The following is a 288,358-nucleotide window of genomic DNA, read 5'->3' on the forward strand; positions in this document are numbered from 1 at the left end:
AAGTCAAATATCTCATTGCTGACTTTTGGTTTCACGTGCATCACAAACAGCCTCCTGCATGAAAGTCCATACACCCCGACATCGTCCCTACAGGGACTGTTTTATGCTACGTCACCGGTCTCCTTCCTTTGCCCTCAGCATAATTAATGTTTTTTCATAATTACCATTAGTGGTTGCCAGGGATCTTAATATGATGCCATCATGGTGGGATAAAATAGGAGGTTAAGATTTGGACTTGAGCAATTCAGTTAATTTTGGACTTTGGACCATTTTAATGAGCGTGGATTTGTTCTGATTCTTTTGGCAGGTTGCATTGAGTTAAGCTCTAAAGACAATTTGTGATCATTCCTATTACCTAAAACACATACCACTATAAAAAAAACCCAACTGTTTTTAGTGTTTTGCTTGAACAAAATTACACGTTCAACTATTTTCAGCATATTGCTCATCAGAACGCCAACATTTTACTGGCATGGTGGGAGGCATTTACGTCATCAATAGATTTAGTTTGTTTATTTCTTTTAATTAACTTTAGAATAACACATTTAAGCTGTTTTTGGCATTGTATCCAGCAGCAGATGTTATCTTTTATAGAATTAAATTAAAACAGTGACTTTTTAATATGTTGGCATTGAAAATGAAACAGGAACAGGAAACATTGGCATGCAAACATGTGCTGGAAAAAAAGTTGCGCTGGCACTGAAACAGGTTTTGGCACTGAAAAATGTTCCACTAAAATAAGACACAGACATTCAATGAATGGATTATTTTTCGTATTCTGTTCTGTTTTTCAGTGACAATCTCCAGACTTGTTCTTCATTTCTTTTCTGACAGGCGACAGGTGTGTTTTTTTGTATTTTTTGTTAATGCTGGTTTTCTGTTTCAACTTTCTGTCATCGTTTTGATGAAACCCCGGTGATATTTCATACCGAAGGCTCTTTTATAGAGCATTCACATTCAGTGGTTGTGACTTTGTATTAAGATATTCTGCTCATATCAACAATAGAATAATTGAATAGGCTAGAACTTTTTAAATAAAAGAAAGTGCACTGACAGAAATGGCAAAAACTAAAATTATTCCTCCATTGCTATGACATCACAAAACTGTTGTTACTCTTGAAGTAGGATAAACATTTCGAATCCAATTTCATGTATCTTGAACTTTTATTAGAATTTACTGTGATGTATTTCACTTTATTATTTGCTTTTGAAGCATCTGAAGTAGGAGAGCAAAAGAACCAATGATTTTCTCAAAGAGTCATTCTAGACTCAACAGGAAAGGACGATGCACTTGGTCAGTCTTCCTTGCAAATGAAGGATTTCCTGAAATTAAGTTGTTCCGACATGTTCTCATTCCCAAATCATGGAAAAACTGCAGCTTGGTCAATGGCCCAACATTTCAAACTATGAGGTTTCCCTTTAGTGACCAGGCAACATTTTAAGTTTAAAGTTTTTACATTTAAAAAGTTAAAAGGTTGGTTAGGTTTAGGCACAAAGACTACTTTGCTAGGGTTCAGAAGCAAACACAAGTAAGGTTAGGGTTCAGGAGGGTTAGGGTTCAGGTTACATGAGATGTTATGTACATAAAAAAAAATAAAGTAAAAAGAACCCAACATTGTCTTTTGGTCTCACGTTGAAAATGAACACAGGACTCTTGGGTAAAAGTGTTTGTATTTGTTTGAAACATCCATCCACCCCTTTCTTCATGTGTGGACTGTCAACTGACTTCGACAGCACATCAAAACATTTAGCTATTCCTGTCATAGCAGAGTACAGACGTGGCCCATACCGTACTGTATCTCTGCATGTATTATTACTCAATGAGTGTCTGTGGAAGCTGCAGTGAGTAAAATGATGCACTCAGGCTTACGAAAGCTTGTTAGTGCATCAAAAGAAAGACAATATAAACCGTTGTGTTCATCGTATGTGAGCTTGCGAGACAACATGTCAAGGCGAGCCGTGCAAAACCGTCTCTGCAGTGTCTCCTAATGAGTGTCGCTGCTCATGGCAATTATTTGATGGTGCCGTTTGTTTACCGGAGCGGATACAGCTCTGCTGCAACTGTTGAAATGATGTCTAAAGTGTTAATATGTGGACTGTCACAGTGTAGATTATTACACTGTCAGATTTAAGTAAAGGGATGATTTGGTGTGATGTGGTACATTATTTTTGTCAGTGTAGGAGAAAGTGACCATAAATAACAAATGGAACAAGAAACGCATTAAACAAAGTCCATGAATGGAGTCCAACTAACACTGTGTTCTGTTTAAAATGTACATTGGGTGTCTGTCTTTGATAAAATGACAGCATGTTGGCAGTGCACATGTTATAGTGAGCCTATAGGCTATAATTATATATTACCGGAATAATAACGATGATAAGGTTCCGGTAAGAACCCATATATTTGGCCCAACATAGACAGTCTAATTGGGTCCATGTCCATCTAAAACTGAATTATACATGTGCTATACAAAAAAAACATGTATTTAAATTACTGTGTTAGTCTTTTCAGTACATTTTAAAACACATTAGGATGAGTTAAGACTAGTTTCTGGGGCAAATATATATGGTGTCAAAATCTTCATGATCATTTTGTATTCTCAGGAAAATGCACACTGTGACGAATAAATTATTATACGTGACATTATTGCGGAGAGAGCAAGTTTAAACTATTTTATATGCAGTTAGTATATACACACACAGTCTAGTGGATACCACTGTAGGGATGGGCCCTTTCAAAAAGGGTCACAAGATAAAGGTGATGGGTTGTGAGATGATTAATGACAGAGGAAAGACGAAAACAGAACAGAACAACATTCTGACACACAATTTTGTTTTCTTTTTTTGGACTTTTATCTGCAATGAACCGGTAAAAAAAAAAAAAAGAAAGAAAAAGAGCTTGCTTTGATTACCTACTATAAAACAACATTACTCATACTTCTGTGGTCATTTTTGGTGAAAGTATCACAAATGTAGAGTAATGCATGACTCCACACAGAGGTTAATATTGTAAAGTAACTTATTGCTTATATGCAATGTACTACTTTTTAAAAGTAATTACCCCGACACTGCCTAGGAGTGAGATGAACCTTGTGTCAGGTTTGTCTCTAAGATAGCTCGCCACGGCTTCTCAGCTGCGTAACACTGAACCATAACTGCAAACTCCCCAATGACCCTGGAGTTCATTGATCATTGAAAGGACTACCCTCAGAGCACTTTATTGGTGTAAATACTACGGCTCAGTTTTTATATTTAGACTGTGGTTCCTTTGGTCAAATTGCAGTTTGCTTCCAAGGTTTCTAAAAGGGTTCATAGGTTCCTGGAAAGGTCCCTACAGTGCAAAACACTTTATTTTGGGTTTCTACTTTAATTTAACACCCATTTATTGTCAGAATTTTAGTCCCATACAACAGTGCAGCAAAACATGCCTTAACGTGCTTTAACAGTTAGTCAGCAGTAGTAATTGAATTGCGATACTATTCACAACTTTGAATCTTGGTGCATCACAATCTACCAGTGTTGTTATTTGTACACGCCTTTCAAACACAATTATCCTTAAATTAAATTTTCAAGTGTTAAATAAGCGATCATCTATCTTTACTGTCAACAGCAAATACAGGGGACGCTCACTTCATGATATTATGCTAATGATTTGTAGAGCGAAGCAGATTAGAGGTCGTGATGCAGACTCTTCTTCTGATCTCACGGCGCTCCTCCTTAGTGGCTGTCATTGCTCCTATATGCACATCTCTGGCTGTGGCTTGGGGGAACTTAAGGCTTATTTGAGGCGAGCAGTAAAGACCTCATTCCATCTGTTTAATTACAGTGGAGATTAGCAGATTATTTTTGCATTACCGGCGCCTGTCGCTCCTGATCACATGGGCAACCCAGAGGGAAGGCCGCTCATCTCTGATAGAGAATTGCCAACTAATTGCAGAACTAGATCGGACTACAGCTAGAGAAGTGCACTCTAACTCAACAAGTAGCAGGTAAGGCATTACATATCCACATTTAACATTCAGAGCTCCATCTTCTTTCCCAGTGACACTTCTTGCGCATATAGAAGATGCCAAGACGATACATCGAAGGTAGCTAAACCCCCAAATTCTGCTAGATACCTCTCTCTTGCTTAGTGTACAGTCACTTGAAGCACATTTATAGCTGTTTTAAATTAAGTTTTTGAGAGGTAGATGTGTCTCCGGTGTGTCAGGATGGCTACGTAGCACGTAGAAGTCTGTAGAGTCAAGAGACTTTGGTTTTATAGGAGAGGACAGGGAGTTGGGAAGTGGTTAGTGATGAAAGCTGCCACCATATATGTCATCTGCTTCTAGATCAGCCAATAGCTAAATTCGATTATTGATTTCAACGAGTAGAGGGAGGTCGCTGTGCATATTTGTAGCTGTTATGGACCTCAAGAAGCTCGCAAGACCCGAAACATATTAGAAGAAAACATGAAGACAAAAGTTGCCACTAAAACAATAATAATTTTTATTAATTCAAAACAAATGTAATAATTTCCCGAGAAAATAACAAAACAAAAGGGTTGGAGGTTCCTGGCCAAAACAAACAAACGAGAGAGAACACTGAGCCAGCCAACGGCCGTCACACCCAGCATCCACCCCCAAACTAAACCTGCCTACAACCTACTACATAAAGGAAAAGAAAAGACCGAAAACAGGACTACCAGGGAACCTCCGAACCAAAACTAAAATAACAAAACCCAAACGGCTCAACAGGCTCCTGGCATGGGGAAACCAGAGCCTCAACCTCCTCACCAGGTCACCTGCAGGGAAAAAGTAGAGAGAGAGAGAGAGAGACACCTCCTTAAGTCAGCTCAAGCTGACGAGACAATAAGTCTCACCTGAGGTCTGAGAGAGAGAGAGGGAGATAGAGAGGGGTGGGGAGAAACAAACACACACCCACACACAGTTCTACCTCCTGGCCACACGTAACAGTAGCACAATATGTAGAATTTAAGATTTGCACCTGAATTAATAGACAATACCACCAAATACCCATATACATTGGTTTCCATCTAAATAAAGTGGTTTAGGTAAAAATAAAATCCCTTTGTCATAGGAAAGGTACAGTAGGACCTAAATGAAGACAGAAGGCAGGCAACGATCAAATTTAGAAAACCTAACGACATGGAAAAGCCTTCAAAGCTGTCTCTTTCAAAACCAGCTGTTAGGGCTGCCACAAACGATTATTTTGATAGTCGACTAATCACCGATTATTTTTTCGATTAGTCGACTAATCGGATCATACGTAAATTGACTGTCCCGGAGAGGGGCGGGCGCTTTAAAGCTCGCGGACTGAGCCGTGAGCCACCTTCGCCCCCGAGTCTTTCCATGCCGACCCAGAGCTGCCGCGGAGAAAATGCGCCCGGCGGACGCCAGCCAGCGCCGGGGAGATGTCCCATGAGGGGATCCTCCCGCACCGTGCGGCCGTCCCTGACCCGCCGAGTTGAATCCCCCGGGCAGACTGCGCGGAAGTTGCGGAAAAATCGCAGTGATTGGTTAAAATTGCAACACCGCCCTGAATTCACAGGGATTCAGTTTTTCCATTCAGTTGCGTTGAAGTTGCAAATCTCAACATCGTTAATTCCTGGAGGGTCTGTGTTATGGTATCATTTACAGTACAGTCAGGCCTGATGCCGATTACCACTACTGCGCATGTGTGTAGGGGTGTGTATGTGTGTATGTGACAGAAAGCTGCAGCCGCAGTTTCGAGCGAAAAGCAAAGTAAAAAACAAACGATGCATCGACTACTACTTAGTTGTCGACGATTTTGTTCGTCTACATAATCGTGACTAATCGACTAATCGTGGCAGCCCTACCGGCTGTCTAGCAACATTGCTCACAGCGTCTTGTCTCTCTTTAGTGCAGTCTATGCCAACCACACAATACAGAAGATATCACAGAACTTTGTCACCGTCCCACAGTTAGTATCACTAAAAAAAAACAACACACACATTACACATGATGATTTTATATTCCAGGTCTGCGTTCGAGTGAGAAATGTTTCCCCTCAGTGATGTAGGAGTGTGATGAGACACCGGAGTGATGCTGCTCTTCATTCCACAGACCACGGGAAACTTTAATCAGCTAACTGACCACTGCTGCTGCTCATTTAAAAGCAACCTCAGCTCTCTGCTGCAGGGAAGGACACACTGAACCCCAAACACAACCTCCCAGAGAGTCAAAACTGTTATGTGGGACAGATACAGGCCTTGTAACACAGATTCAGCCTCACGTCTGATATATGGGAAAGTGCTCGATGAATTACACAAATAGAAATGCAACACATTCAGTTCATTAGTAACACACTGCATGCATGCACTCAGCATGTGTTTGATATGCAATCTCTGCAATCTAAATTCTTCTAATTATCATGAGTTTGAATGCAAAATGTATTAAAATTTTGTTTTAATAGCAAAAAAAAACAAAGGTCCAGTTTGTGCAACCAACTGAATCCCCCTCGCCTCACCCTCATCCCACCTTCCAGCCATGTAGGAGAAACTCTGTGTCTGGGAACTGCCTGCTCTGTACATATAAAAGGCTCAATCTTTATTTTCACTAATGAAAACTTGCTTATCTTACTAAATGGACCTTTAAAATACTTCTAGGATCATGGTGACCTTCCACATTATGAGCCGCACAGCTCTAGATAGCGCGAAGCATTTAAAACATGACATTGAGTGACCTAGTGTCAGCAGGACAAACTGGTTAACTGGCTTGCGAGGACTGTATTGTATGTTGGCTGTCGTATTTGCGAGAGTGTTGGTGTCCGTCTGAATGCGAGCGTTTGGCGTCAGCCGCTCAAGTGGAATTGCACACGGTGGGACAGATAGGGAGCAGCTGTGAGTAATTGTTTTGCTCAGTTGCCGAGGCTCATCCTGGCCCTTTATAGATAAGCTGGAGTAAATCTCCCTTGATGTCCTGGGAGAGCAGGGGAGAAGATGGAGACGGAGAAGAGCAAACACCAGGCCAAGGCCAGCCTCTGTTTGAACTGCTTCTTCAAGACCCAGAGCTTCAAATGACTTTTTCTATCGGGTAAAAGGAAAGAGAGGGAAAGGGACCATTATTCTGCTCCTCTTGGTTGATGTCGCCGTGGCTTTAATGCCAAGGAGTTGTCTCATATTCATAAGCATCAGGAAGGGGAGACAGGGCGGTGGTGAGGAGCGTCAGAGGGAAGATCGGTTGTCTGCACACTTGTTACACAAGTGGAGGGACACTGTGAACTGGCTTGGCTTTGTTAAAATGTACAAGAGGAAAAGTGCAACAGGGACAACTCGACTCATTTCAGTGACTTTATCCAGTTTCTCCACAGGACTTTGAATCATATGCCAGCAAATAATCTGATGTTGAATAAATGTTGATACACCAACTTGAACCAACATCAAAAATCTTATAAATGAAGAACCAAAATAAGTTTCCTCCAATTGTTGGACTTGAGACTGCGTGTGTCCAGTGACCCTTTGCAATAAGGCGTCTGATTTAAGTTGACGGTATTCTGTCCAATCTTTTACCCGACCGGTGCCCAGGGCTGCCGCAACATTGCTGCTCCTATTGCTCAAATATTTTGTCATTTTACAAGGTGTGTGTTTTCACACTGACTGCTGTATGGTCAAAATCTTGATTGTATGAGATTAATTTTAATTGATGGTGGTTACTGCCATGTCTCCAAGATGGTAGCTAGCTGTGAACACAAGTCCCTCACTATAACGCGGTTCACCTTTCACGGCCTCGCTGTTTCGCGTATTTTTTTTGTGTAATTTTGCATTTTTTTTTTGTTTTTTTTACAGCGTACTGTACAGTATGAACATGCATTGTGTTCGGCGTCCTGATTGGCTAAGGGAGTACTGTACAAAATGCGGCGCCAGGACAAAGACGCACCGTCAGAGGAACTGTGAAATACGCGTGAGTTACTGGTAATAATTTCTTATGTGTCAAACCTCGTAGATTGATCATTAAAATTTAACTTGTTAAAAATGTTTTGGCTTGATCTTTGGTTTTATTTACTAATACAGTATTGTACTTATTTTTGTTAAATCTGCGAAAGTTTGAACTTTGAGAGTGTTTAAATAAGAGAGAAATGTGAGAAAATGTTAATGCCTGTCTGAGAAAAGTGTATAAAAGTGTGTGGTTAGGGGTTTTATGGCCTTAAAATGTAGAATAATTGTAGAAAATAAAGCTGATTACTTTGTGGATTTCGTCTATTGCGGGTTATTTTTGGAACGTATCCCCCGCAATAAACGAGGGACCACCGTACATCAATGTTCTTCTACATTTTGTAATTTCCAATCGTGCAGGGGGGAAATATAAAGGAATCCACAGTAGGGTTGGGGGTGGTGTAACAGTTATCAACAGTCACATGCAGTGACAGGAGCGGATAAAAAACAAGGCTTCATACTTCTGCTTTATTACTGAATGTACTAGCTACGGAGTACACATATATATGCATGAGGGAAAACTGATCCAGCTGTAATCCAGTATCTGGATTCTCCCTAGACTGCAGCCAAGGTTCATGAGATAGCAAGAGCTGCAGGTAAATATTCACCTGTGTGTAGCTGTAATGTGTATTTACAGCTTGGATGATTCCAAAATCATAAAGCTGGACACAAATCAGTCAGCACAATGCACAAGCACACTGAATGGGGAGCCATTGTGTAACATACTTCACGTGTTGATGTGTTTATCTAGCAGCTGAAGCTCTGTAATAACACAGATAACATCAACAGGAATATTACAAGCTTCCGCCTCTGCAGAAGGTGAGCTGCGGAGAGGGAGTACGATGAGGACAGGAACAAAAGATGTATTGAGTATTTATTGCATTTCAGTTGACCTTGAGGGCAAGCAAAAAAAAAAAAAAAAAGCCGCACCTCTGAACAACAGAATGAAGATGCTCAGCCGGAGAAAATTAATTAGGTGTGCAACAGGCAACAATAAGAGATTTTGTCTTGTTGGCTTTGGGGGATTGAGTTTTATTTCATGGATACTTGAAAATAAACAAGACAAATTACATGAGGATTTGTTTTTTTGGGCAGCAGCCTAAATTGTTACATCTTCATTTTCACACATTTATAGAAACCTCTGAAACCTTTTATTTCACCAAGCTCTTGTCAATGGCATAAAAGTCAGTCTGAGGTTTACTCTTGCTTGCTTGGTTACTCTACTCTTTTCTCTTTTTAGCTTCCCCCGTCCTCTTAACATCCCCTTTGACTGTGCCATTATGTCCGTAAAGGTTGCTGAGCCCAGTTACATTGCCCAGCTCCGGTTCTAGCACAACACTGGCTCTGACCTGTCATTATTCCCTCCCTCACTCACTCCAGGCGCTGAAAACCTCTTCTCGGTGGTCCAAGAGCACTGCCTCAGGTCAGCCGAAGATGTACAGTACGTCTTCGCTGACGTTTAGATTAGACGGGAGGCAAAAGAAGCAGCACATCTAACAGGACGGTGCCCAGTGGTGCATATTTTCGGCATCAAAACAGCGCTTCAGAAACCTGCAGATGACATCTCCCAGGCTCTGTCCATTCTTTATACTGTCATTGGCCTGGACCCGCTGTATTCGGAAAGTCTGATGAGATCATTTCTGTTATGATCTGACCTGCACTTTTATTTTTTAGGTATTTTGGTTTTCCTTTTTTGTCTCAGCACAGGGACACATTTTTTCCCCAAAGACTGATGGAACAAACACTAAATCAATGTTCAATGCTTTTTATTCGCCATTGACATTTTTTCCACAGCACTGTAGTCTACATCATTCATTCAATGGTTCAGTAGTTATTAAAGAGAAAAATAAGCTAAAAGAATGGAATAGAATAACAGGACAATAACACACAGTTTATTAAAGACAGGTATGCACGCTCATAACTTGAACTATGAACAATGAACAAGAAACCTTTTTCATGATTTTTAATTTTTGTTGATTTGTTGTTGGGTTTGTTTGTTTTTTTCGTCCTCAGGGATGTTTAAAGCGAAGGCAGCAGATTATCTGTAAAATCTTCATGTTCAGCTCAGTTTAATGAATGTTGCAGTAGACAGTATTTCCTGTGTGTTTGAACAATCCTGTCTCCACATCCATAAAGAATTTCATTGCGACTCGGAGCATAAAAAGTCCCGAACCCCGTCCCTCTGTAAGGTGGAGGGAAACCCATCTGTGTTCCCCACACTGCAGGCATCTAACGTACACTCACAGGATTTATGGATCATTATCACTTAAGGACAGCTGCTCTGTGAGAAACATGAGAAATGTGAGAAATGCTGGCGTTTTATGGAAAAATACCAAAAGTTTGTCTCAGGTAGTTCGGTTTAGAAGTCTTAAAGTAAGCAAGAACTCACTGACACAATGAAGAAAATCAAAAAAATGGGCAATATTCATGAAGGAAGAAAGATGGAATTGGAGTTGATTGGTTGCAGAGTAAACTTCAAATCATTTCATCTGTATTTCCATGGCCAAAGTAAGATGTTAGTGAACCCTGGGTGTCGTTTAGCTCAGTTGGTAGAGAAACCGCCCCATGTGCAAAGACTCAGTCCTTGCCGTGGCAGCCCAGGGTTTGAATCCAACCTGTGGCGCATGTCATTCCCCATCTCTCTCTTTCCCCACATTCCTGTCACTCTTCAGCTGTCTCTATTGAAAATAAAGCTTGACAAGGCCAAAAAAATGTGTTTGAGACCGCACTGACCTTCTAAATTACCGCCCCGTAGAATGCGTCAAAATCTTCTAGTGTTAACGCAATCGACCTTAAACAGGTTATAATCAATATTTTCAAAATAGCATGTATCAAATAACAATTTGCAGACAGTGTGACATAAAAAGGAGTCAACCATATAGAGAAATATCAGCTAAACCTGCAGCTCTCCTCAGTTCCATGCAGCTTTATAGCAATTTTCAGCTCGTTGTTTGGCTCCAGCTTCAGTGTTCACTCTACGGTTCACTCGCACTGCTCTCATAGCAACGGTTTCAGTCACAGCCGGCAGCTGTTTTTAGCAACAGAGCTCTAAAAACCTCAACAAACGTACACAGAGACTAACTGTTGAACATAGTGGAACGCCGGGCAGCTAAAGAGATAGATATTTCCCTCAGGGGTTGGTGGAGACCAAAAACAGAGCTCAAGGAGAGTGAATATTAGTCTTATTGTACGTTTATCAGGTGACACAAACACCAAACAAATTGCTGTAACTGCTAGATAAGTGATGACCAAAGTGACTATATCATTTATGAAACTGTGTTCTGGAGTTTATGTAACAGAATTTAAAGTTTTAATTAGATATTTTTCTTAGCACAAATAAAATGACTTTCTGTAATAAAGACATAAAATCGAACCATAAATTTACCAAAAACACAAACACACACAGCACAGATTCATTCTCTCACAACTCAAATGTCAATTCCTGTTATGTGACCGCCGCACATTAAGCTCAGATTGATCAACAGCTGTGTAATGTTAACGGATCATTCTCTCTCTTTCAGCTGAGAACAATCAACAGACAGAGTGGGACATCCGTCAGAGAGTCCCTGGGTTTGTCAGGTGTATTTTGGTGTCATATCTTTGGACAGCAGCAGTCATAAAGCGCCAGGAGAGGCCAGGGCCGCTGAGAGAGCCAGGCAGCCCATAAACCCCACCGTGCTGAAATGTTTTATGACAACACACCATGGAAGTGCAACAGCCAGAGATACGAGCCCAGGAACTTCAGTGAGAATATGAGTTTTCACTTGGACGCAGTCTGTATCCTGCTGTAAATAACTCCAGTGAGCTCTCTCTCCTCACACTGTAAAAAAAAAAGTCTATGTGTGTTTATGGCAGCTTTTTTATTTTATTTGCCGTGCAGCTTTCAGGGCTGTGGAAGCAAAAAAAAAAGAAAAAAGGTTGAGCTACAGAAGTGCAGGCCAGCAGAAAAGGTTGAGCCGTGGAAAGAAATGGCCTCAGTTCCAGAAAATACCACACAATGAAACCTGCTGCGACCCTTTGTTATGCAGCCGGCCAGATGAGGTGACAGCTACGGGTGAATCCTAATCAGGTTTTCACCGTGGTGGGTGTTCCCAGAGTGGCTCGAAATGTTAATCCAAGATCATTATTTTTAATTGGCTGTATCATAAAATACCATCACGCTTCATGTCTTGTTGTCCACTGTGGATAGCGGTGGCATTCTCTGACCTGCTATTAAAAAAAAAAAATCTCTAGATAAAGAACTCTGATGGATCCCAGCAAGCGTTTTGATGTTGAAGAGATGTTAGTCGAACACTGAGAAAAAAAGAAAAAAGGTATAGATGACTTTAGAAACTGAGAGATTAAATAAATCAATACATTATTATATGGTATTAATCCATAGGCTACAATATAACCAAAGCTGGGCACCACTTGTTTATGGAACCACAATTAAATTAATTTAAAAAAACATGATTTAAAACATATATAATTGTATAATTTTATTTAATTTTAGAACATTATATTTCATCACCATAATAATATATTTAAACTGACAATTTTTACATCATGATGTCTAATGATGGTCTCTCACTGCCCTCCCGTCTTTCAGCTGAACACATGCTCAAATCTTTACAACTGCTGCTGTAAATAAACCAAATATACAGACAAACACAGAAACATCTACCTTTATTTATTTAGTTAAACAAACCTAGTTCTCCAGCCAGGTAACGGGTAAAAAAGCAGTGACCCGCAGTGAAGAAGTTGAACCAGAATCAACTTTTAGACCGGTCTGAAAGTTTAGGTTGATACTCTCACAGTTGTGTCTTCGTTTGGTTCATTTCATGTACCCAGCTTCTATGTCTGCGTCTGGTTTTATATATAACCATACCAAGAAGTTTCATTTGTTGTGTGTCGGCTTGTTTGTTTGTTTGTTTGAGAGAGAAACAGCTGGTGCAGCGACATAGACAGTGAATGAAAGCGAGGGGTTACAGAGGTGGAAGACAACACCACTGTAATGAAAAGTGAAAAAAAGAATAAAAATATGAATACAATGTGATAGAGAAAAAAATATCTGTTATGAAATAAAAAGGGGCATTTTCAAATAAAAAGAAATACAAGTTATTATGAAATAGTAATGGAATAACAGGTTTTGTGATGAATTGTAAGTGTATTTGTGGGATAATATATATATATTCATCATTTATTTATTTAATATTGAACAATTTGAGGTTATTTGTAGCCCTGTGAACACGCAGGGGATGCATGAGAAACTGCACTTATTTTTATGGGTTGGACATTTGAGCAGCCAAATAGCACCCTAATGACCAAACGGGACCCAAATGGCAGCCCATCACTGCCCCGTGTAAGTCCCCCATAGACATGTTGGCTGGAAAGATAACATAAAGCCTGCAGTAGTGCAGATTAGTCACAGTGAGCACACACACAGAATGGCAGCAATGCACCCCCCGGTTACTGCTAGAAAATGTTCACTGTCCGGATTTTTAAGTATATATCTGAGTGTGAGTCAGTCAAAAAATAATAAGTGAACAGGAAACAGAGGATATCACTGAGTATTAAAATCTATATTGTTGTAATACTAAACATAGCAAGTCAAAATGAAGTGTAATAAAATAAAAGTTGAAATAAAATTTGTGATGGTTGCTGCATGATTTCATGTTGGAGACAGTGATCTGAGGTGCGTCATAAGACACTCATTATAAATTATCTCAGATTTATCATTTCATTAACATCGGCCATACAATATTTTGTAAATAAAATGCATTAAATGCATTGGGTTCAGTCAGAAGAATTTGTGTTGGTGTTACTTTAAGGGAGCACACAAAGAATCTGAGATTGATACATGAAATGGAATTTGACCATTTTCTTAACAGCACTTCAAGTACAAGGTAAGCTAAACACAAATCAAATGAGATTTTTCCAAACTGGTTAAAGTATGAAGCTTTGTATACTTTTCCAGGAAAAAGACCTCCAAAAAATTAAAAAACATGTTTTTGTTGAATTTAAGCTCTTCATAATTCTGGACTGTTTTCATTATGGGTATGAAAAGAGACAATGTGTTGCTTTTTCTTGGTCCAGTATTGATATTGTGCAGACCTAATACAGTTTTCTTTTATAAAGAATTCCTGTGGGATGAAATCAGTAACCAATTGTGGATAACAACTAAATGATACAGATGTGACTGCACTTCCAAAATTATAAGAGCTGTATCAAATCTTTGGTTCAAAACAACTTTAATTTCAATAATATGTGGGGTTTTTTCATTGTAAATGTATTATTTAGCATGCCAAGAAAATGTTAGACTTATTTGTAGGGAAGAAAATGATTGCCAATGAAGCCGTGATGAATGTGAAATCAAATATTTAGATTTTGTCATGTGTATCCATGTGTCTTGACAATTTCCATAGCAAATTAAAACAAACTGTGTCAGGCTTTTCCTTAACAAAAATCATATAGTTGTTAGTCATTAATTGGACATAGATGTTACTAGCTGTTATAAGTGTCATGTTATTATATTGTAATGCTGTATCAATCACTGTGGAGCATGCTATCACCAAATAAAAGTGTGACTTAAGTGTTCTTCCTGAACTAACTGTACTTTGGATTGTACATGTTCAGGCCATAAAACGCTTCAATGCATATGCCATTGTCCATGAAAACACCTGTACTTTGTAGACATGTGATTTCTGCTGATTTTCTAAGTTTGTCGACCGCTTCGAGGAACTATATTTAGTGTTGGTCTCCATTATTGAAATTCCCCACTTTGACAGAAATGGTTGAAAAAGGTAGACGGGAGCACAAAAGGACTAACGTGAGTCACAGAGAAAAGGATTCAATGCATTTAGAAGCACGGCTTTCATCCTCTATATGAAAAGCTAATCAGTCGGCCTGATTGCAGTGAGTGGCCTTTTGTAACATCTTTAATCCGGTGAGTGTTTTAAGAAGTGCATAATTGAAATTCTGTTCAGGATGGCTGCAATTTTCAGCTGCAGGATAATGAGCCATCAGTTGGCCTTGGCTGGCAGCGTGAGGGACTGTTTTAAATGTGCCATGTGATGAACCTCTGATTGGTTCGCCAATGACTGCTCTATATTGACAATACCAGCGAGGGACAGGGGACTCTTTATTTAGTCCTCACCCTTATCCTCTGCTGGTCCTAATTAAGCAGTCAGCCAGATTGAGGATCCATTAATGATGTAATTGTTATGCTAATGAGAGCTGCATGCTCTGGAAGTACATCCCGAGTCCCGGTGCATGCCACCCAAATTTTATCAGAGATCTCTAGAATGGTGTTGTTCCAGTTATCAAAGGTAGGTTGTTTGGCTTTCACCGAGATGGGCTCACACCTTCCTCTCTCAACCTTTTCACTTTCATTAAAGACAGACTAATTAAACTTACTGCAGCAGTGAATAACAATTAAGGGCCAGGTTATGCAAGAAAAGAACTGTTTGATTTGACGTTGGTGGAAGGCACGAGTGAAAACACCATTTCCATGAAACAGAGCAGAGTGCTATTTGCTTCCTTGGTTTTACTTGTTTCTTGTAAAAAAAGGCAGATATGGGAGGACTTGTCATGGATATTGATTGCCGTACCCAATAGTGCTGAGTGTGCATTACACCCTCACTGCTATGCATTGCAGGTAGTGCTATGATCGAGTGTTAACGTCTGCGTTCCAGTGAACACGGCCAGTTCCGGGTCCGATCAGCAGGAAATACACCAGCCTACCAATGTGAGTCAATTCAGTTAGCTCCACGGCTCACTGAGCTAACAACACTTAACGGATTTCGAAACTTTCCAGGAGTAAAGTCGACCCCTGTGGTGTAACATTATTCCTTGTTGGTCTCAGAGGTTGTGCTAGAACCTGGTCCAGTCCGGGGTGTTGAGCCAGATTCTGTTGCCTGGCAAACCAGAGGACATCAGAGGGAAAACAAGGATAGGTATTCTGTATAAAATATGGTCTAGTTTCACCAAAATCACATAATAACATTTTAAAGTTGTGCTTTTGCACAGAAATAAATGAGACCCAGCCATACAGACGATCACTTATAGACTATAAAAACAGGAAACATTCCGCTCTGGCGGCGTCATAAGTGACAAAGTGTTTTATTGGATGGATTGGATTATTTCCCCGACTGCAGGCTGAGTCATGAACAACTTTTTATTGTGTATCAGGAAATGGCAAACTCTAAAATACCATTAGAAATATCTGAAAATGCTTAAATGACTTTTTTTGTCATTGTTGGGACAGATACTTGTGTACAGGTGACATAAAGCACTAACCATCAGTAAGTATATTAAGTAAAGCCCCACAGATCTGCTATCATGGCTTTATCATGTTTTATTATCTGATAATAGCTCATCTTTGCTGTTGTATCAAAATGGTGTTGCCATAGTCGCTGGCGGACACAACAGAACTCACGTTCTCAGTGTGACTGACTCAATGAACTAATGACTTCTGGGATCCATGTGGTGCTTTGCAAATAAAAAGTTAAAATATTTCCATTATATGCTGTAATTAGCTGTGTGGTAAGGTCATGGTAGGAAGAATTACCATCGTGGTCTCATTTAAAATGATGCATTACATCAGTCAATGCGGCAGTTTGTCTCTACAAGCTGTTTTTAAATGGGGTTTTGCACAAACAGTGGGAGCTGTTGATTTGCGGGAGGTAAAGCTGATCTGCAGCAGGACTGACAGGATTTCCTGACTGTGGCAAATTCGTCAGTGGGCGTAAACTCTTCATAAGCATTTAATGATACAAGGAGCAATCATAGGTTTGATTTGTATATTAACTAAAGGTCCAATTTGCATTGCATTGACCACATACTGTATATTAAAGGTATATTCATGAACTGTTCCCTAGACCTCGAAACCAACAGGCTTGTGATGAACAACAGCATGTTGAGTGCCGATTGTTGACAGACCCAAGTTGTTTTATTAATTCACAACTTTCTTAAGCATTTAGTAAGGGCAAGTAACCCATGCTCCAAGGTTTTTTTTCGAAAGTGTCTGGGCTTTGCCAAAGAGTTTCCAACAATTACTTCCCAAATATTTAGTTTATTAGTTACATATGATCAATTAAATTATATCTTAAATATTAACATAACTGACCATGGTGATATGTTTTCCTCTTCACTGCACTGGTTACATAAATGATAAAGCCTAACTTAGTGCTACGCTTTCTTGACGAGAGTTCCTGACCTGTCTAATGTCAGGTCATGGAGTCACGTTATGGAACCAAGCTTAGCTTAGCATTAAGGATGTAAACAGGGGAAACTGCAACAAAATCAGCTTCAACTCAATCCAAATCAGTCTAAAGTCAAGCCTTACTGTTTAGAGATTGGACCACATGGTTAGGACACCAGGTAATATACCTTCAAGAAGCCGATATATATCTTCAAGAAGACTACAGCCTGCAAAATGAATATATATTTGCAAAGTTATCTCTTACGAAACAAGGCAAATGGTGTAAATTTAGATATATTCTAGTCCCAGTTGGTGCCAGGCAACCGGCCAGACTGCAAAGTTCTGTTACTGGCCCCGGCCATGAATTAGTCCTGTAGATAACCCACTGTTAAACCGCACACATAAAATCAAATATGTTCATTATTAAGTTTGAGAGGCAGCTGATTTTGCTATTTTGGGGCAGAGCCAGGCTACCCTACTTACACTTTTTACAGTAAACTAAACTAAGCTAAGCAAAATGTTGACCTATTCCTTTAAATGTAGTTGTTTGGACACAGTGCACATATTGTGTTGGTAAACACTGCAGTAATGAGTGTAAAGAAAATAAAAGTAGGAACTTTGAAATAACTAAATTATTCTTCCTATCTGACTCTGAACTTAAACTAGCGAGCGTCTCCGCTCTGCATTTAAATAAACAGCACCTGTACTCCTGTTGTGAGATAACCACTCGTGTTATGTCTTGCTGTACATTTTCCAGTTTGAACAATACATTAGGCCTATTTCACCTTTAATGCTCCTCCCTCCACGTTTCCGCCACGTTCAAACCCCTCTGGAAGAGGAGGCACATAAGGTGAATCCTGAAATAAAGTCAGGGGCCTCTCTCACTTTGAAAAGTTTAAAAGAGGCTGCCCGTTCTGTGAAATCACTCTTGGTAGCAGAAAAGAGAGCTGGAGGTGTTAATTTCATGGGTTAGGTCTTAAATTGAGCTCTGCAATTTTCTCCCTGAGTAGATTAGAGGAAGGTCTCACTGTCCTCAGGTAAGGCGGCCCTCTCCTCCCTTCTGACTCATCACATATTGATTCCTTCCACTCCTGCTTGACCCCCACTAACCCGTACACCGTTTGTGCCCCCACAGCTTTGCACGCCTAACCTGTTTATGGGGAAAGATGCACCCGCACATGGCCGGCAGCGAGGTAGGGGGATCAGCCCCTGAGGGGGGCCAACAACAACAAGCCTTCACTGCTGCCAAATGGGTTTGGCCCCCTGGGACATTTGTTGATGACGTACAGCTAGGATCACACAGTGAGAGCATTATCTTTATCCTCGGGCTAAAATGCATTTCATTACTTACATCTGCTGGATGTGAGTGTGTGCTGCTGTCAGAAATATCAGGGAATAACAGCAGAAAGAGAGCGCTGAAGCGTCTGTTGAATTGTTTATATCACCAAATATCAGATTAATAAAATGGATTCCTCTCATGAGCACTTAACCGCGGCATTGGTATTCCAAATATGCAGACTGCTCTGCAGAGATTTCTGAAAATAAAATCACTCTGGTGTTAAGGCTGTTTTCTAACTAAACACAAACTTGCGGTGAAAAGTTGCAAAGTGAAAATGAGAAGCTTTGTTTTTGATCGGCGTCCTCGCCGGGCTATAATTCCTAATTAAATTTTCTCATTGAAACCTCATTCCAGAAAGGTGGAGAACGGCGCTCTCTCTGCATTGTAATTGAGTCAGAAACGAGCAGCCGGCGCACTGAGCCGGCCCTGCCTTTTTAAAGAATAATGGCGTCATTTGTTTTGTGTCCATTAACAAGAAACGCGGTTTTATTAATTCCTCAACTTGGTTTCCTGCATCTTCCTAATTAATTCCATTTTGTTTTTCCCGCTAAGGAAGCTTCTGCAGATTAATGATGTGGAACAAAAATGTTGTCGAGATGCTGATGTGCTTCATCTACATGGGGTGAAATTTCTGTCATTAGATACAAATGCCTGATGACTACAACTTTTTCCTTTTTCCCTTTCTTTTTTTTTTTTTTTAATGCTGCCAGTGTCGGGGTTTCTGTGCCCGAAGGCTTCATTCCGTCTGCGTAATTGATTAGACCTGCGAAGAAATCAAATGACTGTTGATGAGAAACACAATTTAAAAATAAAATGCTGTTCTGACACGTGTCTCTACCACCTACGGTGCGTCTTTACGTCGATCTTATCAACATCTGTAAAAATCCATTCGACAGCATGAGTGAGAATAATTGTAGGAATGTAAACAAATCTGAATAAACTAGGATATGAATAAATAATCTGCAGATGCAAAACAAATATTTGCATGTTTCGATTTGAGCTATCCATTAAAGAAAAAACAATCCTTTGCTCTATATTACTCCTGATCTCAACTCATACTCAAAGCCTCACTCTTCAGTATTAAAATAATCTAGGTAAATGTCGTCTGTACTGTGTAAAACTGTAAACAAAAAGAGCTAAACTGACATTTTGTGAGGTTTATTCTCACTAACTTTGCATCAATACTCACCAGAGTGATTGGTCAGGGCGGGAGAATGTTCTCCTGGTTTTATTTTTTATACATGCATGTATATAAAGATGGATTACAAGTCGAAACTTCATTCTACTGGAAAAATATAAAGCCTAAATTTCCCCAATAGCTGCTGCTGTCTTGTTCTGTTTAACGGTATCTGGAGAAGGAGTCTAGTGATCGGGGTTGGAGCGATAATCTAGAGATCTTTTGGCTTCACCTTTGGTACGGCTGTCATGTCGTCCGTCTTTATGTGCAGCCAATGTTTTCACATCATGACCAGACACTGAAGCTCTAATGCTTCGAAAGCTCTGCATGATGGGACAGCAGACAGGAAATGAACAGCTGAAGTTAGAAAACATTTAACACCTCTGACAATCTCCTCATGGCTCGACATCCATGATCGTATAACCATCAGCCCATTAATACATATGAAATAAACACAGATGTCATAATAGCTTCTGTGTTGTTTTTTTATTGGTTCAACTGGCGTTTTTTTTTTTTTTTTTTGGCCTTTTATGCCTTTAATGATAGTACAGCTGAAGATAGACAGGGTCCAGCTGCAGCGAGGACTATAGCCTCCACACACGGGGCGGCCGTTTAACCCACTACGCTACCGACCACCCCAACTGCAGCTCTTTTAATTACGTCATCCTCTTCCGCCTTCTTCTGGGGAATTGGAGCCACCTATTGTTTATCTCAAGAACCGACTTCTAATATTCACATAACAGTAGTAACTTGGAAGGAAGCATTCTTCACTTTTACTGGATGGATGATGATGGAGTTGGATGACTGCAGATAGATCCATCTTTCCATCACAACCTTTGAAGGCCTGAGAGGAGCTGAGCTAAAGTAAGGTTTACTCAGTGTTGGTAAAGAGTCTTTTACTTTGACATCTACCCTTTTGGATTCATTTCTCTAACATCCACCATTGTGGGTGTGAGTGTGTGCACATCTTCTTGGTTGCAAATGGCACATATAATGTCGCAGTTCCAAAACCTGCTAAAATTCGGAGGTGTAACCGTGGATACAGTGGTTGTTCTGTATTTGCATTTTTCAAAGGGAGCCGCACTTGAAGGGCCATGTGAGAGTCCTCGCAGCGTGATAATAGCACACAGGCTCTTTTCACACAGCCGCTGCTTTCTTTTGCACACAGGATGAGAAGAGCCTTTCCTCACCTTATAACTCGCTTGGATAGTTTTATTTCAGGTGTCATTCCTTCACATTCTCCACGTTGCATTTCACTTTCCCTCTGTGTCTATGCCGGTAAAAATGCATTTTTCTACCCTCACGGCACGGTCGTGATATATCTCCTCCGCTAATCAATGTTCACATCTCATTGTTTCCTTTTGTCGTGATGAATTCACTTTCACACTTTGCTCGCTGCTCAGGAAAGGTTACAGGCGGCAGAGAAATGTCTTTAAAAGCTTGCCAATACCCGCAAAAAAAAAAAAAAAGTGACTGGCATGAAATTAATACAATAATCATTTGTGTGTGTTCTCAGCAGTTTACACACACCACATGAAACTCAAAGCCATTTGGATTATAGCCTACAAAACCTAATAGCTCCACGTTTTTTGAGACTGAAGTAGGTGACATTATTTCATTGCACTAAATATTTTTTAACACAGGACCAAATGGCAAACCCAAAGAGAATTATCATAACCTCTGCCGTTTTCTTTAGCTCCACAGAGCTTTAAAGGCTTTTTTTTAAAATCGTGTTTTCTGACCTGCAAAGTGTGCCATGACCAAATATCATGCATATCTAATATGCTTTGTGAACCCCCCCTCTGCATCTCAAACAGGGCACTCTTTAGCATCTGTATGAGACGCCTTTTTAACCTGTGGTCAACATTGTGTCAACAGTCGTGTACCTGACCAAATGTACTTGATACCATAAGTAACACTTGTTGACAATACTGCGGAAAAAAGTCACTTGAGTTTGGTTTCACACAGAAAAAAGGGGGGAGATTCTTGTGTACATCCACCAACCTGCATAATGTGGATGAGATGTAAGCTCGGTGCATCCCATACAGACGCTAAAGGATGTGACAAACTTTTGATGTCTTTGAAATGAGAACGTGCTGGCAGTACTTGTGCTCTGCCGTCACATAAGCAATTTAGCGCGACAACAGCATTTTCAATTAAAGTACGGATGCAATTAACATAACGTATTTGACTATTGTGGATTTTCAGGGCCTACAGCTCCTCATTTCATTACTGTTCAGCTCCCATATCTCAGATATATTTCAGCTGCATTATGATACACTATGTATTTACTGCACTGCAATGGATTACTAAGCTCGGTTGTACGCTTTTATGGAATGGATGTAAACAGTAGCTGCCAGTAAGAGGTGGTGAGAGCAAGCAGCAACTTCAGTGACTGGGAAATTAAGTGTCAAGTGCCAAAAACTGCAGTTCCTCGAACGGCCACTTGAGGCTGGCGACAGAATGAGTCAATCGCCATACGCCCCAATAATAAAATGTCACAACTTCACAGCAGAAATAAACATGTTTACAGCCTGGTACAAAAAACAGTTTTGGTCTCTATAGCTAATTTCCCCGTTCATGACAACTGTACTGAGGCTGAATTTTTACATGACTCACCCGTTTAAATTATATTAAGGCTTAAAGCTATGCAAAATTAAGATCATGGGTGCTGGAATTTTATATCCTTAGGTTACACAGGTCACGTGTGGGCCTTGAGGTCCTCGGCAGTATTAATTGTTTGTCTTTGACTGGGTGCCAGTCTATCTCAACACTGTGGTGGCCAGGGTCGAAGAGACCTACTGTATTGCTGCCTTCCTAGACATAATAGATATCTTGTTGTTGACGTTCCAATCTGCATAAACAGACATCTGTGTCTCCAGACTAGAATATGCTGACAATAACACCTGCATGGGTAAAAACATTCTCTTTGACTAATTCTGGGTGTGTAGTATTTGTGGTGTTATCTTTGGGTTTAAAGTCTATCCACCAGGACGAGTTGGGCAGAATGTGAGACCGACTCAGGCACTTCTGATGAACTTTGAGAGTGTCTCTAATTCTCCTTGGGCCAAGCGTCAATAAATAATACAGCATAAGACATCAGAGGCCCCTGAACACTTTCTTCCATCCTGACCTCACCATTGACCTTTGACTTTAATGTACAGGTGGGTGCTGTTGCAGGTGACTTGTTTGAGCCACCAGGCTTCATTTAGCTCCACCTATGCTACACATCTTTGCCCATTTTTGGATTAGTGGTAGAGGCAGACCTGCCAAAGATGGTGGCAAGCCACAAAACTCTGAGCTTTGCAACATGGATTGAACATCCACGTTTTATACGGTCTATAGGTGAAAGTAGTACTGGACAAATTTGGAACTGACACTACTTTTTGTGTTTTGTCATATTTTGCACACATCTGACATTTAGAGGCCGATAGCCAGTGTTGATTGATGGCCATCATTGAACAGGATGCATCAGCGTGCTGCCACTTTCAACAGCTGTCATCTGCTGCTGGAATAAGAGGGGGGTAATTAATGTGGTGAACACAGGAAACACTCAGAGAGACTGTAGTAAATGACCCCTTCGTGCTTTCTGCGCTTCTACTCCTATTGCAACGAAATCTAAAAACATCTAAAAATCCAAACTGCGTTAAAAACCTGCAGAAACGTTCACCTTGAAGACGAACACAGCCGCCGCCGTACAGCCATTGTTAGTGTCGTTACTCCCATAAATGATGGAGCCTAATGGAGTATGAGCTGGCATTCATCAGCTGTCATTTCATCTTGGCAGCGAGCCTGACGTGGACCGACTGGGCATAAATAATTTTTTGACATCAAACAAGCCTTTATCTCTTCTTAATGTGCAGGCAGAACTGGCCTTCAGTTCAAACTGTGATCTGGTCCAGTGTGTGCTCCACCTCTGATACACTTTGACTGAATACTTCTTTATTGTGTAATTGATCAATACTGGAGTGCTTGTCTGTGGGTGGAGAGAGTGGATTAAAGACCGATGCCTCCTCGATATTAACCTTGAAAACATGATCCCCTCAGGAAGTTAGTGAGGAATGCTCTGCTCTAATGTTTAATTGTTTTGTTATGACACTGGATACAATATTATATTTACATACTTTTCTGTTGCAACCTGCTTTATCCATTGACTTTATCCATAAAATGCTTTTTTTCAGCAACACGAAACATCACTAAAGCATGTCAGAAAATGACTGAGCTGCAGATAGAGTGTGATCATCGTAACACACATTTCTATTTCAATATTGTTTCAGTGTCTTAGACATGCTTGCATTACATTTATTTTAAGGGTATTTGCTATTGCAGATTACAGACAGAGTGTGGCAGGTTATGTTGACACTTCAGTACAGCTTCTTTAACTTTATGGTCTTTCTGTGTAGAAATGTTTAAATACTATACTGTTTAAACAATGAATATATTTTACTTGTCACCTGTATTGTACACGGTTCTCAGTCATTCCTCTGAACCTCTGATTAACTAATCAGTCATCTGGAGGTCTAGAGGTGTTTGTAGACGAGAAAAGGAGCCCTGTTAGATTTGAATCTCGCCAGTCTCTTAACGAGGTATTACACTTTTATGTTTCACTTTGTGAGAAATTTCTTTCTTTCTTTCTTTCAAATTGCTGCCTGATCTTGGAATTTTAGTGAAAGACTACACAAAATAGGAATTATAAACAAGGTGGAATAAGGGAGCATTAAAATAATCAAGTTAAAAACCTTGTTAGTGCTTGAAAAAGCTTTAAAATATACAAAACTGTATATGCACATACTGTACTGAATCAGGGGAAGTAATTGTACGATATTTAATATTACTCAATACTAAAATATGTATGTCTATGTGTGCTTTTGAGGTGTGTTTACATTTTTTAGCCAACAGGCAGACAATTCTGTGTCATCTATTAGAAAATGTGATAAGAATATCACTCAACGCATGAAAATAGAAGTATCAGCTATTAGAATAATTGTCCAAAACTCGATAATGTCCAAGCATGTGTATGAATATGACAATTTCTCTTTATGTGTGTCTGTGTGTGTCTTGGAGTTGGTCTGTCCTCTAGGGGATCCACAGTCCACTGCACAGACAGGTGTGCACCAGTCTCTAACTGAAGCAGAACCAGACTCGTGGCCTGGGCAGCAGGACAACTCCATACAACACAGCGACGTCACGCTTCTTGAGAACACTGACACGACTACACCTTCAGGCCTCCCATCACCGAGACTGTGGTGCAAACACATCGCTGCACAAAGAGACATCACGCACTGATAGCACCTTTTGTAAGTTGATCTAATCTCAGTCCCTCAAGGATACAAACGTCCTCCTTTCTTGCTGCTGATGTATGAATGTCAGCTGACATATAGATGCTAAATGGACACTATCCAGGTCTTGTTAACCCGTTACGAAAACACAATAAACCGAACTCAGCAAGCATCGGTCAAGAAGTAGCAACATATCAAGCAACCTCACTGTCTAATGTTATTGGCCAACAGCTAGGCAGATTGAAGACTGACAGATCAAGACAACATCTTCTTCTAATAAAGCTAGAAGTCAGTTTGAGTCTCAGATCCACTCGTAAGTCATGAAAACAGCGTCTTGAGTCGACTCAAGTCCAAGTTGGAATGACTCAAGGCAACATCTCGGCTGCATGACCTTTAAATTGTCGATGAAAGTCACATAAAGTGACAGAAGACAAACCTGGTAGATCCCAGCTGCAACAAAATTGAGCCTGACTTCTCGCTGACAATAAAGACAGTCTTCCAATAATTGGATGGAACGTAGCAATGAACCTTTTAACTATATAGATGTGTTTTAATTGTGAGTCTTGTGCTTGACATTGTTGTGAAGGGTCAGAAAGAATAATGTAATTCCTCATGTGTGTTTTGAATCTCCTCCCAGATGGATGGATCCAGAATACCTCCAGGGATCACAAATGGATCACCCAAATGGTGCTAGAGGTTCTAGTATTTCTAGCTTCTAATATAAGCAACACAAAACAAATGGCTGTTTGACTTTGTTTTATTAGTTTCACTGAAAAAAAAATAACTTTCTGTTCCTTTTTATTTATTTTTTTTCATTTACCACCTTTACTGCCTTTGCTGTTCTGTGTCTTTTTTTTTTTGGTGGACTAAGGGAACTGAGAGAGAAAAATGCTTATTCTCAAAGGACTTTCATGTTGCTAACTATGCTGTGCAAGGGAGCATGAAAAGGCCCCGGCGTAGAGAGCCAGGGCATCAATGGCAATTAATGCAAGTGGTGTCTCAGACAAGGAGGCTAATGAGTTTTAATATACATGCAGGTGAGGGAAAGCTGAGTCGCTGAAGCCCTTAATGAACCCATGACAGCCTAATTAGCCACAATTTACAATTCTAGGATTCTAATCAGAGGCACTGAAATGCTGCCACACATCTTTGTATGAATGAGTCTTTTTAAATGCTCCAATCTGCTGCCTTGATTGATAATTGCCTGTTTTTTTTCCCCTTCTACTTCTCTCTCTCTCTCTTTCTCTTTCTCTATGTCTGGTTTGGCCAACTTAGTCTGTAATAATGTGGAAGATTATTTTCATAGTCATAAATCCAATCCCTTAGCATAAATGCAGAAATACAGTCCAACTGTATTTTTTACTTTTAGTCACTGTATTGTGACGTTATGTTGTTGTATCGTTTGATCGTCGTAGATTTGGAACTAGTTTCTATGAACATGAACTTAAAACACAACAGTACTGAACTACTGAACTTTATTCTTACTCAAGTATATATCACACTAATTTCTTTCTAATTTTTAAAATCACAATTCACTACAGAAAAGGCTTACTTGGATTTTTATCATATCCAAACCTCCCATCTGTATTTTGCAAAGCGGTACCCACTTCCTTTTGGCTTCCATGTTAAAGAAGCTGAAAACACACTGCTGTATCTTAATATATACAGTATACAGTTTTTAATACTTTACTTTTACTGTCAACACTGGTCTTTACTATTAATAATACTGAAATACTGTCTACAAACCTACCTTTTTTTCTCGTGTCGAATGTTTTTCAATCATTTGTGATTCACTCTTTGTCCCTCTAGTTTTCACTCTAGTTTTTAGTAGACTAATTTCCATCCTGCATTTTGTCGCATTATGTCTCCAAAGCATTCTTTGACTAGATTTGTATTTATCCTTAATTTGTTCAGTTACCCTGGATGCAGATTAACAAAAATGGCACTGTTTTCCTGTTTATACCAGACTGTAATGGTTCACACACACGGTGCCCATTGTGTTGCTCTAGTGAGTATTTTTGGCAGCGGGATGTTGTGTACGTGGGACTGAGTCAAAATAAACTACATGGTAATGAAGAAACCTGCCACCCAGTGCAACAGTGTGTTTTATTGCTTTTGTATTGACAGCGATGGAGCTCTATGGCACAAAAGAAGAATTAGAATTAAAAGTATCAACACACAATACTTAGTAGGATAGTTATTCACAATAAAAACATAAATGATCACCAGGCTTATCCTTTGAAAGGTGCAGTGTGTCAGATTCAGGGTGCTATATTTACAGAATATGGCAGAATATAATATTCAAAACTATGTTTTCCTTAATGTACAATCACCCAAAAAATAAGAATCATTATGTTTCTGTTAGCTCAGAATAGACAATCTAAACACATGATCCTTTAATCTTTTTCTTTAATATAATTTTTCATACTGGGCACAATATCATAATTGTGAGGGTTTGTGAGCTAGTTAACAAGCTAAAAAAAAGTAAAATGAAGTAACATCATATCACTGCATTTAGAACAGAATGTGTCAAGTCCATGAGCAAAAATTAATAGCTTTAATAAACTTTAATTGTTGCCATGTTTGTGTGCCAGTAAATCTGCTTCAGTGAAACATCTAATTCTGCCTTTTTGATCACAAACTCAGAATTGCTCCCATTCCCAAAAAGCTATATTATTTGGACTTCTTTTATTTTCATTTATTTAGAGAGAGAATTGCATGTGCATACCACCATGTGATCATTTATTTTAAAATTTTCCGCCCAGATTGCTCATGGTCCTAGAAAACATACCAGAAACATGACATCATTGTCCTGGCTTCGAATAAAGTAATCCACAAAATTGCTTTTTGGTTGAAGTAGGCACAACCTTAAGACATATAATGACCAGAAAAGGTTGGGTAGCGGTGGTCAGACATAACATCCCTCTTAATAGCCGTGCTGCGTTGCATTCGTGATGCCTTTTCTGCCTAATCTAATCTCGATGCCTGTGCGTTAACTCCAGCTGCATGCATCTATCCTCTCTCTCCAGGTGTGAAATTACAGCTGATCTGTTCCATGGCTTCTTCTCCATGTGCATTGTCCAACAAAGCAGATTCCCAACTTATCCCTGCAGAGGTACACACTACTGTGTGTACGCGCTCCATCACGGCTGAACGATTATACACCACCGTGAGACAAGGCGAGGTGTGTGGAGGTATTACGGTTATTCTCCACAGTGCCCACATAAAGCCGTTTAACACCGATACGAGGCAGGTATAAACCAGACTCCCATGACTGCAGACTTTTAGGGTGTATTTACACCTTACACCTGAAGTGTTTCCCCCTAAAGATGAGCATATTTGGGCATGAACAATCACACCCTGATTGACAAAACAAGCAGGCCCAGATGATGAAAGGGTGTTTTTGTCTCGCTTGGCTGAAAAAAGGACCAACCAACAGTCATTTGTGATGGTAAATATATGTTTTCAACATGATTTTAGAAGAAATCTCTTGTACTTCATCCATATAAGACATGTATACATTACATTTACTAGCAAATCATTTGGTAACATGAGCCAACAGTAATAAGCTAAATAACTCCTGTACAAGACACCGCCTGTTTCTACCTGTTAGTCATTATTCAGCTTTCAATATGCGTGCACTGAGTTTGTAACAAGCTTTTTCTGGTATTAGTCCTCAATTCAAAGTTGACCTGATCAAGATCTGACAAAGAGCCACAGGGAACATTTTATTGGCTGATTAGTACTCCCTATGGATAAATAAACTTGTGTAAAGTTGGTGGAGTAGCTCCTTTAGAAGAAAATATAAGGGAGGCATTGAATGTTTAAGAGGGGAAGATCAATCCTAGTTAGTTAGCATAAGATCAGTCAGATACATCTATGGCAATAATCAGACAGAACAACATCATGGATGATGTTATAAAAATGTAATTTGGGTTGTTTGGGAATGGGTTTTGCTTTAAAAGGGGTGTGCATAAGATGTTTGGGAATGGGTTTTGCTTTAAAAGGGGTGTGCATAAGACATAGCCCTTGAGTGTTTATGAATGTTTCTGACTGATATTAAGTCTCATTTGGTCAGTTATGTCATTTTGAATGCTGTCACGGCAACTTAACCTTAACCAACACAACATAACCTCATAAACATGCCATAGCAAGCCTAATAAACAAACTTAAAGGAACCATTTAGAGGATGTGAGTGTATGTGATAACATACGGTAACATGTGGTTGGTTTTTGACATTGGCTGTCATGAGATCATTATGATCGTGTCATGAATAATTTCCTTGACCTCAAACTTTGGACTTGCCATAAAGAGGTCATTAAGTTTTATTACACGGTGTCATGAATAAATCCCTTGACCTTAACTAAAGAATTTAGATCAATGTAATAAAGTTAATATGGGTGTTCTGACAGAGATATATCAGTGCGTTGCATTGTGGGTAATGTAGGATCCAGAATTTTGGGAGGCCTTGACCTGAATTTTAGGGACTAAAAAACTCTGAATACTTCTGCAACTGCTGTTTTAATTTAGACTATTATTATTTCAGTACAAAACTTGGACGTGAACACTGAATGCTCAAGTACACTTGAAACTCTTGAGACAGCAAGGTTGCATTTAAAGATTCAAAAAAACTAAATCAGCTTTTTTTAAAAAGTTGCTGAGGACTTCCACCCCCGGCCCTCGGGGGGTTGCCTGAAAACCCACGAGAGCAATTTGTTCTGTAAATGGGTCAAATAGTCTGACAGAGTTCTCGGTCTGCTGTTATTTGAAAACTATGGACTTTTTTTTTTTAATTTTCCTGCTAAAACTGTTAAAACTCAGTATTGGGCCAAAGCATGCATGTAATTACTCCTGGGCTTATACAAATTCCTGTTGTGAGTGTGTGTGTGTGCGTGTTCATCTGCATCCAGGACGTGGCGAGCACAGTTGTTGATGTAAAATTGTCAAACTTCTGTTCTACTTCCAACATACTCCTCGGTGCGACGGCTGAAGCCTGAGCTGAATTTTAACAGCATTGTTGTGCAATCTGTCAAAACAATGAGTAAGCCGATTTGTATACAAAGGAACAGAATGTAATTCCGAATGAGAATCTGGGCTATTCATCCCCTTTTCACAGCCTGTGACAGGTAATTCTCCAGGGTTCAAATATTTCTGGATAACATACTCATATTGCCCAAGATTTTTTCATCATTGACCTGCACTTCTTCCCGTTAAATCACATCCCAGGGATTAAAGGCAGCTATTAAAACCAAATCCACTCATGTTTACCAGAGGATGATATCAAACTTCAATTGGAGTTTGGGCTTTGGCAGTTTCATTTTGATCTCGAATGGGATTTCCTGATCCTTCAAATAAAGCCACAAAAAGAGCCCCCCCCCACCTGCTATGAGCTAAATTAATATGAATGTTTTATTTCATAGGGATTGGAAGAGTCAATCATTTCCTGACAGAAGGTATGAATAGCAAAGAGCAGGGATTACTGCTGGTGTCGTCCATAGAACAACACACACCAGGTCAGCCATGGAAACAAGACTGCGTGGACGAACTTCTAACTTTGCTAAAACTATGACAGTATGTAAACAAATATTTTTATTAGTATACGGGTAAGACGAAGATGGAACCTACTTCTACCTACAATAATATATTGTGGGGCCGTGGTGGTAGCTAGCACGACTGCACAAGGATTCATGGGTAGCTCATATTCAATGTTGTCATTTTTACAGTTTTAACTACAGAATATGTTGGATTCAGCCTGCAGTAACTCTGAGAACCCCTCCTAGGGGACCACTTGTTCAAGACCCAGGTATTAGTATTCATATGCATTAAAGAAAAACAGTATACTGAAGTTTTCTTGGCCTTGCCACTAAAACAGAACAGCAAATGTACTCCGTCATGAAAGAATCTGATGCTTTGCAAACTATACTTTGCAAGGTTGGTGGTTCTGTCCTGTCCACCTGTCAAAGTGTCCTTGGGCAACAGTCCCAGAAACTCCTGATGGTCAGCCCAGTGTCTTGCATGATGGCTTGCTGTTTGTGTGTCTGTTTGAATCAACAGACTGAAGACTCTTAAGATAAGGATATAAACTCTGGTATCTTTATGGTGACTTTACAGGAAAAAATAAGGTCATCATTTATACATAACAGGCTCACACTGCCATTACTAGGCAGTCAGAATGTGGTTATCATGGCACAAAGACTGGAGGACTAGTTTTAGTAGTTTAAGTAGATTTGTATTCACACAGCACCTTTCTGATCTACACACCACTCAAAGCGATTTTGAATTATAGTGATGGCAGCTCTGCTCTCACCTTGGTTGAACACTTTTGTTTGCTGTGGCTCAGGATACTCGATGTATAGGATGTTGATTTTCTCATGGATAAGCAGAGATTAGCAGAAGGTAAACTCACAAAGTGTTGACTCCCTATCTATGAAAAAGAGTCACCCAACAGCATGACATATGTATAAGTGCTTTTTACATAAAATATGAATGTGTAATTTTTTAAAATCGAAGCATGATACACAGTACATACCGTTTGCTAAATCGTTGAATACTGTATACGAATGCAGAACACAGATGATTGCAAAACAGTTATTGATCAATAAACATCACTTTGATCCAAAGTTAAGATAATTCTACTAAAATGAAGTTTGCATTTCAATTTACAGGTGACTGTTGTGGGTAGTTTTGAGGTGTTAGGGTGACCCAATGTTCAAGACACATACTGTATATATACATTGTATGACTACAATGTCCCCAGTTTGACTCTCTCCATCTTCATCCCCACGTCTATATCTCTTCTGTCACCGTTTATTAAATGTATAATGAGCTGCTGTTTTAACACAGGGGACATGTTGTTTCAGGAAAGCCCAGCTAGAGTGAGTTTAAATGTTTTTGGTCCTGTAAAGCTGCTCACTGCTGGAAAGGTTTCTAACTTCAGTACTGCACAGCTCCACATGAATATTCAAATGGTGGTTGGGGAGTCAGTGTTCAAAAATTACTAATAGACATCATGAAGTAAACAATCATATGAATAATAGCAGACGTTATTACCATGAAACTGGGAAATATTCCAGTATGTCGCTGGCATGGCTGTCGACTCTTAGTCTCCTTAAAACTGAGATCAGCATTACAGCAATATTACAGAGGGTCACGATTATTTGTGTTTAAATCAAGATAAAAGTTTATTTTACAATGTTTCAAAGTCTTTGTTCATTATTTTTGAATATTGGTTTCATGTTTGTAATTCATTCATTTAAATTCCTTAATCAGCATCTTAGGTCTCCATAGCAATGACGTAATCCTGAGTTACATTATTCAGCCAATTAAACATGGAACTGTTTGAAATTTTGCAGTTTCCTCTTTCGCGTTATGAGATTCAGATTTCAACCCATTTTGCAACATTAGCCTGAAATCAGACTAACATGATGTTGATAAGTGCGGTGATTTATCCTGATTTGGTTGATGAAGTATCCTGGTGTCGACGCTGACTGATTATGGAAATAAACAGTAAATTGTTTTTGAACGCGGGCCACATCTCCTCAGCACTCCATGAAGGGCACGGGGAGGTGCTCGGCGTTAACTCACCGCCATGATGTCAGACTTGTAATGCAATTACAAACCCATCTGTCTCTCATCGTATGACAAGCGCAAAATGTCCAATTATGGTTTCGTTTAAATTGTAATTAGTTCGGCCCAATTTGCCGTCCTCCAGCGTGCTGCATGTGCCTAATGAAAGGGAGATGCATGATTCTGCGCTAAAGAACCTGAGAGATTTCTACTCACTGCACACTGGCTTCTAGATGCACACTCTGCTTTTTAGGCAAAGCAATAATTAATGAGGTTACGGCGACATTCTTAGTCATGCTTCTCACTTATCAGCACGTTTCCTTTAAGCAGGGACGTTTCTGGTGCCCGAGGCCAGACATCCGCTGGCACCCTGAGGGGCAATAATTCAATGATATTTAACTTTAAATCAACTTTATTCAACTTCTGGTGTACACTCACAGTTGTGTCTCTGAGTGTTACCCTTGCTTTAATCATATTTGGGATATGATATGAAACACAAAAACCCTGTGTGACTCCAACAGCCAGGGTCGTGCCTAAACTTTGAGTCAAAGAACTTAGACTTTAAACCCAAAGCAACCTTGATTCAAGTCAAAAGTGTGATTCTTCAGCGCTGACTCACTGATACTACCTATAAGGACTTGGAATCATGCGCAATGCCCTCCCTCAAGCACTAAATCATCCGAAAGCGGACCTCCAGCTGCCACAGTCGTCACTCCATTGTTCCCTCGTTCACTCCTCCCAATACAACGATCACTCAGTCGTTTACTCTCAGATGGGCAGTAAATCGCGATTTCAGACCTGTGATGTTCATCAGTTTGCACCATCACGGACAGCTATTGTGCCACACGGCACTAAAATGCTTGCATTACTTCCATTGTGGGGGGTTTTCAGGAGAAAGAGAATGCATAGAATAAAAAAAAAGAGTCTGACGGTGTTATTGGAGTGCAATACTAAATCAGTAGAGGACTGCACTTTTATACATCACACTTGCCATTAGACTTCAGCTGCTGTCGCTCTAGGTCACTGGTTCCCAATGTGGGTGTCCTGAACCCGGCTAGAGGTCACCGAAGCTTCACAAGGCCTTGCTGATTTTACAGTGTGTAGGACGACACATACAGTACAGTAGGGCGAGGTTGGCAACCACTGCTTTAGGTGTCCAGCTGGCCTTCCCAAGCTTAAAACAGTCCCCTGCTGACAATACTTCTGCTCATCGGGAAAGTCAACAAAACAATTCAAACAATTAAAAGATTTAATGTAATTATCGTATTTACTGATGGCTAAGGTGAGAGAAAAAAGAAGGATTTCCTTGTTTTTTTATCATACATTTTCGCTCTCCTGTTTACCCTCGCTTTGCCTTGTGTACATTTTCATGCAAATTAGGAGCTTTAATTGCATACTGTAAATATTATCAGCCTCAGAACTCCAGGGAAGCTTCTTAATAGATAATAGGCATTGATTTCATTCTCCTCGTGCTGCAGATTGCTCGTCACGTGACTCAGGAGAGAAGAGACGGAGCGGAAGTCTGTATTCAGGCCATGATTAGCCTGTAATCAGCAAAGTACAAACTGATTATTAGCTCCTGCACTCGGCTGTCTTCAGGGAATCTGCTTTCTAACCGTCTTTCTTCTCCTCTGTATTTCTGTCGTTGATTACAGCATGCTCCTCTGATTTCCATAGCTGCAGCAAGGACACTTTCTCTTTTTTTTTCTGGTCTCAGAAGCGTCCATATCTCTCCTCCTCTGACCTCCTCTGAATCCCTGAGGACACATGATTGCCTCTATGGATGTGCTATACGACTGTGGTTTATGGGTTTGTCAATATTGGCCTTTTATTGGGTCAGTCAGTGTCATCCACCTGTGGTAGAGTTGAGGTTTTCTCTCTATTTTACTCTTTAGGATGTCAGCCTTTAAAACCTTCACCGCAGCCCGTATTCTGCAGTCTCTAAAAAGGCTGCTGCTAATTCGCCGTTCATGGAAATGTCATCACTATGGCTTCAGCCTAGAGAGCTGCCGCAGTTTCTGACGGTTTTCCATGAAATTTCGGAGACATTTTAAGAGGTTTTGGGAAATAAAAATGGTCAAATTAAAGTTGACCTATGAGCCGTCAGCAGCTCCCGTCTTTCAGAATAGCAGACTGTCAGTATCCTCACATTGGCTGAGCTCTCCTGTTTACACCACAATGAAAAGCTTGATTGCAGCCTAACGGAGAAATGCCAGAAATAATGTGTGAAATCAGCGCGGCCTCTCTTTTATGGCTGATGCATCGCTTTAAAAATCAAGCCTTTATCAAACGTTTGCCGTAGAGTGTTTTTATTTATCTTCTTTGATAACGTATGTCCTATATGAAGGACAAACAGTTATGTTTGTAAATATAAAAAAAATACAGAAATAGAAATAATTTATTTATTATCTGTGTTGTATTTTGTTTTCTACTTCTACTTTCCTTAATTTACATCAGCGAACATACCCACCATACTGTATGACTGTGTTTCATGTAAGTTTACTGACAAGATCAATTATTTTAAATTGACACTGAAACCAAAATGCAGTGAGTTCACATCAATAATAGTCGCCATAGTGATCAACTTAGGGGAACAAAAACAGAAAAAAGTTGCTTAGTTGCTGCCAACTCAGATTCAGAGATGATATTCTCAGCTTTGGTGAAACATTTTCATTTGTTGTGACAGAATAAGAATACATTGAATGACTTGAATTCTAATAAATCACTTAGGGCCGTACCCTAATGAGTAAAATTGTCACAGTTAAAGTGGGGTAACCAGGAACACGAGGAATAGGTCCCAAATGCAGACTCAATGGTTGAACTGATGGAGATCAATGGTTTATTATTGCAAAAGTGAGTGTACAAAAGCTTATGGATTGTCAGGCAAGGGACGGTTCAAGGCAGTCCAAGCAAGCAAATAAATCTGTAAAGTAGCGGGCTAAATCCAAAAGTGAATCCATGAATCGGGCAGGATCCAAGAAAACAAAGAAGCAGTCCAAACCGGACTGTAAAACAAAGAACACAAGGAACGTCTGGAACGTTTGAACATAGAAGAAAGATGAACTGACACGGAGACCAAGAAACACACGGACTAAAAACACAAGTTACAAACACAAGACGAGGGGAGAATTCCAAAATAAAACAGGAAACACTAAGGCTACGTTTACACATAGCCGGGTATGTTGAGAAACGAATATTTCCCTCCCTCCATTTTCCAAAATAACTTCGTGCACATAGCATCGTTTTCAAAAAAGTTTTCGTCTACATCAACCCACATAACTACGGCATGGAGTGGCATCATAACTACGCCAAGCCTATGGGCGGCTGCTTCCATGATCATCGTCATAGCAAAAGGTAAACATTGGTCGCACTTTTGGCGCATCAGCTGCCTAAAACTCCGTTTATCTCAGTTTACATGCAAACGCAAAACCGTAGTTTTCCAGAATCTCCACTCTAGCCAGAGTTTTTAGAAAGTTTCGTTTTCAGAGGCGAATTCACCGTTTGCGTGTAAAAGATAGGTACAAACGAAGGGAAATTGTGTTTGTGATTCCTGTGTTTTAACATGTTAGTTCAGATCCAACATTCGTGGTAGACCAAGAACTCCTGTGTTAAAATTCTCATTTTTTGTCAATGGTGGCTTTGGAGATATAACTGATTAGCAGTGATAATAATCTGAAGCACTTAAAGCTACCTTGATTTTTTTAGGTTTACCTTTTTTTAAACACGTCTTGTTGCTGCCTTCGTCCACAGCAGTACATTGCTTAGATCCTAAGAGTGTGCAGACCTGCCTTAGCAAACACACCGACTATGGATAGGTGCCTCAAGCAACCCCCACCTCCCTTTAAACCCTGTTCTGGACCTGGAAATCAAGTCTGTGCTCCCTCTTCTTTCAGCCTTATGAATCCGTCTCCGCGTGCTCTCGCAGATCTTGACTCGCAGATTGATTACAGCTCAAATTTGTTTTGTGCCAGCTCAATAGTTTTGTCATTAATAAAGTGCCACAGCTGAAGGAGCACATTCCGTGAGTCATGAGTGTGCGTGAAAAGGCAAAAAATAAAAAATACAAAAGTCGTTTTTTTTTATCTTTCAGGGAAAAATATTCACTTCAAGTGCAGAATAATTACACATAGTCACAGGCTTTTTTTCTGCGTGAGCCTCCACATTTTTTATAAGCCGAACCTGGAGCTGTGTGAGAGCGGGTCAAGAGCCTCATTGATCTCAGTCTCAGTCTCATAGGTGGCTGTATTTTGTTCAAAGCCCTTTGGTGCAGAGTGTACTTCGATCTATGGGTGATTTATCAAGTCTGCAGTGCCCGCGCCTTGCTACAAGTCACAACACACTGCCACGGTGATTAATTATGTGCTTGAATGGCAATACAGAGTGTAAGCTTGTACATGATGTGACAAGAAGGGTCAATAACCAGCAGTCATAATGGGCCCGCAGAGAGGAAGGACCTCCTGGCGTGATTATATTTTACAGCACGGGTGGCTGGAGACGCATGCGGAAAACATGACATAACCCAAATATATACATAATTATGCATGATTACAGTACATTGTATTATACACAACAACAACAGCAGCAGAGACAACAGTTAAAGAGGCCCTGCTGTGTTAATGAACACTTTTTCATTCGCAAGGTTTTTACATAGGGCAGGGTGTTGAGTTGATTAGCTTTTCTTAACGTTCATGGTGCGATTATATGATCACAGCATGGTTTGACATATATAAACTATATAGCACAGTTTCTCTTAACCTGTTGTGTTGGTTACCTGTATATCCTCAGCGTGGATATGGATTGCGAGCAGTCAGGGGGGTTTATTTTAAACATTTCAAGAGTCCTGAAGAAGTCAAAGTAATCACCATTTCACCCCCCCCAAAACAAACACCCTATCATGGGCACCCTACTGGGGTTACAGCCCCCAGATTGGGAGTTAAGTATATGCTTTACTAGTTGAAGATGAAAAACACTTATTGTTGTGGCTGAATCATGCTGGAAGTTGAGACTAAAACCAGGACTAAACATAAATAGTACATTTCAGGCAGCAGAGGCAGAAAGCACAATAAGTTGTTAATGTTTGCCCACCTGTTCTAGGGTTTTATTTTGTAGGAGCATCTGCTTTGGAAGTCATCTGTGTTTTAAATAAACTATATTAAAAGCTACTAAAGCCTGTTGAATCCAAACCAACTGTAATTCGAGTTGCTCTGTTGTCTTCACCAGTCTGACTGATATAATAAAGTTGCCAAACACTAAACTTTTCATTAAGGTCCCATGAGGAGAATGCAGGAAGTAAAAAAACGCTTTGTCTCTATTTATCAATTCATTGATTTTATTTCACCGCCCACAGTAGCTGGCAGGGGGACTCTCTCTGCGGTGATACCAGGAAGTCTCATTTTTTCATGTATTACTGCTGTACTTGTATTCTCTCTTTTGCTTTTTATATTTCGACTGTTCTGTACCACAACAGTCAACAGCAGTCATGCAGACTCCTTGTATGTGAAAACAAGAATCGTATTTCCAATTCTGGTTCTGATAGCGACACTGGGAGTCTCGGTCAGTCAATGTAAACACTGTTAATAAGCTCAGAATGTATAAACGTTGGGAGATTTGCGTGATTAAAAACTGTCCGTGGAGATTATACTTCAGTCAGCTTGCCAGAAAAAGAAAAAAACAAAACAAAACAAGGAACAGGGCTGAAAAAAACGCGACGATCTCGGCAGTGTCTTGGAGTCACTGTGGATTGATAAAAGGGAAGTGTATCTGTTGTGTGACATGGGCGAATGATGGACGTGGAAAATGCTTCTAAAATGCTTTCTATGTGGAGTAGCCTTTACTTAACTCAGCAGGTAGAACTCCTGGATTAATATTTAAATGTCAAGCTACCCTAAAAGTCAAACATCTTGGTTCTCCTTCAAGAGGAAACACTTTGTTCAGGGATGGGACTTGTTTTATAATGTCTTATTGTGTATTATAATGATTTAAGGTCTAAATGTTTTCTATAAGCTCTTATGACTTTGTTTGGTTGTATGTATGTATGCGTAAAAGACTACAGATGAACTTCTTTGGCTGTCTTTGTTTGCACATTTCTGTTCAGAAGATCGACAAAGCAGGAGGATATTTATTGTGCCTTTCTCAGGCTTTAAAGGTGCAATACACTAAGTTTCTCTGGCATATTATATATAGAACTTAATGTTTTCTGACAGAGAACTCATGATATACAGCAGCATCATGTTTTTCAGGCACTCCCTAGAAATGCATTGGTTTGAAACCAGTGTCTAGTTGCCATTTAATAACTGATAGACTGCATTCATTAGAGTGTGTATGTGTGCTTTCACACGTTCTGTAACACACCCCGATATAATACAGCACCTTATTTAGCCTCCCAGAGAGGTGTAGTCACTATTAAAGCTGTGTGTAAAATGACATGGGAGCATTTAAAGCCTTTGCAGATATTTGTTGTGGACTAAAATGCAACCTGAGTATGTTCACACTATTCTGTTAAATGTGTAAATTTTTTTAAAATCAGCATTTCAGCCATGACTTCAAACTAAAATGGCATTTTTGTCTACCCCAAAATAATCTCTGGAGGCTGCAGGGAAGCTGTTAGAACAACGCTTAGTCGACACAAGCTTCCTCTGTGATAGTTCATTTTACATGTTAGTGTAGGTGAAAACAGCCTCCACCCTGAGTTTTTACAAGGCCCTTGTGCCTTTAACACAAAGTGTGATGGATACTTGACGCATAAAAAACAGCAGGGACAAACAGCATGCAGGACTCTCTGCAAGAAGAAGAGATTAAGCCATTTTCATGATGACGTCTCTACAAAAAAAGCCAGTACGGTTACAGTTATGATAAAATGAAACTTTCTCTGACCTCATTCATGTGTGTCTCATAGCAATTATTATAAGTGACTTTTAAAGGAGTAGTATGGTGTCAGCAGACACTTCAGTGTTGCAGCTTTAAGGGAATTTCCAAATGAAACTAGATGAACCTCCTGAGATTGTTTGAGAGACCCCAGTGACCTTAAAGATAATAATGAAGAAATTCAGTTTCATTATGCAGTTATAATTCATTTCATTTGTTCCGCTGTTTAACCCAGTATTGCTTCTACTCATAACTATTAACAGTAATGAAACACTGCGCCGTAATTGAGCTTCTAGATCAATGGTGTCCTCTGCTTCTAGTTAATATCTGTAGCACAGAGTTATAAATCCTCACACACAGGCACAACTTTGAAACTATGTCCGTCCTGTACAGACGGCAGTGTGTCCATGAGGAACATGGGTATACAATATTAGCCTTCAAATGCAAGTATCATTAAAACTTTTAACTCTAAGTTAGAAGGATCACAGCTGGCTAAAGCTGAGCTGATGCTGTGTGTACTTCCATTAAAAGTCATTTTGAGATATATAACATACACTCAAAATGATCTGCCTCAAACCCGAGGCGATACTGTGCTTTAGTGCCAAACTAATTTTCAATTAATTAGCACAAACCAGTTGACACACATGAAGCCCGGAGCTTTCCAGATCCCTGGGACTATGGGAGCCCAGCGCGGCTGCCTGTTCTGTTTGGTTGGTAATACAGTCTTGGGTACGGTACATGATGCAAAATGACACAATCTTTGGTTCATTTACTCAAACTGGAGGACGGTGACGGTGGATCTTTAGTCCAGAGCGAGATATCTCAACAGATGCAGTCCAGAATAACACGAGAGCACAGAAATGATCTAAATCCGGAGGTCCAAAAGGTTAAAGCACATATATGATATGGAGAGCTTTTAACCACATCTCATAGTGTTTTGTTTATTGAATGGAATCCATTCAGATGTCAGAAATTCAGATTCTTCACTCAACCCGCCTCAGGTCCACCAATGATCTTTGCCCATTTGTAGATTAGCCGAGAAGCAGCAGAGGCAGGACTTGCCGTGATGGCGGCGACCAGAGCCACCACACTTTCACCTGTGGGTGACGATGTCCATAGTTTATACTGTCTGTGGTGGCAAATTGGCTGAAGAACTGAACTGTAAAATGCAGTTGAAAGCACTGAAAAAGCTAGTTGACACAACATACTGACACAAGACCAATGAGAATTTTGAGAAAGTATTACTGAGAGAGAACATGTGGAGCCAGATTGTTTTTGCTCCATTACATCAAGGAATTTTCAGAAATGAATTCTCAATATTATAAAGTTTGATTTCTAATCATGCAGTGGGATGAGGGAACATGTTCGGTCCCACTGTGCTTTTTCATTACAGAGCGGATTGATCAACAGAAGCGCTCAGCTGCTGCTCTGAATCCAATGACTGGGCCAAAGCTCATATTCTCCCAACAAGAATTCATTAAATACTTCCCTTTCAAACTAATATTGAGCACTAAATCAACACTTTCAGAAGCACTGTTTAACTGCATATATTTAATTGCATATATTTGATGGTGCCACTTAAGTTAACTTTTCTAATAATGAGGGAAGGAAAGCAAAACAAATTATACTGCATTATTACAGGTTTTATTGCACCGGAATGTTACAAATCAATTATTATTTTTGGTAAGTACAACACAGACTACATTTATAAAGTGATTAATGGAATTATATATTGATATTTTTATTGATATTACTATCTGCAGAGACAATAACAGTATATCTGACAAACAACATTATCCTTTATGTGAACATGACATATAATTGCATGGTGCCAACACAGAATTGTATTGACTAAAATAACAGCTTTCAATATTAGCTTTGTTCCTTTGCATATTATCGTAATGTGCACTTTTTTTAATACATGCTAATTATACAGAGTGGCTGGTTCAGGGCATGCTTAGAGTTTAATAACCTCCTCAGTGCTTCATCAAAGGAGTCATCTTTCATTTTTCTTTTTTTTTTGTCATTTCCTGCTACAAAACACACACACACAGAAAGGAGACATTAGTGTTATCGATTATAAAAATATGTGATGTCATCATCATGAAGATATACAATGTATATTTCAAAACTGCTGAAAGACTGCTGATTCTTCTCCGACTGGGATTTTTAAATAAAATGCTTATTATGAAAGATTTACAGTCTTGTCATTTTTCAGATTAAAGTTACCCAATCAATGGAGAACAGGTTGAGGGCAGGGCTCTCACTGCTTTTGTTTGGGTATTGGACAGAACCAGAACCACTCAGTGAACAAAACAGGTCAAAACACGAAATTCATCGCCCCATATTAGTGTTTTCTGATTTGGTGCTCCGATAACACATAAAGCCAAAAAAAAGTCTTTATTTTTAGGATTATAAGCACAAAAGAGTATTTAGGTTATGCAATGGGCATGGTCATAGTTAATAAGGTGTCACATTTTTTGCACACCTGACAATTAACCATAGTCTCTGGCATAACAGTGTGGTCACACTAAAGAAGCTCACCCATGTGTCCTTGAGAAACAGATTCAAGGTGCAAGAATTTGAGGAAACTCTCTAAGACCTGCCGAAACTCCTGGTTCTTCCATATTTCCTATCTCACCAGCACCCTCTGCTTTTGTTGTCTCTGGGAAACTCATTCAAGTTGCCGGATTGTCTATGAAACACAATGTACACAATGTACACACGCACTGCACGACCGACCTGGTAACCCACAAACTGATTCATGAGTCAAGGAGCGTGTGTGCAAAAAATAAAAATATTGCTCCCTTTTGTGAGTAGGCAACTGGTAGTATGCTCAATGTAACTTCATAAGATAATGCTATACTGTGTTTCTTCTACACCTAAGTAGCCAAATAAAAAAGATATTCCATAACCTAGAAGACTTGACAAATGGACGAAAGCAATTAATTAGGATTCATCATCATTAACCAACGATACAGCCTACTAGACTGTCCCAGGAATTACATTTTTGTCACGGTGACATGTTCTCTGTTGCACCGTTTTGACCTTGCAGAATTACATTTTCATTAACAGATTTACATTATTTTTAGAATTATAATGAACTGTTTGGACCTTTTTTACTTTAAGTGCTTCATTTATCCTCTGGGTTTCTTAGGGAACGTTGAGAGGAAGGGTTAGGAATGTTTGTAATTGGTCATAGGCTACCATGTATTTGTTGCAATGTTTATAAGCATGGTAGTGGCTACAATGGTTCCAATTAACAGAAATCCACATAAAGAAATAGAATCATTTAGACCACCGTGTTAACCTTTGTACCCGAATGAGTTCCAGATGAAGAAACTCTTTAAGGCTAAGGTTAACCACCACAGAAATCAAGCAAAAAACTCTTAAGTCTCCTCCTCCATGTACACATTCCTGCCGCTTTCCGTCCTCTTTGTTAGCTTGCCTCTCATTTTAATGACCCTGGTTTCATGCCAATTGTGTTAATTTCCACAATATGTAAATTCTGTTAATGTGAATCCCCCTTTGACTGGCAAAACTGTTGTGAGTTAATGAACCTTTTGTAATTACGATTGCTATAGCAACAGCGGTACCTGGGCCTGGATGATATTACATGCAGTCTGTTTTCGCAGTCAGCAGACACAGGCGACCAAAGCCGATTAAAAAACGTCTCATAATGCAGAGACATTGCCTCGGAGCGCAAATAGGTAGGAGCACAATGCATCGTTAGCCTCTGAAAAACGAAACACTAATGCCATTAAGCCCACAGAATGCAGCATTACAACAGGCTCGGTATTTTTTTCGCTCTAGCTTTTCATTAGATCGTGTTGTCTGGAGCCGCTTGGCCTAATGAAATCAACAATGAGCCAAATCAAGACTTGACAATTTGGTTTCCGAATAATACAAGAATCGCATAACACCTCGTAATTACTGAACTGAATGTGAGACATGAAAATGAGAAATGGAGAAATGACGGTCTGATTAACCCCCATACTGAGACATGAAATGAAACGAGGAAATCAGAGAAGTGAAGAGAGTGGAGGTGGAGATGCTCTATATGTTCACTCATCTCAGTCCTCACTACAAATATCTCATGTCTTGGTCACAGTATACAAAGAGTCGTCCATTTCATATTGTGATTTTAAATCCTAAAAGAAATGTATCACAGTTGACATGCATTTACTGTTAAGCTTCAAACTGGCTCACAATAATGACAACTGTAGAAATTCAGAGGTGAACTTTGCTTCCAGGAATAATAATAATAATAATGATAAGAAGAATAAGAAGAATCAAGATCAATACAATCAAACCAGCAAAGTAACAGGAATCATTAACAACAACATGCAATAAACAACTGTGCAGCAAGAGGTTAAAAAATGAAAATAAGACTCATGCGTTGTTTTGTTACCTGAGAATGAGCTGTGCATGTGCCAAAAAAGGTTTTCTAGCTTCTGGGTTTACTTTTTGGTTATGTATCTTACTGAATATGTCTTGTATAGTTTTTCTCTCGCTGGCCTACCACCATAGTTTCTCCTTCATGCTTTGAATAGCAGGGCAAGTGGAGCAAGTGGAGGGGGTTGCAGTGCAACTACGCAGGCCATTTAATCCTACGCACTGGTCCTTTAAAGATTTTTTTTTTTGGCCTTTTATACCAGTACAGCTGAAGATAGACAGGAAGCAGAGAGAGGGGGAGTAAATGGCCGTCTGATGCAGGATGCAGGATTCGAACCGGGGCCAGCTGCAGTGAGGACTATAGCCTCCACACACGGGGCGGCTGCTTAACCCACTACGCTACCAACCGCCCCACACACTGGTCCTTTATGGATCCTTTCAATATTTTACATAAAGGTAATGACAGAATATGACAGGTTTAGTAAACGTGCTTGCAAATGTGTTGGTTAGCTCAGTTGCTGAATTTTGCTACCACATCATGGATACGTTCAGTTTCAGATTTACCTCCAAAACGATCATTGCTTCCCGTGTCCTTGCATTATTTGTTGTGTCATTTCTTCATGTATTGTATATTGTATAACACCACATGTGACCCTGAGCTTGTGGGTGGTTGTAACTACCAGAGAAAGTTAGTTGAATCATTGTCTTCATAATTTTGCTTTTTTTTTTCAGTCCGTGCCGACACATATCATAGAGGAATCATATCTCATTGTTCCTCCTCTCAGACTCCCCTTCGTGAATCACAGAAGGAGGCACAGTGATGGAGAAAACCCAGCGGCTGACAGCCTGTCACAGAGTTAAACTCAGTGTCAGCTGGGCAACACTTTCCCATTGACATTAATTGCAGGTGACAGGGCTAAGTACAAGGCTCCACACAATGACAATGATGACTCTGGAGGAAATTCTTCATGGTGTCCCCTTCGTCTGCTGTGACAGGAGTGATTATCCAGACTAGGAACTTGTCAAGACCACATTATTGGACCTTGACTGACTGAGGAGAACTAATATTGGAGAAAAGACAAAATGCAAACATAATCAGAAACCTCTCTTTTTTTCATTTAGAAGAGCTGGTTGGTTTTTTTAAAAGTTTTTAGAAAGGTTGAATATATCAGTTGTACTCTTTAAGATTAACATTGTATACACTGTTAAATGGATGTAATCATCAGCATGTTTCAAGGAATGAAAGAAATTCAAATAATTATGTCATAAACATGTAATACTGTAGCATGAACATATCAATTAATATAATAAGAAGTAAAGCGATTACACTCACTTCAGGCTATCAGATGTGATCAGTGTTAATGCTGAGTAACATAATTTAACTTGCATTAAATTCACCTCAGGGCAACACCCATAGAAAAGGGAAAATTAATTAATTCAGTCTCAATTCTGGAGGCTGCTACAAAGTTCCTGCTTCATAATATCAATTAATATACAATATATTCAGTTTTACATTACAGAATCAGTTTTTTTTTTTTGTGGTTATTTGTTCCCTGAGGGTTCAGGGCCATGTCCTGGAATTTGGCGTAATGGCCCTTAAAAGTGGTTTTGTCATAAATTGAGGATTAGATTCATCAGTAGTTGGTGCTGAACATTGATCTGTGAGTCTTGCAGTGCTGTTTTCTAACTCAGGGGTCTTATGAAGAGGAAGGTTAGGGCAAGTTTATCATTAAGAAGACAATCAAATATGGAAACAGGAAACAGTACAGTGCAGTTTTGGGGTTTTTTTGGGGACGGCAAGAGTGGTCAAGACTGAAATACTTCAACAAATGTTGAATACATTGCCATGAAATTTGGTACAGGCATTCATGTTTTGGTGAATGTTGTGGAGAAATTGCTGAAGTCAAAGGTCAATGGTGAGGTCAGGAAGGAAGAAAGTGTTCAGGAGCCTCTGATGTCTTATGCTGTATTATTTATTGACGCTTGATCAAGGAGAATTAGAGACACTCTCAAAGTTCATCAGAAGTGCCTGAGTCGGTCTCGCATTCTGACGAACTCGTGATGGTGGATCGACTTTAAACCCTAAGATAACACCACAAATACTACATGTCCAGAATTAGTCAAAGAGAATGTCTTTACCCATGGAGGTGTTATTGTCAGCATATTCTAGTCTGGAGACACAGATGTCTGTTTACGCAGATTGGAACGTCAACGGCAAGCTATCTATTATGACTAGGAAGGCAGCAATAGGTCTCTTCGACCCTGGACACCACAGTGTTGAGATATGGTGGCACCTAGTCAAAGACAAACAATAGATACTGCCGAGGACCTCAAGGCCCACATGTAACCTTGTGTAACCTAAGGATAGAAAATTCCATAACAGTGAAAACTCAAAGTCAAACATTCAAAGGTTCAAAGGGTTTAACCCATGTTCAGGTTTATTACAACACCCCTTCATGGTGGTTCAAACCTGCCAGCCTCAGCAATACTTCAAGATTAGCATATTGTCTTTGTTTATGTGTTAGCACGCTGACCATAGCATTTTGCTCAAAGCACCACTGCGTCTATGAATACAGTCCCACAGAGCTCCCAGCATGGCTGTGCACTCTCAGTGTTGTTAAACAACAAACATTAGTCATTAGTCATAATTACATCAAAATCAGCATTAGTTTTTTTCTTATAGTCATGTTCTGCCAAAGTAAAACATCATGAGGATTAATATACTGCAGGATTGATGCACTTGTGGGTACTTGTAGAGGACTACGCAGCTGAGGCAGGGTTTTACTGACGTCACAGTTTTGGAACAAAACTCACTTATGGCCATTTGGCACAGCATTTAATGCATCTTGTTGTTCAGTGCATTATCTGATCCACCACCCACCATGCACCGCAGCACAGGCACACAAATGCACCCCTTACCCCCATCCTCCAGTCTCTTTTCCCTCTCTGCTTTTTTTCCCCCCAACACCTTAAGGTGTCATCTGCAGAGCTGTAATGGCTGTTTTAATGGTCCTGAGATAAGTGCTTTGAACTCGTTGAGTGTAATCACCTCAGAAATTTCCCTCTGAATCATTTCACATATTTGCAGCATTCCAATTACTCTATAATTTATGCCCTTAGTAAGCTCAGCACTTAGACTATGGGACACTAACACTCTCCACTGAAACTCAAGGTAATAACAATAAATTTACTGTAGTGATGAAAACTTACATGGAATTTAAATTTTACATTGAAATACATCCAGGTCAAGTATTCCAATAGGAAAACAGTTAAGTCATAAAATTCTAAATATAGCATCTGACTCGTAACTCAAAGCGTACTGATGATGGAGACCAGAAGGCTACGACTACCTAACAAAGCACCAAAGAAGTATTTTTTCTATAGGACAAAGGTTTCACAATAAATTATAGACATAATTGTAACATCTATGTAACCAATGTACATATTTAACCCATAGCACCAATCATACTCCTTCTCAGACTCATAACTCTCCATGTACGAAGGCTCAGTCCTTGCCAGGGTTTGAATCCGAGCTGTGGCTCTTTCTTGCATGTCATTCCCCATCTCTCTCTCCTCACATTCCTGTCACTCTTCAGCTCTCTTTATCAAAAATAAAGCTTGAAAAGGCCCAAAAAAAAAGAACACACAGAGGTGAAATACACATACTGATTCAGCATGAATGCTGAAACAAGATAGATGAAAGATAGAGGAAGTATCTTCCTTATAACTTCAGTGCTGCCTCATAAACATCATGTTTTCTTCAGTGTCAGCAGTAATGCAGCAAATGTCGTCTCTACATCATACATTTTTACAGTGCAAACAGAACTGCTAGAAGCTAATTCACTATGTCTTTTCATGATGCCAATTTCGTTGGCGCAAAACAGGGCTCAAGTCCAATTCACTTCATTTTTAGATTTTTCTTTCTGCATTCATCCCATGAAGCAAAAGTTACAAATGAACATTTGTTAACAAACAAACTAAAGAATAAAAAAGGATGGATCAAACTCTATTATTAGGATATTTTTTAGGTTCAGATAAATGCCGTACTGTCACCAACTTCTTATTCCAGTTTAAAACATGGACAAACAGGAAACAACTTTTATTTCTTAATACAAACAAAATGATCCTACAACATGTGTAAAACCTCAAATAAATATTAACATAATTTCCGAGTAGCCAAACTTGTTTTGAAACACATTCTTCCAATAGATTGGTGTTTTGATGATGGTGGTGGAGAGCAATGTCCAACATGTTAGTCCATAATCTCTTATAGATGTTCAGCTAGGTTGATTTCTGGTCACTATAAAAGGTCATAGCATCTGATTAACATGATTTTAATACTCATGAAACCATTCAGTGAGCCCTCATGCCCTATGGATGGTGGCATTGTCATTCTGGAAGAGACCACTCAGGATGGAAATGTTTCATCAGAGGATAAAGGTGATCACTCAAAACAAGTTGGTATTGATCTGAGGTGACCCTTCACTCTAAGGGGACAAGTGGACCCAAACCGTGTCAGCAAAATGCCCCCCACAGCATAACAGATCCATACAGTCACTGTAGGGGTCCAACATTCAGGCCTGTACCATTCTCTTGGTGTACACCACACATGCACTCATTTATTTCCACATCTCTGATGTTTTTTTGCACCACTGACCTCTCAAAAGTGCATTCATCTTTGTAATAAGGGGTTTATGCACTGCAGCCCAACTATAATATCTACTCTGTGTAATTATCGACAGACTGTTTTGGCAGTCTGATCAGATCTTGCATTGACATTCTCAGTCACTTGAGGAAAAGTTGCTCATCTGTTTTTTTTTCCTCTTACATATTGTAGTAGTGCACAATAGATCACTGTGATGTTTGTGAATTGTCGACCACAACTGCCAACCACGTTTACTAATGTCTTTCCCCTAGATCCAAATGCAGTTATCACTTTAGGGGCAGCAAATAAACACAAAACAAGAGTGGGCCGAGTACTGATCCCTGTGGAACACCGTATTTGACGTTAGAGCAGGAAGACAGTTATATTATGCAACACTTCTTCTATGACTTAGGTATGAACTCTTGAAACCAATAAGAATCTCAAATCATAGGAATATGTTGTGGTCCACAGAGACAGTAAGATGAAAAATCAGTCATTTGCAAGCACGTTAGGTGAAATCAGGAAGTCGGTCTGTAATGTGTGCAATGGAAAGTTTGGCTAATAGTTTGATCTTACTCCCTTTTTGTCATCCGAATGAGTAATTGGCTGACTGAATCAAATGACTGCTCGTGTTTCTTTGCCAGACACATTTCTTTTTAGTGATATTTTTAGTGGCTGCCATTGTCAAGGCCCCATTTTGCAAAAAATCTGTACACAATTCCTGGAAGCTAAAAACATCCCAGTTCTTGCAAGGCCTGCATACTCACCAGACATGCCACCCAGAGAGCATATTTGGGATGGTCTGGATCCACTTGTACAACAGCATGTTCCAATTCCTGCCAATATGCAGCAACTTTGCAAAGCCATTGAAGAGGAGTGGGCCAACATTTCACAGAACACAGTCAAGAACCTCGACGATTCTATGTGAAGGAGATCTGTCATGCTTTATGAGGCAATGGTTGCCACATCAAATATTGACTGGTTTTCTGCCTGTTTACATTACAGTTTTTAAATTAAGTTTGCCATCTGTACACATAGATATATTAGATACTTATTTAGCATTGAAGAACACTGCCATCTAAGAATTTCAGTGCCAGCGACCGTTTAACTGTAACTGTCGACCATATGACAATAAAGAACCTGAACTACCAGTCAGACAATATTGTAGGAATAGCACAGCATCACCAGCATACAAAGGTACAGGAATACAACAGATGCATATGGCACTGCATGACATTAAACTAGATCATTCATGTTTTCAGCCATTGTTTAATAATAATAACATGAACAGCTGTACAAATGTTGTATGTGTACAGTATCTGGATATAAAAAACATGACAGAACACCCACCACGGTCCTATCTGCTGTACAGCCTAATAGTTTTGTTTTGGATGTTCAAGCATGATTGCCTTTTGAAATGATGAATAATGCGATCAAGACAAAACATGCAGCCTGTTGAAAAGATGGGCTTCTGCACACAAACTGCTTTGCACAAAGAGGCTGGGGATTTCCATGACACAGTGTCAGGATGATACTCAATTATATATCATTATAATTGTTTCTTTGTTTAATCGTGTAGTCTCATTCAGATGGAGATATGTTGTTTTTATAGACAAATAGAGAAGACAATAGTAACAAAACATTGATATTAATGACAAAACAGAAACAAACAATACGTTATCTCCTGATGAAGACAGTGAGATGCATTTAAAAGCCTAAAAAAGCTAGAGTTAACATTTTAGTGACACTTTATGATGCCCGTGATACATTAAAATGCCTCATAAGCACTCATAAATATTCAGAATTCACACATTGCGAAGTATTTCATAAAGTCTAAAGTAGAAACATAGTGTATTATAATTCTCACAGTTCTAGTGTTGCATAATCATTATGGAATGCATTATTAGCAGGGTTATGATGCATTATAATGTGGTTATATATTTGAATATCATTAAATCTATGCAACACAGAAAATGTAAATGTTCATCATTCAGTTGTTTATCATTATAACACCTTGGTACTGGAGAGGTCGTGGTAGGAGGGATCGCCTCAACATAACTTGATGGTTTAAGGATATAAGACAGCAAAGAGAGGTGGAAGGTTTGCACAGGTTTTCATACGACAGGCCTTTAAGTCACTGTTACTGTTACTGTTAAGCCACTGATGCAGGAATACTTGCAGTAATGTTAGATGAAAGACAGACACATGCATGACCTGGATGAACACGCTTTACTGAATTAATTATTTGAATTAATCATTATCATGTGATTAGTGTTGGTTTTATCTTCTTTTATTTTAAATGTGTTCAGATGGTCTAAAGGTAGAAGATGTTAGAATATAAAGTAACAGAGATATGTTTCAGGAGAACAAAAAATAACAGTAAATCTAACATGATGGCAAAGAAACAAGCTAACTGATATTTGCATTTATAGGGTTTGCTCAGCACCTGCCTCTAATAAGCCACTTATCCGCTCTCCTTCTTTTGTTTTTATTTGCGTATGATGGAAAAATTAGTTCCTGTCCGTCAAATCTCGCACAGCTGTCACAACCAATGAAGGAGTCCATTTGTTTCTAGACATTCCCACACTGTGCATTTACACCAATACCAGGGCGCAAGGCAAGGTGGGCCAAAAAATCAATAGAGATTGGACACAGTCCAGTTCCTGCCTCAATTCTTCTCCTAGTCAGAAACTCATACTGGTAGAGCAAAACCGATAGAGGCGAGAGGAAAACAGGCCTCCCCTCTAGATGTCTGAGTTACAAATACTGGTGTATTTACAGGAAATCAAACCTATAGATGAGGGAATATATTTCATATTTAAAGGCTCTATTTACAGAAACTATTTCGGACAAAAGTACAAAAATAAAGACAGAGAGGACTGCTGTTGCTACCTGTCTTCTGTATTGAAAGTTTTTTGTGGGAAGCAGGTGTGTTATGTGTATATTGTTGACAGTAAACTTTAATGTATGTATTTATTTTTGTAACCAGCTATTTCATTTAAAATTTTAATTCTTTTTTTTTATAAGAAAAGATTGTGGAATTTTGCAATAAACAATAAAACCAACACTTTAAGCAGTAAAAAACAGAAGATGTTAATATTTTGCTGGCCCTTCACCTTTCTGCTGCAGGATAAAGACCTCAGAATCAGCTATAAAGTAAACAAGCAGCTCATTATGCAAATGCAAAACCTCCAAAAGTGCAGATTCATGGATACATTCAGCCAAAAAACAAAAAAACTATTCATTTGTACTTTTCAATTTGAAATCAGTTTCATCAGTCAAGGTTAAAAGTTAAGATGGAGAAGGTTTGTATTTAGATATTTCACATTGCTGAAGGCAAATGACGGTGTGCGATTTCATTGCACTGTAAAATGTCAGATGAAAACCTTAATGATGTCATGATACTCGCTAAAGCCTGTTAAGAAGTGTGTACTTTGATTTATAAGTGAAGTCGCAGAGTGCTGGAGATGACACAGTGGTGTTTAATGTTAAACTGCTGAGGGGTTTCATTGGAGCTGGCTAAGCATGGGCCTGCCATCTGGTCAGAGCGTTTAGGGAGACAGAAGAGAAAGGGAGGGGATGAAATGCACACACACACACACACACACACACACACACACACACACACGCACACACCTTAGACCAAAAGCATGACAAAGCAGAATTACTAGCACTAGCACAGAGATGTAAAATATCTTCTCAGTCGTGTTGGAGGAAAGAAACTTTCTGATAATTTCGGATGAATTACAAGCCAGTAAGTTCAGCCAGATGCAAAACGTGCAAATAGAAGAATTTTTGTAATGGTCATAGATCTGTGCACAGAAATCACACATGTGAACATAAAACCACCTGAGTGGTTCTGATTGTGCAAGCCTTCCTGTACGATTTTCCACCAGAATTAAATGTATTTGTTTCCATTTCTATAGTCAAATTTAACCCACGTAAGATCAAAGTTATGTTAACCTTGGCAACTTTTATTTAGCAATTTAATATTATAACAGATGATGTGTAGTCTTCTGAATTGTATTTGATGTCAGAGAAGGTGTAGAAATATCCCTTATCTGCCTGTGTTGACCCTGCGGAGTCACCTTGGGCGTAACAAATGATTCAGACAGCTCACAGTGACGGCACAGACACATCTGATGCCATGTGAAGCCTGTCACAGGTCACTTCTTGAAGGATCTGTCTTGTTTTTTTGTTTTTTTCTTTTCTATTTATTTGAGGAGCACGGGAGTAGCTGAACATCAGTGGGAGAAACCAAATGAAGCAGGAAATGCATGGTTTAGTTCTCTGGCAATGGCCTTGCAAACATGAGTGATCATCCACGGCTAGTGCTAAATAAATGGTAGTCATAGCTTTGTATAGTAGAGAGTAATGTTTTATGATTTACAGTTTACTCAATGACATGACAGGAGATGCATCTATATTTTTGCTATTCATTCAAACAGGTCTAGACCACATGCAGGTAATGTTAATATTCCTTATCTTAGCAGGTAATATTAACTAATATTTTAGCTTTGTGCATTACGAACATTAGTTAATCATCACTAAACTCAAAAGCTGGTGTGCAACAACACCAGATGCAATAATTAATAACACAGAACGTGTTTAAGAGGACTGCAATGCAACACTCCGATTTGCTTCTCTGTTATGCTTTTGATTATCACTGGGGAGTATTTTATTAATCCAGTTACTTTTACTGGTAACAGGTGTGCAGAGTGTTTTTAAAATTGGCAATGCAACTATGCAACTATAATGCTACATTAAGCGGCAGCTACCAGGAGAGCCAGTCATGAGGGTCGGAGTTGTCTGGTGCCTGTTCCCGATACTCTTTTAGCTCCATTCTGTCGACATGCTGACATTTAAAAGTCATCACACGTAAATGTCCTGGTATCTGAAGTGAGTTCATCTTTTTTACTGACTTCAGTGATATGTGAAATACAATAGAAATGGAAGACAGACCCTAGAAACACCCCCATGGAGGAATGTTACAGGTTATGGGTTGGACCTCTTGGATCTCTTTGTTTTTGGGCGAGCTAGAAATGTGCAGAAACAAAGATAATACCAATGGTATACTAATGCAGGCATATCAATGAGATAGCAGAGCTTTTTATTGATGCAGTCAGCAGGAAAATCATCTGATTTTGTCCCCAGAAAACTCATAATAGCATCAGGGTCTCAGCATTGAAAAGGATATAACCATGTCTTTATATGTAAGTCTGTATGAGAGTATGAATTCTGTCAATTTCTCTGGACTTTGAGAGGCAGCAGCTGCACTTAACTTCCTCTGCACTGAAAGAAACAGAGACGAGTGTTTGCATGGTTTCTTTTGGAGTGCTAATCTAAGGTTGTCTGTGATCCTGATACAGCCTTTCTGGCTCTGGCAACAAACTTCTCTTTTATGTAATTCCTGTCTCAATCAAAACTTTCACGCATTGTCTAACTGTCAGGATCAAGAGCTTCCTTGTCACAATATTAGAAAACCAGGACTTATTTTATTGGGTATCAGGTCCCTTTGGATAGAAAAGGGTGACAGGGACCATTCTGGTCTCTTTGTAAATCAACAAACTTTATTCTATGACATCCAAAGTGAAGCACAAGAAGAAATGTAAAAACATATTTCTACATGAAGGAGGACTGACAAGTGACAAACAGCAGACAATAGATGTGCAGAAACAAGGACATCATTCTTGAACTCTGAGCAGCAGACAGACATTGGACTCAGATGAACCGGTGTGTCAAACTAGAGAAGATAGAGTGTGAGGCAGGAAAGTGGACCTGTCCAGTGTCAGCCATCACACAACTCACCTTAAGAGTCAAAATACTATGTGAGAGCACTTTCTAACCCCCAGTCACAAGACATCTAATTGCTAATCTATAATCCTTTTAATACGCTTTTGCCTTTTTCCGATTGATCCTTTTCCAGCCGGAACAGCAGCACCGGGGGCTACATTAATCCTGTTATTGAAAGCCTGGAGTGTGGCTCTAGAAATCCAAATAGCTCTTTTACCCTTGTCACCCACACTCCCCACCCATCAGCTCCCCTGTTATTGTCTGTAATTGATAACCCCATCAAAATGAAACAAAAGGAACATAAGACAACAAGGGCTTTGTTCGACGGCAGAGGAGATGAATCTTCTCTGCATTGTATCTGTTGACAAATCTTTCCTTGGAAGCAATATTGCAGTCTCTAAATCAAAAACACTTCACCGCTCATGTCATATAACTGCGTGTAAGGTGACTCCTTGATTAAATGTGATAAAAGGACTATCCAAAGATTATTTGGTTTGTAAACTGGGATGAAACTCCTTTCAATATCTCAAAGTAATATAACAGGATACACCATTCATAAGCAAAACGAGCGATGCATAAATTATAGTGTACCCTATTCAAAAGGTCCAGTGTGTCAAATATAGGGGGCTATAATTACAGAATATGGCAGAAATTGAATATAACATTCATAAGTATGTTTTCATTTGTGTATACTCACCTGAAAATAAGAGTTTTATGCTTGGTGAACATACGTTAAGCTTCATTAATGTGTTTTAAGATGAATGTATAATCAGATATCCCTATCGTCTCCGGTATTTTCTGCCATGCTTGTGATATTTTACCCAGGTCCAAGAAGGATAACAATTAAATTTGCACCCTAACTCATAACTTCAACCTTCAATGCCAGAATCACTCATTGTGATTGAACTTTGCTAAACCTGGCAGGAAACCAGAGCACTGTACATGACAATGGTTGGAAGTAATGTCTCTTTCACTTGTATAAAAGCCCAGTTAGCTACCAGCTGATGTAACAGGAAGACAGAAACAGAATTGCTCTCCATGAGTTGCACTAAAGCCATCATTTGTCACTATTTGTCAAACAATAAATCTACCAAGGTATGGCTGGAATATAATATAAATCTGGGCTGAGAAAACAAAATTGAAAACCTCTCCATGCTCTCCCAGAGATGTCAAGATTACACTCCCTTCAGCAACAACATACAGAAGATACATAAGCCTCTTACCTCTCACCTTTACACCAACTAACATTTCATACAGGTGTTAATCTGAGTGATGACAATGCATCAAAGGGACTGTGCATATTACATTTCGTTCACCAATTAAAGAAAATTGTAATCAACTTTAAAGAAAGTTTTATTTCAACATCAGTAAATGAATAGCGCACTTGATTTTAGAACATTTCTATCATTAAGAGATGAGACCATCAGACGATTTTCAGGCTTCACTGGGTTTGTCACAGTTTGTCTGGTGCCTCACGGCACCTTATGAAGTGCAAAGGAAAGGTAATTTTCAAGTGCATGGGAAGCACAGGAGAGGGCAGGGTGGTGGGGAAACACATTCTACCCCCTTTGGGGCAAAGTGGTTTTCTGTTTCATTACTAAAATAAAAGTGTTTGGTTTGTCAGTCAGATTAAAGGAATACATTTTCATCTTTGTTTCAAACTCCAAAAACTGTGAGATTCTCCAATGTTCAGCCAACTTTTTTTAACCTGCAAGGTTTCATTTTATATTTGCATAGAAGTATATATATTTTTTCTAATTTGATTTCACTTTTTCACAAGGTAAATTCTCTTTTGTATTACGCCATTTTACTGTAGATATCATAATCTAGCGTCCCTAGTGGCACTAGGGGACTGTTTTTTCAGACTATAATGATCATGAATGTTAACTTTTGTCTATAATGCAATATCAAACAATAAAATCTAAACAAAAACAAAACAAGAAGCAATATATTTTCTTTCTGCCTGTGTTTGCACTGCGGTTGACTTGATGTCAAGGGTCCAATCAGAGAGCTCAACAGCCACTTGCCCTTGCTCTAGTTGGCTCATCAGGGAAATGATTTACATTCAATGCCAAGATTCAGTGCAGGACGTCGCGTGTGGTGTATGATGTGAAGCATGTGGGGGGATGTGAACATGAAAGTGATGGATGGTCATGTAACATATTTTACTTTGATATCATACATGCTGGTTTAAATCCTGGTCTCAGACCAACTTTTTTTTTGTTAATTATTATTTGATGACGATAACTAACCTAAAATGAGTCTTTCTAAGCAAGTCATCTACTGTGATTACATATTGTGTGTTACAGAGGACAGTTGAGTTATCAAGTCAGCAGAATGACATAACATGAGCCACCTAGAACTACTGGTTATATGAGACCTATATGAGACTGCAGTAGATGAGCTTATGGCATAGAGCGAGGAAGTATTTATTTATTTTTCTTTGGATTTAATTTTATATTCATAGGAAAATTGCGTGTCTTTGAAATTGTCTCACTTTAAAACAAAAGTCTGGGAACAGTACCCCTAAAGCTTACTAATAAACAGAGCACAGATGATCTTATTTGTTTAACCCATGCAAAATGACACTTTGTTTTTTGTACAGAGTACATAACAGTTATAAATGAGCTTTAAAGCAGCTTGCAGGGAAATTTTGCCAGTTTCAGACAGCACCAAACGAGCCACTTCCAGTTTTTATGCTAAGCCAAGCTCACCAGCGGTAGTAGTAGTATCAATCTTCTCATCTAACTCTCCCCTAGAAAAGAAAATAAGGATATTTCACAAATTACCAAACTATTCAACGTGTTTTTGTTGTCTAAACGTGACAATATCTGAACCAAATAGTAGTTGAAACCCTAACCCTCACCCTTGTAATACCTTGGATAAGGGAACGTGGTCTCCATAACACATTCATACCATTGTATTACTATCTTGAGGTGAAGGGTAACAATAATTTACAGTAATTATGACAAGGTATGACCATTAATCTGACAGTGATCCACTGATGCTTAGAAATGATCCATGTAGAATATTTAAATGGTTGCAAGTCAGGCATTTCCATTTCAAGTTAGTGCTGTATTTTCTTATTTAAATTTCACTTCTGCTGATGTTATGGCTGCAGGCGTAGTATTTTATAGTGAGTGTGAGCACAGAGTGCAGCATAATTTATCTTTTTATGGGCTTAGCAGATAATGAACTTAGTTTTAACTTAATAGTATTTCAATACCAGTGTGGAAAAATTGCCTTCTTTCTCAAGTATCTCCATAGCACATGTGTATAATCCCCCCTATTACCAAACACTTAAGCCTGACCCCTGAGGTCATATTAATGTGTGGAGAAAGTGACCTGCCCTGCATTCGACTCTATTAACCCCACAGTCGATAGTGTTCATCAGTCAGAAAGTTTATAAAGAGGAGCATTTTACAGCAGTTGTGGCAGGAAGTGTGCTTGAATAAAGGAAAGGGGGGAGGAGAAAGGGAAAAGGTCAAACAGATAAGACCTGGAAGCGATGTAGCAAAGAGGGGTGTGAACATCAGCAGGTAATTAGTTCTCCTAGATTAAAATGCTACATATTTCATCAGACAGTTTCCAAGGCCCCGAGGCAGTACTCTTTCAGACACAATCGGTATTAATTAAATTGTTTTCCATAGTGTTATTGAACTTTTAATAAGGATAACAAACACCCGTCGAGAGGCCCTTATAGCTGCCTTGAAAGCTCTCCTGAGTCCCCTGGGAAATCTGTATCATTAAATATGAGGGTAACCTTTATCTCTGTGTCATTTCAGACTCACTGAGGTAGGTCTAATGGAATTTGGGAATGAGAGTGGGAGGGGTGTTATAAGTTTGATAAAGTTTGCCATGATTTGCATTGATTCAGGTGATTCACACTGATGTGCCCCTTTTAGATGGTCATCATATGTGAAGTAATGATCATGTCAAAACATAATAGGTACTAAAAGGTGTTCAACACCAGGGATGTGAATGATTATCGTCTTGTATGATCAGTAAAAAAAAAATCCTGAAAAGTACGATTCAAGATGAATTTTGGACAATTTAAGGTTTTCCATCAGAACATGTATGTTCAAAATCAAGAAAATATTTTGTATTGTCATACACTGTGGAACTCAAAACAAACTAAACTTTAATAATACATTTTTAATTACAAATGAAACAGGTGTTTAAGACAATTATCACCAAATCTGCAGCTCCTATCAGTTATACACACCCGTTTTGGCCACTTTTAGCTCATTGTTTTGGTTTTTAAGCCCTCTACTCCACTCTCATCAACGTTGTTAGATTTCCTGTAGATAAATCCAATGTACACTAAATGTGTTGTGGACTCAAAGCAGGACAAAAACAGTTGAATGAATTTTAAGGCAGGTTTCCGCAACAGATAATCAGTCAGTGAGAACCAGGCGGGAGACATGCAAGCAGAAATGAAGAGGAAGGCTGGAACGCTAAGATTGGGCGGTACATTAGTGAGTCTACAATCTGGTATGTATGCAGGGGAGCGAATGGGGGGTTAGGGAATGTGTGGTGGTGAGACAGGATATCAGGTGTCTAGGTATGGCAGAGAAACACTGAGGATAATTTGATCACTGAAGTGCTCAGTTCATAAACTTTGTCTTTACTTTACAGAATTGTCTTGCTATAGTGCCCAATTGGTATGAGATGGCTCACTTCTAAGCTATTTCTATCATCACCATCTTATTTTTTTTCTTTAAGCATAAGCTGGCAATCATAATCGTTGAGCCCTAAAGTGTTACGTGACTGTACTTTTGTGTTTTTCTATACAGTCTTTGATCCTATGAGAGAATTTCCTGGTACTTATGCTTGCAATTTACCTGTCAATGCCATTCAAAAATGTCCATATGGAAAGTTACCTGAAGCATTCAGACTTCTTTAATCACATTATTTGTTGGTACAAAATGTCCCATTCTTAAAACTCACAAAATGTCAGAAAGTAAAAATAAAAAAAACACACCTTCGGTTTACGTTTGCCCTTTGAAAATGTCACGCAAATACTCATGTGTCATCTTCTTGCTCAGTCACGGTCAGGTAATATTAGGTGACTAATGTGTTCTGCTGAATAAAGAAAAGTGGACAAACCCCTGCCGAGGACAAGTCTGACAGATGCAAAAGGGGAACACAGATGCACAGATAGTTTGTTCCTCTGTAGAGAAGGCATGCGAGCTGTGAATTCACAGACATCTGAATTACTAATCCAGTGGAACTTTATCACTGTGGTAAAGAGACCTTCAGGGACCGCTATCAAGGTACTTCCAAGAACCTTTTCACCGACCAATCCAACAAGGCCAGCCAGGGATTGGAAATACACATTTAAGTTATTTCTGTATGAATATTTCAGTAATCGGTTATTTCAGGTTTAGTTTAGCCCTCGTGAATTTTAATGCCCTTCTTAAAGGGTTTTTCTGTTCCTGAAATTCTCTTCAGGAGTTTCTCTGAAAACAACAAAAGAAGCCTCAAAGCAAACATTTTAATGAAGTAAACATCTTGTTGGACCCAAGATGAACCTTCCCCTGCCACTTAGAATTCCATGAAGATTTTACAAAACCTTGCGGGAAGTGACGAGCAACAGTTTGGAGAGGAGTTGTAATGGCCAGTGTCTAATTGTGAAGATTCAGAAGTGATTAATGAAAACTAATATTTCATGGCAATTAAAATGATTAAAGCTGGAGGGCTTTTTGCTGTTAGTCTGAATTGCTAAAGGAATGAGGTGGCAACAAAGCTGAGAAGCAAATTGCATTAGTAAGTTGAGGAGAACTGTATTAAAATGCAAATGTACAGCTGTTAATAGTTCTTCAAAAACCAATAATCCCCCACAGTCAGTCATGTGTCAAAATGGTTAATGGAAAAATATCCCAGAGGCACGCGGGGTCCTTTTTCCATTCCGCTTTTGATTAAAGCAGAAATTCTGTTTGGGGAAAAGCACGGTTTAGGTCAGGATGGGATTGGCAAAGATGGCTTAATGTGGGCAGGATCCCAAACTCATTGTTCTGATGCCCTGATTTCACAGATATGTCTTCTCTTGGGAAGAACCCTTATCATGAACAAGAGGACACCAGGCTGCATATCAGATCTGCAGTTATTACAGGCATTCATCAAACAGCTGAGTGGGACACAACCTGTGCAGGGAAATAGTAAAGTAATGCAACGTGCTCCTGACTGGAGAGGAACCAATGGCAGGTTTTGGCTAAATACACGTTGTTTCTCTTAATTATAGTTGGTGATGCTGATGTCATATGAATTAAATGTAGTGAACCAGCAGAGTAAAGAAATGTCAGATATACAGATTAAGCAAATTAAAAAGGTCAATTACATAACTGGCTAGAGAGTGGGTTATATTTTATATCATGGCAGATTATATCCAAACTCTGCTTACTGTAATTAGATATCTATAGTAGATAAACTGAGCTATATTTCTTCCGTCTTAGAAGTCATATTGGCAAAATGCACAAGTACATTTCCCCTACATCCATGCAGCGAACTACATTTACTGTGCAGTCACATCAAAGTAACTAGAGTAGTTTGATTCGTTCTCGACAGTGAAGATTACATTCTTTAAATATAGTTACTGTGTAGTTTATAAACAAACATTCATAATTGTATCTGTGTGTGGTTCTATGGATGGCAATCGGTAGCCTGTTAGCCAGTCAGTCCGTATTTTGTAATTTGTACAGACATTCAAGGTCCCCTGAGATTTTTGCTCTTAAATTCCCAACAACTACTAGATGGATTGCCATGAAATTTGGTCCATACATTCATGTTTCCCTCAGGGTGACTTCACTTTGATTACCCCCTGACTTTTCATTTAGTGACACCCTTATGTCCAGTACTTTGGTTAATGACTAAATGCCAGATAAAAAACTAAGTCCTCTTAGCCTCAGGGGTACTAATTACCTAATATTAGCATGATGACATCAACAAAGGGGTGTAGACTCATTGTTGGCATGTTGGCACATTTAATATGGCTGTGGGGTTGGTGCTAAAGGAAGGGACATCGTCTTATTGAATCAATAAGGATTCATCCTCCTGAGAACATGAACATTCTTTAGTGTCCAATACTCAGTGGCTTTAAAATGTTTGTAGATTTGTAGATTGGTTTCATAGCCATTATAGATTCCAGTAACTCAGATTTTTGGTTGTCCATAGAAGCTTTGACATTTTCCAATATCCTTCTGTTGTTACCCTATGTGTGTTAATAAATAATTAGCAAATATTAGTGTATGAACAATATGAAACAATATAGTCTACCTGGGTAGGACGTTTAGTCTTCCAACAAGCCTATTGTGTCAATAGTTTCCATAATCTTGAAGTAGATTTGTATAAGACACAATATGCTGCTGAGGAAATGCAACAAAGAGAGGAAGGTAGCTGCCCAGTTAGTGTCCAGGCCTTCTGGCTCTCTGGAAGACTGCCTTTGCAGCAGCAGCACCTCTATCCAGTACAATAAAGACAGAGGCACTGACTGGAGCCGACAGGTAGAGTCGACTGGTGTATTGTGTTCCAGTTGCCTCCCACTGCCAAGGCAAACCCAGTCATTATGCAGCAGTGTACTCTCCTGTGGACTGTTTTTGTTTGGTTTTGTTGCTGATGTAGGCTTTTGGCAAAGATATTTTTAAATTGAGCAAAAGGGTATTTATTTCTCTGCCATCACAAAGTGTCGATTATGTGTTTTCATCAAATGGATGATAGTGTTAAGTGTTGACTAAACGTAATAAAATTGTAGAGAGACACTCTGTGTATTGTTATTTGTGTAATCAACATCCACATTACTCACCAAAAAAGAAAAAATTGTCAGTAATACGCAGATTGGTGACAAATTAAAAGAAAGAAACCTGAATAAATATGCCAAGATATATAACAAATGGAGATCCTTCCACACAGGTGCACTGCAAGGTACATTTAAGGGATAGTTCAGGTGTTGTACTCATACATAGTCATACAATTGGAAAAATAAGGACTCACATTAAACAGTGTAGATTCAGGGCAAGCTGCCAAAGCCCCCAATAGGTTTCAATGGCATAATCCACCACTGCATTTATCTTTTTTGAGTTTGATCTGAAGAGTTCAACCGCAGTAAACCTCAGCCTCACACATACTTAAACTGGTGTATGTAGATCAATATGCAGGGTGATTAAGTTGTGTGGACACTTGATGCGCCTAATCGAGGTAATTGTTTTCTGTGTTTACTTTGGGTCAGGTTCAGTGTCACCATTGAAAGGAAATTCATTGAACTTAATTCAGGGTTTTGCAGAATTACCCAACGTCAACATGTGCTTATACAATCTTTTGCCAAAAATTCAACAGTTTGGGAAGAGAAATGTCAGACGAATAAATCAGTCATTATTTTGAATATCTGTAGGATCACATCCAGTTTAATAAAAGGCTTCAATTGTTAGTTGGCAATGCAATTTTATTAGTACGGTACTTCATCTGTATCGTCTGAATCAGCCAGCCTATACATTATTTAACGTTCATTTCACTCATAGTTCTCAGTGTGAAATATACCAATACCCTATGGCTCTGCACAGAAATCCATGACTGCACAGACTGACTCTGTGGTATTGCTGTAAGGTTAAAAAAAATGACTTCCTAATCATTACATATAGAATTAACAGGAATTGTTTCTTTGTGTTTGCGTCTACGTTGACGCCATTTAGCCATATAGTACAAAATCCCCACTGGCTTGTTAAAAGTGAGCATTGAGGGCAAACTTTTGGAAGCAGCCTCTTAATGAGGACAGCTATGAAAGCACTCCGCGGACCGCCAATGAACACACAAACCTGGCATCCACTTTAATTACTGATAAGTTGTGAGCCAGCTAAAGGCAGCGGATTTCCCTCCCCCAGAGCCCCTAATCTGTTTAAAGCCGACTGCTGATCCTAACTGCCGAGTCGGAGGATTCGATGGCAGGTGCCACTGCGAAGTCCCAGAACAGACGCTATCAGTCTCGCATCCCAATCTCCACATCGCACAGGGACCCAAATACAAGTTCACCTCTATGTGTCCAACTTCCTGGCGCCCGCGATTATTAGGAAATCTGCTCGATCACACATGGTATGAAATCAGAATAAGATCCAAGAAGGAATTATCGCCAGGAATGGAGCTTATGTGTTCTGGGCCCTTTTTAAATGTGGAGGCAATGTGATGTTTTCCACAGACTGTTTACATAGACTCTGTTTGTACACTATACACATGAGAAATACGGAGGCTGCGCAATTTGTCATAACACAAGTCATTTCCAATCAGAAGTAGCTGTCTTAACTGTCACTGAATCTGGAAAATTGTCAAACACTGTCACATTATAGAATTACTGAATATTTGGTTATTGCATATGTTGCAGGATTGAAGTGTCCTCCATTTATTTGCATCTCTTGGTTTTCTTCAGTGTGATCATTTGAAGGAGCGAAACTATCAGAGTGAGACCTCATTGAGAAAGATTTGGGGTATTGGGTGGGTAAAGCTGTAAAGAAAAACTGTGGTTTATATCAGCTTCAGTTTTATGTTTTGGTTTTGGCCATCAGTAATAGATAATAATCAATAGAAATGATGGCTACATCTCATAATTTTCCCTCTAAAGTTGTCAATGTCTGCAGAGTTTTAAAAGTGTGTGTTTCTTGATATTGTAGAAAGAAATGGTAGCATTCATGTACAATACTGTTCAAGTCGCTCAGGGCTGCCTTTTGTAGAACGGGAAATAAAAACAACTCAAAAAGACACGAGTGGTGAACTCCAGATGATTGTTTACAGATTGAGTCAGTCTGGGGCATCTTGAGAACTTCACCTACAGTATCACCTCAGCTTAGATTGTTTACTCGTTCTAGTCTATCAGTTTTGTCTGACATTGGGACAGTGTTCTGGAGACAGTATGGATTTTCTGACCTTACTCAAGTAGTGACATCTAGCCAGGTATCCCTACAGTAGCAATTATATCTATATTGGATCATTCTAGTGTGCCCAATTTATGTTTAGTGCAATGTTCATGTCAACACAGCAAGGCTGGATGTGAAGATGAGAAGGTTTGCATCCCATCATAGACCTGACAGTGAATTTTTCCTCAACAGGCACAGTCTTTTCTAATCTGAACCATAACACTGTTTATTTGCAGAAAAAAAAAAATGCTATTTTTGTAGAAATGTTTAGACGTTTTTGTCTTGAATCACCTAATAAAAATCCAGGATACTCCAAAAACATCCAAAAGGGAGAAATTCAACTATTTCCTATTTTCACGTTTGAATAATGAAAGTTGAGGAGCAACACCTAAAATGTGACTGACAGCGCAAAGCTAGCTGATGTGTCTTGTACAGGTGGATATTGGGAGTATTTTGCACACTCGGCGATAGGACTACAAAATCAGTGCATGGATTCCTGTTGTCGACTGCTAAGACTAAAATGAGTTTTAGCTCTCTAGGCCAAAACACATGTAATAAGATATTGTAACCATCCACAACAATTTTGTTTTCCTTGTGCTGCCTAATTCTTCTGTCAAGCCTCTTGGGGACTGGGAACTTTGTTGTAATTCAATGTATTACTACACACTAGTGCTATTCCCCTTCAAACAGCAGAGAGGTGTAGTGATGTGTAACTTCAACAACTCATCGCTGACTCACTTCCACAAAAAGAACTCACACATACCAACATTCAATTGATAAAATTTACTGTATTCTTTAATTCATATGTACATCTCCAACCCCCACCCAAGCCCACCCCCAATAAAGAAACTTTCAATGAATACTTTTAATATATTTAGTCAGTTTTACAGCTTCTGTACAGGATTGCTGTTTTTCATGAAATTCACATCTAGGGCAGCAACATCATTTTCTTTGTTAGAGGAACCAAGAACAAGCATAAATGGAGTGAACAAGAGGATTTAGCGGGTAGGGGATAAACACACAGCTCATGGGGGGAATGTACAGAAGCAGCGCAATTGGGATAAACTATGTACAATACAAACCATTCATACAAATTAGGCTCTAAGATATAGAATTCAATACATTACATTTGATATATTAAGTGACAATGAGCAAGCCCCATCCCCCACGAACGACCAAATGATCAATCAGTCAGGTGATCAGACGTTCAACCAGCCGAGAATGAACCAATCACCCAACAAACTCAACATCTAGCTGCACTAGCAGGAACACTCTGACGACAGCTGAAGATCGACAGTGTTGCAGTATCTTTCTCTCCTGGCTGAAACTCGCCCGAGGGGGTGAAGCCTGCTCAGTTCCAGCTCACCCCTACATAGGCATGGACCACCTTACATTTCTAAAAGCATCAAACTCACATCTGAATCTTCGCTGTCCTCTTCAGCTGCCTTGCAGGTTTTGTAAAAACGTCTGAGGATTTTATTTTATTATTATTGTTATTATCTTTTTTTTTTATTCTTTTGAAATGAGGAGTTGATTTTGTTTTTCCAGTTATGCAGGATAAACTGCAGAGCGTAAATAGCACAGCAGGGGCAAACAGTCCATATGTTGTAGTCCAGAGAGTTAAAGCATTGTATATGAAATATGCTAAAAGGGGAAAACAAAGTTATTACCATCGAGTTTGAAACGAGGTGTGAACTAAACATAACAACAACAAAGGGCAGAGTTTAATAGTGATAACAATCCCAAAAGGACCAATAAACCCCTGCTATCTACACTTTGTTCAACAGAGACAAAACATATTTCAGGAACAAAATTCTAACTGATAATAATCATAATAATCACAGAGTTATTCAGGTCATTTTTAAGCATATTATGGTACTATATACCAATTTTTAACAGTTAAAAGTAACTGCTTACTCAAAATTCAGAACATTAAATTGGGAAATAAGTTGGGGTGACTGACACTCTGGTATGGACATGTTTGGGGACAGTACGGCTAACATACACATTTCTCTGGTATGGGTATAAGCCCCAGTCTGTGCTCCACTCGTCCACTTTTCTGTATGTGAGTGCATGGGAACGTCAGCCAGAGGGGAAGTAAGGAGTGTCACTGTGGTAGTTGTAGTCCGGGCACACTTTCTGCACCAGTTTGTAGTCGGTGCTGTAGAAGGAAATGAAGATGCAGATGACTTTGAAAGGTTTAGAGCAGAGCCAGGAGACGTGGCTCTGGGTCTGCTCCTGGTAGCAGGTCTTGGACGGGTCGAAATTGCAGAGTGTGTTCTTGGCGCCTTTCTCCACCTTCTCGTACTCTATGCGGCAGTTGAAGGACTTTGAGTCCTTGGCGTCGATGACGGACTGCTGCGCTGCCACGTCGAACTCCACTATCTTGGTTGGAGGGACCAAGCTGACGGACACGTTGCCCTGGCCTGTGGAGTTGTGGCGGAAGTAGACACTGAAGGTGCCGTTGCCATGATCCACGATTTTACCGGTGATTAGTAGGTTGAGTTTGACCGTCTTGATGTTAGAGTGGAAGTCCCCCCAGCCAAACATCTTCTTGAACTTCCCCGTCTTGACCATTGGCCGCCGTTTAGCTCGCGGCCGCGAGTCCTGCAAGTCTGTGGAGTTCCTCAGCCAGTCCCACAGGTCCTGCTCAGAGTAGGGCTCTGGAGTGTCATAGCGTAGGTCCAAGGCTGTGCTGTTCTCTTTGCCATGTAGAGTCTGTGACAGCAGCCTACTAATGGACATATCCTTACTGCTTTCTGTCCATATATGCTTTAGTGTGGATTTGGGGCTTCCAGATTTGACAATGTCCGACTTTGAGGCGTGAGCACTTGTAACCTGAGGAAGAGAGAAAAAAACATCTGTCAGCTGGTGTGTATCATGTTAAATGAGATAATGTCCTTGTTCCATATTGTCGTCATTTAAATATTTATACATAAGTTTCTCTGTTAAACCAAATTTAGTTTATGGAACGCTACTTTGTGGCATTTTCCTATAAATTCACTGAAAATCAATGTGTTAATTAATACATTTTGGAAAACATTTGCAAAACTTGCATTGTTTACATCCATTTGCAGGCTGGTAACACTATGTTATAGAGTAATGTCCAAGAAGTTTTCCAGAAAAAGCCTTAATCTTGGAAAATATTGGTAAAAAAAGTAAAATTGTGGTACTAAATGTAGGTGAAATGAGACATTTAATCTGTGCGCATCAGGGTAACAGATGTGTAAATCTTGAATTGACAAGCCTGGGCTTAAATACAGCAGTTCTATTTTCCCTATTATTCGTAACAAATTACTGATTTCTTTCAAGGGCACCTCGAAACAAATTATAACCAAATAATTAAGTCCATGTGAAATAAAGCATCGCTGTCTTCTTTTATCCCTTTTGCTGGCACATTACTACATTTATTGGCAAGCTGTTGTCAACTGTAAAGCAACAAAAACCATAAAGTCACAGGGGTGTGTATTATGTCATATGCCTTAATTTGTGGATGTTAGTTGAACGCAACATACAAAGGAGACAAGCTTGTCTCGGCATTGAGGTCGCAATAAAAACGAAATGAAAGCAGCTGTAAACATGGTAACACCTTAAAATCCCATAATTTCCCAATATCTATATATGTCGATATCAAGGAGGTAAGGGCACTATAACAAAATGTGTATCTGTGAAAGACTTGCATGCTAGTTTTCTGTGTTCCTGTTCAGTAATTGCCACTAGTTTCACCTTAGCTCCTATATAATATACATGAATTCTGCTGAATTTCAAGGATGAGTGGGTAGGAAGAAATCTCAGTTCAAGGCCCTAGAAAGGCTTGAGCTGGCTCTACTGATACACGAGCATACTTCTGTATTGGGTGAAATGATGCGTCATGAGATATTACTTATCTATATCATTCAGGAAATATTGACTTTCACAGTCAAGCATGCAGTTTTCTACAAAATTGACCAATCAAATGTATTCCGCCGGGGTTAGAGATAATCAATCTTTGCTGCAAGCTTCAATTTCAAATCATGATAGTACACAGGCCCAAATTGCAAATTATAGTGCAGCAAGCTGAGTAAAAAAAGAGGATAGAGAAACATATTGTACCCATCTCCTCCCTCCGTCGAATAGAGGGAGTATCTACTGGCTCACATAGATAAATGCAGTGGCCGTTCAGTGGGTACAGACCGGACTATTAACTAAAGAGTGCTCCTTGAATTGATGATTGATGAACCCAAGGGTTTTCACTATTTAGCGCCGATGAGTGGAATTAGGCTCATACAGGCCCCGGTGGAGGTATGTGACATTGATTGCCTGATTTCTACTGTAAGACTTGACAGCAGATCCGTCTTGCTGAGGTTTTTGCATTTTGCGGGTTGCCCCTAGGATCAATACTTGGAAAATAAGGTTTCTCTACCAATCAGTTGGCCCTTTCGAATTGAATTGCCTCACAGAGCGTCTCTCAACACCATGGGGACATGCAGAAAGCTTTACACATACCGTTCGTTACAAGGAGACAATACGTGTATTATAAAGTATGTCACAGACTGAAAAATCAAGATATGATTCTGTTTTGGATTAAAGCTTAAAACGAATTGATTTGATCAGAATGATTGTATTGAACTACTTTTACTTTTGTCCAAAACCCTAACTGTAATCTACCGGACATAAAGGAAAGATTTGTTCTCTAAAAGAATTCAGTGTTTGTTGTCTCTCTTCTCTCTTTGGTAAATGTATCGGGGGGCATCAGGGTTCTTGTGCTGTTTGCTGCTCTGAGCACTAAATAAATAACATCAGGAAATCTTGGTCTGTTAGTCTGTCGGTCCACCATGGCGGTTGTCAGTGGACGAATCCTGTCGACCTCGAAGATCCTGACTTTTCTACTAGTGCCATCTACTAGTTGTGGTTCATGGATTGCTATGAAATCTGTCTTGCTTTTGGTGGTATACTTTGAATGTTAGCAGTTATAGGTTGCACAGCTTTGTTGAATATTGGGTTATAATTGGTCAATTATGACATTCAGACTGCTGCTATGGATAACATACAACTGCTAAATAAACCCCATGTCCTGCATCACCCGGTCATCACGGGTTCATTTTTGCAACAATATCCAACTCACTGTTGATTATCCCAAATTTAAAAAAAGAAAATGGACAAATGGAACAATTAAAAATGCACAACCTCTTTGGTTTATGCACAAAGTGACAAAATGACCACAGCATGACTAAAACTAATATTCATAATCAAGTGCCAGAAGTTAGATTGCATAGGTACAAATGAATCATTCATTAAAGACTTAATCTGAAAACTTACATGCAGGCATAATTGTACACCAAGTACAGACTCTTACATAATAAACCAGTCACTCCCCCAGGAGACTGTGTTCTACATCAGACATGCGGAAAATCAAAGGAGAAGAAACAAACAGGAGTTAACAGCTCCCTCGGTGGAGCTGAAGAGAGTCTCAGGGGGCTCTATCTTTAGCCTGAAGGGTTAAACTCAGAGAGCACTTGGCTGCGCGAGGCAGACACACTCAGCAGTCATTTCCTATTCAAATAGATGAGGTGGCCTTCTGCACTGGTGAAGAATATCCCAGGTTGGTGGAGGGCGAGGATTACATTGGAATGGGTTTATGAAAATGTGCCTGCTTATGAAAATGATCTGGAAAAAGTCCCATTTCACACATTGCATTCAATAAAAAATATTTAAAAATGGAGGGGTTAAAACAGAAGACAAAGTGTTTGAGATGCAGATGCTTTGAGGGGAATCATCTTTTATTTATTTATTTATTTATTCTAATCCTCATAGAAATTCAGACTTGGCTCATGTTGTCAGCTGAAGAAATAAAAACTATGATACAAGCCAGCACCACAGCAGCTAAGACCACATTTTACCTCATCTTAACCAGCAGTGGAAGTCGATTTCAGATTATTAAAATAATCAGTAGAAACAAAACACAGCAGGTAAATATCTGTGTTCAGAATTTTACGTGACTACATGATTACAAATCATAGTATTGGACATTAGTATCATTACTGTTTCTGATGCAAGTAACTACAATTTGGAAAAGATGTAGAGTAATAAAAAGTACAATATTTCCCTCTGACACAAAGTGGAATAGAAGTTTATGCATAAAATTAAAATACTCTTAAATAAAAGCAGTAACAGGGCCAGATTAACTGGGCATTCAATTAACAAAGTGAACTCTGGGCCATTCCACCCCAAGTCCCCTGGAGTGTTCAATATATTGGGTAAGAATGCAGGAGCCACCTTGGAGCCCTTACCCTTTCTGTTTTTAATTGGACTGGCACAAATTGCCAAACAGACAACTGAGGGCCTTAGCGGGCCTCTGAGAGTCTTGGTTCCTTGGGCAGTTGCTGTCTTTCCTAAACCAGCTGGACATTTATTTTATAAATTGAAAAATAAATGTTACTCACACAGAGATGAATAGTGCACTTGTTGAGGATTATTTTCACATTAATGCACATTTGGTGCTCTGGTGTGTTAGCCTGCTCTGCATTGCCATCATGTTCATGTTAGCTGAGTTATGTTCAATGTTACTTTGTTTTGTGTTGCCCTAAACTGTCAGCAGTGAGCGACATATTCCTCCAGACATTTTTAGTCAACATTGAAGCTGTAGTAGGAGTTGCTCAAAGTTATTCAATGCTGACTTCCGTCAGCTTGCAGGCCTGCAGCTGTGTCACATAACAGCAGACCTGTTTGAATTTATTAACTTGTGATTGTGATCCATTGGTATGAACAAAATATGAGACACATGGCTATGCATGTGTGGCAATATGTTTAGTTAAAGGAACAGTGTGTAGGATTTAATGGCGTGTAGCGACGTAGTTGTGTCCAGATGTGGTTGCATCCCCCTCGCCTCAACGTCTCCTTACTAGTGTGAATGAAGGAGGGGCACAGTGGTCATGAAATGTGCGAAAAATATTTTTAAAAAAACTCATGGTTATATATTACATTATATTTCTGTAAAGAGAGCTCACTAAATCTTACACACCGGATCTTTAACATGTTGCTCACTCACAATAAACTCACTTAGATTTTATTCATTTTATTTAGTTAAGAATCTTTCCACAGTCCATTGAGGCAGATAAAACATTCTCTATTTTTAGAATATCTATTCTCGTTTGGTGCATAATAGTCTACTAGAATTAGGTCAAAGATGTTCTCCTGGGAACGTACACCACTCTTTCTCCAAAGATACTGATATTGATATTTCAAAACGTTTCACCATTGAAGAACTAGACTGGCTTTCTTCAAACTAATTGTAGTGGCGCCATACGACTGCCACTGAGCACAAACTGCAGTCTGTGGCTGTTTATCTGTACTCATTGTTCGCCTTGTCCAGTGGGTAAGCTCTATGCGGCACATACAGACATGTTTATCTGTGCGGTTCTCAGGTTCAGGCATCATCCAGCATGTTTCAGGCCGAGGGCCAGCAGGTTTGCTGGATCCCCGAGCTGCCAGCTGTAGTGCACTCACCTGAGGGAACGGTGCATCTGGTAAACATGGCCGGTACCGTGGCCAGCACAGGCCTCGCAGATACCTGACTACCGGCCAGACAGCCAGTTGGTTGCCCCCAGGCAAGCAGCACAGTCTCTGTCTGGACTGTTCAGTCCAAACATGAATTCTTTACTAAAGTCTCTGCTCACGCTGCGGAGCACTTTGGAATTTTAAATTTCTTGACCACTCTTAAAAGTTTTATATGATGTTTTGTAGTTTTCAGTAGATTTTTTCATTATCTTCAGTTCATACTTTAGATTTAAAGACCTTAAACTAAGATAGCATATTTGTGAAGTGGCAAGATATAAGACAAGTCTTCAAAAACCTGCTTTGTTAATTAACTCGTCGTCGAACCGAGCCCAGAGAGCAGGAGAAATGTTCTGTCGGAGATTTAACATGCGACTGAATCCTGCCAGACAGCTGCTGGAGGAAAACTTGGCCTCTTGCTCTCACCTCTGAAATCTTGAACTGGAAGATGTCTTCTATCCTGATGCAAAAGCAGAGGGTAGTGTAGGGCCAGTCTGAAGCTTTAAGGTGATTTTTATAATCCCACATTTGAATTACCAACCAGAAAAGTGGAAAACCCGCGCCGGGGCCCCCAGAGACTCAGGGGGACTTAAAGCCTCTAGGTTCACTGTGCGGCGGACTAATTTGAGTAATTTGAATAATTGTTTGGCAATATTGTGTGCACCACTAAAATACAGTATAAACTGAAACAAAAGGAGGCTTAACACGACATCTGTGTTATTACTTAATGTTTAGGTCCCTTCGTGTGACAAAAAAGGCGAGATTTTGTTTTAATTAATTTGGTTTCTGTCCATTTTAGATGAAGTTACAATGTTACAAGCATTACTAAACTCTTATGCTATGAATTGAATGAATTAGAAGTATATTTTGATTTGTATTGTTTTATATCCAGGACTTTAGGCAATATTTGTGTGGACATGAGGGGCTTTAAATTCTCAGCCTTAACCAGCTCATGAAAACTGCACGCTGGGCAGCTGCTGGTTTATAGCACTAACACCCGGCACTGTGGACTGAATTATGTTCATCTCATTTCTGTTTAGTTTTTTTCAATAAAACTTGAAAATAAGACAGTTATCAGAAAAGCAGCAAGAGAAGTCTGGTGAGGTCACTTCTTTCTATCTCTGCACTCCCGGATTTGTTTCATTTTCACACTTATAGTCTTCAAAACCAAAGGAAGCTGACTCAAGTAACATCATTTCTTTTATCAGACTTTATACAGCTCCCCCTGGAGACACTAAAAGCTTATTTTTTTGCATACGCAAGAGTACTCCCAAACATTGATGAACACACATTGATATGGACTGATTGGGCTACACAAATCATTTCTCAAATTTGATGTACTGACTGACTGACTGACTGACTGAGGAAATTTTCCTTAAAAGAGGCCAATAGCTGGTTTTGCAAAACAACATGTAATTAGAACATAACAAAAAGACTTACAACAGTTTTTAAAGCAATGGTGAATTGTTGGAACTGAACAGCCTGGAGTCACTCGACAGGCTGCCAAAGTTTCAGCTAAAGTGCAACCTTAAATCCCAGCAACCGAGCGGAAAACACAAACTAATGGAGTGACGCCGTATTTTTTTCAGCCTTCCACTGTTTTCCAAGTTCCACCTTCAGGAACTCACATCATTGTTGCACTAAACCGCGCTCTCTTTCTAGAAGAATTCCTGGAAGTTCTTTCATTTATTCTTGTAATTAACTTGTCGCTTTTTGCTGAACACACAGGTATTATTGATGTGGCTGTGTTATTGCCAAAAGCTGAAGAAGTGGGACAATAAATCAAATCACAACACTTGCATTGCAATCCATGTTGTATTGTGAGCTCTATGGTAATTTGTACCTCAGTGACTGGAGAGGCAAATGGCCCGAGAGGGCAGATGGTATTAATTTCATACCATGCACACTGTGGTTGTTAACAGCAACAGAAACCCCAGGAACATACGACCAGCAACTACGTATTGTTCATTCTAGTTTTATGACAAGCAGAAAATGGTCAAACAGAAACACATCACAGGCTTTAGTTTCTAGAAAATGAGTCAGACCGGCAGCATCCCATTTGCTTCTTCTTCCTTTTTTTTACTGTCAAATAAGACCGAAGACAAAGGATCTGAGATGAGATGAGCTCCAGATTCTGCTGCTCTTTTGAAAATTTCTAATCATCATACTCAAGCTGAGGGAGCTGCAAAGCAGGGCCAGAATAAAATGCTTGGCGAAGAATGAAGGCCTGAGCACAATGTGGTGTATGAAAGAATCCTCATGAAAGCACCAGAGAATGAAAACAGAAAGGGAGGAAGAAAATTTGAGGGTGTTAACTTAACAATATAGGAAGAGGAGGGGGGGACTGCGGAGGAGTGACCCAGAACATACGGACAATTAACCTTCAGTTCAGCAGAGAGTTAAGAGAAAACTGAGCCCTCACAGGCGGTGCACTGATAAGTGAACATAACATAAAGGTCTGTAAGGATGTTCATTTTACAGAGGGAGGCATGCACCCGTACTACTGACATGTTTTCTAAGGTATCGCAATTTTCTTCTTTGGGAATGACACAATAATCATTGACTTTACAACATGTTTTATCTTGTATACTTATATCAGAGTCTTCGTCTCTTTCTTAGAAAGAATTCAAGGAAACAATGCGAAGCAAACTGATAAGTAGACCTACAAGTAAAAAATTGTATGTATGAACCGAAAAAGGAATATGCAGTAAGCCTAAGTATGGATAGTCTCTGGTGTGGACCATGTATGGACATCATATGATAACCATACCAACACCAAGCGGAAACCATGGATGTATTATAGATGAAAAATCCCCTGTGGCCTAAAAAAAAAGGCATTTTCCCCATTGACCAGTCAATTATTGCTCTTTCTATTATGAATTTTGGAGGTTTTATATTTGTATAACATTCCTCTGGGCTGAGAAAAGCAATTTAAAAATCCGTACTATCGTCATGTCATCGTCAATGTAAAGTCTATGAGGCTGAGTGGAAATCCACGGGCAGATCCAATGGAAGAAACATTACTGCACATATTGGCTACGTAACAAACTGAGAAGCTTTTTGGTTTTCCGCTATTCAGTTCTATAACATACTACTGACCTGAACCATCTACCCATGTGATTGAAACCTTTAGCCAACACAGAACGTGCCAAAAACTACAAAAGTGAGTCAACCTCCATAAGCCTCCCATATAATAAACATGTTTACAGCTTGGTACAAAAAACAGTTCTGGCCTCTATAGCTAATGTCTATATAACTCACCCATTGATTGACAGTTGGGTCTTTTTTTTTGGATTAGCCAGCAAAGGCAGGACTGCCAAGATGGTGACAGCCTACGTCTATATTTTATGTAGTCTACGACTAACACATATAAAAGGTCACCACCTGAGTGGACATTATCCATAAGCTAACAAGGACTAAGAATGGTATTACAAGCAACAGAAAAGCAGATAATTGGTCCAAATACCTACATGTCCTGACTTATATCCCTCCCTCACCCATACTGAACATTGAGGTTGGACTGATGCACCGACAGCTCTGTGAACTTTGTAGTTGATGGCGTGCAAAGAAATTGGTCCCATTATTCCATGAAACAGAGAACAAAATTTCAGTCTAATTTTAGTGTAACTCAACAGACAGAGACAGACTGTGAATGCAATCAGACAGCGAGTGCCTATTTCCACAGGCTGACATAGCCACACTGCAGGAGAAGCAAAGACTCCATTTGCATCTTGGAGAGATGGATGAATGTTTCAACGTCTGGCTACAGTACATGTGAAAACCTCCTCTGGAGTTGTTTTCAGAGATTAGATTTCACTCAGTCTCGAATGCTTCTGCATTTAGACTTTTTGAGGTCAGACAGTTGGTAAAATGGTAAATGGACTTGTATTATATGGAGCTTTTCTGGTCTACCAACCACTCAAAGAGCTTTTACAACACTTGTCACATTCACACACACACAATTATACACTGACTGCCGTGTAAGGTGCCAACTGCTCATGAGCATTTTTCCTATCCAAAACACTCACGATGATACCAATCTCACCTATTAACACATATTGGCGTCACAGCCATTGGGAGCAGTGTTGGGGTTCAGTACTTTGCTAAAGGACAGTTCGATTGGACTGGAGGAGCTCGGAAATGGAACCAGGACCCTCTGTTAACTAGACGACTCACCTGAGCCACAGCTGACCCAGTTATCTGATTTATGAAGTGGCCATAATGTAAAGAAGGATCCAAGAGTGAGGATTTGATATTTAACATATTAGATGTGACAAAACTACATTTGAAATAAATCCCCCAAGGAGGATTACTTAACAGGACATGTTCCATTATTTTGGTATTTTCAACAACTCTATATGTGAACATGTTCATGCCTGTTGTATTTGTGGAAATATGTGGTGGCACCACAATATTATCAAACTGTCGCATGTTTTGCTCACTGCAAATGCAATGTAAAGATTTCAGGCAATGTTCTGATGCTTTTTTTTATTCCCAAGGTGGAAATTCGAAAACGTTTAATTATTTAAGTATGTTTAAAGGACTTTACCTAGGAGGAGAGTGGTGACACACAGTGACACACACATGCTGGCAATAGGCACAGGAACTTGCTTGGAATTAATGTTTTTTTCACAGTTGTATCGATTTCGGTCAATTTTTACACCAAGTTTTGTTCGGATCTGTGGCCCTCCGTCTGACTTTTGTATTTTTTTTTTCTAGTGTCTATTGTGGTGGTGCACAGAAGGTAGTGTGTGTTAGCACCGCTCAGTGTTGAAGTACTATTGCACACTATAAAGTAAATTGAATTTACTGTAAGTGCCACTCTATCATTCCCAGGTGTTCGGAGTATGATTGTGTGGTGTGTGTTTGCATTTGGAAGCTGTGTGGCTGCAAAAAAAAAAGCAGAGAATACAAAAAAAAAAAAACATTTTAGGGCTGGCTGCCCAAATAAATTCTACGTGTGTGAAAGACTTTTGTGGTTAACACAGATTACAAACTACCCTCTAATGTGTTTTTGCTCAGCTACATTGAGCAGCACATTCAGACACGACTAAAGCATCCAGAGGCTGCTCTCAGTCCCAATGTCCACATCGCATAAAGTGTTCCTCGGAGAGAATAAGCCATGAAACAAAACCACTAACAGCTATCAACACCCACACTGCACAATATGAGTTAAACTATTGGTGCTTGGCGCCACATTGCTGCTAAGTGCTGCTGGAATATCACGGTTTGCCCTTGTACTTGAGCTGCCTAATGGTCATGTAAGCAGACTGTTAGACACATCATTAGAGCGGACTGTGTGTGTGTGTGCAAATGTGCAGACTGTGCATGTGTGTGTGTGTGTGTGTGTGCAAATGTGCATGTGTGTGTGTGTGTGTGTGTGTGTGCTCTTGCTTATTTTTCGACCATCATTTAAGCATTCTGTGTTACATCCAAACACTGTCGCAGTGGAGTTATACTGGTGCAGCAATTGAGCTCATTTCAATATGGACTTCATATCATTGATTTGTACTAAAATGCAGCTGATATATGTAGAATTTTATGATACCTTACATCTGAAGAACCACAAGCACATCTAGACGACACAGTGTTGTCCAGTGCTCAACTCGCTATTCTAAGAGGCCACAGGAAAGACTATTTTCATGGACATTGGCTCATAAGAGTAATGAAATCTGCTGGGATACGTGTGAAAGAGTGAGTCATGGACAAACGTTGCACAGAGTTGAAGATAAGAAAAGGTTCAGTACATTTTACCTCAGTCTGTTCATTCTCAAGTACCGCTATCCTGGAAAAAAGAAACTTTGGCAGATCACTACACTGAAAGAACCTTGACTCAATGGTCTAGCTTTTCTCGTGCGTCCAACCAAAATCTCATGGTCTTCTTAAGTGGATGATGGAAACGCTTGACTGACCCTTGAGTTCAAATCATTTTGCCAAAATACCACAGTCAAGAACTATTTATTTTATTATTTATTTTATTATTTTGAGTTCATGTCATGATCCTCAACAGCTACCGTGACATTAGCCCATTGGTTTTATTGACCTGTTGTCAACATACATTTTTCCCAAAGATGGTTTCTGTCATTTTAGGTAGTTGATGTTTGTTTAATTGTTTATTTTTATGAGAATTATTTTGGTTCTAATTCATGATTTGAGCAGGTTTCACATGATGATTGACAGCTGAGCCCTGCTTGGGATTGAGATGACAGATGATACCACCATGACTAACCCAGTCACAACCGTGCAGATTTTATTTCTGGAATATTTTGTCCATATTTTTGTCCATCTTTATAAAGTCTATGTTGATGGTGCACATGCATGATTTATAACATACAAGAGAAGGAACCATGTAACTCAAATAAATCCCATTTATTGTTTTTTTCTAGCTTCACAACTGAACTATAAATTCCAATAAAACATTCAAATTGCTCTCACGCTCACTGTCTTTGACTTCACAAGTGGAGTTGAGATTCTTTTCTGGTGAAATTCAGGAGCTAATATGTCTCGAGGTACCATAAATCAAAGCCGGCTTTATTTTGTCAGCACGCAGATGGCCCAAATACACAACTCACCTCAATTAAGACCCGAGGAGGGGAGCTAAAGGGGAAAAAGTGTTTGGAGAGGAAAAAGGGCACCTGTTCGCCTGTCATATTCACGGCTCTTCTGATCAGCGGCTCGGAGCTTCCCCCTGAGCTGTTTCAATGCTGAATTAATGATGGCAAACAAAGCCAAAGCCTCCTCACAGCGCCTTTGTGAGTTCATTCTCTTTCCACTTTGGTCCCTCTCAACTAATCTTCAGTGTCACACTTAATGAGATTTTCAGTTTGTAAAGTAAGTGGAGCAATAACTCCCCGAGCACACGCCGCCATTCCCCATTCCCACCATCGCCTCAACTGCTTTTAAGCAAACCACTTTTCTGCACCTTCTGTCTATTCTTCCTCTCAGTAAAGGGTGCATTATGAAGGATTATTGCTTATACAAATCGCATTGAATTATTCACACAGCAAACACGCGGCTGAAAGTACAGTATGCGTTCGGCGTGTGCTGTTATTCGCTTCATTATTCATAATGAGCCGTTTCTGCGGCTTCACCCGGAGAAAAACAACAGCGGAAAAAAAAAAAAAAAGAGTCATTAAACATCATGAAAATGAGATAAATACGCACATCAACATTAGCCGAATTAAATAAGTTCATTTAGTTGCCATCTGCAAAAGCTGTTTTATATCATGTAATTAGTGTTTTGATTATTGTGATGTAATCTGACTGAGAGGATCTAATAGAGAGCAACTCATTAACGTTTTGACTTCAGCGCAGATGTTAACTTTAACACGATCCTCTCGCTGTCGTGAAATTGTATTTTGACTGACTGTTAACCTCAGACACAAGTGTTGGACTGTAGTACCAGAGTTCACTTTGGAAACTACTTTAGTGTTATTACACTTATTATAGTCATTTTGTATACTTCGAAGTTTTAGTTCAAGACAACTTAAACATTTAGTCTAGTTTTAAACAAAGGCGAAAAGTCTCTAAGCCTCTTAGTCAAACTGTTTTTTCTTTTATCTCTTCTGTGTTTGTTCTTTGTTCTTCCTTGTGTCTGTGTGACAGAGAGAGAGAACATTTGAATCCCATGTCGTCTCGTCAATGAAAACAAGACATACAATTTGTCATAGCTTTTATTATCAAAGGTCTATTTCGTCTCAATGTATTTTTTTTGTTGTTGTTGTCGTCTCAGACTTGCGACTCGTGGTTTTTTTGACTGTATCTTGTTACCGTCTTTGCAGTTACAGCTTTAAGGTCTGGACTGGGTCCATTTAGGGCTAGTCCATAGTCCACATCATGGTCTATGGACATCTATGTAACTTTGTAGGGTTAGTTTTGCATGGGCTGGGCTCCTCAGTCAAGTTAGCAATATTAAATATGCAATGTCCCATTAGATTTTTCAAAATAAATGTAATGCTGAGAAACATTTCACATTTTATGAGTGATGGATGTACAGGAACTGGGAAAGGTCGGGTGAACTTCATCATGGAAACAAAAATAAAAATGTCATTCATGTTGTGATATGGTTATAGTTTGGTTAGTTACTATTTTCATGGTTTGGGTAAAAATAGATTAGTTAGTATTTAAAGTTAGTTACATAACTTAAAAAAAAAAAAAAAAGAGTCACCAATCTTCTGGTCTGAAGACCATCCATGCATTCCAACCTCCTGTGTGCTTTCATACACTTCTTACTCTTTATGCCACATCACCTGCCGACTTCAACGGCACATCAGAACATTACTGTAGAGCGGTACCTGCAGCGTCCTAGTTTGAAATGGCTGACTAAGCTGCCGTATTCGATGCACTGGGCGTGAAAACAGCTGCACGTGCACACAAACTGGAGCCTATCCCAGCTGACATTGGGCGGGAGGCGGGGTACACCCTGTACAAGTCGCCAGTTTATCACACAGCACATAGAGACATAGACAAACAGAGTCACCAGTTAACCTATTAAGTGCATGATTTTGGACTGTGGGGATTTGCCAGAGTACCCGGAGAGAACCCACACAGACATGAGGAGAAGATGCAATCTCCACATGGAACCTGGAATCCTCTTGCTGTAACCACCACAGAGTCTAATGCATGTGTAGCTTTGTTGATGGTAACAGGTCTGCTTACTATATTTGTCCTCCCCTACAACTTCAACACCCTCCACCTTAATGAACTACTTGCAGCTGTGTTTGTGTTCCATTTCTGGAAACAATACAAATGTTCCTGAATCTGAAGGAGCGAAAAAGAAAAGAACACTTTAAACATTGCAAATTTGTTCCCTCTGAACTTTTCAGTCAGCTATTATCGGAGTGTTTTTAGCAAAATGTGTCTCTCCTCTGAGCTAAACTCAAAAGTAAAAACATGCAGAGTTCTTTTCGGTTCCCCCAGTCAGGCTGCTGCTGCTGCTTGTGCACACAAAGACACAGCGTGTTGTTCAAACACTTTGCTGTGGGATTAGAGTAATTATTTTGATTACTAATTTAGCATTATTCTAATGAACAAATCGGTTCGGTACAGCAGGGATGTTGTGTTTCCTCCTCGTTCAACACGTCCTCCTACACGAGAGCGGGGACTAATTCAGCTGAAGATGTTTCCAATACAGATATAAATCTCATTCAGAGGTTTAAAATTAAACGTGAGTCACAGATTTGTATGCTGAAGAGGTTATCATTCATATTATCATTCCATATGATTGCTATTAGAGGCGTATGCCTGCTTTATAAAAGTGTAATATTCGAGATATCTGAAAGATACAAACAGGTTTTGCCTGATGCACGGAGAGGAGACTTGTAAAGCACAAAACAACATCAGCATGCTCTCGCTGTAAATAAAGCTTTCTGCAGCACTAGCAGGCTGAGGAGGACAAAAGTACAGCTTGTTTGTTATTGTGGAACTTTGGTGTTTTAACTTGTTAGTTCAAATTCACCAAAGTCACACAAGAACACAAACAGACTTGCAGTTCTCGCATTGTGCAAGGTGTTTTTTTGTTTTTGTCAATGGAGTCTTGGGGCTTTAAACATGCAACGCTGTTTGTGGTGGAACAAAAAAAAAAGATTTCACTTTTCATCATGTAGCAATGTGAGCTCGTCAGAGGCAAAACAAGCACCCCAGTGGACACACTGAAGGTCCACAATTGCCCCCAAAGGTTTACATCGCCACTCTCTCGCTAAAAACGTGGGAAAATAAGACGAAAAATACCTCAACTTTGAAGCTATTTCTACATTCGCTAATTAAAAAATACCTCAACTTTGAAGCTATTTCTACATTCGCTAATTATTTCCACTTCCAATTTGATTTTATTATTATTTGGATTTGGCTTTTTACCAACTCCGCAGGGAAGTTGAGTGACAATGAATGCCAAAACACCAAAAAAAAACATACCGAAGACAGCGAGAAAAGAGATGCGTACAAATTCTTTGAGAAGAGTTAAATCCGTAGCAAGTGGACTTTGCAAATCCATGAAGATGTTTCACCTCTCACCCCATTATTATCAAAGTGTGGAGTGTAGAGAAGGAAGCACTGCAGGGCTGATGAAGTTAAGTTTACTTGGAATGACCCTTCTCTGCATCCGGAGAGTCAAACCTCAGACTCAGACCCCGGGACACGCCAAAAAAAATATATATTCAGCAATATGATGGAGATCAGTCTGCTGCTTTATTTGATTTGCTCTCATGCACATAATGAAGTTTGTTCTTCTCTCAAGAGTAGAGAGCTGACCCAGGGTCTGTGTGAAGATGGGGAGTAACAGCAGTCAGGTAGAGAAAGAGAGCCACAGGAACCCGGCCACATCTCATTACTATGCAGATGTGTTTCCTGAAATCAAATTAAACCCATAATCCAATAATTTTTTTTCCTTTCACTGACACCAGAAGACCTCATCTCAAAACCTATGACAAGACGTAATCAATATGATATAAGAGCTGAAGGCATAAATAACCGAGTTGAGACAAAGAGACGTAGTCATGGTGTCACCCCAGCTCTTTTTTATTGGCTGCCTGTAATTACATTTTAGAAATGCTTCTTAGTTTAGTTTTGTCTATCATTGATTTTCGGGTCATGGGGTGACATTAAAGAGGAAGAGGCGGAGGCAGCATGGGTGGATTCAGTAACCCACACATTCATGCACAGTCACTGAATCAGCATTTCTAAATTAAGCTCTATCTGAATGTGAACGCAGTAGCGCTCAGACTGGAAACTGAAATGACTAAATGAAATTTCATGTTCTTCTGATAATTCATGATTCCTGTGATTATATAAGCATGGTCAGATGAACCTGTTTTTTTTTTGCCCCAGGGGCATTGGAACCCAATTTGGACATATTGCAGCCTGTAGCAAGTCTTGCTGCTACCGTTGGTTCCCTGATCTTGGATCTGACCACAATTATTTTATTTTCACGACCTAGACACACAACTTTATACAGGCAGTAAATGCTTGGTGTGCGCTCTTGGCTGCCCAGCCTTTCCTTTATGTGCGTCCCTGTCCTCCAGCACTCTACTCTTTTAAAAAGGAAAGAGTGATTAGACAACCATTTCCAGCTGTGTCAATCACCTCACCTGTCTCCTGCAGCTGAGTGCAGGCTTCCTCCACGCAGCCATCTCAATAAGCTATGATACTAACATAACATATCACATCTCTTATAAACCTTGTAGTGGGTTAGCAACTAGCTGATGAACTCCCAAAGAGGCAAATATTGGTCTAGAACTGGTAAAGGAGCTAAAAGTGCAGTGAATAACGGGGAAGCATTGTTCTGTGTCTGCTGGAAATGTAAATACGCAACAAAAGTCACCTCTGTTTGCGAACAGATTTGCTGCAAGAAATGTATAATCAGTGTTGTCTTATAGCTTGTTCGGTTGTCTCCAAATAGCCAAAGTCTCAACTAAAACTAACACAGCTGAAACAACAAGTTTCAGCTTTTCACCACTCACTTTTTCCCCAAAGTCATGCACACACAAAACACTCTGCAGAAAACAGACATTTTTGACTTGTCATGGGAAGAAAAGAAAAGAAAAAAGCATGAATGTAAGTGCTACCAATAAAGGGTTAGTTGGGGTTATTTGAAGAATAAAGAGGCAGACAGGTGGACCAGCACAAAAAAGCTTAAGAAATGTACTGCTGTGGATGGGAGCAGCAACAAAAGGTATTTTAGCTACATAAAAAAAAAGGTATTTTTGCTTTTGTAGCAGCGGCAGATCGGCAACTCCCATGTGCTGCGAGGCAAAATCACTGTTTCTATCAAAAGAGTCAAAATGTGGTCTGATGGAAAGAAAGTAAATATAGCATACACTTAAACTGATATTGATTTTTTTTAGGTGGCTATAATACGTTTTGATGTGTTAGTCGTCCTGTCTGCTTCTCCATTGACTACTTCACATAACACCGCTTCAAAAACCCAAACTAGCCTCTGTTTCATTTAGGGATTCCAGCTCCAGCGTCCACTATTGTGTTTGCATGGGTTCTCTCTAGGTACTCACAGCCCAAACACATGCAGGTTTCTAGGTTAATAGGTGACTCTAAATTGCCCGTAGGTGTAAATGTGGGCATGAATGGTTGTTTGTCTCTATGTGTCAGCCCTGTGATGAACTGGCAACTTGTTCAGGGTCTACCCTGCCTGCCGCCTAATGTCAGCTGGGACCGGATCCAGCCCCGTTAGGTGCACAGGTTGTGTTCTACTTCCCCAGAACATTTAATTTTACCTTCATACTGTCACGAATTGATATTCATAGTACACGCAGAGTATAAGAGTACTTTGTTTTTGATAAAAGATCGTATCCAAAGACGTTTCAGAAGTTCTGAAATCAAATGTGCTCTCCTCCGTAGAAAGTTGATCAAGATAACGTGAGGCTTCGTGCAAAATTTGAACCTGCTTCAGAATTAGCCTCAGTTTAGAGTGGTACGCATGTTGTGGTGAGGTGACTGCTACTCTTGAACACATCAAAGTCAGCAGCAGAATGGCAATGCTATATACCACATAAACTCTGTTTGGAGGACTATTTCAGAGAGCAACATATAGCACCGGGACACATTTCACCTGAACATGCTAAAGCAGAGAATGAGATTAGGTCTGAAATAGATGATAGAACACATACACGTCTTTCCAAATGCTTTAAGGGAATTTGTAGAGATAAACAAGTCATGCAGACCTGTTGGCACTGTTTTCTATACACTTTTCAATATCCAACTAATCAATGCATTTAAGTTCATATAATCTTGTTAGGCAGAAATAAAGTAGAGTGAACCTACAAGAGTGTCAGAGACCAAGACAAGTCTGATTCAACGTGGGCATAAGGCAGAGACAATTAAAAACTAAGTGTGGCCTCGGGGGCAGACTGGAATAATTCATGATTAAAAATGAAGTGTGTGGCTGCTATCAGCATCCACCATAACTACAGGCCTGTGTGGATTAGCTACAGTTATATTTGGGGGGGAAAAAAGAAAAAACTCTAACCATCACAGGATGATTATTTTTGCAAAAGGCAAATGAGAATCAATGGCTTTCCAAGATTCAGGCTGCAAAACAAATTAATCTGATAACTTTATCTCTGGTACAGCATATAAATCTTGGGCTACTTGGGTCTATCAACAGCATTGATTGTCGTCACTGCTTTTTACTGGTCAAAATGATATTGTACTCCTCAAAGCTAATTAAAGCATATTCTTATCACGTTCGTCAGCGGTCATAAGACGTGTCCGCAAGTTTCTGGCGCTGATAAGAAACTATTTAGTGCTTGCCAAATAAACCTTTTCGCTCATGCCCCTTTAGGTGTTATGTAACACTGAATAAGCAATGGTGTTTTTAGCTACGCTAGTGTTTGTATTGGATTAGGCTGCCGGGGTGGTAATATTTCTCTGTTGCTTGGTTGGTTTCGTCCAGACTGAAATATCCCCAAAACTTTTATCCCACTCTGTCTTTTTTTAGACCTGATGCTGTTTTGGTCTGTACTCCATGTGGTTTAATACCCCGACAGTATGTTTTGTACACCAGACTTTGTTAACTAACTTCTTTCTTTGGTTTATGTGCTTCTATCATGAGTAAAGGGGTATGGTCTCCTCAGGATGGATTCTACCATCGGTGATCTACACTTTGGTAAACATGTGTCCAATGCTTTGGGTTACACCAACATATAAGCCCCAGCTGTACTTCGGAGCCTGCTTTCCTTGGGTACAGCCTCACAGAGCTCTTACCAATGATGTAGAATCTCTGTCTTGGGTTTGATAATGAATACAAATACCATGTTTCATCTTCAACACAAAATACTGCAATAATTGTCTCACTCAGATTATTTAAATTTGGTACCACACATCAGAATAAGTAGCTTGAGTTTTATTGCTTATATCGTTCATACTTATCCTCTCATGAATGATCTTAATTGGAATATAAATGTTCTCATAAATATTCCAATAACGAAGGAGCAGCACTGTGTTGTTGCACTGATGTCATCACGTGGAAAGTAGAAATGATCGCAGGAAGACTGGTGTAAAATCTGAGGAATGAAGTGAGATGATTTAATAATAATGAAAACATCTCAAGATAAATACTCTCAGATCACTTCGAAGAAGTCAGAAATTTAAAATTTTTTTTAATGGAATCAAAGTGACAGCCAATCGATGGCTTCTGGCCAGCCTTATCATTCTGTTCCAATTAAATTCACACCAGCTGCTTCCCATTCAAAGCATGTTGGCCAGCTGCACCTCTTAAACACACGGGTGTGGAGGGAGTTCATTTTCATTCCGATGAAGCCGACCAAGTGCTCACCTGCATTTCAGTTCTGCAGCGTCTTGAGAGGCCCCGTGGACGAGTTGATATGTGGCCTGCCACACAACATTAATGTGGATTCTGGGTAAAGCTCAGCCGTAAATGAACAGCAGCTAGCCTGAGATTATCCCTTATCAGGCTGACTGAAGCCCTGGTATGAGCGGAGGGGAGGAGGAGGAGGCAACGCTATCTACACTGCTCATTTTTGAACATCATAAGCCAGGTAGGTTAAGGCGGTGGTTCCTCTATTCCGGCTGCTAATGGGAAAATCAAAGGCCTGTGTCGCGTCTGAAGCCAGAGGGTGGAGGCCGCTAAGTGAATGCCACGCTCTGGATTTCATGCCATGTCTGTCTTTCTCTCTGCGCCTCATCAAAGCAGAGCGGCAGAGGAACGTGAGCTGTTATCCGTTACCTGAGGACTAATTGGCCCTTTAATTCCATATCAGATCTGTGCTCACTTCAGCGGCTCTGAACCGACTGAGTGGCCACGCAATGCCATTGTATCAAAGCACTCTGTCGAGGTACGCCATATAGAGGACTCGTTTAAAAAGTCACCCATCCTTTTCAGATGGGCTTTGGGCGCCCTGCAGGTACGTCTGGGGGCAGTGGGGTATGTTCTGGTCATTGTAAAGAGGCACTAAAATGACCTCTAAATGAGACAAACCAAGATGTAAGGAGGGACATTTGAAAGCAAATACTCATCTGTCCAATGAAGCTTTAAATGAATAGGAGGGCAAATGTCTTCACCAAATCACCAATATGACCACAAGTTAAAAGCACTCATTCACGTTTTATACGGATAACTTATGTTATCAGCGTACCTCAAGACTAACCTGTCTTTCACACCTCAGCGTGCTTCAGATGAAGTGCTTGTCGGATCGTCTAACAGTGTCTCAAACCCCCACTGTGCCTGCAAAATCCAAGGGAGCTGCATCTGGCAGTTTCTGTAACTTCTATCACCCCCGCTTCACTTGTTATTGGCAAAGTATGCGCAGGTGTGAAAACAGGTAGGATCTGGACTTTTCTCTCAAACTCACTGCAGAGTGCAACACTGTTTTTGAGGGGAACCAGTCTGATCGTCGAAATGTTTCGGTCAGCAAATTTCACGGTAATTTCATTGATATGTATTTTGTATTTTTTGACCTGAAGAAGCCTCGAGAGTTCACTCAAACTCAAACCAGGGATCCGTTCTCTGTGGGCCATGAATATTGGCTCAGATTGCAATATAATGCACTAGTTGTTCTTTTAGATTCATTGTCATGGACCTAAGTGTTGCTCAAAGGGAAATTCTGACCTCGTAGCACTGCTAAAGGGGGACACTTAACAGGGCTCCAAGAACATCAGTACCCATCCTCTGGGAACTATGAATATACAATGACTTACATTACCATCTTTATGCTCTTGTGTGAGCAGAGCAACAAATGGAAGAAAGTGTGTGTGGATGGCTTTACTGAAAACTCTCTCTCTGTCTCTGTCCCTCCATCATCATTACCACCACCATCTGTAAACATACATGTCTCATGAATGCATGTTAATGCATGTTACTAACTGAACTTCTGTGCTCTGTCATCCAGCAGGTTCTCGTGGATCGTGGCTGTTGCTGTGGTCCTGCATCATATCTCTATTACAGTTTATAGTTAGTTTATAATTTTCTGCTGTGGTGTATCTGTGTCTCTCTATCTCTATCACAGGTTCCAGGTTCAGGTTTCTTCCACCTATTTTCCCTGTTAAAAGGTTTTTTGTGGGCAAGTTTTTCCTCACTCGAACCGAGGATCTAAGGACAGAGGGTGTCACTCCCTGTACAGATTGTAAAGCCCTCAGAGGCAAATATACTTTGTGACTTTGGGCTATACAAATAAAATCTGATTGATTTATTATGTGCATGTACATCCCTGCTGCTGTCTCTACTTGAGCGCAGGAGTGTGTATCCTAATATATTTGAAAATCAACCCTTCACTTTGTAGGTCACTATTGTTCAGCCTCGCGTACATAAAGAGGGATCAGAATTTTAAAAAAAAAACCCATTTGCAACATCATCCATGTTTCTGAGCTCCCCATTTGTAGAGCCCTCGCTCCAAAATCAAGCGCTGATATTTGAACAAAAGGGTGCACGGGTTGACTTTGACTGTGTCAAGACCTCACCTATTGTCCGGCAACATGATGGGGCTTTTGTGGGAATAATGTCCATTTAAAATGCTGATTGTCCTCACGGTGTGCCTTTCAGCCTGACGCTGTGTAGCATTAATCACAGAGGACAGCAGCCGCTGACATCCTCGGACTGATGGGAAAGGCAGGGTCTAATTGTACAGACCAGAGAGAGGTAGAGGATTGAACTGTGTGTGTGTGTGTGTGTGTGTGTGTGTGTGTGTGTGTGAGTGAAAAGGCGCGTGCCACTGTGTGTGTATTTAACATTAAGTCCTGATATATCTTCTTCCTCTGTGCTACAGAGCTCAATTGTTGCCCAAAAACCTATTAAAACACATGAATGAGCTACACTGGGTGACATGTTCCTTCATTACCATGAACACACACACACACACACACACACTGCAGTTTGCTTTGACTCAATCCTACATACAGTACATACACTGTCCAGCTGTCCTCACTAGAGAACCAAATGTGGAATAATCCGCCTCTTAAAATACTCCGGCTCTTTTAGGAAATCACTGAATGTTTCAAAAAAACACATTTATTACTTGTTTTTAAATATTAACGTCTTTATTAAGAGCCAGTGGGCTTGGGGCCACACAGGGTAGGGTAGACAGAGAGGGTTGAGAGATGGTTTTGCATATTGTGGCTTCTGGTCTGGATGCAGCGTTGATTGAACAAGAGGCAAATGTTCATATGGAGGGCCTGTTGTAAGATCACATGGGTGACTAGAGAGTGCATTGAGTATGTTACTATAAAATTATCTGAACCACGAGCTACATACGTTTTTATTTCAATCATGATGACATAATGTAACTTCCTAATTATTTAATTATATATTTATTCACTGGATTACAAAAATAATGATATAAAATGACGCAAAACTTATTTCAGGATCTCAGGAAAAACAAAACAACATAAATAACTGTATGTATTTTGTATGAGACCTTCCATACCGTGTTTCACCTTCATCCCACAGCCACCATTATTATCCCAGACCATAATTTAGGTGTAAATAGGGGATTCACTCACAATGCAACACAACAGTGGATCTCCCACTCTCTGCTCTGGCTGAAAATATTCAGAGCAGCTTACACTTACAGTGTCTGATACACAAGTTGTGTGTGTGTGTGAGAGAGAAAAAGAGGGGAGGATGCAGATTAGCTGGAAATGCCTCACACTCATGGCAGGGCAAGGGGAAAAAAAAAAGCAGCAGGCTTACAAATGAAAGTGGATTTAAAATGCTAGATTTAACCTTAAACGGCATTCGCCACAGTCTGTTATCGCTCCACACGACTGCTTACGGGTGGGGTGGGGTCAGCGCTGAGATTTGCTGGTAAGAAATGCATTTCTTTCTGCAAACATCTGATCCGAATTAATACCGGATGACGGTACGATTCCCCGTTATGTCCTCCTGTGCTGTTTCTTTTACATGTCTGTGTGTCCACTGCCTCTCTACATCCTCATCCCCAAGCCTTTCTCCTTTTTTTGCGGATCAAATTATAGGAGCATATGAAAACACATTTTCAGTATGATTGTACCTGTATCATTATATTTGACATTTAAATTTACCACATCTCGTCTTAGACTACAATTAAGCGTTTGAAAACTGTCATAACGTCTGAGACAGCTCGTGACGAGATCAAGGTGTTTCAAGGAAACCGCTTGAACTGGTTGACTCACAGCGTGACAGCTGCAAGTTGTCTCCTCCTAAAATATGTGTCTGGTACCAGCAAATTGTTCCAAACAATCATTCAGTCTTTGACAGCGAAGACTGTCAAGGCCTAGTGCAAACAGTTGTCACTGGAACCATTTCCTATCAAAGAAATAGTCCCTATGAAAACAGTTGACAGAGATATTTGTTTCCAGAGTCCTTGTTACCCTGGATAACCCACAGTACACTGTCTAATTTCACAAATCCCATTTAAATCCATTGTTTTGAGGTGGAGGGAGGAATCACATCTTAAAATATGGACCCACAAATAAGGTTCCACTTTCATAACGCACGGCCAGAACAACAAAGGTTTAAGGGTAGCTTCAAATCCATTACCTGGGATTGGAAGCTACCCTAAACCTTGGTTCAAGTTAGTTGTGAATACAGTTTTAGTTTAATAATTCCATATTGCACAGTCAAGTTTCAGGTTTTAGCAGCAGAATCAGCTCTGAAATAAATCAACTCCCCTGCTATAAAAATAAACCGTCGCATGTTTTACACATCACACGCTTGTTCCCGCAATAAAAAAAGCGTCGCTCTTGATCAATAAGTCGGGCGATTTCAAGTGAGACACATTACTAATCCATACAGAAGCAGCTGTCTTTATTTGGCAACATCTGCGATTTTTTTTTCCCTCTTCCCCGGGTTGAACTAAGCCTGCCTGATCCACAACTCATCCTGCTTGACGACACACACACTGAGTACAGTCAGAACGTCTCTCCTCCGTTTGAATCTGGCACAAAACTGTCTTGATGCGATGCTGCAGAGTTAAACTGCGAGATTTTCCACAGTATTTCACAGTCATTTGAAGCGCTGCAGTATGAGCTGTACTGGGTTTTTCTCCTGGTGACTGAGAGCTGCTCGTGGCCATTGAGGATTTAGTCCAACTTTTTAAAAATAGGGGGTGGGTTACAGAGCCAATTCTATCCTTGCATTCTCCACTATGGGCCAGTGCTGGAGCTCAGCATGTATGAGTGTGTGTGTGTGTGTGTGTGTGTGTGCTCACTGTTGGTCGTAACAAGCTAAATAAACAGCGAGAAGAGAGGGGGAAAACGTGCGTGTCTTACAGTACAATAACGGAGCAGCGGCTGAATTTCAATGCATGATTCATTAGACACAATCCTCGGGCTAATGATTAAAAATATTTCCTTGTGTAAAACATTCAGCCAAATACATAAACGTTCCTCCGGGGTGAGGAATACATTAGTAAATGAACTCGTGCTAATGTCTTACTAATGACAAGACATGATTTATGATTGAGGTGCGTTTGTTTGTTTTTTTGTACGTTGGTGAGTAACAGCAGACGAGCGAGCGCAGGGGGGCTTGTAAGAAATGATGGTCAGGTGGCGGAGTGGGTTAAGCGGCCGCCCCATGTGTGGCGGCTATAGTCCTCGGTTCGAATCCTGCATCGGACGGCCATTTACTGCATGTCATTCCCCCTCTTTCTGCTTCCTGTTTATCTTCAGCTGTCCTATCATAAAAGGCCAAAAAAGTAATCTTTAAAAAAAAAAAGAAATGACGGTCAGGTGGCGGTCAGTAGCGTAGTGGGTTAAGCGGCCGCCCCGTGGGTAGAGGCTATAGTCCTCGCTGCAGCTGGCCCCAGTTCGAATCCCGAATCGGACGGCCATTTACTGTGTGTCATTCCCCCTCTCTCTGCTTCCTGTCTATCTTTAACTGTCCTATCAATAAAGGCATAAGAAGCCAAAAAATCTTTAAAAAAAAAGAAGAAATGATGGTCAGGTGTTCAACATGGAGGATCCTGCTTTCCAGCAAGTTGTCAAAGATGCGTTTGGTCCGTCAGTCACGGCGGGATGACGCGGTGAGCTCTGTATCTTGGTTCTCAGGAGCAGGACACACATTATCAGTACAGTATTTCCTGTCCTATCCTCTGCCTCTGCTCTGCTGCAGACTAAACTCTGCATTTATGCTGACTGTAAGAAATCTGCAAGAGCAAACACATTCAATTAACTCCATTTTTTTTTTCCTGTGAAGGGGCGGGGTGGGGGGGTGGGGTGGCTTTACTGCCTGAGCCATTAACTTGAGACTTAGAGCCAAATAGTTTTTAAATTTTTAGCTGAGTCGAAGATATAAACTGGGGTTTTTTTATTGGGGAATGTGCAACTACAGGAGACATTCTGCAACGGTAATACTGCATCCAGCTCTGTTCAATGTTGGGCTCATTACTCAAAAAGTAATTTTACAACTTATTACAGTCCAGGAGCTGTAATTCATGACACTTTAATACGCTCCTGCTTTAGTGTTACGCCTCTGAAAGTGTCTCGACAGTGATCTGCTCCATCTTTGAATCACCATTGGGTCACTATCAATGACAGTATAAAGAATGGACAGAGCCGACGTCACCCATAGGGTTCCACCACAGTGTTGGATGTCCTGCTCCTTTCACCTCCTGACTAATCTAAATATCGCCAAAGACCTGGGTCATTGGTGGACCCACTGAAAACAAAAGGTGATTCTCTTCCTGTAGACTTACGTTCTTTATGGTCTCCGTTGAACTGTTTCCATACTCTGTTGTTTGACACAGTGCTGACCACAGTCCACATTTCTTTCCAGCTATCTGCAACTCTTCTGATTGCTTTTTCTTTGCCGCGCTTCGCTTGTAATCTCGAAAATGATGCGAGCCCGAGAAGCGCTCTTTGTTTACGCGTCTCTCTACGCCTCCTGTGATTGCAATACTTTTTAAAAGATCAATAAATGAACGTGAAATAGGAGCACAGATGAAGAACTAAGGAAAAAAGAAATAAAAGTTAAAAAAAAAAGAATAATTAAACGATGAATAATAATGACAGAAGCACTCAAGGCAAATCTAGGCTAAAAAGTTGATTTGGTGTTTAAATACAGGATGACACATCTTTCCAGCTTCCCTCAGATTCCTCCGGGAATTTGTTCTAACAGCTGCGAGATTAGAAACTTAATGCAGCTTCACCAAAAGTTTTTTTTCCTATGCTCTTAGGGACGGTTAAAATATCCATGGGGGGTCTGAGAGCTCCTCCTGTTAGCTCCTCCACAGCTACTCATGATCTGCTTCGGTCTCTTGGTCCCCCTCAAACACACAGCGGCCGGTCACGCAGAAACCTCTCGTACATCCTCGCGGTGGAGCTGTTCTCTGCGTCCCGAGCAGCTAATGTTTTAAGTAATGGCTTGTGAGGCCTGACAGATCGGCCGCACTCTCCCCCCCCGAGCTGCAGGCCCCGACGCTCGGAGAGCGAATCCATCAAAGCGACAGGATGAATTAGTGCCGAGACACCTCACTACCTGTTAGGAGGAACTCCCATCAGCAGTAATTGATTTGATAAATGCCCGAGCATACACAGAATGAGAGACGAGGTAGAGAGCCACATGTCGGAGAGAAAGTTCTGTACTCGAGTGAGGTTTGATAAAAACAGACGCCTGTTTCCGGTGACTAACAGCAACTTTTGATTCACCTCTTGTCCACTTCACTACCCCGCACTCAAACTGAAATTAGACTTTTTTTTTTTTAACAGGAAGCGATTCAGCTGCCTCCAAAACCTCCTCTGAAAGAAATGTCTTATTTGGATTTAATTAACAAGTCGGCTGTGCCGTTCTAACAGACTTTACAGGGTTATAACCAGGGCAGTAGCTACCATATCGGAGATGGTAAAGTTATTATATTGTGAAAAACTACAGTACACCATGTTGGAAAATAAAATGGGAACAGATCAGACACACATACAAAAAAAACATCATATGAAAAACTAAGAAACAAAACCAAAAAATAACAACTACTCCTCCCAAAAGAGAAACAGAAGAACAATTCTTGACCATCTGCAACCCCAATGGTCAAAAACAGGAAATTCATCAGTACACGAAATTACCATCCACATTGTTATAGACTGAAACTGTGTTATACTGCTGAACCTCTAATAAATAGCTCGGGTACCCACGGAAATGCATAAAGGTGTAACCCTGATGTATACGTGCCGTTGCAGATGTTGAGTAAAGTCCGTTAACCGTCCGAAGTCACATACTCAGCACCAACGCTTCACTAGTTTAGTCCAGTTTAAGTAAATGTTGGTTTCCAAGACAGTAAACCTGAAGAAAATACAGTTTAAACTTGGTTGCAGATGAAAATGTTTCAACAAAAACGTGTAAACTCTAAGCAACGACTTAAATCAGAATGAAGGAAAGAACTCTGCACTTCTTCTTGGGGATATAGTTGGTTCGTTAGTTGTTCTTGCAGCAGGCAGTATTCTCATTGGAAATGTGGATGTCCGTATTTCTAAAATCCTGGGAGCAGCCAAAGCAACTACACATATACCAACACTATAAAGTATAGATAATCCACCATTTCAGACAGCGTACTCTTTTAGCCATGCAAACTATGATTACACTGGCTCCTAATTTGCTTTAGTTTCAGTTTAAGCCCCATTCTGAAGCTCTCGTTGTATATTTCCTTTAACACCTTTTCTTCTGCACCAAATGAGTTCCACAGCTGCATAACTGTGGGATAACCTCCTCTCCTCTGTATCTCGTCAACTCAGACAGTACCACTATTTACTGTACAAAGCTTCTAAAAAACCCAACTGGCTTTTTATGTTCTCCTTTTTTTCCCCCCTTTAACTTCAATAGCTTTACATAATTTCGACTTTATTTTGTTTCTCTGTCTAACCGTTCACTGTCCTTGCATTATAAGTGGATTTTCTGAATTGCTTCTTAAAGGGGCTTTTCAAATAGTCTGCATGCTGTTATTTAAAACATACATTTATTTGTTATTTTCCAATGTGCAGACAAAACTGGAGCGAGAATTAGTATGCGAGGATTGGATGCAGTAAAAAGGTAGATAGAGTATTATTTCAATAGCTCTGGTTGCACTGGGTGATTGTGGGTAATTCATTAAATGACCTGTTATATTTAAATTTTAATATAAAATTATATAAACTGTGATAGAACATTTTATCATATGGCGTGCAACTGTGAAGCAGAGTTTGTTTTAATAGGTTTTCACTTTTTAGCTTATCTTAATAATTGAGTGTGAAAATTCACTCGTCTTTGCCAATACTTAACGCAATCTTGACTACTTTTTTTTTCCAGAGCTTTCAACTAAATCTCACAGTCTTCATCAGCACAGCTTATCTCCTTCACTCTGTAAATGATAATTATGTTGCTCTTTTATTACCTGATGATAAACTGGAATGCAAAGTTCATTTTATTTTGTGGTCTTCATCAGCAGAGCCGGTGGAATTTAGTGTATAATTTATATAAATTGCAATCCTTAAAAGCAGCTAAGAGCTCTGGAAATGTAAGTAAAGAAATGGCCGTGTGTGATGGAGGCATGAGCTGCAGACTTGATGGAATTTCACCTGCACATGAGTTTCATTTCTGTCCTGTACTGCAGCATAAGCTGCTCTGCTGACAAAACACTGATAAGTAAATCAAACAGGCTTCATGTAAGCAGGCAAACAAGACACATGACAGCAGCGTGTGCCGCTTTAAAAAAAAAAAAAAGGGTGATGCGGTCAAAACATGAGCTGACTAAGGAAAAAGTAACGTCTCCCTGTCTGCTGCTTGTGTCTCCATCACCTGCGATAGTCCCCGCGGCTTTAATCAGTCCTCCACAGCGCCGATCTGAATTCAGACGGAGGGTTGGCAGTAAACATGGAAATGCATGTGAGTATTGTGTACGCTGTATATATTTGAACAACAGCCTGCATGGAATTCATTTTCTCTGCCCGGGGGTAGAAAAACACGAATTGATGGCGTCGGAACGATAAGAGAGAAATAAATCTTGAAAATGGCAAACAATAAGGAGGAGTACATCTGATTCCCAGGAAGGAAAGAGAGCGTTTGAAGTTAAGGGTCAGCTTGATAACGAGAGTTATTCACGTGAGTCTGAGGAGAGAGTGCGGGAGAATGGAAAGTCAGAGTGAGTGCGATAACCAGACAAGGAGACAAGAGAGGAGCAGTAAATGAGAAAGAGAGATAAGGGAGGGATGGACGGCCTCCTCCTCCTCCTCCTCCACCTCCTCCTCCTTCCCTTTCACGCCACTGCAACGCCTCTTCTAAGGGATGACTCTCATCCTGCTGACGCGTGATTGACAGCTGTCAGTCGCATAATCGAGATCCTCGTGGCTGTTTTCTCTGCCCTCCTCTGCGACTGGAAACCATCCACAGGCCCAAAAAAAATAAATAAAATAGAATTGTATTTCTGAAAATCAATACGACCACAATCTCCAGGGCTGCTGTAAGTAATGAGGCCCTGTCATTTGCAGCATTGGGGAGCTGATAAGGACTGTGATTGGTCTATTCCATCATGAAGCTCCAGATAGAAAAAAAAAAAAGGACACAAAGGTCTGTTCTGTAATGTATTGATTAGTGGACCGGGATAAGCTACATTTAAGTGTTTGCAGTGGAATTAATTTTGTTATCATTAAAGTTACACGCCATCATTGTATTACAGTGCCCAACAGCGCCCCCCTGGGGTGTGTATCCTGCAATGATGAACCTATAACAGCAATTTAAAACAGCTGCAGCCCATTTAACCCAGCAGGGTGTAGCTGATTGACACACGGCAACTTATGACTAATCAATGATGCAATTATTCACTCACTTTCAGACCAGATTGCAATTTTAGGAGAGGTGGGAAATGACTAGTTTTGACTATCCATCCACTCTGCTCTCTGCAGTGCCTTTTCTACTAAAGTGTAATTTAGTCATTTTTTAAGCATGAATTCACCATTTATTTCACAGATGACATCTAGGCAATAATAAAAACCCAAATTAAAAACCAGGAGGGAGAATATTGCTGCCTTTGTAACCTTGATTTTTATATTTCAGTTGTTAAATTTCAGGTAAAAAGTTGAAAACAACAGATTTATGAGATCTTTGTGAAACCAAAGACATAACTTTGTTTGTTTGTTACAAAAAAAAACACACTAAGCTGCTCTAAACAACATTTCCATATTATAAATGGGTTGAATGACTCTGCATAATGTGAAATATGTCACCAATCATGATGAACCCACAGAGTTATAACCTAAATCTGCAAACACCCTCAGCTCTGCTGAGCTTTTTTAGCCTCTTTAAGATCATTGTTTTGGTTTTCCAACCTAGAAACTCATCATCTTTGTTTCCGGCAGAACGTGGCCGCGGTTTTCAGCCAACAAGATCTGATAAACACACTGTACACACTACCTGCCCAGCACAACAGCAGAAAGAGACAGCATTAGAGATTAGCTGGTGAACATAGTGGAGCCTTTAGCAGCTAAAGAGACGGAGCAGATAAAATGCCTCCTATGCAGACACACCATTGGGGTTAGGGTTAACCAGTATTGACTATTGATGGTCTTCAATGTCATACTGAAACATTTTTGTTTCTAAGACACAAAGTATGTTGCAGGGCCACATGGCTTGTCAATTATCATAAAAACCTTTAGGGATTTGGAAAAAATAACCAATGTTGTGGTCCGCCTGAACCGAGACAAGTCATGACCAAGACCAGAGTGTATCAAGACTGAGCGAAGACCAAGACCAGAGTGTATAAAGCCTACTTAGATAGCTTATGTTCATCAAAGGTCTCTGAGTGAAGCATGGTCCCAGTTGCCTCATTGTCTTTTTCTTTTGGACGCTGTCTAGCAGATGAACTCCTGGTTTAGGGAGCCAAGTTTTATTGCAGCCACAGCTTCTTTTCCTGTCTTCAGCATTCACTTTCATTGGAGTACGTGTAAAATGGGGGCAAGGAGGGACAGCCATTAACAGTAAGAAAAATGTATTGGTTGTATTTGATGCGGAATGTTTTACACCCAATCGCGGGAATAAATAAATCAAACAATGCACAGGCAATTTAGTGATATCCCCAGAGTTGTGGCCTTGGCTGGTCTTGTGATAAAATCCTGAGTCTTCTTTGTCTGGGACTGAGACAAGACAGAGTAAAAATGCAGTCGATTCCGAGACCGTTAAAAAGACTGATCTACAACATGTTACAACACTGCATGCCACCACTGATGCCTTTCTTCCTGTGAGGACAGGCTGGGGAAACAATTTTGAGCTTAAGGGAGCTCTCATTCCTGGATTTTAGCAACCATTGCCTATCACATTATAACCAATTTAGATTCTTTCAGAAGATATTTGCTGTGTCTAATTAACAGTGACGCAGTTTCAATGCGATGGGATTGACCATTGTTTGATAGATGAGTGCATGACTATTGGTCTGGATTTACCTTGGATAATGTGAGATGTAGGGAGCCATGTTCAAAAAACAACCAGGGAAAGATTTTAAAACTTAAAACTGACCTGTGTTCATCACAGTAAATCAACTGAAGGCTACTCTCCATGAAACCATTTGAATTCAATAATTAGTCGCACAAATCCTCGGCTCTCCTGCTCAGCACGTCAAGCACGTTGACAGGTGCTGATGTTTGCTGTTCTCTCCACCTTTGCTACCATCTACCAGCAAAGAGAAGGCGAGAAGAATAACACAGAGGTTGTCAGTTTGTTGGTAAACCTAACTGACTTTATCATTTGTTCCTCTTCAAAAAAAAAAAAAAACATCTGTGTTGACAATTTTCAGTCTGCTTCCCCTTGGCTGAATTATATATCAGCTTGTTTGCTCGGAGTGACAGCGCTGGCACAAAACTGCCCGGCCTGACAGACATGTGGGTGTTGACGACAAATTGGAGTACTGTACTCGTAAAAAAAAAAAAAAAGCAGGCCCGAGCATATCGCCTCCCTCCCTCTTTTTCCTCTTTCCTGTTCTGTTCCACGTCTCCACATTTCCACTCTCACTTCATCTGGCTTTGCACTACAAAGTCAGAGAGTGAACCACAGGTGTCAGAAAGACTCGCTGCTTTGAAGATTTAATGCCAGGATTTCGCTGTGCTCTGTTGGAGAAGGAGAGCAGATGTAGGACATGGATAATTGCGGTATTTAACAAACAGCACATTTTAGAGTAACCAGTTTGTAGATCTCGGAGTTCTTCTGATAGCAACACAAAGTGACTAAATATTCAAGACCTACTCGGAATAATGTATTACGTATTAAACAGTGAAAAATTAGGTTTAGATCAGCCAGTCATGTTTTGGTAAGGTTGTGTGTGAGGGGATGGTTGGCATTACCAATTGGTAGTCTCTGCAGATAGCTGGCCAGAATGTCTGTGACAGGCTGTGCAGCACTCCCTGCGTGGATGGAACCAGTCACACAGATGGAGAGTTTAAGCAGACGACTGTTGGGGGGAGATAGACTGCTTTGGATTAACTTATTTGCAAGAAAAATGGCTTGCTGGAGGATGGTTTCCAAAAAAAAATAAAAAAAATACTGGATCAAGGATTTGATCAAATGCCTAAGACTTGTTTATACGAGGACCTCTCCTGGCCATGCAACCTCTTTAACCATAAACCATAATAAGTTCCTAACCTTGATCGGGTAGTCTTAGGGCATTTGTAGTGATTGTGGAAGGTAATACTGACAAAGTATCCTTATAATCAGAAAAACGAGATGATCCTAAATATGATAGGAGCAAAAGAGGAAGTCATGCAACGGTGACAAAGTCTGAAAATGGAGGAGGTCAGGGTTAGATGGATGGGTAAACAAAATATTACGCTTTAACAAACCCTCAGTCAACGTTTTGGCATGAACGCAGTCATTCCAGAACATGCGTTGTTATTCTAACCTTGACGACAAAGATCTTTCAACCTTAAGGAAGTAGTAATATTGTCCATACCTCAATGTTTCCTTAATAAAGAAGTACAAACCATGATTTCTCTCTAATCCTAACAAGTTGTTTTTATGCCTGGAGCCAACAAACCTTATCCTGATAGTGCTGTCACATCATTAAACAGATTCATTTTCCAGCAGTGATTTGCAACCATTTTTGGGAGACACAGACTAATTATGTTATTCTGCTGATAGTGTGGTTCCAGAGGGCATGGACAAACAATATATTTTGTTGTCTAATTTGGACGACTTGTTGCAAAAAAACACTCGTACGTGTCATTCGGGAGGATGAAAATCATTTTTATTGTCTACTTTGGAGATCTTATTGTTTGTTGAATCCAGAGATTTCATTTGATTAAGACTTCCAAAGTGACTTAATTAGCTTTTCCTTGAGTTACTATATCTAGCATTGGTCCTGGATATTATTCCTTTTTAAAAAGACTGATCTTATCATCAGGCTGCAGAGAAGGGATTTGTATAATTCTATATTAACGTTTAATACGGTGCACTTTGAGTCCATGAAAACAGTTTGCCCCATGTTGAAGGGCAGCAATGTTGGAGTTAGCTGTGCTACCTACAGGAACAATATGAAAGAATATTGTAATAAACTAAGCAAATCTTGGATTGGAGCCAATATTGGATTGGATTGGATTGGATATCTTTGTCTTTGTAAGACCAATAATCCTAAAGTTAGCTGAATACCTAATCCTTCTCTGTGGGACGGGCCTAAACTTTAAGCAACAACTCTGAACTCGACAATTTTCTGTATAAAAGGTACAATAATTGGTTAGATTTGAATGGTTTCATCCGAATTAATTGTTTTCTGTAGATATATTGGTAGGATTGGACGAAACGGTCTCAGTAAAGGTGGCACTACTTTTTTTGTGATCACTGTGAAAAGCCTAGATAGACCAAGAAAGTTTTACCAACATGGGTTTTTGTATGAATTCAGTATTCGGTGCTGTGGATGGCTCAGGCTTTTAAAAAAATCTGAAACAGCACTTAGAGCATTTGATACTAAAACTCTGCAGTGAAACCCAGACTAATAGAATTCTTTAACAGCTCTTCAGACGGGGCGAAGCTCGGTTCATTGCAGGTTTTACACCGTTGAGTAAAATCCTTCCACATTCCACTGCAGCGATTTCCCTGCTACAGAAACTGTCCAATATGGCCAACCAATATATGGGTCTCAACCTTGGTTTGAAGTGCTCACATGAGTGTTCATCACTCATTGATTTTTTTTACAAGTCATCCATACATGTCTCTGGAGTGAGACGACAGCCCCTGCATGGCCAGTCACTGTAACCTAACAGGATGGAAAGATCTAAAGTAGAAGATAACGGACATGGCTGGTAATTCCCATCCGCGGGCGTCCGTGACTGTCGGACTGTGCAGCAGACGTGAGCTCCGATGGCAGATCCATCACTGACGACGCAGTGGAGGGAGACATTGCAATGTCCCACATCCCCCCCACTCCTCCTCTACATTTCCACCTCCTCCTCCTCCTCCCGTGAGGGGTAAAGGATCTCAGCCTGCTCTGTTTCACTGGTCAGTCATGCCCATCATCAGGTTAGATCAGGCAATCCATCACGATACAACACCAAATCCAAAGCCTGCATTGTACCCAGTCTGTACCAGAGCGTGGATGGTGTTATTCGTGTCTTTTCACCATGGTTAAATTCAACCTGTGCAACTGGAACTGAAACACTTATCCCCTTAATATGTGGATATTATCAGACTTGTTCATCCACTGTAAAAACCCAAAGTCGTTAGTCTCAATTTTAAACCTTCAAGACATTTTAAACAGGAGAATTCCAAAAAACAAAAGTTTCCCTAATTTTGTAGTTTTAAGCAAAAATTGAATACTAAATATCACATTAAAAGGGAAAGTTTATTTCACTGTCTTTGAGTCCATGAGGAGTAATCATGAAGAATTTCGTTCTTTTTAAGAAAGCCTTTCAATCAATCATGACTTAAATTCTCAAAATTATGTTTGTATGGGTGCAAGATGAGGTCACCTGATTGGAGAAGATATCCTTAGTTGTGAGAAGGGTAAACAGGGAACTGGAATCTGTCTGTCAGGTCTTACTTTACATCGACAGGACTTGCATTTAATGTTTGCTAACTGGATTCTCTAATCCGTAGAGTGGAACTATGATCACATTCAAATAAAGTGATCAGTGATTAATGGCTGAGCTTTAATGGGGAACTGTTTACTTTCATCTGTGGAGTGCTCTTGATAAAGTCTTTATTATAACAGGTACACATACTTTCCACTGAGGAATGCACAGCTAAATTACAAAGATATCGGACAGGGTAAAGTACCCAACAGATAAAAACAATTTGTCTTCCATTTCTAGTCTTCAAATCTACAATATGAAGAAGGTGAACTATGCCTCTGTCAAATGATACCTTTTCATTGTTCTACCTGTTTTGAGAACAGAACTGCAGATGCATAACACATTTAAAAATGATGCATGAAGGTTATTTTGTGTAGTTTTTACTAATCCAAATGAAGGCTCTAAAGATGAAGGGTGTGGGTGAAGTTATGCTTTCCCAAAATTTGTGGTGGGAAGCCAGTGAGGGATCATCAAAAAAATATAAATTAACACAATACTGACATTGTAACAACGTTCAGAAATCATTTTATCTTATTTTAGAGGGTAGATAGATCATGTGATTAGACATATTTGTAAACTTAACTTAAATTATAACTGACTTGACAACTAATTATTTAAATCCGGTAGAAGACGGCAGTGTAAGGATGCCATTTTCTCTCTACTGCTGACTCCTGGTGGTTATCAGGGTGCTTGCAAGCAATGAAGTGGGGAATTTGGCTATTCTTAGGCCAATAAAAGTATGTAAACAAATTTAAAGCTTTAGTTTTTATGTCTGGGTCGTGTACATACAAAAGGATTGGACTCAATACCTCTGTTTTATCAGGTAATAAAAAAAGTGTGTGAAGGTATTGTCCTGTGATTTTAAGACAATGATTATGCAATTGCACAGTTGTCCCTAGTTCAAGTCTGGATGAGTAACATGCATGTTTGCTCTTGCATGTCATCCCTGTTCTGCGTCCCGTCATCTCCCGTCGTCCATGCCCATCAAATGATATGCCATGTATATCAGAGGATGCACATGTAGAACTGGACAATCCAAATTTGGGGTCTGGCAGAGAAGCTGCCAAAAAGTCACAGTTGGAAGAGTGTGAGAAAAGCTGTGGAGCAGATTTTATAGAGCATCGTTGGAGAGGAATCAGTGAGGGGGAGCCAGACTCTGATCAGACCAAATGTGTCAAATGGACCCAGTCGCCAGTGAAGCCATCGCTGTTACACACACTTATCCGCACATGTTGGCGAATTCTTAAAATAATACTTTACCTACACTATTTGTACCTTAAGTTTTTGATTTGTATTGGATGTAACATGTTAAGTGCTGTGCAATCACAATGCGAGAAAATTTAGAGTTCAATAGCAGGAGTTGATTCTAAAAATCAATAAAATTCTGTTTGTTTTTACTCTTTTATCTCATTAATATGCATGTAATGGCAGCGAACCAAGCTAAAAAAACACAACATTGACAAATTATCAATTAAAGGTACTATGGCTAACCTGGCAAGAAGTTGCCTATTAAAACATCTAGCAACATCTGACCACCTGTAAAGCCAATATTCACTGTCCTTTTTGCTCTATTTGGTTACAACCAACTACAGCAGTCTATACAAGAGTATATCAGAGCTGGCTTGCTGATGGTTTTCAGTTTTTTGGCTGCACATGAGGCTAAAGAGAGCGCTGACATTGGACCAAAACAGTAAACTTGTAGGGTGTAAAACCAAAACAATGAGCTGAAAGACGCTAAAAGTCACAGAGTGAAGTCCCTCTGGACTGGAAAGAGAGTTGGTAAAGATGATCTGTGTGTCTGTCACCTAAAGCGACCCTGTTCACATCAAGCAAAAACAGCAAATTGCTGAGTCTAATTTAACATTTTAAATGTTTATAAAACAGGATTCGCCTTGAAAAAAGACGACGAACGCGGGGACCTGAAGATCAAACCGAGTGTCATCGAAAAGACTGTTGCGTCATCTCATGTGAATGCAGATCTCAGTGTGAGCGTCGGAGATGGTCTGCTCTATCACTTCAGCTGCGACGAGGACGAGCACACGGCAGGACTCTGGAGTCACACAGGAGTACCCGGAGATGTAAAGCAGGTTGGACGAGGTTATCTAATCGCTTCCTTCCTGCCTTCGGAGACACTTCTCTGCTTCAAAGCGCTGCTATCAAGGTACCACACGCTTCGCCGTAAACGGATTGCTCTATGCGGAGAAAGGAAGCGAGGGAGTGGGGAGGAGGGTGGCGGAGTGGGTGAAGCTTCCCTCAGGATCAAACCTGGGTCGGGTGTTGGGCTAGATTTTCTAAGAACAACGCCCTTCAACGATCAGCTCTAGCTTTGACCTCTGAACTGTGAACACGATTGAAAATCTGGAGCAGTGCGTGGAGGACAGAATAGAGGCTGTGGTCATTAATCACAGACGCCGACCGCCTCAAACATACCATCCACACACACACACACACACACACAGATGACATCCAGGCTGCAAAGTCAGACTGGGTGGTTGTTCTGGGATCATTGGAGGGAGTTTCCTCCCCAATTTAACACCATCAAAGATTCAAGGCAGATTTCCCTGATTCATCCCCCTCCCCTGGATCTGAATAGTCATCCCTGCAATGATGCATGCAGAGAGAAGAAAAATAACCAAAGCGCCGATTCCAGGCACCGCGGTAGGTGCTATTATCATTGACTTTATTGCCAAACACCAAGGTCAAGTGTTGTTTTGGCTGTTTGTGGAAGCGTGCGCCCGCCTGGGGAGGCTGAGCTCAGATCAGACAGCCCAGGACTCACCAGCAGGATCACAGAGGTCACAGTTCACGCGATATAAAGCGCTACAAACAAGAGCGAGTCACCTTGATGTGTCAATTCTAAAGTTGTGCACCATCAATCTTTCTGCCCGGATGCACAGAAGCACACTGATTGAAGGTCGGAGGTCAGCTTCACACATGGAACCTTCAGTTATACTTCATTGATTCTGATTTCATTCATTCTCTTTATTCAGATCTCTGACTGTCACATGAATCATGAACTGCATCGCTTTTCCTTTTTTTTTTGAGACTGGTAATGCAGTTAATCATCTAGATTAATGAATTGGTCGGACAAAAGAGAGATTTTCTGATCTTTTCAGTTATTTTCCAAGCAAAAATGATCTGGCTCTTCTTTCTTAAATATGATGATTTGCTGTTTTTAATTGTGTTAAATCGTTTAAAACTCATTTTTTCTTTAAATTATTTGTCAGACAAAACATTTCATCTGAAGCCATCACGCTCCATTCATCGTAATATTTCATCGTGATGACAATCTTCGACAATTTGACAGTTTTAAAGACGAAATGATTCAGTTACTTAAAACAAATCAATGGTTTAATCAATAAAATGATCATTATTTGTGGATATATAAGACTTTAACAAAAGAACCTGATTCATACTGGATGGTTAAACCTGACAACAATGTTAATATTTGAAAATTAAACAAAATCTGATGATGATATTTCTGCAAGACAAGTTATAGTAGATATATTAAATGTCTAGTTTTATTATTTGGTTGCATCTTTAATAAGTCGCTTCAACAACCAATATTAATTCTGCTGCATGAATCACATTTCTTCAGGCCAGTTTAAACCACTTATCATTTCATTTGAGAACTGGCTTTCAATTCCCAGCACCAATACGTGAGGCAGTGAGAGATCATGTCATTTTTTTTACTGCACTATAATGACGCCAGCTGCTTGTCAGGGGGGCTGCATGCAAAGAGGAGAGAGTCTTCCAATGAAGCTCCTCTTTTTTCTGGGGAATAAAAGTGAATAAAACTCTGTCTGGGATCCTTCAATGTGGAAAAAAAAGGTGAACATTTCTATTTGTATCGTAACCAGTAATAAATTCAATGAATTGTTGAAATCGTCTTTGCAGTAAAAGTGAAACCTTGGATTGAAATATGCATTCATACCTTCTCTATATGGGATAATTTGCCGTGAATTAAACTGAATTAATCTCTTTATTTTGTTAGATATAGATAGACCTGTGTCATCCTTTAACGGCCTGTGAAAATAAAAATAAAAACCCAATAACTTGTGGAATGCTCTCGAGGACTTGCAGCCACCTGACTGATCCCTCAGACACTCTGAACATCCCATGAAACCTGCTAAAGACCTTTCTGGACCCTCCTCAATAACACCTGATACCTCCTTAGGAACAAGAAAAACCCCTTCAAGCACCACTGGAACCCCCTCATGGTTGTCTAAACCCCATGTCAAGGCCCCCCCTGGATTCCTCAAGCGTCTCTGGATCTGCATTTTGAGAAGCGTCCACGTATATAAAAGCAGTCGCCGGAGCTGGCAACCACATGTCAACCCGAGCGACTGTAACAGAGCTGGGGTAACTGGGCTGAGCCGAGGCCACTGAGACAGCGGCGGTGGCGGCGGGGGAATTGCAGTGTGTTGTTCTCCGAGACTGAACTCTCAGCCCTTTTGTACTCAGCTACTCTCCAGCAGCCGGGGCTTGAATAGCTCTAAAGTGACGCCTCCATGCTGCTTTAAAAGCTAAGTAGCACAAAGGTTGAACAAGGAACTGAGAGAAATGTTCACTTAGTCGACATCTTTGCTGAAAATACAGAACACTCCACACGCTCTCTCTCCGCGGCTCTCACTTGATGCCCACACAATGCACTTGTCCGAACGCGTGCAGCCTATATCTGTGTGTGTGTGTGTGTGTGTGTGTGTGTGTGTGCATGCTCTCAGTAGCACAGCATGTGGGCATGCCTTTGCTATATAATTGAATTAATACTGGCCCACTCTTGATTTCAACTTCAAACAGCTCAATGAAAACATATTACTTTTTTTTATTATTATGAGCTAATTTAGTGGTCTGTGGACTGAAGAGGGTGTATTGTTGAGGGGGGTTGGAGAGGAGGACGGTGGGGCATTGTGTGAGCAGTGCTGTGGTGATCTCAGTGGGACTTTCTCTCCTCCCCACCGTGCAGACTGCTTGACATTGTAGGCCCCATTTGCACTGGTTGATAATAACACCTTAATGTGACTGCTATGACTGCTGCCAGCGGGACCATCTGCATCTGTTACTCCCAGGGGGAGAGAGAGAAGAGAGGAAGGAGAGGAGCAAGGGGGGGAGTGAGGTGAGGATGTCAGCAACCACAGAGCTCCTCACCGCCTGACCAACGAGGCCCAGACCAGAACCACACACACACACACACACAAAAAAAGCTGCCAGCAGAGTCAACATGGCTCAAATCCTCAAATCCTTCCCGTAGTCTGAGTTCACACCTGTGCGACTATAGGAAGCCAAACTGACGAGAAATCTAATGACACAGCGAGCAGCATCAGAGCAAATAAGGGAGAACGACATGACACGTGTGGAAAAAGTGGCAAATTGCACTGATTTATAGACAACACAGGCGTGTGTGTAAAAGATGTAAAATATCAAAAAACCAATCAGAGATCATGAGAGATTAAAGAGGCAGAGGGATTAAGGACATAAACAATGGATAAAGATTTAAATATATTTTAATATAGATTTATTTTCAGCAAAAAAAGAAAAACAAATATATTCCTGTTTGGAATTAAAATACTATATATATGTATATACATACAGCTTGTTGACTTATTTTAAAATCATGGAAAGCAACAATTTTTCATTTTTTTTAATTCTGCTGAATTTCCAGCCATTTCTCCACAGTCTGCTCATGGATCTCAGCGTTATGAAGCTGTAAATGATCAAACAATGAGCCGAACTGAACTCAGCGCCTTTCACCTTTTATCCACGTAGAAATATTCCGGATTTAAAGTCCCGTTAATCCCCCCCGATGGAAATTCTGCTGTTCAGGAATAATAGCAGGCGAGTTAATTAAATAGTGGTGGACCCCCTCACACCTCCACCCTCCACCCTCCCTCCTCCATAGGTGATCGTCCCGCTCTGAGGTCTACACTGTATTGCTGTCTACCTGCTGCTGTTATCGGGGTCAAGGCGCGGCTCTCAGACAAGAGGCTTAAGCAGAGACAAGAGCCTTTAACACGAAATAAAACCATCAAAGTTCAGCTCTAATCCCCGCTGCCGTGGATAAGGCTGACTGTTAACGGGCTGCACAATAAGATCGGTTTACTCTAGGCGGGATGGCTTTGTGTGTGTGCGTGTGTGTGTGTGTGTGTGTGTGTGTGCGTGTGTGTGTGTGTTTATTTCCTCAGCTAAACACAATTCAACTCAGAACAACACGGAAAAAAAAAAAAAGGATTTATTGAAAGAGGACAGGATTGTCATCACCCGTGCGCCGTATTTACATAAAAATAAAAAAAAATCACACCTTTTTACCTCGACAGGATGAATTTAACAATTTAACAATAAATAAATGATTCAGTGTGTTCAGCAGTCTATAAGCTTCAGGATTTAACTCAGAAAGAGGACAGGAGGACACGAGGGGAATTGTTCCAAGAGGAGGGAGAGTGGCCAAAAAAAAAAAAAAATTGAGCTTCTGCAGGCAAAAATATAACAAAAGCAGAGAGTGGTGTCAGAAAAAAAGAGGTCAAACAATAAAACTCCGGCGTTAGTTTCTTTTTCTTTTTTTTAAAAGTCCAATTAAGACGAGTTTCAATTAAAAATATGTAGTTATGGTTAGGCCTCCTGGCTCCTCTGTGTAATAATACAAGAAAAAGTGTCTTTAAATATCTTCAGCACCTTGGAGAGCTCTCTCTCTCTCTCTCTCTCTCTCTCTCTCTCTCTCTCTCTGTGTGTTAGTTTTGTTTTGTTTTTTTGATAAATGAACAAGTCACACACACATGTACACACTATTGTTTTTTTGATAAATGAACAAGTCACACACACATGTACACACTATAACTTCACCACAATACTGCCACAAAAAGGGTGTGCACACATTTATAATATGTCGCCAGGAAAGTTAAAACAAAGTCAGTGTGTGTTTGTGTGTGTGTGTGTGTGTGTGTGTGTGTGTGTGTGTGTGTGTGTGTGTGTGTGTGTGTGTGTGTGTGTGTGTGTGTTCATATTCATTTCATAACCTGGAATAATTCAGATTTATTTTTAAGCGATTCCACCTGTTGGCTTGAAATCCACGAGCTCAGTTATCAATTAGAAATATTAATAATATAATAACATTAAACCCACGTGTGTTAATAAAACAAAATTACGCATGGTGTCTTATTAGAGAGGATTCAGACTCAGGCCTGATGTTTCATGTATAAAATGTGGCGATCTACAAATATAATTTCAAAAGTTGAAAATAATCTAATTTGTCTCTTTTTTCTTCTTTTATTCTACCTGTTTTTGTTGGAAAAAAAACAGAGAGCGTGAACTCGTGTTGTCTTTCAGTGTCACATCACAGAACTGGCAGTAAAATGACGTCCAATAAAGCCTCACTCGGTTTGTAAGTTTAAAACTAAACTCATGCTAATCCACTTAAATGTGCAAAACCATATATTTTTATGTCTATAACTAAGACTGAATTAAACTCATGAATTAGGGTTTAATGTGCGTGCCGGTTGTTGCTGTTATTTTCTGTGTGACTCATTTTAAACAATGAGGCGAGAATGAATGACATAAAAATCCATTTGTCGTGTTTTCTTTTGCACCTGATTGATCAAAATATCCAGACAAACAAAGCTCAGACTGGACTCTGTACTGGGCTCTCAGCCTAACCCGCTGTGCAGCGTGTGCTCCTGTCCAGGCAGCTTAGACTGCCTACATGGACTTTTGGTTTGTTATGGCGCCCCCGTGAGACCATTCCACTGCCTGTTTGGGTAAGTGATCGCTGTTTTAAGCACCAGATTAACGACATCCTGGAAATATAGTCTCAAAAGCATCATCATCTTTATCACATCAGGTCTTTTCTTTGAGAGAGAAAGCCTGATTTCCTCATTAATACAAAGTGAACGCACGGCGTTATTGCGCACAAGAAATTCCCACCTGGTCCAAGTTTCACTGTCAAACAATCATATTTTAAAAAAGTGCGTAGATGAAGTTTGAATCAGTCCCCTTACATATTTTGGTTTTCTGTGCAGTGTGCCACAGTGAAATAACCGAACAGGCGAGTCTCTCCAGCCGCGATGGGAATGCGTTTGGAAATGCGCACGGTTGAACCGAGTAAAGTCCTCTCATAGTGAGAAAATAATAACAATTATGCCCTTTTTTTTACTTTCTGACAGAGCAGCGTGAAGTGGTGAAAGTTGAGCTAGAAGAAGAGGCTGATCAGGAGTATCTAACTCACCAGACAAAGTGCAGGCGTCAGGAGGAACACGGCGCACCAACACGTCACCTGCATCCTCCCGGAGCTCAAAGTTCCACTAATTTCCCTCTGCTGGTAGTTGCGGTTTTGCGGACCATAAATCCACCTGGTATCCGCCTCACAGCACGATCAAGCCCCTCAGCAGCCCAGGCAAAAAGGAAACAACGCACCCCATGACCGCAGAACAAAGCTGAGAGTTGGAGGCTGGGGCGCGCAGGACTGAGGAGCCGGTCAAGGAGGCTTGCTTGCTGCTGATGATGATGCTGATGATGCTGCTGCCGTGAGGGGGTGATGATGTTAGAAGGAGAAGAAGGGAGGGGAGAGGTGGGCGCGACAAACAGCGGTTACTTGAGAGTTAATCCAGGTAGAGGGAGCAGCGGGGTCATAGCTGTGAGCAGGTTCAGGTTCCTGATTGTCTGATAGCTGGTGCGCGCAGCGGTCGGAGCGCTCCGATGTGAAAGGGAACGGCGGGGCTTTCCGCTTTATAACACGCGCCTACAACACTACCAGGGTTGACTCTCGCTCTAAAAGGGGGGAGGGACGAGATGATGAGGAAAAGGGGGGAGAGAGAGAGAGAGAGAGAGAGAGAGAGAGAGAGAGAGAGAGAGAGTCGCGCTAAAAGGGGGGAGGGACGAGATGAGGAGGAAAAGGGGGGAGAGAGAGAGAGAGAGAGAGAGAGAGAGAGAGAGAGAAAGCCAGGAAAAGACGAATACAACGAGAGGAGATTGGCCCAGGAGGCGACGAGGATGAAGAAAGCGAAGTTTCTCTCTCTCTCTCTCTCTCTCTCTCTCTCTCTCTCTCTCTCTTCCTCTTCGTACTGCCTCTCTCTCTCTCTCTCTCTCTCTCTCTGTTTTTTTTTCTTAAACAGACGCTCCTGAGGAAAAAGCGTTTCACCTTGGCTGCTGGTTTGTGCGCTTGATGTAGATGAATGAGCTGACATTCAGAACTCCGCTGCCAATAACTCCAGGCAGCCCCCCCTCTCCTCCTCCTCCTCCTCCTTCTCCTCATCCTAGACCCGAACCCCAAACAAGAAAGCCTCAAATCTGAACAAATACAGACACAACAGCTGTTCTTCATGATGTAACTCCAACATATTAATACTCATCATCACTGTCAGAACCTCCTGTACCATTAATGCTACTAATAACACCCCCCTCCACCCCCTACCAACATCTGCTGAAGATCCAACAACGTGTGATGCATTTTCTCTCTCTCTCTCTCTCCCACACACACACACACACACACCTCTCATCAAGTCATATATGAGACTTGATACTATTCATCTATCTCTACTCCTCCCCCCAAAAAAACTAATTTTCTTAAAACAAGTGAAAACCATCGGCCCGTGCAGTGAGAATATTTCAAAATCTTTCCAGAAATGAGTTTCAGTATCTTAAAAACAACACAGAATAAGAATAAGGCTGCAGCTCTAGCATGCAGAAAACTTACAGATCATTTAAAAAACACAAAGTCTTCAAACTACAAACCTTTTTTTCTCATGAGACTCAATTCCTCTCCTCTTTATTGCTGGCATTACACTCATTTACTTACTTTTCTATATAGTAGTTTGCAATGTCAGTGGCGGGGTCTGCCATTTGTGCATCATTTCAAATCTTGTGCATTTAGTGACATACAGGAGTTACATGCACTTTGCATTTAATTTGTCTGTATAGGGCATATTGTAATGAAATCATCTGGAGGAGCGTAACAGCTTTGAAAAGGCAACATATTTTCTGGAGTACAAGTTTAAAGGTCCAGTGTGTAACATTTACAGGGCCTCTATTTACAGAATATGACAGAATTGTAATATGATATGCATAATTCTGTTTCTTTTATTTGTGTAAAATCACCTGAAAATAAGAAACATTATGTTTTGTATTACCTTTAAATGAGACTTTTATATCTATAGACACCACAGGTTCTCTTCCACGGAGTCTGCCATGTTTCAGTGTTTCTCCTTCGTGCTGGAGGGAGAGGGTGAGGCGAGGGTGTTGCAATCGGAAGGTACACTGCTAGATGCCATTAAATCTTACACACTGGTCCTTTAAGTATAGCAACCGCGTATCATATAGACTGTACACCTTCTTCTGCTCGATCTCAAGCTGCTCAATGTACGTTTTGCGGCCAGAACTCTGGCCCTTGTATTGTTAAGATGTTCTTCGCCTTACCTCCAGTAACTACAGGTCTCATCCCATCAACCAGAACTGAATTCTTAAGGAGTCAACATTAGAACAAGTTGACTTCCTCATTTAAGAGAAAAAGACTTAATAGAATCAAATTATAGACAAAAGACTTGAACGATGAAACAACTTTCTAAGAAGAATGAGGCCATACTGAGCCCTCCACACACAACCAGTGTGTCTGCATTTAATTACTGCCCCGCTCAAGGTTTGCTGTGTTTTAATTAGCCTGTGATATTCTAATCACATACATAAGAACTTTAAGAATTAAGAACGCGAGTTAACAATATGTACTAAGGTATCATATCAACCACATGTTAAAAGGTCTAGCTAGATTTTCACACCTCTATATTGTCTGAAAAGGTGTTCGCCACCTTGAGATCTTCATCATCTTTTTATGTTTAATCAAGTTTTATTGGTAGATTTAACGTGCGATCAATCAAAATGCTGCGACACAAGCAACCTGCGGCTCTCTGGGGGAAAGTTTAGGGGTTGGTATACATGGTTGGTAATCCAGCCTTGGATGAGGACGTTATTGTAGTATGGGAGATGTCATATGTATTAGTTCATGTGACAGCTAAGCCAGTTCTTTTCAGCGATGAAGACCATGAAATGTGGCTGAAATGCCTGAAAATGCTATAACCTTTGAGTGGGGACTATTTTCTCACTCCTGTGCCTGAGGGTGAAATTGCATATCTGAATTTGTACAATGGATAATAGACAATTTGTGTGTGTTTGTGTGTTTATATACAGGAATCCTGTGTCTGTGTGTGTGTGTGTCTAGATGCCAGCAGATGAAAGACAAGGTGACTGAATCCTGAGTGTGTGTTTCTGCCTTGGAGATAGATAGATAGATAGATAGATAGATAGGATCCTTTTTTTTTGTCAAGGAACAGAAGGGGCGGGGAGGTGAGCAGAAAGGAAAAGACAGGAGGGGCTGTGCTTTAATAAATCCCCAGCAGTCTCATTGCTACAACATTGCAGTGGTCAAGCATTGTCGCCATAACTCAGCCAGCAGGGCTGATGGGATCCTGCTCTGAATGGCCCAGATAGCCTTCACAGGCCCAGCATGGCATGCTGTGGTAGAGCAGGCGGAGATAAATCTCCAGAGTCTGGCTGACTTCCATTGTGGCTGTAATGAAGCACAATCTGGTCTCTGGTAAAGTAAAAGGCCCATAATTCAGGATTAATTCAACGTTTTTCTTTGCTGATCAAAGATTAATTCAGATTTTGACTAATCGTTTTTGAGATTCCAGTACGGACTGGGAGCCTTGTTCTGCAGGTTTCCAAGTCACGAGAGTCAGGACTCAAAGCACTATTCCTAGTTTCTCTTGGACGATACTGCACCTCATGATTTATTAGGGATGGAGAAATTATCGGTATGGAGCACATTCAACTTCAACGAGAGTTTAAGTTCTGTTCAGTCGGTAATTGCTTTATTTTTAACTGTAGCATCAGTCATTCTTTAACCATGTTACATCTGGAATAACAGATAAAGTTAAAAAAAAACATTTAAACACTTAAAGTTGCTATTAGATATCAGAAGAAAATATATATTGTCACTTAATTTAGTCCAGGGTTTTGCAGAGTCATTCATATCGACGTTCTTGTCTGTCGACACAGTTTCCATGTGAGGCTTTTAACTCTAATCAAGTATCCTGAACCGCAGTTTATTTTCTGTAACTACAATCCGTCGCCAACCAAAATCAAATTGTGGTTGGCATACACAGATACTACCACAGATACAATCCAAGGGTTTTTACACGATCATCCAGTAAAGTAATGTGTGGGAGACGGACCATACTGTTCATACTGATACATTTATACACATGCTGATTCAGTGCTGATGGTCTTCTGACCTAGAGGTACTTTTTTATTGTTCAAGTTTTTAATATGTTTACTGATCTATCAGAGGGTCACTGACTTCCATTCATTTAACTTCATACTGTATGGAATGTTCCAAGACTACTTGAGTCACGTGAACGTCATTCAGCCCCGATTCATTCTGAAGATGCTTCTGTCCGAAGTAAACAGCGCTGCTGATCAGTAAACTACATGTAATTAAACTAATAGTATAACTATATTTTTCCAGTAACTTGCAGATATTTCCACTGCCTCCATTTTTGTAGTTCAACTAGTCAAGTTACACTTTTGTACGGTTAAATATTAAAACTACAGTTTTGGGTCACTAAAGGAAAGAAGTGAGTTTTTCTTTTATTGTTTTACCATTGCTTCTCCAGACACCTGTGAGAAATAGTTGATATAGTAAAAATTATCATTTATTGCTATTTGTTAACAAATGCTGTTGCACAGAAGTTACCTGGTTAACTGAAAAACGCTGCTTGGTTCAACACATGGACATGACACACCTGACACTGTAGTATATAATATTGTATTACTATTACTATAATAACCAAACTAGATTTTCCCCTGAGGTACAAGAGCTAGGTGTCGTCCAACATTTAAGTTCTTCCAACAAACATCTAAAAAGACTTTTTTGAAACCTCAATAAATGCACATTAAGCTTGTGGCCGTTTTCCGTTACTATTTTTTCTATAATGAATCTGGGTAGCTAGTTATGTGGGAAGGTGACGATCTCATCTCAGTCCTAACTACTGTAACTGACTGTCAGGGAGCCGTTCTCTACTCAATAAATTGTTGCATTATGGTAGGTGGTTTGTGCTACATCCCACATTGGCACTGAATACGTCACTTGACGTAAATCACAAGGCTCAAAATGGTCCAATATGAATGTAACACCATTGACTGGGCTGGTGTAAACTGTGTTCGCTCTAATTCAACACTCCTGAGGTTAACAGGAGGCCTGCGAGAAGTCAATGTAAAGGTGTAAATCCTCTAATCCACAGTAGATGTTCTCTTAATCATTGTGAAAATCTAACAGCGGCTTCTGCGTACACTGAGTATAGAGACACCTCTCATCTGTAGGGGTTTCTTTTTGGCCTTGCTAGTGTCAAAATGTGTATAATAACAGCGTGAGCACAAATGGAGAAGCTATTTAGTGCTTTGACTAATGCTTTGGAATGTGCTCCCAGTCACTTACATAGACAGTCACTGGGGAAGTATGAGTCTCATTTCATTTCAAGGGCACTATAGAGCACCAGTGAAGCACAGAGAGTTAGAACTGAGCTGCTGAGTTGTGTCAGTGTCACAGAATGAGAACCATTCACAAGAGTGATGTGAACGCAGCCGGTGGCTGCCGACCATCACGGAAAGGGGAGAAAGAGAACATTTCTTACTTCTCAATCAAACACCTGCTCTCCTTCCTCTTTCCAGCGCTGGATCGTCTCTCGTTCATAGAGTATAATCATGAGGTCAAGTTGCTAATTTTCAAGCACACCTTTTTGGTGCCCATTCAGTGCTGGGGGAGAAAATTACAGGGTAGCCTCTTCCTAATAGCTTACCATTGGGCTGCAAAGAGGAGGGGTAGGAGATAAAAACAAGAGAGAGGAAGAGGATGATTGCCCAGCTGAGTGACGCTGGCGTCCGGTGGCATGAATATGTTCGGCTGGCTCGGCTCCATCGTCGATTGTGAGGGCAGATGTTGCTGCGGGCCCTCAGGCGTGGCCATGAGGACGTGGCAGCAGGTTTGCCGTGGCTTGTGCCCAACCAGCTGCCATTTGAAGTGTCACTCCACATCTACGGCGAGGGATAGGAGTCAAACTGGGCCTGACCAGAAGGGCTGAGGGCGCGCTTCACGCCATGTGTGGCGACAAAAAAGGCCCGGCGGTCTGCAGTCACGGTCGAGGATGCCAGTGCTTTTCAGAAAGGATGCGGAGGGTGGGCGGGCTGGGGGGTGGGTGGGGGAGCTGACAGACACAAATGGCTGAGCAGAGTGTCGGTCACAGGATGCAGCTGCTGCACATCAATCGCTTCCTCATCACAATTAGAATGACTGCCGGCTTCAGCATCGAGGAGCCGGGGATGGAAAACGCACATTTCCATTTGGCTTATTAAAGGGTGTGAATGCGAGTCTTCAAGTGAAAGACAAGCCAAAGATTTGAGATTTATTTCTGACGAAAAACTTTCAAAACTTAACTTGGGTAGAGAAGAACGCCTTCTTTCTTTATGCTTCTAAAAAGCATAATGGATTCTTGAGTCATTCTTCTGGAAAGTTATTCTATTATTACATTTTAGGTCTTATATTTTTGTAGTTTTGGACATTGTTTCTATTTTTAAGATCTGGGAATGCGGCGACACGGCTGCCGAGTACCAAAGGAATTAAATTCATATTGGATGATTCAAGCCAATGTTCGATACCTGGAAGTATTGTGACAGGTGGTTAACCAGGCAAAAAGTTTATCCGGATAGACTAAAACGCATCTCCTCTTCCTCCCACTGGACAGAAATGAAGTCAAAGTATCTGCCGTCTTGTGCAGGTGATGTCATTTGCAGTCTGTGCAGTAGTGATGGGGTTTCGCCCATGCATCTGGCTAACTCAGTCACAAACAGGACTCAGGTGTCAGTCATGATCGCCCTTTTTATAGCATCAAACTACTGATTAAAAGCCAAACTTGTCAGAAAACTGAGCACTTCCTAAAATGACAGAAACCATTTAATGACCTGTACTGTAACTGGACACCACGAGGTGGTCAAGATGTTTTGGTTTTGCGTTTGTGGGGCTGTCATGTCGTCCATCTTTATATGAAGTCAATGGTAAGACTGGTATTTTCAAGTTAAGAGGAAATGAGTAAATTCCAATGAATGTTTATGACAGTTTGAGAAATGTTTTTATCGCTTAGATTCATTTTCTCTTCTAGAGAATTTGACAAGTTTGGTTTAAACCTATTTGTTCTGACTGTTGGTCTTGTCAGACTCGTTTTTAGGGATCTTGTTTAACTTGCAACAAAGGACTCCAGTTTGAAATGAATCCAGGAGATGTTACCGTACAGGTTAAACATTGCCCCAGACAATCTTTTGGAAAAAAAAAACAAAAGCTTTCCTGCAGATTCACTCTCTCTGCCCTACATGAAATTCTGCTTTTAAGGACTTTCCAGCCACAGGGGGGGAAAAAAACAACAAGTAAGAACTTAAAATAAAAACCTGGATCGAACAACATTGCTGTATTTTTGCTATAAATCAAAGACCAACATTCTGAGGACTTTAGTTCACATCTGCAGCGAAACTGCTATTTTTATCATTGTTTATGATGTAAAGCCAGATTTTTCCTCTCTCGCACATTACTGTACGGCAGACAGACCACCACTTTCCTTGACTGAGGCAGTTCTTTATTTTATCAGAAGGAGATTATCAGTTAAAGGAGACATCTTTTATCTTCAGGCTCGGTGGGGAACACAACTTAAAAACAAAGAGTGCTGCGTAGATGATCTTTAGTGTTTGACCTAGCATCCTTAATCACATTTTTTTGCCAGATCTTGATTCCTCTGAGGTCAAAGCAAAGTCACCCATTTGAAGTGGGTTTCACAACATGACTTAATTGATTAAGGCAGTCTGTAGAACTTCCTTTTCTTGGCAGAGGGAATTTAATTGAAAGACAGAGACTTGATTATGTGAAGTGCTGATTAAATGAGAGGACCAAAACCATGTAGCCTGTCTCTGTTTTACTTCCCAACATCCGATCATAATCAGGGGCTCTGATGATAAAGGCAATTACATTACTTCAACAAGCAGAGGACAACAATTTAACCAATGGAGGAAAAGAATAATTAGACCTAATTGTCTATCTACATGACTGCATAAGGACAGAATCAGTGCCTTCAGCGTCTGCAGCCAAGAAAAAGAGAAGTAGTAAAGCAAAATAAGGCAAATATTTCTGTCTGCAACCTTCTAGACCAGCACAGAATACTCGACCTCAGTATGCGTCTCCAGTTTTGTTTTGTCTTTTGAGTGTCCATTCCTCCATGACAGAGGTTAATTTGCACTGACCCGTCCCTTTTTCCCGGCTAAGAACTCCTCTTTTGTCTCTTAGAGAACTAGAAGTTCTACGCAACCTTTGAACAAAGTTCAGCACTGAGGCTGTCAGCCCTCTTGGAACAATGATAAAAAATAAGATGAAATTACCTGAATGTTGTTTTTCAGAAGTTTTTCAAGGTTGCATATGCCAGAGCATCAAACTGTAGCAAACCACCAAAACCAAAGTCCTGGCCTCGTCTGGCCGCGGAGCAGTTTGGACATCTTTAGCTGTCTTTTACTGACATCTAGTGGTGTTGTGTTTTACTGCACATTTAAATGTGGATGCGTTTCCTGTTAAACAAAACTGTCATTGAAGAGGTTATAGTTCTGTCTCAGGATGGATTTACTGTACATTCATCTATAATGTAGCGTACTAAAAGATTATTCTATTGGCTCCAGGACTTCATGCCACTACTGCAGAATATAGTCCACATTGTTCATCACAAACAACCCAGAGAGCAAATAACACAAGTTAAATCATTACCAATTTAATATGCCATGGAGAAAAAAATTGCAAAAATGAGCTGCTGGCCAGCATCAACATCCCGTTCCTCTCTTCTACACCTTTCCCTAGTGAAACACTTCCTACTACAAGGTTTGCTGTGTGCATCCAATTTGATTAAACATGACTAAGATTACATTTAATAACTTAATGTACTACATCTAAGCACAAAACTCAAATATTGACACATGGACTGTCTTCCAGACTCAAGATCTGAATATAAACAGTGTCATCCTTATTTACCAAAAAAAATGAAAACCCCTGAGGTGCCAGGATACCACTTTGATTTCAGTTGAGTTGAGACCAGTTATCACTGTTCATACTGAGAGTTGAGTGTAGAGGGTGTTTGGATACTCTGCCCTCTCAAAGCTCTCTTAAAACCCTGGAGGCAGAATCATAGAAGTGGCATTGCTCGTTGGATTCATGGCTTGTACTTATTTTTCGGAGGATGTTATGTGTGGTAATACTGTCTGTTTTGTTTTGTTACTATTGTGCTGTTGCCTGTCTTGGCCAGGGCTCACCTGAAAAAGGTTTTTACTCTTGTGGGTTTCATCTTTGTTTACATTCTGATTTTGTGTTTGACAGTTTTAGAGTTAATTCAAAAGCAAGTGGTGGAGGCAAAGGGGTTGGCTGTGGCGTCACAGGGGAAGTGAAGCAGGCAGATCAGAGGATTCACTGGAGAACGCTGGAGAACAAAGCAAGGCACACTGGAGAACTGCACACAGGTCTCCACAAGAAAAAAACAGTAAGGTGCTGCAAAGCCTGCAGTCACGAGTAATACTGTTAAATCACTAGAAGCTCAAAAGGAACGAAAGTTTAAACCACTGCACATCAACGACTGGAACTGGATAATCTGAAACAAGAGCGGTGTCTTAACCAGAACATTGCCAAAGCATATTATTATCTGACAACAGGGTTCAAACTTGGTCTATTGAGTATAATCCACTCAGTGTTTTATTAGTTTGAGAGGTTTTATCCCTGCCATGTAACAGCCTTTCTGCAGATTAAGATTTATATACACTGCACAGTGTATGATGTGGTCATTTTTACCGCCATCTAGCTGCCAAAATACAGTACAGGCAGGCATCTTAATAATCATTAAAGCTTGTGGACACAAAATCTTAAATATGTGTATTATACAATAGCTTATATGTCAATGTATGGCTGTTACCACCAACATATTGCTATTTCTTTTATTTAGCTATCCATCTACCCAGTAAGGTGGTGAACTATGTGTTTGTTTATTGTATGCACTTTTATAAATTAATATATTTTTGTAATGAAACAAAGGTACTTGTTTTTTTGTTTATTTAAAATATTGTACACACCTATATTAAATTCTGATAACCAAATTTTATTGTTTCACATCAGGCTGAAGGATTCCAAAAAGATGACAACACTTTCAAATATTTCCCTTGTTTATTATCAGCAATTAGTCAAATACATATAAACAAACAGTAGGAAAAGGACAGAATTCATCAGCGACTTTGTTTTTCACGAGGTTATCAACATCGCTTTTAGCACACTCCATTCACGCCTCCATTTTTATTCTTTTTTTTTCTCTTTCTTTTGCGCAACATCTTGTGCAGTAAAAAAAGGGAAACACATTATGGTACATAAACAATAAATTAAAAAAGAAATATTTAGCACTTTATTTACAACTCATATTCCAAGAAATATAAAATAAACATTCCGTTAACTTACTAGCAACAAACCCCACATAATAATATTAAACTGCCATTCTTCTGGCAATGATATGGTGACTCATACTGATAAATAATACACTGTTCACTTTGGGTGACTGGACTTACATCAGACAGATTTTTGCACTCCCATACAATGATTACCCCTGAACTGATTTTTAATCAATAGAAAAAGCTTCTGGAAAAGGTTTTACACCATTCTGGGACACTGAAAGTTACCCAGAGTTGTTTAAGGGCTGAAAGCTCTTTAAGACAAGGAGACCACAATAACTCTTCATTGGTAAAGTCTCTCTGGGATACATAGCTGAATTTACTTGAAGGTCATTAAACACTTGAAAGGATAGATTAAAAACCTGTAAAATAGAAAGTAATCTTCAGTTTTTTTAGACTACAGGAATGTCTACAGAAAATGGTTTGTATCCTGGTGTACTACAGCATACAACATTAGACTGGATTGTTCTGTCTCTTGACGACCTGTTGGGTTAACAATAACAGATTAATAACCTAAATCCAAACTGGATAGCTGGATGGCTCAAAAAGGATAAAGGGATCTATTAAACATATTAATAAAGCCATTAGTTGTAATTCATAAACCCTTTATTCAAGGTGACATTAAAGAATCTTCAAGGAATGAGGGTTAAGACTGAACCTCTTCAAATTAGACGGTCTAGTCTTCCTCTAGATGGTGGAAAGATGTTCCTGAGACCAAAACTGATGGTTAATTTGTGCACTCCTTGTCAAAAGAAATTTAACTCTAACACCTTGAAGGTGCCTTGAAATGCCCAGCAAAGTATAAATACAGAGGATACACTCATGCGGGTTTCATGATACCCAAGTTTACATTGGGAAACTCCATTAAAGAAATGTTGGACGACTAGAGACCAAAGCACCAGGTCAATGTAAGATATTTGATGGGAATACCCTGCGATCCTCCAAATTTGTAAAAAAAATAAATAAATAAAATGTTTACATTTACAGAATTTGGAGGAGCCTTGAGAACAGAAGAGTTTCATTCAGTCCATCAGACTCACTAAACTCTCAGAGCCACGTTATGCGAGAAAATAACTAGTCGTTGACCGTCATTGAGAGGAGGAATATGTAAGAGGAAATGTCATAGTTATGTCCTCTGTTGTACACATGAAAAGTAACAGAAATAGTTCAAGAGAGACTGAAGTGTGGGACTGTCACATTGTTCGTTTTAGAAAGTTACATAAATTGTCGGACATTGGAAACATGTCTGGGAGGAGGTTTAAGAAGGTGTTTGACCATCCGATAAGCAGTTCTGCCTGGCACCGTTAAGGCCTTAGTGTGCTTCAAGCTTAGTCCTTAGTCAGATTGTCTGAAACCTGCTTTGCAATGTCAGAATTGGTACAGATATGTCGCAACTTTCCAAAACTGACAATCCAACAAGCTCACCCAAATTTATCCATCCATCAGCCAGGTGTGTAGGCGTTTGAACCCCTCTCTCTCTCTCTCAGCTCTCTCTCTCTCAGCTCTCTTTTTCATTTTTCATATAACTACTTCTGTCACTTTCGGTTTGCACAACCAAGCGCAACACCGTGACTGTTGGAAGATGTGTGCTGTTATCCCCATCCATCACATCTAGACTAAAACGACAAAAGACCAAGAGTTCTTCGAGATAGATTGAAGAGCAGCAGGAGCACAGCAGGCTTTTACCCTCTCTGCAAATGTGGCCATTTAAAAACAGATTTAAACACTTCTGTTTTTAGACGTGGTCTGGACAGCCATCATGTGAACTAGTTTGTTTGACGCATACTGAGACTTTTACGAAATCAAGTAACACAGTTTGGACTAAGAATCTAAGAATTTTGGGGATGAAAGTAAGTTAATCTCAGACTTCACTTTTCATAGTTAATTAATCTCCAAACCCAAATATCACAGGCCTTTATACATCTGAATACTTGAAGCAAAGACTCCATGTTACAGTATCCTCCATCTTCTGGTTTTGTTTCCACTTTTTCTTTTTCTCATATCACAGCTAAAAGGTTTCAAAATGGAATGAGTGTCTATGTATCTCCTGCAGTCCCGGTCGATGACGGTAATGTGTATCAATAATTTACAAAAGTAAAAGATCATGATCTTAAGCCACAGTCAAAAAAATCGTTAGAGAATAAATGAACTCAGGCAGAGTTTGGGACGTGTAGCTGTACACACTAGAAAGGTAAAGTTGAGAACACAGAAAAAATCCTATTTACATTGCGTCCCATCGTATCACACATAAGAGGTAATAGAAGAAAAATATTAACAAACATTGGTGAGTCCTGTTTGCAAAAAAAGTCTACTTTTTTACATTTCTAGCACAAGACTGTACACCATCTTGTATTGAGAGAGGCAGTTTCCTATGGCAAAGCTAGACATAAGTACATATCATGCTGCACTAATATAGTGCAAAAATTATGCCTGAAAAATAGAAGGGAGAGGCAGGCAGAAGTGATGGTGGTTCTGGGAATTACACTGTTCTCTGGTTTTTTACTTGGATGGACCGAGGCCACAATAACACAGAGGAATGTTCTTAATGTCCTAAAGAGATTATGCCACTTAGCTGTGGCAAAATGAACAGAAAGAAAACTGAATGAAGATTTGTGCTTTTAGAGCAAAAACCTTTTTTTTGTTTTGTTTTGGGGTGACCCTCTCCAACAACTGTGATTTTGGATGTTACCGGCAGTAATAGATGGCAGAGAAGCAAAGGCAGACTTCCAGAAGAAGATAAAGAATTCATGAAGGCTCTTGTGAAACAAAGTATCAAAATGGAAATAAATTTAAAAAAAGAAAGAAGAGAGAACTGAAAAAACATCAAGGCTGCTAATGACATGGATTCAGTGTCTTGATCTTTGAGGTTTCTCTTTCTGTCAGAATCATCTTCCCTGGGTGTCCACCTGTAGGTTGAACAATGCCCAGAGGCAGCCCTGACATCAAGGGGTTTCCATAGAAACCCTGTGTGTCCCGCAATAGGACAAATGTCTGTAGGTTAGTGTGGTCAGCAGGAAGACTTCTACATGTCGGCGTCTCCGTCGTAGGCCAGAGTCAGCGGCTTCAGTCTGTTGTTCATCTGCCGTCGTTGTGGCCTCTTTGGCTTTTTGCTGCAGGACAAACAGACGAGAATGTTCAGAGGATCTGGTCAACCATAAATGTGAATATATATATCAGTGACAATAACATGAGTGCAGAGTACCCTTGGTTCAGCTTGATGCTTCTGAGTTAAAAGGTTTGTTCTTTCATGAACTGTTTTTGTTTTACCCACCCCACAAGACTACATGAAATGTTTATGGATGACCACAAGATGGCAGCAAAGGAAAGATAATGACTCGATGACCAGCCTGCAGGTTACACAAGTTGTTTTTTCTGCAAATTTCGTACAAAGAATGACTCATGGTGGGTATTTAACTGCTCATGTAGTAGTTTTAGAGTCCAGAATCCATTATATTTCTGCCACATAGTAGTATTGCAATACAGTAGTAGGAACAGCAGTACCAGCAGTACTAAGAAGTCTATGCAGCCAGACAAGGACTCAAATTTAGGAGTAAACACAGGATATGTGTCTTGTCCTTAATACATGTGACTAAATATCAGATATTGGTAGCTTCAGCCACGTTAGTCTTTAAAGGAATAGTTCAGTCCCTCAGGAAATGAGTTTATAGAGTAGACCTACAAAGTGCAGTCTGCAGTTTGTATTTACGGTCAAACCCTTCAATACTGTGGCGAGTTTGACAGAAGCTGGACGTCTCACCTCCAAGAAGTGATCCACTGAAATGACACACAGGCACTGGAGGTGTTTGGGCACAAACGTATGTGAATTACAGGAGGGTGAGGCAAGGCCCTGACTAAGTGATGAGAGTTTCAAAGTGAGGTGGTGGTGGGGGCGGCAGTGACTGCTGCTGCTGCTGCTGCTGCTGCTGTGGTTGATGTTGTGGTGCTGGAGGCTGTTGGAGCAATGCCTCATACTGCTGTTCTTGTTGTTGCTGTTCTTGTTGTTGCTGTTGTTGCTGTTCTTGTTCTTCAAGTTGCCTGTGCCGCACTAACTCATCTTGCTCTAGTTTCTGGCACTCAGGACAGGTGTAAGGCACAGTGTAGCTGTTTGGGTCCATCCAGTAAACCCCGTCTGAGCGGGACTTGGATCTCGACTTGCAGCAAAGGCAACAACCACAATAACTGAGCGGGGATTATGAGGGTGAAGGTCGAGACGGGGAAAAAAGAAACAAAACAAGAAATGAAGGTGACAAATGATGAAGGAACTCAAAGTCAAATAAAACAAATGAAGTGAACTGATTAAATGAATCAACATGAGCAGTGACGTAATGGAGGGTTAAATCTTTTAACCCGCCTTGATGAGCATAAATAATTTGCTACAAAGCAAAAGTTTGGTCTGCATGACAGGAGACTGTTCTAAAAAGTTCTGACTCTAACCTTCAGCTCCGAGCTGATGAATGCTAAGATGGAAAAACTTAAAACAGCTGAGCAGAATTAGATAAATAAACTCAAATCATCAAAGGAGCTAGAAATATGAATGAACGCCCATGTGGACCATGACTTTTATTTAAAAAAAGAGTCACTATGTCAACGGCATTACATTTTATCCAGCGTAGTCCTTTGATTCAGCATTTGACAGACTTGAATTTCCTTAATGGATGATAAAATGCTCAAATCGTACTGTATGATACGTTAATATTTTATAATATTTATTCAGTTGTAACTAAATACAAGAGGCAGCAACCAAAGATGAGAATATGGCTCAAACAGATAAGAAATACTCTGATACTCTGAGCTTCAGCTTCAGCTGTGCTACAATCATCCTCACATAATCTCCAACACAACAAACGATCTCCATCGATAAGTGTCTCGTGTCTAATGCTTCGTGTTTCATGTTTCACTGCAGGGGATCCGGTTGAAATGATGAAATATTGAATGAATAATAAATTACAAGTAAAAAACTCAGATAAGAGTTCATCAGTTTAATTGGACTTTCATCAGCTGCGTTTTGTCAACTCTCTTTTTTAGAGTTCTTCACTTTATTAATCTTTACTCTATGTATTTATTAAAAATCCTTGTAACTTATCAGAGAAGCAGCTTTCGTTACCCTTCAAACATGTTCAGACTGGGTCTTTTCTTTATTATGATCTCCGTTACGTCACTGAATGTTGGTGACAGACAGACAGTGTGAATGGTAACTGATGCAATGACAGAAAGAAAAACAAACGGTGGTGGACACGCAGGAATAACGTGGAAGAATTGGTACGTTACCATGCTAAGTACGTCATGGAGATTATAAAGACGAGCAGAACGAACGCTCCTGCTGCTACTCCATACACCCAGGTCTTCAGCTTCCCATCTGCACAGAGAATCACATGCACGGTCACTATTGTATGACATTTCATTTCTTTGTTGAAGCAGAAGAGGGCAGTAGAGTCATACACACGACACGGGGAGGAACAGTTCTGTTGGTCACTGAATCATCGGTGCCAATGATCAGAGCCTTCAACACCAGTGTGTATAAATATACATATATGTGTCATTGTACTGCATCATCATCGCCTCCCACATCTGTAAATATGCTCTGTGTTAACGAGAACAGATAAAAATATACATGTTAATTACATGCTGTCACATGTATGTTCTGCACATATAGATTATCTTTCATTATACTTCAATCTGCACTATTAGATGAAACAAATATTTGATGAGAAACTTTCAGCATAAGCTTATAAAATCTTTATTCTTTATTCTAAAATACTGTATTGTTTATTTTGATCTTTCATTCTCATCTCTTATTCTTACTCTTTCCCCTTTTCTTTCCTCATTCTTTCCATTTATATTCCTTCTTTCCTTCCATTTTTTCCTCTCCTTTTCTCTTTTACTCTTCGTTTCCATCCTTCCCCTTTGCTTTCCATTCTTTCCTGCCTTTCATTCACATTTAATCCCAAGAAACCTGCATGTCTACTATGTTTAACCATGAGGATACAACCCCCCCAAAAAATATGCAAATGCTTCAGCTTCATCAAATATGTTGAACCATCATTCATCCTTTCTTTCTTTAATCCTTTTCTCTTCCCTCCTTCCTTGCCGTTTCTCTGCCTATTATTACCCCTCCCTCCTCTCCTCCTCTCCTCCTTTTATAGCTTAGTAAGCAATAATTCTGTGCTCTCAGCAATCACACACATTTCCTCCAGAAAACACACTCCCCTGGTTTGAATATATGCTAATTTGGTGCACTTAAAGTGGTTTTCCTTGTCTCAGTACATTCTGCTACAACAGTCTGTGACGTTTTTCTTCCGCGCAGCATTTTGATTCACTGATTTTTTTTTATTAATTGTGTCATTCAGTCATCATGTGATTCAAAAACAGATGTGGCGGTCTGTGTCGAAGGTGTGTTACCCGGGCCGAAGGGCTGCAGGAACCATGTGCGTCCCGCCCTGCCTGGTGTGCTGGCTTCAGGCTGAGTGGGACTGAAGGCTCTGATGGTCTTGACGTCGGCCTTGTTGTCACCTGCGGTCGGGATCTCCAGCACCGGGATGACTGTACACTGGTCCAACAGGCCGTCAGATGTCATCACTTCAGTGTAGCCTTCCTCACAGCCGCACACTCCCGCCTGAAGACAAAGAAGGAGGAACACAAGGATTGTCTCTGTGAGCGGTGTAATCACAGAGTGAATATGTCAGGTTCTGGACTTCATTTAGGTGAATATCATAGTATGTTTCATGGCAATCCATCAGTCTGAACAATGGATAACAAGTGCAAGATAACAACCAAACAAGGCCCAAGATTAGATTATTTAAATTTTTTTGATTTCGAGCGATTTTTCGATTTTGAGTGATGACCTGTGAAAAAATATGATATAAAACTTGAATATTAAAGTCCATGGATGAACTAAAACTCTCTGCTGATGTCTTGAATTTACATCAATTTTATCTCCTCTGGTATGTCTCCTGTAAACAAGCTGGGTTAACGTGTCCTCTCCCTTCTTTGTTTGAGCGTACAGATGTAATTATTGTCTTAATGGAGCTCATGCAGGGGTGATAAGTTAATGACAGCGTGACAGCTCCTGTAGGTAGCTGTCACTGCAGGTTGGAGACTCGCTCTTCATTGGTGCATCTGCATCGATTAAACATATTCCGAAATACTTTTGTTGTTTCATTTGGGTTTATTAAGTCGTAATGCGCTGTATTTAAATTGCATCATTTCTCACACGCGTCCATGTAACTTTTAAAAGTCTAGCACGGATGACAACATTTCTTCGGCTCGTACGAGAACAAAGGGCTGACGTCATGTTGATGTGTGGGTGTATACTACACAACTGATGCAAGACGCACTAATTGCATTGTTTTGTCTGTCTGGGTCTGATTTAGAGTTCTGCTAGTATCCAGCACTCGGGCTGTTTTGCGGTGCAAAGCTGTAAATTAATTAAGACATTTTTTTCTCACTTCCTTTCTGTCAAATTGTTTGTGAGAAAGTGTTTCTGTTGTTCCAAAGCAAGCGCATCATTTCATCTTTGAGAAAGGAATAACAAAAAATTCAGCCGTTGGTCTTAAAGCCGTGAGTGCAGGTTGTTTGTCTCAGCTCGGGGGGCCTTCAGTAATTCGTGTTACATTGTCTTTAAATAGGTTTTCCATCCTGTAATATTTCAGTAAAAAAAAAAAAGAAGTTTGGAATGGGAAGTGTTTTATCTGATTGGCACAAACATGAATTCTGTGCCAGCTCCGGGTTTAATGGCTCAGTTCTCAAGAACAGTGATGGCAGGATTCGCAATCGCTTTATAAATGCGAGGATGTTTAGAATCATGCCCTTATCCTGTATGATTCATTGTTATCTGCTGGTAAACAATGTACAAAGCAGTGTGCAGGCTGTTTGTCTGCACATACAGAACCTTTAACAATAATAGAGCACCTTCAATAAAGCTTTGATTTAGCTGTACAGTCTCATTATAAAACCAGCTCAGTAGCTGCAGTCTGACGCTGCTGTCTGTTTTGTCAGACAGGGTGTGTGTTTGGTTGTCTAGGGTGGTGTGTGCGTGTGCGTGTGCATGCAGGGAAACCGCCCCTCCTCCACATCTTTCTCTCTCTCTCTCTCTCTCATCCCTGACTCTATTCATCACACTGCAGGGGGTCCCCAGCCCGCCTACAATCTCTGGAGGATAATCGGCCTCAGAAATCCCTGCCGCGCAAACACTAGCTTTGCGTACGTCCAACAGCAGCCGGAGCTGGAAATGAGGAAATGATCATTTACATCTCCTTAGTGGCAAACAAAGGGAAAAGAAGTGTGGTTCAAAACTGTGTTATCATTTTTATATACAGTATATATCTGGGTCCGGTCTCTTGAGAGTGCTGCTGTAATGTGCATACATACTGTATGCGGTACAAACTTATCCACACTGCTTTCATCCTGCAGAGGTTCTTTTTAGTAACCACATCTCTGAATCCTGCAGCCACATGCTAAAACAAACACAATTAATCTTCTCTTTTGGTGAATAGTGTCCCGTGGCTTATATTTGCACTTTAAAAACCTCGTCCTCAAACTACGGCTGGGTATTGTTTCCAGTTTTACAATATAAGCTCCAATGCGATATCTCAATTTCTGTATCAAAACTTATTTTTTTAGTACTTGAGATTGACTCCCATCTGGTTCTCTGCCAAAAAAATAGAATGCAGCCTCTGGGTTGGGAGTTACCCCAAGAAAAGGAGTTCAAGTATCTGACAGTCAAGTGAGGCTAAAATGCGGCATGAGATGGACAGGTTGTTTGATGCAGCGTCAGCTGTAATGCAGGTGTTCCATCAGACCGTTAGGGGGGGAAGACGGAGCTGAGCTGGAAGGGAAAAGCTTTACCAGTCCATCTATGATCCGACTCTCACCTATGGCCACGAGCTTTGGATAGTGACCAAAAGAATAAGATTGCGGATGAAAGCGGCCGAAATAAGCTTCCTCCATAGGGTGGTTGGGCGAGGAGCTTAGACATCCCAGAGGGAGCTCGGAGTAGAGCTGCTGCACCTTCGTGTCAAAAAGAGCCAGTTGACGTGGTTTTAGGCATCTGATCAGGATGCAATGTGAGTGCCTTCTCTTTGAGGTTTTCTGGGCACGTCCAACTGGTAAGAGACCCTGGGGTAGACCCAGAACATGATAGAGAGATTATATATCTCATCTGGCCTGGCAACGCCTCAGGATACCCCAGGAGGAGAAGGAAAACATTTCTGGAGAGCGGGACTGCTGGATTGCTGCCACAGGAAATCCAGCCATGGATGGGATGAAGTGGAAGAAAATGGGTGGATGGATGGTGTGTTTTATACAATACACCAAACTCAATGCACACGTGTTAAATTCTATCTTACCTAAAGCAGCCATGCAGGAACTATCGGAATAAAATGGTCTAAAATTGTAAATCAGATATCACTCACCACTTAGTGAGAAATTTGAGTCATAACTGAGCCATCTTACAGAGGAATAATGATACGCAAGTGCTGCAAATCCTGCATAATATGCCCGTAAGGATCTTGTGAATCATATGTCAGCCGCCTGATAGACTGCTGACCCGTCCACTGAGTTGTTCATGGCCCCCACAAAGGACAGGCGGGTATGGGCTAATGGCTAAGGGATTTTTCATGATAGTGTATTCTAAGCTGCACTGCTTGCAAGCTTAAAAGCAGGTGTCTCTGTTTTGCTGCTGTGTGTTTCTGGAAAAAAAAAAAGCAGCAGCTGTTCTTTAACCTGCAGTGCTTTCGTCCAGGTGTGTTAAAAAGGGATAATGGGAAAAGCTTAACAACGGGGTGGCAACAGCAAGTGAGTCAGATTATTGTGTTTACTTTCCTTTAATTTATTTTTTTTCCTTCTTCCCTGTTTTGATTCCTTAAACTATCTAAATGCACTGCTTTAATCCCAACAGGGGGTCTGGGGCTCAATCTGGCCTTCAGCATAGCGTCTCTCTATACTGGAGGCCTACAGCCACGGTTCCTGGACTCTGAACTTCTGATTAATTTTCTAACGTGGTTGAAAGGAGTCACTGAGAAATATGTTTTGCAATGAAGTAGCTGCAGGACACAGCTAGCTGTGGCTAGTACTTGTATGTTGAAAATTAACATTGCTTGTTTTGTTAAATTCCCCTGAGGGCTACTGAAATCTACTTGATCTACATGATTATAATGTGGGGTTATGTCTAGAAAGAAAATGAAGGGTCAGGGGTGAACCTACAAAACTGATAGTGGGGGTTTGTACAACCTCAACCTCTTAAGCTCCAGGGTCCCCCAATTGGGGAACCCTAACCCTCTCTACTATATTTATTTTGGGTATGGTATTTTCGAGCAGAGGCCTAAAAAAGAGGCTGAATAGAGTAGAGAGGGTTGGGGTTAGGTTACACCAATTGGGGGACCCTGATGCTGGGTTAACTACTAATACAATATACTGGGGAGACACCAAGAGTAACCAACAGACAAGCAATGTGAAATTACACAGAGAGAAACCAAGAGAGATGCTGAGAAACAACACAAAAAAGACACTCAGAAGTACCAAAAGATGCCAAGAGACACTGAGAGACAAGAGATGTCAAAGGACATTGAAGAGACATCAAAAGATGCCAAATCTGCCGAAACACAACAAAAGATAGGGAGAGACAAGAGAAGCTAAAAGGATGAAGGAGTCCCCAAGGGAGCCGAAAAGCACCAAGAAATGCCAAAATATGTCAAGAAAAAGGAGACACTAAAAGACACGGAGAGATGCAAGAAGACAGAATGAGTGCTTTCTAGACCTGTGAATGGTAATGGTCCTGTATGTGTGTGAGTCAAAGCTGTGAGTCAAAATGTCTCTGGCTAAGAGAAGGGAAAATGCTTCTTTTCACTTTACCCACCCAGATTTATTCTGCTGAGTCACAGGTTTAAATCGATGACCTTTCAGTCACAAGCACACTTCTTTAACCTTTAGGCCACCACTGCAAAACTTATTTTTGTCCTGAATCTGGATTTGACCACTGTTACGGACCTCAAGGGCTCGCAAGGCCCGAAACATATTGAAAGAAAACATGAAGACAAAAGTTGTCACTAAACCAATAATTTCTTTTTTAATTCAAAAACAAACAAAATAATTCCCCAAGAAAATAACAAAACAAAAGGGTTGGAGGTTCCTGGCCAAAACAAACAAAACGAGATGAGAGAACACTGAGCCAGCCAACGGCCGTCACACCCAGCATCCACCCCCAAACTAAACCTGCCTACAACCCACTACATAAAGGTAAAGAAAAGACAGAAGACAGGACTACCAGGGAACCTCCGAACCAAAACTAAAATAACAAAACCCAAACAGCTAAACAGGCATGGGGAAACCAGAGCCTCAACCTTCTCACCAGGTCACCTGCAGGGAAAAAGTAGAGAGAGAGACACCTCCTTAAGTCAGCTCAAGCTGACGAGACAATAAGTCTCACCTGAGGTCTGAGAGAGAGAGGGAGACAGAGAGGGGTGGGGAGAAACAAACACACACCCACACACAGTTCTACCTCCTGGCCACACGTAACACCACAGATGTATGCAATATATTTGTCATCACTTCATACAAAACTCACCTCGGTGCACAGGGAGCGTGGCTTGGTGCAGGGCGGGTCACAGGATCGGTCAGCCATCGGTTTGGTTAACGCTGGGCATCCACCTGCGGAGCAAAGGCCAACAGATCAAACTCAAGCGTGAGAGGTTGACAGCTGGTGTTTCTATCACTGCAAGATGTGAGAAACATTGTCAGACCTTTGCGTGCAGTCAATCAATAACAATATGAGAGTCCAGCAAAAAAAGAAAAACACAAAAATCAATGAACAGGAACAGCGAGCGGCCCAGTTTTCTAACTCGTTTTTGCACACTTCTCCATTTTGCTGAACTAGAGGTAGTAAGTGTTACAAGCAGCTGCAGCCATCTCTTTTTTGTGATACTTAGCATGGATAGTGGTGCTGGAAATATTTGATAATTAGCTCTTTTTGAAAAGGACTAAAAATTCTACTTAAATCCCTGAGTGATTCGGGCACATTCAAATTCATCCCTTTGCAGCCACATTGCATGAAGGCTGAAAGTATAGGTGTATTACAAAGTCATTTAATACCTGTGAAAGAGTTATATTTTACTTTATGTGACGATTTACTGCATTGAAACCCAGACCTCAGTAATTCTTGTGAGATACACAGCTGAAATCTAAAATCCTAAAATCACTTGTCAATTCACAGCTCCATGCCATCCCGAAGGATAAAAATGATTTTAAGAAACCAGTCAGCCTTTAGACCTCCTCACAGAACTGTCATAGTTGTTAACAACAATGTTAACTTGTTTTATACAAGCAAAGTTGCACTGCACTCTTTATAAATTTACTTTTTTTTTCAAAACAAGCTGCGTTTCATTGTGAGCTGTCATTAACTTCAAGCCATGCTCCTATATCAGTCATACAGGTGTTCCACAAGGATAAGTATTAGGCCCCTGCTATATATTCTATACATACATTTTACAAATAGTGTCCATTGTCCAACTCAGTACTGTAATGTAGATTTTTTATGCTGATGATACCATCTTGTTCGTACCACAAAGCAGAGCTTCTCCAGATGAAATTTCTTTGGTCTTTGACCACCTCATTTAATAATCTAATTTATTCTTGAGTTCATGAAAACAGAATTATTAAATTCACAAGTCTATACATTTGATGGACCTACTTTTATCCATGCCCCCAATGCAAATCTAATGAATAAGTTCAGATAGTATACTGTTCCCCACAAGGACAGTACAAAGATTAGGAGTTGGAAGTGGCACCACTTCCCTGAACTTTTGAATGGAAAACATATTTAAATTGCCAAGGTCCTTTATATATGTCTGATCTCCTCATATTCCATACTGTACCACTCCCACCACTCTCAGGAATCTTACTGTATGTGTTACCAAAGTTAAAACTAAGATCAGCAGGCTAAAGGCTGATATCAGTGTCTGACTCCATTGGGATCTTTGAATCCGAACTCAACTTTTCACCTTAACTTCCAGTTTTCTGCTTTTTTGATTTCCTTGTAACTGTTACTATTTCCCATCCGACAGGTCAGTCTCAGTGTCAGTGAAGTAACTCTGGTATTTGTAGTTCATGTTTGTCCTGCTGTCGAGAATACTGTGAGACCACAGCATCTCTCTGACCCTCTGTTTGATTACGCTTCCCTATCGCACCTCCTTGTCTTTTATTTTCACTTAGGCTTCTCTGTACTGGAACCTCTCTCTTCTCTTGCTATGGGTGCCTCAATACAGACATTTTGGATCTGGATCTTCGTCCTACAGGAGATTCAGCCTTTCTTCTTGCACATTGTCCTTTTTTCTCCCTTTGTGTGGGTTGTTTTTCTCCAACCTGTGACCTGTGTGGCTCAGGTCTACCATTTTTGGCGATTCCTGAAGTTGCTCAACGTCCTCCTGGATGCATTCATTATATAATATACGTCTACAACGTATCTACTGTTATTTCATTCTGATTGACAGTCTTTTCTGTACACACAACATCTATCATATGTCTGTTATTTCAAGGAGAGGCTGCTGAGAATCCTTAAGTTTTTCCCTATCTTACTGAGGGAAGTCTAGATAGTGCTGTATGTCTTGCGTACATATGTTTTATGTATATCTGGCAGATTGTAAAGCCCCTTGGGGCACATTGGTGATAATGGGCTATATAAATAAAAAAATGACTGAAATAATCCTGGACTGTTGCTGTTTCATGCAGAGGATGAAACAGTCCCAAAAGGGACTAATTGTCCAACAAAAATCACATTAATCACCTTTATAACTAAATGAAAAATTGAAATTGGATACTAATACGAGAACAAAGCATGTTTCTATTTTAAAAACAGAAAAACAGAAAAAAAATATATATATATATATATATATATTCTTCTATACCCCCCTCATTGAACCATATAGATATCCTGTATGCTCATGCTGCTGCCACGACCCTTAAAGCTACAGTACTGACCGCTGTGAGTTATACAAAAGGTTTAATCACTGACATATAGGAGACATAATTACTGTGTTTTGATTTATAAACATCCAAGTTGGTTAGATATTTAACATCTTTTCAGTTCAAACTAAATCACCAGATCATGGAGTAGGTTAGCTTTCCAACTCTGAACTGGGGATTACTGGTTTTCCATTATGCAATTTACTTCTAGAATGAACCTCAAGTCATACATCGGGTCACTGGGAGAATTATATTGTCCTATCTTTGTATGGAATAAAGTGCCTGTAGGCAAAGCTTTCACTTCCCACACTCTGGAGTAAATCAATACAATGACAAATAAGAGGGACGATGCTATTTACAGTAAAGTGGTATGTGCATTTTTTCCTTTTTTACTTTTCTCCACTCCTGTCTATGAACTCATCATTTTGTCTGTAGCACCGTTATGATTCAGTCATTTGGTGATCAGGTTCATCCGGGGTGTGTATTCCCACTGTAAGATAAAATAAGCTGGATAACATAGTCAGACAGTATAAGTGACATTGATCCAACCAGCAGACATTCAGTAAAACACGTCTGCGAAAACATGGTAATCTATCGGGGCTTCTTGAATATTTATTAGGCGGCATGCTCGGGGAGAGTGCTCCGTATGAATATTCATGAAGGGAAGGCCGCTGCTTGCAAGGAAACATTTACAAGAAGGAAAAAAAAAGATACAGTGTGCCAATCAGAGCAGCCGCACACAGGCACGCCATCTGGAGTTTTGGGGGGCACTGACTGACTGTATGTTCACCTAGCCTAGAAATATGACATGGCTCCAGGCCTGTATGAAGCAGGAGCTGTAAATAAAAGCAGATGCCGTGGCTTCCAGAGAGCTCGTCTTCAACCGGTACACCAGATAAGAAACGATGCTTTGTGGCACTGGAGAACAATGCTATCAGCACAGAGCTTAACCCTGACATGTGATGGACAAGGGGATTAAAGTTTGACTGTGACACCGCGGCAGATTAAAGCCTCATCTGCTTACAGTTTCCCGGAAACTCTCGCTGTCAAGAAATGCTTGGAGAGCTATCTTGGATTCTGACACTTCTGGAAGAGACAGTTTTAAGTATGCTTATCACTATTATCACCCTGCCGCAGACATGACAAAACCTCATGAATCGGAGCCGCGCTGTGGCAGCTTTACTCGTTAAGGTCGCGATCGGGTTGTTTGAGTGTCACAGTGTCAAGGGTCTGATTTCACACGGACAGATTTGACTTTTAATTTAACAAATTGTCACACTAAAGACATCTAATTTTATTGGTTGTAAAATCCGTCTAGTACTGTGTCGAACCAACTGGATGAATTGAGACTCTTTAAAAACAAACTAAATGGATGAAAAAAACAAGAAGTAAAATGCTGTTTTACCAAAAACCTTCAGTTTGGGATTGAAAAAAGATTATTGGATGGGTCATTTGAGGGTGCGGGTGGGGGTGTGTTGTTATGTTTTTTTTTTGCTTCTTTTTGTTGAACAGAGGGTAGTCTAATTTTTTTTGGCGAGCAGAGAAGGTTTTAAACTTTTTCTCATCCCCAGATTTATGCATTTTTAAGCCCCCTTTTAAAAATTTAAGATCATTAATCCCTATAGCAGCTTGAGATCTGGCAGCTGTGCCCAGTTGGCCCGTTCAGTCATACAGTGTTAATTACTGTTCATTTAGCAGCTCTTGGTTGTTTGGACGGTTCAGTAAATGTGACGTGTTATATTTTTTTTTGTTTGCACATGCCAGAAATGTGGGACTTCGCTTCTAATCTGTGATTTGGTGGATATGTAGATTGAACTGTGTTCCATTAACAGATTTATTTTAATGCAAAAAACAATACTGTATTACTGTAATATGCAAGATTTGGAGAAAGGATATTACAGTTTTATTTTTTTAAGTTAACGGATACGGTCCAGAGAAGATATGAATAATTCTGTGAAATATATGTCTCAGCTCCTTTCTGCACCCCAAAAATGTTTATACTGTCCCTTATGAATGTGAGTATGAGTGCAAAAGCCATAAAATTCAGACTTTTGGACAGTAAGGTAAATAAATAGTATTTATTCAACAATGTATAGGAGTGTGGAAGATGTTTAAAAGGGAATGAAAACTGCAAAAGCTTAAAGAAGACTGACAATATTCGGTGACCATTTACTGTATGTATGTTATGTCTGTCTCTTAGTCCTGAGAATTATATACTACTATAGTCAAAATGCAAAACAAAGACTGGTTAACACAACAGAGCAGGTCATGTATTTTATGCTTACCTGTGATATTTAGTCCGTCTGAGCGCTGACACCAAACTTGCCGAGATGACCCCCTCCATGGTCCGGTCCTCCACTTGTATTCAAAACACTGGCCCTCTGCAGGAAGAGCAAAGCTTTCATAACACTGTAGTTTAACAACTGTACTCCTATAATGTGTCATTTTAAATTCCCGACCTGTACACGGCCGAGCCTCCAGCTCCTGTTCTGGACACTGCAACAGGTTCTCTGGATCCTGGGCCACCACGGCTCGGGATCGGACCTGGACTGAGCCAAAACCCAGGTCATCCCCACTGACGCAGCTTAGCTGGCACGGACTCCAAACAGTCCAGTCTGTCAGGTAGCACTCTCCTGCAAATGCAAATTAAAAATCACTGCGCTGCATTTGAAGGAAAAGTGTTTATGCCAAAGCAAAAGCGAGCAGTTGTAACAAGGCCATGATTAATGTTCTTAATTTTTCTTACTGAGCTGAACAAGAGCTGGCAATTTATCTAATGCATATTGTAAATTCACAAACCATTCATCAAGCCTTTTAAAGTCTGGTAGATACAAAAGTTTAGTTAAAAAATAAATAAAAAATAAAGATTGGTCCTGGTTATTGTACACTCTTCAGAATTTTCCAAAGCTTTCCACTCAGTTCTGCTCAATCTCTTGGCACGATGACAACTGTGACCATGACCATGAGATCTGATTGAGAGCATGGCAAAACATTTAGAAATGTAGCTGCTAGACTCTTACTGTAGAAAAAAAAGAATCTGAGCAGGAAGAGCTGAGTTTTACTGACAGCAGCTTAAAATTTAAAAAACTTTGGACTTTAGGTTGAGTTTGCATGAACGCCAAACTGAAACGGGGCACATCAGGAATCAGGGGACATAAAACTTCATCTTTTAACAGACCTATTTAATATTTGAGAACTGAAATAAAACAAACTGAATAATACTGGATCTTTAAAACTAATCTTTATTCTAAGCTGTCATAGAAAGAGATGACATGTTGCATTCAGTTGGTGGTGGGAGGTTGTTTCCGGGCAAAGGTCAATAACACACACTGTGTGTGAAGTCAAAAACACTGACTCTCAGATACTTTCCCACCAAAATCCTGATCCATTTTTCATCACGATCATCTGCCCAGAAGCACGATATTCTCAGCGAAGACGAGATTCTCTGTTAAATAGGTCACTCTGCTCCTGCACATTTCTACACATTCAATTAATCATCAAGACAACCGGCCTCCAAAAAAATCAGGTAATTAAGAAAAGAAGTGTATAATCACATTTTCTGTCTCACTTTTACCAACACAGTCAATGCTTTTGCCCTCAGAAATCAGAATGGGCGCGGGCAGTCCTTTTTGACCTTGTGTTCCCCACTACGCCCTTTTACTTGATTATGGGCTGATTGCGCCCACGCGCAATCCAAACTGGAGTGGTCACTGTGTATGCATGTACACACATGCTTGAACAAATACTGTACACAGCCTGCAGCTGCTGTAACCAAGTTTTTTTTGTTTTTTTGAGCAACTTGGGAGCAATTGAAAAGGTTTCACTGAGTGACCACCGACTGCCGCAAACCTGCATTATCGGCTCTGTAAAAGCTTCTTGCATTGTCCTTGACCTCCCCCCCTCCTACCTGTTAACATTAGTGTTACATTGTGTGGTGGTGCACTCTGGAGCTCTTGAAGCTCCTACAATCAAACGCACTCAACAGTAATTGCTTCAGCTGACAGGTCATTGTTGTCATTGTTAAAACCAAGGCTAAGCATTATTGGCGGAGCTTGGATAAACATACTGTAATATTTTGATGTCGTCTGTCTTGTTGAATATTTAAGTAGATAACTGGTTAAACTCAATTTTAACCGTGAATTGGTCAGACCCAACAAGATTTAGAATCAGGGTGAATTTCTGTTCCACTTTGGAGATCCAGTTGTTGTGATTATTTGTTGGATTTCAGGCAGGTCAGATATTTCGGTTGGCTGTCTTGCAGTTTCAAGTCGGAGCGCTTTATGTGTCGTGGCAGCTGTAGTCTTGATTTAACAAAATTCTGCAGAACAGACAGATCATATTGTTTCATAAAAAACCTCAAGACAATTCCAACGCACTCTTTTAAAGACGGTTAGCGCCTTTACTGTCACGGCATCAAGCTTCCATCAGGGACTAAAAAACAACAAAGGCCTGATGCCAGAAAGCGTTGGAATTTGTTTTAAGGGTTCCTTTCAGCGGTTCTCAAACTATTATTATGTTGACCTTCATTTCACTAAAGTTCAACCTGGATACATTTTTATTAGTTCTTCCCTCATTATTGTCAATTATTGATTTTAATAAAAAGTGGCTCTGCTGGCTTGGATTATCTAAATCACTTAATTTGGAACTAAAACCAAGAAGTGAGATAACCCAAAATGTCAACTATAATGCCTCAATGCAGGAAGTACTCTATGTCATAAATTGAACCAAGAAGTCATGTGATGATGTCTACATTAGTAAGTTCTGTAGTTTTACCACATGCCTTTGTGCTTCTCTTCCAAGTATGTGGACAATCAGGTGTTTTATTTATGACTGACACGCAGTAAATGGCCGTCCGATGCAGGATTCGAACCTGGGCCAGCTGCAGCGAGGACTATAGCCTCCACACACGGGGCGGCGGCTTAACCCACTACACTACCGACTGCCTCGACAATCAGGTGTTTTTTTAGAGATGTTGCAGCAGTCCTGGATCTTCTATGACTGCATAACAAGATAAGATAAGTTGTAATAATTTGAAACAATCCTTTAAAATATCAATCAGGACTGGTTTTGTTGATTCGTGTGAGGATTGTTGATCATGTCCCTCCCTCACTGTTGGAGCCCATATCGTCTTCTCACCTGGACAGGGGACAGTACAGGTCTCCTGCAGGACGATGTGTGTATCTCCGTCCACCGAAGGCTCGAGATCTCCACACAGCTCATCATCTACCAGACTGCTGTCGTGCTGACCCGAACCGTCGGACACAAAGCACGACACATTCCTGAAGCGCAGGCCTTCTCCACACCTCGCCCCCTGATAGAGCAGAAGAGAAACATACAGTATGTGTGTGAGAGAAGTACGCCTTCATATTTGGGGTATATTTAACTCGTACAGAAAATTCTATCATGAAGAGCTAGCTTCAGGATTCAACTTTTTTTTTGCCCTTTGTCATTGAATTTCTGTCTGGAAAAAAAAAAGCTGCAACTTTGTGCCAATGATGAGCTGCTGTTCATGGTGAAAAACAAAACAAAAACAAAGATCTTTGAGAAGATTTTTTTGTTCTGTGAAGTCCAGCAGCATGTCAAAGTAATAAGATGCTTCAGGCAAGGAAAGAGGAAGAGAACAAGTTTAGAAAAGGATGTGAAAGTCAGAAAGTTATACAGTTTGTGATATGATTTTTAGATTTTGTGTTTTAATGATTGCACGACTTTCCCTCTCAGGACATTGAACATTTTTCACCCTTAAATTGATTGAAGGCTCGAAGTGACCGGTCAAACCAAAAAGTGAAACAGCAAATCTTGTGTGCACCCCTACGTGCTGGACGCTCGATCATAAAACTACTTGCGTGTTGTGGGAGATAGTTTTAAGAGAGCTTCCTCCATTTTGGTCAACTTTTGTCTCTATCCTCGTATAAGTGAGCACTGTAAAAAGGAATTGTCTGCTAAGTGAAAACACAGTATGAGTATTCTTTGAGCTGATCCACTGATTAAGACTGAAATAAACTGATCTCAGTCCAAAATTATCACAGTGTGAGCGAGTCCTGATCAGAATCTAGCAATGTTTGAATCAAGGTGTGCGTGCCAGTTGTGGGGTTGCTTCTGTTGTCATCACCCACACATTCCTGATGAAACACATAGCTGAGTTTTGCAGTGTTAAAACTTATAATAAAAATAACAATAATTACTTGTTTACTCATGAATATTTAAAGATAAACACTAAAGACCTGTAACAAAGTTTTCAGAAACTTTAAAAGGGAGGCAGGCTACATCCTCCTCCAGCTGTTTTTGAGTGTCAGCAAACAGAATAAGTTAAAGTTTTCTATCAAACTCCACACATAGCGGCTTCAAATGTTGTTTTTCATGCTGAATTACTTCAACGATCCTAAATACTGATGCTGAAAGAGAGAAAAATATATATCCTTCCCAATATTGTAATGAAACATCTCAAAATGAATGCAGTTTTCTGACAGACAGCAAGATGGAGGCTGACTGACCTCAGACTTGCACTCAGACCAGGCACTGTATCTCCAGCTGAAGCAAGGCTTCACCAGGCACGGCTTCCACTGCTCCATCTGGGACGGACATGGCCTCCCGTCACCCTGGGGAGCCTGGATCACTGTCCGCCTCCTCAAGAGCTTGCCTGCAGAAAAGCAGATAAAAAGGGAAAAAAAAAATGAATTATTTATTCATGAGGACGTTGATTGAAATGCAGAAATTTGACCCGTCCATAGTTTTGACCTTGTTATGATCAGGAAGACAGTTCAGTTCAGAGCAGCTGGAGGAATGTGAATGTGGATAAGGATTTGTCTGTCAAGGTCAGATCTGGGTCTTTTTAACCACTTGAGCTACAGCAGATCCTCAAATGAAAGCTGGCGTTCAAATGATGGCCAGCATAAATCAATGAAGGCCGGCCTCTAATAAAGGCCAGGTAGAAACACTGAGGAAGGTGAACAGAGTCATGTCATACTCACAGCACTTCAAAAATGAAAAAGTCGATGAAACTCAAAAATCTGAAGGCATATATGATTTTATATGATTTCATCCCCCTGGAGTCTGCAGGTGGATGCTGGGGTGGTGATGATGGTAATGATGGTGGCATACATGGGACATTTTTGGCCGTGTTCGGATTGGATGATTGTGGGCTGTGAGGTCATGTGAAGTAGCTCGAAGACGTCGCTCCATTTTAACTTCACCACTAAAGCTTGTGAACAGGGTCACTTTACAAACTCATCCACCTTTACAAGAAATGCATGAAAACAGATCTGTAATGTCTTTCGTGACTCCTGCAGGGAAGTCTGACGATGCCATGATGATGATCTCATGCAGCTTACAGGCAGCAGTCAACCCCAGTGACGACATGGACCAACAAGCCAAAGCTGGATTTACATGAACAGTTTGAGGCGTCACAGATTGTTGCCACGTGACGCCTCATATAAGCTTTTGTGAGGGCGTGTGTGCCAATTAAAACTTTCTGCACGTACAACAATGATAAATCCTGGTTTAAAGTCAGACAAGTCGAGGCACCTGCTGCTTAAATCTTTATCTTTTGTGAGTTTCCCGAATTCACAGAGATACAAAATCACAAAATTAACTTTAACTTCTTAAATTTTGCCTCCAGAATTTTTACTTCTATTAAGTTGATACCACTAGATAGCATCATAATATTGACTTCCACTGAACGGCTTCTGTTTTGGTACCATTTTCTACAAATGGATGAATTTTTCAAGGAATAAGGTCTGAATTCCTTTTTTCCTTTTCTTCTGTATCAGTGTCACAATTTAACACATTCTGCTGTCTTTATCTATCGTGCAGTTCTAGGGCTTCATCATCCTCCTTGTAGCCTTTTTGAATATTTAGATTTCTTTGTGGTGTTAAAATTGAACAAGCGACTGTCTTGGGTTAGAGGATATGAGGGGTAGCAGTGCCCTTTACCAAATTCACTCTGCATTTTAACAGAGAGCCCCGGGGGAAGGAATGTGAGAAAACTCTCAATTATCTGCCGTCTCAAAGGAAATGCCTGTGGTTTCCGTCCACCGCACCACCTAAAACGGATACTACATTCAGCAATAATGCAATGATAGCAATAATAATGGGACAAAATGGAAAAGTAGGTCTCAAAAATCATCATTTTGCAAAGCATTTCAGGAATTACTCGGATACAGTGTCTCTTACGGTATTCTTTTGAATGGAGACGATCAAACAAGGATATTCTTAGAGCACCAAACGTTTGTGGAGAGACATTTACATGATCTCCACTGTTGACACTATCAGGAATGAAGTTAAAGCCAGAAAGAAATGAGCTCAGCTTAGCATAAAGACTGGAATCAGGGGGGGAAATCAGCTAATCTGGCTCTTTCCATGTTAAAAAATATACCTACCGACACCGAACTACAAGATTCGAACTTCAACATTAGCCTTCATTTGTAGCCCAGTAGAGTCTAATATTTAGTCTTTCTCTAGCTTTCACCAGCTGCTCAATGCTCCACTATGTTCAACAAATTATATATCGCCATTTGATCCATTGTTTACCCGAAATCATTTTTAGCTGGTGCTTAAAACAACCGAGCCTGGTGAAGTGAACGCATCAATAACGTACCTTCATAAGCAAAACAAATAAAAAATGAAATGCCAAGCTAAATGCCTCTTTCACCCCTAATCAAACATCACGTCCACGCGCTGCTTTGTTCCCTGGTTGCTTTGCAGTAGAGATGCTCGCGCCCACAGAAACCAGTCATCACCCTCCATTAAAACTCTCATGCTTCAGTGGTCTCCCTGTAGGAGGCCATGGCAGTGTTTGGGGTTGAGCGGTGAGAGCTGCTGGGCAAAAAGAAAAACCTGTGCCAGCTGTCACTATCAGTGTTTGGCTGGAGAACACACAATGCCATGATTATCTATGCACACAGGTTGGAAACATCCAGGAAAAATAGCTGTGTTTTTATACCGCTTGATTGATAACAGCACCTTGCTGCTTCCAGGTATGTTCATTTGCTTGAAATAACAAATCCAGCTCATTACTATTCCTGGCTCGGGAACAGAAATGAGCTCCTCCAGGGAAGTTATGTCCTCGCAGCCAGCCTGGAGATAAAAAGAAACACAGGAAGGAAAGCGAGGAGGCCCTCTCTTCCTGTGGCCTACCTGCTGTCTCTCCATACTGGGAAAGGAATCCTTGTCGCCCGGGGACAGATTAAGGTTACCACAATAACTAAAGCCTGTATTGGTTTCATATCTACTATTTGCTCTTGTTGCCTCTGGCTGCTGCTCTTCTCAAGGACTTGTAGAGAGGAGAGTGCTCCCTGAGCCCCAGAGCACACACTCGTAATGGACCGCCAATCAATGGCCTGATCCTATGGAATTACATGCGAGGACATTATTATCCCGCTCTCAGTTGGTTTACGGCTATAATACCATCGTTTCTCACATCATAAAGCGTTTCTGATTTCCGACCATTACCGTAGGAGTTGAGAGAGAGAGCCGAGCCACTGCCGACCCACAGCAGCGATAGATCACCCACGGCGATGAAAGTGTGATGGTGTTTGAGCTATGTAAAGAGGCTGCCATGCTGAAATTTCATATAAAACTATTTACTGCGTCATATATAAAATCTTAATACTTCCTGTCCTTCCAATCCAATTCTTCCAACTTAGAAATCTCCAAGAAATCATTGGTTTAATGAGTGGGAGGATGAATATATTTACTAACCATACCTTGCTGTGCTATTTTGAGAACTTAAAAAGAGAGCAGTAGTAAGTCACGGCTGAATATTGTGAAGCCAAACCTTTGAACATTTGTGCCAACATTGGACAAGAAGCCTTTGAAGTTCAGATAAAACGTGTAATTTTGAACATCTGTTCCAACACGGACTGCCTGAACTCCCTCTGCCGATGATTGAATGCTCCAGAACAGCTTGTGTTGATATTGATGTCCCAGCTAGGGCAACAACTAGCAATCATTTCATCGATTCATCGATAAAATGTTGCCTACTGTTCCCCAAAGTCCAAGGTGATGTGCTATGATGTCTTCTTTTGTTTGTTTTGATATTTTTTCTGATAAATTAACAACAAACAATTAATTGATTATCAAAATAGTTGCCGATAGTAGACAATTAGTTGATTAAATGATGCAGCACTAGCAGCGTCATCCTCCTCCCATCATAATTCCTGTTACTGCAGTATGGCGTCATCAAGGGGAACTCCTACTGTGAATACTACTCAGCCTGTGAGAACTGTGGAGTGTCCTCTGGGGCTCTGAAGGAGCTTTGTCTGAGAAAATAATCCCCATGACATCCTTAAGGTTTTTGTAGTTCAATTTGGGCTCAGAGACTACATTTTTTAACATGTGTAACACGTTTTAAAGTGTGAAAGACATGGATATTCATCAGGCAGGTATGGGGTCTGATGAAAAAATGCTATTGCTTGCTTAATCAAAAGGTAGTGACCCATAATAGGGTCAAAAACTTCTGGATATCTCAGCCTCTGCTGCTTCTGTTTGACCAACCGTTCATCAGTAAATGGACGTCAGAGAATTGTAGATGTCCAAATTTTCACATTTCTGAGCACATGAATGACTTCTTGTTGTGCAGTATGTGATAACTTGTCTTGGGAACTGCAGGGTCACGATTCAAGTCAGACCATGTATGGAGTGTGGCCTGCTCGCTGGAGAGGTGCCAGGTTGGACACGACTGAGATTCCCTGTTCGGAGACACCTCAACATGCACATGGTTGTTTTTATATCACAACATGACATAAACTGACATACCTGCCAGCCCACAGGTGTGGGTGCACTCAGACCACGGTGACCAATCAGACAGCTGACAGTTGACGGGACATTCCACAACACAGGAAGCATTCATTTGCCACTTCTTCTCCAGGCCGAGCTGAGAGAGAAAACAGGTTTTTTTTATTCACTCAGTTGATCTCAAAGAAAAAAACAAAACAAAACAGTGGCTCTAATAGGAAATGCTACACAGCCTACCTCTTTGCAGAACTTGAGGTCAACAGATTTGCTGTCGCTACGCACACAGTCCAGCATTCGTGTTTTGATGCCATATCCGCACACTGCTCTGTCACTGAGCTGACAGGTACTCCAGTCTGCGGGGAGACGTTTCATCAGAAACAACAACTCACAGAGTCATGCAGCCTCATGTACTACCAACACCATATTTAATGTATGGAGTCTCACCGGTGATGTTGTAGGAGTAATGGAAGCAGTTGCTGTTCTGTTTGCAGGGCTCTGTCTCTTTGGTCGGAGGACACACCTTCCCATCTCCAGGCTGGCGGAGCGGGTAAGCCGTCCTCTCCCGAGTACTGTTCCCACTGCATGGCTGAGGATGGCACAAGATCATGACTTAATCATCAATACCGTTTGAGCACGTGCACACATGACAAGCAAAAGCCTTTGTTAATGTCAAATACAAACACAGTGCCCACACCACATTTAAACGTAATGTGTTCTCTGCTGCCTTGTGATGTGGAGTTTGAAGCGTTACATGAAAAGAACAATGTCTGCACACCGACTCCTCGCAGTCTCTTCGTGAATTTTGCAGGAGGTGGTGACGGTATGGGATTCAACTTAAAAGTGAACATGCTTCACTTGTTTGAGAACACAAACACCGTGAGGAGATCAGGTGATTGGTGGAGTTTCTTTGGTTTTTGGTCTCCAGCAACTCTCCACCAAATATCTGTCTTTTTAGCTGTTACTATCACATTTTTCCCGACAAAGTGCCAGTATAGTTGCCTCCCGTCTTCACAGCTACAGACCATCATAATGCCAACTTGGTAGGAGCTCATCTCCCAGGTTCAAAGTCACCTCTAATCCCAGCTATTGATGCTCTCTCCTCCCCATCCCTTTCCCCTTCTACTAGTGCATATTCCACGCGAGGCTCTGCTGGACTACTGATACTGAGTGGCGTCACTGAAATAGCTCAGTAGAACAGACACAGAGGAGAGAAGAGCTTTGAAGCAGCGTCCCTGGAGGAAAAAGACTGATTTGTCTAGTTAGATCCTTCAATGCTATCTCATTGGCTAACTTTTTTTTATTGAAGAATGTATGTGTTTGTAATATTGAGATTATATGAAAGAGCTGTGAGAGTCAGATAAGGTCAAATGTCGTTATCAGGACCACAGAATGATTTCAGTTCAATCTCCACCGTTAGTCTGATAAATTTCAGACTGATTAATCACCAAACAAACAATTATTTTTTTTCTGTTACCAACAGTTATTGTTTCTTAGCGATCTAGTGTACTGGATGGTTGGAGAGAGAGAAAGACAAGGAAATAGCAAACAGAAGGCTTGCATTAATTTGATCACACTTCCCACAAATCGCTGACTAATTCTCCAGTCATGATAACACTCCCCATCTACTGTGATCTTGGCTTTCGTACTTTTGTTGCAGATCACTTCCCCTCTCTCTTTCCTTGTTTCCTATCTCTCAAGCAAAATTGCTCCCCAAAAATACCAACAACAGTTTGAGGACTATCTACCTCTTGTGCATTAAACACAGTAGCAGTGCAGTGACAGAGCAGGAAATGTGTCATTCTTACCAGTCGACATGGGCTCCAAGATCCCCAGTCTGACAACACACAGTCCTCGGGGCATGGCAGTCGGCTATTGCGAGCCCCCAGAGGCATCTCCTCTGGATCACACAGGTAGTCCTCCACCTGCTCGGAGGGCCCGTCTATGGTGTTCAGCATACACCTGGGCACACATTGGTCCAAGTTAAGTCTTCACAGCATCCCTTCTTTTCATTAATGCCAAAAGGGTGGGCGAAATAACACGATAATCTAGCATGCAGCAAGTGAGCAAACAGGAATTAAACTTAACACACTGTCATTTATTGCTTGTTTACTGTCCTGTATTATTAAAAAAAAGCTGCAGAATAAATCAATGGATTCACATTCCCTGTCCCTGGTGATCACAAGGGTCATTATTCAAGGCTTCAGTGGGGAAACTTTCTTTCTTGTCATCATGAGGCATTATTTTAACAGATAGATGAAGTCAGCAACGTTACGCATTCCATGTCTGCATAGGATTCAATATACACTAAAAGTGATTGAAACATCAGTAGGCATATTTGTTTTTTTTATAACCTTCCAAACTAATTTGGCACCAACTTTTACTGAGATCAAAGTTTATCTTCCAAAAAGAATACTGTCGCATGCTTAAAATGCTTTGAAAACATCAGAGACGCCACAGCTGCTGAGATCAGACTGCTCTGTTCCGGATGACCATGGAGGCTGACTTGCCTGGCTTATATGTTTCCCATCTTCAAAAACATCAGAGGAAATTTTCAAGTAAGTACTGTTTTGATAAATCGACCACATAGAATGAATCATTTCTCGCCTGAATAAATCACAAAACTAACTTTGGTGACACAGCGACAGTTGTAGGAGGAGCAAACAGTTTTGAGTCTGGCTGTCCTCCATCATCATTGCTCTTTGATGCCAAGTGCATGCTGGGTTAGTTTATCCTTGATAAATCAGGTGGGCCAAAGAACACTCTCAAACTTTGAACTGGAACTTGTCCGACTCGTGACATTGCGAAAACCCACGAGAACACAAGTACAGACACAAATGCAGATTGAGAAATGTCTTGTGTCTGGTTGGGTAGGCATCGTTTGACTCATCTTACCTGACTTTCCTGGTCTGAACACCTTCACCACAGTTATCCTTCAGGTCCACATTGCTGACCTTCCAAACACTCCAGGGCTCTGCCACCCAGACATACTGCCCGCAGTCACTGAGGCAAGGCACCACCTCATAGACCTGACACAAAAACACCACAGTTACCTGTCTGATCTTGCACAGGAAATGCAATAAAAAAAAGTAGAAAAACTGAATTTTGTATGTGTTGTCAAGCTCTGGAATTTATCTGCAGTCCTCAGCAGGAACATTTATTCAGATTAACACTGGTCAGAAAAAAAACATAAAACAGTGTAATTACCTGAGCCTGTGGATGGAGTCCATTCATCAAAGAAGAGAAAGGAGTAACAGAAAAAAAGGTAATTCAGATTACTGCGCTCAAGAATTAAACAGAAATCACATCCTTCCACATTTGTTGAAACATTAACAACAACATTTTGAAGTGAGACCTCTCTCACCTGGTTGACATGGTCCAGTTTAGGACACGGCCTCCCACCGTTGTAGGGTTTTTCTCTGAGCCACTTGGAGCGAACTTTGACTCCACTGCCGCAGGACTTGCTGCAACGTGACCAGTTGGACCACTCGCTCAGTTTGCAGTCAGACGGACAAGGGATAATACAAGCCTCCTCAATATACCCTGGAACCAATCACATAATACAAGACAGGCTTTAGTACAGATATACAGCATGTGAAAACATACAGCTGTTCTCTCAAAGCTGTCAAGAGAAATTAGACAAAGGTTCAGGGAAGAAATCTGGAAACACCAAAAGACACAAGACAGAAGTTCATTAATAAATAACTGCAGGATGTCAAATTTGCAGTAAAAGTGTGGGAAGTATGATTTTTGACAATATCTTGACTGCATATTGATCTAACCTGCTGCGAGTAGATGTAAGGAAGATGAGATCCTGGATTTGATGGTTGGACAGGACTCTAAGGGAAACCACTAGCATTGCTGCCAATCAGAAACTTTCCTCAGGCATGAAAGCATTCTCGCTGTTACTCACTGGTACTGACTCAAGATCACCCATGCACTCCTTTTCCTGACCCCTGCTATAAACAAACCTAACATCACCGGTATCTAGATGTAGCCAGAGGGCAAATATCAATAGGAAAGAGCAAGCAATTACCATGTTACTCCCACAATAATCTTATAAAAAAGGAAGCCAATCAGAGACTTCTAAATAAGAGATAAAGCAAGCAGCAGCACTGACACAGAGTCCAGTATCTTTTTACAGTTATAGCCAGTTACCATCAAGCAGCCCCATACTGGGAGGAAAGCTTTGACTCAGAGATGTGTTTCTCAATGAGCAAACACAGACACGCTCATTCCCCCCAAGTGCTTTGATGTGTTCTGTATTTTCCCTGGGCTAAGATGCAGAAGACGACAGCACTTTGATTCTTAATTCCCTTTTCTCCCTTTACTGGAATATACTGTGCAATGTTAATACAGCTCACCACAAAGTGGCCTGACAGATTTGGGCTGCTGGCATCAAATACATGCCCAAGTTCCCCATGGTTGATTGTCGAATTTACACTGGAGGTTTGATAAAAGGACACGCTGATAACTGACCTTGAGCTATCTAAGAAGTCGATCGATCGTCAGGATTGTGTGAGGCAAAACAATTGTTGTCAACTTTGCATATTTCAGAGTTAATACATTAAACGTTTTCTGCATTAAAGCCTGCAGCATGACCAAAAATCAAATCACAGTGAAGAGAACTGGTAGTGACTCATTCTAGGGTCTGTCAGCAAAATAGTTTTTTTATCAATGCATTCCAAATTTATCCATTGGAGCTACACAACATAGATACATATGGTAATTTTGTGATCTGTCAACGTCAAGGTTTTGGAAATTTAAGATTAGGACATTACTGTGTGAGGCACCTGAACTTGCAAGATCACACCTAAATCTATCTTGCCAGGCTTCAAGCTATGAACCATAGTGGATCAGACTAATCAGCATCTTATAAGAAACTATAGGCAGCTATGGGCATGGTTTAACACGAGGTGTTATACAAAGAAAAGCGATTGTCCGAAGAACAATGGTAGTTCTTCAAGAGTTTAGCATAGGTCCTTCTAGTATAGAATAGTAGAGATCATTTCTTCATTGAAAGAAGAGCAAAGAATAACACCGAACGCTTTCCTTGATGGGAAAGATGATTTCACTTCTTCTCAACTGGCTTCCGTAAGAGTTTGACGATGTTATAAGATAGGTCCATTCACCTACCATTTGTGCAAGTCATGTTACCATTCTTAATTCGTTGATGTACAATGCTTTAACTTGTAAAACTCGAGGTAACTCATAGGTAATAATAATCCGAGGTAAACTTTTCTGTTTTTTCCAATTCAATTTTGATTTCTGCCTCTAAAAATAAGTTAGGGTTAGAGCTAGAGTTAGGGTTAGTGGGTTATTTGAGTATGGAAAACTCACCATGGCTGTTACAGCGAGAAGTCTCCACTATGCGGTTGTCCTGGTCATAGCACACCATGGCCTGGTAACGATATCCTTGGCCACACTCCTTGATGTCCCCTTGGACCTTCATGCCCAGTTGACCCTCCATGCGGCCGCCCTCAGGTAGGACACAATCGGACCAATTGCCCACAGGTTGGGCGTTGTATTTGTTACATGGACAGTACTGGGTCTCGCTCACGGGATACATCTGGTGGTTTTTACACTGGTCTCTCTTTTTGCTCTTACCTGCAAAAAACACATGATTTATAACTGATTAAAATGTTGCCATTTCATGACTATTGGTCCGTAAGTAACGCAGGGATCCTCCAGCTGCTCAGCTGCTTTTAGTAGAAGCCTGCTACTGGGAATTCAGATTTAGAAAAGACCAGGGAGGCCTTGATGCCGCTCAGTCAACTACAAATAAAAGTTAAAATTTAAATTCAGCTTTTCACAACGAATGATCTTACTGTAAAGGTTGATGTAATCTGGAAGTTAAAGTCTGTCACTCACCGACTAGCATCCTCTTGCGGGTCCTGACGCCCACGCAATCGGCTGTGCAGGGGGAGAACTTGGACCAGCTGCTGAGCTGACAGTCTTCCTGGCAGGGCAGCTGGCAGGGCTGCGTGAGAGGCGGCATGGAGCTGGCAAACTTAAGACACTCTTCAACGTCTGCCTGCCCACCATCCTGCTTCCGGCATGAAACAGCTACAACGGGTAAGGGAGCAAATGGAGTTGTATGAGTATGGAGACAACTCATTTTGTGGGTTGCGGTCGACTTGTGAATCATGTGAATGTCAACTCAATGTGTCCACGGTGTTTCTACAATACAATTTCTGACTTCTAACAAAAACATAAAACACACAAAAGGTGATAATATGCTATCAATGAAAACACCAATAAAAAAAAAATACAAATCATTATTTTAGAGTATCTCTCAGACTTCCTTTCTTTTACCCACAACATTTACTGCGCACACACACCCACACACATGCACAGGCATCCATGGGAAATGTAAAATGGCCTTCTGCAAGTTGTATTGAGTGAGTTGGTGAATAAGAGGCTTGTATTGAATTGTGTCTCTCCAGCTCAGAGTATACTATTACAGGTAATGGTACATAATGACAAGAGCCTCCCAAGATGGAGGAGCAGGATGCTCATCATTGGAATCAGATAATGCCCCCTGTCTTTGAGACTTTAATAGGAGTCTGAGTGTGTGCGCTGATAACACTCGGCCAGGCCACGGGCATTAGGGATACACTCAGCAAGTCATCTTAAAGCAATGCTACATGGTCTGTTTGGAGATTTTCTAATTTTCACATCACACAGCCTAAATACATTAATATAACCATGTATCTTTGTCAGTTTATGATGCTAGAGAGGTATCTATAGCGTCATCGTTTGAAGTGTCAAGCCACTGACCAAGCTGCTGTATTTGATGACTTGGGAGTGAGAACAGGCTGCACATCTACATCCCTCTTCTCATATTTTTCTTACAGCTAGATTAAAGTTTTATGCAGTCCCCAGGTACTGCTTTGATGCCAACACCCCTGTCCCAGGCTCTCGCAACAAGAGCATTTAGATGGAAAGATATGATCAATGGTTCCAGATCCCCACCGAAAACCACATCTCAGCTCAGTCACATGCCTCTTTCCGATGACTGGTCATGGTCACGCTGTTCTTCCTGCTCTGTTTCACTAATGTGTTTATGTAGAGAAGAAAATATGATGTGAAAGGTTGTGTCGTCTGTGTGTGTGTGTGTGTGTGTGTAACTGTGGCTGTCCTTACCCCGAACCTGCATGCCCGGCCCACAGATCTCCTGAGCTCCGGGACTGTCCTGACGAACTGACCATGGAACCAGCTGACATCGCCGCCACTTGTGGGTTTTCCATCTAAAAAACAGACACATTAGAATCAGAGGTGTTTTGAACTTTGATGTAAGAACAAGTCAGAGGTTGCTGGTTTAAGTCCCTTTCGGCTTTGTTGCTGAATAACGAAGTATAAGTTTGGTCAGCCAACACCACATGAATTAAGGAGTATGTACAGAGTTACAATTTGTCATCTAGACTCTTCTCTTGTCCCCTCCTTTCCTCCACAAGGAAACATCAGGAACATAGACTCAATGTCTTGGGCTTATGAAATGCTACGAACAGCAGCAGTAGTGGCAAATCAAATGAGCTGGGTATAATTAAAAAGGTGTAAGAGTGTGCCATGTAGGTGTAGTGTTATGTAATGTTTTAGAAGCGCAGTGTTCAGTCGGTGGAGTAATCATTTAATGCCAGTGGAACTCTACTGCTGGCCCTAAATTAGACATTTTTGACATACTGTAAACAACTAATGTAGGGTAATGTTTACAGCTCATTTTAAATAATTGCATCAACTCTAGAACTCTCAACGTTAGAATAAATACTGAATTTAATCAACAACAAAACTGGATGATGCTGCAGCCATATGGTACTAATTTATGGTGCTAAATTGACTACAGACCATTTTGCATTTAGAGATATCATAGCCATGAAAAATTACCAACAACGCCTACTTGTAAAATGAAACAAAGAGGATGTCAGTGAGTAATGTGTGCAGGTGTTTTTGTTCAGTTACCTGTATCCCTGACAGACAGATGGAGCCTCACACTCTCTCTCCTGACTCAGCACTTCGGGGCAGTCTTGTCCCCCATTGGCCGGTGTCTGGATGACAATACGTTTCCTGTACTGCTTCTTCTTGGTGTTACCACCTAAGCAAAGACACACATATATACACACATAATACTAAATGCAGCAGAGTGAATGTTGGTTCAAGGATGGCCCAGATTTGAAAAGAAGAGATCTTTTGTCTGCTCCTGACTGTATTTCATTAAATCTGCCCATGTAATGAAGCCCAATTAGTCTCAATTATTTAGTATTGTAATCTATTTGCTCACCCTCTGCTGATAGTCATCACTTCGAGGGGAGGCAAATACAATCAAGTGGAATATTGAATGCCATCTCCATCATTTGCTCTGTGGTATCCAATACAACTCCATGGGTGGTGGAGGTTATTGACTTAACAGGAAGTCCACGTCTATATCAGGACTATCATATCAGATTGCAGTTCCTCACAATGCCAGAGTCCCAGTGCTCCCTGTTGGAGGATCATTTATTAAGGACTCACGTCATACGGAAATAAAGAGCTTTGAGATAACAAAGGGCAAGAGTTGCAGATGGCTGTGCTGCATGCTTTACTGTGGATACTAATCCTGAACAGAATATTGCTTATCCTGTTCAAGGTCATGGCCTGTCTCCTATCCAAACATGCATTAAGACAAGCTACTTGCCTCCATGTTCACGTGTTTTTAGTGCACAATAAACATCTTTATATGAATGGATAGACGAGAGTGTCAGTGTTCCAAGGAAAAAGAAACCACGTTGACTAAAGAGTAGCAGCTTATATTTCCTCACATTATGTGAATATACACCACTGTAAAGCAGGGATGTCACTATCATTCTGTTTGCACCGTACACTACGGATGTAGAGACAACAATGACTGGATTACGTTTGATACTGAAGAAGAAACACATACAGTTATAAGGAGTGTCTTTTTCTGTAGTTTCTATGGGTTTGGATGAATAACCAAGACACCCCAGAGATTGTGCTGAATGCAGAAGTGTGTGCTTGGTATCCATGGATTTTGTTTTGACTGCAGAAGTAGAAGAACAGGTGGTATTTTTGACACAAACTGGATCAATAGTGATTCCCTGTCAATGCATATGTGTGAAGAGTAAAGTATATCACAACATTAAAGGACACTTCAGCGTGACAGAAGCAGCTGGGGATGGAATCACCGATGACACCGTTAATAGAGCTACGAAAAACACATGGATGCAGATAGAAAATAATGGAGTGATTAAAGGATTTGTTCAGCAGATGCCTCTCGGGAGAAACTATGCCAATACATAAAGTAAAACACAAGGGAATGACAGCCACACATATGTCTAACACTGAGGCTGAGACGAGCTCTCTTACTTACAGTAACCCGCCTTACATGCTTGGCAAATAGCTTCCAAATTAGCCAACACCACCAGCTGTATTGTGGAGGCAACCCGCCCCCATGGAATTGGCAATGGCCTCTACTAACGCCATGAGAATATTAAATCGCTTTATAAAATATTACCCAAGAGATATTTTTATAGAATTTTTTTTAAAAAAGCTACCACCTCCACCAATTTCCTGCAGGAAAACTCTAAAATTTCCTTTTAGAAAAAGCTCAATTGAAAAACTATGATTCCATAACATTTATTAAACATGTAACAACTCAAATAGAATTTTTGGTATTTTGTGTCAGTGTTCATGATGAGTCTATGGTCTGTCTGCCTGTGCTGAAATAATGATGAGCGTATTTGGTATGCTTCGCTGATTGAGAAACACAGCAGTACAAAAGCTTTTTATGACCACTAACACTGCAAAAACCTCACTGTGTAACCTGAAGCCAGCAAAAAGCCCGGATATACCTGCTTGACATGTCGATGGGCAGGGGCTCCAGTCGCTGTACGGGGTGACGATACAGTCTCTCTTGCATGGCAGTAAGCAGGGCCTGACGGTGTCTGGGCGCAGACTCTCCGGACACCTGCAAGTACATCATTGACATGCTCAGACACGCACACAGGGTACCCTTGAAATTCTGAGAGAGACCAATTAGATCTGAAATGAAACAAAAACTATGAGGTTAAAGTCGAGAGCGTATCAATCAAAACAAAAACTATGAGGTTAAAGTCGAGAGCGTATCAATCATTTGTTATAACAATCCCTAAATACAACACACGTTGTATGTCAAGCTACTTCTAGTAGAAATGCGAGAAAATAGGAGTGAGGAAAATAAGGAGTAAGGATAAGGAGGAAGGAAAGTAGATTATTTTGCCTAAATTGCATTTAAGGGCATTTCTTCATGTAGTCTAGAGGACTTGCTAACATTCTAGTGAAATGACATCTTAACCTATCTGTCAACATGTGACACATTTACTAGTGAAACAGAACATGCCATCATTGTATATTCTCAAGATATATCATCTGAAGTGGAGATACTGGAGAACCGCCGTGTTTATGTGGGTTTATCTTCGCGTTCATGTACGTAAGCATTTTTAGAACAAGGAACATTAATCAAAATGTCACCAGGCTTTTTATGGCGATCTACTTTTATCAGCTGACACTGGAGCATACACTTCGATATTGCTCTGTTGACTCAATAAATGTGGATGTTAATATCTTCAAATTAAAGATGCCACCCACATTTCCCTCTGGTTTCAGTCTCATTTGAAATCCAGTGTGCTATACTACAGAGGCAAAATGATTTATATATATATATAGACTGTACTTTATGTGTATTTTTAACATCAATACCAGCTTATTTTAGAGTTATGGGTATCAGTATAGGTGCCACACGCAACAAAAGTCAGAAGACGAGTATTTTTGCACTCTCCAGATTTGATTTGACAGTGCATCATCTGCAGTTTTTTCCAGTACAAATGGAGCTGTCAACATTCTGCAATGGCAGATTGAGAGGAAGTTGGAGACAGGCTTGCGAGCACAAAACTATTGTTGTGAGAAGGAGCATATCATTTGTTTATGGTAATTATCCTTCATGTCACAGTCATAGCCTAAAATGATGTTGAAAATGCTGCACACCACAAGTGAAGCAGAAGACAGAATATGTAACATTTCTGCACTGAAATGCCTAAAAATGACTGTACCTTATACGGATATATAGTTTCTTGAGTTGTGCAGTGTCTCCAGATGTTTCCAACAATGTTCAAACCCAGAGAAATCTATTATTTTATTTATGGTGCATTTAATTTGGTCAACTCTCTCCTCTAGTTGCTTTTACTTCTGGGGAGGGAGAGGAAGGAAGATGACGATTGTGACATGATGTAACATGACAATCACTGGCAATGGTCAATATTTAACAATGAAGAATACAACTCCCATGATCCCATGCTACTTCACAACATCACCAAATGATGTCTTTTGTTATTGCTTTGGTGTGAGAGATGCCCCTAGCAGCAGAAATGACATATTGAAATTTGAAACGTCAATGTAAACCCATCAATGCACCTCAGGGACTTTGTCTAATGTTTTACATTGTGCTATCACGGGCCTAAACTGTCTTGTCTCAGAATTGTTGGATGGATTGTACTTTCTGAAAATCATTTCCTTGCATTTCCTTTCATCAGTAGTAATTTCCCTGGCTGCACTCAAACTTAACCCTTTCCCAATTCATGAATTCCCTTCAGTACAAAAATAGGGGCGTCGTCTTTTTTCTAAAGCCAACCAGGAAATTAGCTATGCTGAGAAATCCCATGGCACATCCCCAATTAAAATCTGGCAAGAAGAAAACAGAGGCGTTATACATGCAATATTTTAGGACTCAATACATATATATATATTTTTTACCATTTTGGAACCGCACACCGAATTAATGTCTTAATACATTTGGATATTTTTGCCATTGTCTTTACTAGTGGCAGCTCTTACATCCTGGGCCACAGCTGGCGCTGCTGGTGAAAGCAGGTGCCCCTTTCTCCATTGATGTGAAAGTGTGTCCCAAGGCAGTAGGCTCACTGCTCAGCATGTAACAGTAGGTTTAGGAGTAAGCGCAGGAATAAAAAGTGATATTAATTTCCATACGCAGTAAGGGGGCTGGCGGGGTTTGCCTGTGTGGTGCTGCTGCGCTGCCAGAATAATGCTCCCATTCTGTTGAATAAATAAATAGATAATTCATGTTCCCAGCAGATGCCTTCAGGGGGGAAACAGACCATGATGCTTAAAACAGTTGGCCAGCAGCTCATCAGCTCATCAGCTAACACCTCTGCCAGACACCAGCAACAACAGACTAACCCACACGGCGTGTGCAAACAAAGTCTGAAATCAAAAACAAAGGCTGTCTTTCACTTTTATAAATGAAAAGCATTAATAGTTGAAGCACTGTTAATTATGTCACCACCTGAGGAGTTAGTCAGTAAAGGTGAAGGAAAACCACACAGTCATGCTGTTTGGATTTGATGTGGATGGCATTCATGTACAGCCTTTAATCACCTGAAATCCACGTGTAAGGAATAATGTGGAGTCTTACTTCTTTGGAGGAACCTGGCCCACGTTGACCCGCACACAGATGACCTTGCGGGTTTGCATCCCCACTGAGCAGGAGGCATCGTCTCCACGTGCTCGCCCTGCAGATGTGTTGGTGGCCGGGATGGAGGAGTCCTCTATGCACTGCCCCCACGAGCCCGTCTGCCAGTGGTACACGGTGCACGGATGGTCATTGCAGTTCCTCAACTCCTGCAGCGCACTGATGTTGGGACACTGGATTCCACCTGAGGATTTAACACAAACTAGAGTCTTAGCTGTACTACAGATGCAAACGCAAAATCACACCAGGACTGGTACAGGAAGACAGAAAACTTGTTGGGTAGACTAGAACTTTTTACACTGGGGCAAAGACAGATCCAAAGGAGTCTGTTTGAAGTCTGTACTCAAGTCTGTTCTCTGTATCGAGTCCTTTCTGAGACATTTCTGCTACCTCATACTTGTCTCTGTCTTGCGTTTTGACTCACACGTCATCTTTCTCTTATTTCTTAGCTACATTTGAACCTCAGTCTTGATCCAGACTCAGTAAACACTCGGCAAACACAACACCTAAAACTCGGTTTTCTCTATCCTCTCACTCTTCTGCAACTATATATTCCTACTTGTCACTTTGATCATGACGGTGACAATATTCTATAGAGTATATAAGCTACAATATAGCATAATTTCTTGCAGATAGTTGAGAATATTAAAGATCCAAGATGAGACTGACAGAATGGTGTGACTGAGAGAAAAAGGAATTGCAATTACAAATCTCTCTGCTACCTGAGCACTACAGACAGCATCATAGATTTATCAATACACAATCTACTGATATTTCAGAGTCATGGTCGGGACCAGAGATTCTAATTTATACAAACCTCAGGTAGATAAAGGACCGATGAGTCATGCAGAGTAATCTAACATATTCAACTAAATAACCCCTAATAGGCGATGGAGGGGAAGGATGGCAGATTAAAAAGTGGGAATGCATTCTGGTCATCATGTACATTATGTTTACATAGAGTATATGCACGGTTAGTAAAAATGATTTTCTGTCATAGCCAGACCACGCATTGACAGTCAAGGAAAAATATTCACCAAGAAGTGCAATGCATCCTGTTACATGCCAACAGACCAGTTGGAATGGGAGTTCTAGCCATGATGTACTGGCTCCCAGTGCCTTATTAAATGATTTTAAAGTTTGGCTACTTGTATATAAAAGTTCTAAACAAACACATTATATATCATTAAATACCCCAGCACATATTCTGAGACTGTCATCTAGTTATAACTATCCCCTCATTCCTCAGACACCATCCAATGCCTTTTTTAAACAAATATAAAAGATATATTTGTTTGACTTTGCATATAAATAGAGTCTCTCAATAATTATTCTATGTAAAACCCACTGGATCTATCCTTCTTTCACATTTTAATTTTTAATTAGACTGCATTGTTTTTATCCATATTAAGTTTTGTTATTTTATTCTTTGTGTTGCATTTACTCATTTCATTTTTATACATTGTTATTCCTGTTTTTATATATTTTCTGTGTAGACGAATTGAATAAATAAAAGTATGTTTACTGATTTCTTTTGCAAATGCTTTATAGTTTCTCATGAGAGCTTCAAATCAGGCGCTAGTGTAGCCCTAACCCTAAACCAAGCCAGAATAGAACTAGGAGAGTATGATCTTTGAACTCAGGCTGGCTGTGGAGGAGTTTGACTGGTCGGATTATTGGATTGGCCACTGAAGCGTGCAGGTCGCTGTTTTTTTCTTTTCTCCCAGCATACCCTGCAGCCTGCACTACTGCACCATAAACTCAACACCCTTGCTCAAATAAATGGATTTTTGCTGCAGCGTCTGATTTATCTCTGCCCCAAACTTCAGATATTTTGGGGACCCCCGCAAAAGTCAGATCACTCGAACTCGAACCCTGTCTAAATCTATGTAGGAATCAATGTATCTTTATCTAATATGTAAGACACTGAAGTTGTTACAGTCTCTACTGCGTACAAAGACAAAGAGCACACTTCATAAGCAGCAAAGTGAGCAGTGGAACACTCACATAAATATAAAAAACACCTGCTGTCTGGTGGGACTTTACTGGGAGAAGAATGACTGGGCTGTCTATAACAGAAAAAACTAACCTGGCTAGACAAAGAAAAGAACACCACCTTCAGAAAATCACTTGAACATAAAATCCAAAAAACAATTATACCTCAGTATGATGCTCAATTTAAGAATGATGCCTGTGGTGTAGTCAACCAAAGATAGAACCAAAACATACAAGTTGAACTTGTACATAACTACTTTAAAACATTGAATTACTGCAGAGTAAGAGTTGTTTGTTTCCCTTTAGGCATATTGCATATTTATCAGGGTCTATTTCTCTCTTTGAGAAGAAGACTATAAATCCAAAACTGCAGCAATGGCTAAGCAAACATGTTGAATCTACCTCTACAGTAATTTTAAATGATGGGAACATTCTCTCTGTCAAAGACCCGACACAATCACAGTGACAGAATACAGACTGGCTACCAGTAAGGTGTAAGGAATCTTTGTGCAGTGTTATAAATTAGCTATTAGGTTTGATTTTCCCATGATTTGTTGGAAAACAAACAAGGCTGAGAGATGAAAACAGAGAGTCTCTGGGGAGGACGACTGAGGATCGACAGAGATGAGGTGACCCAGGGGGCAGAATGTCTACGCGCAACCAGAAGCATGGACCCAGGTGGGGTGTGCACGCCACGTGACCCTCTTCACCACGAAACCTTGCCATTAGCAGCCACAATCACCTTGGGAGGAAAAGAACCCCTCTGAGAAAAAGGTCAGCCATTAGCGCCTTGGAAGGCACGGGACGACATCTTTCAGTCAGCGATGGAGCGTCTGAACCGGACATGAGAAAAGCCTCAGACAGAAGATATGGCTGACCTCTGTGTAACAGCACAGGGGTAATGTCCTTCACAGGGTCATTTATAAAAGATATTATTGGATTTCATCAGGGCGGTCATTTATCAGACCTGGAGCTCATTAGCACATACAAGGACATACCATTATTGCTGCACGGGCTAATTAAATAGTTAACTGATAAATATTTAAGTGTTACCAATTAAACTCAACATGCATTTGAAAAATGTTCAGCTCAAATGGCTACAGATCGGTTACCACATGTGCCGCCCAGACAACAATTCTTTAACAGTCTACTGCTATTTACTCAACATGACCTTGTCAGAAGATAATGCGCCCAATGTTTGTCTTGATCTGAATAATTAGCTCATACCAACACCAGCACACGCTGCCTTCATATATTACTGTTCAGTCTCAATGTGATTATGCCACCAGTGGTTCGCTTTAAGTAAGCTACTCTATATGGTACTTATATACAGTTCATTGTAACTCCAGTCCTGACATGACTGTATATTAACTTTAAAAAAAACAAATTGACATTTTTTATATACATTTATTGACTTTTTTGTTCAAGTATGTGAGTCCTCTAAAAACATGTGAAAAGACTTCCAATGATATATTTGTGAAATGTGGATTTAGAGGTTAAAACAGTTTTTGCTCATTTCTACCCGATTTTGACAATTTCATTTACCACACCCCACATCAACCTGTCTGGTTCCACAATCACTGGTCATCCATGTAAAACTGCAGCAGTGTCTGCCTCCTAAATGCTAGGGAAAGCTATAAACAGACTGCAGGCTGCATGGTCATCCCCCCTGAAGCCCCAGCATGCACAATGGAGCAGGAGTATCCATTCACAAGGTAATCCATTATGTATGAAGTGACTCCTTATCCAGCATGGATGCTGCAGTTGTTAATATGCCGGAGACAGCGCGTCACGCAATGTGGTCCAGAAGTCAGACGCAAGAGCTGTTAAAAATGATAGCAGGGACGTAAAAGATAAAATTCTGATCTGCTGCCCAGCCCGGACACTATAACCGTCTCTGCAGCCTTTTTTCCCCCCACATAACAAGGTTTAGTGAGAATGGCTCAGTTCTCACAGTGTGATCGGCAGCTTGAAGGGTTGGGTTTTCACCCAGAGGCACTCATTCAGTAATATTCCATCACCATTTAAATACCCACTACTCACCTTGGGGTTTGAACCCCTTAATGTTAAGGAATACTCAACGCTACCACTAGTGTGTAAGAGCTTTTTTTTTTTTTTTTCCTTCTAAAAGCACGGGGATTTTGCTGGGCCAGCAAATCGACTGGAAGAGATTACATCAAGGTAGCTACATTTCTATTTCCCTCTAGTTAAACATATGGAGACTACATACTACATCAGCAAAACTCACTTGCTGTCATCTAAGAACATCTAATATAAATGTACCGAAGATTGGACGAACCGACGACAGCATGGAAGGACCTTGAACAGAAAAGGTATAAAGGCAAGTCCTTGTGAATTTTTAAAAAGCATGAACAAATTGTACAATAAAGCTTAAAAAGAATAACCACTACGCTTTAGTCTTGCAACAGTTCAGCTCATTTTTCTTTAAACTCTCTTACCCTGCATCACAGTAACCCACGCCACAACCTTTGCCGTCGCTGCAGAGGAGCACACAGAGCAATTCATTTCACTTTGACATTTCACTTGTGGTATAAGGAGGAGAGGAAAATTAGATATATGTAAAGAAATGGGTTTTAAGACTTGCATGACTTGCATGATCATGGTACTAGACCAATATAGATTTGTTAATGTACAGTAGATGCTGATCTGTAGATGGCTAGGCCAGGATTAGAGGAATGGTTAGGGTTGACGGATTCCTAATTGATTGAAAGGTTCACATGAGGTTCATACATTGGCAAGAATCTGTCTGTGCATGGGTTTAGATGTTCTTACCTTCTCCTGCGTTATAGGCAAGGATGGAGCGAGCTCTTGTCTGCTTTCCCTCAGTGTTTTTTCCAGAACAGGTATGGGAGCACAGAGACCATGGGGTCCAAGGACTCAGGGCACAGTCCTTTGGGCAAGGCACCTCACAGATGGCTGGCATGGGCAGGATGGCATCACGACAGAGCTGCCTCTCTACGTACTGACCTGCATGAACAAAAGCACATTTAGTGTATTAAAAATGTGTTGAAAGACAAAATAAATAAGTCAATGAAGACGTTGGAGCAACCAGTATTAATGGTTTGCCATGGTTTGTTTGAGGAATGAACCAATATTCCATCTGTGTGACCAGACCCCATCTTGACCTATTGTTGGGTCACTTCCCATTAATAGAAATCATTAAAATAAAAGTGCATTATTAAAAAGCAAACTGTACGTATATTGCAGTTGATATTTGCTAACACATTTTAGTTGTATTTATGCCCAAAACAGAACAAACCAAACCAAAGACAACATAAAAATCACACAAAAATGTTTTTTATAAATAAATGAAAGGTTGAAAAGAATAAAATGAATATGTGTACTGGTGACTGGTAACATGCTCTACACTGAGCCGAAATATGTTAATTTCAAAATCTATGTGTCTGAGTAGAGCGTGTATCCTTTGCAGGGACATCTGGCAGTGAAATAAAACTATATATCATGGATTCTCAGTGGAAAAGAGGCTGCAAAGCACTGTTTTGTTTGTTTCTGAAAATGGACCCACACATACTTTGGTAGAAGGTAGGCGTAAAGGTAGAAAAGCTGAAGCAGTCTTCGTAATATGTCAACCAAGTCCAAAATGTGTCTGCATACTTCATTGCAGTACATAAATGACATAGTCTTGACCCTTATGAATACATTTCACATGTTTAATGCATAATGCCCCTTAAATGGACAACATTAATACTTCAACACACTCTGACATCGGTCAGTGAATAAAATGGGGCTGATTTAGAGAGACTTACAGCTGGAGTGGCTCAGATCTACTTGCAGAGCCATGACGTTCTTCAATACAGATAGTCCTAAATAACTTAAGGGGAGTGGAGGTCTGAGAATGCTTACTATATACGTTCAATGATTTGTTTTTGGAGGGGTGGGGAGAGCTGAGATGCTGAAGTAACCAATATTGATGCAGATCTGCAGGTTGACCTCACTCTCTGCACTCCTCTCATCCCATTCTGTCCCAGCCCGAGGTGTTGCTGAAGGACTGTATCTGCGAAAATCTCATTGTGAAGAGCTAGAAGAATGGCAACTAGTGATAGGCCTGGGACCCCAGGGGAAAAAACAGATCCATTTTCATCAGAGGGAGACAACGAGAGATCAATAAGAGGCCAGTCAAGAGAAACTCTGAGGGATGCCACATGGCTGTGGGGGTGGGGGTCTGGGTAAGATGGTGATGGAGGATGTATGGAGCCTTGACAGGGGTAATAGAAGACTTCCAGATGCTGGAGGAAATCATTAAAGTGTCTGTATGGCACTGATGGCTTTCATGTCCTTTTGTTGGAGTTGACTGTTTTGATAATTAAACATCCTATCTTCGACGCTGGAACAGTCATACATAGAGCTAGAAAAGTAACCATTAATGTTTTAAGTCCATCCAACTCTTTGGTCCAATGTCATGATATGTGGTGCATGCTTGGGGTTCCCAGGGGATGATTCCTAGTGTTAACAGTGTTCCTGTTGTATGTAAGATACATCAAAATTGAATAGACAAAAGTGACATGACATTTGCTGAGCACGTTCCTGCACCTCAGAGCATTAACCCTTCCCATTTTAGGCCCATTCTTTGTCCTGGCAAATCACCATAAAACCTTTAGAGATAAGGTTGACAAGGTTATTTGGATGGTTAGGCCAAAAGAGTGCATGACTTTGACACGGGACTCCATGGTGCACATTGGACACCTTTTTTTTAAGTCTAACCGGCCGTGGCATATTTATTGCTGACTTGACCTCAGAGCCCTGCTTATCCCAAATGAGGTACCTACAGTGTCATATTTTTAACCACTGAAGCAAGCAGCAGTAATTGACAAGTTGGGGGTGAGAATGTGACACAAATGAAGCACAGTTTTGGTGGGTTTCCTTGACAACGGTGGTGTTAAATGATCCATTTTGTAAATCTACTGGGCGGTTAGCTTTCCAATGAGCTACCGTGTCAGCAGTTATGACATAGGTAGTTAAGTTACATTCTAGGAACAGGCTGAAATATTACCGCAGACAGAGTAACATAAATTGTGTCACTTTTCTGGTAAATGAACGACTTGCAGTGTAAATGAAAGTCGTATCAAAAGAGGCCTTGTAGCATAGCAGGGAGGAAGAGTTTCGTAGAAAGCACCTTCCTCTCCTGTTCTGCAAGGTGTTCAAAATCATTCTGCTAAACTCACAGATCTGAGGAGCCGAAGTGATATCAGTTCGCCCCGAAGCTCAGCAAGCAATTGAAGCGATCAAAGGGAAAAATTTCCTTTTTTAACATTACACGCATCAGACAAGTCAAACCGCTGTCTGAACTGCTGTTGATGGAAACATACCAGACGGAGGCTGACGTCTCCTCTATTCAATTCTGCCACATCCGGGGGAAAATTGCCTCTCACACAGTCAGAGGTAATGGGGAAGAAAGGCAGAGTAAATCCAAGCTGACTGCGTGGAGCAGGCTGTGTTAATCTAATTTACCAATAAGTCTGATTCAACAGGGTACTATAAAAAGGAAGCCCACACCTCTTTAGCTGAGTGCCCTTTTAGAAGATGGAAGCTGAAGTAGAGAGAAAGAAAGAAAGATGGAGATGAGGTCACCTTGAGTTTTCCTTTTAAGGCTGGGACTGAAACTACTTACCTGGATGTATTCAACGGTCATCTAAATGGATACAGATAATAAAGAGTGCCCTAAGAAATACAGCGACAGAGGAGAGCAGGTAAAGACGGATTGTTAAAGGATGAGTATAGGAGATTTTCCTTTGATCTGAAAATGCCACAGTCTATAATGATGTTAACTGAAAGAAAATCATGTTTCTCTTATGTACACGCATGGTTCACCTTTTGGCTCTGAAGTGACTAATGGAGACAGGATGTTTTGAAGTTGGTATTGAGCAAGAGTGCTGTAGCAGCAGCATCAAAACCTGAACTCTTGACATGTAAATCTGTCACATCTGCAGAAAGAGGCATCAGGGTCAAATCCTGGCTGGACTCTTTGGATTTCCAACACTTACAGGATATATGGCTAAAGCTACAGCCTCATCCCCATCAATGACAAAACCTATAGTGCTAGAAAAACTGACAAAGAAACAGGTACAGCTGTAATCATAGTCATATAGACAGCTCCATAGGCACAGTCCCCAGCCAGTTACAGCTGTGCAGGTCAGAGCCAAAGGGTGTAAAGGTTTAGCTCCGTCTGATCAGTAGAAATATGTTTGCTGTGTTTCACTTTGATCGTGTGAAATATGAGGTCCACTCGTCCTAATTCTTTGTTGTTGTCTTTGTAATTAAACAGGCTCTATTCTATTATCGCCTACAGCTTTAACATTCAGCAATTTCTTCTACTTATTCCGAACTGATAAGAACACCAAACAAGCATGTTCAACATGTCGGCTTCACTATAGACTTACTGTAAATCTTAACATTAAAAATGTAAAAAACAATAATACAGTTCTGAGCCACGCCGATGCGTCCTGCTGCTTCGTAATGAATTATCTTTCAAGGACGGTTCTCGTCTAATTTTTCAGGGGAAACGCGAGCAAAGATAATTAGTTGTGGAGAACAAGTCAGTTTGCTGTGAGGACGGTGGTAATTGCTGCCACTGCAACAACACGGAGCAGTGCAGCCTGTGAATGGGGACCTTGATTATGAGTATGATATGGAAACTGATGAACAACCCCCATCTCTTTCTCACTCTCTCTTCCTCTTTCTCATTCTCCCCAGAGCCCTCATTAGCAGCTACTGTGTTATGGTTCAGGAATCTACCCATAACAGGCATACCCCCCCCTTAACACACACACACACGCAAACACAATACACATACACACACCATTTTGGTGGGAGAAAATGAAGAAGAAAGATTGGATGAAATTATATTATTCAGGTCATAATTATTCATTAATGGAAAGAATCGTTTTTTTAGGTTTCTGACTTAAGGATTGATATAAAAACAAAGCTGTAAACATTACTCACATCTATAACTGCTGTCTTGTACCAGCTTATATCACCTTTACTGTTGACTTTTCAGGCTGTTCTGTCCTTGGTTTTCTCTCTTTTTCTCCCCCCATTTGTTTTTCTGTCCTTTCACTCGGCGTTTCGCCTGCAGGTCGCATAATCTAAACCTTACATTGCACCCCTTGCAAAAACAATCAAATTAAAAATGTATCAGAGCAATTCTCTCAAGGTGTTTTGGCTTGTGCAGCTTACAATTACAAATGTTTGCTTTTTTCTCAGACAGCCGCGGAGAATATGTGAGGGCGCTGGAAGTCAGCATTTAAAATCCCTTTGATTTGGGCAAATTTCATCCTGATTTAGGAAAATCAAAGACAGAAAATATATTTCCCACAATCCCGGTTGCTTCCTCTTCCCACCTTTCCCTGATCACAATAAGCATGTGTTATTTTTCATAACATGTTATGCCTTTTGTAAGTTTGAACATTTGAGCCTCGTTCATACTAGATGCACAAAGGTCCAGCAGATTTCACTTTTAATTGGACTCAGTGGCTTTTTATGCATAAAGCAGTTTAAAGGCTGTTTACTGCATCTATGTATGGTAAATACATTATCCCAAACTTGGACTGGTGAATTATCATTGTGTAGATGGCACCATGATCATTATGGATGGTTTTCAGTAATTCTGTCCATTGATGATCCTATGAATTTTTTGTCTTTTGCCACTGGTAATAAATCTGCCCTCTCAGAAAAAAAAAATGAGATAAAGGTTTAAATGTTTTGGCATACAGGCATAATTAAAAGTCTGCCAAATTAGCTCTCAGCAGTTCCTATTTTGGTGTACCCATGGATGTTCAGACAACTATTACTGGATTACTCTGATTCTGAAGAAAACTTAAAAACTGGCAGGAAAGTTCTGTAGTTCATGCAGTATCTTTATCTCAAATCCCTTCTACGAACCCAACAAAAACTTTGCCATCGATTCTTCCAATGAAGAAATGCTCTGCGGTTTTATTATAACTGATGCTAGCAGCACTTATGCGAACCTAATTATCAGCTTTTCAGCCTGTTATCACACATCTAACCATGCCCCTGGCTCATGCTGTAGCTGCCAGTAGCTCCTCACAGGAACGCTGATTGGTCCAGGACCACTCTGTGTTGGCACATAGCCCGAAACTTGGCAAAATGAATTGTCGTGTGATTTCGTGAGCATAGATGTTTATAGCAGCAGCAGATTTGCAATGCTGGTGAAATCTGTACCTGGAACATTAACACAACAACTGCAGACTACTAAATCCGCCGCCTTAGAGCCGATTGATCCAAACACTGGAGGTCCTTATTGAATTATTGAAGTAGAAGGAGACAAACCAATAGTTCGAAGCTTGGCAAGATCGATTCTTGAGTGATCTCATGATCTCGCTAGTCTATGCCTCTCAAGGTTAATACTGAGGGTCCTGGGTCAGTTCTGAACCGGTTGACAGGTGGAAAAAACTGAATGTGTAGTAAGTTAGCCTTTGTGTGAACTGTGACTTGATGTCTGAGAGAAAATTTGGACTCCAGACCACTTGAAAATGAAGTTGTCAGACATTTTTCTCCTTGTCCCATGAGTTAAACTCTGGGAGTGATGAATCTCACATCCTACAGAATCTTTAAAAATGATTAAATAAGGGTTTCTCTGCAGCAGTTGGTCTGTAGACACAGTAACCCCCACACTTTCCGTCAGATGTTAGAAATATTTGTTATTTTTGCTGACGTGTGACGTTTAAAGTCAGATGTAGCATCTAGAACTACTATTTCTCTGCAACTGTAGTCAAAACAAAGTCAGAGTTTCTCTTGAGAGAAGCTTTGTCTATCTTCTTCCCATGTGAAGTAACTGGAAGTTTATGAGACTTTCAAAGTAGCTTCACAAACACTGTGGGTAGATGTGCAAGACGAGAGAAGGGAATCGTTTTTTGTACCATGGAGAACTAATGCTAAACAGTGTTAGAGGTTCTATTGCCCAGAAATGTATTGCCCTGCCTGCTGTTTCCCAGGTATACTGAGCTATGAACCAGAAAACAGCTGCTTAGTCCTTGGGTAAGAGGTGTGTGAGTGTGTGATAGAAAGAGAGCTCCCTCAGGCAGTGCCAACACTGTTTTCCTGGAGCCTTACATTTGCTTCCAGCTCGGTTTTGGCCAGCTGCCTGTGCTGCAACCCAAGGGAAAGCAGCTCTACACACACACACACACACAGGAACACAATATATTTGCTTAGAATAGCACAAACAATAGAGGAATATCTTCCTACAACAAATACAGTAATTACAATGTTGGGCGGTTAGCCAAGGCTATAGGGCTCACGGTTTGGCAGTTCAAAGAGAGGCCACGCAACTCTACAGCAATCAGAGCTGAGCAAACTGACAACACATTGAACACAACCTCCGAACAAAGTAGAAACAGCTCCAGTTATCTGCTAATTAGCTCATGAGTTCAACGGAGCCACCTCATGATGGCTGCTACAATTATTGTTCCAAACATCTGCGACTGTCTCAAACTGAAAAAGGAACAAGCTCATTGCAGAGCGTGACATGCGTCACACACACCCACGCTTGCTTGTTGCTTTCCATTTGAGGCCTCGCACCGGCTTTCGGCACGATGTGTCTCATCATGAGTTGATGCACGTCAACGCATTAAGATTTGATGCCGTCCAAATTTTTTCCCCGCATCAAAATGTGTCACCTTTTTTTTCCGATAATTTTATCACATTCACTCAGAACATCTCACCTACCGGTACTGTGTCTGCCTCACCTGTCTGTGTGACGGGCCCAGTGTGTGCTACAGACATCAGCTGATGCCTGTCAAATTAGGCAACACTGTCGACCTGATTTCTTTTTCGAAAGAAAATGACATTGTGCCAATGTGCATTGGGTTTACAGCCACAGTCTGTGGGTGTAAGTGCAAGTCATCAAGTAACCAAACTGGCATTTGAAGGGTTAAAATCCTCAAAATGATTGAATGTTTGGTATTTTTGAGCATGGCTGAATTTCTTTAAGAGATTTTTGAACCAAAAGTGCTTTTGGTACCAGTTGCTGCCAAACCTAAAGAGTTTCTTTAAGATCAAACGCGTCTACTCACCATCACTGTTGACGCACTGCACTTGTGGGTTCTGGGTTCCTGGTCCACACTCCTTCTCGTTATCAGGTATGCACTCCTCCAGTTTAACCACCAACCAGTCGTAGCAGCTGGGGTCTTCGCACGGTATTGCCTCCACCAGGTGGGGGCAGTTGCCCGTCCCGCCTGTCGGCTCATTGATGATCTTCCTCTTCCTCATTTTGAAGCCTATCGGGGGAACAACAGGAATCTAATGAAGTAAATGAGCACAAAACAGCCCCACGCTAATGCAACTGTAAGCACATTAACTTCACTCTACGGTCACAGTGTGCCTTTGATGATAGCTGTAATATTACATTGAACGTGACAGTCCATTAGGCCTAAAGTTGACAGAATATACAAGAAGAACTTCAGATAATGACTGTTTTTATTCTTCTCTCATTACAGTAGCTTTTATCCAAAGTGACTAATGCATGTAGGGATCCATTAATTACACTGGGGTTTGTTCTCATGTGTGCAACGTTTCCTCTGCTCAAGGGCATGGGATTCCATGACACAGGTCCTGGGAAGCTGGGGGATGTTAACTCCAGCCCATCCAAGGTCACCCACCCCCTAATCCACACTCCTGCTCCAGCCCGATAAGGCAGCAGAGCCCTGCAGTGTCTGCAGGTCTCAGGTGGAGACAGCAGAATCTCCCCCTTTTCTATTTCATTTTTGTCTCTCTCCCCCCCTCAAAACCTTTATTTAATCAGGCAGGTCAGCGGAACATGCGCCGCCATGTGTCTAGACCCATTGATGGAGGTTTTATCTGGTTGGAGGGGGGTTGGGGGACGGATGTATGAAGGAAGATGAGACTTGGGGTGCAGGGAATTCAATTCTATCAGGCATCATTCACGTGCTATCTGTAGGGTGTATTATGAATGGCATGGCTGTAAGATAGCAGCGCTCTCAGAGCGAGAAGCTTCATTTTGAGTGAAGACACACGTACATGCGATGACAAATTTTTAATGTTTACATTTTGAAAATTACAATTTTTAAATCCCAAGAGTCTTGGGATTTATCTCACATCATGAACAGTGATAAAGCTGCATTATTTCTATATTATATATGCACTGTATCAACTGTATCAGCTGTAAAACTTTTGTCTGGATTATCAGAAAATGCTTGCTTTGTTAATCTGTACATATTTTTTCTACTTATCTGCTTCTAACTGTAAAATTTAATGAGCTGTTACCAACTAACATTAATTCTGTGGGTTTACACACGATGAAACTCTTGGCTGGCTGGATGAAACGGTCATTTACGCCATTTATGTTCATGCTCGTGGTCATTCTGATGTGTCGAAAGACGACAGCGGACTGTCTTCCCGCTGATTAAAAAGGCAAACACAGTGGTGGATTGTCTCCTTCAACTAATCTAGCGTCTAACTCGTAGCACTGCATCGTTTTTAGACAGCTTCTTAGCCAGGTGGTTGTCATATCAAACAGCTTCAGGATACTGTAATCTAAATGTTTTTTTCCTTCATAGTTTTGGGCGAATGTGTGTGCAAACAGTGGTGTAATTATACACCCAGCAGACAAACATTAGTATTAATTTGAGGTTGTTTTTCTAGCCCAGTATTCTCTGTGTTCGGTCTCCATCAAGTCCTTAAGAGCAAAGATTCTTTAGCTCCCTACAGTTTATGTTCACCAGCTAACTGCGGGAAACAAGACAGATGACTGCAAAACAATTAGATAAGATGCTAAATGAAGACTGCAGAGTTGGGTGTTAACTCTCTTTAGGGTTTTATCTCCATGAGCCACACCCTTTACATCATGTGTAAACATTTAATCCACTTTAATATAAATGCATTGATTCAGTATGTGCAGATTTGATGTATGTATTATTTTAAGATAATCTGAAGCTAAACATTAGCTTGACCAACTACAGCAAAGAAATATCTAGTAGTAATATATAAGCGCATCATTACTGGTCAAAGGTTATTTGAAATGGGCAGCTGGGGGCTGCAAATAACAATTATATAACAATTGAGTACAGTGGTCCCTCGTTTATCGTGGGGGATACGTTCTAAAAATAACCCGCAATAAACGAAATCCGCGAAGTAAGTTTTACAATTATTATATATGTTTTAAGGCCGTAAAACCCCTTACCACACACTTTTATACACCTTTTTACACGCATTTTGTACAGTACTCCCTTAGTTAATCAGGAACACATGTGCGGTTCTCCCTTAGCCAATTTAGGACGCAGAACACAATGCGCGTTCATACTGTACAGTACGGTGTAAAATAAAGCATGCAAAATTACACTAAATAAATCCGCAAAACAGCGAGTCCGCGAAAAGTGAACCGCGATATAGCGAGGGACGACTGTATTGCCAAAAATATCACCAATCTCACCATAAACAAGCAAATTTGGCATTTTATGTACATTTCATGTATAAACACGATGAGTTGTGCGTGTGTATGCTTGATACAAACTTTTATTTTAATACTATGCATGCCGTTGTGGCCTAGAGTTAGAATTATGCAGAGGAAGAACTAAATAGATGTGGAATATTGTTCAGAGACAATACAATAGGAGAATATTCAGCCTTAACTGTCATTCGGATACTAGAAAGCTGTGCATCCCTCTTCAGTAGATCATAACGTACAAATAAGCTTTCAGCAAACAAATGATGTCCATGTTCTGTGTCACGAGGATACAAAGATTTGAAAGCGAGACGACACATTTTGAGTCCATAGATTTTTGGATAATGAGATCCAGGGTACACACACTTGAAAATAAATGTGTACATGTGTGTGTTCGTGTTCACTTCCCATTATGTACAGTAGACGACAGCAAGAGCAGACGTAGCGTAGTGAGCAAACGAGCGAGCGGGAGCGGATCCATCATTAAGATGCATGGAGGAGAATTTCCAACTGTCCCTTTCATTTGAGGCGCTTCATTAAGGCAGAGTCAACAGGCATTAGTCATGCAGACGACGCTGTTCCAGGGATAATTAAGGGCAGAAGCAGCGACTGCGTCAACCCCAGTGATGGAGTAGTACAACCTGCCACAACAACCAACAAATAGGCAGAGGACGCGATCATGTTTTGGCACTTTAGGTATACCCTCCAATGTCAAAAAGCGAGACTTTGATATTAGTATTAAGTTTGATACCTACTGATTAACACTAATTTGATGCCAGAATAACAGTGTGACATGCTTTAAGTTGCATAGGTAGATGGTACACAATACAAACAATATGCAGTATAAAATAGAGTCTGACAGCCCACTCCCCTACAAAACTCAGAGGGGTTTGTTAGCTTAACTCAACACATTCTATTGTCTTAGTACCAAAAGTCAGAGAGACGGGAAAGACAATCTGAGAAAACAAGTGTCAACACAGCAAGTGGCAGCTCAACAGCTTCCACCATAACTGTAGAGAATGGCTGTGGGAAAAAAACAACGCGGCAAGACATGGGGGATGAACAATATCACGCAGCCCTACTTCACCGCAGTTTTCATCTTTTTTTGGTACGTGTCACTGTCAACTGTGAATTATTTGCTTCATGGAACCAGTTTGTCAACCGGTTACCAACCTACTGTTTATGCAAATCTATTTGTGTTAGCAGAACGCAAAACATGTCCTTGACCTAGAGAGAGATGAAATTGATGAAATTTTAAGGTGCAACGCATGGTATGCCAGTGTGGTAACGTCACCACAGACGCTACATTTAAGAAGTCTACTATATTCTGGAAGTACAGAAAGATTTACCAAGTGTTGACGGGCTTAACAGCATTGCGGGAACTCTGGCAAGGGCTGGAATGTAATGGACATCCATTTGTATGTAAACGGTTTAACATAGGAAAAGCCTCAAGTTGTGTTCATGCAAAAGGAAATGTTCACATTTAGGAAATCACATTTACACCTGTGCTTTGTTTCAAGAAAGAGAGATAGAGTTCTGTTGTGTTACCTTTTTTGGCTGCCTGGTCCTGACAGTTCTCATAGGTGCAGGGTCCCCAGGCTCCCCACGAAGACACCTCACACTCAACGGGACAGCTGATGTGGCAGAGTTGGGTGGTGTTCAGAGGGATACCCAGACACAGATCACTGTCCATTGGACGCAATGCTACGGAGACAGAGCGAAAAGGACGCACTGTAAGAATGATGTTATGTGGTGAAAAATCATGCCAGCAAAAAAGGACGTGTTCAACACAGTGCATGAAAACAATTTGAAGAAATCACGCTTAGGGGATGAACACAGGTTGCTGAGACAATGGAGTTCGTATATCTGCTGTGTACAGACTACACTTCAACACCAATCTTCAAAGTTTTTAAAGAGTTTAAAAGAAGAAACCACAAAACAACCACAAAAAAAGGCAGAAGTTGGTGTTTTAGATGTCCAATGGCACTGTCCTCAGAACCCCATATCTCCCCCCAGAAACAAGTCCGTTCAGCTAAAAAAAAAAAATCAAAGCCATGAAATGCAAACACACTTTCATTCAAAACCCCAAATCTTGCAACACCAGACAACTTTGAAACAACAAAGCTTGTTTTTTTTTTCCCCAGCACAGCAGGCCAGTCTTGCATTTGGCCTGATTCTCAGCGGACCTCAGCTCCAAACAGCTGTAGGTGACTCTCTGCAAGGTCGGCAGGCTGATGAATCATTCTCGCCGTGCCACAACAGGACTGAGCCTCATTCACATGCAAATTGCCTCCGCTTGGCAAAAGGTGCGTCCTTTAATAGTGTCGCTTAAGTGTGCAATACGCGCGGCATGCCCTTGAGTGTGCATGAAACAGAAGAACGGGTGATATGTTGAATGGAGCGACGTAATTAAATGTCATTTCCTCCACGTCAATATCAAATCATTTTCTAATTTACATCATTTGATGTGTATTTTTCCACAGCTGCTAAACACTTGAGTTTGTGTAGAGAACAATACAACTTGAATTTGCCAATATGGGACTAATATTAATGGGTACGGCCTCCAACTGGGAATCCAATGGAACCTGTCTGATTCTTATGAAACAGGAGTGCTAACATTAAATGTTATATTACAACCTAATTGTCATTTTCATACACAAGACTATTCATTGGACCAAATGCATGATGGATATTTTCACAAATATGAGCCAAATACAGTCTCAGTTGCATGTTTTATTAGACATTTGGGTATTTGAGACCACCTTTGGGAGTAAAAGTGAAGCGACTGTAGTGGGGGAAGTGTCATGGAAAGAAAAATAACAAGTCTGCAGAAATTCCTAACAAATGAAATTTTAAAAAGACATCTACCTTCTGGCTGCAGACCTGTGGTGAACCTTCAGAAAAAAAGATGATTATTTTTCCACTTTCTGCACCCTGCTCTCCGTTCCATGAATCATTTCTGTCATGCCCCACTGTGACTGGCACAGCTGTACTACACAAGGTATAAGGACTGTGATGTGACTGGCTGAGAAGACAGTGATTAATTAATCACACTCCCCTGAATACTCCATAGCGGCCCTACCCCGTTTGTGCCTTTTGCGCTGCTTCTATATGAGCGGGGGCCTTTGAGATGACCAAAGTCATTAATGTACACTAATTACCCTGGGGACTATAAGGAACATTTTAGAACATTTCATGGCATTTCATCCAATCGTTGTTGAGATATTGCAGTCAGGACCAATCAGTTGCCATCCTTAGAACCACAGCAGCGCTGCAAATTTTGACAAGGAAATCAAATCCACTTAGATTATGCCAGTCAAACACGGGTTGATGGGAAATTGAGTTAGAAATTTGAGTATGTCAAATCTAAATGCAGGCTACCTAACCTAAAACTGGGAGGTATTAAACAGATAATTAGAAAATATACCACAGGAGCAAAATTTGATCATCCAAATAACCTGTTGATGAATTCCAACACGTACATGTTAACAGTCGGACATCCCATTTTTTTAATAAAAAAGCGTCTCATCCATCCGGTCCATTAAGAACTTTTGGAGGACAATAGCCTCTTTGTTCTCCTCCCTCCTCGTCTAGCCTGAGCAGCTCTCCACAGCCATAACAAAGGCTGATTAATGGAAATCTCCACACAGACTGACCTTGCTCAGGTATCTCTGTGCCAGATGGTCTAGTCTTCCCTGTGCTGCGCTTCCAGCCACCAAATTAGGAACCTCAGAGGCCGCCGCCCTGCGCAGCTACGTGCCAACTGCCATCAATAACCTGACTCTGAGTTCCTTTCCAGCCGAGGATTCATGGCATCACAGTGGCACAGCTGTTATACAGCATGTCACAGTTTGCTCCCCCCCAATAGGGTCTCACATTCACCGGAGCCGGTGCAGGAAAAAACAGCTGATACACGATGGTAACAGCATCTTTAAAGTATGTTGTTATCTTCAAGAGGAACAGGAGAAACTGGCTGTGAAATGTTGTGCCACCAGGGAGAATAAAAAAAAGGATGCTCATGAGAAAACCTAAAGCATGCAGCGCTGTAATAAACAGCAATGCTGTCAGCAATAATCTTTGCATGAGTACAGCAGAATTTCAGGACCTTCGCTTTCCACCTCTGAATACATCAAATGAAGAGCGAGCAGTGGGGCGGTAGTAGCTCATAGTAATCGGACTGGGAACGATGTGTGTTCACACATATTAACACCAGACTATCGTATCTCAGTCACTCCGGGATTTGCCGATCATCCATGAAAGCAAATGATAAGATTACATCAGCTTAATTGTGGGATCCCTCCGCACAGCCGCTTGGCTCATCGCAATGAAACCATCCCACTGTCACACAAGAAGTAGAAAATGAACACAGCGCTCTTGATAAGAGCAGTCACATATGAAGAATGTATTCAAAAGACGAGTGTCGGAGTCAATGCTGAGCGTGGCTTAAGATGTGGTTCTTGGATATATGCTGACTCCAAAGACACTCTGTGGACCTGCCCATAGAAATGGCTGGTCCATCACCAAATCTGCTCTCTCCTACATGAATACAATACTCAGTGACAGGTATAGGCACACACATTACTAACTGGGCTATTCATTTAAGCTGTAAAGCCACAAATTATCTTCCAAAAACAAGTTTGTAGCATCGAAATGCCCAAAATGTTTCTGCTATTGACGCCCACGGCCTTGAGCCTTAACTTTATTCTGCTCATGCAAGTGGAGGAAGTTATTTGCCGTGCATCTTAAACATGTGTTGGAAATCATCTTTTGATGTCAGTGTTGCACACTTGTGGTGGTGGTGGTGGCGACTCCTTCACTGGTTAGCCTCCGGGCTATTGTTCACCTCTTCAGCCCCGGCAGCTGAGAGCAGCTTTCTGTGAAGTGACTGAAAAAAAAATATGATTCGTGGGGTTTAAAGCTTTTTGCCAGCTCTCTCTTTTTCTTCTCTTTTTCTTTCCTGGAATCCTGATTCATGTTCAGGTCCTGGCCACATTGCACTTCTGAGACTTTGATGTTGCATACCCCAAAAAAATAAAATAAAAAATGACTCATACCACTTGCAGGAGAGAGGTTTTCACTATAATACAGGCTGAAGCAACAAAACATGTTTATTTCTGCAGTAATGGTTTAAATTTGCTTATCATGGCTTATATTTAGGATAAACATGATTACTCCCGTCCTCCATAGCAGCAGATTTCTTATTACTTATGATGTACTGACTCTCCTGAAGTGATTGGCACATGACAGGCTTTTAATGACTTTGACACAATTTTCCTATGTATGAATCAATTTTGAGAAAATTCCCTCAAGTACAGCTCCTGAAAGTTAAAATGTGTGTGTTGTTAGTTTGATTGACAGGTGTCTGTGCCCATCAGCCTCAAGATGAAAACAGAAATCCAAACAATGAAGATTTCTGATCCAATTTCTTTTTTTTTAGTTTTGGAAAGATTTCTGTGCCTGTGCTTTGTCAAAATAGCAGCAAACTCTCTCTGTTATTTTTCTTACACCTTTATCATGCTAAGTGGTTTTCCACAGATAAACAAGAATCACTTTTATTGCCAAGTTGGTTTTCACGTACAAGGATTTTGTCGACGCACCAAAACACCAAGACTAATTCCATGTGCATGAAAACCTACTTGGCAATAAACCTGCTACTGATTTTGGTTCATCTGTGGGAAGCCACTTAGCATGACGAGAGTGTTAGACGCACAGGCTCCATGAGCTGTTATTAAAGAGGTCAGAGTTCAGGCGTTGCTGGGGGTTTTTTTTCGTGGAACATTTTTGGTTTATTCAAAGTGAGAAATAAACAAGCAACAATGAGGTAAAGAAGTTAAAAAAGAATGATCTACATACTGGGTATATCATATGATATCATAATGAAATAAATGATTTAAAATATGAAATATATATATAGATATAATATATATAAATAAAGAGTTGTAACAGAACCTATAAACAAGTGAACGAGTATTGCAATAAAGTTTACCTGTGCTGCTTAAATGACTCTAATTTGCTATTAGTTAATAAAACATATTTCTTTATTTTGTGAATATTCTCACTAGTAAAGTGTCTAACCAACGTCAACATGACCAATAAATACTTAAATCAAAGATCCATAAACATAAACTTGTGTGAAAAATATGAAGATTTATGTAAATTTCTCCTTTCAGTCCCCAGCTGGCAAAACTAGAATTGAACATTTTCCAATCTGATGTGAGCTCCTGATACGCCTGTATGAAAGGTGTTTACAAGATAGAGACCAGGTCCTTCAATCAATCACATAAAAACCGTCCACTTGACTGCAGTGGACGGATTTGATGAAGCCAAAACTGAAAAAAAAGGAAGAAGGCGCAGATGAAAACGCGAGGTGAATAAAATAAAGGCTTTCGTTTATATCAAGGTGTGTCCAAGTTAAGGGGCGGCTAAAATTATAGAAGACATGACAACAGAAAAACCTATCGGAGAGCAAGGACAGGTGCAGAGTGAAAAATAATAATAAGAAGAAGGATGTGGCACTGCAGCCCGAGCTGGCAGAGCTTCTCCTCATTCATCACACCCATTCTGCTCTTCTTTCTTCTCACTTTTCTCCTTCTGCCACCATCTTTTGTTGGTGACAACTTGAAGCTAAATCGAGTCACTTTTCACCTGTCATAAAACCTCCATTAACGTCTCCCCCCAAAAAACACTTTCCATAACAATCACCGTGTTAATGTGGAGGTGTATGTAAAAAGGGGAAGTGTGGAAAGTGTAGCACTCTCAGAATGTAGAATCTTGAGGCTGAGGGGACCGTGAGCGTCTGACGTGAATAATTTCTCGCAGCAGACGACGGTAAACTTCCCCAAGCCAGATGGACTGAGACTTATTGTGTCAGCGCCGGATAAGCATGGGCGTGCTACCAGGCCACTTCCAGCCTGCTCCATGTGCTCCGTAATGCCACCAAGTAACGTGAAGGCTCATATTTCATCTGCTTTTCCTCTCTGTGTGGCGCTTGCGTGCACATTAGCATATTCATATAGCTCAGTCCCAGATTTCATATGAGGGGAAGGATAAAAAAACAAAACACTTTAATTCTCCTCTCTGGTTCACACATGGCTGGTAAAGCAGAATATCAGTGACTCAGAGCTGGAACAGATGACATGACTTTAGTGTGTGTGTGTGTGTGTGTGTGAAACGCAAAGCCTAAGCAGATGATTTGAAAGCTCATAAACAACTTTTTTTTGTCTGCCACATCACAGATGTGTTTCGAAGCTGTTTACAACCACCCCGTGTCAAAGCATGAGCTATTAAAAATTGCCGCAATTTGCTCCTTTGCTTTCTGTCGCCGAGATATCGATTCTCGCCCCATCCTCTTCCCTAATGTTGTTTATTTGTTATTTGAGCTGATAACAGCATTTGACAGGTGATATGAATTCCGTCTAATATCATGATTACTATGCAGTTACAGCTGCAGAGGCGGCGTGTATTTGTAGGTTAACCGTGAAGTTAGCGAGGGCCCTGATTCCTTTATTATTGCAGGAGATAACCTCACAAATAAACCACTTTTATGATTTTTTTGCAGCATAAATGCAATCGACAGAGGTAAAAAGCTAACATTAGGCTATAAATAAACTGCAGCATGGCTTTACATGTTTGCTGTACTGATGTTTAACTCTGTAGTCCTTTTTTCAGGACACCTAAAAGCTTCTTAGCACTTTGCAACGGTGGCGAGGAAGAATTTATTTATTTATTTTTTTTGCACCATGGCTATTTTATGTTGTAGAACATCATGTGAACATTTCTTAAGCTTGTGTCAACCACAGACTTTTATTTCAAAGCCCGTTGAATATGTTATTTGTAAAAAAATGCTGAGTCATTTCTGCAACACTCAAGCTGAGCATTACTTATAAAGTAAGACTGTATTGTGAATGAAGGCAAATGTTTCCCTGTCAAAGACAACCAGATGAAAATTTGCTGTCAGTGTTCTTTGACTTTCTCGTGACGTCTCATTTAGGTTGTCACTAATTGCCTCATTGATGGTCAATGAATCATTCACAAATGATTCTGTGAAAACAGATCTGTGATTTCCCTTTGGAATATGGAGCTTATTAAATTTTCACATTCTCTCTAATAACTAATAATAATACAGTTAATAAAACCAGTGTGAATGGCTTTTGATCCATTTTCACCACAACTTTGCTCTTAATAATAATTATATTAGAAAGTGGTACCAAAGATTCTGATGTGTAATCAGCAGGCAACCTCCTAATGATGCCATTCACATTCAAATCAGCACCACCGTTAATTATTAAAGCCAATACCTGCAAACAAACAAGCAGCCCCGTAATGTTCCTGATGATAATCCTAATTACACAGATACTTTGATATGATTACAATATTTCTATAAGAAAAATCTAATCTGTGGAAGTCGATCATATTGACCTCATGACCAAAGAAAATATACCCAGATGGCGTCAATTCAGAGCCAAAGCTGCACCATTTGGAGAATCCTTTCACTGGCAAAGCGTAGCAGGAACAGAAGTTCCATAGTGTTACATTTATTATAGGCATGTCTGCAGCTTGAAGGCTGGATATGTCGTCCCTGGACATATTTCTATGATGTGAAATGCATTCAAATCTATATATTTTAGCATCACTGTCTTCCATTAGTGTAAAAAAACAAAAAAAAACAGAGATGCCCTTTCAAGGTCACCATATGGATGCTTTCCACCCAGATCAACAACAAGGGTCACACCTGGTGGGGAAACAAAATCCTTGGTTTGTGACGCCCTGGCCTGCCCAGAAGTGTGTTTATGTATAACACTTTCATGTGTATGACTTTAATAAATGCTGAATAAATAAGGCTTTAGATAAAAACACGGCAATACAAAACAACAGTAGAGAAGCATGCCGGGTAAGTCACCTTCTTTGCTCCTGAGCGAGCCCAGGTTGGACGGCGTATCAGTGCTGCTCTGGACGCAGTAGACGTCACGGGTCTGAACCCCGCCTCCGCACAACCCCGTCTGGTTTCCGCGCCGACGGTCCTGTTGACTCAGCAGCACGTCCACCCTGCACTCGGTCCACTCCGTCGTCTTCCAGTTGTAACTGAGGACAGAGGTAGGAAGAGTTATTCTGATGCACAGTGTAGCATGTCTTGTTTTAAAAAAGAAATAATCAGATTAATATCAATCAATACAACAAATGTTCTTTCTGTTGTTGTGAATGGGTATCAGCTTTCAAGAACAATATGCAGGGGGAAGACATCTATCACTGTGATTGGTCCGATCCAAACTCCATTTATATTGACCTGGTGAATATATGAAGCCATAGGAGCAAAGGTCACTGGATATTAAGTTTCATTTACTGAAACAGACTATGTATAGGTTCGATTTACTGAAACAATGATTTCATATAACAATTTATACACATTTATGAGAGCAAAATATATACATTTAAATGTGTAGTTACGCTCCAAACTCATTACTAGAATTGCATGTAGTGTAAATCTTATATCAGTGTCATCAAACACTGAAAAACAATTCAATTTGTTGTTGTGTTGATAAGTGATGATTGCTGATGATATCAGTCATCCTACAGGCTGCATTTGTTCATGTTTTGATTACACTGTCAGGCTCTGATTTTAATTACGATGATGTTTTTTTTTCTGCAATCTTTATATAACTGAATTAATTATGACCTCAGAAGAGATTGGGTCATGAAAGCAAACACATTTTTATCATTGTTGTTTGCCTTACATACTTCACAGTGTCTTTTTGCAGGCACTGAACAGCATCAGTCACGCCTGAGGGAGCCAGGGTGATGGGCATCTCTTAGCTTTGTCGGAAAGACTTTCTATGTTATTGACCTCAGATCTCTGTTTACAATACACGGCAGGAGTTGCGATTTAACCCGGGTGTCCGCTGAGAGTGCTCTAAGACTCGATTTTTTAACCTGAATGGAGATTGTTAATTGCGGCGCCTATTCATAGATGGCTTTGCTGTCTGGTTTGTGAATTGGCAGCGGTCTGCTTTCGGCAATAATGCATTGTGGTTTCCACCCTGAGGTCAGAAAATGTAAACCCTGCCTCCATCGCTGCTGATAATGGGATTCATTTGAGGTCGCCAATGAAAGGCTCCATATTCATGAGCTTTCTCTCTCTCTCTCGTTCTGTTGCCTCTGCACTGTTGTGGGACAATGAGGCCCCTGGGAAAGCATTGCATCTTGGGGCTTTAAGTCGCCCAGATGGGGACACTCAAACAGAGCAGCCCTTCAGTACCATGGACAGAGCTGCTGCCTTTCTTCCTGCTGTCCGTCCAGACGGCAGCAAAGAGTCGATGAACATTGATTTACTGTTTCCCATTATGACTCTGCCCATAAAGCAGACCAATGAAAGGGCCGGATGACTTCTTGCATTAAATATATTGGTTATTAAATGAATCATTTATTTACTAAAAATCCAATTTTTACACAATCTAACTCAATAGTGTGTCATGCAGCTCACAACATTTGACAGGGATGGTTATTTATTATTTATTTTTTTGTTGTTGCTTGATTATTATTAAATCTTTTATTGCCCTTTAATATTTGCACAAGCCCACAAGACAGTCACAGGTCTCCAGTTTGACAGACTGAAGTATGACAGCTGTCAAAATACTCCTGCACCTATTGTTTTCTGTAGAAGCGGTGTCTTATCATGTCAATCCCAGTGCTGATGCACATAAACACTTCAGAAGAGCTGCAATTTTATGGAATTTCCCCATATGTGTCTGGTGCGTACGATGATGTGGGGTCATGCATAAAATGAGTCAATGCGACGTGTGTCTGGTACCTGAAGTGCAGCTGGATGGAGGGTGAGAATTAACTTGTCAATATCTCAGTAGACAATGGAGGATGGGAGAAATAAAATCATAGTGTGTACGTGCATAAACCTTGTCGCCCTGTGCGTGCCACATTGCCATATCAGTTAAGTTGTTTTCTTTAATGGAAAATGGAACGTGCTGTATAGAAAGACACCAATCATCGGAGATGTAACGGAGTGTTTTGCATTTGATGCCTGTAAGGATGTTTGCTGATTTTGTTGATGCAGAACTTGGCAGTATATTAACTCCAGTGCTTGTTTCAAGATTAGGTTACTGTAGGTAGTTTGAATTGTCATTTGAGTGAAGTACGTGTTATTTGTCATTCGGTTCGGTTTGACTTGAATAAGCGGTAGCTTTAGTTGAAACACGGCTGTGGCAGTTTCACTCGGTGTCCTTAAAGATGAGTCGAGAAATCTACAAAGATAAATATAACGGATAAGAATAGATGAGGGAGAAAGAATATAGTTATGATCACATACACCCACGGTGGCACTGGAAAAACTTCATGGCAGCTGTAGGATTAAAATTCTAATTACAAGTGCCATAAGAGATGTTCATCTATCTTTCAATGTTTTTAGAACACTGAATAAAAACCTCCAGTGAAAGAATCACAGAGGCCGGAAAGTAGCACCTGGGCTCTGTCTGTCTTTATATCACATCAATATTGTATCATACAGAAATCTAGGGGATGGGGGCAGCAAGGTGGGGGTGTCAGGTTGGGACAGCACGGTGGAGTAAGAGAAAGAATTCAGAGCGCAGCAGCTTCCTCTGATACTCCATTTATGTATTCCTGCTCACAGTGAGTCGAAACACGAACAGTTTCCTCTACATCGCCTCTCACACACCAACGAGCCTCTTCCACTGACCCCCCCTCATCATCATCTAAACAGCCTCACTCTGTCTGGGATTACTGAACCTGCAGACCTTGGCCGGTAATGAGTTTGTCATTTTCTCACCCTGCTCTGTTAACATAATTTAGGGATGCATGCACTGCACGACAGCTTAATGCAGTTCAGGTTATTAGCTAATGTAACAGCCAACATTATTAGTGCTGAAAAGCAAGGATCCATGGTGAAGGTATTCTTAGCTAAATAAAACGTACTCAGGCACAACAGTGCTTCGCTGAATACTAATGTAAGCATGTTAACATGCTCGCAATGACAATGCTGAGGTGCTCACACTGACCATGCAATATTTAACACATTACATGTTATTGCCATTGTCTTTTTGGAGCCAGAGCTACAATTGGACAAGATCATGGAGCTGGTTTTGATTTCAGCTACACGGTACACTAAAATATGTTCCAGGAAACATTCGAGGTGAGCGACAGGCAATGTAGCAACAGCATATTGATTCATATTTGATCACATGCCTAGTTTTACAGTTTCATATGAGTCTCATGTGCGTGGCATACTGGGCTGGACGGACTCAGTAAGAATGATTGTCAATCACAAGAACGTTTTTATTGCCAGAGTGACCATAAAGTACAAAATGAACATCATGCTGTGTGAAAGAAGATAGAAAAACTAGATTCTGAGATGGTAAAATCTGCCGTCCGTTAGAAAGAAAATGTGTTCTGTGGTGGCCTCTCGCCTCAGACCCGAAATCTCTGTCTCTGATTATATAATGTGACTGGTTTAGACTGACCAACCAACAGACCAAAAGTACCATTCTCTAAAAGTTGTTGGTTCACAGCAACAGCAGAGCTATCCCTTGATTATTTATTGTCAATATTTCCTTTAGTTCAAGGATGCTGATCATTAAGTCAAACCCACTGCATCCTATATTTTATTGGCTTTGTAGCATCAAGGATGTCATATTTATTTCAATTTCCCTTTTTATCTTCATTCATCCGACACTTACACAATGCACGGTGGCACTCCGTCACCCGCCGGGCTGCAGGGCTCCTTCTCCTCCAGCCCTGGACAACCTTCTCCTCCACCAATTGGAAACTGGCTCACTTTTCTAGTGCGAGCGCGCTGCCCCTTGGGCCCGTTGGGGTCGTAGCACTCCTTGGAGCAAGCTGACCATTCAGACCACTCCGTCACGTCGCAGTCTTTGGTCATGACGCAGGCCTGGAAGGTCACCGGCAACGACTCCTGAGAGCACAGGCTGTGGATGAGAAAAACAAAAGAGAGCATAAGACAAGATGACACTTCAATACATCAAAAGTGTGGCCACTACTTGGAGGGGGCAGCAAACACGCCTCTGGAGCTGCCACTCGAAGAACTGCAACCTGTGTATCTGTTTACAGTGCAACCAAATGAATGTGTCACGCTGTTTTACTGAAGAACACAAACGAAGACAATTAGGGAATATGAGTCCTTTAATATCGAGCATCTGCTTATACAAGTCGATGCTTATATTTAGCTTAATGTTGATTAAGTATGTGGCACATTTAATAAATAACAGCTGTAGCCAATTAATCCGACATGCCTTATTTTTCACAGCCTACTCACTCCATCCAAACACGGGAGGTTCTAGTCATAAGATATCATATTTATACGCTCAAATTATGAATATAATAGAGAACGTAGCTCCCCCGAATTGACATGTTGTGATCAGCTAGAGAGCGACGCTTCTCTTCTTCTACCACGTACACATCATTTGGCTGAGTAGGCACAGCAGCTTGCAGAGAGCACTTCAAGCAGACAACAAACAAGTTTAATGTTGGCCTGTTATCAAGTTAGTCGCGGAATTGAGAAACATTAGCGGCGGTGCTGGATGAATATTAGAAGCTGGTACCTGAAAGGTTTATACTCTGCTCTTTGCTAATGATGAGTGGTTGTGTCGGTATGTCCAAATCATTTCTCACATTCCCATACTATAATTTGGACAAAACACAGCAGAGCTCAGTAAAGAAATGCAGATACTTGGGTTTGATACGAGGAAAAAAACGCATATAATCGTACAATTTGTGCATGTAGGAAATACTGTACATTGATGCACAGTGACATGCATTGTACCCACAGAAAGACATACATACAATGGTAGATAAAGACAGCAAAAACACAAAGAGAAACATTTGTTTCCTGCTTTAAATGCCTGCTTCATTCACAGAGTGTGTTATTGCGGACCAAATAAAAGGACTTTGTTGGGAGGGATTGCACAAAAGACTGGTGAAATACTGCTGCACACCCTTACGGCTCTCTTTGTCTGAGTCTGAGATGATGTGATGAATGGGGTTTGAAAGTTGTTCATTACAAACCCAAACAATTTGTTATCCGTATTTTCAGCAGCTGCTTCACAGCGCCATTGCTTTGTTTGATGATGGGATTGCTGCGGAGTTGAAAGACACTCTCTGTGTTTTACAGAAGCTGATAGGCCATCTGGGATAATGACACACTGCTTCTCTTTTTCTGTTTCTCTTCCCATTTTAGCCTCAATAGTTCAATTTGTCCTCAACTCTTTTTTTTTAATCACATTTCTCCTGCAGCCATTGGTGCTCTTTCTTTGAAGCCCTCTATGGTAAAGCCAAAGCAGCTGTGTCTTGATTCACAGACATGATTTTGGCACTTTGAAGCTTTACGGATACTAAATACAACAGTTTGATGTAGTAACAGTGTGTTTGATGGCTTTGATTTGTCCAACCAACTATCGACTTCCAAGTGTTGCTGTCATCATATCATTTCTATTATTTTCATTATTAAGGTTCAACCAAAACAAACAAACTTGTCAAATCTCCAGCCAGCTATAGGCGGCTTGTATGGTCTCACTGGCAGAACAGTAAAACTTTTAAAAGCAGACTGTGTTCATCAGCAAAGCAAACCCTGCTTAATTCTATATTTCCGCACACCTAGTCACTGCTTAAGATTACAAAAAAAGTTGGATGCAGACCTGCGTCATTAGTGGAAAAAGCTTTTCAGAATGACCCATGACCACCTTTCTGGCTGGCTAGACTTAAGCAAACCATAATAGTAAAGGTGGCAACACAGAAAATTTGCATGTTTGTAACAGTTAAAAATCTTTGTGAGATATTAGAAGATAGGTCATGAAGGTCAAGTCGGCTTTTTTAAACTTTAACAATACGTTATGAAGGTGACACTATCTGAAATTCTAATATAAAGTGTGTCTACTGCTTATAATACAAACAACAAGTTGTGATACCTGATTGGAAATCATCCTCTGGGGAGCATGAATATCTATTCCAACTTTCAGTCGTTGCAACAAATCCTTCATACTACACAACAAAATGCATACACCATTTTCAAAAACAACTCTTCTAAGCTCTTTCTTGGTTAAGGTAGAGAAAGATTATGGACCAACGCTGTTGACTGTTGCTAGGAGACGACATGTGAAGAGCAGTCTCAAAGTCACATTTTTGTTTGTTCTTTTCACCCTACAGCAAACCTGGGGCCATGTACTATTCTAAACATAACATATTGTAAACATAGCTCAAAAAGAAGGAGAAATGGGGGTTTATAGAGGCCAGCAAATCATATTTCTCCCAGGGCTCCCCAAGCAGACGAATCCAGCCATGGTTTATGTAATGCTTTAACAATGAAATGCTCTTCTTCCTCTTCTGTCTCTGATAGAAGTCATAATTCAGGTGGTCAAAGGATATCCTCAGTTTAAGGTCACATTGACACAAGTCTTTAAAATCAAGAAAAGTAAGAGTTTATTCAGTTTGTTGAACGTCCCAAAGACGAAATTTGAATAATAGAGAAAACAATACACACAAAAAAACCTTTTCCCATTGCAAATAAGTTAGAGAGTGAAGTTTATAGTTTATTATCATTTTAAAGCCTGGACTCATAATTAGCAGTTTCACACACCAGATGAAATTAGAAATTCCGATACCGATGGCTCCGACTGTAAAGCTCCGGCCAATATTAATATGGTCATCACTATCAATTAAGCCTCTTTGAAGCTTTCAGCCATCTGTGCCAAAACATGTGTGTGGATATGTGGTTCTCTTTTGGATAAATATTCCAAAGCATATATCAATCCGAGTGTGTCTCATGCAAATATAATATTCTGCTTGAGGTTTGAATGATTTATGAATTCTGACCTTCTCGCGGCCATTCAAAGCAAATGTATCACAAGAGCCTTTATTTTCCCAGGATGTAATGGAAGCTGCTCAGTGGCCTCTATTAGAGCCGAGCAAGCACAGTGAGACAGAATGAGGCCATTCATCTCGTAACAAAGAGCATGGCTCTCGGACATCACAACACGGACATTGACCTCACTGGTGAAAAACATGTATAGAGACTGTACATCTTAGAATGGATGTCTTTGATAAGTGTGTCTAGTGGTATTGAGCCAAGAGAAGCTGTATGCACAATCAGGAAGTGGACTAGACAAAATGATGTTGAACTTTGACTAATTGACACCAATTACCCTGCATTGTGGCATTATGAATTATATATCAGCCAATATCCTGAAAAAACCACAGACAGGGTCAGTTCAGTCAGTCCAAGCATTCATGTAGGATTTTGAATAATATCAAATTAGCTCAGACTAAATGAAAGCTTACAGGGTTTCACCACCTCATACAGTATGACTGAGTGTTATGAGCGCTGACATTTGAAGCTACTGACTGCCACAGAGAGTGCACTGACTTGAAACATGCAGCACTCTGACAGCGCACGATAAACAAGCCAGTTCCCTCCCTGTGAAAATACATCCGCAATCTAAACAACACGGCTCTGCAAAGGGCAGTAACGTGCACCCAAAAGGATAATACTCATAACATAAGAAATATAAGAAGTGTACCAATAATTCTCATCCGCAATAGTCTCATTTGCAGGCCATCAAATGAAAGCAGCGTTATTGATGTGTGGCTCTCCCATTTACCATAACCCAGAGTGTCGATATTTGACCATCTGGGAACTTCAATCAACTACAATCAACTATCTTTCTCCAAACTGACTGATCCCACCTTTATTGACTTCAATGTTTTTAATCATCAATGCCAGTTTTCTAAAATTCCAGTACCAGCATCTACCACCACCACCACCACATCCTTTTTGAGGCAGTACATAAAAGAAAGAACGGCTGCCTTCATTGGCACTGGAGTTAAAGTTTGAGGTGTGGAATCATCCAATACGAACACGATTCCTGTGGCCTATGATTCAAACACCTATGAAAGTGGTTGGCTGAACTTCTGATGGAGATCACAAATGAATTTGCAGAATTTAACTCAAACCACATTGTTTCCAGACCACACCCTTCCCACCATGAGCAAGTGCTTGGTGGCAGTGGCAAGGAAAAACTTTTATTTTGCATGGCAAGTTAAAGACGGAGTGGGGAATTACTTTATTATTCAAACAAAAGTCAGAAAGAGGCATTAGAGCAATTTTAAGCGGTGGATTTCAAACCGAGTCACAGCATTATACACTGAGGGATTTTAGGATATCACAGTAAGCAGGACCACAACCTGTCTACTGCTTCCAGTATGGGAATATCCAGAGAGAGAACCATCCACTGTCATTTTCTTTCTCATTTTAAATAGCATCTGTCAGAAAATAAAATCCTACATTGCTAACGCTTACCCGTAAAGAGGAAGAAGCCTGGTACTTATGAGTATTCCTGTATTAACTACAGTGAACACAGGCAGGACTTCCCTAGCATACATCAAACAGTCCAAGGCCGCTGAGTGATATTCAATCCAGCAACTCTAACCTGCAGTGTTACGTTTATCTGGTCCTAATCCCAGTTGTACAATAAACCTTGAAGTCCTCATGCTAATATACTTTAATCCTGATAAATATGCAGAACCATTCTAGGCTTAGTGCTGACACCAAACTATTATCCAGATTAGCCTCATACAGTCACATAAAGGTACTGGATAGAAACAGATCATTGTAGAAACCGTGGACATGTATCAAAGCTGTGAGGAGATGCATGAGGAAAGTTATCCTTACCTGAGAGCCTCAACGTTGCCATTCTTATGCACACAGTTCACTTCTCTGGTCTGGTAGCCGACCTGCAGATCCCAGGACTTTCCTCCTGGGCGGTTCTGCCGGTTCCTGTTCCTCTTCTTCTTGATGAGTTCTCTGGTCTCAGGATCCTTCACCTTACCCCTCTCCCTTAACCTCTCTCGGACTTTCTCTCTCATTTTCTCCCTTTTCTCTTTGTTTTTAGCCTTTTTCTGTCGTTTGGGCCTGTCTGCCTGTCGCGATGGCCTGTCTGGTTTCCTGTGTGCCCTGCCCAATTTTCTGTTGGGTCTGGATGGTTTGTCACCATCTCTGGTCAGTTTATCACCCTCTTTGGATCTTTTGCCTCCCTCTTTGTGCTGTTTGTCACCCTCTCTGGCCTGTTTGTCCCCACCTTTTGACTGTTTGTCACCCTCTCTGGCCTGTCTGTCCCCACCTTTGGACTGTTTGTCACCTTCACTGGGCTGTTTGAGACCCTCACTGGGTTGTTTGTCACCCCCTTTGGAGGTTTTTTCACCTTCTCTGGACTGTTTGTCACTCTCTTTGGGAGGTTTATCACTTTCCCTAGAGGGTTTGTCACTCTCTCTTGGTGGTTTGTCGACATGTCTGGCTTGCCTTGACATTGGGACAGAGCAGGGTCCCCAGGGTCCCACCCTGAGGCTGTAGAGACTCTCCTCTCCATCACAGAGCCCTAGCTGGCATGTCTGAAACTCAGTCAGGTTTGGGCAGGCTGACCCACCAAACAGTGGAGGAGCCAGAACGAAGCGGATCCGGTTCTGTAAACCCATTCCACAGGTTTTAGAACAGGCAGTCCAAGGGCTGAACTCAGACACCACACAGTCCCGTGGACAGGGAATAAGACAGGCCTGCTCTAGACGTGGTTTAGGCTCAAAGTATTCGCAGATTGCATCCTCTGCAGGCTCGGCATTCGCTTTCTGGACGCAGCCCACCTCGCGAGTCTGAATGCCCTCCTCTCCTCGGGTACACACAGCCGGCCGCTGGACACCGGCACTGCGCATCGACACCGGAACACACTGGTTCCAGGCACCCAGCTGCCAGTCGTACAGATCCTTGTGCCAATCACACACTCTGAAACAGCTCTGCTGGTTGTCCGGCCGTTCTGTCTGGTCACAGTTGGTGTGCAGGGTGGTCCAGCCTTCAGAGTGGGCACACCATACCGCCCTGCTCTGGCTGCCGCCAGGACCACACTCACTGCCCATACAACGGCCCCATGGACCTGTAATGAATAAGACATCAGAGAGGTCAGGGATAGGTCAATGTGAGACTGAAAATAGAAATATGTTAATTTATTACATTGCAAACATTTCAATTTCAAACTGACTGCATGGTTCATTTTTGACCTGTAGTAAATACCACTGTAGTGTGTGTACAGTTTCCCTGTGCTCTAAGGGAGTATTTAAAGATTTCAGGTGCACTCACTTTCAGTTTAACCTCCAAATAATGTGATTTTCTGGATAGACTTTGGCTTGTTTGCCGCCTGTCTAGTGTTCCTCTACTCTGATATGGCCCCATGTTCCCAGATCTCAGCAATTATTTTGATGAGTGCAGTGTTATCATAGACAATAGCCTGCAAAAGCAAGACACTAGGTGTAATACATCAGAATTATTCTTTAACAACTACTATTGACAGCTCTTGTTTAGAGCAACTGCTCTGGTAGAACTATGAAAAGAACTGTATGAAAAGTATGAATAGAAGTCCATGGCCATACTAAATTGGTTTATTTTAATTTATTTCTATTAAAAAGGCAAGTCAAGAGTGATTAATGAGAAAATATAAAGGATGTTGATGTTTCATGGTCAGTCTTTCACTGGAGACCATTTCAAGTCAGCATCGGCCGATGACAAGAAGCCCGTCAAAACAAGATTTAATTTATTTTCACAGAAAATAGGTATTATTTATGGTTCTAAAGTGCTTCTAAAGACAAGGGCTACTGCCTTTCCACAGTGTGCATGAAACTTAAGTGCTTCCCCTTGCAATTATACTGTCCTGACAAATACACACTTAGTATTAAATCACTCTCTTTCAATACTGTGATTGCACTTTCACTGGATTTATGAGAATGCAATTATACTGTAGGTCTAAGTAAACATTGACTTGGGCACAAAGCCGCTGTTAGGGGTACAGCAGATAGAGAAGAGCCAGAGCAGCTAAAGACTCAATCAGTACAGCAGCATAAGAGCATTAGCTGATGTGAAGAATGGTGTGGCCTTGCATATCATTGCCGTTGTCTGGTGCTACGATGCTGGGAACCTTTTGAGATCCAGACTTGGTAAATGCAATAATTAGATTAGACATAGTGAGAAACGCTAATAGATAGGTATTAGGTACTGGTATAGGTAATGAAGTGGTTACATCCTCTGGGAACCATGAATATTTGTACAACATCCCATGTAAGTTTGTCCAATGGTTGACAAAGTATCTCAGTGAAATCCAAAAATATCAACATCACATTGGCTCTAGACAAAACATCAGGGCAAGTCATTAGGGTTTACCCTCTTGTGATCATGAACGTCGCTAAAAACATTCATAACAATCTATTTAATGAATCCTTAGAAAGTGCTGAATCGACCACACCAAAGTAGAATTGCATCAAATGACCAAACCATCATGGCAACGCAAATTTGTGTCAAATGATGTGCCACACATGAAACTCCCACTGAGAGTAGCCAAGGAAATTCTGAGCTGTTACTGTCTATCACTAGACAATACAGTAATTTATTGTGCTCAAAGTCAGACGCTGTATTAAACAGTGCTTTATGGTTTCACTCAATAAAGTTGAGATAGTGCAATGAAAATGTCAACGGAAGAACCAGCAGGGCTGAATTAGCTTACAGCTGCAGGCAGAGGGTCTGGATCAATACAAATCAATAGAGGCAGCAAGAAACTGCCCCAGACACAAGAGACAGCTGCAGTCACGGATCTCGCTGACTGCCATTATCCTCTTTGGCTGGAAATGATAAAATGCGCCATAGGAAGAATAGGATTCCTGAGGCACACTGCTCATTTAATGTAACATTTAATGTAGCACGCTGTGTCACTGATGAGATGGAGAGTTCAGCGATGAAAAACAACTATAAATTGATTTTGTAATTAAGACTATAGACAAAAGGCTACATGCTGCAAGGGTAAGTAGCCATCTGGGCTGGGATTTTCATCCATATTGAGCTCTCTAAAGAGGCCAGCGTGTTTATAACCATAAAGTATTAGCTCCCTGGCAGGCTGTATTGTCTCGGCTCCACGCAGGTGTTCACCGTAATTTATGAACATGTCACTGAATGACACGGTTACATCCGGGCCGACGGTGAGCTGAGAAACTAGAGAAGGGTGGTTGTACTCACGCTGGCCTACATCGCCTATCACCCACTGAGAAGAGCCAGGAGGCATGGAGGGCACTGTGCCAGCAAGGCTGAGGAGAGATGTCACACGTCTAATCATACCCCGCCTCCATCCTTATACTACAAACACCCATCAGTGGTGCCACTATTATATAAGGGACAAAGAAATTGTAAAGAGTTAAGCTTCTATTCACTGCAGTTTGGTTGGTTTCTTGTTTAATCGAAGGGATTTTTGATCTATCTCCATCAGCTACCCCAACCTTTTGATTAATGCTGCATTCCTGTCATGTCGTCAATGGGCAAGCTATTTGAGAAATGATTATATGGAAAAAATATATTACTTATCACATATTACCCTAAATAAAATACCAATAAAACATATATTTTATATGTAACGTGTATTTTTCACTAACCTTAAACATCTAGCATGTTAGCTACTGTGCCTGTGTTTGCAGAACTCAGCTGAAAAGTTTCTTTTTTTGATTAAAAAGGTTCCTGACTGAGTCAAATGACCCAAAGTGTCAGCCACGATAAGAGTTGGTTCGAATTCTCTAAAAGCTGCTTCCATTCTTATCTCCGTTAGCAGAGGGTACGCTGGACCATCCTTTACGTAAGGAAAGGAGATAATACAGTCCCACAATTCTTTGCGGTAGACCTAAATAAATAACTTCCTCCGTCATGTAATTATGTAGCCAAGTGGACAGGAAGTTGAGTCAGATTCTCTTAGCACCACGGTTCTCCTCTACATCTTTCCTCAAAGTCGTGATATTTCAGGGTTGAAGTAAAGTGTTTCGGAAAAAGACATCAGATGTAATTGTTTTGACTATTTGACTGCGGTGCAGCCCAGATGATTCCTGAATACAGGCTGAACAGAGGCCAATGATAGCAAACCACCTAAGAAGACAGCTCTGGCGTTACCTGGGGAAGCTTTCCACCTTTCTTGAGGTTGGTTTTGTCCTCTTTTAGTAGAGGCTAACTGCCTCCCTTCACCTCTTGCGCCTGTACCAAGATAACTCGTACTGGGCCATCCACTTCCCAGAATGCAGAGAAAATAAACTGATATCAACCATCCATCAAACTCCCAATAAAACAAGCCGAGCCCCAAACTGTATGAGTAGTAGAGTAACCTGTACAAAATTTCAAGTAGCAATCCTTAACACTACTCATTACAGAACATAATCATATTACAGTAACATGTTAAATGCTGGAGCTTCAAGAGGCGTCGCGCAACATTCAAATTCAGATCCACTGACTTTCACACCAAATTTCAATTTTCGTCTTTCTTGGTTTAATTCTATTTGAGTTCAGCCCATGAGTACAAATCAATGGAGCGAAAAAAGGTTGGTCTTTAAAGGGAGCAAATGATGTCTTCACAGCTGCAATACACTTCCTTAATATCCACTATTCAGAGATAAGTCTACTTAATGGCCATCAGGCCACAGGGGAGGACAAGAAAGCTTTTTTTTCTTGGTGTTTCTCAACAGGCTTATCTCCCCTATAGCTTGCCAGCACAAGAAAATTGAGATCTGTGTGAAATGATTTCACCTCCCAGTAATGGGAAAGGCTGTTTTTGGACTCCCCTACCCTGCAACCCCTGAGACGCTCTGCCTGATCTCCCTCCCGCTTTTCCCATGGTGCCAAACAGAAGATTGGCATTGGCATTTACAGGGATAATGGAAACCAGTGTGAGATGTGCATCCCACCAGTGGCTTTTGGACAGAAAAGCACGAGAAATGAGAGCAGCAGCAGGCAGTCAATCTGTATTCATATGCTGAACACATGTCTATGATAAAGAGACTGTGAAAAGGTCAAGGATTTACCATTAACTACTGGATTCCCTCATACAGGGCCAATATTTCCATAACACAGGGAAATAAAGAATTCTTATTCCAGCTGGAAATCCAATAACAGGCGTACTGCAAAGATAAACAGCCAGAAAATGATTGAATCCTTTCTTTTATATTTAAATGTTCTGGTACCAGAGTCTCTTACTGTACTGAAAATTGCTTTCATTTACACACAGTGCTCCTACAATACAGTCCTTGACCCACTGACCTGCTTTAATATCATGCATGTAAACAGAACCATTGAGTTACTGTTGGAAAAATGGCATTTCTTTCAGTTTTGAAAAGAAAAAAACAAAAATGACCTAAGAAACGTCAACAGTAACCATGTGTTGCAACAAGCAACGTTTCATTGGAAGTACAGAAACAATAACGACAAAATCGAGTAACGCAATAAAGTGGATGACAATGAAGCTATTTCACATCAAGAACCACGTCCTAGTGAGTAATCTAATAAAGAAGTCCACCGATTGTTTCATGGTGTGATTCATCAGGTCCTTCAACAACAGACTGCGACTTCCACCATGTAAGAAGTGCTACCGCAGGTCCTTCATTCCAACAGCTGTCACACTCTTTAACACCATCCATCTTACTGTATCACTTCAGGAGATAAAAATATATTACAGTGTAACATTCAGTCACACTTTCCCACTACTACACTACGCTACCCAAATACTACAGCGTGTAGCGTTGCTATATGTAGGGTCTGCCAACGATCTCCTGACAATGCACGAAGAGTTAGAACTGGTATGCTGGTTGTTCTGCTGCATGCAATACTATGTTACCATGCTAAACTGGGGCATTATACCATCTCAAGGCCCCTGACTTTACCAACCTAATGGCCCTAAATGGTCTCCGCCAGCCTGTGGTGCTTCTCTGTGTGCATTACAGAGTTCTTCCTGCCAGGTTTCACAACATTAGAATTGCCAAACCCTACAGGCTCAAGGGAAAGCAATCTGTTACTGATATCACTGCAGACTTACAAGCTAACTCACTTATCATCTCTCTCTCTATCCGGCCTCTCTCTGTCTCTGTGTTGTTTCCTCACCATTCTTTTTCGGCCACTTGTCACGCATTCAGCATGACTTTGTTTGTGCAGCTGTACTTTTCTTGCACTCCCATTTTGTTGATTTCATCATCACCGTTTCTTTGTTTTTGGCTCATCACTCCATCATGCACAATGCATGCGACGCCGCTTTGCTGATTAGATTTTGATGAAACAAGAGAGAGAGAGAGGGATGATGCATCTCAGTGTTTGTCGTTTGTTTGACTAGCCATAGGAGGTGCTAAATGATTTAGCCGCCCTCTGATTGATCACCACAAATCTGCACTAAACCTGGAGGAGAGCCACCTTTCTCTTGTTTCTCTCTACACGTGCATGTTGGTATCATCATGGTAATGCACAATTCTGCTCTGCATCAACCAGTAGAAACTCCAGCTGAAGAACGGGAAAAAGATGAAGAGATATTTCTTCTGCTATTTCCGTGCATGACTGAGAAGCACGAGTGAAAGCAGAACCTTCTTTCAAATGTATCCACAATATCGTAGACATCACCTCACTTGTGGGGGACGGTGTTTCATATCATCACTCTCTGTCACCTCTGATCACCACCTCTCCCCTGTTTGTTCCCGAACCGTACTGTATTTCGAATCTGGCTGAGTGCCTGTGGTCTTTGATCTACAGACAGCATGATCAAAAGAAGAGCCGGTGTCATCTGACAGAACAGTGGTTTGTATTTGTCCCAGGGTCACCAAAGACCACCTACTTCATGATTGCAGGTCTCCCATACACAGCTGCACAATACGAGTGGTGGATTTGTAAAGAACCCGGATCTCACGTGGGGAGCGTTTTATGAGGCATTACGATATATCCACAAAAGCAGTCGACACTAATCCAAAGACAATACTTGGTGTTAAAACAATATTTAGTTGGTAACCTTGGAGCACGGTGAGGATAATGATACAGCTACAGTTTAGGTATGAAGTAGCACCAGAGGCTCAAACAAACCGGCGTTCATGCATCTTTCATAAGGCTTGTCAGAACAGCGGCGCCATCCCTTTCAGGAAGGGACATTACACGGCTCATTTGGGGAGTCGTGCTGCTACATAGAAAACAGCTTCACTACAGCACCGAGCAGCCCATGCTGCTTGTTAAATGCGGCGTTTGACTCTTGATATTGTAACACAGACCTGAAGCAAAACATGAACAGATGGTACTCACATGTATTTGTTGAATTTCTTTTTTTTTTTTTGCCTGGGCCATAATTTTAAGAAGGAAGTTGTTTTGCCAAAAAACAAACAACAATTATCTATTTGTTACAGAGCCGTCTAGTAATCTCACATATCCCTACTACGACTGCAGATAAAATGTAATTTAGGGGAGAGCTTGGTATTAAGTTTCAGCGCCAGACTTTTTCTCTTGTAACACCTGTTTCGATCCGTTTTGCCAGATTTTAAAGTTAAAAAAATGATTGTTCACTTGGAGAGAACAGACATGCTTCTGATTATTTGCTGAACACTGTAAATGTATATTATCTGTTAGACCTATCCGTAGGCTAAGTATCATTAAAGGTTTCATTTATCTCTGGTGCTAACGAGGGGAAAGTTAATTGAGGAACATGGTATTATTTTTGTCCCACTATTATTAAAGATGTATTTCTTTGCTCATTAATTTTGTAGGAAATGCCCGGGGTTAGGGTGAGGATCATCTGTCCATGTCCACGTATGCTGAGGAACGGTGCACAAGAGGTGATGATTCACCGAGGTCAGTCATTCGACCAATTTCATACATATGATTGTAACATTTCAAGAAGTACTCTGGGTCAAAAGGATACAGCACAGCAGCCGTGTTGACATAACCCATCAGGTCCTCTCTGGTTTCCCCAATGATACTAATTTAGGTTCCTTCTATTTATTGCAGCAGAATTTTTCCAGTGACCAACGTGCATCTCAGCAGCACCCTGACTCTGTTTGCCCTCAGTGGAAACACCGGCGTTGATCTGACTATTTCTTGTCGAAGCGGCTGCGGGGAAAAGATCTATCAAGAGTAACTTGTGTGCTGTACGCTAACATTAAACAAAACTTTTGTACTTCATACTACTGTCATGGGATATCTTTTTCTAGTTATAGCTCCTACATCGTTTCTAAATGAATGTAGAAGTCAGTGGAGATCTCAGAAGTAATCCTGCCCTCGCTCCTATGTTCATTTTCAGATTTTCTTGCCAAGATCATAATCTTTCTTTGACTTACTCTGACCTTTAAAAATGTCAATGGCAAAAAAAAAGAGTAATAAAGAAGAACGAAGGAGAGAATAAAGTTCAACTGTAGGAGTAATTACATTTCCAAGTACTGCAAAGTAGCAAGAATATATGGAAACATGGCATACCAACTTCAAATGCTCTGAGCATTAACTATACAACACAAAGAATGATACATAAAACATGAAGATGATTTCAAGCCGTGTAAAAAAAAAGCTAGCGTGACACAAGAAACGAAGAAGAGCAGTCTTGGCGTAAACCCTGGAGTAATTAGTTGAATCTCCTGCTGCTTCAGTGTTCCATGGGATTGGAACAATACTCTAATTGGATAGAGGTCCCCGCACTGATGAACAAAAGATTTCTAGGAGGTTTCTGTAAATGTGAGTAATCATTTTGCTGCTAACAAACACATGCATGTATGAAAATGCTGTTTACTGAACGTTTTTTGAACATATAAACGGCGTCGTACAAGTTGTTACACAACCTAATGAATAATTTATCTCCATCGTGCAGACATATTGTCCTAAATGACACAGAATTGTCCATAGACCTGATTAGGGGGCTTTTTAAAATTGAAATATTCACAAAGATTATCCACCCAAATGTGCTTCTGAATAAAACTGGGATCAGAAACAGGCCATCTTGGCCATTGGCTTCTTACTGGTTACTTTGGCCTGCTTTGCTCCCATATTGCAAAGAGAAACCAGGTGTCATTCAACACTTTTCAGAGATTGTTACAAATTAAAATATGTGTGTTGTGTAAACAGCAACCTCCCCTTTTTACATGCCTCTGAAAATACAAGACAGGAGCCACATTTACAGCTAGTGTGACCAAAACTAGGGACTCAATGAGGATTTGCTTCTCCCAAAAAAAAAACAGAAATGTGCACAAATGTTGCGCCTGCTGTCATGCGGAAATATCTGAAAATCATCTCGGAAAAGAAACTCTAGGACCATCGCAGAACGAGAGACCCAACCGATGAATATTATATCATTCTTGTTGTCCTGTTGTACTCGTAGTAACACTAGTGGTGAATCGTGCATCTGTCTGAGAGTACTGAACGCGGCCAACCACAAACCAAAAGAAAAGAAAGAAAACATCGAAAGAGTCGCTCGGTGTCATGTTTCTGCAGAGATTCGTTGAAGTATATGTGTAAAAGTGAGTAGTCTGAAAAGGTTTTCACACGGAGTTTATAGTGGTATAGAAAACTGTCTCATCCCTGACAGAAGAACAACCACTACCAATACATTTTTTTACTTTGGATCCTTAGATGGATTATGTGAACTGTCATTAAAGTCCAAAAAAAATAAATCTGTGTAATCAGATAGCTGATGGATGGCTTTGTGAACGTTTGTTGAAGCTCAATATTTGTTCAAAATGACTCATTGTAGTCAGCTAATAAAAATCCTGACCGACCTTAGAAGAAAAAGCAGAGGGCAGCATGTTTGCCAGCTCACTGTGACTCATCAGTTTGCTACCTACATCACCGACAACACCAGAAAGACACATACAGATACATTAAAGTCTCTTTCACGCTACTCATCGGCACTACTCAAGCAGAAAACAGATGCTGGTTATCAACCTTAATGTGCCAGAGTGACTGGGGATTGGATAAGAACACATTTATCTCAAGTGTTTTTAAAGGGATTAATTACACAGTGCCACCCACTCGCAAGCACTCGCAGCCACACATACACCACTGTAGGGATTACTCATTGATATTCAAGCAGCAAGCAATCAAATACACTACTACATGACGGCAATGTTAAAGACTGGATTTGGTCGGCAGAGGCGAGGCCTCTTAACCTCGCAGCAGCTGCTGCTACATTAACATACATTCATGAAAAACACGGACCAAGCTGGAAACAGGCACAAAGTACCCGCCATGATCTCTACTACTAAACGTTTCAAACAGCATTGATATGCTGTGGATATTTTTGAACCCGCTCTCATGCCAAGCCAATCATTTGCAATGCACTGGAAATGCTGTTTCCTGCCAATATTCTATTCCCATCATGGAGGAAAGGCACATGCAGCATAATAATAACTGCATTTTATATACATACAACAGCATGATGCACGTCTATCAGTGTTAATCTTGTAGAAGATGCAAAGATATGATTCCTAAAGCTTTTGCTTTTACAGTTGCACTTGAATGCAAAAAGAATATGCACTGGGTAGACTGCCATGATTTGTTCTGAACACATCCATGCATCCCAAAGGGTTCACCCTTTCCTCCAGCACCACCACTACCAGGTCACACATTGCACGGTTCAACTTTCATAGTGAAGCTGCAGATCACTTTTTTTTTCTTTTTGGCATATCCAGATCGATTTTTTAGAAACTCTGTACAGCAAATTGGATTCCAGCCACATTCGGTGGTGGTTTTGAAATGCAATTCCAATCAGATTTCTACAGATGCATCTCGGTCCGGATGTTCTGGCAGCTGATCTTAGATTTCAAAGTGTTTTTTTTTTTTTTATTCACTTGAACTGTACCACCACGACGATGTCAAATCCAGAGTGATGGATCTGCAACGGAACAGCCGCTGAGCAGTAATATGGAGGACAACACAGAGAACAGCAGGCAGTGGACAGACACCGAAATACATTTTCTGCTGTCACTTTGCGGGGAGGCTTCAAAGTGTTTCCATGTTGGAAAGGCTGCGTCACCAGCGTAAAGCGTTACCACAGCAACCCATGCAGATACAGATAGGCTGGTGATGTCTGGCAAGACAAATATGATCTGATCTCTGAAAGATCTGATGCGAGAAACAGATCATATTTGCCTGCAGCCTGAACAAACGCTTCGACTCCAGCGTGTGTGGAGATGGATGTTGATTGATACATTTGTAGAATTTAAGATGAGATGGATGAGTGGTGAATGTCTTGAACACAAGCTGAATAAACACTGTGGACGGCCCTTTACTGTGTGAAGATCTGAGTATAGCTAGACTGCCAGTGTTTTGATTGTTCGCTTTATGAGGTGGTCTTTTCACTCTCTTATTGTGTGACCTATATCTGGATATATTATTTGCATTTACACCAGGTTTAAAGATCCTTTAACACCCTATAGGTGTTTTCTGTTACAAGAAATACATGCGGTCTCTGAAATCCATGAGCCAACAACAATCATAAAAGTGTAACGCAGCAAACTAATAAAAGGGGTCAATCAAGTCTAGTCTATAGGCACACACCTTTGAGGACCCTTGATTGGGCGCAATAACGTTGAAATGTGTACTTAGGGTGTGTAAGGCCTTTAATATGTGTAGGTGTTCTTATTAGCTGGAGTCTTAATTCTCTTAGATCTTAATTTGCAAAGTGGATATGGACAAGAAATCTGTAATACTCAGGAGACAGTGTCTAACACGAGGGTCGTGTGACTAGTCGTACATCACGGTCATTATTACTAAGCGTTGTCATGATTGCTGCAAAGATATTTGGTATTGAGATTTGAGAGTCGGACTTGGCCACAGGTTAGTGTTGGCATAGTAACATTGGGCTGAAGATACCTGTACAAGGTGAAATGTTAAGTGGTTCAAGTTAGATCAAGCCACAAAACCAGTTACACGGTGATAAGTACATGTAATAACATCCCATTACAGGCTCCGACTATCACTCTAATCCTACTCCGCAGGCCTGCTCGCCATTAACAAGCCAACTGACCATTCCTGCTGTGACAGCTTGAGCTCCACCGAAGACAATCACTCGCTGTTTGTGTCCCTGAATGATAGCAACTGCCATCCCAACCCCTCCTCCATCCAGCCCCCTTCCCTCCACAGAACCCCACCCTTAAAAAAAAAAACCCCACCAGCCCCCAGATGTTAAGAATTTTTCCTTTGTTTCAGCAAGAGTCGGCTGAGGCGGGCAGGGACTGTTTGTCCTCATCACAGCGTTAACAGAAAAACGCTGTGACCGAGAGATATGAATAAAAGAAAAAAGAAAAAAAAACGATGCACTCATTAGATTTGAAAATGTTCCTCTTCCGAAATTAAACTATTTAACATTTTTCATCTGCCACTTTTACCGGCGGTTGCAGAAATAAATGATGAGAAGCAACAGTAAAGAACTGTGAAATATTAATTAGTCTGAATGCTGCAGGTCTCTAAAAAATAATAATAGCTGCTGATAAAAATAAAAAAAAATGTCCTCAAGGTGAACATAGCGCTCCCCAATGTGACGTTTTGTGGATATATTTGGTGGAGGGAAAAAAAAGGGAATAAAGTGTTGCAGTGCTGATGGATGATCCCAAAACAACAAGGAAATATGAAGAACCATGATGCTTTGAGTGGCCGCCGACCTTATCAAGACACCCGAGGGCCTGGCTGTGCTGAGGTTGATCTGAAAAGAAATAGCGGCCCCGAGGGAAGAAGAAGAAGAGGAGGAGATACATAGGCAGCGGGAAGAGAGAGAGAGAGAGAGAGAGGGAGGACGAATGGCATCAGAGAGGAGATAGCAGGGTGACTCTTTCACAGAATCTGCCCTTTAGATGAAAAGGCATTAGTCAGCCAGGACCAGGGAGTAGAGAGGCTAACATGATTGGATTTGGCTGGGAAACATGGGGAAGTACATTCCCCAAGGATGAGGGAGAAAGGATGGGGTGTGGTGAAAGAAAAACGATGGACAGAAGATGAGAGTTTGAGCCAGGGGGTGTTTACAAGGGAGAAGCTTGGTGGCTGTGGCCGTTGTCACCAGCTTTGCAGTCACAACTGGCACTAATCTACTCGCGCTGATCTGATTTTTTTAGATGGGAAATGCCAACAGTGGCTTCAATCCACGCCCTGCTCTACCTGCTCTTTACCACCCGTCAGTCTAACACGATCATACAAACTGCATGCTCTTCCCACAGTGCAGCTCAATATAAAAATGGAGGTCAAATATAATGTAATCTAACCCACCCGCTATGAGGTTTTGAAGTAACGTTACTATATGGGACAGAGGGAGAACTGAGAGCTACATGAAAGCCAAGAATGGCAACTACAGTGAGATCAAACAGCTGGTTAGGGTTATCAAAAAGAGACCCAAGGTTCATTCAGTTTGTAGTCATGATTCTACCTTAAGGACACCTTACTCACTGCATTGGCATTGATCATCGGACCATAAGTCGTGGGGTGCATGAATATTCCATCCTCCATTGGGCCACATAAACATATGTCACATCTCATAAATCCACATCAGTGGTACCTTTGGGCCATTCATCTGTAATGGTAGTTGGATGGCTCAGCCAGTCATGTTGACATGAAACAGTAGGGTCAACGCAGGTGTTCCCAATGATCGTAATTGAGGTCCAGTTCCATTTATTGCAGCTGAGACTTTCCACTGAGCCAACATGCACCACAGCAGCACCCTGACTCTGTTTGACCTGAATGGAACTGAACCTTATTAGGTATAATTGGAAACACCTGTGTTTACACTACTATTGCACCACTAAGTCTAACAAAAGAGGATTATATACTCCGTCGAAACCTATTTATTTGGAGGTAAAACAGAAACTTTTGCAATAATACCTCATTTTGTGCCAACAATTTCAATAAGTGTGGTTTATTAAAGCTGATGCAGAAAGTAGATCTGTTTGACAGACAGTTTGGATAATACTTTTACTATTCCACTTTGTTTTCTCTAATGGGATTGACCATTTTTCCAGATCTCAAAAATGAATTTGAGGAGTCCAGTGTTACTATAAGTACTACTGGAGATGTTGGCCCCAAACTTCCTTAAATAAGCTGTGACAAACAGAAAATAACCTTTGAAATAAGTGCCTGTGCTGTTCTCTACCTTCAGTTTATATAATTTTACAAATAACTGGCAAGTGAATAAAAACTGCAGTGTAACCATTTTTAATGTACTGTTATGTATGCCACCAGCACGCTTAGCTGAGCCTCCTCCTCCTTCGAGACTCCTCCGAGTTTGTAATGGAGGAAGCATCAAAGAAATGTTTATGAATGTGAGGATTTTCTTTTTCCATCCTCACATATGATGATCACCCTAAGTCAGTAGTGTGGGTCAGGTTATTAAAACATTAATATCAGGGTCCAGTGAATGGAGGATGATGCCCGCCGTCTTTTGAACTTAATAAAAGCTTAAGGCTCATATTGATCACATAAATTGGCACATTATGAAGTCGGCAGATTATTAAATATTGTTTTTAATGTTCAGGCAGGTGAGATGATAAAGAGGGAATTTAAAGGCCGTCTGAGAGAGAGAGTGTGGGGTAGAGAGATAGACATGTGCAATGTAAAAACAGACCTTTGCAGACTGGTGGGGAACAAAGGGTGGCAGGAATGATGGCGGTGGGGGGGAAGTCGGAGGGATGGAAGGGGTGGGTAGGTTGCTTAAATGTCACTGGGAGTGAGGTGAGATGAGACAAAGGATAGAAGAAGGATTCAGTGAATGGAGATGTGTACTTACTAAGAGACATAAACCATAAGGTAAAAACAGGAACTTTGTTTTTTCCAGTCAATAAAAGGACATATTTGATTGTTTTGTAGCTTGTGAGGAATTCTGGCTTTTAGTTTTTACTAACCATGTACTGAATCTGGTTCTATACTTAACACACAGACATGATATCTCAAAGTGTAGTCTTTAAGATTATGGAAAAAACACAAATTTTTAATTCAAATATTCTTATTGCAACAGTTTGACTGGAAAGTCAGTCAAGTAATAAGCAACAAGACAGAGTGTACTCATTATTTTCAATATCTCATCAAGATATGAAACATACTTGTGTCTAAATAAAGCCCATGAATTAATTTACATTGTCTTTAATCAGAATATAATTAATGTGAATCAGTTTTACCTCCTTCCTCACAGGGTACATTACCCAGGAAATACCTATTGCTCCCCGCCAGGATACAAGAAGATAATACCACACGGTTACACTATCAGCACCAGCCAACGGCAGGAATAATAAACTGTTGACTCTAGGGATAGCACAGACAGTGTCGTAGCAAAGCACAAACAGATGAGATGAAATCTAGGAAAATCTGTTTGTGTACAGAAGCCTGGGTTGATCAGGTCCACGAAGACATCTTAATACGTTAGTTTAAATAAGACCTGGGTGTTGACTAATCTGTTGATGCCATTTATCTGATCTTACTATTGTTCTTTTGTGGGATGAACATGTCTATTTTTGGTTCGATTATAACTCAATGACAGGCTGACACAGAAGAAATTTAAATAAGAATGCACATTTATAGCAATGCCAAGACAAAGTTTGGACGGCAGGATCAGCAACAGATTAAGAATAAGCATCTCGGATTAAAGTTTAAAACGGAGATTAAGTCAACAAGATGAAGCTTTATGTCAAGAGGTCATATGGTGGCTTTTTGAACAAAGGTATTACAGCAGGGTTTGTCAAACTATGCCTGAAACTCTTAAAATAACCCTAACAATGCCGTGCAAAGCGGACTGATAAAACAGCCCAACAGAACTCTAATCCGCAGTTACGTAATGTGAAGTATGTCAATTGGCAAACAGGTCCCCATTTTGTGATACAAACAGAGGAATTAGTCACAGTACAGAGGTGATATGTCCTTTATGATGTAATATGAATGTGGTGGTTGGTGTGTTGGTTGTTTGTTTAGTGCTTTTGACTTTTCAAGCAGGAGACAAGAGTTTGTGTTCTACAGTTATTCGTTCTTTTAAATGCAACCAGGATATTTTCCCAACCTAACTGCGTGGTTTTGTTGACTTACCTTTATCATACCATAGTTTCTTTGCCATGACCAAGGTCTTTCTCTGACCTAACCTTGAGAGTACTCCACTGATTTAGCATTGCACTCCTAAAACATCGTGGGACTCACAATGGACCGTTTTCAAAAACAAGATCCGAATCGAAGCAGGAGAACTAGAAATATTGTCTTTTTTTATTCCTTGAATTCTTTTTCCTTGTCAAAACCTGGCACCTACATCACCCACGATGCGACTCAACAGCTGACAGTTTGGTTGGCGATTGGGATGTGTTTTGCTAGTAGTAGTGTAGCCTCCAGCTTCTAGCCTCAAGCAAAGACGAGTGGTCTATAGAAATATGGTAAACTCCACATCCCCAGACTTTTTTTCATTTTCAAAAACTCTCAAAGTGATCTTCAGACCCAACCGATGCCGACTCGAGTGATACCACTTGAGGCAATTTATCAGACTTCAGCTTTTTGTCCCATATACAGTAATACTCCTAAAAACCCAGGAAATAAACTTGTGAGATGAATCGAGACCAATGGGAGTTCCTCCTGAGTCTCTCAAGCCAAAAGTCTGAGAGAGGTCAAGAGTACAAGAGGTCATCATTAAAGCTCATTACATGATAAGAACGGGATTAGGGATTCCTTGGGATTCCTTGGGATTCCTTGGGATTCCTTGGGATTCCTTGGGATTGAGAAAATCTCTGAAAACTTGCCTCTAATGACAATTCTTGGAAAGAAAATGTGAAACTTTATTTGGATAGTCCACCTACAGATATTTATAGAGTGTACGTGACCATTTCTAACCAAGATGATTAATATTAACTACTCACCCTTTAACCTTTTAAGAGAAAAGCAATGTTTTGTTGACCTTTTGACACCAGAACACTGTTTAAAATATAAGTAGTTCAAGGAATACCAGGGAGTTGAGTAGTCAGACAGGGTGTGATATAGTCCTGAGTGACTAAAGGCCCCAGGAATGGATTTAAGGATTAACATAAGGTGAAGCACAAACAGCAAACAGCATTAACAGTGGTTTAAAATGGGAACAAATTAGAAAGTGGAGAGTTTCCTAAATATAATACGATTAAAGAAAGCCTATTTCTCCGTCTGTCTGTCTGCTCTATCTCAATTTGTCAATTTACTGTCAAATCAGTTTGTTAGTTAAGACTGACGTTGGATATCTACATCCCACCTCAATCTCCATTTCACTAATACACAGTCAAACTCCTCTTTAATTTGAAGCATAACACTATGAACAGTTGATGGCTCGAGAGCAAGAAATCATTAGAAATAGAGGTAAAGTCATCTTTGTCTAGAGGGAAATCATTTCCATTTGGTTAATGAGAAATAGTAGACAAAGCCACACTTCTGTGGGGATGAGTTATTCCCTCTACTGTCACAAGTTCAAAGATTAGTAGAGTCCACTCTATTTTGGTGGAAAGATGTGGGTTCATTTCACACCGCACATCGTTTCTGATCATTCCCAGTTATTCTGTTGTTAGAAGGCAAGAGATGAAATCACAGATTTGAATTACTGCTCCAAATAATATTTATTTTGAATCAAGAAAGGAGTTATCAGTAAGATATTACAGGTTTGTTTGAGGGTTTATGACAATAAAAGAGGTAGGTAGAAGAGACTATCCTCTGTGCTCTGAATACTAATTAAGAGGAACTGTACGACAAGGTCACAGAAATGAGCATGCTGTGCCTTCGTTGCTCTGAATCAACATTAAACCCATCCTAAAAAAAAAAGAAGCTCTGAATATTCATCAAGTGCAGCCTCGTCTGCCTGCGAGGTGGAGGTGAGGGCTGCACGGCTCAGTGAGCGCAGCAGGGTGGGGACGCTGATACGAGGGGATTCCCTGCATGGGTGGAGACACCAGCAGCACCCACAGAGCACCACCCACAGGGGCTCGGATATGACACACAGAACAGCATGGAGTGCCTCTGGATGGAAAAAATAAAAAATGATATTGTGCTCTAGTTCCTCTTATGGACTTTCTTTGAACTGTATCGATTAGTGAAAGTGTGAAAAGGTGAATGCCGAGACAGCCTGAAGGATGAATATTTCATTGTTCATGTTTGACAAACTCTCAGTTATTGCCTAACAAGAGAAGAGGCAAATCATTACATTCCCGCTCTGTTTAAGTGGAGTGCTCCCCTCGGGCTGTTTTGGCTCCATCTGCGAATAATTTGATTGCAAATATTATTCTTTCCTCCCGTGAATTGCGGGGACTTAAGTAGTATATGAACCAGCGTCTCTCCTGGTCACACTCTACTGCAGAGTCAATTACTTTTAGATATTGTCTTGTCTGTGTGTTAAACAGACACTACGATTGGATCATTATGCCTCCACCAGGAACAACAGATGCCAGCTCCATTTGTTTGCTTCTCGTTTGGAGTCAAAGGTTTTAAATACGAGTCATGCCTATGTGTTGTACTGTCGATTTCCTATGCTGTATCGCAACAAAGATCTGACTTGATTTCCATGTTTTTATTGTTTCTCATAAATCAATGCTATTGGTTACATCTGTCTGTGGGTTTTACAAATATTTAACCAATGAAAAGTAGCATTTTTCTGTTTTAATGTCCTGAAGAGAAATGGTTTTTGTAAGGGAATCAAATTCAGTAGCCAAACAATCAGCGTTGAGTAGATTACTTACAACATGTAATCAATTACTAAGTACCTCTTTCTCATTAAAAACAAATGAATCACTTTACTAATTATGCTGAAATTAAAGCCCATTCTCATTCATCTCATCAGCGTTTTGTCATGCCCCTCTGCTCCTCATCCTGATGCACGGTGTGCTTGAGTATGAGATACACCAGTAGGCGTGCATCTACTCCAATTTAATCCGTCTACGTCAGACATCGCAGTGCAACAAACAAAAGATTTTTAGCAAGGAGACAGGGACTTCTGTATTAAGTTACATACGTGACTTGCATCACTTTTGTGACTTTTGCACATCACAAACAGTTTAAGTAGTTTTGTTGCCTAAACGTAACCAACCATTGTCCTCTAACCAAGCATCTCAAACACATGTTAAAGGGTATACAGGGTATTAAAGAGATGAGAACTTGTCGGGAAACATGCTCTGAAGACAAAGTAAAGGTAATTAGCTTCTCCCAGTCATTAAACACACCCAGTGTAACACAGTATAACTTATAATTACTCAACAGAAATGCTTTATAGCAATCAAACTCTAATGTACTGTAAGTAACCCTGCAAACACGATGTCGTGAGAAACATTTTGGTTACTGCATGCACTACTGATTATCTGCTAATTTTGGATTCTTAGTTGTCAAACGAGCTCACAGCCTTTTAATCCCTGTTTGCAGCTGCGTTATCAACATCTCTGACCAAAAGCTACGCTGCGATTTGACAAATCTGCCCCGTGGACTATGATAACAGTGGCAGCAGTAATGCAGCATCAGTGTTAAAAGCAGTATTACTGCCCAGAGTTTAAGTTACAGTGCCACTTGGGTAAAATTCTATTTCAGAGGCTTTCCACTCTGACAGGAATAAAATTAGCACAGTGTGCAGACACACACACACACACACACACACACAGCCTCTCCTCGTAGCGTTAACTCTGAGGGATCAGGGCTACTGTGTCAGTGATCACACGCACAAATGCACCGGCGATGTAAATCAGTCGGTCTACCAGCGAGAATCACGATGTCATGCATTTCATCACTGTGAAATCACCGACACAGATCATACAAAGAGATCTTTACTTTCATGCACTGTTGTTTTTTTTACTGTACAAGTTCAACATCATGTGGAAGAAACAAGACAAAAACAGTCTTAACGACAAACCTTGAGAGCGGCACTGTTTTTACAGTTTGGGATTACTGATGATATCTCTTCGGCGAGTTACTGTAGTATGAAAGCGGCTACTCTGAAGGTGCCTTGAAGTATAAAGTGACAGAAACGAAACCTCGTTGGCATTTTTACCCCGCCGCTGCCAGCAGAGTCCTCCTGCTCTAAAATAGTCTCCTATTCCAGTCAATGTCTGGCATCATACTGTAACTGATGAATTATTCAAAGCCGGGTGTTGTTCCTGGATGGTGGCAAACACAAATGAAATGCAATGTGACACTCTGTGTTTAAGTTATCAGCTGAAATAGTCACTTAACCGCATGTGTGTGTGTGCGTGTGTGGAAAATTTAAGCAGGATTACGTTTTAAAGCATGCAGCATGCATATGCATATGCATGGTAAAGGAATGCATGGTAAAGAAATGAGAGCTTATTGACGTGGCTTAGTGATGAGCTCCTCCCTCAGGCTGCATGACAATTTTTTTGGCCCTCTGGGAGAGGAGGGTTTGAATTTCCATCAGTGAATACATTCAAATTTCTACAGAGATGCTGGAGCTGCTCTTAAATCATCACAAAAACACTAATATAGTCTGATCCAACAGCCCTGCAATTAATCCTACGCTCATGAAGGCTATAATGTTTAGTTTTTGTTGAAACAGATTAAATATATTGTGCTGTATCAGAGATGTTTACAATATTTAGTCTACCTCATTCTTCAGGTGAGAAAATATAATGCCACCCTTGTCTTTTACTCTTGTTTTAGTGTCATATGTCAATCAATAGTGGCATGTAGCTGCTGTTAGACTTGTTTACTCAACTCTGCTCAACTCAAAATTTATTTATAAAGCACATTCAAAAACAACTGAGGTTAACCAAGGTGCTGTGCAGGCTAATTCATATAATTAACATATAATGCCTAACAAAACTAACAACTACTCTGTGCTCCTTTACACCTTTCTCAGCTTATGTCCTCCTCTGTAAGTCGCTTTGGATAAAAGCGTCTGCTAACTGCAATGTAATGTAATGTAATAATACATATACCATAATTACAAAAGGTTAAGATAAATGCTAAGATGTATAAACTTGGTTAAAAGCCAGGGAGAAAATGTGGGTTTTTACGGAGGAACGACACAAGAAAGCAGTACATCACTAACATCACATTGACCATTTCTCGATCTCAGCACTACTGAATATCCATTCACTTTCATTAAAACAAGGAAGAGACGCGATGTTGTTTCTCATTTCTAAAGTTTAAAAGCTCAGTTACCCACACTGCTGGCTGTTATCTGGTAAACTTACGTCACAAATGAACAGACTGAATGAATGCATCTTTTTTTTATCATTTAATATGGCCATCAGAGTTGTAAGCCGGTGGGTCTTTCAACAAATGAGCGTTAGCAGACTGTCAACAAACACGTCAGTTCGTCCAGTCGCCCTATGCTTCAAACACTGATGCTGTAGATTCCCCCCTAGCCTCGGATCTGCACGTGCAGGACTATCCAATATAGATTATCCGGTCAGCAAGCAATGTCTATGCAACATCTAGTTAAACTAGTTAAACATCTAGTTAAACTAGTTAAACATCTAGTTAAACTAAAAAATAAAGCTTAAACTATTGTTAAAGTAAGTACATAGCGTAATGTAGTTAACAATAAGTCAGTGCTGACTTTTGGTTTGGTTTGAGGAAAGTCCTGTCTTTGTCTGACCAATCCATTCAACCCACTTTTCTTGCTCTTTAAACTACGTCACCAGACTTTAATTGGCCGTTAAAACATTACGCCAGACGATGACCTGTTCTAGCTACAGTAGATAAACGTCAAAATCCCTCATGTACAGTTTATATTCTCTTCTTTTTTTCATTATTTACATGATTTTATAATTTCATACCGTGCACATATAATGTCTGTATATATCATTATACGCAAACATTACTGGTCATCATGTGTCACCGTCTTTGGGAAGAGCTGTCAACTCCTGTCTGTGTCTACCAGCCAGCCTGTGGGGCATGTTCTTCAGTAGAAGCTACATACTGACATGTGGGGGATGGTAGCACACACACGCACACACACACACACTCGCTCAGTATGAATTCACGTGCAGCAGAATTCAACAGTGCATAAAATCCCTTATACAAACTGTAAACAACAGCAGGCTGTTAAAGCCACTTGAGCGGGGTCGGCGACTTGCAGAATGAGTTTGTCTAAATGAGTTTGAAACCGTTTTTAAAAGCTGCGTCAAACAACGTTTCTGATATAAACATCAAATCTCTCTGTGCAGCGTAAAAAAAAGCGTGCCATCATTTACAGGAACGGTGAAGGCAATAAAGAGTAAGCGAAAGCCAAAAAAAAGCAGCACAGAGAACAGCTTCAATCTTCACACATGCACTCTTTACACATATCTAATCCTCTGGCAAAAAAAACAACAAAAAAAACACTTCCATGTGGTGGCCAGCAGCTCAGAAGAATCTGATCTGAATACAGTTGAGAAATTAATAGCCATACCAAAAGAGATTTATCCTCTGCTACGGTTAAGCCTCGGCGAGTGTGTTTTTGTGTGATATCACCCAAGTATTCTTTACTGTATAAGTATATAAAAAGAAAAGAGCGGGTGTAATTTTTAAAATTTATTTATTCTTTCTGGTTCATTTTCAGTCCACAACGAGGTGAATGGAACAGGAGGCAGGAAATGGAAAGGAGGCTACACTTCCAGAACAAAGATTTCTTAGTGAGAGGCGTACGAACCCTGGAAGAGAACCTGAATGTGACATTTCCACGACGGTAATCCCATCGGTTTCAAAAACAGTCATGTTACACTCACCACCGCTGCTCTAAATGTCTCTTCCTCTAGAGGAAATACTGCAGACACTGTCACTAAAACTTGACGTTTCCAGCACCCGGTGTTTTCACATTTAAAAAGAGTTGCCGTACGAGCACAGTCCCTCTCATTGTTGGTGGGCTTTTTTCATTTGAATATTCTGAATACATCAACATATTGAATATATTATCATGTTTAAAGAAGCTTGCACTCAGGGACTGAGGTGTCTGATTGCACAAACCTAATTGAAATATCTATATTTATAATAAATAACGTGATGTGTACAAGTCGTACTGGTAATTTATGGTAAGGTTTTACTGTGTGTGTGTGTCGACCTGTGGACATAACGCAACATCACTAGATATTTTCTGAGGCGCTTCTATTCATTATAAGGTTGTGTTAACCTTAAGGATGGTATCTCATGTTGTGTATGAACCGCACTATGAATTATACACATCTTGTTTCCATGCAACTGTTAAGCTGAGCTGAATACAAGATGTCTTTCTGTGTCTTTTTGCCCACAACAAAAAAGAAAAGAGGTCGGGGGGGTGGTGACCTGCGAACCACTCAACACAGACATGGATGTTTAGAATTCATGTGCATGCATAGATGGATGTTGGCGTATATATATATATATGAAAGAGAATATAAAAGACAATATGAAAGAGAATGAGGAAGGCACTCTGGGAAAATAAGCGAGTGACCCCCCGCTTCTGCACCATCTCCTCCTGCTTAGGCTAATTGCAGTAAACAGAGCAGATGGGGTACCGTGGCACCTAAGGGAGGGCTTTATGGAGGTGAGGGAGGAGCGGGAGGATGGAGAGGTGGATGGATGGATGGATGGATGGGTGGATGGGGGGTTTTTGCCGGATGGATGGATGGATGGAAGAGGTGTTGATTAGCCCACCATAGACTCACCGAGATCTCGGCTGTGACACGTCTCCAATGATATATTTAGCTTCATCACTCCCAGTCAGGAGCGTTTCTCACATATAGGAACCGGGTGGGGTGAGTGTGGCGGGGGGTGTGGATGATTTCTAGCCTCGGTGGGTTTAATACATCCACTTGGCATAAACCTGCTGCTGTTTAATCCTTTTTTTCTGCCTCTTTTTTTTTAAAAAGACAGAATGTATTAATACACGTAATGTAATCCATTCTCCCGTGCTCCACACACAAACAGTTACCTCGCGCACAAAAGCTTTCAGGAGATCCCATCTCCGCCGCTGTCACCGAGAAACAGGGGTTTCAATTAAAACCTTACACAGTCTTGAACTCTTCAGGCATTGTGTATTATTACATGAAAGCAGCATCACTGTGAATTTGTCTGAATGGGACCTGCAGATGAGATAATGTTCTTTTTCAAACCAGAGAGAGAGATGTGAGACATATTATCTCCCTAAGTGGGATATGTAGATGTACAGATGAGTTCCCCTAATTTTACTGCCTAATATCCACTTCAAATATCGTCTTCGTGCTGACCATAGCAGCGTTAATATTCAAATTAGCATACGGCTTTATTGAAATATTAATGTGCACAGTTGTGCGTGGCCCTAATGAAGGTGGAAAATTAGCAGGGATGTGCGCAGGGTTGCAGCCATGCAGGTTGAATAATGCTGGGAGAGTCATTAAGGCCCTTTTCTCCCCGCTGTGACCAAGAGGAAGGTTTCCGGATACACCAGACCAGTGCTGAGAGGCTCAGGAAGAGCTCCAGGCCCTCAGGCCACAAGAATCCTAAATGAGGACAATCATTATTACTTATTACACTTTGTATTCTTTATTACTATTTTATTTTACATTAATCTCATTAGAGAAAAAAAAAATAGCAGGAGCTTTTCTGAAATTAAATTGTTTGCATTATGTGTGACAATTACAGTGAACGTATACCGAGCAGGGGAGCAGAGACGCTGACAGACACACAGCAGTAAGCCTCCCAGCACCTCATGGTAATCACATGGATTGCTTTCCACTGTCAAGAGCCCTACTGAAATCTGTACTGCAGTTTATATATACTGTGTCTATCTGGAATACAAATAAATAGGAATACATGAAAGCGTCCTCAAAATGCACAACTCGAGACGGGGAGACTTAACGAGCTGGAATTAGGGACCGCGCGATAAACGGTGAAGACAGATTCAGATCTTCCAGCTTCAGTTGTTTTTTTGTTTTTTTTGTGTCGACGTATTTCATTTCACCTCTTTTTGTTTATAACGAGCCGTATTATTATTTTGTGTAGCTTCATTTTCTAACATTTGAGAACATCCAAACATGTTTCCCATTGTTGGAAACAAATTTCCCATTGTTGGAACCACTTACAGTTTTTATTATTGTATTGTATTGTTTATTATAAACTTATACATATTCTGTACACGACGAGCATATCTATCAATAACTATACATTTCGAACCACTTACAAGAACGCACTTAAAAATCCAAATACACAAATAGATATTTATGTAACACAAACAGATTGAGGTGCAGTGTTTGTTCATTGTGTATGTACAGTTGAAGGGAAATCAATCCAAAGTCGTTTAACTGTAGAGGCCATTATTCCCTTTATTACTTGGCAATGGAAGCTCTGGTAGCTACTAATGTCAGCACAGAGGTTTCAGGATTGTTACATATATATGATTTATATATATATATATTTATATATAAACAAAATGTGCTCTTTTGAGGTTATCCAGACATAACACTACTACCATTTTTGAAAAACTATTAATTTTCTCTAATATTGCTCCTGAGCAAACTGCGAACACACAATCGAACGTAAAGATACAGCAGATGTTGCTCTGTGTACTGATGGTCTGCCACTTCCACCCTGACATTTCCTAATCTGTCAACTGGAAGCTCTAGCTGGGGTGTTTATCACCTGAGACAAACAATAGACCCCTCACCACACGCGTCCCTTTAAGGCTGTGCAAACACGCTGTGGTATTTCACAGAGCCACCGCTGACTGACAGTTGTTTACCATGAAGCTTCCTCATGGACTGCAATGAGACGAGAATAAACTGCTGATTGACCCTGCTACAGTTTGCCTTCGGGCGATGGGATGATGAGCGCTGCTCTGCAAGAGCCAAATTATATAAATATAAATGTATTATTTCCCCACAAAAATAAATAAATAAATAAATCGCCACCTTACACTGGGATGATGTTTTGACGTTCTTATCAAATAAATGTTTAATCAACAAATCGTGCTTAAGGAGGATTCCCTTCCCTGGTGTACAGTTACTGATCACACCAGTACAGCACCACAGAGAGTTAACACATGTTTCAGCACAGTATCCTCATTATAAATAATAAATTATGTCCATAGTGGATGTTTCTTGTTATTCAGTACCAATGCAAGAAGTAGTGTGCCCTTTGTATAGCAAAGCTGAAAGTAAGGGATGGTACAAAGTGTGTCCGGCGTTTTTGTTGGAAACTGGAGCTCCAAGTATCACCACTGTCTTTTCCTAACCTTTACCACACTGGTCGTTGTCATATCATGCAGGTATTGTAGACAAAAATAATTTAAAAAGTATCAGCTCTGAATATTCCAAAACCATCCCCCAGCTGTCTTTGGGCAAGAGGAGAGGTACATCCTGGACAAGTCGTATTACAAAACCGTGTCATTGATTAAACTGACATTAGAGAAAAATTTTAGAGGTGACATGATGAAACACGAAGTCAATGTGAAGATGCAAGAGGGTGAATTCACCCTGTAGTGGCATGAATTAGGTCAGAAATATCTGCACCGGTTTGAAAATGTTGTAAAGTCTGTATGATTCCAAGAGTTGTTATTCTGTGTACATCATAAGGGTTTGCCAATGTTGCATAATTCTCACTGCCTAAATATGAATATTTTACTGAAATGGCCTTATAATTAACTCTCCAATAATCAATAGCCTCCATACGGACTGTGGACAGCTCCTGGTGCTGAAATCTACAGTAGTCGCACTAAAACCAAACCAACACCATGACAATCCAAAGAATCATAAATAAACCTCTGGGATGTAGGACTGCAACCACAACTAGTCTTTTGATTAATCAATTATGCAGTTGCTCTATTAAACATTAGAAAAATTGGAAACTTTGTAGAGCTCAGCGGGACATCTTCAACAGAAAAGCAGCAAATCTCATACATGAGTTGAATGTCATATGCTATATTTACTTGATAAATGGCGAAATTAATTAGTTTTCAGTTGATTGACTGATTAATGAATGGATTGCAGCATTAATTGAAAGGAGGCATAATATTTGAAGACTGCATAATGAGCTCTGTAACAATGGAGAAGAGGTTTATGTTCAGTGTGCCGAAGTCCCCCGAGGATATAACGAAACGAAAACAAACATATGGTGAAGAAACGTGCGTACATCTCTGAATACAGAGACAAAAAACATCACTTCATACACAAACCTCACAGAAAACATGAAAATAAACAGATATTAATAGAAAAAGCAGATGTCTATATACTCTCTAAGAAGGGGCACATTGGGGATATAGCACCAAAGATGAAGAGACAATTGTACAAATCAACAAGGACTTTATATATTGTTCCAGCTCTTCACCTCTAGTACCAGACTGTTGAAAGTAATTGGTGATTTCAGTGGCCGGTTTCTGCCCTGAACACTTTGTGTTGACACTCTGCTGACACCCAGAATGTAAAATGACAAATCCGGTCTCCATGGGTACATCAGTCTTATGGAGGGCACCATTGTCAGACAATAACTGGCATTAATATTTAATGTTAAAGTATTATTTCATGCGCAGGCTGGAGAATGATTGTCTTGCCCCGCGGTGATATTCACCTGGCTGGGCATAATGGAAAGATGAAGACTCCCACAGGACCCGCGTAAAAAAAAAAAAAAGAAGCTTAAAATGAAAGAGTGGACATTTTTATCCATCCTGGACCTACAACTTTAAAACTACATGTGCACAACATGCTAATCGCGAGCGTAACACAAAGAAAAATACATATCTGCAAACACATAAACCCATGGCATCATTCAGTGACTCAGTCAGCCGCAATCACGTTGACGCCCCACAAAGCCAATCGCTTTTCACAGCAAGAGACTGTCGCTCCCTATTTTGCTGCCCTTTACTTTTGTGAGATCTATAACGCCATTACGACCCCCTTTTCTCTTCGGCACAAAGCAAAAATGTCTGATTCTGATGCTTTATTACTGTGGGACGTGTTACAGCCGTACGACAGTACAACTGTTTAATCCGCACAGCGTGAGAGCAGCCAATTAAAATGTTCACAGCATTATCCGGAAGTGTAAAAACCCACAGCACACAATGTTATGAGCTGACGCCTGACATGGCAGCAAAATATTTAGCCCCGTGTGGAACAAACATTCAAATACTAAATCATAAATCACATCTAATGACGTTTAATTAATGCAGTCAAAAATCGATTTTCAAATGCATAGTTAGTATTTATTACTGGAAAGAAGAACAGACATGGCATTTGAAGAAACAACCGTTCATTCATCATTATGTCTTCGAGTGGGCGGCCCAGAGGCAGGAGCTTGTTGTTAACTGTAGCGTAACTTGTTAGTGATGCTGTTGAGGTATAAGGATAATATTTAGCACTTGTGTTGACATTTCCAGGAATGTTTTTAAAGACCAAGTGAAATAAAAAATGGAAAAAATCCAGTTTTCAAGTTTAAATCCTGTATCCCTGTGCTATTTCTTTTGGTGCTATTAGTCAACGTATGTCAAAAAAAATTATTTATGTATCCAAGTCTCTTAAAAATTCTTATAAATGTATGTATACAGTACAAATGGTGCCAGCTAACGTAAACTACGCATGAGTGTAACCTCATGCGTGACCGAGGTGTGTCTACGGACAACATTTGGCCAAAACGGTGCTTATATTTTCCAAAAGATCATAGTTTATGACAACTATAGCAAGGACTATAGCCTCCACACACGGGGCGGCTACTTAACCCACTACACTACCGACCACCCCATCACTTCATTTTTAAACATAACACTGACTTTGATTCTCCAAAGAATCCTGTGTGCCCAAGCCATCGCCAATCAAATCATCGATTCAAGACACAGCCTCTCAGAAATTCTGTAATTTAAGCCGCAGACGCTCACGAACCACAATTTCACAGACACTTTGAGCTGTTCACGGTGCTGCAGCCGACGTAGCTAATTACCTATCGACCAAGTAGCCTGCCATTATTAGCTGGGTGGACGTTTATTACTCATTCAAAAAGCCAACACAGGACATGTGTCCACGCTTGTAGACATGGGGAGCATTGGTTAGAAACCTAACGAGGGTCGTGAAACCGCCTGTTCTCACTCCCAGGTCGTCAAATATGGCAGCTTGCTCAGTAGCCCTGAATTTTAAATGAGGAAGCTATAGGTGCCTCTATAGTGTCATCGCTGTCTGCCATCGTCTGCCGTAAAATTTTGACATGACACTGAAGTCAGGTGACATAGTATGAGGAGGAGTGAGGAAGTCCAGGACTACCTACAGCCTCTTATTTCGAAGCATGGTGCCAATAACCAAGCTTCACTTTGGGAAGGAAGGAACGGTGAAGTTAATGCTCAATCTAAAAAGATATTATTTAATTGACTGCATGTAAAGATGATTTAAAATAACATTTTATGGTTTAGCTGAGCCTTGTTGATCCCAAAGAAGTCCTCCATTTTGGAAACAGCAATAAGGAACAATGCTTAATTGGCTAATAACGACGTTCACGCCTGAGTGGCCGTGATATTAACAAGGCTGGAAGAAAAACCTCCATTTATCTGCCACTGTGTAGACACACAGCAGGCTCTTTCCATGGTTAGCATTCAGAGGGACTGCACATTTACTCCACAACCACAACCCCGGTTCTCCATTTTCAGCGCTGAATTTAATTATGTTGGTGGCATGAAATTACCCACAATGCCCATAAGTGCTCCTCGGAGAGCTGCATGGTGGAGTTTGGTTTGTGAAGCAGACAGGGGGGGATGGAGGCTGACAGCATCCATCTGAACAGGAGAGGAGGAAAAAACCTACCTCCGGGAAACAAAAGCCTTTGTTAGTACTGTGTCAAAATAAGAGCGTGCAGAAGGGTGGACAAATGCTGCAAAGTGGCATCGGTATTTGCAATACTGATTTAGTTTCCTGTATTTTATGGGTTTATTTTCTCCACCTGCTCATTTATCACGTCGCTCTGTGCACGAGTGTGTTTGTTTGTGCGTGCAAGCGACTTTATTACCCGACTAATTAGTGTTTCTGAGCTTGATCATTTTCATTTTTTCAAAAACCTGCAGCAGAGTTTGATGCAGGTCTCACAGAGATCGTTTCACACACTGGCAGAACACAGGCAGCGATGCACCTGCAGTGCTTCTGGCATAAAATAGTCATGAGAGGAAAAAGCAGAGTCTAAACTGGATAAAGTAAAGTAAAGCAGTTTTTCATCCCTTTTTTGACAGCATGTATGACTCCGAGGAAGTGAGGCCGACCTACAGGAGAGCAGAGAGTAGGAGTTTCAGCCTGTAGCAAACGCAGCGGTACACTGTAAACCCCAACAACTGGGTTAAAAAATAAAAAAAAAGTTAAGTTTATGTTTGTCTTCAACCTATTGAGCGATTCCTCAGACTTGCCCCGGACTTTCATATTTTTGCATCGTCGTTTTGAAGACACACGGCAAAGTGTGGTACTTCATAACCCTCCAATTTTCTTTGACAGGTTCAAGCAAAGCTACAGTAGATGTAGGTTATCTTGTTAAACATTAAGGTTAAATTAAAAATGCCCTTATAGTCTAAGTCAGACTGAATACTGCAAGATCATCAGTTTTTTTACAGCACCGTACTGGTGTTTGGGCAGGATCTGCTAACAGTGATGAATAACACCGCCTTTAACATTTTATTACTGAGGATAATTCAACCTGTCAGATGATCTTCATTAGGCTGTGATTTCTCAAAAGCATATTATTGGTAATTGACCAGCAAAATGATGATATAATTAAAGACATAATTACACTGATTGGACTGAATCAGTGGCCAGAAGGGGTTGAAGTGATCATTAACTTCCTCGGATTTCATCTTGTGGCGCGTTTTTTTGCACCTAGAAACATACAGTATATATTTGCCTATATTGTCCCAATGGTTTCTAGGAAACCTTGAATTTAACATACACACTACTTGTATTGAACTTGGTACCCAGGAAGGGGCTTATATCTCTACCTGAGTGTTCACGGTTACAAACACTGTCACAAGACTTAGAGTTTAGAGCAGTACAGGAGACTGGAAGTCAAGTATCAGCGGGAGACAGTTCACATGATTATAACCTCGGTCACATGATAACAAGTTGTCAGGGAACGGGGGAGGAATCGTAGCCACTTTTTTAATTCAGTGAAGAAAGCTGTGGGATGCAGTTCTCTTCAAGCTCCGGAGGAAGCCGGGTAAGTGAGCCTCGAGTTCAGGGTTTTTCATCACAGAACAGTTGGTAGTGTGTTGGAAATGAGATCCTGCACGCTGCTTTTGTTGGATGTCAAAAACACTTTTACCGCTGTGGTCTGTTTCATGAATGTATTTCTGTAACTTTGTGTTAGAAGAAAGTGAAACGAACGCTTTAAAGTGTAATAAGGACAAGGCGAGCCGGAGAAGAAGCATCCCCTGCAACCTCCACAATACAAAGTAGTTCCTCGGGTGATTTCATTATCACTATATGGCCTCCGTCTGGTGATAAATGCATTCGTGCAGCATCTTTGCACATCAGCACTTTTATCCTCTTCCGCCGGTGTACTTTAAACACACTATAGTTACCATTAACACAAGCTATCATGTCGTAAGTGGCTTGTAAGGAATCGACACTCCCGATGGTGCTGCTGCTGTTCGTGGATCGACTTTCTCAGATGGAATATTCATTGAACCCCTGGGCAAAAACACAACACGGTCTACCTGGAAAAGAACTGATTAAAGCCGCTCGTACAACTTGTTTACACAAGCTCCTCTTTACAATCCACCGCTACTGTATAATATCACATTATACAGAGCACAATAAGACCGGTCAGTGTGTTTATTACTTTTAAAATACACTGTAGGAGTTTACTACTGAAATTGCAAATGAGAAACAGTGAATGCTGTAGGCATGTGTTTAATTGTGTGATCCAGAGCGTTAAGCAGCCCTCTGGTGCTGGGCAGGTGGTGTGCTGTGAAATTGTGAAATTATTGAGGCTCTCTCCTGGAAAGATTGGTGAGGTTGATGAAAAACAACGAGAATCAACCAAAGCGGTACATTTGCAGGTCAGAAGACCAAAACAATGCGCTGAGAGAGGCTAAAATGTGCAGCTGAGGGCACCTGTGGAGTTGTTGATAATTACCATTGTTCATCCAACGTTCATCTAAAAATATTGATTAGTGCACGGTGTATATGCCATAATCATATTTTCCTAACCTTACAATAATTGCCCTGCAAACATTTCAGAAATTATTGTTTTTAAAATGCAATTAAAAAAATGCTAAAAACAGCATTATTGGACATAATCCAATGTTTTTTTCCTCCAGTATCAACATTCTCTCTTGCATTGAGGTTACTGGATGTTTGATAACCACGGCTAAATATGCAAAAACAGAACCGTTCTGGATTTTTCTGGGTTTGTTGGCGTGCCAATGAGACTACTTTCAAAACGAAACTGATGGAGTTGTGAATACTGCAGACACACGTCACATGAAAGTCCATAATTGATGTCACGTTACAATGGTTATGTGGAATTACGGTGACTTCCCCAATGGGCATTTGTGTTCGAACACCAACTCAAGATAAATCTGAAGATATGAGAACAAGATAAAACAATGTGTCCTTGATGGAGGTGATGCAGGGCAGGTCAGCCAGCTGCAGAGCAGAGCAGTAATGGAAAGAGAAGACAGACGCTTTGTTTGGGCTGTGGCAGGATGCGATGTTAGCTCCGAAATGGTTTGCTATGAAGCGTTTCACAATCAATATCTACCAGCGTCACTGGTGCAAAGACAAAGTTGTTGCAGTCAGTGCAAAATGACTTAACTGAACTTAACATAACCTTCCCATGTGCTGTTAGTTTCAGGCCTGTGTCTCCTCTGTGCCCTCTTGACTCTATGTAGCCCTAAAGCTACTCGCCATTCCTCCTAACAAAAAAACTCTCTGAATAATGACCTAAAACCATATGCCGGGGTGAGTCCAGAGACATGAGAGTCAAAAGGTGCAGCCTTGGTGGTGGATGGCTTCTTCACACCCACAGGAAGACCGTAACAAAATGGCAAATGTAACCTCTGTGAGGACTAAGTGTTATAGAGCTATCTGCGGTCGAGACAGCCCGAGGCTAGAAAAGAAGCCGGGGTTAAGATGTCACCACTAGCCCATGTGAGCGGGTGCTAGACTACACAACACTGGCTGGCAAGGTTGGAAATATTTGATTTGCATCCCCCCTCAGTGAAGGATAGCCTGATACACCAGCCCAAAGTGTGTAATGGAGCCACAGATCATCAGTGTCAGTGTCAGGTTTTGTCTCACCTAGACATCAAAGGTACATGCGTGTATGAAGGTGGAGTAGCAGTAGGGTGAGTGCCAAAATCCATGTAGAGAGGAGGAAGTCAGGGTGGACGGATGATCCGAGACACTGGACCTTTAAGTTAACTCATGTAATGTACGGTATGTAACTTAAAACCTGACCAAGTGACCCATCACCTGAATTTTGTCTCCTCACACTTTATTTTGAAAGTCTACTCGGACATTACATAAAGCTGGATGTGTACTTTAAACACCATGGCAATGCAAATGGACCAATGGTGCAACTATTAAAGCTTTGGTGTGATTCCGAGTTGAATAATCAGACTGAATTATAATTTTTTTTTTACATTCTCCGCTGTCTTCGTATCTTTACTGAGACATATCTAAACATTTGGACACGTTATCTGTGTAGGTGAAGATATGAATAGTATCAGCCTCGAAAACACAGTATCATTATTCAATTTAAAGTGTGTTTGTATAGCTCCAAATCATAACAGAAGTTATCTCATGTCACTTTCCAATATTATTTACAGAGACCCAACAAGTCACATCCCATAAAACGTGCATTGCTGCTGATCTTCATGTCCGACTGAGTTAATTTGACGAGGGAGCGTATTTCTTTGATCGTGTTGATTTACATTTTTCCAAACTGAGTGAAGATTTCAAGTGCGAGCGTGTTAGTAGAATAGCAAAACGAGTTCTCTTGGCAGTAAGCATCCCCGTCTGTGATACCGAGCACTCTCTGCCAGCTCTGCTTTAACTGTCACTCAATCAGCAGGATGCTGCATTTAAAGCTGGGTCTTTATCAGCGGGGGGAAAGATCAAAAGTAGCCACTGACCCACCCAAGCTCCCCACGCTTCTCCCCTTTATCTCCCTCCGTCTGCACTCACTGGGGATTTAACATAAATGCTGCAGCACCTCTCCCTCCACCCTGGTTCAAAAACACACAGCAGAATATTCAGGGATGCGAGTGTCCCGGAGAGGCCGGCCTCAGCTTTCTGCTGATGCTCGGGGTTTTTTCTTAATGAGACCGAGCCGAGCGGCACAGAGGGAGGAGCCAGAGGAAGAAACGAAGAGACCCCGTCTGAGCAAATGGCACATTGCTGAAAGCTAATTACGACGAGGCCGTTTGCTCTTCATTTCGTGTAATCACATTGTGTTGTGATGTCTGTTCCAGTGTTAATCCATACTCTGGAGATCATCTGGAACAAGAGCTGAGAAGTTTTTCAGGAGCTGATATTGATATTTAACAGTTAAAGCTGCAATCAGAATTTTGTGGAAAGATTATCTGTGACCAGAAACGTGGATTTAAAGACAATATCTAATTAATATATATTATTTTAAAAGATTAGAGCAAAGATTAGAGTTTGTTTTGTCTTGTCTTGAGAGTGAAATTAGATGAAGCCACATTTGCATGTTAAAGTCTGTTTAAAGTAAGAATAAATGAACGAAAGAATAAATAAACAAGTTATTCTTATAGAATAGGCAGCTAGATAAACTGTTTAAATGTAACTTCAGTGCAGCCTCTTCATCTACAAAGCAGGTGGCCTGCTGCAGTCAGTAAGCACACTGCGCTGGGCTGTTGTTACAGTAATTGAAAGTATTTCACTCCATAAGAAAAGGTTTCAGCACCTTTTTCACGATCGTGTTCTCACCAGTCGTCACCTTTGGACAGACTGAAGTGACGAGAGGAGAGGAGAGGAAACAAAGAGAGGAGAGGAGATGTTATTGTGTTTCACTGCAATAAGACATCCTGACATCTCATCACTCAATTTCTTGATTGACAGCCTAACACAGACACACACCAGCTCTCTCTCTCTCACACACACACACACACTATAACCCCGATGTGAGTTGATATTGCCCTCCTCATGAGTCTGTTTTTATCTGATTTCTTCTAACCCTTTCTCTTGTTTCTTTGTCTAACACCGAAATAGAGCAGATTCAACTGATGGATGCATTCCTGAAATCCAAAACTGATCCAAGGACAGTTTCACTATTGTTAATAACATGAACATAACCCATGATACTCTCGAAGCAATCTGCTTATTACCGCACTGTATGTCACATGTCCAAAGTTTAAACACTGTAGAGAGGGATCATCCTCTCAGGGGCATGAACGTGATAAATACATTTTATGACAATTATTTACAGCATGTATTATTGGTATTTGTTATGTTTGTATAAGTTTGGCCTCCTGTTAGTGGTGGCAAACACGTGATGCATCCTCTGGGGATCATGACTAACCACAATATATATCCAGTTATGTACTTAAACTTTACCCTAAATCTTAAATCTACTGTAGTATTTCTTTATTCTTTAGCTGTAGACTGTTGGGTGCTTCATATTACTGTGAAAAACATTATAGAGAGTTTGTTTTTAACCTTCTTTCTCTCTCTTGTATCATTTGTCCTACACAGCAGGTATATGTGGACAGAGATGACCGGAGTGGATCAGGACACGCTTCAGCAAACTACCCAGTGACCCTGTAGTGACAGCACCTAGAGGTTAATGTCCAGCTGCCCTGTGCCGTGTCACTGTAAGCTGCTTTGCTGCCTTAAGTTAGTTTTTTGATAGCCAGTGGCCACTGAACACATCGCACAGACAGGTACTGTAGGCGGGAGGTGACAGTCTGGGGAACTAATTGCCTTGTTTCTGAAGAGCTGACACATGCCAATGTCCAACACAACCCAGTCTCTTAGAAATGACCTTTATATACCACTAGAAACAGCAAATATGTCCAGAGAGAAATGTAACACCACCTGAATAACCAGCATGTTATTTATTTATTACTGTCTTGGAAAACTTGGAAGTTTCAGTTTCTAACCTGTGGTTAGTCACGATTGGGTTTTTTTTTTTTAAACCAGCACCACCATCCTTCCCCAAACCTAATCTCTATACACAGATATCTACGTATGAATGCAGAATCTGTATATCTTGGCCCTCTAGTTTCCATTTGTAGTAACCAGTGACCAATTACACGTGAGCTTGCTTTGGTAAACAGACTCTGTAGCGAGCAGAAGAGGTGGAATGCATTGACCAAGATACAATCCAAGAACCCGTCGACTATCATCTGCAGCTTTTGATTTGGTTTTATCTGCATTAATGTGCAGATATATGACGGTAGAGATCACGCCTTTCTAGTAATTCTCACGTATCGAGTTGCTAATCACATTGCAGAGAAAGGCTGGATCCCTAAAACCATTTTCTGGCTACACCGGAAGCCTAAAAACATCGTCTGTCGCCCACCAGAGGCTGAATCATCACCGGATGAAATTCTGCCTAACAATAACCAAGTAGTTTTAGTTACTAAACCTTGACCACAGAGGTGGCAGAGCAGACAACACTAATAGTGTTCTAGCGGCACGACTTCTGGACACTAATAAAAATATCTTTGTGAGTGTTGGTCTGTAATAATTCCATCATTTGGGCTCAGTCAAGACTCGGTGACATTGTACTGTGGTATTTCTTTGTGGCTGTTGAGCCCACAGTCATTAACCTGTTCTGGTTTATAGCCTGTTTACAGTGCAGATATGCCATTAGTGGGAAAGCTATCATGGCAGGTCAACAAAACCTAAAGAATCTCATGAAATAGTAGATTTGGGTTTTGTTTTCAGTCAGGACAAGTATCACCCCTATTTATTGCCACTTCTTGCAGTGCTGCTACAGTCTTCACTATTTCGAGAGCAGCCAAACGACCGGCCTAAATGCACCATGGTGTCGTAGCAGTCATCTCAGGCACAGACAGACAGACAGTTAACAGTTTATGCAGCGTAACAGAAACACAGAGCTGTGCCCTCTTCTCGTGTTCATGTTCGAGCGTTATCTTGATGACTACACGTTCAGACAAAACACTTCGGCCCGGCCCGTTGCCCTTTTTGTTTAGTGCAAGCCAGACACCAACACTTACCAATTCCAACTGTCATGTTTTCCTGCCATTAGCCCCTTCAAGCAGCGAGCAAATTACAGCTATTGAGGAGGTGGAGCATGTCTGTGACATTTTGTTTAACGCACTGGCAGTAAATGATGAAGTGGAAAGAATAATTTTCTGTAGCGCACGCAAGGTTATAAAGGGCCAGACTGAATCAAGCAGTCCACGGTAAGACACAAGCCTTAATGATGCAAACATGAGTGTGTGTTCACCGAGAGAGAGAAGAGAGAAACGGGTAGAGTTTGGCGAAGTGTGTGATACATTTGTACTTGTGTGAGTGTGTCAGCACAGCATGGAGACCATTTTATTTTGCTGGCCAGTGGTGCGAAACAGAAACACCCGGGAATGTCACTCCAGACACACAAACACATTACACACACACACACACACACACACACACACACACACACACACCTCTGAGATCCAACACAGTGCTGTGAAGTTAAATAGGCAGGAAGGCTTGGCAGTGTGTGGACACAATGTTGGCTCTCTAACATGAGCAGACCGGCACGAAAACAGCAATGAGGGCCACACGAGGGCCATGAGGCGATTATGAAAGCTGGTTAAAGTTTAAAAAAGAGCAGAAATGATACGAGGAGCGTTTGCGTCAGCGGCACATGGAGCACACTTAAGACGAGCACAGAGAGGTGAACCAATCTGACTGCCAAGTTTGTGTATCGGTCAACACCCTGCTCTGTTTTAATCTGCACAGATATTTACGTGTATCTTTGCAGAACTTTGCCAAACCGAGCAGTTTGACCTGACAGTGTAGCGTGCAATCTAAAACCAGAGGACCTTGTATGGAAGGCCAAACAAGTCAAAACTTCTTTTTTTTATAATCTCAAGAAACATGTTACGTATTATTTTGTACTTAGTAAACAAGACCAGTATTTATTTTTTTGGCCTTTTATGCCTTTATTGATAGTACAGCTGGATAGACAGGAAGCAGAGAGAGGTGGAGTGACACGCAGTAAATTAACCGTCCGATACGGGATTCGAATCGGGGCCAGCTGCAGCGAGGACTATAGCCTCCACACACGGGGCGGCCGCTTAACCCACTACGCTACCGACTGCCCCGACCAGTTTTTATTTGATGAGACAAACAAGAAAACCTATTTTTATTTACAATAATAAAATTATTATGTTGGCGGCTCTATCATTTTATTTGATGCTTATGGAACAAACACTTCTTCTTATGTATTTTCTTGATAATAAATTACCCACAAACTATCAAAGGCATTGTCTATAATCTCTTGAGTTGATTATTTTTTCAACTCTTAGTGTGCAGTGTTATTTTGTCATATAAACAAAATAATTATTGTGATCTTCCTTCTAGGAGAAAACAAGTTTCTGTCCTTGCTATTCTTCCATAGTTACATCAAATTCACGTCTCAAAACAAATATTGTTTTGTGTGTGTGTGTGTGTAAACTACACACTTAACATTATGAATTTTGTGGTATACACACTACCTGAAACGAAAAAAGGCAGCAGATAAATATTTCCCATCTGTGTTCAATGACAGAACTGTTCATTTATTTCTTTGTACTTTGTGCTATAAATTCCACTGAATGCCTGCAACACCAATAAAATTCCTCTGATGCCAGTGTTGATATTATCATCACAGGCACTTCTCAACGGGCCATAGCCAACCACCACATGTCCACACAGAAATATTCTGATCCTAACAGCCAAACAGAGTCGACACAAACCGAGGGCAAACAGCAGGCATGGGAAAATGGGTTAAACATCATAAAACTGTCCTAAAAATATCCTCTCTGGCAAGGACCGCAGAGTATTTGTAAATAGGCTGTCAGTTTATGAGTAATTCAAATGACTGTACACCTTTCCTCAGAGCTCGAACAGAGAAGAGCGTGTAAATACGGAAGCAGAAGTGCATATCACCCAGTGTTTAAATCCTCTTAACGCATTATGACCAAGTTTTTGTGAGCAACGTTTAATAATCTGTAATCCACCCATGCATATTTATATCAACAGTGTCTGAGAATAAGTGTAACCATGGTCATTATATTAATAATCAGTCTTTGACCGTGACTTCTTCCCTGTTTTCATATCATATATTTGAATAAAGCTCAGCGTAAATGGTATTTAATAAGCAGTTCACCGAGAAAAACTGCAACAGTAGAACTAATGACTACAAAACAACAGCAGAGCCACCAACCATCGAGTCGCACACTGCATAAACCTGATGAGCCAGAGGTGGCAGAGGGCAGCAGGTGGGTTGTGGGTAATGGTGCATTGTTGGGAAGAAAGAGGAGGATGATTTGAAGGAGCATTCCTTCGGGGAGCTCAGTGACTGCCATAAGTATGATGAATCGACCGGTGCCTGTAACTCACTTAACTCCAGGCCCTGTAGACACCCGCAGATGAAAAACGACAACAATGAAACCAACCTCTTTATCCAACAAAGTTTGTCTTTTTCGCACTTACATCTCTTTCCATGCGCTCGTTGGGTCTCAGCGGGACGTGAACAACCGTAGTGGCACTGTAGGTGAGGAATGGACGGAGAAGAGGAAGTGTAGCAGCAACCTTAGCAGCTGAATAGGTCAGTTATTTCATCCACTCTTGAAGAAATATAGTCTTGGTCTCACCGGGGGCCCAGACAGCGATTTCTAGGTCATGAACTAATTTAGGTCACAGAGAAGGAGTGTACAAAGACCACCGATATCAACACTACACATATACACATTGTTCTCTTTGATATTATTGTTTCCACGTCTGTTTTTTGGGACCTTCAACATTGTGTAGCAGGAGAAGAAAAAAAAAATACAGCAAGGTTATACAGTGCTGTCTGCCACGACAATTATTTCACGATTCAGGTCATCAGGTTTCACTGCAGAGCCACTCCTCTCCCTCACATCCTTGTTGCTCCCAGATTTGTATCCAACCTCTCTTCCAAATGTGTTTGTCCATTGTTTCTTTCACTTTTCTGTGCAGCCAGCAGCAGAAATTAGCAAGGCACAATCAGTTCTTTTCTTTCTGACTATTAACATTAAAATCAGTGTCATCTTGGTAAGAAAAATATATATTATAATCATTGTGTGTGATCTTTGCACTTTCTTTTTTTTTTAAAGATAATTTTTTGGGGCTTTTTATGCCTTTAATGATAGGACAGCTGAAGATAGACAGGAAGTAGGGGAGTGACACGCAGTAAATTAGCCGTCCGATGCAGGATTTGAACCGGGGCCAGCTGCAGCGAGGACTATAGCCTCCACACACGGGGCGGCCGCTTAACCCACTACGCTACCGACCTCCCCGATCTTTGCACTTTCAATAATCGGAAACATCCGGTTCTTCAGTCTTCAGTTTTGTTACTAACATTGATTTTAAGACCTGCGACTTCACTGTTTTTGGTTAATTCTCACTCCTCTCATTAACCTTGTCCCCATCAGCAGCAGCAGGAAACTGTTTTCAGTAAAAGGTCTATAAAAAACCCACCCGTCCAGCACCATTGGAGCATTCAGCACCTAAAAAGCTAGATATCTTTTCCTCGGGAGTCGGTGCAGACCAAAGAAGGAGCTAAAAGTCGAGTGAATATTGGATTTACATCCATCAGGTGGACGCTCAGTTGGCCCTGTATTGGCTGGATGTGTAAATATAAGTGCATACAAAGGTAGCTGTTTGTTAGCACCCATGTGAACATTATAATGTGATGCAGCCTTCAAGTCGCCGCCAACCCCTAAGAAAAAATGCAGCTTCAAGGTCTGTTCCCAGCTTCAGATGTGCGCTGGTTTTTCCTATAATGTGACGCCATCTGTATCCTCATTATAGACTAAGTTGTGTGTTCAGGTGATAAAAGTAAATGAGCATTTGTGCCCGACGAAGACGCTGCCTGGAAGTTGCTTTAATTGCACTTCTAACATAAGGCTATTTTTTTCTCAAACTTTCATTGCAGCTTTGTCCTCCCTGTTGTCAACACTACTCACTTTTTTCATTTTGCACATAATGTTCCTGTTAATTCTTCTTCATAAAAGAAGTGATAGCTTCATTTTCTCCCTCTGAATACATTAACATATGCCTCGTTTATTCTTTACAGTTCAAGTCGAGTTTTTATTATTAGACGGGAACCTTCGCAAAGTATGATGCCAGCTAGTTTCTTAGCTGCAGGATGATGATGGGGACTGATCCCTAAGAAAATCAAATCGCCACGGTCAGGAAATGGCTCTGTCCATGAATCAAGGTCAGAGGCATAGATTGCCAAATCTGACCCGCAGAGCATTGAAGCTCCCCGCAGAGCTCGCTGACCACTCCTGATCGACCGCTGCGTTTATATCATGTCAGATTATGTGATGTGACCCAGTTGTCAGAGAGCGCTTAATGAGCCTGATCACAGGCTAAATACAGTTCTGCAAGAGCCATTAAACACAGAAATATTTCTTTTTATCAAATTCACATATGGAGAACTCCATCAGTAGTATATAGTATAACATAGATGAAAATTTGGGGGAGGTAGGACTTCATTTAGACCTTCTGGTGCATTATATTTGCCCTGAAATATTCTGTAAAATAAGACATTGACCATCAGTTAAGAGAAGAGTTAAATCTGGGCCGAATTGTTTGTAGATCTGTGAAGATGTTTCACCGATTATCCAAGATTCTTCTTTAGTTCTGACTGACTGGTGATTTAGAAAGATGACCTAGATGACTGATAATCCTCACAGACTGCACTCATGCCTGTTGTTTATGTCTTTGTCCGTCTATTAAATTGATTGATGGACAGCTGGACTTCTAACTTCAGCCTATCCTCATGCATGGCAAAAGAATCTGAAGCAAGCAGATGCCAGTGCACGAGGGACCGCTGAGTCAAAGCCAGTTCTCTTGGATTGTACTGATAAGTCAGCCAGGAGTATTTAATACATTCAAGCATTAGCATTCAACATGGAGGTGTAAAGTGTAGCTAATCCATTCCTGAAAGCCAGATTACATAAAAAAAACCATGTGATACAAATATCGATCCAATGTAGTTTGGGCGTAAATGTTTAAATCCTTCATTTCTGGTAGAGGCAGAATGTTTTTGAAGGACATTTAATCCGCCTCCACTCTGCAGCACTCCAAAAGGCCAAAACTGCAGATTGTTCACATACAAACAATCTTCCCACTATTTATGTAAAATGAAGCAACACAACCAAAGATAGACCAAAAAATAAAACATAATCTTTCTCACACTCACTCCTCAGACTCGATATGGGGCTCGCCAAATTATAAATAAATAAGCTCTGTCACCGCCAATCCCATCATCTTCTCAGACATTTAGGTAATAAAACCAGAAAGAAGGCGACATTTTCGGAAGAAATCTTCAGTTCAAGCATAAAACTGAACGTACAAACCAAGAACCTGAAGAATTAAAACCGTTTGGTTACATTTTACAATATTTAAACAAGCTGAGAAGGATGCTATCTTCATCAGAGAAAGGTGTTCACATTCTAAATTAAAGAAAATTGACTAACTTTGCAATAAATTGTGTTTTAATCATTATTTTTAACTACACAGTGACCTTGGCTCTACTAAAATTCACATTAATCTCATCCACTTGCAATTAATCAAATTACCTTCCATTTTTCAGGTAATGACATCCTCTTTTCTAAAGTATCTGGCTTGATGGGAAAGATTAAGCAAAGTAAGAAAGTGGCACTGCTGTGACAGAGCCCGTGATTATTTTTACGCTGAGTACGACCTGAATTTAACCTCTCATTCAGTAAAGAGTAAGGTCCTCTTCCGTTTAGTTTTACTACTGCAGGATCATTTATTAAAGGGTTAGTGTGTCTCTTTCGACCGTGAAACACAAAGCTCACTTGCTGGGCTCTGGTTGTGTTTTGACTTCGGCAGCCTCCTCAGGGCCTCATTAGACTGAGGATGACTGTGTTTGTGTGTTCCAGGGAGCTGCTGCCTCCAAGTCCTGATGAATAATACAGTGATGACTCCAGTTAAAGTGGTAATGTTTAAAAGGGAGTCGCTGCATTGTTTGTTGGTTTAAAAAAGAAATATTCCACGGCTCATGTCTTTCCATCTGTCTCTGTTCCTTGCTCTGAACTTTAATTAAATTTAACTCGGCTCAATTCATAACAAGACAAAGAACAAAGAAGTCTAAATCCTCATAAAAAGCTGCAGTACAGTTTTAGATAGCATGAGTAATACACTGTGCTCAGAGTTTTGCTCTTTTTGGAGAATTTGCAGCACAGAAATTTGCTGTTTGCCTTTATGGTGGCACTGGAGAAAAGGTAACGGGGGTTCAAATAACCAGGGTTCATCCCTTTGGGACTATGAACATGCTCAGCATTGAATAGCAAACTGATAATCATATTTTGAGAAGCCTTGTGTACAAAGTTAACTGTTTGTCCTGTTAGAAGAGAATGAAGTGACTGGAATTAAAAAGGTTTATCCTCTGGGAACATGAATGGATGTCTCAGTCTACCCTTTGGTGGTAGCATGTAAAACTACCCGATGGTGGTCTTACATGAATGGTCTCGAGGATCTCTAAAACATTATTCATCCTCTGTGGACCATGAATATCAATGGCAATCGTCGAATACATTTTTGCCTGACCATGGTATTGGAGAAAAGATCAAGGAAGAAGAGGAAAAATAAGGAGGTTTAATCCTCTTGGGAGCATGAACCTTCTCCCCAAGAAGTGCCAATCTGCCAACAGTTTCAATGCAAAACATCCTCTGGCAACCATGCATGTTTCAAACTTTATGAAACTCCAGTCTATGACAAGGTTTATATGACAAGACTTTATCAAGATGATGATCATTTAAAAGTAGCTGCTCGAGTTCAGGAGTTCAGCAGAATCATTAGGAATCATCCTCTGGGGAGCATGAATGTCCATACTACAGCAGAACAGGGTATCTTGCTGGACAGATTAACCAATGATGCTTCATACAAGGCAGAGCCTTCATATATTTTACTCTGTGCATCAAAATAATTGTTTTCTTTTTATTATTATTATTTCTCTCTTACTCATTTTCTGTGTGGGTGGGTGGGTGTCCATGCCAGTTTGCACTCTCTTATTTTTCTACTTGCACAGTTTTGACTGCCAGAGGTGAATCTCTGCTTGTGTCAGCGCCTCAACTATTTATAACACATCACACAGAACTAAAATAGTACTACCCACTGTATAGGTATGTGTGTGTGGCAATGAGGTTCTGCCAGCACAGCCTCGTAGTATAGTGAGATACAATTCAGAGTAGGACTCCTCTAAGTCTGATGCCCTGCTACTGCGTGACTCCATCATTAAAGTCATTATATCATGTGGCTGAGCACCATTACCACTAAGTAAGACACTGTGTGTTTCCCCCATTAACCCGAATGAAATTATGGTGATAGACAAGTCTCTGCACACACCATCGCCATCACTTTAACCATGACTTCCTCCAACCTCAACTGAGTAACTTTAATTACATTAAACTAAGCAAACCGTAACTATTTTGGTGACATGACGTGGTCATGGGTTCATGACCCACTTGTCCATTACAAACATTGTAAAAGGTTGAGGTTGGTTTTTGTCTCAAGGTGTTTCTTTATGTTGTTTAAACCCTGCAAATCATATCAACTGTACAGAAGTCTGCAACTCTAGCTACCAACATATACGCTGATGTCTCAACCTCTCAGTTTTGCATTCAGTCTGAAATTGAACCATAGCCAGAATTTTAAAAATACAGAGGTCAGGAGTCCGTCTAATTCAAAACCAACTACCCCCCTCTGTCTGTTATCATCTGGATTCCTCGTGTTTTATGTATTCAACAGTTTTGTTACATTTTCTGTGCATTTTATTTTATCAAATCAAGGTCTACACACTGTTTAAAAGTCGCCTCCGCACTCCCACTTCTAGTGGAGAAAGAATGCTCTTTATAGGCCTGGGTAGCAAACATTCAGTACATAGCTTTAAGGCCTGTGTTGGTATCAAATATTTGGCCTCTTACTGATCAGACATGTTCTGCTATAAATGCTGAACTTATAACTTACTTTATACTTTATTTTGTTATGGCAAAACATATTTAACACTGATAAACTGAGGAGTGACGGCGGCTGCTGATGTGTTTCTGTTGAATCTTTCATTGCAACTGTATTAAATGAACTGGATGACACATTTTCTCTAAAAGAACAACAACTGAATTTAAAGCTTTTGTTGATGTTGAGTTTGCTGTACTTCTGACATTGGTTCTTCTCTGTCAGTCTGTTCACCACTGAAGTCAAGACCTGAAGATTTCTGACAGTTAGTGAAGTGGATGGGTCTTTAGATCATATGTAGGGTGAGTGTTAGTTTGAGGTTAGCGCTAATAGAAGATGACATAGAGACGAAGAAGCAGGTTGATGAAAAGCTCTTTATGCTGCTTAGGCCAATCCTCCGGCACGTTTCCCAGGACTAATCAAGCCTCAGAGGGAGCATGAGTTAGCCAGAGGGAAGGGTTTATCTCAGGGGCAGGAAGACCATCACTAATCACTGTAATATGGTTAGTTGGATTGGTATTGTTCTGGACCGCTGGCTGCACCCACAAACAAACAGTTGCTTGGCATTGAAATGCTCGTCCTCTTGGCCATCACCACTTGCTCCACATGGCCCCATTCTTATTTGTCCATCTTTCCATAATTAGGTCTGTTACTTGTCAGCTATCTACTATGTGGTGAAGACAAATGAGAAAGAGACCGTTGACCATTTGCCCTTGATTCAAAAGATTGACTTTTTTTGGACCCATGGTTCACGGTCTCCACAGAATGAATCATAATTGTGTTGAATCTTAATTATGTTGACATGTGATCCCCCTGATTTTAAAGCCTAGCACCACTGGCATGCCATAGTTTTCACTTATCCTTTGAAATATCGCAAAATCTATTTGAAGAACTGGCATTGAATTCGCTTAAATATTCATGGTTCCCTGAGGAAGTATCATTTTTATGATTGGTTGAGTCCAAAACAGAGCTAAAAGACAACCTAATTATCACAAGCTAAGGCAGATCTTCCTTAAAATTTGATGGTCACATTCATGCTGACCACCTTTACAATCACCATAAGCTCGGTTTGTTTTTGGTCCTGTCTGACATTGTCATATTGTGGCTATAATGAACGCGCTCTTGTATTTGGCCAGTGTCAGCCTCCCATACATCTGTAAACCCATTGATCATTTAAACCTGAGTGCGTATTTTGTCTCTGCTGGCCCTCTTGTCAGTTAACATACAAGGTGGTGGCCATGCAGTGGAGTCGCACCCGGATCGAACAAACCCCACTCCCGTGTAATTACTCAGCCTCCCCATGTCCACTGCCTGTAGGTGGGATACTGACAGTAACACTCCTCCCCCACTGTCAACCCTCTCACTGGGAGTAATGAGGCACGCCACACACACATGCACACACATTCAGCACAAAGCCCATCTCTCACTATGTGTGTGTGTGTGTGTGTGAATGGGTATTGCTGTGGCTGTTTTTGTGAGTGAGAAATAAAAGAAATAGCATAAAATAGCAAGGAGGTGGGTGCGAGACGAATTGCACTGTCACTCAGCTTTTTGTGAGGGTGTTGAGATTCTAAACTATCTGATTATATATTCTTTTTTTTTTTTTTACATGTCAAGTAAGAAAAAGGAGGAATAACAGTGTGTTAAACGTTAATGTTAATGGGGATTACAGGGACGATTAGAGACAAGCAGACGACTGAGACTGAGAGACAAAGACACAGCACTGAGGTCTGTGGAGTGACGGTGTGTACATGCACCTGTGTGTCAAAGTGTTTATACACACACACACACACATATGCCTCCTCCACCTGGGGCGGCACCGCCAGGCAGAATTGAACAGCTGGATGCAGCTTCTTCAAACCCACACAGAATAATGGCAGCAATTTGGCACTTGATGAATCCCAGGGAAAACAGAAATAATTTCACCCGCCTCCATTATGCCTTGATAGCACTCCTTCAACTCCGTCTGCGCGGGCCAATCTGACGCTCAAGTGTCTGTTCAAAAACAACAAATGCCTTTTAATCACACGCGAACATCCATGTTTTCACTGAAAAGGGTGCTTGACATCAGCGGCGCTTACAAAAAAAAAGGGTAGAAAACAGGTTTTCATCCCTCCTGAGCTGCACACAAGAGTTTTATCATTACGGTCGGACATTTTAGTTTCATCACTGTGAGTCACGTAAGGAGATAAGATGGGCGTAGAGCAGCGTTTTAGGTTTATTTTTACAAGGTATACAACATCGTTGAACTCAAGAGCCGATCGCTGAGACATCCAAGAGGCATGGCTTTTCATCAGAGGTTGGAAAAAACGCTAAAGAAAGTTCGACCTCGCTGTGAGGACGACTATTTTGAGACGCAGCTCGCAGCGCTGAAACAGCAGTAGTGGAAGAAGTAGAAGTAACAAAACTTTATGGAAGCTGAAACCAAAGAACCAACTAACAGGAGATGTGCCTGAATCAACCTCCTCAGTTTGAGGTTGAGCACGCTATGTCAACCTTTTTATTCTGAGAGATGAGGTGCAACCCAAGAAGATGTGAGGATACGTTCGTTTAAAGAAGTACTGGACGGAAGAAGAAGAACAAGAGGTTTGTACCCACTAATAACTGCAGTATTATCTCATATCGACTGAAAAGGTATACAGGGAAAAGCAGAAAGGTTCCCGTAATAGAAAAACTAAAAGTGAAGTCAGAACCTTATGACTGTACTGAAGCAGACCTTGAGAAAACGTACTTACAGTAGGTAGTTTTTACTGAGAAATACACTGAACACTGACTGTGTTTCTCTTTTGATGTGAGCCAGCAGTTCCTCTGTTTTCAGTCTGAATGCAAAGCCAGGCCTGAAGCTGGGTGCAGAAATGAAAGTGATTGTTTTTATTTATTTATTTATTTTTATCAGACTTAAATCAAATACGCATTAAACTGCGTTTTTGCCACTTTCGCATTACAGTTGTCCCTCACTATAACGCGGTTCACCTTTCGCCGCCTCACTGTTTCGCGGATTGTTTTTAGTGTAATTTTGCATGCTTTTTTTACAGCGTAATGTACAGTATGAACGTGCATTGTGTTCTGCATCCTGATTGGCTAAGGGAGTACTGTACAAAATGCGTTGTATGTTCTGCACTCGGGAAAAAAACACCTACACCATTTTGTTAAATCTGCGAAAGTTTGACCTTTGAGAGTGTTTAAATAAGAGAGAAATGTGAGAAAATGTTAATGCCTGTCTGAGAAAAGTGTATAAAAGTGTGTGGTTAGGGGTTTTACGGCTTTAAAACATGTAGAATAAGCCGATTACCTCGCGGATTTCGTTTATTGCTGGTTATTTTTAGAACGTATCCCCCGCGATAAACGAGGGACCACTGTACACATACTCAATATTGATCAGCGCAGCTTTAATTATACAAATTAACTGGCAGCTTTAATCAAAATACATCCGTACTGGCATATCACTGTGTTATCTTCAATCAGCAGACCTCCACTTTACCCGGAGCTTATTAAATTTACTGGTGTAAATGGCTGAATTAACCACTTGACACTTGATCTGGAGAAGCTGCTGTATTTCACCCTCCGCTCTCCCGCCTCCCTTTCACTATTGATGCCCTCACGAGACCCCTCTCAGCTCTGAGGTTAAAGGTCACCTTGAGTAAGGGTTGGGTGTGTGTGTGTGTGTGTGTGTGTCGGGGGGTGGTGGCGATTCTATGGGGACACTGGAGGAAGAACAAAGAACGGGCCATGTGACTTGAGGTGAAGCCTCTTCTTTCTTTTGTGCGCCACATGGCCACGAGCATCTGCGGCACAGGGTCTTGAACAGAGCTGCATGAGGACAATACAGAGACACTGTGTTGTTTTATTTGTGTGTGTGTGTGTGTGTGTGTGGTTTATACAGGGCCTAAATGGGCTCCATTCATTGGGTGTTTCTGAAGTCTGCACAGGCGAACTGCCCCGCTAATTACCATCAGTCATTGCGCCGGGTTTGTTCGGCTCTGCAGAGAGCTTTTGTTGTCCTGCGTTGTACCAGGATGTGTCCTGCCCCGTGGAGTACGCTACACGGTTCGCTGCGTTGAAAAGACCAACAAGTCCACCCGGGGAGTACAAAGCACCAGGACTCTTGGAAGTCCGAACAGCCACTGTGATCTACCTGATTTTATTTGTGAATATAAGACCTCCTCGCACTTGTTTAAGAAAACTTTTCCCTCAGAGATGAATCTGTTGCATTGTTTCATCTGTACACAAAAGATCAGACGCTGCTTCGGCTGTCCTCGAGCTTTTTATGGTGGATTTTAAAGGATACTTTCAGGTTCCTGTTTGGTGAGATGAGATTGAGGCGCTTTGGATTATTAAATCGAACTTCTGGAAGTCAGTAAACAGTTGACTCCGTTCAGTCTCCACAGAGTTTGACGTTCATTTATCCCGAGCTCAGCTATCTTAACCATCAGGACTCATTCACTTTGGCATCCTCATCAATTTTTCCCGACGATCAAAACTCTCAAATTTCTCAACGGGCGATGAGTTTTAATTATACATGATATCTAAATTTGCACTTTTTCTCTCCATATGTGGACGCCCGCTCTCTCTCTCACACGCCTACGACAGCCTGCTTTCTGTCTCTGTCTGTCTCCGTCTCTCTTCTCCCTGATGCTGTCAGAGTTTCTGACACGTTCATCGTGGCAGCTGTAACATCTCAGAAACACCGAGCTAACAGAGGGATCGCCTTTGTTTTGAAGCACCAACTGAACAAACGAACCTATTTTTCTAATTTATTTTATGGATTTGCTGTGATGCTTGAGCTCCGCTGCGCAGATTGATTGTCCACGCAGAGTGTTTTGTTTCTCTGTAATCATCGTATCTTTGCAATTCACACCAGTGTGCTGTGGATACATTTCCATACATCCCTTAAATGAGGGAGAACAACGTGGTATATCAGGCTGGAGAGGATTTTCTTCTCATAGAGACTCCCGAGGAACACGAACCTAATCCTGAACCTTCTGTCTGCAGCTTCTGTGCTGCAAACACTGAGACAACACATGCAAGTCATCTGCAAAAAGACCTCACACACAGTGCCAGATTAAACATCGCAACACAATCCCACACATATGCAGGTAGCGTAGGGGAGCGACGCGACACGCGACTCGTCCGTTTGTTTAATTTAGTGTTTTTTGGCCTGGTTACACAACCGCCTTGGTAGTAGCCCACTGGGGATGATTAAATGGATTAAATACTAATATTTCCGTAGTGCATTTAGTCAAATCATACTCTTGGCACTTCCGCACATTTCGCTGGGAACAGCAGTCTCTTGAGTACCCCCACCCCCCACATTACTACTCCTGTGGCTAATTTCAGACGCCCATCTGCACCAGAGGTGTTGATTCAGCCAAAACTCCCTTTTTCCTCCTGCTCCTCCCTCTCAGACATGAGAGGTGCTGATCTTCCTGCATTGTTGGATGATGATCTCCAGGAAGCATGACAAGCTCTCAACGAAACGAAGAAAAAGTCACCTCAAAGAACGCACCGACGTGTAAAAATGGTTCAGTTACCATTCATCTCAGCATCAGTGTCTCAGTGTCCTGTCAGCGGGGCAAACTAACATCAGCAGGGACACACTTAAGCCAAGAGGAGACACACACACACATAAACATGTCTATACTGTATCTAGGTTAACTTTGTCTGGCCAATCTGCTCTGATTTCTCTACCCTTAATCTCCTCCATGCCTTAACATAGTGGGAGGCAGAGCACATAATACCATGGGATTTCCATTCCTTTGCACAGGGGTGTGAACAATGAAGCCGGTAAACAAAAATAAATGGGAGAAGAAGAAGCAAAGCAACAACAGAGGACGTAAAGAAAGTTTGATGTTTTTTTGTTTTTTTTAACTGAGGTGGCTGAGATAGAAAATGTTAAATTAATTAGTTTTGGCACTGATTGCTCCCACCGCCATCAAACTCTCAGTTTTCCTCCTAAAAGCTCAATTTTGCTCCCACCGGAGTGAAAAAAAAAGGGAAACAGCTATTTAATTTTTTATTTTTTTGAATGTTCCCCTTTTTCTGCCAAAAAAAGTACAGTCCATATTTCTGCTTTTAAATGAAAAATAATTACTTAACCGTTTTATCAGCTGCACTCAGGATGGAATCTCCATCAGATGGATTATATGTGATATTTAGTAGAAAATAGTGATAACAGACTAAAGTTGGCAGACAGTTGAGCTAGATATTTTTGTGTATAATAGTGTATAAAAAGGTTTTGGACTTGTTCTTGTAAGCCTCAATCGTTCTCCGTGGCAGTGATGGTAATGCTAAGTGACACTCATACCGTACAGAATAGCTGACGAACGTCGATACATAATTTGGCTTTCTTTCTCGGAGCAATTTAAGCTTTTTTGTCCGTTTACAACTTTCAACATTTGGCTTTGTCTTGCACTCATGAACTGAGCCTTAGTTTGCTGATTGCACGACACGTTACTTTGAGTTATTTCAACACTTGCTGAGTCTCTGGCAGCTCCTGAACACGTTAGAGTTATCTGTCTTTCTCTTTTTCACGATGTCGTGGTGATAACGAACGAACAGATTGTGAAAAACTGTCGCGTTGATGCCACAGAAGAAGCGAGACAACAGATAAGAACGTCAAAATGAGCTGAGGCCGAGCCCCAACACTGTTGTACATGGGAATTAAAGTGGTATCACGTCCTGTTTTTAGTGCTCACACAGTGTAATTATGGCACCAGAATTCAAGCCCCATGGACAAAATCTCTGCAGAGAAATAAATATAATCTCCTTTCTAGTAATTACAGCTTTGATTTAATCATTATACAATTAAAAGAAATATATATTATATGTTATTTGCATTCTGCACCTTCAGGGTATTACAAACACAGATTATTAAGAAGTATAGATTACATTTTAGACTCCACCCAAAGCCAGCATTGATCCCATACAGGCTGAGCTGCATTGCCAGGACTATACCCATTGATCAGCTCCCTACCGGTGGGAGGGGGGGGGTTGGAGGATCCCAGTGAAACCAGTACATTGATCCAGTGAAACAGAGAGAGAGATTAGACAGTAGTGAAAAAGAACATTGATCTCCAGCTGCATCCAAAGGGCACTCCTGTCCCGATGGGTGAGGGGGAGCGGGGAGAGGGGATGGTGCGGCGTGCATCCCCCCCCCTACCCCTACCCCTGCTCCCATCACTCCTCCTCCACCCTGCTTCTCTCACTCCTTCGCTCTGCTCGTTGGACCATGCATGAGTATTGTGTCCCGACCATGTGCTGCTCTCTCTCTCACAGAGAATGAGTCTCAACCCCCGGTGAGAGGCACCACCCAAAACAGCAGCAGTGGGGAGCCTTGTATTGTACCGCACCGCTGCCTCCACTGTAACGCTACTGTACTCACAACACACTAGTTTGACTCATCATTAACATCCACCTCTGGGTTACTTTTTCACAAACCACACATTTGCATCTGCACTCAAATACTGTACTACTAATTCTTTCTGCAGCATGCTTGTATTACCCCCCCCTCGCTCAGAAAAAAGAAGCCACATGCAGCTACAGTGCACACACCATTTCATCAATTGCACACATGTCAAACTGTGATAAATGAGTCCAATAGCAGAGCGGGGCAGCCAAGAGGTCCCAGCTGCCTCAGCCCAGAACGAAGGAAGCGCAGCCGAAAGACAGCCAGCACAGCCCGCTCCTCTAACTCCCGGTCTTGGGGGCAAAGAGGCATCTCACCTCAGGGACTGCAGTAAATATGTTACCACACTATACAGTAGCAAGATGGCTCCAATGCATCAACCTCTGCCACATGCACGTCTGCATGAAAAACGCTCGGGGATGAAACTTTTGAATTAAATGATGCAGGAAAATGAGATGGAATCATAAAAAAGTGAATATGCAATTAATGCAAATAAAGCTAAAAAAATACAAAAAAAAGCACTTTGAGCAAGTTCCACCAGCTTTCCTCCACCAACAAACATTTACATTTGAATATTACATCAAGACTGCAAGAGTAGTAGTAGATGGGACATCCATCCAGCCACTCAGCATCTCCAGGACCTCCCGCCCCCGCTCCGAACCCCAGGATTAGAGAGGGTGTACCATACCTGTTTGCCAGATGTATAGGGGTTTAGTTTCCACTGCGGTTTGTGCATCCAGCTCCCAGATGGAGAGAAAGAGCAGCGCTATCCTCCAGAGAGAGAAGAGCAATGCCCCTCTTGAGACCCCCAGCATCCCCATGGCTCTGCCGGCCAGCCCCATGGCCACTGCACGGCAAGTGCTGTAGTTGCCAATGCAGCGAAGAGGGGGGGGAAAAAGCAAGCCTGACCACGAGGTACAGAGCTTGACTGAAGTGTGTGTGTGTGTGTGTGTTTTCTGCTTCTGCTTTGTCCACACCAGTGCGTCCAAGAAGAAGTAATCCCGTGGCTGAGGTCTCCTCTCTCTCTCCTCGTCCTCTCTGTTTCTGTTTCTCTCCTGGATCCTTAATGAGAGAGAAAAACGTCTGGCAGTAATAAAACAGGGAACAATAGATCCCTAAGCCCAGCCTGCTGCTGCTGCTGCTGCTGCTGCTGTATGCCGGGTTGATGCAGCGCCTCCCTCTCCCTCTCTCTGCCTCTCTCTCTCTCTCTCCCTCTCTTACACTCAGACACATGCACACACGCCCACCCTCTCTAACCCTCCCTCCTTCTCACTCTCACTTCTCACTTTTTTTCCAAAGGGCTCAGTGAAGCTGCTCTGCACTCCGAATGAAGTAAGCGGCTGGATCAGGCAGGTGGAGGTGTGTTTGTTGATAAAATGAACAATGTGAGTGGCTTAAAATAGACAAGGACCTAAATCCTCAGTTGATGAAGAAATCACATTGTGGGGGAGGCAGTTTGAAAGGCGGTTACAAACTGAAGCAGAATATTCTCCTTCAAAATGAAACTTCTCTGACTAAACTCCACAGTGCATCTTGGATTTGCAACTTTAAGCGGCGTTATCATTAAAAATAAGAAATATTTATTATTCTGGGCAGTAAAAGAGGTGTTCCACAGGGTTCTATCCTTGGTCCACTGCTTTGCTCGACCAGAATCATGTCATGTAGCAGATTTTCCTGTATGCAGATGATATTGTCATATGTATCTCTAACTACTTCCTCAGTTTCTCCCCAAAATTTGTAGAAGCACAGGTTGAAACTTACATTTAACATTAAAACATATCTTAGATTATGCTTTTCCAAAGGTCAGAAGTCAATAATTTAATGTCAAGGAGATGATGGGGAGTGTACTGACCAGGTTTGAGATGTATCTTGGTAAAATTTTAAGATAAGTCTAAAAAAAAAGTGATAATCAAGATTACAAGAATAAAATTATTGAGACTCATTTGTGATTTTATTTTCAGTCTATGCTGTTTGCTGTCTGTTTGTTGTTTTATTGTTGTTGCTGTGCTGATTCTGATTTGTACACATTGCATGACTTTTACATTTCAGGTTATTATACCAGCAGCTTCTACAGTAGTCATGCACATAAGCTTTTGCATGGGAAGCTCTCATGTTAATAACTGAATATGTATATGACTTTTTGTTGCATTTTCTAACATTAGATTTGTCCATAAGTGCCTGTATTTTGGTATATAAGGAAATAAAATCAACATTGTTTTGTTTGTAGCTGCTTGTGTTCATGAGAAATAACTGTTACAAAAAAAACGGGAAGAAGGGGTAAGTTATCGGTGCGGCTCAGTTTGACCTTGAATTATATTCAAGCCCAAGATTCACTTTCAGTTAGAAGAGGTACTTATTATTCATGAGAACCGACCACTGCACTCAATGAAAGCAGATCATAAATTTGATCAGCGGCAGGTGGGTCGGTAAATCAAATGGACAGTGTCAGTCATCATGCTCCCCAAACGAGCCATGGGGATGTTATGAGTTTTTATATGATTTACTTACTACAGTATCTAGACGCCTTTTCTCGCTTTTCCATTCAACTCTTTTCCTGATTTTTCTTCATAGAGTGTCATCCTTATGTTTTCTTAACCTGGGCCTTAGCTTAATAATTGTGGGTCATTCTGACCGCTCTGCTTTCCCCATATCCACAAGAGAGATTCAGGATACATGGACAAAACAGATATAGATATAGATTAATGCTATATATGAAGCATTAAGTAAAGTTTGCAATTACAGTAAATAAACAGACAGCATGAATTATATATTTTATACCTTAAATATTTTACATTGGACTCATTTATGTCACAGCTGTCAGCTGTTGCTAGCCAGCAATGTATATAATCCAGATGTGGATTGTACTTGTGCTGTGTTATTGACGGCTAAGACTCAAGATTTATTAGGAGCTCCAGACCCTCCAGACATTTTATTATTGTCTCTGTATGTTCAGTGAAGTCAGTTACATTTTCAGCTTCACCTCCATATGTACTGATTTTATATAGAACACTGCTGCTATTTCCCAGCCCAAAATAACATCCATATAATGTGATCACACTAATGATTCTACACTCCAATGCAATCCAATTATAACATCAAAAAACTGAATTTTAAGGTATAGGTATAGCTTTTAAGGGACACGCTAAAGGATTTTCTGCTCACAGGTACAGCTGAGGATTAAATCACTATTCCATTATATTATTCTAACATATAAACAACATAAGCGGTGATTTGCAAACTGTTGGCGACTCGTCATCTCCTGTTAGCAGAGGGGCCGCAGCATGTGTACGCCGCTCCTGCTGCCAGCCCTGACCACCACAACACCCCAGACCCTCCCTGCACCCCCGCTCAGCTTCCCCAATCCCCCCAGGTCCCCTTTAGTCATTTCACAGCCATTAGCTTAATAAAGGAACATTTCACCCGCTGCTAGATGTGGACCCCGCGACAAATTAGCACAGCACCGGCCATGCTGGGCCCCCTCTATCCAAAAACTACCCAGCTGGTGTGATGCTTCGGTTGAGACACACTTGCCAGAATAACACACACACACACACACACACACTGTGAATGGATACAACTATGACCTATAATCACAAGATAGCATTATACCTACTAAAGAGTGTATTTAAAATTAACTTTTAATTGAATGTTGTGTAATGGACTGCTTCTCTGATTACGACTTGTACTTTACTGAGAGTCTAGATGATGAATCCCACGCTCATTTAAGATAATGAGACAACCAGACTAAAATCCTCATCAGAGGTTTAATGATCCTGTGTGACACCCCCTTCTGACAGACAGCCACTTCCCACAATGCCTTCTGCGTATCCAGGACCAGGTGCACATTTGGTCAGACAGCCTGTGCGACGTGGACAAGTCATGGGTCACTGGGACATCTCAAGGAGGAAGAAGACGGCTCGGGGAGAAAGCGAGTTGGGGTGAGAGCTGAGGCTGAAGGAGGGCTTATCAGGGCTCTAAGGGGCTTGGATCTGACCCTGATTAGTGGGAATCTGCAGAGGGGATTACAGTCTCTCGCTGCATTTAAGATGACAAACAGATACTGGTAATGAGAAGGAGTAAGAGAGCAGGTAGTAGTGGTGGTGCTGTGCAGCAGCAAGTCAGTAACATCTCTGTATAATGATATAAATACAGAGTTTGATATAGTATTGTATATTAAATGGATTAATATCGTATCGTATTGTATCATATAATATCGTATCGTATCGTGTGATACAATATCGTATCGTAAAACGTAGTCCAGTTTACATAGTGAAGGAGTGTAATGCAAAGTTGCTCTCTGTATTTAGATTCATACTGGAAGTGGTTTAACAGAATTTGTTAGAAATCTTATACACTGCTTTGTTACGTCTATGTGCTTAGTCGCCCACAAAATGCATTTATAACATATATAAGACCGTCTAGGCAGCAGAATCTGCAGGAGGAAAGCTTCCAAGTGATAAGTTGATCATTGCCCTAGTAGTATTATTACAGAAAGTATAGTATAGTATAGTTTGTAGCATCCATTCGAAAGGAATGAAAGCCAGGACTAGCCTAGACCAACACAGGTCGACACTGATCAACATCGATCGATGTAAATCAACGTTGATCTACGTAAGAGCTAAGAGGAATCAAATACACAGTAGAACCCATTAAACAGATTAATACTTCAGCTTATAAAGTTAGCAAATTCTTGACTTCAAATTGCTTGACACATATCCACAATAAACATACCTTGTGCCGCTCTCGACTGGACCTGAACTAAACTAATTTGTTTCTCTGTGTGATTTACCGTTACCGTTTTACCGTATTCTATATGCATCTGGCGCTCCTTCAAAATAAAAGCATTTTTAAAATACAGAAATAACACAAAGTCAAGAAATGTACTCTGAGGTCATTTACATAGTACATATATAACTGCAGTAAAAGATAATAACATTTTTGTTGTAGTTAACATGTCTTTTATTGTATAACTTGTTTTTAAACCTAATATCATTTAGATCATTCAAGTAATCAATTCCAAAATTCTTTTTTTTCTAAATTAAATGCCTCGTTTATCAAATATATCAAACTACTAAATGACGAATTACAACCACGGCCACTGAATGAGCACACTGGAAATTTAAGCCGCACTTATTTAAGGATCCACAAGAGCCATGACTATATGGTTGCATTGTAGGGTGTGTATGAGTGCGTGTCGAAGAGATATCAAAGGTCTCTATAGAGACATGTGAGGTGAGATGATGATGAGAGGGGGGGAGACAGAGATGGAGAGAGAGGTGGAGGCTATCCAGGGCAAAGATATATGTATAGAAAAGCCAGGTTGGGGGGGGGGGGGGTGGGGGGTGAGTTGTGTATTTGAATAATAGGGCTGCATAACTAGAGCAGATCCAAGCAGAGGCAGAATAATGAAGACACCCGTGCATGCTCACACACACACACACACACACACACACAGCAACAGCCTCCCCTCTGATGGTTTCTGATCAACAGGCACAGAAATGCATATCACAGCTCATGCAAGTGTGGCACAACACATTAATCCCATAGTTTCAAACACCCCACCAGCTATGTCTGCTGTGCTGGTAACAGAACACATCACAGTGAGCCATGTAATAAAACCCCCGCAGGCACTCAAAGGCTGACGGCAGCGCATAAAAGAGTTATTACTGTCTCCATTAGTAGAGCATCATCATAACTCAGAGCTGCTGCCATAACACGAGGATACACATGATAAGAGGATAGTTTTCTACTTATTTTACCATCTTAATTGTTTCTCTCTCTCTCTCTCGTGGTGCTTGAACACACCACAAACAAAGCACCTGTCCTTGATAAGGGTTTGCTTTAGCCAGACCTCGATGGAACATCTTTACTGTACATGTGTACTGTACATGGAAGATGAGCAGACTGAAATTGACAAGAGGATAGTATTTTAGGTTTATTAGGAGTCAGTTCACTTTAAATTTATTCATACAGTGCCAAATAATAACCAAAGTTATCTCAGGACCAAGCGGCAACCTCCGGTGCTGGATGAAACTAATGCGGAAGTGCTGAAAACTGTAAATCCTTGAGCGCCAGCTTGAGACAGGCTGCAGAAGTGAGTCATTCGCCATAAGCCGCTGTGGGTGATGTCAATCAGGCTCTGTCTGTTCTTCATACCGTCATTGCTCAGGACGCCTAGAGCGTACTCTCTATAATATTATTTACGGAGACCTAACAATTCTCACCATGAGCAAGGTTCCTTGACACGAGTTACTTGGTAACAGTGGTAAGGAATAAGAGGCAGAAACCATGGGCAGAACTGTGCTCATGGTGGGAGGCCATCTGCCGTGACCAGTTGACTTCAGAGAGGGAGAAGGGGAAGGGGGAGGATGTATAGATACATGCATACATAGATAGATAGATGTACTTTGAACCTAGATCCATCTATGCCTGGTTTCAACCTTGGAGGACAGTCAGATCCAAATATGAGTTGAGCTTAACAGACACAAATGATGAGATGGATTCTTGGCTATGTACATGCGACGAACTACCTACCATCAAAGCCTAATCTATAACAGCTATACCTGCATGGTCGTAAAGGTTCATGTGGTCATCTGCTCATGTGTGCTTCATACCCATGAACACATTTATATGTGTACAACCAGTGTAGTATAAAGAGAATCATCCATTTCGGACTATATCTCGTCTGTAGAGCTCAGAGAGGTTTGTTTGTTCCATCCAACACCTTTTGTATCGGGGGTCGTGCTGCACATTGCAGCCTCCAGGAGCCACTTGACATGTACTTTCTTTGACATTATTATGAATGCAAGGTAATTGCGTGGGGGAAGTAACATATCTGTTTTGTGCTCTGAATTGTTTTGTCTCTGGTCCTTTCCAATACATTTCCAGTGTGTGTGTGTGTGTGTGAGGGGTGGTGGTGAGGCGGGGGGGAGCTGCAGGGCCAAGCCAAGCACATCCAATTTAAATATGCAAATGTTATCGCAGGGAGCAGGATGGAGAAACAAGGTGGCAATAAGGGAGAACACAGAGCAAAACAGGTCGTAATGTAATTAAATGTTTACTATTGTTGGCTTGTACAATCGAGAAATCAATTATCGCATTTAGAAGTTGTGGAAAAAACGGGAACACTGTCAAGTCTCCGGGGAGAAAAGGTTAGGTCTACGGTGAAATATGAATTGACACGTGTGCTATGGAAAGGTTAATTTGTTCATGTCGAATGCAAAAAATAAAAAAAAATGTCTTGGGATTCGCTTACACACCAACAACAAGCTTCATGTAAAGCAGCTCATTTGCTTGGTCTGCTGAGAATAAATGCGCATTCACAACTGGGATTTTCCTGTTTGGGTTAAAGGAAGCAGATCTATCTCTGCTCCTCCTCTGAAGTCAAGCACATCCATGAAATAGTGTGCAGGGCACAGATATGAGCAACATCACTGGTGTTAAAAATTTTTAAATCTGTCAGAGGGTTAGGCGTTACGTGAAACTGCTAAGCTCTCAGGAGCTTGTTGTGACCCCTTCCCCAATCAGGAACAAAGAGACTCAACAGTAATCCAAGCAGCTCATATCAGTCAAAGCAAATCATCCCTGAAATGAGTTCAGCCAGGCGGAGGCCACAACTGCAACCGGCCTTCAGCCTCATCCCCAGCTCTGCATTGTCTTCCGCTTCATCGGCTCAGAGCCGGTAACCAGATTGGAGGAACAAAGCAGAGGGGGGAACCTGCTTTTAGTCCCCCTCCCCTACCACCACCACCACCAAAAGTCCCACTTCAGACTTACACTCCAAAAAAGAGGATTTAACTGGGTTACTATCAACAACATAAGAGCAACCTCTGGGGAATCACACAAACAAACACGAGGCCATTGTGTAATAGCAGGACCTAACTATCTGTCAACCTGTTTTCCTGTCATTACTCACCCAGCCCCCACCGACTGTTGCTCCAGAACAGGATTTCCCCCTGGACTCATGACACACTGATGTGGATGTTTTTTCATACATCACATGCCAAAACTCAGAGTTTCAAATGAAATTACACAAGTCCTCTTAATGCACCTCTCTACACTTCCCATGTTGTTCAGGCATCCATGTTATTTCATCATTTTCTTTATAATTTTCAACAGGAATTTTTAACAAAATTGTATACATGATAACATAACATAGCAAATGTTATTGATAAGGGTTTGATCACCTGACATGTACAGCGATATCTATGCAATGAGTTAATAGTGTCGCCAATATATCAGGTTCTGGTCTAAAGGCTAAATTACAGGTAATAATGAAATGTATTGTTTTTAAGTTTTCAGTTGTAAAATGTATACTTTTATTAGATTCCCAAAAAAGTAACTGATTTTGCTATGAACTGTCTGTCAGGTTCAGACAGACAACTGGACCCACAGAGCAGATCAGAGACTGACAGGTGTGGTAAGGCGGTTTATTGACAGTCCGATTCGGTACACAAAAGGCAGTCAGGGGGGCAGAAGTACAAAATCACGAGGCAGGAAGAAAGTCCAAGAACAGGCAAGGGTCAAGAATCCAGAACACGGAGCAGACAGGCAGAAGTACAGGACGCTAGGCAAAAACAGGTCGAAGAAACAAACAGGGTTGGTACACGAGGAAACTATGAAGAAAACGCCAGAGAGCTAACCACAAGGATGAAGACAATCTAACAAGGACACACTGGGAGAGGCAGGCTTAAATACACATGAGGGGAGGAGCAAACGAGACACAGGTGAAAACAATGGGCAATCACAGGGAGTAAAGACACCAGGAAAGAAACACAAAAAGGAAGTGAGGGAAACCAAAATAAAACAGGAAGTCTACCCACAAACTAAAAGCCTGACACTGTCTTTCTTTTGTTATCCAACAATAATTGCAGGGCTCGAAGAGACGAGGGACTGGAGCATAATGATTGATTTGCAGGATGTAATTGTGCAAACAGACTAATGCTTCAACACCGCTGTGTCTTCATCAGATTCAAATCATGTCTGCAAATCAATCAGCATGCTCCATTCCCCCCTTTTTCCTTTGTAAATCTGGAGTCCTCGAACATCAGATAGAGAGGTATCAGATTTAGCTGGAACATGCACAAGGAATCAAATTTTAACATGGTAGCATAACTTAACATTAACTGGGGAAAAGTGCAAACTGGAACGACTTCAACAAACAACCAAGAAGGCAGCAGGTTTGGAGTGTGACGTGACTCTGTATGAAGGAAAATTAGAAATTATTGCTTCTCTCTGCAGTTGAGGTAGATAAAGTTCGACTCTTACATGTCTCTTAGGCTATCGTGTAATTGGAAAGTCAGTGTGTAATTAGCTTCAATTCTAGGCTTAACTTGGATGAGCAGGGTGTAAGAATTTCCATTAATGTTAGATCAACAGAATAGGACAATACCAAAAAAAATACAGTGCAGTGTCTTAGCAGAAGAAAAATATGTGGAAACATCCTTTCTTGTATTGTCAACCAAATGTATTTTCATTTGGTTGGAGATAAGTTGTTTTTATCAGGATCTTCTGTGATGTGAGTGTGCACAGATAAAGCCTGTAAATAATAAATTTCCTGCGTGATTAGACTCAACAAATATTTAGTCCACTTAAAGGTGTCTGATTTAATATAACCAGTGTAACATGAACCTTCAATAGTCTGATCTGACCTTACCATGGAGACTGTTGACTTGTCAATCTAACGTTGTTATCCCGTATGTGCCAGATGCCTTCAAATTCAATTTTCAGCCCGAAATGACATTAACATGCAAATATGAGAGCAGCTGATGCAATTTACTGACCATCTGAGAGGTACCTTTAACTCTGTGTTGGTGAAACCAATGAGTTGAAAACCTTGTAACCGGTGAGTCAGCCATTGTTTTTTTTCCAGAAGAACTTGGAAAGCTGTTTTAGCGACAAATCACTGTTAAGGCTTAAAGAAAGCTATGTTTAGGATGTGTTTGAATCAGGCTTTTCTGGGTCCAGTAGTTGACAAAGATGTCTGTGTTCGGCAAACTCAAATTATAGAGCAGTCACCCTTTCTTTTGAACAGTTTTTGGTGCTGTAGGTTTCTTTTGTTGTTGAACAGGAGGGTGATTGAGCTGGACAGAATCGGAGGAGTCACAATAACCACAAAAACCAATCAAACGACCAGTCAGACATTTTAGCCATTTAACCGTCAAGGCAAAGGCTTCAATACACTCCCGAGTGGACGTGGAAAGCTGCGGGCACGTACTGTTTAAACTCTTTTCTGGATTCTGCTTGGAGGATACACATGTGCAGATGTATTCCATAACTTATCTAGTGACCATGAGGGCAAAGTCCGTCCAGTCACGAAATATTGGAGGTGTGCAGATTGTCCACCCGTAGGCTATGCGTAAACCCTCTGATGACCAAATCTGCATCATGCAAACCCAAACAGATTGCAAGTATGACTTGCCCTAAAAGCTACACCTGTACATAAGTACTATAAAGCTATAATGAATGAAGTCAAGGTCAATTTAGATGCTATTATATATTATATTAAATATCTGCTTAAAGTTTTATTTTTTTAATCATTCTTATAGTGTACATTTTTATTTAATTATTCATTTTCATGTGAGACAACGTGTGCCTGCCTAGGTGTGCATGTCTGGTGAAACTCCAGCTGTGCTGTCAGGATCTTCTCCGCTGTGACTGGACCTCAACATCTGTTCAGCGCTCCCACTGCGCACGTTTCCTTCACCTGCTTGTGATTTCAAACGTTTCTTCCATACATACATACATCTGTCGAGGCAGGGCTAAATTCACAGAGGAGACTTTAGCCGTTCAAGAAACCTCCAGACGCCGAACCTATGTGGAGCTGAATTCGCCCTGTAGACAAGGTGAAACCCTTGTCCCTGTCATCTCCTGACAGACGCGCCATGGCTGCTCGTATATGATATGAACTCGCTGTCGTCCATAGCATACTGGACCTGGTGACATAGACAGCAACAACTGTCCTTTGACAGACTGAGAGAGGTCCATAAGCACCTTGAGCACAAGGAGAAGGTGTCCTTCATCCGCCCAGAGCTGCTGGAGAGGGGATACAGAAACACAAGCTGCTGTCAGCTCTCATTCACATAAAGAGTGGTTGCTCATGTGACGAAGGGTTATGGAAGATGGGCCATGTGATCTCCAGGAAAACAAACAAAAATAAACAATTCATGCTCATGTTGCAACATTTCGGTCTTGTGATCTTGCCTTTCTTTATTATTAAACTTTTGTTTCCCCTTTTAATGATTTTAAATTAGTTAAGAGCCTCTACCATAGCTGTTTTTAATCCTTGTTTGGTTTTAATAATTTATGCCAACCTTATTTGGTCTGATTAATTTAAATTTTTTATTTTTTATTCCACAGGCAATCCAATTTAGGACTTCCTTGCAGCAACCACTGGCCGGTTCAGACCAGTTCAGTCCCTTATGTTCCCAGGAAGGGGGAACAAACATGCTCTGATTCAGAATTGGGGCTTCCCTCTCAAAATAAATTGGGCTGCCACATCTCTGCACTTAGTCTCTATATCCTTTTTTTTCCTCCTTCATCAGGACAGAGTGATTTGCTCTTTTCATAAGATCCTTTACATCATCCCACATTAGGATTAGGATTAGGGTTCTAGGCTTAGGGGGTTCATTGTTAGAGGTGAACACCGACAACTACGGTCACGCTGCATCCTGCACTGTGACATTTCGTTCACTTGAAATCAAACTGAAGAAGACACAGGAACGTGTTAGAATAACCTCTAAAATGAGGTGAGCACCACGGCTAATGTTCATTCTGGCGTCATTGAAAGCACACGTGGCACTCTACTAACTCATTTTCCTTATCTCATCTTCCACATGCTGGGGTTGATTGATTGATTTGTAATTGCACAAACAGCACCATCACAGCAGCGTGGGTGAAGAGGCCTTTCATCACGGCCTGCTTGCATGTCGCCTCGACTGCAGCCTCCGCTGGGACGCTAATTCAATTCTTTTCAGGCAAATTAATACCATTAGCAGGATGGTTTGCAACTAAACATGTAGCGCTGGCGTCCGGTCGTGGATCCCCAATGGAATTTGGAGAGATGCTGATGGTGTAAAGGCAAAGCTAGGCATGTCTGTGACTCACCAGCTGTCGGCTCTCTGGGACCCACAGTACAGGATCAGACTGTATTTATATCCGATACATGGCTCCAAGAGATGGGGAAGTGTAAATGAATCAACACAGCTAGCTTTAAAACAACATTATGTAAGATTTGGTATTTGTTGTGATTTAGTGCCCCAATTTCCAGAGTGCAATACCGCTGTCGTAAATATGGATGGTCTACATGTGTATCTGTTATGACCATATTACTTATGATGAAAAACTAGCGAGTCAACAACTTTGCTAATAGCCGAACATCAGGTAAGGTCAACAACACAAGACATAGCAGCCAGCTAATATTATTTAGTAGTCCAACAGCAAGAAGCCCGGGTGAGCGGCTGTCTTTTAGCCTTTTATTTCCCCAAGCTCTCGCAAACGACGAAAAGTCAGTACCAGATTTACTCTGAAATGGCCCCACTGGGGACTAGGGCACCCTCTAGTGTTCACTGGCAATCATCCATGATGCCCTGGGTTGAGTTTGTCAACCAATCAGAGGCTGTGTTATGACTTATCGACCAGAGGCTGTGTGGAAGCCATAATGGCATGGAATTGTGCATTACAGTGAACCCTCGTTTATCGCGGGCAATACGTTCCAAAAATAACCCGCAATAAACAAAATCCGCGAAGTGAGTTTTACAATTATTATACATGTTTTAAGGCCGTAAAACCCCTAACCACACACTTTTATACACCCTTTTACACACATTTTGTACAGTACTCCTTTAAACAGGATGCAGAACACATGTGCGGTTCTCCCTTAGCCAATCAGGACGCAGAACACAATGCGCGTTCATACTGTACAGTACGCTGTAAAAAAAAAAAAAGCATGCAAAATTACACTGAAAAAAATCAGCGAAACAGCGAGTCCGCGAAAAGTGAACCGCGATATAGCGAGGGATCACTGTACAAGACTGAGGTTATATAATCGTTATTACACAACCAGGCGAACCAGAACTGGGAAAAAAATGACATACAACCCCTGCTTTTCTATCAAAATCCAAATCATCCAAAAAGCACAATACCTGTGTGTTCTCAGGTTGGGTGTGGGGAAAGGTTCCTCGTCCCTGTTGCTGCACTAGCAACAACTACTGGTCAGATGGGGCTTCTGTAAAATGGAGGTAATTCATAGGGGGATGGCATGTTGCATCCAGAAGGGTCCATGTGTTATTGAGGGGAAAACACGTCTGCCATCATCCAAAGGTCAACAATAGAGTCAGCTATGACAAGGACTGCAGTGCAGAGGGGATAGGGTATTATAAATTGAGAGGTATAAAAAGCTTTTTTTTTTCCCGCAGGAATTTGTGTGGGTGGACCTCTGTTCTCCCAGGACGCTCCATGGACTCCCGCTGAAGAAAATTTTTGTTCATTTTAAGGTTAAATGCATCAATCTGGGGGAAATTTGAGGGCAAAATTAAAATGGTTGGATCGCTGAAGAACTTTGTGCTCTTGTAAGCTATTTTGTGCTGTAGGAAATCATTTCAACATTAACACATATATAGGTATGAATGGAAAATTACCCTACTTTTATACATTTTCGAATATAAAATACAATTTATACTTGGCTCAAAACTTTCCAGACTATTAAGTGTATAGTTATTAAGTGTATTAATGTATGATTAAGTCGATTTATTATTAAATTAATGGATGTTTTAACAGGTTTCTGAACATTTTTGTCCTACAACATTTTTTCAACATAATAAAAATATAATTATGTGGAGACGCTTAAAACCAAAATATATTATTTTAGCATGCAAAGTTTCAAATGTAATAATTTCAACATTCATGAAGAATATCAGCTAGTCTCCAAAAACCCACTTTCAGATGGTGTGTATATAATAAAATTTTCATAACAGTGAAATTGAGAAATGAAGAAATGAAGTCATGGATATTCTTCTGGTTGTGGAAATATTATAAAACGCATGTTTTGAGGCGAGAATTTAGCGTACATTGCAGCCGTGTCGTAATGAGAACGAATCTGAGGAAGCCGCGCTGACGGGAACTTTAAAGGAACGCTACAAAGTGGCAGCGTTAATTACAGTTGACGGGATATTAGCTATAACGAGGTTGAAGGAACCATGCAGGCTTGTTTTTCATCTTTCCCCCATGTGTTTCCAACCCCTCCTTTCCCCCATCCCCCAACACCCGAACCCCCCGCTGCACTCCCCGCGACCCCCCAGGATCTTCAGGGCTCTGCCAATGAGAGCTCTACAACGGCATTCCTTCCCAGAGACAAGAACCTCCAGGTCTGGTGGAGTCCTTCCCTCTGCCTGTCATACTGCTTAACACCAATCACATGCTCAGCGCCGAATGATTCAACATCACTGGGTTACCGAATTGGCAAAGTGCACAATGCGAGGGTTTTTATGGTTACTACCCATGGGCATGACAACAGTGCTTGCCTGGTGAATTCATGCATGCAGAAAAAAACACATCCACCATGTTTACTTCTCATTCCCACAGGGTTGAACTATAAATCCTGCATCTGCAGACATTTGATTCCAATTCAAAGTCGATCCAAGGACGCATGTGGTCAAAACTGGCTTGTCTCACATTTCACTGTTGGGAGCATTCTTATGCATCAGATTGAGGCTGGGGTGGATATGCAGAGCTACTTGCTTTAGATTAAATGAAATCAGCTCAGCGTAATGTCAATATCAGTGTCACAATGTGTCATCTTGAGGAGCTGAGATTATATTATATTTATAGACTCATTCAGTCCAATTTCTCCAATTGATGTTTGTGTAAACCCAGAGCAAATCTGCTGATGAGAGAAAAAAAAAATCCAGCAGCTTCATGCTATAAATTCATTTTCATGTCCTCTTTCCAAAACATAATAGTGACATGGATATCCATAGAGGAAATGCAGCTATTCTTTCATGACCCATTACAACCTGAACAATAATGTAAAGACTTGTCTTCAAATAAATGGGTCAACAGATTCTGTCGGCTTTTATATGGGCTCTTAATACCCATTGGACTTTACAGTTAGATGAAAAATCCAGGTCATGAAAAGGAAGAAGTGGCCCAAGTTGTTCATTTCTGGAATTGTACCACACCAGAGACTGCAGGGGGGGTGGTGTGGTGAAAGAAGGCCAACTCCAAAATGGGGGCAACCAAACAATCTTCATCATCTAAGTTTGGGGGAGTAAAAAAAAAAAAAAAAAGATTCAGTTGTTTTTATATAAAGGATAAAATCAGTCATTAAAATGGATTTTTAAATCTGTTGTCAATATTCTTTGAAACTGAAACAAAGAAAAGGAAGACTTTTTATGTCTGAATGGACTGGCCATTCAGACATAACAGTACAGCATTTGACTGACAGCTCAGACGATGATAACAGCCTTATTTCCATCGATGACCTGTAACCTGGAGCTTTCCATAACCTGAACTTTTAAGAACCTTTGAGGAAGTTCCTAGCTGATTCACTCTGCTTCACTATTCAGAACATTTTATATATATATTACCAAAAGGAAAAAGCAAGACAGACTATGGACAGGCTGTTTGGTAGTCCGTCCACCATCTCTTCAAGAGGAAAAGTTCACACGATGCCACAAAAAAAAGTTTTACTTAGAAATCTCCAAATAGTTACCCAAGCGCTACTTCATTACTTTATTCATTTTCCTAACAATACAAGGTTACAATGACGAGTTACAATTTAAAGCACTGCCAGCTCAACCTGAGCAGTGTTAAAATTTAGTTTCAGATGAGTTTTGAGTTCCTGCAGTGGAAAACAGGGCTAGGCCAAGAATAGACAGCATGTTTATTAGAAGTAGTTCTTGAGATCAAGGACCACCATTTAGCCTCTCCACTAATGGATGTTACCAAACTGTGCAAATCAAGTCTAGTCTGCAATCTGATGTTAGTGCTGCCGAACAAACGGCACATGTTTTCCTGTTGGATGTTTGTTCAATAATCAGTAAATCAAGATAAAGAACTAGACGAAGCCACAACCTCTGTGGCTGTGAAATGAAGCCAAAAACCTGCAGTTCCTCAAATGGTCACTTGAAGCTGGTTACAATTCAAATCTCCATAAGCTCCCATATTAAATTTCCCAACTTCACAGCAGAAATAAACATGTTTTACAGCCTGGTACAAAGAACGGTTTTGGTCTCTAGCTAATTTCTATAGGTGGCTTGTTTGAGGAACCTTTATTCTTCCCCCCCTCAGCTCCACCCACGCTCCATGTGTCAGCCGAGAGCAGAGTCAGGACTGCCAAGATTGCTACGGGGACATCGAGATTTACAACGGTTCTCCAGAGATCTACGGGTGACGTCAGATTACGTACATGTTTTATACAATTTATGAACAAGAGATGTGTGATCTAATGTGGGATGTTGTACTGTCATAAAGCCGAAAAACATTAATTTCCCATTTTAATTACTACTTTTTTCTCAAAGAGAGCACAGTTGGAGATAGAGGTATGTCAATAAGTAATGAAGAGAAAGACATGCGGTCATTTTCTAGAGGAAATCTATCATTTTTACAAGCACAATCACATACTTTTAATTTATGCATGCTGTTTTATCTCTATCATTTAACAGCTACAAATTGTTACACTGTTGAATGGTAGTCTGATGGACCCAGGGACTATTCTGTTGTTTTACACCATCACTAATTAACTGTGTAATTAATTGTGTGTTCATTAATTTCCTTGAAGCAGTGACTCACATAACAAAAGGTGGTTTGTATCGTGTTGTTGCATATGGGCACACTTCATTCCACAGTTTTTTGTCAAACTTCCAGATGCCCATAAATTAAACAAGCAATGTTTTTTTTTTACACTGATGTTGTTGTTCTCTCATAGGTACATCTGTGCCTCATGAACACCCAGATAATCCAACGCAATAAAGGATAATGCATTCATATTCAATTACATATGTTGATGCTGAACCGCACATTTGCATAAAATGTTTTACAGTCGCAATATAATCCTTTGTAATCACAGAAATGGCTGAATGAGCATTGTATTAGAGCTCTGAAATACAATAAAAAACAATTACTGTACAGCTGTGAGAAGCCGTAGATGTTTTTCCTCATTGCTAATTAGGAATAAGTTGATAAAACATTGCTAAAAAGCAGCTTGTTTTCTCTGGTTTGGACATGGTCTGTGGCTGCCAGTATTAAAATGAAATCATTGAATCAAGAAATATTTTCAGTTTGTGTTATATAATCATAATAACCTTTTTAAAATCCAGTTTTCACTGATATGTTTGAAAATGATTACTGCCAGACTCCAGAATGATAATGATTGGACTTTAAAATTAACATTTTCAATGTGAAGTGCATCTTAAAGTTAGACAGGCAAAGTCAAAAAATGTTCTAATATTGTGAGGATCAAGTTGTAATTTTAGGTTCAAAGTTGCAGATCTTTTAAGCCTGACACTGCCAGGATGATAATGAAATTGAAGGTGAACTGGAGATTCTAATTAGCACAAATGAAATGTGGACCTGAGGCATTGTGGTGTTATTAAAAATTAAATTTCATCGCATACTTTATATCAAATGTTAACTAGCTATTTGTTAATGAATCCACAACTTTATTACTTGCAGACATCCATATTTCTCCATGGATGTGCACAATTACATCCTGCTTAAAATCATATAACATATAAGAACTAGTGTTTGTCCCTCCTGACAGGTAAGACAGCTCAGCTCAGCTTATCCATATCTTATAGGAGATGAGAAAAGTTTCCGGCGAGTTAATAAGATTTTCCTTCCACATCTTAAGAGTGGGAAAATGTTTTACTCGTGACCTTTGGGAGCAGCCAGTGGACGGCCAAAGAAAGATCAAGGAGGATACTCACGCCTGACACCATAAACCAGGTTACGATTCACCTGAGGAAGTTATATTCACTAAATGAAGGCTGTGAGATGTGTTTGAAAGCTCTGAAAAAGCTGAGCTTCGATTGTTTTGTTACATGCAGGACCCCAAAATATGATTCAGGATTGATGTACTTCTCTCAGAGACATTAAAAATTTAGCTCGGTCTATTGAGGCCACTCTCAGCGTCAAGCTTTTTCTCTTTGACTGTGATAGCCTGACACCAAAACCTCAAAAACTCCACTTGTGTACTTTTCTTCTCAAGTTTCAGCACTCTTCTCCGGTAAAAAATGAAATTGACGTTGTGCTATTTCCTGAGTGTATGACTCCTGTCTGGTGTACGGCTTTAGCAAGGAATTATCACTCAATCTCAGCAAGGATGCCGGGAAATGGAAGAGCTGCGAGAACACAGTGGGGTTAATAGGAGCCACTTGTTTCTGCGCGCTGTAAACACAGGTAATTGATCTCTCCGGTTTGCCTAGCTGTTGTATTGGACATGTCACGCTCCCTACTGGCGCTCAGCTCGCCATCATACCCAGTGAGGCAGAGCGGCAGGATTCAGGAGCGGGCGGCAGGGGAGCACGGGCGTTAAGAGGCATGGAGGAAGGTGTTAAAGAGGCAATATGAGATAAAAGGAGCTGATATGAATTTCAATTTCAGCTTTGATCTGCCCCCAGAAGCTCTGAAAAGCAACTCTACTTTCTATAGGTGAACTTGTGATCTAGTTTTGTACGGGATGCACATAACGTCCCATGTGTGTTTGTGACAAAGTATCTATTATTCAGGTTCTGTACTGAATGGTGATATTCCTAGAATGTGGGTCAGCCATGTTTTTCTTCTGCAACTGAGGCAGGAGAGCTGCAGACCACTCCCATTTCTGCAGACCTTACCGAGGCTGAGTGGAGAGACATCCAGCAGCACATCCACCCAGCAACACATGTAATAATAAGACTTAACAGCCACAGACCTCACTGTCGTCCCCTAGAGGCCGCAGCGCTAATTGCACGGTGCAAAACTGATCATCAGTCAATCGATCAATCACTCGAAATGTATTTTTGTATAGCACCTTTCGTTCAGGTTAGTGCAGGTCAAAGTGCTCCACAGATAACTGACAAGGCAATAATAAAACAGGGTTAATGCAGACTATAGCAGAAAAAAACAAAGAGAAAATAATGAAATAAAATAACTATTTAGTTGTATATATAAGGTTTCATGATAAAAATGTAAGTTTTAAGTTGTTATTTAAGAAAAAAGTCATAGTATTTCAAAATATTCTTAAGAAAAATAAAGAAATAATTCATTTTAAGAGGAAAAAAATGTTTTTAATTGTCTCAGAAATATGTCATTTTTACTGCCATTGGATTGATTGAGCTTTATTCTGTATTTTCACATTTACCCACTGAAGAGGGAAAGTTAAATATCATGATTTGTGACATCACAACTACTTTGGAGCCAATCACGGTCCAGTATGATGTGGTCACAAACACTGGGAATGCTCAGCAGTTAATGTAGATAACAAACATAGATTATTATTGAAAGTATTTTCATGTCTTATAATATATCCGGAGGGGATCTTTAAGAAAAAGTTAAAGTTAATAAAGTGTCTTATCCATTACATTAGCACCTTATTTTCAAAGAATTTAGGATAATGAAATGTTGGCGCACAACAGGACTTCAGATCAGTTGAGACACAGGACAATTTTCTAAAGGACAATCTCATAAGGCATTTTCAGAAAATGTCTAATCAACACAAAGGTTAATATTTTGTTTGTTGTAATTAAATCATGATCAATGTTTTTCATTGCTCAGAAAAGGTTCTTATTTAACTTCACTGTGTCTTATAAAGATACAAACAGAATAAACTAATGACATTTTTATATTTTATATTTATATGTGCTGCATATGAGACAAATTTAGTCAAACGCATGATATCCACCTCAACGTTTCACTCCCTGACAGAAGGCTTTTCCAGAAATGTTGAACTATTCGATCAATTTTTCTCACACAGTACCAGACTGAGTGGGTGATATTTTGATGAAAAATGTACCATAGGATAATGGTTTTGTCAAGTACAAATGTTTCCTGGCGAGATATTTTATTGAGTTCACCAGCCCTTGGCAGGCAGGATAGAAACTTAATTTCAGACGCAGAATCCAGACCATTTGTTCAGGGCAGAGATTTAGATGTACCACATAGAAAAGATGCAATCTACATTTGACTTTCATTAATCAAGATTTAGAAAACAGGCAGCACATGTGCATCGATGATTTGCCCATCGACCTAGATCCCGGAGCTCCGATGCCCTGGAAACATACAGATGCTATACATGATGAACATTATGGTTCATGTGCCAACAAGAACACATGGTTAATGGACAGTCTGTGATTGCAACACATGCGAAATCCACCATAGTATCACTAAGATACAGACAAAACCTGAGGGACAGAGTTGGGGCAAGATTAGATATCAGGATGGATGCGCCCATGTAACTTAATGGTTTGGTGTGTGCTCGATGTCAGATGACGCATAGCGTGAAAGTCCACATATGGAGGAAATGAGCTGTAAGAATGGGTCAAACAAACACCACTGTTCATGGCCTGTGTGAAACCAAATGTTGAACGTTTGCTACATAACTTCTATAACTCAACCTACGTAACATGACTTCCAATCTTTTCCTTAAACCTAACCAAGTTGATTCACAACAACACACAGTCCTGAGTACTGAATCCTACATTATCTTGTGTGAAAATTGATTGCATCTTTCATTAAATATTCCATGCCCTGGTAAATGTTTTGAGCATCACAAACATTTCAGACATTATACCATAGTTTACATAGATTGAGCAGTGTCTTTGCAGTTTGTAACGTCTAGCATTTAAAACCGTGAAATGTCAATAGAACTTTGTGGAACTTGCAAATTTGCCATTCAGCAACTAACAAGCTGTCACGAGTGACCTTTGGGTGAATGGATCCAATATGGAGGACGCTGTTATAGGTTATCAGCTGTGTTGCGCCTTCCACTTTTCTGTGGCGTCCTCGGAGGACTACATCACAACATTTCTACAACCATATATTTTGATGTATTCATTTCTGATTCTATTCATTGAATATAAAGTTACACATCGATGAATATACACACCCAAATGTTATGAAAGACTGGGAATAGAGTTGCTTATTGGGTAGGACAGGAGTGTTAGATGATAGCTCCCTGCTGCCTCTGTCAGAAACTCAAACCATGCTTAAGGAAAAAGGATAATCTTTTAATGACCAGATGTTAGACTGAAGGGAAATGATCAGCAATGCTTAAAAAGGTAAACTGAATTAATGTCAACAGGGGAAAAAAAGTCACTATATTGTGTAAACCTCCATATATTATACCCTAACTACAAGTTTTCCACCCTCAGTGTGTGACACATAGGAGACAGTGAAGTGTCTTTGTCCTCCCATGGGGGCTCGAACGCCAGCGGAAGCAACTCAGACACTGATGATTAAGTTCCTTCCTGGGCAGCAAGCAGTGTTTAACATTTCATTACATATTTGCCAAGCAGTAAAGGCGTCTTCACCTCATCTAATAGATGGTAATTACACACAGGACCGCGGAGGTGAAGATAACTGTAGGAAAACCAGTTAGGAAGATGGTGCTTTAACTGTGATTAACGGTGAAATAGTGCTTAAAAACAGTCGTTCAAAGTGGATATTTGCTAACCTCTTACAGCATGATAAGAATAACTCATAAAGGCATTACATGTATATCATATTGTCAGCAATAAAAATGGGGGGGATAACCATAAATGGCTATTCGGTACTATCCAAGCAATGGAATTGCATTAGAGATGGAAATGAATGACCAGCAAAGGACCATGGGAATCAAAGGGCATTAATAATTGAGCCAACAGTGTCTCTTCTTCCAAGCACTATGGGTCCACTGGGACGCAAGTGGCTTCCACCAATTCCCATGTGGAATGATGTCAGAGCGACAAAGACAAAATAAAAGTCATTACTGTCCGCCCGGTGTGTACGTGTGCAGCTCTGCTCTTGCTAATGTAGCTGTTAATGTGGCCCATCAAAACGCACTGGGGCTGTTCAAACATGGTGTAAATCAAATAAACGTGGCAGACACCTCTGATGAAATTACACCATTTTATATTTCCATTGATCGGGCACTGTGTGTGAACACAAGGTAATTAGCACAATTTGTTTTTGCCACACTCTACGTAACATTAGACTGGGTGTAATCAATTTTCATGGTGAGGACAACCAGCAGCGCTTCCATCCTCTAACCTTTAGCACGACTGGGTGGCTCTTGAATCAGCAAGCCTTGATTTTTCCTATTAGAAATCTCATTTATTTTCTAATAAATGTGCTCCATTTAAAAAAAAAAAAGGGGGGGACTCGAAGAGTTTTAATGAAAACAAACTAAAGTTATGTTCACACCTCGGTTCACATGGTGTGCATCTTCTAAACAACATAAGTGGAAAAAAAGAAGAAAAAGCTAGTTACCGGGTACGAGACAAGCTGAAAACCGGAGGCCTCCCAACTACTAATTATATTATATATTTTATTTCCTTTTGTGTTTTATTTGTATTTTTTTTTGTATTTTTTTGCTGTGGCGGCCAAGATTTTGCTGTTCTAGTGCTTCCATATACCGATTATTTTACTTATTTTTAGTCTTAGCAGTAGTTGGGCTAACTTTAAATATTGTCTTGCTGGTGATGTTCGAAAAAAAAAAGAAATAAAAAAAAGCATGTGGTAAATAAAATCCCAGTCCTGCTCTGAGCTCTGCGGAGAATACACGACTACTATTTCTGTGTCGTGTGAATCAGCACATAGCAGATCGAGTTAGCTGGAAGTCAGTCAGATAGAGATAGAGAATGCTCATGGTGAAGTCAGCATATGACTCTATCATTAGACACCTTATGAACTGTGGATATGTTATGAGTGATGTGCTGAAAGAGTTTCATAACCCTCTGCTGCATGAATATTGAGCACCGAGCACAAATCATTTCTCACATGTGGTGAGATAACCCACCGCCACTGATATTTTTGTTTCTCAGTATTTCACGTTATATGTAATAATACCGGAGTTTAGATGCCTATTGCAAATCAGTGAGTGAATTTCTCTGTTACATCTTAGCCTCTGGTCTGGATCGTGGTCCTCGTTCCTCCTGAATTACAACATTTCCCCATTAACGATACTGACAACGCACATAACTCTGGCACCATAGTAACCATGTGTGTACACTGACGGGGTATGACCTTTGTTAATTGCAATACATAAATTACAACCTGAGGGGAGGCCGAGAGAAACAAAGGGAAGAGGCTGGAACCAACCAGCTGACATTTCCTTATCCACACAAATGAGAAACCAGGGATGATAGACAGCATGTCAGCATGTGTTGTTCTTTGGATCGACCATGTCTAATGGCATCACAGAGACAGCACTGAAAGAAATATTCAAGTTAAAGAAACCGCTTGATTTATGGCTGCAACATTGAATTATTTCACATATCAATGTTTAACCCAAAATTCAACCTGACACATTAAGTCAGGAAAAGCATCCGACTTCCCCAGAGTCCCCAAAGGTGTCAGGTTCAACTTGGGGGAATGACTTTGTGGTAATTTATTGATCTGACCCCATATACTTTGTACATTATCCAGGAGTTATATGAATATAGAGGTTGTGTTCATGCTTTCAGCACAATATGCTGTCGAGAAAGACATCTCCGAGAGGACACCTGCACAGTTCCTCTAGGTTGGACTTTACGTGTTGGCATCTTCTTGTGTCTTGTGTGGGTTTCCTTCAGATGTTCTGGTTTTGCTCCCACAGTCCAAAGAAACTTCACATATACTGTATACTGTAGGCGTTTGAGCAGATGCACTGATAGTATGCCTTTCACCGGGTGCATGCTGGAAGCCCCAGACTCACATTACCCTCAGGTTTTGGGTGGTACAGTAGACAAAGTCAGCAAGAAATTTAGTGGCAGTTGCGTGGTGGTTGGTATTAATTCGCCCCTGCTTGCATAATCCATGCAAATATATGGACAAAAACCTTCATCCAGGCCCATTATAAACTCATAAGCACATCCATCTCCTGAGCTGTGCTAGTGGAGGGCATCACGTCCCTGCGCCTGTTAGTGAAGGTGAAGAAATATGTGCTGTCACAGCGCTTTCCGTCTCACTCCCTTAGCAGAGACGCTCAGACAACGCTCGGAGAACTGCTGATTTACTCCGACACTCCCTCTGACACAATCATTGGCTACTTGTGTGGTCAATGGTAATGACAAGGACTGCAATTTTAGCATTTGGGCCAATCAGGAGCTAATCACGGCAGCTTCTGATTTGAACTGCAGACTGGAGCTCATCAGAATCACTTAAAGACTAAAAATAGTCACTCAATCAGCAGTGAGGAGGTCAAACCGACCGCGTAGTTCTGTATGTACGTTCAAATATCAAACATACGTCTCATCACGTGTTATTATATTCAACATCACTGTGATATAAAATATGTAACAATATTAATATGGCTAAAATAAATAGTTGGTATTGGCTGAGGCACTTTCCACAGACTAAACAATTAAAACAATCATGAAAAACATAATTAAATATTGTTAATGACGAGTGTATTTTGTACTCAGTCTGTCTCATATGGGAAAGTGTCTTTATTGCTCTTCTTCTAAAAGTTTTCTGCACACTGACATGAAATATAATTCTGGTAATGACTTAATGGACGGTAAAATTAACTTAAAAGTCAGAAGTCTGAGAAGGGACCAAATAAATGTTTAGATTTCATGCGATTGTGTGTCATTAAAACTTGATGTGTACAGGCGGCACCAGTGATCTTTTATTGCCTGAAGCTTAATTACAGTGTTTTGTATCAATGAAACTTGTAGTGAATAAATGATTAACAAGGCTGTGAAAGTGTGGCTTTTGAAACACTTGATTCTTTAGTCCTGCTCATACTGTACCAGCTCTGAATAAGGTCATCGCCGGAGGAGCTCCTGTAAGCCTGTCACAAGTGGTCTCCAACACTTGTTCTGCACTTTCTCTTCGCCTGCCTCCAGGTTTCTCGTTCCTCTTGACGAGGTCACTTGATGTATGAACAGTTTACTACAATAAATACATCTTGTGTCATATAAGCAACAGGGCAACTCGGGGTGTACCTGCAATATTTTGTGATTTCTTGGTGGGATGTGGTGCTGCTAACCTGGCACCACATCTGAGGGCGTGCAAGAACCTTTTAAAAATGTCTCTTTACTGATATCCAATCCAGGCCTTTGAGAGCAATGTATAAGTTTAGAGTGTGATGTCTGTATTCATCAGTTTAACATTCACACATCTGGTAGAACTCTTGACTCTGTGATTAACTTAGCACTGATTAAACCATCAACTGAAGATTAATTTGTCGTCTGTAGCGTTGCTTGTCTCGCAGTCCAGAAGACCCTACCTATGACTAAGTCAGTAAGTAGTCCTTTGAGCACTGATTCTCTCTATATACAATATAAATTGTTACATGTAAAGATATTGACAGTACAGAAAGTGACTTAGACAAAACACAAAATCATCAAGAAAGTCTCAACACAATTTAACTTATCCAACAGTCTGGGCGAAAAGTCAAAGTGACATTTCTGTAGGCGAACATTTTAATTCCAGCTTTGAGAAAAATAAAATCGATCGTCCTGCCTTCGACTCCGTGTAAGCTGGGAAGGAATGAATGACTGCGGTGGCATATTTCTACAAAACGAATGTGTCCAGTCAGAGAAGCTGCGTTGGTACAGTGAACCAGAACTACAGGCCTCTAGTGAACTGAGGCACAATGCAGCAGCGGCACCCCCAATTAATCTTAGTCACACAGAACACGGCGATCAAGCAGTGAAGTGTGGATGAAAAGGCTGAGCAACAAAAACAGCGCTCCTGGATTGACTGCCGGATAGTGACGGCGACTCTTACAGGCGACAGCTGCTCTTCAGCTGTTGACAAGTGCGTGCATGAAAGGTTGCAACCTCTGGCTCGATTTGATAAGGGGTGAGTGTCCTGTCGCATACGGCAGGATGAAATATGACAGCTTTCAACTGCAGAGGAAAAAAAAACACAATACTCACTGTACTGACACTGGAAACTAGTAAGCAAGAGACCTGTCGTGTGATGGCTTTGGACCTCTTGGCTTTTGGTCGACTTCTAATTATGTAAATTTTGACATTACAAACATTAATTTATTCCACACTTGTTAATGTGTTTTTTCTGCTAAAGAATGCGGCAAAGCTGCCATACTGACAACTGACATTTAGTCAGTAAGAGGTGTACTATGTTTTCTTGGTACACCTGGGTTTGGACCTCTAAGTGTGTAGACCAGGGGTCTCCAAACTACGGCCCGCGGGCCACATCCGGCCCACCTTAACAATCCCAAACAATCCCTCTAAACATGGCCTATTTTTCAAAATTGCATTTTCCTATTACCGTATAAAATATCCACACTTAATGATGAAGCTAAAATCTACCTTATTTATGAACTATTTACAGTACTAGCTATTTTCATCCCCTCACACATCAATGGTATATTCCGACGTGACTTTGTTCGTGATCAACTTCCGCGCAGTCTGCCCGGGGGATTCAACTCGGTGGGTCAAGGATGGCTGCACGGTGCGGGAGGATCCCCTCGTGGGACCTCTACCCAGCGCTGGCTGGCCTCCGTGGGTTACAGGTTACAGCGCCCTCCTGCCCGGACCTCGCCACTTCCAGGGGCCGTGGACTTAGTGTTCGCTGCGCCCTCTCCGCGACTGTCGAATCGCAATTTATCACAATTTTCACTTCCTCCCGCAACAAAATCGCAACAAAAATGTAAAAAGCACTTTCACCGCAATTTTTTTGAAAACCTCATGCAACATCAGGCATTTAGGTCGCAACTTTTTCAAAAAAGGCCCATGAAATCCTGGTGGGACTGATATCATTTCCGGTTATAGACTGATCCCAGCCCCCCATCACTGAAAGGCAAGTTGATGTGGCCCACCCTGAAAAAAGTTTGGGGACCCCTTGGTGTAGACTATCTGTAGTATTTGGTATTATGCACCTTTCAGACCATAATAGTATGAAAACAGGAAGTGTTTGACTTTACTTACCATGATGAATGTGTCAGTGCTACGGGGCCATGCAATCGTTCAGACGTCCCATTATTCCAAAACCCCAACAGCCCCGAAAAATGTCCCATTGGACTGAAATGCCCATTTGTTGGACGGTCTGTTATTGTGAATACAAACACCCATTGCTCAAGGCCCAAACCTAAATGTTTCACAACATTAACCACATTTATTATTGTTACCATGATGAAGAAGGTCACCTAACTATTGTTACCATGATGGCGAAGGTCATCTGATCTCATCCTGTCCTGCACTTCCAAATACACCAAAATAATAAGGGCAAAAGACTCTGGGGAACGTGTGTGTATTTTTGGAAAAACAGGTCTCACGGGCTGTTGGACAAATGGGATTTTGGTCCAGTGGGACATTTCTTTTAAACCCTTGGGATTTCAGAATAGAACAATGGTAAGATGTATTATTTTACAGTAAACTCGTATAAATGTTGCACATGATACAATATCTAAATCAATATAAAAAACAATTTTTAGTTTTAATAGACAGCGAAGGTCGTCTAACTGTCACTGTTGCAGTGAGTTTTGACAAACTCTGCAGGCAGAAGGCATGACATCCACAGGTTAACAAGCACCGACTCTGGGTGATGAATGAATCTGCTCCCATGTGGTCTCTTCAGTGTTCTTGAGCATAAGGCCAGCAGTGTCTAGAGAGCTGGTACAAGCAGCAGCCCAGTCGTGTCGAGATTACGAGTTTACCGTGACGAACCGTCTCAGCAGTGAGCCCAGACGCAAAAACATGGATCAGTCACGTCCCACATAGCTTCAGTTTGTCACACACACACACAGTACAGATGAAGTTTTTAACACTGTTTAAACCTGTAAGGCAACAATTTATTATTTCATTTTAATTTATGTACAGTTTATACAAAGTAGATGAGAAGAGAAGGTGTGAGCTTTTGTCAGTGTCAGGCTGTGGAGGCAGTGCAAATCATTTTGTTCATTTCTGGCCAACAGTGTGCACACACTAGTTTGTTGAAAGAAATTGCAGGAAGCAAAAAAAAAAAAAAATCGACAAGCCTTTGTGCCATAAAGTTATTGGTATTTTAATTCCTCTCATGAGCAGCAGATTTATTTCAGACCGCAGCAGAAATCTCTGCTGTGCTCGAGCTTCAGAAATGCTTTGGGAAAATATATTGTTAGAGCTAAGAGCTAAGCTACTGAAAAGCCATTTGATTCAGAAAACAGCGACCTTACCGCCACTCCAACTCTTAAACTAGTAATGCTGCTACTTGTAGTGCTGCTACTGCCAAACATAGGTAGTAATACAATTGTAAAATCTATTGATTTCAGTTGCGATGCTATGCATTATCACGACAATATCACTTTGACAGCAAACAGTGAAAGCTGCACAGCTCCTCAGTGTGATGGATTATTCATAATGGAAACCAAGGTTGAGATAAATGGCGCTTAGGCAAAGACTACACTAACAACTTGTTAAAATCCTGATGTGTTCCTTTAATATTTAATGTTGACTCCAACACTACAAACACTTCTAACAGATTGACGCCGTGTGCTTTGATCTCTAGTAAATTTCTTAAGCATTTCAGAAAGGCATTGGTTTTGGATTTGTCTTACCCATGCATTGCGTCTATAGAACAAAATATCTGAATTGATACATTAACTACATGCATTGACTCTATTTTATCTAGTATGCATAAATAACTAAAGCGATACCATTTCATAATTAAAGGCTTTCATTTTCTCTTTGGCTCAAAGCATTTCGTTTAAGCATTTTGCTGCACTTTGTAAAAAGCAGACAGTTAAGTGTTTCTGTTGTGTAAGATAACTATACCCCAAGGATTAAGCAATTAAAGCCATGTGAAGTCTTTAAAATGTGTGTGTATAGTCGCACCGAATACCACAGGCGGTCGAAAGTATTGCAACATATTGCCAACACTAGCAGAACTTCTTAAGTGTTGCAGGGAATACTCGGTGAATAGTTATTAAAACAAAATGATGAGGTGTTCACTGTCTCATTTTGAATAGGACTACCTCATCATGTGTGGCTTAAATGCAACACTCCTTCCCCGGTGCTTCAAGCGGGCAGCACGGCGAGTTCATTTGAGTAGTGGTTAGTTCACTTTAAAAACAAAAAGAAGTTTTCTGTCCCTCAGGTAACTCTGTAAATCACAGAGATTTGAGGCAGAGCAGCCAAAGGGACATCAAAAGGAAAACCAGAATACATCTTCTCCATAAAATATGATTCACCAGTTTCACCAAAATCACTGAAATTGTCCCTGGTGTGTGACTTAGTGCCTAAAGTATTACGCAACTCAGAGCCCAAAGTTACATAATGGGATAAATAGGTGTGGCATCAAAATATAGTAGTATAGTAGTGAAGCAGAGAGAAAAGTAAATTGAATGTGTTGCCTCCTCACCTGGATGCAAGGCGACAGTATGATCATCCCCAGTAAGGTGCTCCGGCGTTGGCGGCCCCACTTAGAGCTGACACGATTTGATCGGACTGACACCACACTTTGGGTTTTCAGAGGATTTCGTCATTATTTTTAGTGATAATGGGGCTCGGTTAGTATCGTGCTGACATGTCATCTTTATCTCTGTAAGTGATTATGAAAATCTGGTTGTGCAAAAAAAAAAAAGAGGCGCATGGAAGACCGAGCAGCACAAGATAATGTGAGAGCTTGTCAAAATGTAAAATGTAAAGCTTGTCTCTAAATTTAAATATTCGATGAATAAAGTAAAAATGTTCTCATTCACCATGTCAAGTTAATTGTCTTTAAGGGTCACTTCTTCTACAAGCATCTGCCATCTAAACTTATATTTGATTGAAAGTGACACATGTGTCAACAAGTCATTTAGTTTTATATTACAGCTTGAGCACTTATTTTTTTTAATGAAACAGAAATAATCTACCAATTGGTTGACATAATTCAATTTGTTCACGCAGCAGTATCTCAAAACATGATGGAATAAGACTACTGATGACCGTCAACATGACTTGACTCAAACGTTTGATAGCTAACAAGGTGAATGCTGGCAGAAAAGTGTAAATGAATCAGTAGTGATGGCCTCACCCACGTTAGGAAACACTGCCACCAAGTGAAAACATTCAGAAGTGCAATTTAAAAGGTAAATAACAGCTTCAGATTACACTATTAGACATGTTTCTTTTTTTTTATTATACTCTCAAAGCAGGCTAAATATTTAGTACATTAACTTTACTTTGCAGATAAGTTGAAGGATATACAATAACATTAATAAATGATGAGATAAATCGGATGAACACTTCTACAGTAATCAGTCACTTAATAATGATGCATTTGGTCCTGTAGAGGAGAAAGATGAAACATGCAACATCATAGTGTTAGTATATTTATACTGAGTGTCTCCTTTTTCCTTTTCTTGTGGTTAAAATAGTATATGTGAGGCCAACTGTGTAGGTGTAAACTGCAGCAAAGTCCAAGAAAACAAAGGTTTGCACTATTACGATGGGTATTCTTGTTAAAGAACTGCCAGACAGGTTTTTCGCTCCCACATCAACTATCTAACACTGATTCATTTTTGCTCCTGTAATTATATTTTGTACCTTTTTAAAATAGTACAAACAGGGGGGGAATGTTATAAAAATTAGGATTATACTGGTGTGCAGATGTTTTAAGTCATATAGATAGTGTGTGTATCCTGTCTTTTACATGTCTCGCATACCCCCCTTAGTTGGCCTCTGATTTTCTGTGGCTGACAGGGAGAGACAATTATAAATTAGTCGTACAAGGACAGGAGAGACAGGCTAGGGGAAAATAATGTGGATATAAAACATAATGCTCATTCCTGAGCAGAAAACCAACTAAAGGACTGTTGTGATATTATCTGTATCAGTAGGGAGGTGTCCGAGACAGCCCATTTTTTAAAAATGTATAAGAACCAACTGTTAGAGCTCCTCAGGGAGCCTTTTCTCTGTAACCCTTCTGTGTGTTGCACTGTTAAACGCTCCTTCTTGTAGAAGAATAATAAATCCAACTTAAACTTTGATACTTTGAATCCAGTCCTCCTTATTCATAGTACTATTCTGCCTTTACCAGGCTTAAGAGATAAATGCTTACTGCAGTTTGTAAAAAAAAAACCCAAAAGATTATTATTTTAAGGTGATTATACCTTAAAATATATACCTTGCATTAGACAAGCCCCTTCACTGTCCATTTTTAAAACACGTCTTAAGACCCATTTTTATTCCTTGGCTTTTAACCCAGCATGAGACTCTGTTTCTGTTTTTGCTTTAATATTATTTTAACATGTACATATTATGTACAGCACTTTGTGTCAGCTGCAGCTGTTTTTACAGGGCTTTATAAATAAAGTTGAGTTGAGTTGAGTTGAGCATGAAAACATAGTTATGAATATTATATTCCATGTCTGCCTTATTCTGAAAATAGTCCCCAAATCTTACACACTCCACCTATATAAAAAAAAATAAAGATTAGTTCAATTATAAATCAATTTCAAAGTATTTCCACTGTTCTTAGTGGCATTTAAACGTAACATGAACTCGAAAGCGGTCAACGAGTCCTGATTTGTTGTCTCGAGTATTAATGAGATAAATACTTACTGCAGTTTGTAAAAAAACAAACAAAAAGATTATTATTTTAAGGTGATTATACATGCATGAAAACATAGTTATGGATATTATATTCCATGTCTGCCTTATTCTGAAAATAGTCCCCAAATCTTACACACCACCTATATAAAAAAAATAAAGATTAGTTCAATTATAAATCAATTTCAAAGTATTCCCACTGTTCTTAGTGGCATTTAAACGTAACATGAACTCGAAGGCGGTCTTTCCTACGGTGAAACGGTGGTCGTGAACGCATCATGTCCGCGCATGTCCGTTGCTCGGAGCATAAACAAAAACTGCATGAGCAGCAACAGCAGCAGCAACAACAACACTACTCTGCCAAACAGAAGAGTCACATTCAGGTAATCTAATCCAGGTAAATGTTACGTTCACTACCTGTTTAACCCTTTAGAAGACGCCTGTGTTTGATATTAAAGCAGCTAGGTGAGCTAACTGCCGCTAACGGCTTTACAACGGCTCATGTTTTTGACAGTTTGTTAGCTCCCGGCTAGTCAGCGGGCGGTTTGTTGTGTTTAATATAATAATATAGTTACAGCTACGTCGACATTAACAGTCTTAACATGCTCTCCTGTTAATGTGTTACCAATGTTAACGTGGCTCCAGAGTTCACAGGCCTGAGCTAAGCCAGTGTTAGCCGTGTTAACCAGATAAATGCTGACAGGCCTCAGTTTACATGCTGCAACAACAACAGGAGGAATTCATGTTACACATGCTGTGCAACTTTTATTTGGCAAGCTGACACTGTCGTCAGGAAGTTATGTTGTTGGCTGACTGCCTAGTCTGTCAAGCTCTGTGAGCCTGTTGACAAGTGAGCTTATGTGATCAAAGCCAACACAGCCAACCATTGTTTTCATTATCAACTACTCTGCTGTGATCATTGACCATCAGTCACTTAGTGATGGGGAGTTCGGTTCTTTTTAGGGAGTCGGATCATTTGACTCAGCTCACCAAGGAGAAGAGCCGTCTCTTTTGGCTCATGTTACCACTTATACCTTTCAAAATTTTGCCAAATTTACAAGACTTTATTTCTGCAACCAACCATTGTTTTTATGATCAACCACTCTGCTGTGATCATTGAGGAGCAGTCACTTAGTGATGGGAAGTTTGGTTCTTTTTAGGGAGTCGGATCATTTGACTCAGCTCACCAAGAAGAAGAGCCGTCTCTTCTGGCACTTCATGTTACCACTTATACCTTTCATAATTCAGACAAATTTACAAGACATTATGTCTGCAACCAACCATTGTTTTTATGATCAACTACTCTGCTGTTATCATTGACAATCAGTCACTTAGTGATGGGAAGTTCGGTTCTTTTTAGGGAGTCAGATCATTTGACTCAGCTCACCAAGAAGAGCCGTCTCTTCATGTTACCACTTATATCTTTCAAATTTAGAAAGCAAAATCAAAATTTTCTAATATCAACAAATTGCTGAAGCCAGTTGTTTTCATTGCGTTTACAGACCCTTGTAACTCTCTGAAACTGCCCAATGAATGCACTAGCGTGCTTGTAGAACCACTCTGCAACACAAAGCAGATAGAAACATCTATAAAAAACTATAAAAAGCATAGAAATTATTAAAAAAAAGGACAGCAATCGGCTGTTGGATGCACAGTTCTCATGTGTGCATTCTGCCTTTCACATACCGGAGCCTGCTCCCATCGTTCACTTAAAAGAGCCGGCTCTTTGAACCGGTTCGTCCACAACCAACACATCATTGAACTCTTCTTGTGTTTTCCAGGTGTGACGATGGGGAAGTCTTTTTCCCACCTCACTAAGATGGGCCAAGACGAGGGTCAGGATAGCCTGACGTCTTCACTGGAGGGCACCCAGACCGATGACGGGAAGGACAGGGACGTCTCCCAGTTTCCTTATGTGGAGTTCACAGGACGGGACAGCGTCACATGTCCCACGTGTCAGGGCACCGGGAGGATCCCCAGAGGTAACGCAAGACTGGGTGGGGGTAGTCTAGCTGAGACGTTGTCTTAGTCTTTCATAGCCACATGATTTTACAATATCCAGTGTTAATCCTAAGGTAAACAAGGGGCTTGGTTGCACCACTGACTGACAGTGACTCAACATTGCTGCCTGTGTTTCAGGACAAGAAAATCAACTTGTGGCATTGATTCCATACAGCGACCAAAGGCTGCGGCCCAGGAGAACGTAAGTACCATTGTGTGTGCTTTGACAGACAGAGCCTAAATCTCTAAATGATTAAAAAAAAAAAAAAGATTCACATTGTGCGTTTTAAGGGAATCGTGTGGTTGTCTTGTATCCCTCCGCAGGAAGTTGTATGTATTCGCATCAGTGGCGGTCTGCCTCTTACTGTGCAGCCTAGCTGTCTTCTTCCTCTTCCCACGCTCCATTGATGTGTCCTACGTCGGGGTGAAGTCCGTCTTTGTCAACTACGACCAAGAGAAGCGCAGCGTCTATCTCAACATTACGGTGAGCTTCAGCTCCCCAGCCTGAAAACACCAGCATAATTTAAATACCTTTTACCCCCCACAAAGACAAAAGAACCAAACAACACACTGATGTTCTGAAAGTGTAGCTTGAATTTATCATGCACCACATGTAATTCATGGATAGTCAAACCAATGTTTCCACTCCTAATGCTTTGCTGTGGTAGAAAATCTTAACCACCACAGGAAATAATAATAAAATTTGATTCACTTCCTCAATACATATCCGGTTCTTGTTGCTGAGCAATGCTACCCATGAACTCTGATGCCCCCGCTCTCCCCCCTATAGGAGAGGAATAGAAAGTGACATGGTGCTTGGACATGAGCGAGAAAAACAGATTACCACAGTTCAGAAAAATGACGACACAGTCTTTTCATACACAAGACGTCTGCAACTCTGACCTATTGATGTGCATTTCACCCACGTTGAACCCGTTCACGTGAGTCAGCTGTCACAGGCGTGGCTGTGCAAGAGAAGTCTCTCTGTGATGGAGAATCCAGCTTAAAAAGGTTTTGCATCAAGTCTGTCCACCATCGCAGGCTGCAGCAGCCCTTTTCTTAACAAGTGATGGAAAACGATCGTTGACCCTCACCCCGCCTCACCCCAGCAACGACTTTTGCGCCACAGGAAACCACTTGTTCCTCATGAAACACTGCAAACCACCACTCCCTGTTCTTTGCTGCCCCCTTGTGGGTAAACGATCATTAACCTCATGAAGACACCAAGGAAAGTCTTTGGTCCTGATAGTGATAAGTCACTGGATAAACTGTGTACCTGTACCTGCCCAGTCAGTTTGATTTGAATGGACAATGACTGACCTAAAGGCTTTAATAGCGCTGGAGAGTAAGCTGAAAATAAAACAACAAAATCTTTGATGAGTACCCAGGCTGACTCTTTTAAGAAATACAGCTCAAATGATGGAGAAATATCAACTAGATGTACTGACAGTACACAAGATTTCACTCCAGATACACCCTTCTGTTGACTGAAAGTATTCGTTCTTACTGTTACTAACATTTCCGTTCTGGTCCACTTCCTCTTCACACTGATTCTTAACATATGAGCCGCGTGTTAATCATTTCGTTTCGTTTTGTTGATTGTCCTGCGACATCATGAGGACCAAAAGCCTCTTGCAACATCTGAGTTTGTTTTGAGCACTCAAATGTACTTTAGTGGCTCTCTTTGCACTGTTTGATTGATGATGATGATTTTTGTGTTGGTGTTAAAAGAGGTTAGTGATATTTGAGCTGTTGTCAGCACCGGTCTGTGGAAGATTTGTAATAACCATGTTGGACCGCCCAAACCACTTCCATGTGACAGAAGTAGCCCCTCTTCTATGTTTGTTTGTATAATATGAAATGATAGACATTTTTCTATTGTAACGCAATCATCAACACATCATCATAGTAGTAGAGGACTGTTGACCTCCACCGACACTTCTCTCACCCACAGATACACTCCCATATTATCACATATTGAACTTTATTGTGCCCAAATGGAAATTATTTCCCACATCAGACAACAAAACATGCTGACAGCAGTACACACTCAGGCCAGTTCAGTGTGCAGTGGAAGCATGGAAACATGTGTCCACACACTTAAATACTAATAAGCTCTTCTCATGCTGATTCTCCTCCAGAACACTCTCAGTATCACCAACAACAACTACTACTCGGTGGAGGTGGCCAACATCACAGCTCAGGTGCAGTTTGCCAAGACGGTGATCGGTAAATCTCGCATCAGTAACATCACGGCGATCAGGCCTCTGGACATGAAGCAGGTAGAGCTCAGTGTGTGTTCAGCAGGTAAACCGTCCCTCCGTGTGGGTACAACTCTGACTCTGTGTTGTCTCCTTTTCTGTTTTCAGATTGATTATATGGTACCCACCATCCTCGCTGATGAGATGAACTACATGTAGTAAGTACTCTGCATGGACCACTGGTCCGTCTACTAACAAGTACTCTTCCTCGGTGCCACAGAGCTCCATTGTTGTCCAGAAGCAATTAAAACACATCAGTGAATCACACCATTGTTCCTTCATTACCATGAACTCACACCCACTGTACGCACACTCTGTCCTGCTGCTCCAGATATGCACTAGAGCACCAAATGTGGATTAATCTACGACTGAAAATAGTCCCCAACAAGTGCACCGTAACATTTGTTATGAACTGCAGCGAGCAGCTGTTACTGAGCATTTTGGACTAATGTGTTGATATTTTTGGTCTTTAATGGGATTTGTTTATCATCGTAAAGAACATGATTTTTATTCTTAAGCCTTTGACAAATATGTTTTTAGAGATGTTATGTTGATGGTACAACTTTACAGAGCTGCTACCTCGGCTATAGACTTGTATAAAGTCTAACTCTTTGGTTACAGTATGCTGCACCATTTCAGTTTGTGTTTTGTTGTTTAGCTGTCTCCTCTTCTAGAGATTTCTGGCCATTGGCACTTCTTATTCTCCTTACATATTACCGCGGTTTGTTGTAGAGCTGACTCTTTTTATATGAACTACGTAATTAACTGTATGTTTAAGTAGAGTTGATATCATGATGTGTCGTATTGTTCCATGTAAGCCTTAACAGTGAAGTGAGTCTGAGCATAGATGGGGTGTTTTAACTCTTCATCATTACTTTCATCCACCAGAGCAGTAGAGTCACCGTGTTTAAAAAGCGTATTTCTACACATCTTGAGAACTATCAGTCATTTGTTCGTCCACATTTAGTAACACTTGTTTTATTTTGCAGTGACTACTGCACTCTGCAAACCATCAAGGTCCACAACATCGTCGTCCTGATGCAGTAAGTTGATTCTCTGCCAACCCCGATTCCAAAAGTCGGGACATTGTGTCAGTGATTTGTGTATATCCAAACTTTAGTTTTACACAGCGTTCCAACTTTTTGAAATTTAGAATTGGGGGTTTTAATCTTAAATCTTAACGTTGAGTTTACTACGTGTTCTTTGTGTTTGTGGCCTGACCTCATCCCTCTCCACACCCTCCACAGAGTGACCATCACCGCAACGTACTTTGGTCATGCCGAGCAGGTGTCTCAGGAGATGTACCAGTACGTGGACTGTGGGGGGAACACCACCTCTGCCAGAGGGATGCCCAAGGCGTTCAGCATCCCACATCCTGCTGAGTAACCCCCTCAGTAGCCCTTAAAAGTTAGCTTAAGATGGTTCACTGTGTTTTCCCTCTTCCTCCACATCCACCTGCATTCTCTACCAACGATACCACGATGTTTCCTAAGATTCCAAGATTATTAGATCGTAATTATTACTTTTCTTGTCATAATTTTAAGATGTTAGATCTACGCATCTACGAGATCTGTATCTTATGATTACGAGATTCTTATATTGTAATTGGAAGAAAACTGTTAGTAACAATTAGGAAATGGTTCTGTTGTCATTTTACATGATGATCTCTTTCTTGTAATTATGAGATACAGATCTTGCAGCCGGTCGCACAAACAGCTTAAAACATTCAACTGACTCTTCAGTTCTCTTCCTTTTTTCTCCTCTTCTGACTACAAGCGAGTACGTCAACACCTTCTTGAGTTGATGCTGACGAGGAATTTTTATCTTCCATCACCCTCCGTAAATGTCGAGCAGCCGCAGCCACGTATCTCGAGGTGGCAGACTGTTTGCTGAGAGCTTCACGAAATTATCAGATTTTTGTCAAGATAGCAAACAGTGTTGATTTTGATAAATTTTATCCCAGCGTCACTGCTTAAATACTTAATACACTCAAGTAATCCTAGATATCCATTTTCTTTTTCAATCCCTAGTTCGAGGAATATAAGTAGCAGAATATTTTGCTGCGTTTTGAAGTATCGTGTCAGAAAAGTTTGGTGGAAGCGGAAAATTCGAAAAGCAAAAACCTTCTCAAAAGGTTTTGAGGTGTTTTTTTTTCATATTCTCGATAAAGAGCTCATGCTCTTAATGGGAGATGGAAACACTTTTTCAAATAGGTTGTAGTGATCATTCAAGCACAAGACTGATCAGCTGTTTCCGCTCTGACATGCTCCTCTGTGCGGCTCTGTAATACGTCCACGATCGCTCAATCATCTCCACACTGCTGTGCCCTCTTCTTCTGGTTTTCTGACTGGAGAATTGGCGCCCCCTACTGCTCATCTTGTAAACCAACACAAAGATCTATTTAAAAAAATGAATATATTTGGATGGAAACACGGCTAATTCTTAATTATTTAGTTTCACAGATCAAAATTTGCAAATTTTTGCAGTGCTGAAATGTGCAAAGTTTGACGTGCGGATAAAACGGTCTGTAATATTATGTGTAGGTGAAACGTAGTACGCCTGCATATGCATCACTACTTCTCATTTCAATGATCGGCTTATAAAACAAATCCTTAGCATCTCAACATTTGAGTTAAGTATCGTTTATATGATTTAGTTTGAATATTGTGCCGTCATAATTTCAGCTATCGTGGCAACATTGTAATTAATAGATTGCACTCTTGTGTTTTGTATGACGGATTGTTCATGATGTGCTCCTAAACAAGGGGAGGGAACAAAACGAAACTTGACAGTGGTATTCGACTACCGACCAAACCGTAATGCACTTTATAAGTCTATTAAAATACTTTATTAGAAGTCCCACGTTCTCAAAAGCCTGTTCCTCCAGCACAGTGTGTCCGGCTCCATGAAGACGCAACATGTTGTTCGTAGTGTTTCTCTCTGACTGCACTGTCTGCTATGAATGACAATCTGCTTTCTTTCCTGCTATAATATTTGGTTGTTGGGTTCTCACCATTAGTATTATTATACGAGTTAGTATTAGAGTTTATGCTTTGCTGTTGTTTTTGAAATGAAGGCAGTTTAAACCTTTCTGTGCTCCTGTGGTCTAACTTGAGGCATTTCTGGAAATATGCTTTTTTTACTTTTTTTACCAATGTTCAGAGGAGATGAGAACTTTGTGACGTTTGCTATTTAAAGACGACTTCAGCTCTCGTTACTGAAGGAAGGAAGACGAAGGAAGATTTTACATCAATGCCACTAGTTCCACTAGTTGGCAACACAGCTGAGATAATTCCTTAATTAGCTGACGATTTATCGCAAAAGAGTGGAAAAAGTATTTGTACTTAAACTAAAACAGCCTCATCCCTGTCCTAAACTCTTTCACTCTTTATCTTAGTAAGATGGCAAAGAAGCATCTTTCCTTAAATGCCAGATTGCAGCTAACAATAATCATCACTTATTGATGAATCTGTCCATAACTCAAACATAATTTGACTTAAAACACGGCTAACAATTAAAATGAACCTACGAGTATTTAGTATCCAAGTATCCATTTTTATTTAATTAATAGAAATCAGTGCATTGACTACTTTGCATTGTCCACGGTCAAATCAGATTTCAGAGTATTTTGTTGTAAATGATGCAGACGTGTTGACAGAACGTCAGACCACTGAAGCCTTCAGGCCGATAAAATCATTTTTTATTAATTTATTTATTATCATTATCAGTAGAAGTATTAGTTTTTTTTTTTTTTAAATCATGTAGTCATGAATTTCCATTTTCTGTCTTGAATGTGTCATTATATTCGGCCCTTGCTTTCCTGCTGAAGTATTTCTCTTAAATTTGGGGGCATCTTGTAATTTAATGGCCATTTTGACTTCACATGTTGATTTGCACATCATTCACACTATAATCAGCACAGTGATATTTTTCCTGTTGTTAATAATAATAATAATAATAATAATAATAGCAATTGTTAATTCATCATAACAAATCATCAGTTTCATTAATGTGGAACTGTTTGTCCGACATATCACCTGATTTATTCCATTGATAGAAAATCATCTATTTTTTCATCTTTGACTGAAAATCATCAAAAGCTATTTTTGAATTTGGAAAAACATCCGACACACGTCGAGCTGTGCGATTTCTGTCGACGTCCCTGTAAATACTTCAGAAGTTATGTTTCTAATATCTTCATACAAACTTTGATAAACTCCAGCTGTAACATTTGTACCAAGTGAGAGTTAAAGAAAAGCACATGATTTTTGTTTGTTTTTAAATTCTAACATGCACCCTTGTTATTAATTATGTTATTGATTAACAATCCTTATGAAGATTTAACATGAAAAGCTATTTTGGACTCCTACCTCTAATGTCATTTGAAACACTTTGTTGGTCATTAGTCATAGTGACTGTTTGTTGTGGGAGCATGAATAAAGTTTTAAAAAGATTATCTCTGGGGTCATTTCATTCATTTATTTATATTCATAAGCCGGCACACACACCTTCAATACATTCTCTAAGGCGCGGTGGCACCTGTTCTGTAAATAGTTCACAAATAACTGAACTTTCCAGTAAAGTTCTACAAACTTACAGGAATAAATGAGTATTTGTAGCCGTTCAGACCGCTGGAGCTCTGTGTAGGATGTGGGTAGGGTGTGACGGCCCTCCAGCTGTAGCAGAGTCCGCTGTGTGTGTGTGTGTTTGTTGTCTTTGGCGTATATAAGACAGTTCATCAAGGCAACTGGGAGCAACTTGACATCATGTTCATGTTTGTTTGGCCTCAGCCGTGTTACTACAGTACACTGCACTCTCCGTTCAGCGCTCAAACACTCACAGATTGATTAAAGCAACGTGACGTAAGACTTGGTTTCAAAAAGTAAATAGTACAGTAAATACAGACAGTTGTGCACGTGTATTTGTTATGATTACATTACTTATGACAGCCAAACATCACGCACGTGCAACAACAGCAGTCAGACAGCAAGAAGCCCAGCTTCGCGACTGTCTTTCAGCCTTTTATTTCTAAGTATCGGACACTATTTAATAACCTCTTTTGGACAAGGGTTGTCTCAGCTGGAGGGATGGGCGGTTTTTCACACCCATGATCGTGGCAGATTTGTTGCACTTTGAAAGAAAAGAGAGCTATGAAGACTGATTATTATTGATCACTCTGTTCTTTTAAACTCAGCTGGATCTTCCACGTCGACTCCCTGCGTTGCAGAATAAGTTACTCAACAATCATGTAGATGTTCCACATTAAAAGCCTACCAGGTACTGGACGGATTATGCCACTGAAGAGCTTTTAATGTGAAATATCAGGACGCTTAATAATTTATTGCAATAATAATGCATCTGTGTACACAACCTTCACCTTATTCTTGATATACTGAGTTATTACGGGAAGCACAATAGCCAGTGTCATCATAATGATATGCGCATACAGCATCGCGTTTTCATATAACACACAGTGATGAAATGAACTCTGCTGCTGCCAAGCGGCTGCTGCAGTTAACTTTGGACGGCAGAGAAAAATCTGTGCCGTAAGTGTTGATGATGAAAATCACTTCCCCCTCTGCCACCTTCCCCTTTATTTAAATGACTGGACACTTCCTATGTCAGGGAGGAGGCAGAGAAATCTGATTGCAGAGCAGCTGCAGGAAACGTGGAATATAAAATAACCAAGTTCAAACAAATTCCTACCTAATCTGATTCCATTCAGTATCCTGCTGTGTGTGCATGGAAATGTATGTTTGACTTAGACAACAGCACCAGTTTCTCATGTCAGTGGGCAGAGTGGGGGCTCCAGCTGCCAGCGGTGTGTGTGTGTGTGTGTGACACATCATCACATCAGTGATATTACTCACAGGAAACTGACATCCTCTTAAACATGTGATTAATCGTGTGCCACATCTTGTGTGTGTGTGTGTCTATGAATAGATCCAGATCAGCTGTTGTGTAAGACTCAAGATCAAGTCAAAGTGTTTTCATCTCTGTCCTGTGTGATCAAAACTTGATTTCACTTGGCTGTCTTTCAGATATGTAAAGAGTCTACATGTGTCCGGTAAGTTTAAGTCCTCCGCGTCCAAACCACTTTATTTTGGGGGGACAAAACTTTGGGAGTTGTCGCGTGCGTGCAGGAAGTAAACTCATCCCACTCTGCAGTGACCTGTAACACCATTGTTACTCACCACTCCTGACCTGTGACATCGCTGGTCATCATCACATGCAGAATGATTCCTTTAAATATTCACTGTCACCTCACAGCGAGAAGGATCCTGGTTCAAACCCCCGGCTGTGGACTTTGCATGTGCATGTTGTCGTGGGTACTCTGAAGACATGCACTTAACAGGTTGATTGGTGACTCCCAGAGTCAGCAGGCATAGGCTCCTGACCCTGATGAGGATTAGCGGATACAGATAACGGACGGATGGATAAAATGGTTCTGGTGGTATGCCGTTACATTGGTTAGCACTGATGCCTCACAGCAATAAACCTCCCTGGTTTGAAACCCCAAGTCGTCTGGGGACAGCATTAGTATTGGTAAATGGTTTTATGAGCTGAGCAGACTTCCCATTTACTGGAGCAGTGAACAAGTTTCCAGTGCAGGAACCTTTTCCTTTTGTGATGGCAACAATTGTTCCAGTGTTACCAAGGAATGGATTCATGGCTTGTTAAAAACTGAGAGTACCAATGATCCGTAATAACTATTTTTTAAAAAAAAGGTCCATTCAGAGAGATTGGAGACATCATGACTCTTTATTCACCTCTGGTTGGGACTACAAGAGTCAAAGAACAAAAACACTGGTTTTAAGAGGTTACAGACCTTTGGTAGTCAGTCATTAACCTTAATGGAGCGAGGCCTGCGAAGCAAGTTTTTCCAGACAGACATGTCACAACATATTATGATCCTGGAATATAGATCATATTTTGTGAGCACACAGACAGACTTTTACTTCACGCTGAGATCTGTCAGGTGTATTTGGATGTTTTGCTTTTTACAAGTAGAGCCATTTAAAGGCATCTCTGTTTAAACTGTCAGCGCATTCTCCTGCTTTTACAACAACAAGCTCGAAAGTGTTGCTATGTTTGCAATCCAGTGTTGCGTCAGCTCCACCTACTTTTAGACACATCCACTCGCACGGCGTGACTCTTTACTTTTCCTGGAGGGACATTCTTACTGTCACTCTGTGCGCTGTCACAGCGCTTAACGTCTTCATCGTGTGAAAGTTTTACAGCTTGTTAACACTCTGTACTGTACGTCCAATAACAGAGAAATATGACACAGCATAATTGTAGTCGAGAGGAGCTTAGACATATCTGTTCTAACTCATTATACGGATATTGTACGGAAACCAGTATGATAATACCTTGTGGAGATTTCACTCTAAAATCTAAATGCAACAATAGTGAACCTCTGGATGCATGTAAACGAAACGGGGTCAGTGGAAATCTCCCCTGATGGCAGTTTCCTGTTTTAAACCTCACTTAATAAACCACCATAAAAACCACAACACATGAATAAACAGCATGAGTTTACCCAGCCAACGGAAATATACCAGAAATAAAACTTTGCTTCTGGTTTGCATAGTAACCACCGCGCTGCTAATTACACTAATAAATCCTGTTTTTTTATTTAGTCATGGAATATTTTATGGCTTGATTCAGTGCGGAGCGGTTTGGACCGAACAGTTTTGATTCACAGTTTAATTTAACAGTAATAATAAGCTAGTAGTGCAAGTTTAAAAAACCTTTAAAGGTCCGGTGTGTAAAATAACGAGGATCTATTTAACGAATTTGGCAGAAATGGAATTCAAAATGCATAACTATGTTTTCTTTTGTGTATAATGACTTTTTGTTACCTCTGAACGAGCCTTTTATATCTGCAGAGTGTTGAACCGTCATGTTTCTACAGTACATCCTGACTCCAGCTCCATACTAATAACACGCAGACATGCGAGTGACATCAATCTTTTTATACAGTGTTCTTCTTAAGTCTATTCATTTTTGTAAAACGAATGGAAAGCAATACCTGAGATATGAAACCCTGTGTTATGCTTTAGCACTAATTTATGATTTATCAATAAAGGGGGCTACAGAATGAAACGACACAGGTATAGTCATTTGAAACTGCTGCTGAAATGGAGCTTTTTAGCCTCTTTTAGCTCATTATTTTGGCTCAGCCAGCTGTTTCCAGGCCTCTTTTAGCTCATTATTTTGGCTCAGCCAGCTGTTTCCAGCTGATAAACCCACTGCACACACTACTGGGTCAGCTTATTGTATGCAAAAAACATAATTTAATACTGGTAATAATGGTTATTTTAAATAAAAATAATATATATATGTTGATATGTTTATCAACTATTAATTCTATTAATTTAGTTTATTTTTTCTTCCATCATCAAAAGATCAGAGTGTATGTGCATCTAAGCTGAAAAGCTTAATTCATCTGTGTGTATTTGAGGATGCTGGTGTGTGTATATTGGACACACCCACTGTGTGTGTGTGTGTGTGTGTGTGTCTAAGGGGCTGGAGAAAGCAGAAGTGGAAACACTGCTGCTACACACTCACTCAGTCAGTCTGTACTCAGAAACAGAACGGCAGTGTGTCCCTGCACTCAGCCATCCCCGCCCTCCTCTCACCTCACCTCGCCCGGGATCCTCATTCATCTTCAGAAGCTCACAGCAGCAGCAGACATGGTGCTCCACCACAAAGAGTTCACCAATGCAGGCAAGAAAGCAGGCCTGCAGATTTGGAGGATCGAGAATCTGGAGCTGGTCCCCGTGCCGGAGAACTTACATGGAAACTTTTACACTGGAGATGCGTACGTGATCCTCTCCACGGTCAAACAGAAGGACAGCTTCTTCTACCACCTGCACTACTGGCTGGGTAAGTGAGTGATGAGCCATGCATCTTCTACTCTTTTCCTCCACTCAGTCTGAATCTAAGAAACACTCAGAGGCTTAGAGATCGATAGAGATAGACTAACCAAGAAGAGATTATCATCATCCTGCAAATATCAGACGTCATCAGCAAAGTTCATAAATGATGTTGAAATTTAAATTTCACCAGTGTTTTCTAGAAGTGTTGTGCAAAGGGGAGCTGCCTCAGTCAAGCTCAGGAGCCTTTCATGTCAACTTTTCCAGTTTGACTGCTCCTTCAGTCATTCAGCCGAGTGATCCTTGGCATGCAGTCAGTCAGTGACATAACAGTTATCCTACAAGCTGTTCCTAGCAAGTGTCCACTTTAATGAAATACTACCTGAATTAAGCCTTTGATGCACAGGTTATTGGAGTTCATATCAAATATACCCTGTGGTATCCTCATAACGCACGACACAGCCCATCACTGATTCCTCACCCAGCATCTGTATGACCATCACAGCTGTGCATCAAGCAGTCCAAATATTAAAATGGTACAATATTTTAAATACACATATGAACATAAATAACAACTATAAATCTTTTTTTTTTTTTTTTAAGGTTTACGAAACGTGTGACTATCATCAAATGATCAAACGAACACATTTTATAGTTCTGCTGTTAGGACAGACACAAATAACCTTAACTAGTTAGTTCAGACAAAACCCATTCAGACTGCATTTGTCTCAAGAGGAGGTGGAGTGATTTTAATCCAGTTTAGAGGGTATGAGGGTTATTTTTCACCTCCGTCCTTTTAATAGTGAACTCACTGCTACCCAGTTTAATCTCACCCAGAGTGACATCTTTGTGTTTTATGACTACGAAGGACTATGGGATGATTTCTAAATGGATTTATAATATTTGATCTGAGTTAATGATCCTCTCTATAAGTCGCACTGTATGAGTCAAATATGTTGTTGTGTATCTGTGTGTCTAGATTTGACTGTGAGAAGGAGTGTATATTTGCCTCACGTTTCTCCACCCTCACCTCCACCCATCAACTCTTCTGAGCTGCCCCTCGGGAGCACTTTCTCTTTTGGCTTTGTCTCGGGACGTCCATGTCCATTAGCCAACACATCTTGTAATTTCCCTCCGGTTAAATGCCGCCTGGAACAATTAAATATAATATTAAGTCCATGTTAATAAGTCCACAGTAAACACTGTACTGTGTGATGATGGTGAAAAATAAACAATCCTTATTTATTTCCAGAGAAACACACACAGGTAACCATAGATAAACTTACATTTCTTTATGTTTTTTACATAAAAATATAAATAAAGCTTAAAAATCTGATTTTTGAGGAATAATTGGAATATGAAATGTTGGAATATTTTTGTCGCAAACATAAAAAAGCCCCAAAATAGCCAAAGGAACTCACTTTAAACACATCTAGGCATCTACAATAAGACTTAAAAATAAAAGTAAATGCTGGAAAACTAACCTGAAGCTGTATTAAACACAAAATTGACAGGTTTTTATTGTCAATAAATCTCGCGTGCATAC

At 40.7% G+C, this 288,358-nt stretch overlaps 4 protein-coding genes across 5 annotated transcripts in view; 2 read left to right on the plus strand and 2 right to left on the minus strand.

Annotated features, from left to right (window-relative positions):
* Positions 1–65,751: 65,751 nt before the first annotated feature.
* nxph1 (neurexophilin 1) lies at positions 65,752–110,356 on the minus strand. The gene is made up of 2 exons (XM_010741424.3): positions 109,790–110,356; positions 65,752–66,927 (listed from the first exon to the last, which is right to left on the minus strand). The coding sequence occupies exons 1-2, from the start codon at positions 109,841–109,843 to the stop codon at positions 66,172–66,174; spliced, it is 810 nt and encodes a 269-aa protein (XP_010739726.1). The 5' UTR covers positions 109,844–110,356; the 3' UTR covers positions 65,752–66,171.
* Positions 110,357–120,536: 10,180 nt separating this feature from the next.
* thsd7aa (thrombospondin, type I, domain containing 7Aa) lies at positions 120,537–243,202 on the minus strand. The gene is made up of 28 exons (XM_019259691.2): positions 242,720–243,202; positions 189,469–190,717; positions 184,466–184,714; positions 180,667–180,848; positions 173,316–173,471; positions 169,381–169,584; positions 162,101–162,295; positions 157,256–157,496; positions 154,641–154,756; positions 152,755–152,887; positions 151,942–152,045; positions 150,667–150,861; positions 150,136–150,402; positions 148,160–148,338; positions 148,003–148,008; positions 147,691–147,824; positions 146,604–146,757; positions 145,243–145,384; positions 145,036–145,151; positions 144,820–144,937; positions 140,559–140,704; positions 139,204–139,378; positions 136,527–136,700; positions 136,353–136,448; positions 131,675–131,757; positions 126,514–126,727; positions 125,383–125,470; positions 120,537–123,224 (listed from the first exon to the last, which is right to left on the minus strand). The coding sequence occupies exons 1-28, from the start codon at positions 242,871–242,873 to the stop codon at positions 123,137–123,139; spliced, it is 5,358 nt and encodes a 1,785-aa protein (XP_019115236.2). The 5' UTR covers positions 242,874–243,202; the 3' UTR covers positions 120,537–123,136.
* Positions 243,203–273,917: 30,715 nt separating this feature from the next.
* Positions 273,918–282,386, plus strand: tmem106bb (transmembrane protein 106Bb). 2 transcript variants are annotated; one of them, XM_019259698.2, is made up of 8 exons: positions 273,918–274,051; positions 275,450–275,650; positions 275,808–275,871; positions 275,994–276,153; positions 277,811–277,951; positions 278,039–278,088; positions 278,920–278,973; positions 279,178–282,386. In XM_019259698.2, the coding sequence occupies exons 2-8, from the start codon at positions 275,458–275,460 to the stop codon at positions 279,314–279,316; spliced, it is 801 nt and encodes a 266-aa protein (XP_019115243.1). In that variant the 5' UTR covers positions 273,918–274,051; positions 275,450–275,457; the 3' UTR covers positions 279,317–282,386. The 2 variants fall into 2 exon arrangements, with proteins under 2 accessions (XP_019115243.1, XP_019115244.1); XM_019259699.2 differs by having other exon boundaries at positions 273,925–274,065.
* A 4,095-nt stretch (positions 282,387–286,481) lies between these two features.
* Positions 286,482–288,358, plus strand: part of LOC104927362 (adseverin-like) — a 16,157-nt gene continuing 14,280 nt past the window's right edge. Inside the window, exon 1 of the mRNA XM_027287328.1 lies at positions 286,482–286,822. Coding sequence (XP_027143129.1) covers positions 286,630–286,822 — 193 coding nt within the window. The 5' untranslated portion in view covers positions 286,482–286,629. The remainder of the gene's footprint in view (positions 286,823–288,358) is intronic.

Source organism: Larimichthys crocea, chromosome XIII, assembly GCF_000972845.2.
Source record: "Larimichthys crocea isolate SSNF chromosome XIII, L_crocea_2.0, whole genome shotgun sequence".
NCBI classification, from domain to species: domain Eukaryota; kingdom Metazoa; phylum Chordata; class Actinopteri; family Sciaenidae; genus Larimichthys; species Larimichthys crocea.

Bases quoted from the DNA above. Each gene is read 5' to 3' on its own strand.
- thsd7aa (XM_019259691.2), bottom strand. From the start codon at position 242,873: ATGGGGCTGGCCGGCAGAGCCATGGGGATGCTGGGGGTCTCAAGAGGG. The intron at 136,449-136,526 runs GTCGGGAATTTA...CTCTTCCTGCAG, and splicing joins GGAGGCTCGGCCGTGTACAG to AGGGCCAGTGTTTTGAATAC. The intron at 123,225-125,382 runs GTAACGTACCAA...TTTGTCCTGCAG, and splicing joins TCCATGACGTACTTAGCATG to CAAAAAGCCAAAGAGGCCAC.
- tmem106bb (XM_019259698.2), top strand. From the start codon at position 275,458: ATGGGGAAGTCTTTTTCCCACCTCACTAAGATGGGCCAAGACGAGGGT. The intron at 275,872-275,993 runs GTAAGTACCATT...ATCCCTCCGCAG, and splicing joins AGGCTGCGGCCCAGGAGAAC to GAAGTTGTATGTATTCGCAT. The intron at 276,154-277,810 runs GTGAGCTTCAGC...ATTCTCCTCCAG, and splicing joins GCGTCTATCTCAACATTACG to AACACTCTCAGTATCACCAA.
- nxph1 (XM_010741424.3), bottom strand. From the start codon at position 109,843: ATGCAGGTGACGTGTTGGTGCGCCGTGTTCCTCCTGACGCCTGCACTT. The intron at 66,928-109,789 runs GTGAGTTAGATA...TCTCTTCCTCAG, and splicing joins TGACGCCTGCACTTTGTCTG to GTTACAAGTGCTCACGCCTC.